General features: G+C 49.0%; 3 protein-coding genes across 14 annotated transcripts; 1 reads left to right on the top strand and 2 right to left on the bottom strand.

The window, feature by feature from the left end:
• Positions 1-49,681: 49,681 nt before the first annotated feature.
• Positions 49,682-174,358, top strand: GNA12 (G protein subunit alpha 12). 3 transcript variants are annotated; one of them, XM_024241225.3, is made up of 4 exons: positions 49,682-50,146; positions 98,814-99,029; positions 169,428-169,478; positions 171,166-174,358. In XM_024241225.3, the coding sequence occupies exons 1-4, from the start codon at positions 49,838-49,840 to the stop codon at positions 171,733-171,735; spliced, it is 1,146 nt and encodes a 381-aa protein (XP_024096993.2). In that variant the 5' UTR covers positions 49,682-49,837; the 3' UTR covers positions 171,736-174,358.
• LOC112131290 (prefoldin subunit 4-like) lies at positions 57,935-62,332 on the bottom strand. The gene has a single exon (XM_054545739.2). It carries the CDS (start codon positions 58,283-58,285, stop codon positions 57,935-57,937), a length of 351 nt encoding a protein of 116 aa, XP_054401714.1. The 5' UTR covers positions 58,286-62,332.
• AMZ1 (archaelysin family metallopeptidase 1) lies at positions 164,173-214,621 on the bottom strand. 10 transcript variants are annotated; one of them, XM_063725892.1, is made up of 7 exons: positions 214,377-214,460; positions 201,608-202,129; positions 199,501-199,668; positions 194,329-194,457; positions 193,801-193,970; positions 193,223-193,399; positions 164,173-164,497 (listed from the first exon to the last, which is right to left on the bottom strand). In XM_063725892.1, exons 2-7 carry the CDS (start codon positions 201,909-201,911, stop codon positions 164,378-164,380), a joined length of 1,068 nt encoding a protein of 355 aa, XP_063581962.1. In that variant the 5' UTR covers positions 201,912-202,129; positions 214,377-214,460; the 3' UTR covers positions 164,173-164,377. The 10 variants fall into 10 exon arrangements, with proteins under 10 accessions (XP_063581962.1, XP_063581963.1, XP_063581961.1 ...); XM_063725891.1 differs by lacking the exon at positions 164,173-164,497 and adding an exon at positions 175,833-178,446 and having other exon boundaries at positions 214,377-214,471; XM_024241232.3 differs by lacking the exon at positions 164,173-164,497 and adding an exon at positions 183,238-190,664 and having other exon boundaries at positions 214,377-214,569.
• Between the last annotated feature and the right edge of the window lie 10,927 nt (positions 214,622-225,548).

Raw genomic sequence — 225,548 nt, 5'->3', positions numbered from 1 at the left:
GGAGTGCAGTGGTATGATCACAGCTCACTGCAGCCTCGACCTCCTGAGCTCAATCTCCTGCCTCGGCCTCTTGAATAGCTGGGACCACACACATGCACCACCACACCCAGCTAATTTTCTTTTCTTTTTTTTTTTCTTTTTTCTTTCTTTTTTTTTTTTTTTTTTTTTTTTTTTTTTTTTTTAGAAATAGGGTCTCATTACGTTGCCCAAGCTGGTCTCAAACTCCTGGGCTCAAGCGATCCTCCACCTCAGCCTCCCAAAGTGCTGAGATGACAGGCATGAGCCACCACGCCTGGCCTGGGGTCTTGGGGATGGAGTAGCCAGGTCCCCAGCTGTGCCATCCCGTGTGATTTCACAGTGAGGAGTCCTAGGGTGTCTGTTGGGTGGGAGATGCCCGTAATGTGGGATGATGTGGAGCCCCAGGGTTGGAAATGGCCACATCTGAGCTCTCTGACAGCTTTCTGTAACCCCAGGGAGGTAACGTCACACTAGAAAGCCTGGGTGACGAGCCACATGAAGTCACTGTGAGGACCCAGTGAGCCCATGCAAGGGGAACCCCCACATGCAAGGGGACCCCCACATAGGCACCTCCAGCCCAGCTGTTAAATGGCCAGCCTAGCAGAGCCAGGTCCTCTTGGCATCTCTGCTTGGATTTCCCCAAATTCAGTGTCCAAATCCAAACAAACCATCGGGCACAGTGACTCACGCTGTAATCCCAGCACTTTGGGAGGCCAAGGCGGGTGGATCACCTGAGGTCAGGAGTTTGAGACCAGCTTAGCCAACATGGTGAAACCCCATCTCTACTAAAAATACAAAAAAAAAAAAAAAATCAGCCGGGCATGGTGGCAGGCACCTGTAATCCCAGCTACTCTGGGAGGCTGAGGCAGAAGAATCACTTGAACCCGGAAGGCAGAGATTGCAGTGAGCTGAGATCGTGCCACTGCACTCCAGCCTGGGCTACAGAGGGAGACTCCATTTCAAAAAAATAAAAATAAAATAATTTTTAAAAATAAACCCAGCACTTTCTCCCTGGAAAGAGGAAACCTGTTCCTCTTCCCCCTCCACCAATGGCATCCCCACCCACCAGTCACTCAGGCTTGAAGCCCAAGCCTCATCCCCAGTTCCCAGCTGAACCCCAACAGACACCTCAAATCCCCTACTTCTCTCCAGCCCCACCCTCTGCTCCATCTGAACCATGAACTCCCCTGAGCCTCTGAAAGCCGAGACCCCCTTCTCAAAATAACATTTTCAAATGCATGAAATAAAACACACAGGATCGCAAAGGAAGCCAACTTTCTTATCAAAATATTTAAAGAGCAAATGGGTAATCTGGTAATTTGCGTGCTTTTGTGTGTGTGTGTGAATGCATTAAATCACAGGATTGAATAACAAGCTCTGGCGGTGGGGCCAACAGCTGTCGTTACTCTGGAGTCGTGACAAGCATGCTTGGTGTTTCACGCTACCTGCGGCAGCTGCAGTGGGATGGGAAGACCCCCATGTTTCTACTGGTGAACGTGTCCCAGGCGCTGCGCCATGCCTCTGCAGTTTTGTTTTGTTTTTTTCTTCCATTCATTCATAAGGCAAGGAAATGCTCACTTTCCATTAGGGCGTAGGGAAAATAAAGATGTCATTTTTTTTTCCATTCAACATTCACAGACTCCCTAAATTCTCTATCCATGGATTCGAATGAAGACCACCCTGATGGAGGGATCTTTCTGGAACACAAATTGGAGTGTCACTCTGATGATTGAGACCTTCCCATTGGAAGCTACTGGAATTACTAATTTTTTTTTTCTTTTTTTTTTTTTTTTTTGAGATGGAGTCTTGCTCTGTCACCCAGGTTGGAGCGCACTGGCACCATCTCGGCTCACTGCACCTCCACCTCGCAGGTTCAAGCGATTCTCGTGCCTCAGCCTCCCGAGTAGCTGGGATTACAGGCTTGCACCACCACGCCCAGCTAATTTTTGTATATTTTTTTTTTAGTAGAGACAGGGTTTCACCATGTTGGCCAGGCAGGTATCGAACTCCTGACCTCAAGTGATCTACCCACCTCAGCCTCCCAAAGTGCTGGGATTACAGGCGTGAGCTACCACGCCCAGCCTGGAATTACTATTATTTATTTATTTATTTATTTATTATTTTTTAGTAGAGAGGAGGTCTCGCTATGTTGCCCAGGCTGGTCTTGAACTCCTAAGCCAGGGCAACCCTCCCACCTGGGTGTCCCAAAGTGCTGGGATAACAGATGAGAGCCATAGCACCTGATCCCCTGCTGCTGGAATTAAATGAGAACAATCTGCCCTGCTTACATGGCCTGGCCCCTTCCAGAACCTTCTTCCTCCTACTGGCTATATTCAGCCACACTGGCCCCCTGTTGGTCCCCAAAACTCTTTCTGTGCAAGGCCTTTGTGGCGGCGTTCCCTCTGCTGCCCCCTCCCCTGCGCACCCCTCCCCCAAGCCCCACTCCTGCTTCCCTCCCCTCCTCCCCTCGTATGGGGCTCAGGCCCGCCTTGGCCTCCGCATTTTCTCCCTTCTCAGCTGCTGCGTGGTTTTCTTGGACTGACTGGACTATGTCCCCCTGAAAGATGTGCCCAAGTCTGCAGTGCCTGTGACTGTGGCCTTATCTGGAAATAGGGTCTTTGCCGATGTGATCAGGTTAAGATGTCATACAGGATTAGGGTGGGCCCCCAAATCCAGTGACAGTGTCCACATAAAGAGGAGGGAGGCGGGGCACGGTGGCTCACGCCTGTAATCGCAACACTTTGGGAGGCCGAAGCCGGAGGATAACTTGAGGCCAGGAGTTCAAGACCAGCCTGGGCAACATAGCAGGACCCCGTCTCTACAAAAAATTACAAAAATTAGCTGGGCGTGGTGGTGCACACCTGTGGTCCCAGCTACTTGGGAGGCTGAGGCAGGAGGATCACTTAAGCCCAGGAGTTGGAGGCTTCAGTGAGCTGTTATCACACCACTGCACTCCAACCTGGGCAATAGAGCAAGACCCTGTCTCAAAAAGGAAAAAAAAGAGGAGGGAGATTTGGATACAGAGACACAGAGAAGGCCAGAAGGCTGAAGAGGGAGGCAGAGGCTGGAGTGACGCAGCTGTGAGCCAAGCAACTCCAGGAGCCGCCAGAGACTGGAAGAGGCAGGAAGGACCCTCCACAGAGCCTTTGTAGGGAATGAGGTCCTGCAGACACCTTGACCTGAGACTCCTGGCCTCCGAAACTGTGAGGGAATACACTTCTGTTGTTTTAAGCCACCTGGTTTTCAGTGATTCCTTATAGCAGCCACAGGGAACTCCTAGCAGAATTTAAATGTCAAAGAGCAGGGACCCTGTCTTCCTAGGCACTGCTGTGCACATGCCTGGTACCCAGTTGGTGCCTAATAACTGTTGTTGAAAGAATGGATGTGTTCTCAAAACTGCAAACCTGTGTCCAGGTGTGAAGCGTTGTTTTTCTCCTCCTGGGTGTCAGTGCTAACCACCATCGGCCGCTCCGTCCACCTCATCATTGGTGTCTGCTGGCAAGATTGGCTTAGCTGCTCCCCTCTCCATCAGAACCCCCTCCTGAATCTCCTGCATCCATAGAGCCTGGAGTGTGTAGGAAGTGCTTGATCAAGGAATGTTGCAGAGACAGGGTCCTGGGTGGGCAGACAATAAGGCCAGAAAGCCCAGCCCTGCCTCCACCATAGACAATAGGACCAAGGTCTGGTGTGGGGAAAAGCCCTGAGCAGCCAGGGTCCACCGTGGACATTCTCTGGACAAAAGGCTGAGGGTTCCATGGCAGCGTCCCCTCCAGCCATCTCACAGGCAGCCCTGACCTTGAGAATGCCAGATACAGGCTGCTCCAGAGCTTAAAGCAGTGAGGAACACAGACCCTCAAATAAAACTGGAGCCTGGGAGGTCTGGCCCAGAAGTCAGCTCCAAAACAAGCCCATGTGGAGAAAGTATTTGCAAGCTATGCATCCGACAAAGGACTAACATCCAGGATCTATAAGGAACTTAAATCAACAAGAAAAAAAAACAAGGCCAGGTGCGGTGGCTCATGCCTGTAATCCCAGCACTTGGGAGGCCGAGGTGAGTGGATTGCTTCAGACCAGGAGGAGTTCAAGACCAGCCTGGCCAACACAGCGAAACCCTATCTCCACTAAAAATTAGCCAGGCGTGGTGGCGGGCGCCCGTAATCCCAGCTACTCGGGAAGCTGAGGCAGGAGAATCACTTGAACCCAGGAGGTAGAGGTTGCAGTGAGCCAAGAGCGCACCACTGCACTCCAGCCTGGGCGACAGAGTGAGACTCTCTTGAAAAAAAAAAAAACTCCATTAAAAAGAGCAAAGGAAATGAACAGGCACTTCTCCAAAGAAAACGTACAAGCAGCCAACAAACATATGAGAAAACGCTCAACGTCACAAATCATCAGAAAAATGCAAATCAAAACTGCCATGAGAGAGCATCTCACACTAGTCAGAATGGCCGTTGCTAAAACGTCCAAATACAGATGCGGGCAAGGCTGCAGCGAAGAAGGAACGCTTACACACTGCCGGGGGAATGTAAATTAATTCAGCCCCTGTGGAAAACAGTTTGGAGATTGCTCAAGGAACTAAAAGTAGATTGGCCAGGTGCAGTGGCTCACGCCTGTAATCCCAGCACTTTGGGAGGCCGAGGCCAGTGGTTCACCTGAGGTCAGGAGTTCAAGACTAGCCTGGTCAACATGGCAAAACCCCGTCTCTATTAAAAATACACAAAAAATAATAAAAATAGATCTACAATTCAATATAGCAGTCCCACTACTGAGTGTCTACCCAAGGGAAAAGAAATCATTCAATCAAAAAAACACCTGCAATGGTATGTTTTTTGCAGCACTATTCACAATAGCTAAGACATGGAGTCAACCTAAGCATCCATCAATAGTGGACTGGATAAAGAAAATGTGGTGCATATACACCATGGAATACTATGCAGCCATCAAAACAAATGATATCGTGTCCTTTACAGCAACATGGATGCAGCTGGAGGTCATTATTCTAAGTGAATTAATGCAAAGACAAAAAAGCAAATACTTCATGTTCTCACTTATACGTGGGAGCTAAACAGTGGGTACACACAGACATAAAGATGGAAACAATACTGTAATCCCAGCACTTTGGGAGGCTGAGGCGGGAGGATCACGAGGTCAGGAGATTCAGACCATCCTGGCTAACATGGTGAAACCCTGTCTCTACTAAAAATACAAAAAATTAGCCGGGCATGGTGAAGGGCGCCTGTAGTCCCAGCTACTCGGGAGGCTGAGGCAGGAGAATGGCGTGAACTCAAGAGTCGGAGGTTGCAGTGAGCCGAGATCGCGCCACTGCACTCCAGCCCAGACGACACAGCGAGACTCCATCTCAAAAAAAAAAAAAAAGAAAACAGAAAAAAAAGATGGAAACAATAGACACTGTGATTCCAAAGGTGGGAGGAAAGGAGTCGGGGGAGGGTTGAAAAACTACCTATTGGGTTCACTATTTGGGTGATGGGTTCAGTAGGAGCCCAAACCTCAGCATTACACAATATACCCAAGTCACAAACCTGGACGTGTGTCCCCTGAATCTAAAATTTTTTTTTCAGATGAGTCTCTCTCTGTCACCCAGGCTGGAGTGCAATGGTGCAATCTCGGCTCACTGCAACCTACACCTTGTAGGTTTAAGCGATTCTTCTGCCTCAGCCTCCCAAGTAGCTGGGATTATAGGTGTGCATCACCACGCCCAGCTAATTTTTTGTATTTTTAGTAGAGATGGGGTTTCACTATTTAGGCCAGGCTGGTCTGGAACTCCTGACCCCAGGTGATCTGCCTGCCTCAGTCTCCCAAAGTGCAATGATTACCTGCATGAGCCACTGCACCTGGCCTAAAATAATTTTCAAAAGTTAAAAAGCCCATCTTTCCCTGTCCTTGGAGACCCTGACAGCATAAAATTGCCAACTACACAGACACGCACATTTGCCATTGGCCGTGAATGACAATGAGGGAAACAACACTGCAAACAGGAGCCATCTGAAGGCAGCTGCTGCTTGTCCAGGCTCCCTATGCACAAGGGTTGGGGGTACAGGGTGGGGTCCCTTTGCTGCGGTTGTCCCTCCTGGGGCTGAGCAGTAGCCCAGCCATGGCTGGGATCCCGATGGGGCTCCTGGCCCAGCAGAAAGAGACCTTGGCAGGCCCGATTCCCTGCTGCAATTCGGGTCACCGTTGGAGAACAGAACGGCCAGCTAAGACCCAGGGGCATCGCTGTCAGAAATGTGATTTCTCACCCCCAACCCCTATGCAGCTCCTAGTGGTGCACAGAGAAGTTAGAAGAGGGGGTTGGAGGCCGGGCGCAGGGGCTCACACCTGTAATCCCTAGGCCTTGGGAGGCCGAGGTGGGCAGATCACTTGCGGTCAGGAGTTCAAGACCAGCCTGGCCAAACTGGTGAAACCCTGTCTCTACTAAAAATACAAAAATCAGCTGGGCCCAGGGGCGCGTGCCTGTAATTAGCAGGGTGTGGTGGTGCGTGTGTGCAGTCCCAGCTACTCGGGAGGCTGAGACACGAGACTCACTTGAACCCAGGAGGTGGAGGTTGCAGTGAGCCGAGATGGTGCCACTGCACTCCAGCCTGGGCGACAGAGTGAGACTCCATCTCAAAAAAAAAAAGAAGAAGGAGTTGGGACGGAGGTGAACACGACACCCACAAACCTACAGCAGGGACCAGCTTGGGGTCCAAATGTCGGGAAAAATCTCAGTGCGGCTTATTGATCTGGGTGGCAAAGCATTAAATATCTCGGTTAATCTGGCACCGTTCCGTTCATATTCTATTATTGTTATCAGTCTCCAGGATTTACGGGTGTCGTCGAGTTGAATTACCATCAATGGCTATATTTTTCGAGGGATTTTCTTTTCTTTTTCTTTCTCCCTTTTTTTTTCCTCTGTGTGAGTGTGTGTCCATCGTTTTCAGCCAAAGAATTTCTGCTGGGAAGACTTCTAGCACCCCCTAGCTGTGGGAAGGACTCCACTGCGCGCTGTGTGTGCACGTGTGTGTTTGCCTCTGTGTGTGTGTGTGTGTGTATGTGTAGAGGTGTATACGTGTGTGCACACACATGTATGTGCACGGTGGGTTGGAGGGGTGTCAGGTCCGTGGTGGGGCACAGGTGGGTACTGGACCCTCACTGTGGTCCCACACACATGCACAGACACCCCACCCCCGACTGTCCTCTCCACCCTGGCCGCCCTGGTAGCCTTGATCCCTGCAGGCTATGACTGCCAGATGTCCCCCAGCTGCACCCCACCCTCTTCACATCCGCCCAGACAGGCCCAAAGCCAGCTGGGCAAACCCAGGCCCCTGGCAGACCCTCTCTCTCAGGCCCACTACCCCACCTTTCAGCCAGAGCAACAAGGAGGGGTGACCAGGACCCCCTTCCCCTCACCCAGAGTTCTGCCATCCTTGGTGACATAAGTCTCCCAGGATTAAGCCATTCCCTGCTCTGCAGAGAAGGTGCCTCCCAGCTCCAGTCACCTCACAGGCCACAGCTTCGTGCCCCAGCCTGCTGGAGCAGGAAGGTATTGATTTCCTTTCTGCAAAAGAACGTGGAGTCAAGGGGCAGGCCCCTTGCACATTCTTCCCTCCCACCCCATGTGACCCGGGCCCCCTGAGACCTGGCACCACCCAGCAAATCCCCAGGCCCTAAAAGCCATTCCAATAAATCCAAGTGTCTTTATCCCTGACCCAGGGCAGCCTTTGTGGAGAAGAAATGTATCTCCAGGGCACCCCCACCCACGCTCACTGAATTCCCCCATGAGAGGGACTTCGGAGGGAGGATCCCAGGGTCTGAGCCCAGCTCCACCACTCACAACCGTGTGCACATACATGAGCAAGTGGCTCAGTCCCCTGGGCCGCAGGGTTTCCAACTATAAAATGGGCACGGATCTATGAAATTGAAAAACAATATTGGATATATTATTTATGGTTATGTACATATTCAATAACAGTATAAATTCCTGCAATGGAAAAATGGATAATCAACTGAGAAGGTGGCTCTTCTTCAGGAGAAAGAGAAGGGGAAAGGGCTGGGTCGGAGTGAGTGGGGAGTAGGGCTTCAGTAACATCTGTCACGGTCTGTTTCTTCATAAGATACCAAGAAAATACCTGCATATTGGGACTGGATAGGGCTAGAAGGCAGGTACCTGGCAGGTTCATTCTGCTACTCTGCAGTGTTCTGTATGTTTGAATTATTTTAAAAGAAGAAGACACAGCCAGGCACGGTGGCTCATGCCTGTAATCCCAACACTTTGGGAGGCCGAGGCAGGTGGATCACCTGAGGTCAGGAGTTCCAGACCAGCCTGGGCAACATGGTGAGACCCCATCTCTACTAAAAATACAAAAATTAGTCAGGTGTGGTGGCAGTAGGCACCTGTAATCCCAGCTACTTGGGAGGCTGAGCCAGGAGAATCACTCCAGCCTGGAAGTTGGAGGTTGCAGTGAGCAGAGATTGAGCCACTGCACTCCAGCCTGGGTGACAGAGTGAGACTCTGTCTCCAAAAAAAAGGTAAGGTAAAATAAAGTATTTTACAAAGGTAAAATAAAGTGAGGATATCAAGCCCCCTTTCAGGACTGCAGGGAAGCTACTTGCAGGGCATTGAGCCCAGTGCCTGGTGCTCAGCCAGAGCTTGTTCCATCCCATCCCATGCCACCTGCTACCAGCACCCTACCTCATGGCACCTGCCCAGCCCTGACCCCCAGCCACGGTCCCCATCAAAACTCAGCTATCCTCCATTCCTTCCCCAAACCTCAGGAGAGCAACTTGATCAATTAATCCTCATGAGCATGTTTGCTTGCACTTCAGGTTTGCACTTTTTTTTTTTTGAGACAGGGTCTCACTGTGTTGCCCAGGCTGGTCATGAACTCCTGGGCTCAAGCAATCCTCCTGCCTTGACCTCCCAAAGTGCTGGGATTACAAACCTTTTACAATAATATTATACAAATATAAAGTATGTATATCTGGCCGGGCACGGTGGCTCACACCTGTAATCCCAGCACTTTGGGAGGCCGAGGCGGGCGGATCACTAGGTCAGGAAATTGAGACCATCCTGGTGAACACTGTGAAACCCCGTCTCTACTAAAAATACAAAAAATTAGCCAGGCGTGGTGGCAGGCGCCTGTAGTCCCAGCTACTGCGGAGGCTGAGGCAGAAGAATGGCGTGAACCCAGGGCGCGGAGCTTGCAGTAAGTGGACATCGCGCCACCGCACTCCAGCCTGGGTGACAAAGTGAGACTCCATCTCAAAAAAAAAAAAAAAAAAAGTATGTATATCCATATATGCATCTATGTCATATATACATATTTATGTCATAAATATTATAAGATGGGGCTGGGCGCGGTGGCTCACAAACCATAATCCCAGCACTTTGGGAGGTCGAGGTGGGAGGATCGCTTGAGCCCAGGAGTTCCAGACCAGCCTGTGAAACCCCATCTCTACAAAAATACAAAAAGATCAGTGAGGCATGGTGGTGCATGCCTGTAGTCTCAGCTGCTCAGGAGGCTGATGTGGGAGGATCGCTTGAGCCCAGGAGTTGGAGGCTGCTGTGAGTTATAATTGCACCAGTACACTCCAGCCTGGACCATGGGGAGAGACCCTGTCTCTGGGGGAAAAAAAAAGAGTATAAAATGTATTGGAGACATATTTATTTTTGTGTTATCATCTATGTTTGGCAAGCAGTGCTGGCTGCCCATAAATTATGGCTCTAAAATTTCCTTTTATAATCCGTTTGTTTAAGGCGGGGTCAGGAATGGCACATTGGTGCCAGTTGGAACCCTCTGCATGCAGACAGGGGTCCAAGTGGGCTGAGCCCGGCCTGTGCCTGCTCACTGGCCACATGCCCTGGTGCTGGGCCGGGCCACCCAGAGGATGCGGCATCTTTTTCTATGCACAAAGGCACCACCTGCTCACTAAAAATCCTAAGAGTAGAATTTGACACCCAGCCTCCTTTCTGAGGACCCAGGAGTAACCTGCGTCTTCCACATCCTCCTCTTTCCAACTCCCCGACTCCCTTGCTGTGGGACCTCAACCGAGTGCCTGTCCCTTTCTGGGCCTGAGTAGTCTCTCCACCTGAAAATCGAAAGGTAAGAGCTAAAGATGTCTCCTGGGTTCCAAAGGCGCCCCCAGCACAGTCAGTGTGCAAGTCTCTCTTTCCTCCAGTCTCTCTCCTACACACACACACCCTGCATCTAAACCAATGGCTTCACTTGACAGATCCTCCAGCAGAAAACAATTTCCACCAGCAGCCGATGGATTTATGCCTCGCTCATCAGCCGCAGCCTGATCAACCTGTCCCAAGTCACAGGGAGGCAGCTGACTTCCACCTCCTCCACAGGCCCTGCCACAGTGCACACTAGCAGGGCTGGGAGCCGGACTGGCCAGGAGGCCCCGAGAGCCGTGGCCCCACACGTGGATTCCGGGGCTCGTGGGCGCGTGTGGGTGGCACAATGGGGAGAGCACGGGGTGGGGAGGCATCCACAGGCCCTCAGGAGCCAGGACAACCCCCCACTTTACTAACGGGGCACCTGCGGCCTGCAGAGGAGACCAGGCATCCAGGGTCCAGATGCGCATCCAGGGTCCAGATGCACATCCAGGGTCCAGATGCACATCCAGGGTCCAGATGCACATCCAGGGGCCCTGCTGGGGCCACCACAGTGAGGAAGGCAGAGAACAAGCCCTAGATGTTGTTCCCAGGCTCCCAGGCACGTCAGGGGAGGCCTGCAGCCCCCACCTGCCTGCCTCCTGAGCCCATCCGTTCCGCCGCAAGGGAGGCCCTGGCCCTCCCAGCCCCTGTACCAGCAGGCGCAACCCTTGCACGGGAACCCTGCTCCCAGGATGCCCTCATGACTCCCAGCCCCTGTGTGAGGCCCCTCCTCACTGGGCCATAAGGAGACCACTGTTCTGCTGTGGCCACGGGGGTGGCGTCCTGATGGCTGTCGCCCCCCACCCCCAGCTGGCCCCCAGCACATTGCACCACGAGCTCGGAGCAGGGTCTGGAAAAGCTCCGCCGCAGAACCGCAGCTCCTGCTAACTTCCTGTCCCCCTTCAGATGCTCTGGGCGGAGGTGTGCTCCTCATCTCCAGCTTGCAGACGCAGAAACTGAGGCTCAGAGGTGGGAAGTGGTTTTCCAAGGCCAGGACATGTGCAGCTGGGATTGGCAGCCAGACCAGCCTGCCCCCGAGATGTGGCCCCTCCTTGACCACCCAGAGCAGGTGCACACAGACAGGAGGCAAAGGCCACACAGGTACACGTGGAGCCTCACCTGGCACTTGGCAAGCCCTCAAAAGCCCCATGCTATATATGGAAATCAGGTGCAGTGGGTTATCATGTGTCATCTGGGAACCTTGGAGAGGTGAAGGAGCTGGGGGCTCCCAATGAACCCCACAAATCATTACGCTCCCCCTCTCCCCAGGCTTCCCCCTGCAACCTGGCAGAGCTCCCAGTTCTCACAAGGAAGAGACGGGGACTCCCCTTCGCTGAGCCCCCTAGGGGCTTGCACCTGAGCAAGGCAGGAATGGCCAAATGGGGGCCGCACCCTGCCCAGAGCCCACACTGGCAGGACCTCGAAACTTTGGGGTAGAGATGCTCCCCTGGGTGCCCATCTTTTTCTCCTGTAGGACTTGGCTGCAAGCCCCTCTTGCAGAAGAAGCCCCCATCCTGGGGCTGAGCCCCCCTCTGCCCGGGCACACCCTTGCCCCCCACCTTGGGCTGGGATATAAATTAAAATTCAATTTCATTAAAGGCAGCGAGCAATCAATCCCTAGCTGGGGCTAACAATGCCGGGCAGGGGGCCTCTGCTTCCTCTGGGCTGTAATTCACTCAGCCTCCCCTGCTCTTGTTCGCAAACTGCTAGAGCTGCACTTTCCGCCCAAATTTATGGCACTGGCAGCGTCTGGGGCCTGAGTTACAGCTGCAGGTTTGATCGGGGACTGCATTATTCTGCATCTAATCCTCACGCCTTGACAGCCGGGGAAGGGCCTGTTGTTCTCCCAAGCTGGGCATTGTCTTCTGGTTGGCCAGGCTGGGGTGTGAAGGCCGGGTTCTGGGCCCATGCCCTGAGCCACCCATACCCAGGTGGGACATGAAAATCAGAGAACTCATCCCACATCTCGCAAACACTCTCCCTCCTTTAATCCTATAAAGGAGGAAGGGCTAGAATCCATCTCACAGATCAGCAAACTGAGGCACAGAGTGGTCATCTCAGGACCCAGTGAGTGACTCTAACCCTCCACTCCTAGAAATAATGCCTGCAGGACACGCCAATGGTGCCCATGGGTACTCCCTGCAGCGTGGCTTGTAATAGCCCAACATCAGAAAATAAAAGGGCCTCGTGGCTCAAGCCTGTAATCCCAACACTTTGGGAGGCCAAGATGGGCGGATCACCTGAGGTAAGGAGTTCGAGACCAGCCTGGCCAACATGGCAAAACCCTGTCTCTACTCAAAATCCAAAAATTAGCCAGGCGTGGTGGCAGACCTCAGCTATGTATTTGGGAGGCTGAGGCAGGAGAATCGCTTGAATCTGGGAGGTGGAGGTTGTAATGAGCCAAGATCGCGCCACTGCACTCCAACCTGGGCAACAGAGTAAAACTCCATCTCAAAAAAAAAAAAAAAAAAAGAAAAGAAGAAAAGGACAAATGACCACCAACAGGCCACAGAGCAGCTGGATATGGGACCCTGGGAATTCTGGGCTCGTGAAAAACAGCAAAGCAGCCCTGGTGGATCCTGACATGTCCAGGAGGCACTGGCGCGGGGAGGCAGCTGAGGGTAACAGTATGGGTGGTCCATGTGGGAAGCTCAGATGGTAACTGCGCAGGCTGCGTGTGCACAGAAACACCTGCAAATGTGGAGTCCACGCTGTTACCTCTGGGAACCATAAGGATTTTTTTCAAGATGCATATTTCTCCCCAATGCAGAGCAGCTGGCTGCATCTAGAAGTTTCTGCACCTCCCTCTGGGCATCAGATGTTTACCTCTGGTCTGGGGGTAGGAGGGTGGGTTGTCTGCCCGCCACTCCCAGCTTCATGCAGGATCTGACCTCCCACACGGCCTGGGGCAGCCAGCCCAGCCTCCCCAACCCTCTGACCTCCTTGGCAGCCTTGTGGGAGGGGCTGCAAGGTGGAGAGGAAGGTAAGGCCAGGAGAAGCTGGGACTTATCCCAATCGCAGCCCCAAGGCAGCAGCTCCCACCCTCTTTCAGAGACGCTGTGGATCCTGAGCTGTTTCTGGCTCCGTCTGGTGGGGCTGGGCCTCCACTGCTGCCTGCAGCATCTGTGAAATGGGGCTGAATGAAGCATCTGCCCGCCGTAAGGATCAATAGAAGGCAGTTCCCTCCCATTTAGCATTTTTCTTTTTTGAGTACTGGTATCGATTCAGGCCTCTTTTGTATCCCCGAGGGCTACAAGCAATTTTCAGACACCATCCCTGCCTCATGGGCTCGGAAGAGAAGCAGGATCAACGCGTGTGGGAGAGTCCGAGGGGGACCCAGGGCAGGCTTATGCCAGCCTGGGCAGAGGCCCAGCTGGAGAAACTGAGGGGCAGGGGCCACTTGGGGGAAGACCCTGGCCAGCCTCCTGCCTGGATGCATCTCACAGCCCCTTTCTCTCCATCATCGCCCTGCCCCCAATTCCAGGCCACCATCACCTCCCACTGGATACAGCCAGGGTCTCCTGTCCACTCTGGTTCCCTCTAACCCAGTCTCCTGTCTGTTCCCAGAGGGGTCTTTCTATATGCAAATCTGGGCAGGAAATGTCCAGGGCTCCCTGCTGCCTTCTGGCAGAATTGGCCCTCTGTAGCCCGGTTTCCAACACTCTGCACAGTCTGGTCTCTGCTTCCCGTGCTGGCTTTACCACCTTATCCCTACACACACACACACAAAAATGCATGCATGCACACGCATGCACACATGTTCACACTCACATATACATGTACAAATACATATGTGTGCCGCACACATGCATATGCCCACATGTATGCATACATTCACACAGACACACATATGCACACGCACATGCATGCAAACATGCACTTGTGCAAATGCACTTGTCATGCACAGATACACACATGCACACTCATAGGCACACATAGACATGCACAAGTAGACTTGTGTGCTTCACACAGGCATGCACACATGCACGTGGCCACATATGTCCACATGCACACACACATTGACACACACATGCACGTGCACGTGCAAATGCACTCATGCACAGATACACATATGCACACACACACGTTCATATACACATATGTGCTGCACACAGGCATGAACACATGCACACACCACATATGCCCATATGCACACACACATACACACATGTGCACATGCAAATGCACTCGTTATGCACAGATACATGCACTCTCACACGTGCATATACACATGTGCTGCTCAAGGCATGCACACATGCACATGGTCACATATGTCCACATGCACACGCACATTCACACACACATGCACGTGCAAATGCACTCGAGTCAGGCACAGATACATGCACACTCCCATGACAAACATATCCATGGACTACACACCTGTGCTTCACTCCAGCATGCACACAGCCACACATGTACATGTGCAAACACACTCAAGTCACACAGATGCACACGTGCATGCGCGCGCACACACACACACTCCAGCCACAATGAGCACTCTGCCACCCTCCTTCCCTGACTCTGATGGGCCACCCCCTCCCATGTCAGGCCAGTTCCTACTCCTTTCAAACTCAGCCATGGTAGCGTTTGCCCGTGCACATCTAACTGGGGGCCCCTCTCCCGGAAACACAGGCAGCTTACACTTCTTGCCCCCTTGAAGAGGCCAGCTGCAGCCTGTGTTGCTTCCCAGATCAAGGTGGAATTGGCCACGAGGGACCCTCCAGTGCTGGCTCCCCTTTCACAGACCGGTCCACATCAAGAGGGGGCACTAAAAACCAACGGACCAGCCGGGCACGGTGACTCATGCTTGTAATCCCAGCACTTCGGGAGGCCGAGGTGGGCAGATCACCTGAGGTCGGGAGTTCGAGACCAGCCTGGCCAACATGGCAAAACCCCATCTCTACTAAAAGTACAAAAATTAGCCACGCATGGTAATGGGTGCCTGTAATCCCAGCTAATCAGAGGCTGAGGCAAGAGAAGCTTAACCCGGGAGATAGAGGTTGCAGTGAACCGAGATTGTACCATTACACTCCAGCCTAGGCGACAAGAGTGAGACTCCCTCTCAACAAAAAAAAAAAAAAGAAAAAAAGGAAAAAAAACGAAGGACAGCTGCCCCAGGGCATTGCAGGGACCCACAGCCAGGCTGTGTGACCAAGATATGAAGCCTTGATGTTCTAAGCAACTTTGACTTCAGAGCATTTTTCACTGCACCCACCCCCACCACAAAAAAAGGCCAGATCACCATCTTCTGGTGCCCAAAACCCTGTACCTCCTCCATGAACAACCTCCCCCGCTCATCCCAGGACCACCTGTGCACACATCTGTACCCCCCTACCCTGGACAGCACTAAGCTGTAAATTCATGAAGAGCAGAGGTTGGTCTTGTTGGGTATAGATCCTCCAGCAGGGCCCAGCAGGTCCCAGCAGAGAGTAGGAGTTCAGTAAGTGATGTGGAATTAATGCATGAATTAATTAAGTTGGAAATAGAGTTCGGGTGCAGTGGTTCACATCTGTAATCCCAGCACTTTGGGAGGCCAAGGCGGGAGGAAACTCCATGCCTGAGGCCGGGAGTTTGAGACAAGCCTGGGCAACATGGTGAAACCCCATCTCTACAAAAATACAAAAACATTAGCCAGGGCTGGGCATGGTGGCTCAAGCCTATAATCCTAGCACTTTGGGAGGCCGAGGTGGGTGGATCACTTGAGGTCAGGAGTTCGAGACCAGCCTGGCTAACATGGTGAAGCCCTGTCTCTACTGAAAATACAAAAAAATTAGCCAGGTGTAGTAGCATGCGCCTGTAATCCCAGCTACTTGGGAGGCTGAGGCAGGAGAATCACTTGAACCTGGGAGGCAGAGGTTGCAGTGAGCCGAGATTGTGCCACTGCATTCCAGCCTGGGCAACAGAGCGAAACTCTGTCTCAAAAAAAAGAAAAAGAAAGAAAGAAAGAAAAAGATTATCCAGGCAGGCATGGTGGCACGTGCCTGTAGTCCCAGCTACTCAAGAGGCTGAGGTGGGAGGATCACTTGAGCTCAGGAATTCCAGGCTACAGTGAGATATGATTGCACCACTGCACTCCAGCCTAGGCAACAGAGCAAGACCCTGTCTCGTAAGAAAATAAGAAAGAAAGAAAATCAATAGAACTGGACTTTGAACGATGTCTGGGAGAAAGTGAGGCGATGTTCATACAGAGAGGTCCCCTCGCAAGCAAAGGCAAGAGGCAGAGAGGAGACGAAAAAGGAAGGTGCTGGGGGTCAACTGGCTGGGTGGGGCGTGGCAAGAGGTGAGCCTGGGGGGCTTAGGGTGACGGGCTCCCTCCATGAGTATTTCTTTTTTTTTTTATTGTTATTATTGAGACGGAATCTCACTCTGTCTCCCATACTGGAGTGCAGTGGTATGACTTGGCTCACTGCAACTTCTGCCTCCTGGACTCAAGCGATCCTCCCCCCTCAGCCTCCCAAGTAGCTGGGATTACAGGTGCCCAAACCACACCCAGCTAATTTTTCTGGTTTTAGTAGAGATGGGGTTTCACCATGTTGGCCAGGCTGGTCTGGAATTCCTGACCTCAAGTGATCCACTCGCCTCAGCTTTCCATAGTGCTGGGATTACAGGCGTGAGCCACCGCGCCCAGTCCTCCGTGAGTATTTGTGAGCACTCATTGAATGTGACCTGCGATGCCTGCTCCTGCACCAGGATGCAATTCCAGGACCTGGTCCCCAACCTGGAAGTTCCAGACCCAGCTCACCTCACTGGCAGAGCCCAGGCCAAGACCAGCCGGGGCACAGCCCAGGCGCAGCTCCACAGGGCAGCCAGCATTCTCACCCTCTTGCACTGGGCCCTGACACTTCCAAGGTGACATCCGTCCCAGTCCTGTGTGCCCTTTGGTGAGACCAGGGATGCCAGCCCCTCCCCAAAGTGACCCCTGGAGGGGCTGGGCTATTCTCTGCTCACTGGGCTTCTTTGTGAGTTGAAATGTATTTTTTTTTCTCTTTCCTAATTAACTCCCTGCCACCCCAACTTGCCATAAAGGCTGATTTATTTCTGGTTCTCTGCATTCCGGGGACAGGCTATTTAATCTCAGCCGCATGGACTCCAACCCACTGTCTGAATGAAATGCAGATCCTTCATCCTGCCAGCATCCTGCCAGCCCCACTCCATCCTCCTGCTGCCCGTGGGCTCGGCCAGCCCAAGCTGCCGCTACCGTAAATTCTCTTTTATAATAACACCCTTTGCCCTTTGGCCGCACCTGTCAGCACAGCTTGGGACTCTGCCGGGCCACAGCTGGCTGCTCACTTCTATGGGCAAACTGGGCCTCAGGCGGCGCCCCGCTGGGAAGCCAGCAGCTGCCCCCAGGCATCCACCTGCCTGGTCCCCTGTGGCCAACACTCTTGGTGCTCAGCCAAGTCTGGAGGTTACCTGCATGCAGTCCCCACATGAGCCTGCCGGGGTGTCCTCAGGCCAGGACCACACACAGCCTGTTCACAAGGCAGGCCAGACCAATCTTTCTCCGCATGAATCAGCTCACTGCACTGCTCCTGCACCAGGGAGGGGCCGGAGTGGTACAGGAGGCTGATTCACGGGGAAAAAGAAGCCTGATTTGTAACATCCACTGATGTCCGTGGTGTCAATATTCCCCCCGTGGCTGATGGACAGACAGCGATGTGATGCCTGTGAATGTCGCATTAGCAGGAGAACCCCAGGGCTCCCAGACGCCGCCAGGCAGAAGGGGGCGGGTCAATGCCGCAGCTCCTCACCCCTCACGGGGGCAATTCTCAAGCACATTCCACACAGCCTTTCGGAGGGAGGGGTGCCACCAAGACTGAGCCCCAAGTGCCTGCAGCTACAACCTTCTCTTGTGAGTTGAATTATGTTCCCCAAAAGATATGCGCAAGTCCTAACCATTGGTAACTGCAAACATGACTTTATTTGGAAATAGCGTCATTGCAGATGTAATTAGTTAAGATGAGGATACACTGGAGTAGGAAGGGCCCTAGCCCAGTGACTGGAGTCCTTATCAGAAGAAGGAACTTGACCGGGCACAGTGGCTCACGCCTGTAATCTCAGCTCTTTGGGAGGCCGAGGCAGGCGGATCACTTAAGGCCAGGAGTTCCAGACCAGCCTGACCAACACGGTGAAACCCTGTCTCTACTAAAAATATAAAAATTAGCCAGGCGTGGTGGCACATGCCTGTAATCCCAGCTACTCAGGAGGCTGAGGCAGGAGAATCGCTTGATCCTGGGAGGTGGAGGTGATCCTGGGGGGTCAGCCAAGATTGCACCACTGCACTCCAGCCTGGGTGACAGAGTAAGACTGTGTCTCGAAAAAAAGAAGATGAAGATGAAAATTTAGACCCAGACACACAGAGAGAATGTCCTGTGAAGACACAGGCACACCCATCCATGGGGAAGACGGTCGCGTGATGACAGGGGCAGAGATTGGAGCAAGGCATTCGCAAACCAAGGAATGCTGGGAGCTTCCAGAAGCAGGAAGAGGTAGGACGGATCCCCCTAGAGCTTCCAGGAGGACAAGAGCCTGCAGACACCTTGAATTTGGGCTTCTGGCCTTCAGAACAGTAAGAAAATAAACTATGGTTGTTTTCAGTCACTCCGTTGTGATTTGTTACAGCAGTAAAAGGAAGCTCACACGCCTTCCATGTCTTACCCTTAATAGCCTTCCTCCCGCCCTGTCTCAGCTCTCACATCTTTATGGTGTTCCTGGGGTCACCTCCCAAATAAACCACCTGAACCTGTGTCCTTGTCTGAGAGTCAAGGAGCACATTGGACTCACAATCTGAAAGTCCTGCTCCAGGTCCATCCTCACCATGCCCAGGTATGGCACCGTGGGCAAATCCCCCACCACACCCCACCCCTGCCTCATCATCTGTAAGTGGGACATTAAGGACTCCAACAGGAGAAGGTTGCTATGTTGGCGGGTGCAGTGGCTCATGTCTGTAATCCAGCACTTTGGGAGGCCAAAGTGGGAGGATCACTTGAGGCCAGGAGTTTGAGACCAGCTGGGCAACATAGGCAGACCCTATCTCTACAAAAATTTAAAAATTAGGGGTGCTGGTGTGAGCTTGCGGTCCCAGCTACTCAGGAGGCTGAGGCGAGAGGATCACTTGAGCCCCAGGAGTTTGAGGCTGCAGTGAGCCACGATGGTGCCACTGCACTCCAGCCTGGGTGTCAGAATGAGACTTTCTCAAAAAGCAAAACAAAACAAAACAAAAAAATGGTCACTGTGAATGCAAGTGTTGTGGCCCGAACAGACATGCAGTTGTGTTGACAGCCTGCCCAGGAAAGCTTGCATCAAAAGCTCACACAGCCAAGTGACTTTGACCCTCCCTTCTCCTGTGGTCCTCTGAGTCCCTAAAGGATGACTGGCGGGCAGGTTGCCCTCATCAATGCATCGCCCTTTGGGGGCCTCCCAAGTGCCCACCCAACATTATCATCAGCCTGCCCTTGACCTCTGATGGTCTTTGGGAGTTTTCCTCCCACAGAAGCAGGGGTTTGATCAGTCTTGGCCAGATGGATGTGTTATTCCCCAAAAAAGCAAAACGTCCTGTATATTACCCCCATACAGAGCATGGCAGAGAAAGCAAAGGAGAAAGAGGGATAAGATTCACATCAGCCTGCTGCTATCATCAAAGACATTGTTCCAAGTCCTGCACTGTTCCTGAGTTTTCCCATGATGCCCAACTCTTCTCTTAATTATGGTGAGTTATTTTTTTTCTTGAGGGAATTTTTGCTCCTCCCTACACTTGTCTTCCGTGGCCCATACCTCTCCACCCCATCTGACACATCTGCACATATTTAAAGCCCTTGTACATGGGGTTTAAATTTCTTCCCAGGAGACTCCTGGGCCATATGCAAATCAGAGGGATGTGGCTAAAGCCAGGAGGAGCAAACAGGAAAACAACAGAAAGGATTTTCTAATTCCATAGGCCAGTCTAGATCCTGTACATGAGTCAGCTTTGGCTGCATAACAAACAGCTGTGAAAACCTCAGCAGCAGAAAACAATATGTATTTCTTGCATCCTGATGACTCAGACTGGACTCCCTGGGCTTGGCTCCAAACTGCAGGTGAGGCTCAGCCCCGTGGCCTGGCAGGCTAGCCCAGGGCTGTTCTTCTCATGGCGAAAAAGAGGTGGCAAGAAGGCAAGCCCCACTGAGAAGTGCGTGTCAAGCAAGGCTCTGCTCCTGCTACATCCCCGTCAACAGCCCACTGCCCAAAGCAAGTCTCTCAGCAAAGCCCAGACTCGAGGTACACGGAAGGGAACACTCATGAACGATAACACCACCTGCCATTGCCCACAACATATGCACGTTACAGAATCTAGTGCTCCAGTTCTCATCAAAGCATAAACTTGCTGACTGAGTTTGCAACAGTTGAGACCAGACATGATTGACTTTGTGGGAAGAAAGGCCTGGCTTCTCTCTGCTGAAGTGTCGCTCCAGTCTGGCCTCTTACCAGGACAGAGGAGGTCATCCCTGGTGGAGCTGTGATCAGTGTCTCTCAGCCTCAGTCCCTGCTGACATATCCTGAGAACCTCACTATACTGGACCTCACAATGAATAATCAGGCGATGAATAATCAGACCTCTTCCCGCCATGGCCAGAGCCTAACTGGGGAGACAGGTGAGCCTGCCCTCCATGCAGAAACAAAAATAAGCACCAGAACAAAGGTACAGGCCGAGTGTCCTGAACACTTAAGGATGGGGTGGGCCGGGCACGGTGGCTCACACCTGTAATCCCAGCACTTTGGGAGGCCGAGGTAGGTGGATCATCTGAGGTCAGGAGCTCGAGACCAGCCTGACCAACATGGTGAAACCCCAACTCTAATAAAAATACAAAATTAGTCGAGCGTGGTGGCACATGCCTGTAATCCCAGCTACTTGGGAGGCTGAGGCAGGAGAACTGCAGGAGAATTGCCCAGGAGGCAGAGGTTGCAGTGAGCTGAGATCGCACCATTGTACTCCAGCCTGGGCAACAAGAGCAAAACAACATCTCAAAAAAAAAAAAAAAAAAAAAAAGAAGGATGGGGTGAGGAAGTTGATTCATGCAAATGGGAAGGAGGGAACATTTGGGCTGGGTTTCAAAGGGTGAGTAGGAATCTGACAAACAGGAGAGGAAGGACACATCCTAGGGAGAGCAAGAACAAGGCCTGAGCATGGGCAACTTACATGGCATTTTTTTTTTAATTATTTTTTGTCCGTTTCAGGATTTGTGTGCAGGGCAGGACCATCTTGCCGGAAGCATGCCGTTACCATGGCACCCAACACGGCATCTGGTGTTACGTGAATATCCTCCTGTGACTGCAAGCAGATGGGTGGACTGTTTTTCCAGAAGGATGAGCTCTACTTCATGATGAAAATCACCCAGGTGTTTTTGCACAAATCATAGGTTTAGTCCCCCAGATGCATTTTTTACTGAAAGCTCTGGCCACGTTCCTCACAGCCCAGAGGGCTGATGTGCTCTCTGTCCCCTTTCAGCCACCGTCTGGGTGTGGGACTCAGAGTGAGCCTCAGCCCAAGTACCGCCACCCCATGTGGAGTGAGGAGATTGCACTAGACCAGTGATGTTTCTCAAACTTGGACCACTGGTGTTTCTCAAACTTGGGTGGGTGTAGGAATCATCGGGAAAGTTCATAACATGCAGATTCTTGGACTCTACCTCCAGGTATATTTTGATTCTACAGGTCTGGGCTTGAGGCCTGAGTATCTGTGTTTCTAATAAGCTCTCAAGGGATGCTGCTGACTTACGGGTCACTCTGGACTCAGACCCCAGACCCCTGCTCACCTGGATCTTCTCCAAACCTTGCACTGGAGAGAAGGTTCTTGAACCTCATCCTGGGGCATGCACCCATTCCCTGAGAATCCCACTCTACCAGACCTCACAATAAATAATCAGGCAATGAATAAGCAGATCCCCCCCCACCATGGCCCCAGCCTAACTGTGGAAACAGGCAAGCCTGCTCTCCATGCAGGAACAAAAATCAGTGCTAGAACAAAGGCACAGATCGAGCTGTATCTGGCAGGAGTGGTCAGAATGCCAGAAAGAGAGAGCTCAGGCAGCATTCCCAAGGCAGGTGGTAGACCCAGGGCCCCGGGGTGTGTTCAGCCAGTGGCAGCGGTTTGGTTGGAGCTGGTCTGCCGACTGGAATCAAAATGGGCTGATACGCAGGACCAAAGTCCCAAACACATCCCTTGGGCCCTGCAAGCCTGGCCCATGTCACGTTCAGTGCCCCCGCAAGCCATGACTCCTGCCCTCAACTTGCTCCTGTGATGCTGTCCTCATCCAGTCCCCGAGAGATGATCCGCCTCGGGGCCCTGCATAAGCCCTGCCCTCTGACACTCAGCCCCCATCTCCTTTACACTGGAAATGTCTCAGGTGTCAGCCCTCTCCAGGAAGCCTCCCTGAACCCAGTCCCTTGGTCGGTGCTCCCTGACCCCAGTCCCTTGGTCGGTCCATTGCCTAGGCTGGAGTGCAGTGGTGCGATCTCATCTCACTGCAACCTCCGCCTCCCAGGTCCAAGCGATCCTCCTGCCTCAGCCTCCCCCGTAGCTGGGACTGCAGGCGTGCACCACCATGCCCTGCTAATTTTTGTATTTTTAGTAGAGACGGGGTTTCACCATGTTGGCCAGGCTGGTCTCAAACTCCTGACCTCAGGTGATCCACCCGCCTCAGCCTCCCAAAGCATTGGAATTACAGGTGTGAGCCACTGGCTCAGTGCTTTGATGCAAGTGTCACATCAGCCTTTGTGTCACCGTTGGGGTGGCCCTGGAGGTGTAGGGCTCTGATTTCCCTCCCAGGGTCACCCTCCACGGGAATGCAGTAGCACCTGGGGCCTGGCAGCTCCTGCCCCATCCGCGACCTTGCTAGAGCTCCCCGTGGGCCTGGAGAGGACTTTCTCACAGCTGCACTGCAGCCTGGGGCTCCCTCCCACTTAACCCTCCTTCCTTCCCCTTCTCCTCTTTCAAACACCAGCCCTGCTGGTCACGGTTGGAAGTTGCTCCCCGCCCACCCTGCACCCTCTCCCTGTATCCTGCTCGGGCATTGCGTTTCATCAATCTCTTGCTCATTTCCTCTGTCTTGACGTCTGCTTCCCAGATGACCAAACTGACACAGGTAACGAAATGAGTCACTCTAATGAGTTCCCTAAAGTCCTGGGCCTCCGAGGGCTGCAAGCTCCGCAGGGCAGGCCCTGCCTCCTCTTACTCATCGCTGACTCCAGGCACCTGGCCTAGAGCTTCGCAGGAGCTCAATAGCTTCCTGTCCTGCTCAGGCAGAGAGGGGCAGGTGGGGAGGGTCTCACACTCCAGGGAAGGGTGCTGCCTTTGCAGAGTTGAAGCGGAGTGTGTAGCGGGTGGTGGGGGAGTCCTGGGAGACCGTCAGCCACTCCTTGAGCACGTGGGAAAGGGGGACCCAGGCAGGACGGGAGGACTCAGGGTGTGAACAGCATCGGACCCCACAAAGCACTCCTGGCCCACAGAGGTAAGGTCTGCTGGCTCAAGTATCGCTAAAAGCCACAGAGTGGCTCACCAAGCCCAACAGGGCCCAGACCAGGCGCTCAGCTCTCACTAGGTCCGATCCCCGCCTCGCCTCTGAGCTGTAGCCCTCTGTGCAGGGGGGGCGCACTCCTGCCCATGGCAGCCAGACCCCTCCACTGGGACACACGGGGCCACCACAGCCCAGCGCCCTCTTTCTCCTCCAGGCAGGGTGGACTCTCCTGGGTGGAGACTGATATGGTGAGGCTTTGCGCCTCACTCAAATCTCATCTTTTTTTTTTTTTTTTCCTTTGAGACCGAGTCTGGCTCTGTTGCTCAGGCTGGTGTGATCTTGGCTCACTGCAGCCTCTGCCTCTCGGGTTCAAGCGATTCTCCTGCCACAGCCTCCCAAGTAGCTGGGACTACAGGCACGCACCATCACTTCTGGCTAATTTTTGTATTTTTAGTAGAGACAAGGTTTCGCCATGTTGGCCAGGCTGGTCTCGAACTCCTGACCTCAAGTGATCCGCCTGCCTCGGCCTCCCAAAGTGCTGGGATTGAGCCACTGCGCCCGGCCCCAAATCTCATCTTGAACTGTAATCCCCCCACTGAGTCATGGGAGAGGCTAGGCGGAGGTCATTGAGTCACGGGGGTCGTTTCCCCCATGCTGTTCTCGTGAGAGTGGCTGAGTGTTCATGAGATCTGATGGTTTTATAAGGGGTTCTTCCCGCTTTGCTCAGCACTTCACCCTCCTGCCACTTTATGAAGAAGGTCCTTGCTTCCTCTTTACCTTCCGTCATGACTGTAAGTTTCCTGAGGCCTCCCCAGCCATGCTGAACTGTGAGTCAGTTCATCCTCTTTCCTTTATAAATCACCCAGTCTCAGGCAGTTCTTTATAGCAGGGTGAAAACAGACTAATACATAGACCTACCCCTTGGGCCACGTTACTGTTGCCAAAGATGTGAAGAGGTCCAGGTTACAGGACCATGCCCCTGGGTGGGTGTGTGCAAGTGCATGCATGCAATGCGCCTGTGACTATGCATGGCTGTCGTGTACGTGCGTTCGTGTATGACTCCATGTGGTGCATCCGTGTGTGTGTATGTGTTTGCGTATGGCTTGGAAAGTCCCCACCAGAACTGGAACGGGACATGGGGAATCCCCTAGAGGAAACTGGAAGCCTCTGCTTTAAGGGTTATGATATGTTAATTCACTGCGTGTAATCATTCTACAATGTATACATGGATCGAAGCATCACACGGTGCCCCTGAAATAGACATAATTATTATTTGTCAATTACAGAAAGAAAGAATTGCCCCAAATTAATTAACAAATGCAGCATTTGCTAGCGAACTAGGAAATAATGTGGAGAAAACAAAATTTAACCCTTATTTAAATCGAGACATCTTGTATTTTGAAAATGCAATCGAGTATTTTATTTTTAATAGAGACAAGGTTTCACCATGTAGACAGATTTTAAGTGTTCTCACCACAAAAAATAATAAGCATGGGAGGAATGCATATGTTAATTTGCTTGATTGAACCATTCTACAAGGTATGCATATTTCAAAACATTGTGTTGTACATGATAAACATACCAATTGTTATTTGTCCATTTAAAATAATATAAATAGCTGGGCACAGTGGCTCACACCTGTAATCCCAACAGTTTGGGAAGCCAAGGCGGGAGGATCACTTGAGCCCAGGAGTTCAAGATCAACCTGGGCAACAAAGTGAGACCCCCATCTCTACAAAAGAATAAAAATAAAATTAGCCAGGTGTGGTGGTGAACACCTGTAGTCCCAGCCACTTGGGAGGCTGAGGTGGGAGGATCACTTGAGCCCAGGAGGTGGAGGCTGCAGTGAGCTATGACTGCACCACTGTACCCCACCCTGGATGACAGAGTGAGATCCTGTTTCAAAAAAAGTTTTTTAATTAAAAATATAAATAGGCCAGCACAGTGGCTCACACTTGTAATCCCAGCATTTTGGGAGGCCAAGCCAGGCAGATCACTTGAGGTCAGGAGTTTGAGACCAGCCTGGCCAATATGGTGAAACCCTGTCTCTGCTGAAAATACAAAAATTAGGCTAGTTGCAGTGGCTCACACCTGTAATCTCAGCACTGTGGGAGGCCGAGGCAGGTGGATCACCTGAAGTCAGCTGTTCAAGACCAGCCTGGACCACATGGCAAAACCCCTCGTCTACTAAAAATACAAAAATTAGCGGGGCAGGGTGGCATATGCCTGTAATCCCAGCTACTCGGGAGGCTGAGGCAGAAGAATCGCTTGAACCCAGAAAGCAGAAGTTGCAGTGAGCTGGGATCGCACCACTGCACTCCAGCCTGGGCAACAGAGCAAGATTCCATCTCAAAAAAAAAAAAAAATTATGTGTATATACATATATATGTACGTGTGTGTGTGTGTGTGTGTACATGAATATTTATAGGCTGGGCATGGTGGCTCACACCTTTAATCCCAGCACTTTCGTAGGCCGAGGCGGGTGGATCACCTGAGCTCAGGAGTTCAAGACCAGCCTGGCCAACATGGTGAAACCTCATCTCTACTAAAAATACAAAAATTAGCTGTGCATGGTGGCATGCGCCTGTAGTCCCAGTTACTTGGGAGGCTGAGGCAGGAGAATCACTTGAACCCGAGAGACAGAAGTTGCAGTGAGCCAAGATCGTGCTATTGCACTCCACCTTGGGCGACAGAGCAAGACTCCGTCTATATATATACACACAAAAATTAGTTGGATGCAATGGCGTACACCTATAATTGCCACTGCTCGAGAGGCTGAAGCAGGAGAATCGCTTGAACCCAGAAGGTGGAGATTGCATTGAGCTGAGATTGCACCACTGCACTCCAGCCTGGGCAACAGAGCAAGACTTCGTCTCAAAAAAAAAAAAATTATATATGTATATGTGTGTGTGTGTGTGTGTGTGTGTGTGTAGGCCTGGCACAGCAGCTCACGCCTGTAATCCCAGCACTTTGGGAGGCCAAGGTGGGTGGATCGCCTGAGCTCAGGAGTTCAAGATCAGCCTGGCCAACATGGTGAAACCCCGTCTCTACTAAAAATACAAAAATTAGCAGGGCGTGGTGGCACTTGCCCGTAATCCCAGCTACTCGGGAGGCTGAGGCAGAAGAATTGCTTGAACCCGGGAGGCGGAGATTGCAGTGAGCCGAGATCACACCACTGTACTCCAACCTGGGCAACAGAGCGAGACTCCGTCTCAAAAAAATAAAGAAAGAAAGAAATAAGTAAACATATATATATGGGGGGCAGGGAAGAGGCATTTAACAGGAAGAAAAGAACACAAAATTATGACCGCTATGTTAAAAGGAAAATGTGGTGCCCCACCCCCAGGCTCCAGGGGAGGAGGAAGCCCACATGTGCTGGACACCTGGAGACAGGTGGTGATATGGTTTGGATGTGTGTCCCTCCAAATCTCATGTGGGAATGTGATCCCCGGTGTTGGAGGCAGGGCCTGGAGGGAGGTGTTGGATCACGGCAGGCAGACCCCTCACGAGTGGCTTAGCCGCATCCCCTTGGTGATGAGTGAGTTTTTGCTCAGTTTACATGAGATCTGGTTGTTTAAGAGTCTGGCTTTAAGAGCTCTGGTTGTTTAAGAGTCTGGGGCCTCCCCCTTCTCTCTCTCACTCCTGCTGCCTGTACCTTCAGCCATGGAAGCTTCCAGCGACCTCACCAGAAGCAGAGGGCAGCACCACACTTCCTATACAGCCTGCAGAACCGTGAGCCAATTAAACCCCTTTTCTTTATCAATTACCCAGTCTCAAATACTCCTTTATAGCAATGCAAGAACAAACTGACACAGACGGCACCCAGGGAAATGAGAAGTCAAGGGCACATCTCACTAACACAGAAGGACCTGGCAGGGAGGCCAAGGAAGACCATCCCCAAGTCTCCCACAGCCCCCACAGGAGCACGGGAGGATGTGAGGCTGGGAAATTAGTCAGGGACTGCTAGTAAGATGCAGAGAAAATGCCCTCCACAGAGAACCAGGCACCTCTGGGATAACTAGCATGGAGGGTGGGGGATGGCACATGACAATGTCCCTCCGGGAGATGTCTGTGTTGGAGGGGGAACTGGAGCCTCCCCAGGGCCATAAGTTTATACCACCCCTTAGAGCATACCTGCCACCCTAGGTGAGCAAAGGAATGCTCAGAATTGAGCTTAAATGACCAAGTTCATCTGGAATTGGCCAAGATGACATTTTCCATCATCAGTCTGAAGAGAGGCTGCAAATAATGATTAGGCTGGGTCATAGAAAAACACAGTCTTAGCCAGGTGCAGTGGCTCACACCTGTAATCCCAGCACTTTGGGAGGCTAAGGTAGGAGGATCCTTTGAGCTCAGGAGTTCGAGACCAGCCTGAGCAATATGGCAAAACCCTGTCTCTACAAAAAACACAAAAAATTAATGAGTCGGGTGTGGGGCAAGCACCTCTGGTCCCAGCTACTCAAGAGGCTGAGGTGAGAGGACCGCTTGCACCGTGGAGGTTGAGGCTGCAGTGAGCTGTGATCCCACCACTGCACTCCAGCCTGGGCAACAAAGAGAGGCCCTGTCTCAAATAAAAGAAAAAAGGGCCAGGCGTGGTGGCTCACACCTGTAATCCCAGCACTTTGGGAGGCCAAGGCATGTGGCTCACTTGAGATCAGCAGTTCAAGACCAGCCTGATCAACATGGTGAAACCTTATCTCTACTAAAAATACAAAAATTAGCTGAGCGTGGTGGCGGGCATCTGTTATCTCCACCAGGGCGACAGAAAGAGACTTGGTTTCAAAAAAAAAAAAAAAAGAAAAGAAAAAGGAAAAAAACACAGTCCTAATTTGATTTTACTTCACTCAAGTACATGGAATAAGAAACGCTTGCCTGCTGGCCAAGTGACCCTCCCACAGTGGTCAGGAAACTTCTAGAACCCGGTTATGTTGGCTGAAAGCAGAAACGGCCAAGTCAACCTCAGTGTGATATTGAGGGGGCTCCTGGGGCTAGAAGCATGCACCCCAAACTTAGACCCCGGCAAAAGGAGTGGGGAGGATGCCGGTGCCATGAGGGCAGGAAGCTGAGTTTGTTGCTAGAGGCCTCGGAGTGTTCCCGGAGGACGGGAGCCGTGGGACGGGAGCCGTGGGAGGGGCATCTGGCGGCTGACGCTGATGAATGGCTGTGCCAGGCCAGCCTTACCTGGGCAGCCAAGGCCAAAGCTTGGGGGAAGGAGGAGTGGCAGTGACACGGCTGCAGCTGGATGGAATCCGGGGCCTGAACCCCAGCGTCCCCTCCCTGGCACCCTACAGCTGCCCATAGCCGGGGAGGTGGGGGGGTGCCGGCCCTCGGCCCACAATGCTGATCACATCTGTCTGGTTCTGCGGGAGGAAATCCAGGGCCTAATGAGAACAAATGGCAGCCTGGAGAACTCATTTGTAGTCACAGATGAGATTTCCCCACCCCCTGCACCCCTAATTCAGCAGAGCCCGTCTATGGGTTTCCTTGTGTGGCGTGAGCGACACCTGGTGGTCACAGATGGGAATTTCAAGTCATGTTCTTCAGGCTGCTTGGGACAACCTCACCTGGACCGCATCCCACTCTGGGCAAAGGCAAGACCACCACTGAGCTCAGGATGCATCTGAGACTTGGCCGCAGCAAGGAGGTGTAGATACAAGGATCATGTCAGAAGACGTTTCATTCATTCATTCACGTTCCCAAGCATTTAGTGAGCGCATACCAGGTATCAGGGAGAGATGAACAAAATGATTTTGTGAAGTTTGCATCCTAATGGGGAAGGCAGATAACAAGCATGTAAATATCAGATAATTCCTCACCGTTAAGTGCTGTGAGAATTCACAAGATTCAGAAACTGAGTCAAAAATCTTTCTCAGTACCCTCAGTAAGCTTCATCTCAGGCCGGGCGCAGTGGCTCACACCTGTAATCCCAACACTTCAGAAGGCCGAGGCGGGGTGATCACTCGAGGTCAGGAGTTTGAGACCAGCCTGGCCAACAGTGAAACCCCGTCTCTACCAAAAAATAGAAAAATTAGCCAAGAGTGGTGGCGCATGCCTGTAGTCCCAACTACTTGGGAGGCTGAGGTGGGAGAATCATTTGAACCTAGGAGGCAGAGGTTGTAGTGACTGAGATCTTGCCACTGCACTCCAGCCTGGGAGACAGAGCGAGACTCTATCAAAAAAAAAAAAAGAAAAGTGTAAGCCTCATCTTAGCTGAATCCCTGGACACTCACCTTGCCACAAGTCCCAGGCCCCAACCGCAGGAACTTTATATGGACTCTTACGAAAGTGAGGCAATGGAGTGACTGAGCAATGGATGTGGAATCAGGAAGACCTTGGTTCCAATCCTGACTCTGCTATTACCTACCTTGTCTCAGCCTGTTTCCTCAACAGAGAAAAATGGGAATTACAACAGGACCTTATAACAGGACCTACCTCCTAGTTACAAAACTTAATGCCATAATGTACGGTCAGAAAAGTGCTTGGAGCGTCTCCAGACCCAGAGAACCACTTGCAGTAAATATTAGCTGCTATTGTTATTGATATTACTATTGTGCCGATACTCCAGACCTTCTTCTCCTCCTCCTCCTCTTCCTCCTCTTCCCCTCCTAACCCCAGAAGCCAGTGAGAAAGAGGAAGGACCGCAGCCAGTCCCCCCGACCTCTCCCCTCCTTCTCCAGGGTTCTCCGGCCAAGGCTAAGCCAGCCCTTCAGCGGGGGACAAGATGAGTGTGAAATTGCATGTGAGATGGAAGTTTTAGACTCAACCAGATTGGCCTTTCTATTGCCCAAAATTACCCAAGCTGTGGCTAAGGGACAGGAAGCAGAGATTGGAAAGGGCAGGGCTGACGGGAGTGAGTCACTGGTGGGGAGAAAATGAACCACTTCCTGTGTGTTCCCACAGAGGTCAGAGCCCTCAGCAAACAGCGACAGGCTCGTTCCCTGGGCCTGGAGGAGGCTCGGTGCCCAGCGTCTCCGGAGGACTGGCTCTTCTCTCTGCCTGGGGAGTTTGCGGGCCCCAGACACAATCCCCAGGGAGGGGCTGGGCTCTGGACAGCCTTGGCCTCTTTCCCCAGATTTCCCCAGCACTCACACTCTCAGGAGGCTAGGGTCTGTACTGAGAAGGGCCCTTGCTCGGCATGATGCTCTGCTGTGGCTGTTTTGAAATTCGTAATACTTTTTGGACAAGAGGCCCCACATTTTCATTTTGCACAAATTATGCAGCCGGTCCTGGATCATTCCTGGCTTTGCAAGGTCACAGCCGGCAAATGGAGCCAACTCCAGGGCTCCTGGTCATCTGTGCACCACAGATACCTTCTGGGGGTCTCTGAGGTCAGGCGCCCTCACCCTCCTCCTTCCCTGGGACACAGGCCACCACTGCCCACTTTGCCGCTGCAGCACCCTGAGTGCCGTGGCCTGTGCAGACCACCAGAGGAAGGCTCCTGGGAGCCACGACAGGGCAAGGAGGTTACTTGTTGGGGCAGAAACATGGCTACTGGTCACCTAGGGCAGAGAAGACTGCAGAAGTGGGGAAACCTGCCAGACAGCCACGCTGGGAGAGGAGGACAACAGACCTGTCATCCAGTAGCAATAAATGCAAGTTTCCCTGGTGGTCTAGTGGTTACAGGGAGGGAAAAAAATGCAAACACTTAGCAAGCACTGCCAAGGCGACCGGCATGTTCTGAGTTCATTCTGTGCATTTACCCCTTTATCTCCACTCGTTCGCTTCCATTTTACAGAATAGAAAACCAAGGGCCAGGCACGGTGGCTCACACTTATAATCCCAGCACTTTGAGAGGCCGAGGAGGGCGGATTGTGAGGTAAGGAGTTCGAGACCAGCCTGGCCAACATAGTGAAACCCCGTCTCTACTAAAAATACAAAAATTAGCCAGGCGTGATGGCGCACAACTGTAATCCCAGCTACTCAGGAGGCTGAGGCTGGAGAATTGCTCGAACCCGGGAGGTGGAGGTTGTGGTGAGCCAAGATCCCACCACTGTACTCCTGCCTGGGCAACAGAGAGAGACTCCTTCTCGGGGGAAAAAAAAAAAAAAGGCAAGGCGCAGGGAGGTAAGGAAGTTGTTCAAGAGCCCACAGAGCTAGTGCCTGGCAGAGCTGGGGTCTACGTCAGGATGCACTTTGCACCATGCCTGTTCTCCATACATTAACTCTAATGTGTCCAATAACCCTACAGCACTTATTAGTACTGACTGATTATCTGTGATGTCTTAAGGGTAATGGGTAGAATTGTACTTCCTGGGACCTTAGCTGGGAGAGGCATAACTAGTACTGTATTTGTTGGGGGTTCTCCAGAGAAACAAAACCAGTAGGAGTTTTTTTATATATAATTAATAAACTATGTATACACACATACACACACACACACACACACACACTCACTCACTCTCAGCCCCTCACAGCTGCTTTTTCTGCATCTATGGATTCAATCACCCAGGGATGGAAAATATTTCTTAAAATAATAATACAACAATAAAAAATAAACACCTTAAAAATACAATCTAACAACTATATTTATTGATTTATTTATTTTCGAGACCGAGTGTTGCTCTGTTGCCCAGACTGGAGTACATTGGTGCTATCTCAGCTCATTGCAGCCTCCACCTCCCGGGTTCAAGTGATCCTCCCACCTCAGCCTCCCAAGTAGCTGGGATTACAGGTGAGCACCACCATGGCTGGCTCAATTTTTCTTTTTCTTTCTTTTTTTTTTTTTTTTTAAGACAGGGTATCACTCTGTGATAGCACATGCCTCCACGCATGGCTAATTATTTTGTATTTTTATTAGAGACACAGTTTCGCCATGTTGGCCAGGCTGGTCTCAAACTCCTGACCTCAAGTGATCTGCCTGCCTCGACCTCCCACAGTGCTGGAATTACAGGGGTAAGCCACCACACCCGGCCATTATCTTTTTTCTTTTTTTTTGTAAATTTTTCTTTAGTGGAGATGGGGGTCTCACTGTGTTGCCCAGGCTGGTCTGGAACAGCATTTACATTGTATTAGGTATTACAAGTAATCTAGAGATTATTTAAAGTGTACAGGAGGATGTGTGTAGGTTATATGCAAATACTACACCATTTTATATTAGGGACTTGAGCATCCAGGGATTTCGGTACCCATTGGGGGTTCTGGAACCAAGACCCCATAAATACTACGAGACAACTGTAATATATTTATAGTTATTCTATAACATAATACAATACCAAATATATTAATGATATTATATACATACACAGGTAAAGGGATTTTTTTTTTTTTGAGACAGACTTTCACTCTTTATTTTCCAGGCTGGAGTGCAGTGGCGTGATCTCGGCTCACTGCAACCTCTGCCTCCTGGGTTCAAGCGATTCTCCTGTCTCAGCCTCCGAATAGCTGGGATTACAGGCACCCGCCACCATGCCTGGCTAATTTTTTTTTTTTTTTTTTTTTTTTAGTAGAGACAGGGCTTCACCATGTTGGCCAGGCTGGTCTAGAACTCCTGATCTCAGGTGATCCACCCACCTTGGCCTCCCAAAGTGCTGGGATTACAGGTATGAGCCACCACGTTCAGCCGGCTTTTATTTTAATAAATTGGTTCGCACAATCTTGGGGGCAGGCCAGTCTGTAGTCTGCAGGGCAGGCTGGCAAGCTAGATACCCAGGCAGGAGCTGGTGCCGCAGTCTTGAGTCTGGAGGCAAAATTTCTTCTCCAGGAATCCTCAGTGTTTGCTCTCAAGGAACAACGAATCAGATGAGGTCCATCCACGTTATTGAGGGCAACGTCCTTTACATAAAGACAAGTGGTTGCGGATATTAACCACGCCTCCCAGACACCTTCACCACAATGCCTCCATTTGTGTGTGATTAAATAATTGAGTAGGATCCTAGCCAAGCAGACACACGAAACTCCTCAGCACCGTTCTGTCCAGTACGCTGTGTGCAGAACTCTTGCATCACTTGCAGGCCGTGCACCTGTCAGCGCAAAACCTTCCCAAGCTCTTTCCTTCTCTCTCAGCTCAGTGGCCATCAATGTTCAAGACAGTGGCTGCTGCATCAGCCTGGATCCTGGGGTGAGATGAGATGGAAGAGAGTCCCCAAACCAGAAATAAGTCTTGGGTGTTAAAAGCCATGAAAAGGGCTGGGCGCGGTGGCTCACATCTGTAATCCCAGCACTTTGGGAGGCTGAGGCTGGCGTATCAGTTGAGGTCTGGGCAACAGGGTAAAACCCTGTCTCTACTAAAAATACGAAAAAATTAGCCAGGAGTGGTGGAGGGGGCACCTGAAATCACAGCTACTCTGGAGGCTGAGGCAGGAGAATCGCTTGAACCCAGGAGGCAGAGGCTGCAGTGAGCTGAGATCATGCCACTGCACTCCAGCCTCGGCAACAGACCAAGACTCTGTCTCAAAAAAAAAAAAAAAAAAAAGCCATAAAAGGCAGCTCCCTCCTTCGTCACCACCGGGCTGATCCTTACTCATACCGCTCCCATGTGGCACAGAGTGTCACAGTTCAGAGCATGGGCTCAGGGCCACCTGTCTGTCTTTGAATCCCGGCTCTGCCTATAACTGGCTGTGTGATCCTAAGCAAATTCCTTACCCTCACGGGGCCTCGCTTTTCCTCGTCTGTAAAGTGGGAACAATAAGAGTATATACAATAGCACGATAGGATTCAAATCAAGATCCAAGGAGATAATAAACATAAAATCCTACGGAGAGTGCCCGGCACAAAGTCAGCTCTCAAAAAATGTTAATTATTATCACTATTATGATCTTCATATTCCACGAGATCCGAATGATGCAGCGACGTGAAACCTCTCGCTCAAAATCACATGCTCGGTCGGACCCAGTGGCTCACGCCTGTAACCCCAGCACTTTGGGAGGCTGAGGCAGGCAGATCCCCTGACGTCAGGAGTTTGAGACCAGCCTGGCCCACATGATGAAACCCCATCTCTACTAAAAATACAAAAATTAGCCTAATGTGGTGGCGGGCACCTATAATCCCAGCTACTTGGGGGTGCTGAGGCAGAAGAATCGCTTGAACCCAGGAAACGGGGGTTGCAGTAGGCTGAGATTGTGCCACTGTACTCCAGCCTGGGTGATAGAGCAAGGCTCCACCTCAAAATAAATAAATATATAATATATAATATTTATATATAAATTATATACATATATATGGTGATTGGGCCAGAGGGCTCTACCCCACAGGTGGGATTATAAAAGGGTGAGTTCAGCTCCCTTTTGACTCTCTTTGTCCCTCTGCCATGAGAGGTTGCAGCAAGAAGTCCCTTGCCAGATCCTGGTATTGATTGATTGATTGATTGATTGATTGATTGGTTGGTTGACAGGGTCTCACTCTGTTGTCCAGGCTGGAATGCAGTGATGTGACCATAGCTCACTGCAGTCTCAAGCTCCTGGGTTTAAGCAATCCTCCAGCCTCAGCCTCCTGAGTAGCTGGGACTACAGGCACATGCTAGCATGCCTGTTTTGTTTTTTTAAAAAAAATTTTTGTAGAGACTGGGTCTCACTATTTTGGCTAGGCTGATCTCAAAACTCCTGGCCTCAAGGAATCCTCTTGCTTCGGCCTCCCAAAGCACTGGGATTATAGGTGGGAATCACCGTGCCCAGCCAGGTGCTGGCATTTTAATCTTGGACTTCCCAGCCTCCAGAACTTGAGGAAATCAATTTCCATTCATTATAAATTCCCCAGCCTCAGGTATCCTGTTGTAGCTGAGCAAATGGACTAAGACACTGGCCATGAGCACAACAGCTAGGACCAGCCCCCTTGGCATCTGTCTCTAAGTTCATAGACGCCTCTTCATGCATCTTTCCTTCATGGCTGAAGCAGACATTTATTGAGGGGCTTCTGCCGGGGACAGTGGAGTGCCTCTGAGCTGTTCCTGTCCCCTGCCTGTCCCCACGCCAGGTCAGTTATGCACTAATGCATGTGCCTTCTGAAGGGACTGAACACAGATCTGGCACTTGAAAGAGATTCAAGGATTTTGCGTGTTACAGATGAGGAAACTGAGGCTCTGTTTCTGACATGGGGCTTTGAGAGGGCTGAAGGGGTACGGCATCCACTCTTTGAGGTTTTGTGTTTTTTTTGTTTTTTGTTTTTTGAGACAGAGTCTTGCTCTGTCACCCAGGCTGGAGTGCAGTGGTGCAATCTCAGCTCACTGCAACCTCTGCCTCCCGGTTCAAGCAATTCTCCTGCCTCAGCCTCCCAAGTAGCTGGGATTACAGGCGTGCACCACCACGCCCAGCTAATTTTTGTATTTTTAGTAAAACGGGGTTTCACCATGTTGGCCAGGATGGTCTCAATCTCCTGACCATGATCTGCCTGTCTCGGCCTCCCAAAGTGCTGGGATTACAGGCGTGAGCCACTGCCCGTACCCGGCCTTTTTTCTTTTCTTTTTTTTTTCTTTCTTTTCTTTTTTTTTTTTTCTTTTTTTTTTTTTTGAGACAGAGTTTCACTCTTGTTGCCCAGGCTGGAGTGCAATGGTGCAATCTTGGCTCACTGCAATCTCTGCCTCCCGGGTTCAAGCGATTCTCCTGCCTCAGCCTCCCAAGTAGCTGGGATTACAGGCGTGAACCACCACGCCTGGCTAATTGGGTTTCACCAGGTAGACCAGCCTGGTATCAAACTCCTGACCTCAGGTGATCCACCCACCTCAGCCTCTCAAGGTGCTGGGATTAAGGTGTGAGCCACTGTGCCTGGCCTTTGGGGGGGTTTTGGCTTTAGGATGAACCAGACAGAGGCAGCTCTCAGGGATGGAAGAGACACAGTGGCAAACACACAGGGGATGCAGACAATCAGTGGACACTGTAAATATGCGTGGAACACAGTCCATCTCAACAAGGGGCCAGGCTATGAGCACGGTCTCCCTGGAGACACTTAGCTATCCTGATGGCACCTTGCAGGAGCTGAGGCCCTGCAATTATCCAGGTGCTGGTTTCCAAGGCAACAAAAATCAGAAGGTAAAGTCAACAGGACCTTGTTTATTCTTGCAACCTGTGAATCCAGGGAGAATACAGGCAGCACCAGGGTATTTGACTAAAAGCAACATTCCATTCCCCAAACAGGCTAGATGATAAAGCAGCTCCTGGGCTGTCACCTTTAACACAGGGAAAGCCCTTTCACCCTAGAACTACAGTTGCAAAGAAATCAGGTAATAGATTTTGTTTTCATCAGACCAGGTGTGGTGGCTCAAGCCTGTAGTCCAGCACTTTGGGAGGCTGAGGCAGGTAGGTCACCTGAGGTCAGGAGTTCAAGACCAGCCTGGCCAACATAGTGAAACCCCATCTCTACTAAAAATACGAAAATTAGCTGGGCGTGGTGGTGCACACCTGTAGTCCCAGCTACTCAGGAGGCTGAGGCAGGAGAATCACATGAAAATGGGAGGTGGAGGTTGCAATGAGCCAAGATCACACCATTGTACTCCAGCCTGGGCGATAGAGTGAGACTCCCACCATCTAAAAAAAAAAAAAAAAAAAAAAAAAATTGTATTCATCAGCTATTGCCATAGTAACACTGTATAACAAACTATCCTAAATCCAATGGCTTAAAACAGTAGCCAATTCTTCTCACTCACATGCCTTTGGTTTGACTGCGAATCAGCTGATCTAGGCTGCACTCAGCTGGGATGTGTTGGGTCCAGGCCTGCTGTGTGTGTGTCTAGGTCTGCTGTGTGTATCTCTAGGCCTGCTGTGTGTGTGTGTCTAGGTCTGCTGTGTGTGTCTCCTCCTCCTCGGACGTTTCCTCTCCAGGGCACAAGAAGCCAAGCCAACCCAAATATGGCATGCCTATTTCAAGCCTCTGCTTGCCTCCTATCTGTTGATATCCCATTGGCCAAGGTAAGTTACAAGGTCAAGCCCAACGACAATGGGAGATGAAGACCACTTCTGCCTGCTGGGAGTCAGTGTCAAAGGTATGAATGCATAGTCCAACTACAAGAGAGTGAAGAATCGGTATCAGTAATTCAATCTACAATTTTTGAAGGCTACTCTATTAGCCTCTTTTGATGATGCAACAAGAAGGACCAGAGGAAGTAATATCGCACAGCAACCTGCCCCAGACGGAAAGGAATATGTTCAATCCAGGGGCACAGTGGCTCATGCCTGTGATCCCCACACTTTGGGAGGCTGAGACAGGAGGATTGTTTGAGTCCAGGAGTTTCAAGACCAGCCTGGGCAACATAGTGAGACCCCCATCTCTACAAAAAATAAAAAGTTATCTAGGTGTGGTGGCACATGCCTGTAGTCCCAGCTACTCAGGAGGCTGAGGCAGAAGATCACTTGAGCCTGGGAGGTCAAGGCTGCAGTGAGCTATGATCACACCACTGCACTCCAGCCTGGGTGACAGAGTGAGACCTTGTCTCTAAAAGAAAAAGAAATATGTTCAATCTGAGCAGTAAGATAGTTAAAATATTTTTAAGAGATCTTTAAGATTATTAAGGATGGCCAGGCATGGTGGCTCACGCCTGTAATCCCAGCACTTTGGGAGGCCAAGTTGGGAGGATCACTTGAGGCCAGGAGTTTGAGACCAGCCTGGCCAACATGGCAAAACCCCGTCTCTAATAAAAATACAAAATAATTAGCCAGGCATGGTGGTATGTGCCTGTAATCCAAGCTACTTAGGAGGCCAAGGCAGGAGAATCGCTTGAACCCAGGAGTCAGAGGTTGCAGTGAGTCTCATGGAGTGGCAGTCTGGAAATGTAGCTTGGCTTCCATGAGCTATTCTGCTTGCCCTAGGTTAGTCCCATCCTTGGCCAACACCCTGCAAAAGGTTTGGTTTGCATCTACCTGGTGCTGACATCATTAAAGGTCTCACACCTGATTCACTTGGCCCCGCTTGAGCCTCTTGTATCCTGTTAGCCTTTTTCCTTCATAAGGTTTGTTTTGCTGTTCTTTTTCTAAGTCCTCCTCTTTTTTTTCTTCTTTTTTTTTTTTTTTTTTTTTGGAGGCTGTCTCACTCTGTTGCCCAGGCTGGAGTGCCGTGGCGTGATCATAGCTCACTGCAGCTTCAACCTCCCTGCTCAGGTGATCCTCACACCTCAGCCTCCCAAGTAGCTAGGACTATAGGCATGCACCACCATGTCCAACTTAACTCCTTATTTTGCATGCTGAGCTCAATAATATGCAACTGTTCTTCTTCTTTTTTTTTTTTTTTTTTGAGATGGAGTCTCACTTTGTCGCCCAGGCTGGAGTGCAGTGGCACGATCTCTGCTCACTGCAAGCTCCGCCTCCCAGGTTCACTCCATTCTCCTGCCTCAGCCTCCCAAGTAGCTGGGACTACAGGCGGCCGCCACCACGCCTGGCTAATTTTTTGTATTTTTAATAGAGATAGGGTTTCACCGTGTTAGCCAGGATGGTCTCGATCTCCTGACCTCGTGATCCACCTGCCTCGGCCTCCCAAAGTGCTGGGATTACAGGCGTGAGCCACTGTGCCCTGCCGCAACCATTCTTGTTTTATAACATAAATCTGTAAGCCTATGAATTTCCCACTAGTTTCAGCCTTAGCTACATCATGAAGGTTTTGGTATGTAGTAACGTCACTGTTGTTCATTCTTAAATACATCAAATTTTCTTTACATTTCATCTTTGCTTGATGAGTTTATTTAGAAGTGTATTTTTAATTTATGTATCTGTGGAGTTTTTAGAAGATACCTTTTAATGATTTCAAATGTAATTGCAACATGGTCAGAGAATGTGGCCTGTATGATACCACTCCTTTAAAATGTATTGAAACTTGCTTTGTGTCCTACCTAGTATTTGGTCAGTTTTTGAAAATGTTTCTTGTATTTGAACAGAACATGTATTCTCTAACTCTTGGACACTGTATTAGTCTGTTCTCATGTTGCTAATAAAGATATACCCTAGGGCCGGATGTGGTGGCTCACACCTGTAATCCCAGTGCTTTGGGATGCCATGCCGGGCGAATCAAGAGGTCAGGAGTTCGAGACCAGCCTAACCAACATGGTGAAATCCCATCTCTACTAAAAATACAAAAATAGGGCCGGGTGCGGTGGCTCAAGCCTGTAATCCCAGCACTTTGGGAGGCCGAAGCAGGCAGATCACGAGGTCAGGAGTTTGAGACCAACCTGGCTGACATGGTGAAACCCCATCTCTATTAAAAACACAAAAATTAGCTGGATGTGGTGGTGTATGCCTGTAGTCCCAGCTACTTGGGAGGCTGAGCCAGGAGAATCACTGGAACCCGGGAGGCGGAGGCTGCACTGAGCTAAGATCACACCACTGCACTCCAGCCTGGGTGACAAAGTGAGACTCTTTCTTGGAAAAAAAAAAAATACAAAAATTAGCCAGGCATGGTGGCATGCACCTGTAATCCCAGCTACTCAGGAGGCTGAGGCAGGAGAATTGCTTGAACCAAGGAGGCGGAGGTTGCAGTGAGCAGAGATTGTGCCACTGCACTCCAGCCTGGACGACAGAGCAAGACTCTGTCTCAAAAAAAAAAAAAAAAAGACATACCTGAGACTGCGTAATTTACAAAGGAAAGAGGTTCAATTGATTGACAGTTCCACATGGCTGGGGAGGCCTCACAATCATGGCAAAAGAGTAAGGGACATCTTATATGGTGGCAGGCAAGAAGAACTTGTGGACGGAACTCCCCTTCATAAACCATCAGATCTCGTGAGACTTATTCACTATCAGCACAGGAAAGACCCACCCCATGATTCAATTACCTCCCACCGAGTCCCTCCCACAACACGTGGGACTTATGGGAGCTACAAGTCAAGATGAGATTTGGGTGGGGATGCAGCCAAACCATATCAGACACACAGTTCGAAAGATATTTATTAGGCCAAACTTGTTCACTGTTGCTTCAGTGATCTGTTGGTGCGTAACTAACCACTGCAGATTTTAGTGGCTTAAAACACTTTATTTTGTCATGAATCTGCACCCTGGGCTGGACTCAGCTGGGCAGTTCTGCTAGTCTTTCCTACGACTGTATTCAGCTAGCAGATTGACTGAAGGCTTGGCTCAGCTGGGACGTTGGGATGGGTAGGACTCTCTTCCTCCTCACGTACTCCCAGGCCCTTTACCTCTCTCATGGGTCTCTCCAAAAGAGTTGCTGGACTTCCTACATGACTTACAGCGCTCCAGGAACACAAAAACAAAGGTATCCGGCTTTTTTAAGGCTTAGAGTTGGAACTGGTAGAATATTGCGTCTGCCACATTCTATTTGTCAAAATAAGTTCCAGCCCAATCCAGATTTAAGTGGAGGGGCTACACAAGGGAATGGATACCCGGAGAAGTGGTTCATTTGGAGACTGCTAATATAATAGACTGCTACAATTGTATTTTTCAGCTGTTTGAACTGTTAATTACTAGAAGAGATATACTTAACCCACACTCACACTGTAGCAATAAGGATGGATTCCTCAGTTTCTCCTTTATGTTCTCTTAGTTTTGAGCCTTAAATTCTTTTTTTTTTTTTTTTTTTTTTTCCCAGACAGGGTCTTGCTCTGTCTCTCATACTGGAGTGCAGCAGTACAATCATGGCTCCACTGCAGCCTCAACCTCCCCAGTTCAAGTGATCATCCCACTTCAGCCACCCCAGTAGCTGGGAAACAGCCATGCACCACTATGCTTGGCTAATGTTTTAAATTTTTGTAGAGATAGGGTATCACTATATTACCTGGGTTGGTCTGGAGCTCCTGAACTCAAGCAATCTTCCTGCCTTGGCCTCCCAAAGTGCTAGGATTATAGGCATAAGCCACTGCAGCCAGCCTGGCCTTAAATATTTGAGGCTATATTATTAGGTGCATACAAGTTTAGAATGGTTATACCTTGCTTATGAATTAAACTTTTTATTGCATATATGGCCCTCTCTATCACTAGTAATTCTAATTCTTTTAGTCTTAAAATCTATTTTGCCTTCTATTAATATTGATATGCTATACTTATTATGGTTAACATTTGCGTGGTAAATCTTTCTCCATTCTTTTACTTTGATCTTTGATCTTTTCTGGGTCCTTAATGGGTGTGTCTCTTTTTTATTTATTTATTTATTTATTTTTATTTTTAGACACAGTCCCACTGTCACCAGGCTGGAGTGCAGTGGCACAATCTCGGCTCACTGCAACCTCCGACTCCCTGGTTCAGGCTACTCTCCTGCCTCAGTCTCCGGAGTAGCTAGGATTACAGGCACGCACCACCATGCCCAGCTCATTTTTTAAAAAATATTTTTAGTAGAGATGGAGTTTCACCATGTTGGCCAGGATGGTCTCAATCTCCTGACCTCATGATCCGCCCACCTCATCCTCCCAAAGTGTGGTGTGTCTCTTATAAGCATATAGCTGGTCTTTGTTTATTTTTTGAGATGGAGTCTCACTTTGTCACCCAGGCTGGAGTGCAGCGGTGTGATCTCAGCTCAGTGCAATATCTGCCTCCCAGGTTCAAGTGATTCTCCTGCCTCAGCCTCCTGAGTAGCTAGGATTACAGGCATGCGCCACCACACCTGGCTAATTTTTGTATTTTTAGTAGAGACAGGGTTTCACTATATTGGTCAGGCTGGTCTCAAACTCCTAACCTCAGGTATCCACCCATCTCAGCCTCCCAAAATGCTGAGATTACAGGTGTGAGCCACTGTGCCCGGCCAGAAGGTCAGATTTACAAGGGTTCTGCAGATGTCCCTGAGGCAGCTAGAGGCCTCACAGTGTGTCAGTTTAACTCTGAATTTCTGCTTTCACTTTGATTTTGGCATCTGAGGCTTTCTTATTCAGCTCAGTAACACTTAAAAAAAAACTTTTGAGTGGTTTGTACAGCATTTTAAATTGTTGCTGCAGAAGGGTTGATCTGAGTATTTTGTTCACTATACTGTCAGAAAAGGGAATCTATTATTTCTTTAAATATTTCCTCCTCTCCATCTCTTTCCCCTTCCTCTTGGAACTCACAGTTCACATATTAGAACTCCTGGATCTCTCCTCTAACTGTTCTGCCCTTCCTTTTATAATTCCCATCTCTTTATACTTGTTCTCTGGGTTTTGAGATTTTTTTAAATTTTATCTTCTAGGTCTCTCATTTTGTTATCAATGTTTACCATTCTCTCTTCCATTAATTTTTTAAAATTATGATTTGCTGTTGTTGTACAGTGTCTTTTCTTTTATTTTTCTTTTCTTTTTTTTCTTTTTTCTTTTTTTGACGCAGATTCTCACTCTGTCACCCAGGTTGGAGTGCAGGGGCGTGATCTTGGCTCACTGCAACCTCCACCTCCGGATTCAGGCAATTCTCCTGCCTCAGCCTCATGAGTAGCAGTGATTACAGGTGTACACCACCACACCTGGCTAATTTTTGTATTTTTAGTAGAGACAGGGTTTTGCCATGTTGGCCAGGCTGTTCTTGAACTCCTGACCTCAGATGATCCACCTGCCTCAGCCTCCCAAAGTGCTGGGATTACAGGCATGAGCCACCGCGCCCAGCCAAATACAATGTCTTTTTATGCCACTGACAATTCTTCTAAGATGGAACCATGGTGATAGTGATGGTGGTGATGATGAAGACGGTGATAGTGATGCTGATAGTGATGGTGGTGATATGATGATGGTGATGGTGGTGATGATAGTGATGGTGGTGATAATAGTGCTGATAGTGATGGTGGTGATAGTGATGGTGGTGATGTTGATGGTGATGGTGATAGTGATATGATGATGGTGGTGATGATGGTGATGGTGATAGTGATGGTAATGATGGTGTTGGTGATGGTGATGATGGTGATGATGGGGGTGATAGTAAGGGTGATAGTGATGGTGATGGTGGGGGTGGTGCTGGTTATGATGGTGAATGTGATAGTGATAATGATGGTGGTGATTATAGTGATGGTGATAGTGAAGGTGGTGTTGATGACGGTGGTGGTGGTGATGATGCTGATAGTGATGGTGGTGATGATGGTGACAGTGATGTTGGTGATGATGGTGGTGATAGTAATGGTGATGATGATGATTATGACGATCATGAAGGTGATGGTGACAGTCACCATGGTGTCACCATGGTGGTGACGATGGTGATAGTGATGATGGTGGCGATGATGGTGATATAAAGTTTCCATTCATTCATTTACCATTATGTGAGATATCCTACTTTTTCTTCTTCTCTCTGGCACCTCGGTCCCCTTAAGTCATTGACATTTTCTTATTCTCACTCATAGCTCTTTGGCTTTCAGGGGGAGCCTTTAGGGTCTCCTATGCAGTGGAGAAAGGTAAGGTAATAGGCAGGATGCTACTCTTGTGATGAGCAGCAGGAGGAAGTGTTCAGATCTCAGAGCTGAAGTTGTTGGCAGCTCCCATGTTCAGGGATAGGGAACTCTCCCAGTCCTCTCAACCCACAGAGCTCTCAGACTGTATTAGTTTGTTTTCACGCTGCTGATGAAGACATACCTGAGACCGGGCAATTTACAAAAGAAAGAGGTTTAATGGACTCACAGTTCTACGTGGCTGGGGAGGCCTCACAATCATGGTGGAAGGTGAAAGGCACTTCTTACATGGTGGCAGACAAGAGAAGAATGACAGCCAAGTGAAAGGGGTCTCCCCTTATAAAACCATCAGATCTCGTGAGACTTATTCACTACCAAGAGAACAGTCTGGGGGAATCATGGGGGAAATCACCCCCGTGATTCAATTATCTCTCCCTGGGTCCCTCCCACAACACAAGGGAATTATGGGAGCTACAGTTAAAGATAAGATTTGGGTAGGGACACAGGCAAACCATATCACCCACATTCTCCCCAGGCCAGAGAGGCCCTACTAGGTCCTCATAAGGAGACTGCATGCATGGGACCCAAGGGGATCCTGTTCCTCTTGGGAATCCCAGAGTCCTGGGCCCTATACCAGGCCTCTGAGTTCCTGATCCCCTCACTGCTGGTCCGCTGGAGAGTGAGAGTCCCTGTGGCTGCTTCCTTTCCTAGAGATGTGAGGTGAGCTCACCGTGTCACATGAAGGTTTCAGGCCCTGCTGTCGGACTTCCCCCTTCCTGGCTGCTCCTTAGCTCAGGACATGGAACTGAATACAAGTTGGGAGGAACATTCAGTCCTTAGCTCAGGACATGGAACTGAATACAAGTTGGGAGGGACATTCAGTCCTTAGCTCAGGACATGGAACTGAATACAAGTTGGGAGGGACATTCAGTCCTTAGCTCAGGACATGGAACTGAATACAAGTTGGGAGGAACGTTCAGTCCTTAGCTCAGGACATGGAACTGAATACAAGTAGGGAGGAACATTCAGTCTACTCCTCCGACTCTCTACCAATTTTTTTAACAGCTGGTAGACGAAGAAAGCATGTCTGTGGGCCATCTATTTACAATTTTACTCTTGCATATTCTTTTTAGGAATAATATGTTATTTTGTTTGTTTTTTGAGACAGTCTCACTCTGTTGCCCAGGCTGGAGTGCAGTGATGCGATCTCAGCTCACTGCAACCTCTGCCTCCTGGATTCAAGCGATTCTCCTGCCTCAGTCCCCCAAGTAGCATATGCCACCACGCCCAGCTAGTTTTTGTATTTTTAGTAGAGACAAGGTTTCACCATGTTGACCCGGCTGGTCTTGAACTCCTGACCTCAGATGATCTGCCCACCTCGGCCTCCCAAAGTGCTAGGATTACAGGCGTGAGCCACTGTGCCTGCCCAGGAATAATATGTTATTGCACTTATATGGATGTACCTTAATTTATTTAACCAGACCACTTCCCAGGTTTTAATTTTTAATATCATACCATACAATGTATTGTCTTTACAGATTCTTCACCAGCCTGCTATTATTATTCTAAATTTGCAATACCCAATTCCCAAAGCTCCACGATGATAATAATAACAATATTACCATTTACTGAGTGCCTGTTAAGTGCTAAGGCCCAGTACTAGGACCTTATATGTATTAACTTATTTAATGTGTAGTACAGCTTTATTTTCATCCTGATTTTACAGACAATGAAACTAAGTCTCATAGATATTGTATGACTTGTTCAAGGCCACACAGCTGGTAGGTGATGGAGCCAAACTTCAAAGTTCTCATGTTTTTCTCCATCCTATTATACACAGACAATGCTGTGTGTCAGGCTTCCAGCTCAGAGTTTGCAGTGTACTAACCATACTTCCCTCTCCAGGAGAGGTTAGCTGCCTGGATTCAGATACTTGTAAGGCAGTCACCTCTCCCCAGCAGTGTAGAGAGGACAAATGAGATAATGCACCTGTAAGTACTTTAAAACTTTTAGCATGCCATACAAACAGAAGGGATAATTAAGAGATTATTGTGGAGTATACAGATAACCTTGTTTATTTAAAGCACATTAGCCCATTGACACATGTGGAGATGTCCAGAGACCTGGTCAAATCCTCAAATCGAATATTGCCGACAGCAGAAGAATTTCTCCCATAAAATGCCATAATGTGTCATTTAAAAATGTAAGTAACTCTTGGCCTGGCACGGTGGCTCATGCCTGTAATCCCAGCACTTTGGGAAGCTCAGGCAGGTGGATCACTTGACGTCAGGAGTTTGAGACCAGCCCGGCCAATGTGATAAAACCCCATCTCTTCTAAAATATAAAAATTAGCCAAGCATGGTGATGTGTGCGTGTAATCCCAGCTACTCAGGAAGCTGAGGCAGGAGAATAGCTTGAACCTGGGAGGCAGAAGTTGCAGTGAGCCGAGATTGCACCACTGCACTCCAACCTGGGCGACAGAGCGAGGCTCTATCCCAAAAAAAAAAAAGAAAAAAAGAAAAGTAAATAACTCTTTAAAATGTTTAATGATTGTATAAACACAAGGCATAAAGCTATAAAGATTTTAAGAAAATAGAGACAGAGTCTTGCTCTGTTGTTCAGGCTGGTGTGCAGTGGTACAATCATAGCTCACTGCAGCCTCAAACTCCTGGACTCAAGCAACCCTCCCACCTCAGCCTCCCACCATGCCTGGCTTATTTATAAGGATTTAAAGTTATTTGTGAGTGTTGTCTGGAGCACTTGCTGAAACTGTTTTGTGAATCAGTTTTTCTTAATTTCTTAAAACTGAATGAGGAATGAACCCTGTGTGAACTGGATGAGCCAAAAAACTGTTCTGAATTCCAGTCCACTCTTTAGTGGTTCAAAATTCCTATTTCTGTCTCAGAAACATTGCTTTCTTTGGATTCTCCAATTTCACCTCCCTTCTATTTCAATACTAGTGTTTGGCCTTTTTTTTTTTTTTTTTTTTCTTTTTGAGACAGAGTCCCGCTCTGTTGCCCAGGCTGGAGTGCAGTGGTGTGATCGCAGCTCACTGCCACTTCAGCCTCCTGGGATCAAGCAATTCTCATGCCTCAGCCTCCCAAGTAACTGGAATTACAGGCATCCACCACCACGCCTGGCTCATTTTGGTATTTCTAATAGAGATGGAGGTTTCACCATGTTGGCCAGGCTGGTCTCAAACTCCTGGCCTCAAATGATCTGCCCACCTCAGCCTCACAAAGTGCTGGGATTACAGGTGTGAGCTACCATGCCAGGCCTAGTATTTGGCCTTCCCCATTTTTTTTTTTTTTTTTTTTTTTTAGGCAGAGTTTTGCTCTTGTTGCCCAGGCTGGAGTGCAATGGTGCGATCTCGGTTCACTGCAACCTCCGCCTTCCGGGTTCAATCAATTCTCCTATCTCAGCCTCCCGAGTAGCTGGGATTACAGGTGTGAGCTACCATGCCAGGCCTAGTATTTGGCCTTCCCCATTTTTTTTTTTTTTTTTTTTTTTTTTAGGCAGAGTTTTGCTCTTGTTGCCCAGGCTGGAGTGCAATGGCGCGATCTCGGTTCACTGCAACCTCCGCCTTCCGGGTTCAATCAATTCTCCTATGTCAGCCTCCCGAGTAGCTGGGATTACAGGCGCCCGCCACCACACCCAGCTAATTTTTGTATTTTTTAGTAGAGACAGGGTTTCGCCATGTTGGCCAGGCTGGTCCCGAACTCCTGACCTTAGATAATCTGCCTGCCTCGACCTCCCAAAGTGCTGGGATTACAGGCATGAGCCACCGCACCCAGCCATATTTGGCCTCCTGTGGGAGGTCATTTCCACAAACAAGCAAGACTTTCTAATCATTTTCCAAGGATTACAAAGTCTTGACTCATAAGTGATACAAATTCATGCCATGATTTGTAGTATTTGTAGCAAATGACAAATGATACATATTACGTGCATTCAAGGTCGTCAGGGAGTTGGTTTTTGTTTTGTTTTGTTTTTGAAACAGGGTCTTACTCTGTTGCCTAGGCTGGAGTACAGTGGCACGATCATAGCTCACTGTACCCTTGACCTCCTGGGCTCAAGTGATCCTCCCACCTCAGCATTCCAAAGTGCTGGGACTGTAGTTGTGAGTCACCACGCCCAGCCTTCCAGGGAGTTTAGATCTGTGACTAAGCAAAAAAAACAAATCTGGAGGCATCACTTTACCGGACTTCAAACTATACTATAAGGCTATCGTCACGAAAACAGCATGGTACTAATATAAAAATGGGCACAGAGACCAATGGAACATAATAGAGAACCCAGAAATAAAGCCAAATACTTACAGCCAACTGATCTTCAACAAAGCAAATGAAAACAAAGTGGGGAAAGGACAGCCTATTCAACAAATGGTGCTGAGATAATTGGCAAGCCACATGTAGAAGAATAAAACTGGATCTTCATCTCTCACCTTATACAAAAATCAACTCAGGATAGATCAAAGACTTAAATCTACAACCTGAAACCATAAACATTCTAGAAGATAATGTCAGAAACACCCTTCTAGACGTTGGCTTAGGCAAAGACTTTGTGACCAAGAACCCAAAAGCAAATGCAACGAAAACAAAGATAAATAGATGGGACTTAATTAAACTAAAAAGCGTCAGCACTGCAAAAGAAATAATCAGCAGAGTTAACAGACACCGCACAGAGATTGGACTTTGGGGACTCAGGGTAAAAGGTGGGGGGTGGCGAGAGATAAAAGACTACACATTGGGCCAGGTACGGCGGCTCACGCCTGTAATCTTAAGGGATAGCTGAGCTCCTTCTAGGAGGTTCTGATTCAGTAGATCTGGGACAGTCAAGAATCTGTAATCAGCTGATCTTTATCAAGAGCTGATTTTGGGCTAGCTCACGTGCTAAGTGTTTGGTGAGTTCGTGTTCTCAGTTTATATCTTCATGACTATTTGAGCAATGTCAAGCCATAACCCATGTCGTCAATGACACCCCCGTTTTACAGGTGAGGAAATTGAAGCTAAGAACATCCAAAAGGGTTGGGGGGGCGGGGGAAGCTGCTAAAAAAAAGTTATGCAACTAGTACACCTAGTAACTGGTCGACTGGAGATTCCAGCTCAGGCCCAGCAACTCCAGACCCCACTCTCTCAATCACTGTGCGACATAAGGCTTTTGGGGGAGCTTCTGGTGATTTTAGTGATTAGTCAGCTTTTCGCAAAGCCTCCTAGAGGCCCATGCCACTCTCAAAGGGTGCATGTGTTTGAAATTTATGGCCCATCCCCCTCCAGTGTTTCTGGAAGGAAAATAGTGTAGAAACAAGATCATCGGAGGGAAAACGACGAGCAGGTGAACCTCTTATCAGCATTTCCCAGCCTTTGGGCTACTCCGCGAGGTCCTGGTCTCACAGGCGGACCCAATCTGGGAACCAAGGGAGACTCTTTCTGTACACCTGGCACTTCTTGTCACGCCCCGTCCCCCGAACACCCAATCCCAAGCCCGTTGGGCATGACTGACGTCCACTCAGAGCAATTATACTTGGCCATGGTGGACGATCGCTCCGCCTCCCGGGCGACCCCGCCTCCCTTTCATTCTGGAAGAAAGAACCTCAGCCTGGGCGTCCAATGAGAAGCGCCTTCACCTCAAAGATCCCGCCTCTTTCGGCGTCGACCCCGCCCCGAGGCCGGAAGGGACGCCCGCCTCCCTTAGCGAGATGAGCCAATCGGAGGGCTCTCACGGCCGGATGGACGGCAGCCGGCCCAATCCGCCGGGCCTCACGCGGCGCCGCCCCGCCCCTCCGCCGGGCCCGAGTGGCTGCCGGGCGACGAGTGCGGGCCTCGGAGCGACGGCAGCGGCGGCGGCGGCGGCGGCGGACGCGGCCTGAGGCGAGCGGCGGGGCGTGGGGCGGTGCCTCGGCCCGGGATCGCCCTCGCCGGCGGGAGCGTCCATGGCCCGCGGGCGCCGGCGGGGCGCGGCCGCGGCCTGAGGGGCCATGTCCGGGGTGGTGCGGACCCTCAGCCGCTGCCTGCTGCCGGCCGAGGCCGGCGGGGCCCGCGAGCGCAGGGCGGGCGGCGGCGCGCGCGACGCGGAGCGCGAGGCCCGGAGGCGCAGCCGCGACATCGACGCGCTGCTGGCCCGCGAGCGGCGCGCGGTCCGGCGCCTAGTGAAGATCCTGCTGCTGGGCGCGGGCGAGAGCGGCAAGTCCACGTTCCTCAAGCAGATGCGCATCATCCACGGCCGCGAGTTCGACCAGAAGGCGCTGCTGGAGTTCCGCGACACCATCTTCGACAACATCCTCAAGGTGACGCGCGACCCCCCGCCCAGCACCTGCACCCAGGTGGGCCGGGGCGCTAACCCCCGCCCCGGGCCCCTCCGTGGTCCGCCGCCGCGGGCGGGGACCTCTGGGGCGAGGATGCTGGATCCAGCCCTACCTGCACCCCACTCCCCGCCACCCATCCCCCGAGGCCTGCTGGCGTCGCCTCTGCCCCACTCCCTCTCGCCCTTTTTGAGATGGGGTCTCGCTGTGTTTCCCAGGCTTGAGTGCAGTGGCGCCCTCACAGCTCACTGCAGCCTCGACCTCCCAGGCTCGAGCCCTACTCCCTCGTTGGCCTCCCAAAGTAATGGGATTACAGGCGCGCACCACCAGCCCAGCGAATTTTTAAGTTTTTTGTAGAGATGGGGTCTTGCTGTGTTGCCCAGGCTGGTCTCGGTCTCCTGGCCTCAAGTGATCCTCCTGCCTTGGCCTCCCTCAAATGCTGGGATTACAGGCATGAGTCATGGCGCCCGGTCTGCCTCTGCCCTCTCTAGGGTGCCTGGGGACCGTGGGAGTGGGAACTCGGGCCAGCTTCTGGGGATGGGGAGTGGGGGCTTGGCACTTAGCCCCCTCCTGGATGTGCCCTGGCAGAATGGTATCTGTCCATTTCCCACTGGAAGATTTGTGGGGTAGGAGCCCAGCCTGCCCTACCCTCCGACTGAGCTTAGAAGAAGAGCAGTGGAGACTGGACAGGAACCAGCTATGAGTCTCTTTTTACTTTTCTTTTTTTTTAGAAAGGGTCTCACTCTGTTGCCCAGGCTGGTCTCAAGCCATCCTCCCACCTGGGCCTCCCAAAGTGCTGAGATTACAGGTGTGAGCCACACTTTCTAATAGGAAAACTTCAAATGTATGCAAAAGTAGAGAAAATAGTGGAATGACCGTAAAGTACCTACAGCCCAACTAAAGCAGTCATCAATTCTGTGCGAATCCTCTTCACGTGTGCCCTCCCGCATGGTCTCCAAGCAAATGCAACTTTGTGTAGTTGCGTTAGGAAACGTTTGAGGATGTATATGAGTGGCTAAAAGATAAGGCCTCCGTGTAAAAACAACTGCGGTACCATTAGCAAACCTAAACATTAGTAATAGCTCAGTATCACCAGATATCCAGTGTTCAGAATTCCTTCATTGTGGCATAATTGTTTTGTTTGTTTGACTCGACATACATTGCAATGAATCTCCAGATTCTCCTTCTCTCTCTTGCTTCCTTTTTTCTCTTTGCCATATTTGTGAAAGAAGCTGTAGAAGTCGGCCAGGTGTGATGGCTCACGCCTGTAATCCCTGCACTTTGGGAAGCTGAGGCAGGAGGATCACTTGAGGCCAGAAGTTTGAGACCAACCTGGGCAACATAGCAAGACCTCAGTGCCACAAAAATGAACACATTAGTTGGGCATGGTGGAGTGCACCTGTAGTCCCAGTTGCTTGAGCGGCTGAGGTAGGAGAATTGCTTGAGCCTGGGAGGTCGAGGCTGCAGTGAGCCATGTTTGGGCCACTGCACTCCAGCCTGAGTGGCAGTCAAAAAATAAAAGAAAGAACCATAGAGTTGATAAAGTCAGGGTTCCAGGCTCTCAGTACTGTGTGGCTCACACCTGTAATCTCAGCACTTTGGGAGGCCCAGGTGGGAGGACTTCCTTTCCTTCTTTCTTTCCTTCCCGCCTTCCTTTTCTTCCTTTCTTTCTCCCTTCCTTCCTTTTTTCTTTTCTTCCTTCCTCCCTCCCTCCCTCCCTCCCTCTCTACCCTTTCCTTGTCCCCTCACCACTTTTTCCCAAGCCCATTTTGGGGAAACCAAGTTAGAGGCGAGGACAGTCATCTCAAAGCAGAGGCAGAGAGAAGTTTGCCATGCCAGAAAACCTGCCTAGATACTAGGTTTTATGGTGCCTGGGAGATTTTAAATTTAGCAAAGCCCGGTAGAAACCTATCGAGTACATTTCTCTCACTTACCCATAAGGACTCCTGCCTCAGCCCTGGAGATGAAGTGATGCCTTCCTGGGGTCTCTATGCTGGAAACCTGGCCTCCAGACTTCCAGGCCAGTATTCCCACTTGACATACTTCTCATGGAAATGTTTCATTTTAATGGAGCTCCTTTAGGATTGTGAAGGGAAGAAAATAATTTGATAAAACACCCTTTTTCATTTTACCTCTTTGCAAAGCCTCTCAGTGCGTCAGAGCTCTGGTCAGATACTTTGTGAACTTTGAAGACTAGGTGCCCAGCTTAGCTCACTGGGAGCATCTGTGTTAAAGTGCATTTGGCTGTCTCAGGGCCTGCCCTCTAACTTCTCTGTTAAAGATCCTGATTTTATTTTTGCTGCTTGCCCAGACCTCAGAACCAGGCAGGCATAAAAGTATAGCAGTTTGACTGTCTATAGTTTCTTCCAACTCAGAAGATGGAGAAAGTATTGGGAAACATAGAATCTGAAATCTAAATCCGTGTATGAAATGTGTGTTAGAAAACTCAACCTCTTGGCAGGAGAATGGGGTGAACCCGGGAGGCAGAGCTTGCGGTAAGCCAAGATCGCGCCACCGCATTCTAGCCTGGGCAACACAGTGAGACTCCGTGTCAAAAAAAAAGAAAAAAAGAAAACTCAACCTCCTGATGCATAGAAACATTAACTTCCACTGACTTTCTTATCAGCAGAAATAAAATGTGTTAACTGGTATCCCAGTTCTTCCTTTCTAGCTTTTTTACTAATTATAGTTCCATATTAAACTAACTTCGTGTGTCATGACCATTTCAATAACAGTTAGAAATTCATCTTTCAATTTAAAACCAAAAGTCGTTTCCTCCTCTTCAACCCCCACCCCTGCATTTTTATTCGAACAGATCACTTTGAGAAGAGACTTTTTTTTTTTTTTTTTTTTTTTTTTGAGACAGAGTCCCATTCTGTCACCTAGGCTGGAGTGCAGTGGCAGGATCATGGCTCACTGTGGTCTTGCCTCGCCTCGTGGGCTCAAGCAATCCTCCCACCTCAGCCTCCCAAGTAGCTGGGAATGTAGGTGTGTACCACCACACCCAGCTCATTTTTGTAGAGATGGGGTCTCACTATGTTGCCCAGGCTGGTCTTGAGCTCTTGAACTCAAGCGAACTACCTGCCTCAGCCTCCCAAAGTGCTGGGATTACATGTGTGAAACACTAAACCTGGCCAGGGAAGACACTTTAAATAAATTACTCTGCGGTGCCTTTAGTACTGGACATTTGAATGATACTATTTAGAATAATATTTGTGGCTATATAGAGGTTTAGTGTTGACAGGCGCTTTCTAGAGCATGGACTGTGTGCTATACACATCGTGCCTGATCCTTTCAAATATGGTGTTGAATTTTCATAATGCTTCAGATGGTATTACTTCATTTAGTGAATGAGAAAATTGAGGATAGAGACGTTAAAATCTGTTCAAAGTCAGCTACCTAATTAGCAGATGTCAGAGCTAGGAACTAAACATGCTTTTTTTTAGAAATTAAAGTTTTGATTTTGAGATAATTCTAGAGTCCTATGCAGTTGTAAGAAGTACTAGAGATCCCACGTACCCTCTGCCAGCTTTCCCTCAGCGGTAATGTCCTGTAAAACTAGACAGCACAATCTTACAACCAGGATATTGACGTTGATACAGTCACGATACAGAGCATTTCCATCAGAGAAGGACCCTTCATGTTGCTCTTTTGTAGCCACTCTCTCCCCTTCCTGTCCCAGACCCTGGCAGTGAATAATCTATTCTGTTGTTGTTTAGAGACAGAGTCTTGCTCTGTTGCCCAGGCTGGAGTGCAGTGGCGCAATCTTGGCTCACTGCAACCTCCGCCTCTGGGGTTCAAGCGATTCTCCTGTCCCAGCCTCCCAGGTAGCTGGGATTACAGGCACCCACCACCATGTCCGGCTAATTTTTGTATTTTTAGTAGAGACGGGGTTTCACCATGTTGGCCAGCGTGATCCCTAACTTCTGAACTCGTGATCTGCCCGCCTCGGCCTCCCAAAGTGCCAGACGTGAGACACCGTGCCCGGCCTCTATTCTTTAATTTGATAATTTTGTCATTTCATAAATGTCATGGCCAGGCGCAATGGCTCATGCCTGTAATCCCAGCACTTTGGGAGTCCAAGACAGGCAGATTGCTTGAACCCAGGAGTTCAAGACCAACCTGGGCAATATGGTGAAACCCCATCTCTACAAAAAATACAAAAATTGGCTGGGTGCAGTGGCAAGTGCCTGTAATCCCAGCTACTCAGGAGGCTGAGGCAGGAGAATCACTTGAACCTAGGAGGCAGAGGTTGCAGTGAGCAGAGAGCACGCCACTGTACTCTAGCCTGGGCGACAGAGCAAGACTCCATTTCAAAAACAAATTAGCCCGGTGTGGTGGTGCACACTCTAACCTGGGAGGCAGATGGGAGGATCACTTGAACCTGGGGGGAGAGGTTGCAGTGGGCCAACATCGTACCACTGCACTTTATCCTGGGTGACAGAGTGAGACCCTGCGTCAAAAAAAAAAAAAAATTTCTTGTTCTCTCTCTTTTGTTGATTTCTGGTTCGACTCCAATATGGACAGAGAGTATACTGTGTATGGTTTCACTTCTTTTAAATTTCTTGGTTTATTTTCTGGCCTAGGATATGGTCTTTTTGGCAGATGTTCTGTGGTCTTCTGTTAGTGAACGTTCCATAAGTACATGATAAACGCGTATGCTCGTTTGGTGGAATGTTCTACATGTGTCAGATCTTGTTGATTGATAGTGGTGTTGAGTTCTGTATCCTTGCTGATTGTTCAGTAGTTCTGTCAGTTAAGAGTCCTCAACTATAATTGTGGATTTGTCTATTTCTTTTTTAGCTCTATCAGTTTTTGTTTCATGTATTTTGAGGTTCTGTTGTGTGGTGCATAAATGTTTAGGATTATTATATCTTGATAGATTAACCTTTTTTATTATGTAATGTCCTTTTTTCTCCAGTAATTTTCTTTGAAGTCTCCTTTATCAGATATTTTAATATAACCACTTCTGTTTTTATTAATGCTTTCATAATATATATTTTTCCATTCTTTTAATACCCTTGTTTTGAAGTGAGTTTCATGTAGACAGCATATTGTTGCATCGTATTTTTTAATCCACTCTTTACATTTAGGGTAAAGTCATTATTGTGACTGTTACTGTCTTAGAGACAGGGTCTTTTGCTATTGCCTAGGCTGACGCGCAGGGGCACCATCATGGCTCACTGTAGTCTTGACCTCCTGGATTCAAGCCATCCTCCCACCTCAGCCTCCCTAGTAGCTGGGACTACAGATGTGCACCACCACACCCAGCTAATTTTTAATCTATATTTATTTTTTGTAGATAGGTTTCCACTATGTTACTTAGGCTGCTCTTGAAATGCTAGCCTCAAAGCCATCTTCCTGCCTCCGCCAAAGTGCTGAGATTATAGGCATGAGCTATCCTCCCTGGCTGATTTTTTTTTTTTTTTTTAAGTATAATGCTTTGTATTATTTTCTTGGTAGTTCCCTTAGGTTTACAGTATACGTATGTAACTTATCCCAGTCTCCTGGCCAAAGTGCCGAGATGACAGGCATGAGCTATCCTCCCTGGCTGATTGATTTTTTTTTTTTTTTTTAAGTATAATGCTTTGTATTATTTTCTTGGTAGTTGGCCTTAGGTTTGCAGTATACATATGTAACTTATCCCAGTCTCCTGGCCCTGGTGTTTTACAGCTTTAAGTGTAGAAACTTTACTTCCGCTTGAGTCCATTTACCCGCCCCACTTCACTATAAATGTGTTAGCACTTCTTAACAGACTTTGAATGCCACATCAGGTGGTTTACTTCAGTCATCAACTGTGATTTTAAAAACTCTTTAGGAGTAGGAGATTATATTTATATCATCTTTTCCCCCCTTTTGACTGAATAAAATTGCCCCTCTTTTTACCAATTCTGATGGTCTTCTTTCTGAAGCTCTAAGCCTTCTTCTCTTGTCATTTCCTTTCTGTTTAGAGAACTTCCTTTAGCCATTCTTTAACGATCAGTTTGCTTGCAACAGATTATCTTAGCTTTCCTTTGTCCAAGAATGCCTGTATTTCCTCTTCATTCCTGAACGATACCTTCACATTGTTTCGGAAGAGAAATCTACTGTCGTTTGAGTTGGTCTCCTCTCCGAGTTCATGCATTGCTCCTCTCTGGCTGCTTTGAAGAGTTCTGTGTTTAGTTTTCAGAAGTTTCATTATGATTTGTCTTGGCACAGGCTTCATCCCATTTATTATATTTGGGATTTGCCTGGCTTCTTGAATCTGTACATTTATGTCTCTTGCCAAATGTGGGAAGTTTTCAGCCATTATTTCTTGAATGACTGTTTCATTCCGTCTCTCTCCTCTCCTGCTGGGACTCCGACATAGGGCTGTTAGCACTTTTGTTAATGACCTCCGGGTCCCTGAGACCCTGTGGCCTTGTTGAGTGGGGTTGGAACATCAGCTCCCCTCTGGGCCTTGCTGATTCCAGGGAATGGGAGGGGGTAGCAAAGCGACAGCTAGTCCAGCCTCCCCCCGCCACCACCTTCCCATCCCCTCTTTCTGCCTCATCGTGGGGGGCGCACTTCCCCACTGGGCCCTGCTGACACCACCCTGGTGAGGGAATTGGAGCACCTCCTGCTTCTTCCAGGCAGAGAATGGGAGATGAGATCCTTGCTTGGCCCTGCCAGCACTATTTGGCGTGCCACTTGGAGCATGTCACCTGGTTCCTTGAGGGTTGAAGATCAATTTCCCCCTCAATCCCACTGAAACCTCAGTGGGTGGTGTATGTGGTTTCTCTGCTGATGTTTTCTCTTGTATTTGTTTTTTGTTGTTGTTGAGACGGAGTTTCACTCTTTTTGCCCAGACTGGAGTGCAATGGCCCAATCTTGGTTCACTGCAACCTCCACCTCCTGGGTTCAAGCGATTCTCCTGCCTCAGCCTCCCGAGTAGCTGGGACTACAGGCACGCACCACCACGCCCAGCTACTTTTTGTATTTTTAGTAGAGATGGGACTTCACCATGTTGGCCAGGCTGGTCTCGAACTCCTGACCTCAGGTGATCCACCCACCTCGGCCTCCCAAAGTGCTGGGATTACAAGCGTGGGCCACCGCACCCGGCCTTCGCTTGTTATTTGGAATAGGATGGGCATTGCCAAAAAGGTCTGCTGTTGTAAGAGCATCCTTTTCTGTGTCCTTTGGCCAAGAACAGGCTCTTCTTGGAGCTCTTTTTCTCTGTACCTTTTGGCTGTTCCAGCTTGGAGGCTTTTGCAGCACCCATCCTGAATAAGGAGGCAGTAAGGACACCCAGAGAACTCACTGCCTTGTTGTCCCTCAAGTCCTGAGGTCGCTGGGGAGCCTGCCACCTTCTTTCTACCTTCTTTCTGCACTTGCTGGTTGTGTTACATTCAGAGCTTTCTTTTTAGCTGTAAGTGGGCAGACCTGGGAGGAGTACAGCTGTTACTTTGTGGAAGTCTCCATCATCCTGGTCTTTTTATTCAGTGTCTGGGGCTTTTCCATCTTGATCACAGTTGTGCCTGAATTTGCACATAAGATTTCTGTTAGATAGTGCGAGGACTTCATTACCTCACTCTATCCTCTGCAGTCCATTATTTGAATCTACTAGTTGCTTTGATTTTTTTTTTTGTAAAGATTGCCAGTAAGACTTTCTAGTTTATTCTTTTTTCTTAAACAATATTCAAGTGTATTAAACAAAATTTTTTAAGTATTATAAAATATTTAACTTTCGTTAGCTTCAAGGTTTATGCTGCTCCCAAATTTTGCATACAACTGAACTTTCAAATCTGCTCACACTCACTGAATTGCTTCGACTTTGGATTCTAAGGCGTCAGTTGCTTCTTGCAAATTTTTATTTGCTGCTTCTAACATTTCCTGTGTTTCTTCTTGAGAATTGGTAATGAAGACATCACCGATGTGATAAGGCATCATTAAGCAGTCAGCATCTGCAAGCATGGTACCGTCACAAGCATCTTCTACGTTTTGGAGTTGTTTTTGTTTTACTTCTATTTCTTCCTTCAGCTCTGTGATTCTACTTGTATTCCGTGCAAATTTGTTTATCTTTTGTTGCTCTTTGAAAGTAACATTGACATCTTCTGCAGCCGTCTTCTTCATGGTGGCCACCATCTTGGGACTGGAGAACAGCATGAGACAATGGCCCACTTTGCCCCCAAGCGCGCTGTTACTCCCTGTCAGCCTAGAATTCCCCGGCAAATATAACCCTGTCTCCACATTCCCTCCCCTTGGACCTATGGCCAATGATCCCTAAAAGCTGGGACACAGGGAGGAAATGTCACCTGGAAGGACTTGGTACATGCCAGTTAAAGGGACCGGCAACCCCCGTGGGCTGACATCAGCGGGAGTGTGGTGAACAGCCTAGTTTATTATTTTTATTTTTCTAATTCTACAGATGATATCTCCTCACTTCCTGACTGGGCTGTCCTTAAAGTTTGTGTATTTTGTGTTTCCAAAGTTGTGTAATAATGCCTGGTGGTGGTGTGTGCCTCAGGCTGTTGGAAGACATCAGGCCAGCTTAGATTTATCTCACGGTGGTTCCATTCCCTGATGTATGTGTGATGCATTAAATTCCAAGAGCGTTTTAATTACTAAATTTCACATCCAGTTAGAAGTGGATAAAATGTTAGCTGTCTGAAGGTTCCTTGTTATATAGACTAGAAGTCCTAACCATCCACATGATTGCATTAGTGTAGCCTTTAGCGACCCCAAGGTAGATCTGTCTTATACGCAAATGTATAGTCACACGTCGCAATGTGTAGTTACGCATTGCTTAATGACTGGGATTCCATCTGAGAAATGCATCGTTAGATGAGGTTCTTACGCAAACATCCTAGAGTGGACCTATACAAACCTAGATAATATAGCTGACCGTACACCTAGGCCTATAGCTCCCAGACTGCAGACCTGTACAGCATGTTACTATACTGAATACTGTGGGCCATTGTAGCACCATGGCAAGCATTTATGTATCTAAACATAGAAAACGTGCCGTAAAAATCTGGTGTTATAACCTTATGGGACCACCATCCTATATGTGATTCATCTTTTACCAAAACATCATTATGCGGTGCGTGACTGTTTGGCAGATTTTAGAAACTTTTTGAAGAATTAGATGATTAGAATGGGTGGTCTCTTGTTGCCACTGAAACAAAAAAATCAAGTTCAACAAAATCTCCAAGGCATTGTGCTAGGCGCTGGTGCAGAAGGGATATTCCGTGCGTATTGCAGAGCCCCTACTCTCCACTCACTCTCTCAAGCTGGGGAGACAGTTGCACAAGTAACTTTAACATACAGCGTGAATGGATACCATGTTAAATGCCACTAGAGAGGTGTTGCAGGAGGCCAGAGGGGAAGATTAATTCTGGCTGAGGTATCTAAAAAAGCCTTATCGAATTGTGATTTGAGCTGGCCTTTGAAGGTTCCATAGGATTTCAGCAAGTGGAGAAGAATACGCAAATGAGAACCATCTTAATGCCTTTACATTTATCAGCTAACACAGAAAATTCGAATACATAGAGATACTAAAGAATCAGAACTTTCTAGTCCACAGGAGTGGTCGTGATGTAGTGGCTTGCTTTAGACTGCGGTCGCAGCACTCTAGCTGAAAGTCGTGGCCTTCTCCCTAGAAAATTCATGTATCTGTGTAGAATTTCAGGGGAGTGTTTGGACATCCTGAATCCCAAGAGTGGGCCTACTAGTGGCCCATGCACTGCAGATTAACAGCTTTTGTTGTAGAATATCAGAGATTATGTAAAAATTTTGGAAATTAAATTTTGTTTTTTTAAAGAATTGTTTGCTGTATCACATGTACTTTTTGCCAAGACGTATGGAACTTTGAAGAAGCCTCCTCTGCTGTTCTGGCCTTTAAGAGTCTGTTTCGGGAGTTCAGAAGCGCCTCTTTGGGCTTGATGCTGCAGCGGGTTTGCGTGGCAACGGAAGCATACATCTGCTTCTGGGGTCTGGAAGCACAGTTGGGTTTTTATGGCCTTGTTGGCAAATTGCATTTAACAGGTTTACCTTATGCTTTGACATACGGGGTTGGTCCTTTTGTAATACCAAAAAAACAAAACAAAACAAAACAAATGCAAAAACATCTTTTTCCATCAGCTAAATAAATCCAGAGAGACTCCTCTGGCCATTTTTGGGGATTCAGAACACATGAGTGATTGGTCTTGTCCCCCAGTTTTCGAGTTTACATGTTGATTATCTTAACGAAATAATTAGGGGGAGCAGGGTTTGACCTTCATTCATCTGTCATGTGAGATTTGGAACCTAGCTGTGCTTGATGTGAGATAGTGTTCCGTTGACAGCTCGTAATTATTTTCTGTTCTTACTCAGTTGAGAGTGGGTTCATGGATCGTATCAGTTTTAAATGGAACTGAAGATTTAAACTTCTGGCTTATCTAGAGATGTAATTATAGGGTGATGTTCAAACCAAAGAAGCTGATGTTGTGTAATGGACCTAGGGCTTAACTTGCATCACCTGAAGGGCAGTGTCATTCCATAATGACAGGCCGGCTCATTTCATGCTGTAACTATTATGGTTTGTTTGTACTTAAAAGAAATGGAGGCTTCAAGTGGGCTGGACAGAGCAGCTGCTCAGGACCACTGGATTGCCTTTTAATCCTAAAAGCCGAGTGTGAATATTCATTGCTGACCGTGTGATGGGTTAGTCTTTCTCTCTGTGAGGATAAATGCTCAGGTGTGTCCAGGTTTTGCAGAATGGAAAACATGACTTGTATCCTGTGTTAGCAATTAGAGAAGCCCACGCTTCTGGTTGATTCCGTTGACCAAATGCGTTTGGAACGTCTGCTTTGGAAGGGCGGCATCCAGAGGACAGAGAAGCAGAGTGTGGGAGCTCTTGCAAGCAGCTAGAAAGGTGCTGGAGGGCAGCACATCCAGCCGCTCTGGACGGCAAGGGGAAGAAAACGTCCCTGACCCCCACTTTCTTAAGTAGAGACCAAATAGACGGCACCTGTCTGTGAACGTCAGCATCTATTTTACTGTCTAGTCTGAAGTCCGCAGCACCAACTTTGTCACGTGGCCCTGTTACATCAGACCACAGCAGCAGAGAACCAGCCGTAGTGGGTATTTGCTAGTGGTAGTGTGCCAGGCCCGGGTAATCAAATAGCTACTTAACCCAAACTGAACAGAAACTAAGCCCGAGGAACACTGAGACCCAAAGAATCTGTGCTAATTCTCTCGGCACCGTGGTGGAGCGTTCCAGTGAAGAATCTGTTAATTCTCTCGTCACCGTGGTGGAACGTTCCAGTGATGGTGCATGGCACGGACTCTTCGCAGCCCTCGAGTGCCTGTTTGGGGCAGTCAGTGGAGGTTCCCTGGTCTCACCTGGGAAAGGCCAGGCTAGATGCCGGGTCCACGGGAGGACCTGCTCTGTCGTTCAGAGCTAGGCTTTGTGCTCTGCTGTGTGTATGGTAGTGAGTGGAGGAGACACAGTCCTGGCCTCGTGGAGCTGATTCCTAGTTCGCTTCTCTGGGGACAGGAAACACAACGGGAGGACAGGGCATGAGCTGGAACATCACTGGGAAAGTCACTTGGAGAAGAGGGGAGCCCTTGCCTAGTGGAAGAGGCCTTTCAACTGTCCATAAGATGGATGAAGACATCCACCTGGACTAGTCTAACGATGTCCTGGGGCCAAAATCAAGGATTCGGGCTGCGGAGAAATTTGTAACAAAACAGTTTGATGCTCAGTCAAGGTGAGATACTGGCAGTCACTGACAACTCCACGGGATGCAAATTACATTCATTTTAAAGGTAAAATTTTGCACATGTTTGTAGACAAAATACACAGTATTCCAAGCAAAACCCTTGTGATAAGGGAGTCATTACTTAAAGTCTCACCTGCCTTCCGGTTTTCATTACGGGTAAGAGGGAATAGCTGGTTCAGATGTTTATTTGTATAATACTTATTAACAAGACTTTTAATCTGTGTTTTCCACTCATGCTCAGTTTTATATCTACAATTTTTGGCGCACATGAGGTGACTAGTAACTATTTATATTTGTGTGACCACTTGTGTTTTTTTTTAAGAAAATGAAGTTCCAGGCCGGGCGTGGTGGCTCACGCCTGTAATCCCAGCACTTTGGGAGGCCGAGGCGGGCGGATCACGAGGTCAGGAGATCGAGACCATCCTGGCTAACACAGTGAAACCCCGTCTGTACTAAAAATACAAAAAAATAGCCGGGCGTGGTGGCAGGCACTTGTAGTCCCAGCTACTCGGGAGGCTGAGACAGGAGAATGGCGTGAACCCGGGAGGTGTAGTTTGCAGTGAGCCGAGATCGCACCACTGCACTCCAGCCTGGGCGATAGAGTGAGACTCCATCTCAAAAAAAAAAAGAAAATGAAGTTCCATAATTTTAGTTTTAGGGTGGGGAGAGGAACTGTTCTGATGACTTGACTTGATTAGATAGATATGGATCGAAAACTCTGTTAAAAGTATGGAGTGGTGTGGACCAGGAGGCAAAACTCCCTGGGAGATGAGCTGGTCAGAATTGAGAAATAGAAAACTAGTCATTTACCTTCTTATCAGTACTTATCTGGTATGACTGTAGCACAATGAGACTGTTTTTAAACATACCAGGACTGCCGGAACGCACTAGTTAAAGCAGATGCCTCATGAAAAGTAATCATCTTGGGACACCAAGTCAACAAATGCCTATTAAGTGTGTGTTTATGTGCTAGGTACTGCAGAAGCTGAGGAGATGAGAAGAAGGCCTGGAAGGAATGATACCCTGATACCTTCTGTGTGCATTGGTAGCTTTTGTTTTTTGTTTTTTTGTTTCATTAATTTTTTTGAGACAGGGTCTTGCTCTGTCACCTAGGCTGAAGTGCAGTGGTGCAATCACAGCTCACTGCAGCTTCGACCTCCTGGGCTTAAGTGATCTTCCGACCTCAGCCTCCTGGGTATCTAGGACACAGGTGCACACCGCCATAGCCCGCTTGGCAGGGAGCTTGTGTTTTTGAAGCACTTTATCTGTTATGTCTTTGATCCTCTGAGTAAACCTGTAAGGTCAGGTTGGGGTTTACTCTGTTGGGAGAGATTCTCACTTTCCTAGCCTCGTATTTCCTTGCAGAGAGATCTCAGCTACTGTGATTCTCTTGCCTCTCCTGCCATCCCTTAGCCCCCTTTGCTCAGGGAAGGAGTGACTTGCTTGACTGGTGGATTTTGGGGAAGGCAGTAAGCCGGCGGGGCTCAGGCCCTGTAGATTCCCTCCAGATTCTCTCTTTGGGAGCCGCCCTGCCCACAGGGGACATGCCTTCCTCCTGCCAGAGCTATAGGGCCACCTCCCCTGCGTTTGTCCCACTATGGCAGTGGTCAGGAGCCTACTTGGCTAAAAACCCAAAACCAAACTCTTTAGTCAGAAGGCCAGTATTTTCATCTCCATCCACCTGACTCCTGTTTTGATTTCCAAATGGATTCTAGACTGGGAGCAGAGGAAGAAATATTGACTCGTATGAGCATGAACACAGCACCTGAGGCAAAAAGAAGATTCTAGGGTGTGTAGTGCATTTCCTGACCCCAGCCCCAGTCTCTAAAGGTAGTACTGAGGCAAGAAAGAGCCGTTGTAACCCTAAACATTCTGATACCTTCCCATCTAGAGAGAAACAGACCCAGAGTCGGGAATACAAGCCGGGGAAAAGTTCAGGGAGAACACTCTAAAGGAAAGGGCCCTCGGTGGAGGCAGGAAGTGTGGAGGCACCCAGAGCTCTGTGCTGACCACAGCTCAAGGCAGGAGTCCACTGGAGGTTGGGACACTTATTAGCTAGCAGGAGAAAATCCACTAGCCCCAGACAAGTTCCCAGCTTTCATCATCTCCCTTTCCTCAGACGGGGATTGAAAGCAGCATCCGTCTGTCAAACTCTAGTTCTGGTCCGAGAAGACAAACCAGGTAGAAATAGAATCAGGAAAAACTGGCCTCGAGCATGTCTGAGAACAGGCTGGTGGAGGGCTACCACAGGGACGCTGGAAAGGGATGACATGGCAGCTCCGAAACACCGTCCCAAAAGAAAAGAGGGTGAGAGGAAAAATAGCACGCAAAAGTCAGATGAAAAACAGGGTAAGAAGAGAAACTATGAAAGAGAAGTAGCCTGCCCAAGAGTGCTCTATATTGTATACGAATAATAAGCATATAGATGATATAAAACAAGAGCTCCAGGATATGAGAAAGCATTAACATGAGATGCAAAGGGAAATGGCAGAAGTAATGAGATAGATTGAAAACTGAGCATCGTCATAGATCTCATAGATGCATTGGAGACAGGAAGGAACTGAATAGTAATGAACAATGATGCAAGGGGATGTCTCTGAATCCTACCCACTGTCAGCGTCCCCCTGGCTGTGGAGTTGGGAGTCAGAGAGACACTGGACTCCTTCAGGCATTTGCCCAAAAAACATGTACCTAAACCTCAGTATTCAAAGAAGCCTTAGTTTTTCTTATCTCTCCCCACAGAGGGAAATACGGGTGGAGGATTTCCCAATTCTAGGCTTTCTCCTCCTGTGTGCCTGATTTTAAACTGCCTGGGGCAGGGACCTGTTTGTCAGGGCCAACAGCGGCAAAGGGCCTTTTGTACGAATAGCTGGTCTCTGCTCTTACGGGGGTGAGCCCTTTGTACTTCATACAATGAGCAGACCATTTTCTTTTTTCTTTTTTCTTTTTTTTTTTCTGAGACAAGGTCTGTCTCTGTCACCCAGGCTGGAGTGCAGTGATGTTATCTTGGCTCACTGCAGCCTCCAACCTCCTGGGCCCCAGCCATCCTCTCACCTCAGCCTCCCAAGTAGCTGGGACTGCAGGCAGACACCACCACACCTGGCTCACCTTTAAAAAATTTTTATAGAGAAAAATTAAGATTTTTGTAGATTTTGCCATGTTGCCCAGGCTGGTCTCAAACTCCTGAGCTCAAGCAACCCACCCACCTCGGCCTCCCAAAATGCTGGGATTACAGGCGTGAGCCACCGTGCCTGGCCAAGCAGGCCATTTTCATATGGGTATATCCACTAAAGAAGACTCCATTGGAGAGAGGGAAATTTATTTCTTTGGCCACCTGCTAAACTGAAGTCCCTAGAGCAGGAATAGTTTTCCTATTTCCTGGTGTGTGTTTTCCCTTTCCTGGTGTTTTAACGTAGTGCGCTAAGGTAATAGGAGTTAGACGACCTGGGGGCAGCCACCTGCAACCAGCTTGGTAGACAACAGTTTGGTCTTTCCCCAGCTGCGTCCCTGGTACCATATCACAATACCAGCTGGATGTGGAGGCTCATGCCTGTAATCCCAGCAGTTTGGGAGGCCAAGGCAGGAGGATCGCTTGAGCGCAGCAGTTCAAGATTACAGTAAGCTGTGATTGTGCCACTGCACTCCAGCCTGGGCTGTCGACAGAGTGAGACCCTGTCTCTAAAAAAATAAAAATAACTATTTTCTACAGCAAACATTAGTTTAGAAACTGCATTGGTGATAGTTATTTTATAGTACAAATCCTTAGGAATATAATTTAGCTGTTCAGTAGTGATTATTTAAAGCCTTTTCTCCCTGTATGCCTCTGTGGTTTTCAGGAAGTTTTCATTTTGAGTTGTAGGTGTTTTAATTTCTGGTTTGAATCTTGCTTTACAATTTTTGTAATCTTGAATATTTTTAGAATGTGTAAATATCTGCCAAGGAGACCACAACATCTTCGGCATTTTCTTTTTTAATTGGAAACTTGTCTTGTTTCTTAATTCTTGGTAACTTCAGGAAAAGAGCCACCAACTTGCCTGAGTTCTTTCCTGTTATCTGGAGCAAATTAGAACTCTTCTGGTGAAGTAAGATGCCCTTTTTCTAGTCTTCCATTAATTAAAAAAAAATTTTTTTTAAATAAAGTATTGGGGGCAGGGAGAATGTTTCAAATGTAGGTGTTTTTGAAGTAGGTTAAAAGACTTCAATCTTGAATTGAGTCTTCTAAAAAAGTTTGCGCAATGTTTTTGTAGTTAATTAGCGATACCTCATGATAGATATACATGGATATTTATTTTCTTTGGTATGTTTTTATAATTAGGTGATTCTTTCCTTCATTATAACTCCTTTCTCTGAGTGGTTCCTGCCATCTGCCCTATTCTAAGTCACGTCCTGTTGTCACTGCAATCAGGAGTCCTGTTCTTCCTCTGCACCGCTGACGGACCAGCCCAGCCCCACTGTCCTCCGCCTGGTTATGCAGAAGCCGATGTGGTTCCCTCCCAGTCAGTTTGGTGGTTATTCCCTCAGTTTAGGTGCCTTCAGTCTGGCCCACAGTGCTTGAATTCTCATGCGACATCACAGACTTCACCTGACCAGCTGAAGTTTCGTTAATACAACATTTTTGTTTTCACTCTTGTTTTTTTAAATAATCGAGGTAAAATTCACATACCATGCAATTAATCATCTTGAAGTGTACATGCAGTAGCATTTAGTACATTCACTGTGTTGTTCACCCACCACCTCTATCAAGTTCCAAAACATTCTAATCACTCTAAAAGGAGATCTGGATGCATTAGCAGTGACTCCCCATTCCTTCCTCCCCCCAGCCCCCGGCAACCACTAATCTGTTTTCTGTCTCCATGAATTTACCTATTCTGAATATTTCATATAAATGGAATCATATAATATGTGACCTTTTGTGTCTGGCTTCTTTCACTTTTTTAAAATTAATATACTTTATCACTTAATTTTAGGTTTACAGAAAAACTGAGCAGAAAATACAGATTTCCCACATACTCCTTGCCTCCCACACACCAGCTTTCCTCTGTGAGTAACATCTTGCATTAGTGTGGTAGGGTTTGAAAGTTGTGAGTGAATATGAATATATTATTAACTGAAGTCCATAGTTTGTATTAGGGTTCACTCATTGTGTCGTATAGTTCTATGGGTTTTGACAAATGTCTCCACCATTATGGCATCATTCAAAATAGTTTCACTGCCCTAAAAATCCCCCTTGTTCTACCTGTTCGCCCCTCCTTCCCTGTGTCCCCTCAACCCCTGGCAGCCACTGAGCATTTACTGTCTCCATCGTTTTTCCTTTTCCAGAATGTCCTATAGTTGGAATCAGGAATATGTAGCCTTTTCACATGGGCTTCTTTCACTTAGCAATACGTATTTAAGGTTTCTGTGTCTTTCCGTGGCATGCTAGTTTATTTCTTTTCATTATGGAGTTGTATACCTTTGTGTGGATGTACCACACTTTGTTTATCCATTTACCTGCTGAAGGACATTTTGGTGACTTCTAAGTTTTGGCAATTATGAATAAAGCTGTGGTAAACACCTGTGTGCAGGCTTTTGTGTAGACATAAGTCTGTGTGCAGGCTTTTGTGTAGACATAAGTTTTCAACTCATTTGAAGTGCAGTTAATTGCTGGATTATATGGTACAAGTATTTGTTTTTTGTTGGTTGTTTTTTTTTTTTTTTTTTTTTTTTTTTTTTTTTTTTTTTTTTGAGACAGAGTCTCACTCTGTCACCCAGGCTGGAGTACAATGGCGTGATCTCGGCTCACTGCAACCTCCACCTCCTGGATTCAAGTGATTCTCCTGTCTTAGCCTCCCAAGTAGCTGGGATTACAGGCATCCACCACCAAGCCTGGCTAATTTTTTGTATTTTTAGTAGAGACAAGGTTTCACCATGTTGGCCTGGCTGGTTTCAAACTCCTGACATCGTGATCCGCCCGCCTGGGCCTCCCAAAGTGCTAGGATTACAGGTGTGAGCCATCGCCCCCCGCCCGAGTATGTTTAGTTTTGTAAGAAACTGCCCATCTGTCTTCCGGAGTTTGCATTCCCAGAGCAGGGAATGAGAGTTCCTGTTGCTCCACTTCCTGGCTACCATGTGGCATTGTCTGTTTTGGATTTTAGCCACCCTAAGAGGTGAGGAATGGCATCTCAGTGTTTGAATTAGCAGTGCCCTAATGCTACATGGTGTGCAGCGTCTTTCTATGTGCTGATTGTCCCCTGGGTGGTGGGAATGCTGGGGTGTACGCTGGAATGAACGTACTCTAAAGACTTGTTCTTTTCAGCTGCCACAATTGCTTTGTGTCTGCGGCCCCACCACAGCCATTTCCCTGCCCTGCGTCCTTCTTCCTTCAGTGTCCTGGACGCAAACGCCAGCACACGCTTTCTCAGGCATTTTTCGTAAGGCTGCTTTCCTGTTTACAAAATTATAGCAGCCCCTCAGCCTCCCATCAGCTCGATAACCTTCTCAGCCAGAAATGACCACAGTAGCTGTATACCGGCACAAACGCACTTCTCCTCCTTTCTGAGGTAGCTCCCTTCTCTCCAGCACGTCCTTGCCTGGTTTACGCCTTCTTCATGGCGTCTTCATATTATGTCAAATGAAAACACACCCCTTTTGGGAAAAGAGGAAAGTGTCTTCACACACTGCTGGGGGCGCACATGCTGGGAAGCTTCTGTCTGCCCCTTCCCACCCTCTCTCCCGCCTCTGCTGGCTCTCTGCTCTCAGGGCTGACCTGTATAGATTGGAGCAGCCAGTGTTGTGCTTTCTGGCTTCTGGTCGGCCAGTGGGAAGTCCTGGCAAGAGCTCGGAGGGAGGGAGGGAAGAGAGTGAGGTTCAGTATTTCTTCTCCCCCTGCACCCGCCCTACCCCCCAGGATTCCTTCTTTTTTCTCAGGCTTCCCACACACCTTTGTGATTAGTTCCTAATTTGAGTGTGCTGCTTGTTTCCTGTTGGGTGCCTGGATTTAGGATGTAAATTGTCGTAACCTCTCTTCTGGTGGCAGTCTGATGTTTAGAGATGGCCATGGAGTCTTGGGTACTACCCAGGGCAAGATCTAGGAGGAGGCAAGCCATGTGTCTGTCCACCTGCAGGTACAGACCCTCACCCTCATGGGGCCTGAGGGAGAGGGGCCTCCTCACTTGTCCTTAGTCGGAAAGTGGTTCTGGACTTCCTGTGCCTGTTGTCACCTGGCCATGCTGTTCAAATGCAGATTCTATTCAGCAGGCCTGGGAGGTCTGGAAGCTCCTAGGTGATGGCTGTGCTGCCACCGGTCCTCAGCCACGCTTTGAGCAGCAGGGATTTTTACGGCGGTTTGATTTGCATTGTTAAAATCCTGGAACGACCTAATCGCCACCTGTCAGGGCTGATTGAATCGTGGTGTGTGATGGGCACTACGCAACTTTTAATAAGTCGGTGAATCAGCTGATATTTATCAAGCACCTTCTCTATGTCAAGTGCCCGGGATACGTCATTGGAAACAAATCCTTGCCATGTAGAGCTTACATTCTAGTGTGGGAAACAGATGATCCACAGGGTAAACAGGCACGTCTTATGAAATGTTAGAAAGCAACAAGTGCTGGGGGCAGGAGAAAGCAGGGCGAGAGTGTGTCCATGTCAGGGGTGGCAGGGAGCCGCCTGCAGAGGTGTTGGGGAGAGCACCCCAAGTGCAAAGGCCTCCACAGACCCAGAGGAGCCAGTGTGATGGCCGTGCAGTGAGGGAGGAGACCCCTGGATGGGCAGAGGCAGGTGCAGGCCACTGGGAAGACGTGGGCCTTAACTCTGTGTGTGGGGGGGGCTCTTTGTCCCTGAGGTTTTCTGCAGAGGAGTGGCAGGATCTGACTTGGACATTCACAGGGTTGCTCTGGCCACCCTCACTGAGGGAGACCAGGTGGACGTGGGGGCAGTAAGAGGCTGTCATCTTGATCTGTGGGACCGGCGTGTTAGGAGTGGAGGTGCTGGGAAGGGGTCAGATCCTAGAAATGTGAAAGTGTTGATGTTGAAAATACCGTTTTTGAGACAGGCGGACATGGGTGTGATCTGTTGAACTGGAAAAGGAGTGCACTATCTTTTAGGAACCATGTTTTGAATGTGAACAAAAAGAATGATGGTGGTGGCATATGGTAATGACACTAACATGTAATGAGCATTTCTCTCTAATTAAAGGGGATTTATTTTTATTGCCCTTATCTCTGTTTTCTAGAATGCACGTTATTTTTATAGAAAAAAGAGTCTTAGAAAAGACATTGTCTCTTTCTCTATGTAATTTTACTGCATGATCTTTATTCTATGAAGTTTACTCATTTGCATTGGGTTTTATAGATATTAATAGGTAGTTTGTGCTTTATTATGTCTATAACATGCTTTTTTAATTTTTAATTTTTTTTTTTTAGTTTGCCTAGCCAACTAGAATGAAAGATCCTTTGACATTGAGGATTGCATTTTTATTTTTTCTGTATTCCAGCTTGTAACAGACACTTCCTAAGTGCTTATTGAACGAATTGTTCTAATTCTTTTAAGCAACGACTGGCCTCTTCCAGAACGGTTTTATTTTTCTAAATCTGCAGAGGGTTATTATTAGCATGCTTGAAAGACCAAAGAATGATGGTCTAATTCTTGAAGGTTCTCATTTCTTCTTCCTTTTGCCCTCCGTTCCTGTTACCTTCCCCAAGCACTCTTCCTGCATATGCCATCAAAGTTCTGAATTGGCGCTGCGGTCGAAGTTGGAGTGTCAGAACACACTTTCGCCCTTACTGCTATCAGCCTTCAGTCAGATAAGTCGCCTTTTTATATAAATAGTTCCCTCTGTCTCTGTGGAGCTGGGGAAGGCGGGTCCCTTGGGTTTGTGTATGCTGGATGAAGCAGACAGGAGGGCTCTTCAGGGTGTGGGGCCGTCTCTAGACTACACCAGGAAGCCTGGAAAAGGCCCTCCAACAAAGCCTGCCATAGATGATGCCTCGGACTCCACGTTTTTAGTTACAAATAATATACAAATAGTTACTGAGAATTAAAGTTACTTTCTTCAAGGCCATCAGAGTGGTTGGTAACTGTAATGTCCCTGAAAGACTCAGTGTCTTTAATCTCTTAAACCATGTTGAATTCCAGTCATGGGAGGCCAGGGAATGGGCAGAGGACTGATAGTGAATCTAGGGAGCACCTTTTTATCACTTCTAGGAGGGGGCTGAGCAGACTCTCTTAGGGACTGAGGGGGTTGAGTGTTTATCTCCTTCAACTCCTTTGCAAGTCATTGTCTTTAAATCTTTCTTTTCTTTTTGAAACAGAGGCTTACTCTGTCACCCAGGCTGGAGTGCAGTGGGGCGATCATAACTCGCTGCAGCCTTTACTTTCTGGGCTCAAGTGATCCTCTCAGTTCAGCCTCCTGTGTAGCTGGGACCACAGGCACGCACCACCACGCCTGGCTAATTTTTCTGTAGAAATGAGGACTCACTGTGTTGCCCAGCCTGGTCTCAAACTCCTGGGCTCAAGCAGTCCTGCTGCCCTGGGCTTGCGGTCCTTTTTCTTTTTCTTGACTGAGGCTGTCTCACGCTCTTGGGCTCAAGCAGTCCTCCCACCTTGGCCTCCCAAAGTGCTGGGATTACAGGCAAGAGCCACCACGTTTGGCCCTTCAATCTTTATCAGGGTTTGAGAAGGGGACTTCCGTAAGATATGTCTTAGATTGGGGAGGTAAGAGTGTGCCAGGTCTCAGGCCCACCTAACTCAGAACTAACACTCTTAGTTACTGGACAGTCTACAGATGCTAGTTCCAGTAGGTAGGTCTCTGAATTCTGAAGAAATTGCCCCAGTGAAGCCTGAGATGCGAAACAACCACTCCAGTCGCTGTCGCTGTATGGTTGAAAACGGACGAAGAACAACATCTCGGAGGAGGCATAGCTTCCCACAGAAGCTTCAGAATTTGTAGGTTTAGATAAAAAGTTAAAAGAGAATGGGAAGGCTAAGCACATTCTAACATTTTTTAGATAGGTTTGTTAAGAAATGTTGGTGTTCATCTGAATCACCCTTGTTGATGTGTATATCACATTTTACATAGTTCTAGTCATCACATCCTGGAATGTCAGCCTGGGCGGGCATGCAAGGGCCCTGGTCTGATTCCCCCGTTTCCCTAGGGCCTGGCACCATGGCAGCACATAGTAGGCATTTGAGTATTTGTTGGATGCATAAATAAATTCTTGTAATAAATATTGGAAAAAGGTCTTAGGGAACTTGAAAGCCAAATTTTAATGTTGATGATCTTGTAAACAAAGTGTTTTTCATGTTTTAGTAACATGAAGGTCAGGATTCCACTAAGCAGGAATATGGTGTAACCTCGTGTTTCCTGGCAACTAGCCCTTTCCTGCTAGACTTGCCACAGGAGGGACAGAGCTTCCCTAGCGTTGTTCATTACTGTCTTGCTAAGGTGGAGGAAAACGAGGAGCAGGGAGCTGAGGAAAGAGAGTAACTGCAGGAGTTCCTCTTGTCCATAGGGCACACCGTTTGGGCTGAATTGTTTTGCTTGGGGCCACCCAGTGAGTGAGTTTGGAGTTGCAAGCCTCCTTTCCTTATATAGAGTCATTGATACAATTGGAGAGTTTCCTGAGTGAATGATTAAAGCAGTTCTGTATTCATTCTTCTCTGCAAGTGCCAACACCTGGCCATGATTTCTCTGCGGTCAGCTGGAGCCTGACATCCATTTTCTCACACTATTTACGAGGGAAGGGAACCCTGGTTGGTGAATTCATTGTCGTGGTCTTTTTGTTCGGGTCAGCAGCAAGACAGTCACCTTGCCACGGGAGGCAGCGTGTCTCCGTGTTAAACAGGCGGGGAGTCTCCCCTCAGGATACAGCAGGAGTGATTGGAATGATTCTGTTTCTTAGCCTGTCTTGCAGAACATCTGTAATCTAAGCATCATCACAAAAATTCTTAAGCCAAGAATAAGCAGAACATTAACCAGAGAATAATTGATTGGCATCTTTCACCTAGACAACATTTTTGTAAAATGGGAGTGATTCCTGTGGAGTTTTGTCCATGTTGATGAAAACATGGATGCAGGCTGGGCGTGGTGGCTCACGCCTGTAATCCTGGCACTTTGGGAGTCCAAGGCAGGAGGTTTCTTGAAGCCAGCAATTCAAGACCAGCCTGAGCAACATAGTGAGATCCCATCTCTATTAGAAATTTTTTAAAAAATTAGCTGGCCATGGTGGCACGTGCCTGTAATCCCAGCTACATGGGAGGCTGAGGCAAGAGGATGGCTTGAGTCCAGGAGCTTGAAAGCTGCAGAGAGCTATGATTGCACCACTGCATTCCAGCCTGGGTGAGAGAGTGAGATCCTGTCTCTAAAGTAAAAAGTTTTAAAAGACACAGTTGGAGTTTCCTCTTTGGAAGATGACAGGGCAGAGGGTCAGGGTGGTCAGTGAGCCAGGAGCTGGTGAGTGGCCGGTGGGGCAGGTCTGGACAACAAGCAGCTGCCACACTGTGTGTCACTTCCATGCTCTGTGCTTCACAGCGCTGGGGACTTTCTTTTTCAACTTTTTAACTTTTTTAATTTAATTTTTTATTTTTTTGTAGCGATAGGGTTTTGCATGTCTCCTGGGCTAGTTTCAAGCGATCCTCTCACCTCAGCCTCCCAAAGTGCTGGGATTACAGGCATGAGCCACCATGCCTGGCCTCGGCTTTAAAAAAAAAAAAAAAAAGCTTTATTGAGCTGTAACTCACATATCATACCATGCCCTCATTTAAAGCCTACAATTTGGTGGACTTCAGTCTATTTACCAAGCTGTGCAGCTGTCACCACAGTCAATTTTAAAACATTTTCATCACCCCAGAAAGAAACCCTGCAGCCACTGCACATTTTCCTCCAGCCCCAGCCGCAGCCCCAGGCGGCCACCAGCCCACTCTCAACACCGTGGATTTCTCTCGACACTGTTGATTTGCCTTTTCTGAACACTTTATGTAAATGGAATCATACGGTATGTTGTCTTCTGTGACGGACTTCTTAGCATCGTTTCTTCAAAGTTCATCCATGCTGTAGCGTGGCATCGTCATCTCTCTAAGCGGCCAAATAGCATTCCGTTTTGCTACGCCCCGTTTTGTTTATCCGTGCCTCAGTCAGTGGCATCTAGGTTCTTTCCATCTTTTGTGTGTTACGAATGATGTTGCTATAAACATCCATATGCGGGTTTTGGTGTGAACATGTTTTCTCTTGGGTATGTTCCTAGGAGTGGAATTGCTGAGTCAAATGGTTGCTCTATGTTTAACATTTTGACCAGCTACCCAAGTGTTTCTGAATTGGCCGCACCATTTCTGTTCCCACCAATATAACGTCTTTGGGGCCTAACCGTGCTTGTGTTTATCTGTCCTTTGGATTCCAGCCATCCTGTTTTCGGTTTGCCTTTCCTTGATGGTGAATGAGGTATAGCATCTTTTCATGTGCTTATGGGCCATTTGCATATCTTCTTTGGAGATATGGCTATACAGATCCTTTGCCCATTTTTTTATTTGGATTATTTGTCTTTTATGCAGACTAGGGAATTTCTTAAGGGGACTGCTTTTGGTTATTGTGTTTCTCACTTATAAACTCACCTTTCAGTAATGAGTCACATACACCTCCACAGCTGTTTTGGTTTTCTGTTGCTGCTGTAACAAATTACCACAGGCTTAGGGACTTAAAACATTTATTTGTTAGCTCCTAGTTGCTTGGGTCAGAGGTCTGGGCACAGCGTTTCTCAGTTGGTTGCCCTGAGTGTCATGAGACTGACAGGAAGGTTCCAGCCGGACTGTGTTCCTTTTTGGAGGCTCTGGGAATGCATCGGCATCCAAGGTCATTCAGGTTGTGGTAAGAGTTCAGGTCCTTGCAGCTGTAGGACTGAGGTCCGGTTTCTTTTCTGACCTCTCTGGGCTCCTGGAGGCCTCCCTCCAGTCTTGCTTGCAGCCCCTGCACCTCAGAACCGGCAGCGAGCGGCTCACAAGGAACCTGCCAGACTTTTCCACCTTCTGCATCTGCTTGTAAGGACTGGTGACTCCATCAGGCTCGCAGGGTAATCCAGAATAATCGCCCTATTTTAAGCTCAGCTGATTGGTAGCCTTAATTACCTCTGCAAAGGCCTTTCGCCTAGATTCCCAATTGATGAATAACCCAGGCAGTCTTTAGAATTCTGCCCATGCCACGGGCTTGTGGCCTGCCTTACAGCCTTGCAGTTACAGGGGACCACAAACGGGTTGTGAGGCTGGTCAGAGAGAATAAGTGAAAACGGCAAGTGAAACCTGTGGGAGAGGCCAGTTTGAGTCACCTCTCTCCCTTGTTCGTTTGTCCTTTGCTTTTTTTTTTTTTTTTTTTGAGTTAGGGTCTCACTCTGTCACCCACGCTGGAATGTAGTGGTGTGATCTCGGCTAACTGCAACCTCCACCTCCTGGGCTCGGGCAATTCTCATGCCTCAGCCACTTCAGGAGCTGGGACTACAGGGCTACGCCACCATGCCCAAATATTTTTTGTGTTTTTTATTAGAGGCGGGGTTTCACCGTGTTGCCCAGGCTGGTCTCGAACTCCTGACCTCAGGCAATCGGCGTGCCTTGGCCTCCCAAAGTGCTGGGATTACAGACATGAGCCACCACACCAGGCCTCTTGTTCTTTATTATAAGTTGTATTTTCTTTATTACAAGCTGTAGTTTGTCTAGCCTCTAATCAGTGGTTCTCAGTTGGGGAGACTATGCTCCCCAGGGGGACATTTGGCAGCGTCTGCAGGCGTGTTTGGTTGTGACACTGATGGGTGCTGCCGGCATCTGATGGGTGGAGATGCTGCTGACCGTCCTGCAGTGTGTGAGGCGCTCCAAAACAGAATTCCCCAGCCCCAGAGGTCAGTACTGATGTGGTAAACAAACTTTGTTCTATGTCAGATGGCCAATTTTTAAAGGCAGAAATACACTATTATGTAAATAACTGATGTTCTTAATGATGACTCCCCCCAGAACCTACAAAACGCTGACATGCCTGTTAGCTGTGTAGAGCCATTCCGTGTTCATTGAATTAATTTTAATATGTTATAGTGAACTACAGTGTCCCACTTGAAACATTAAGAGCAATCTTACAGTGTTCTAGTAGTTTTTCTTCTGTTTTTGTTTAGTTTCCTAACTATGAAAGCAGGTGTTCTAGTACATTTGGAACTAATAATTCATGTGTAGTGTACTTATGGAGACTTAAAAAAAAACTAAAGGGAGGGAAGGAGGAACGGAAGGAGGAGACGATAATTAACAAAGAATTCCTTATTCACAATTAATAGGTGACAACATTTGTCATAACTTACTTTAGATATTTCTTCTATATTCCATTCTCCTCCCCAGTCCTAATACTGGAACCAAACTGCTTGGACCAGAATCCTGAGTGACCTTGGATCAGCTGCATTCATTCATTTGTTCCACAAACATCTGAGTGCCAGGCGCTGTTTCCAGCATTGGGAATGACAGCAGTGGCCAAAAGTCAGACACAGTTCATATTGTCTGTGTAATGGGCAGGTTAGGGACAAATAATGAGTAAGTGAAGAAATATATAACGTCTCCACAGACAGAGCTGAGAGGCTGGTGTGGGCAGAAAAGAGTGAGTGAGGACGAGAGAGCAGGTGGACATGGAGTGGCCGGGGTAAGGGAGGATATACAGTCTTGCAGGCTGTGTAAGGATTCTCATTTAAAGTGGAGTATGGGCCAGGTGTGCTGGCTCATGCCTGTAATCCCAGCACTTTGGGAGGCCGAGGTGGGGCGGGGGGGGTGGAGGGGGTCACCTGAAGTCAGGAGTTTGAGACCAGCCTGGCCAATGTGGTGAAACCCCGTCTCAACTAAAAATACAAAAAATGAGCTGGGCATGGTGGCACATGCCTGTAATTTCAGCTATCAGGAGGCTGAGGCGGGAGAATCGCTTGAACCCTGGAGGTGGAGGTTGCAGTGAGCCGAGGTCGCGCCATTGCGCTCCAGCCTGGGCAATAGAGCGAGACTCTGTCTCAAAAATAAATAAATAAAAATAAAGTGGAGTATGATGGGAAGCCATTGGAAAGTTTAAGTAGAGAGTTGAACTGACCCAACTGTGTTTTTAAAAGGGTCATTGTATGCTAAGTGGGGAGTGTAGACCTCCAGGAGTAGGAGGTGGAAGTGGGCAAGAATGAGAGCAGGGGCATCAGTGAAGAGCGGCAGAGACCCAGACTGACTCGGTGGGAGCAGAGGAGACAATAAGAAGTCACCGGAGTGCATTGCACATTCTTGATCATTTCTCTAGCCTGAGTTTTCTCGTCTGTGAAATGGGGACAGTAATCGTGGCTGTCTCCTGTCCGCTCTTAAGAATTGAATGAGTTAATGTGTGCTAGACTTGTGCCTGGACAGAGTAGGTGTTCAGTGAATGTTAGCTTCAATATCATTCTCGCTGTCACTGCTGCTACTGTCCTTCCCACCGAGGAAACCCTGGCATGAGCTGGATATTTATTCAATTCGTGTTCTGTACATGTTTTGAGTCCATAATCAATATGTATTTTACTTGTTTTTAAGAATTTATAGAAATGGCATTATTTTGAATATATCATTTAAAAAATGGATTTGCTAGGCTGGGAGCAGTGGCTCATGCCTGTAATCCCAGCACTTTGGGAGGCCGAGACAGGTGGATCACCTGAGGTCAGGAGTTCGAGACCAGCCTGGTCAGCATGGTGAAACCCGTCTCTACTAAAAAATACAAAAATTAGCTGGACATAGTGGCAGGCATCTGTAATCCCAGCTACTCGGGAGGCTGAGGCAGGAGAACCCCTTGAACTAAGGAGGTGGCGGTTGCAGTTAGCCAAGACCGAGACCGCGCCATTGCACTCCAGCCTGGGCGGCGAGATCAAGACTATCTCAAAAAAAAAAAAAAGGATTTGCTGAGCAGCACATGTGCGTGCTGTCCATGTGGGTGCATGAAGATCTAGTTTACTTCTTTCCACCATCACATTACTTACCGTAATTGCAGATCCGTTCCCTGCGAATGCGTATTCAGGTTGTTTACCGTTTTCCCTGCGACCAACAGTGCTGCACTGTGTCTCCGTGTCCACACCTCCATGCGCGGTGGCCAGGGTCTCTCCGGGATGTGTACTTAGACGCAGAGCTGCTGGGTCAGTTCCACGCAGGCCCAGTTTTGCCAGGGGCTGTCAACTGTTGCTTCTCATGGAAAGTCTCAGCAAGGCTATTAAATAAACTAAAAACTATCTCCCTTATTTTCAGATGAATGAAAAATTCAGTGTTTGTGTAGATGGAGAGGAGCAGAGGAGTGATGGGAAATGTCTCTGGGATTGGACGTCATCAGGTGTACTAAGACACAGACGGGACTTTTGTGAGGAAGGAGCTTGTGCTCACAGATTTGTAGAAACAGGAAGCACAGTACACGGGGCCACACGGGGAGCACCAGGCTCGGGGGAGCACCAGGCTGGGTCAGGAGGCAGAGGGAGGGGGACCTGTGGGCAAGAGCCTCGATTGTGGTTTCTGAAAAGAAACGGGCAAGGTGGCATCCACGGTTTAGGATTGGCTGGTTTAATTTCCCCAGCCTCTGTGCTATCAGGGTGGTCCCTGGTTGTCCAGTGCTTGGCCCTGGGGCGGTTGGCAGAGGCATATGGCTGCCTGCAGTGTGGAGCCTGGGCCCCCAATATCGCCCTGCACTCCAACCTGCACTGAGTCATCTCTCCTACACGCTCCAGCCTCCCTCATGTTTTCTTTAGTGTTTCAAAAATGCGAAGCTCAGGGCCTTCGCGCGTGAGATTCCTTCCACCAGGAAAGCTCCTCCTGCCCCTGCTGCGCAGCCGGCCCCTACTTAAGGTCAGTGTAAATGCCTCCTCCTGAGCCGCCTTCCCCAACAGCCCTCACTTAAGCAGCCTCCTTGACTGTAGGTCTGCTGACTGGCTTCCTCCTTGAGAGCACACTCACAGTGCCGGACCGCAGGCACCTCGCCGATGTTCCTGTCCACTTGGTTTTTGTATTGCTCCTTCGCCAGTGAGCTTGGAAGCCTCATGCGGGCAAGGCCGTGTCTGTCTGGTTCCCTGTTGTGTCCTCAGAGCCTGCCACAGTGGCGGGCGCTTGGTGGCTTTGACAGGACTGGATTGGGTGGAAGGGGCGAGATTAGACCTGGATACAGTGACGTCCTTGTCAGCCATGCCAAGTGCAGAGCGCCTACTGTATTGTAGGCATTAGAAATGAAACGGAGAATGTGTCCCAGGCTGTGCCTAGCAAGGATGCCTGGCAGTCGTGTGAGTGCTGTGGAGAGGAGCAGTGCACACCCGGTGCTGTCGGGAGCACAGGAAGGGTGCTTGGGAGCAGTGCGGGGCAGGTCAGGGAACCCTTTCTAGGATGTGTGTTGGACAGGCTGATAAACTTCTGCGGAAGGCCGTTATATGCAAGGAGTTCACATCTGGACGGTGACTGGCCCAGCCTTTTAGAGCTCCTTCCAGCTCTGAGAGTCTGTGCCACGAAAAAAAAAAAAAAGGCAGGAAAAGGAAATAAGGAATTTTTTGGTGGGGGTTGCAGCTTTAAATAGGATGGTCCAGTAAGGGCGCACTGAGAAGGCCTTCCGAGTAAAGACTTGATGGGTGCAAAAGAAATTTCCTCAAAGTCTTGGTTTGTGTCTTTGATTTTATTTGTGAGCTTGGAGAAGCTTGAGCAGGGCTTTATTCTGATGTCTTTAATTGTCTTTAATTCAGATTATAGGAATTCTTAAATGTTGACTTGCAGGGTTCAGGAAGCATACCAGATGGAAACCGAAAGTGCTGCTGTTTTGAGCACCTACTCATTGCACACCCTGGGTCCAGGGTGAGTCTTACTCAGTTCAACTCCTCGGCCACAGATCTCCCTGATCTCAGTCAGGATTCTCCAAAGAAGCACAGCCAACAGGATACATAGATGTATAAAAGGAGATTTATGATGGGGAATTTCACTCACATGATTCTGGGGGCTGAGAAGTCCCACGTTCTGTGTGGCAAGCCAGAGACCCAGGGAAGCCCGAGGTGTGATTCAAACTCAGCTCAGGTCCAAAGGCCTGAGAACCAGGGCAGCTGATGGTGGACATCCAGTCCCGGGGCAAGAGAGGATGAGATGTCCGAGCTCTGGTGGCGAGGCAGGAAATGAGGGGTGAACTCCTCCCTCTGCCGTCTGTTCTATTCAGGGTCTTGAGGGATTGGAAGGTGCCCAGCCACTTGGGGAGGGCAGTCCACCTTCCTGAACCCACTGTCCTAATCCTAATGTCATCTCGGGCACCCTCACAGACACGCCCAGGAACAGTGTTGCATCAGGCACCCTGTGGCCCAGTTAAGTGAAATTAACATCACAATCTCTGTGGTCCACACCTTCTGGACAAGGGGTCTTTGCAGATGGGCAGACTTAGGCGTGGCCCCAGATTCCCAGATCTCCTAATGAATACGCTGTTTCCTGCTCCTCCAGCTGCACTCTGACAGCTCACATGGGGCAACTGCCTCCATTTCCATCTTCATTTCCTTCACAGATTGGTCTGCTCACCATCCAGCATGTTTGTTTGTTTGTTTTTTCCCACCTGAGAGCTCTCCCGGAATGACTGTCACTTTGTCCCCAGCCTCTCCCTCTGGAGGTATAGCAGATATTGTGGTGGCTTCCTGCAAGGAGCGCTGTGCTGGCATCACTCAGTGATGTCCCCGTACGCAAGCTACACTGACTGGGAACTTCTGTTCCCTCTGGGGAAGGAGAGGTAGGAGGAGACTCTCTCCTGGATGCCCCTTAATACCCAGTGAAATTGGTACTATGGGCATGGATTCATCTATTTTTTAAAATAATTTAAATGAAAACATGACTGTGGAGAAAGCCGGTTTCCTCAAAGCTCATAAATATTTATAGTTTGAAACTTTGTTTCATCTTAGAGCTTGAAAATATAAACTGTAACCTCTTGTTGTAGAAGGGGAAGCAATTACCTTTTAAAGGTTGCTGGATACTTTGGGAGGCCAGGCAGGAGGATCGCTTGAGGCCAGGATTTCAAGACCAGCCTGGGCAGCATAGCAAGACCGTGTGTCTACAAATAAAATTAGCTGGGTATGGTGGTGAATGCCGGTAGCTCCCAGCTACTCAGGAGACTGAGCCTGGGAGTTTGAGGCTGCAGTGAGCCATGATCGCACCACAGCACTGCAGCCTGGGCGACAGAGCGAGACTCTGTCTCTAAACATAACATTTTTTTGTAAAGTTTGAAAAGTAAAGGTCACTGGTTTCTTTTGATTTTATATATGTGTTTATCCTTTATCCTTAAACCTAAGAAAAAAGGGGCCAAATAACTGTGCTTTGTTTACCAGCTTTCTCATTGGAGGTGGGGTTTCCTAGGCATCTAGACAGATGCTGAGTTTGATGAATGTAATGTCTATGCCTTCATGTGGCCCTGGTGAAGCACCATCACAGAAAGTGGCTGTGACTAACAGGAGCACAAAGCCCCTGATGTGATGTGATGTGATGTGATGTGATGATTTTTGAGATGGAGTTTCACTCTTGTTGCCCAGGCTGGAATGCAGTGGCACAATCTTGTCTCACTGCAACCTCTGCCTCCTGGGTTTAAGTGATTCTCCCACCTCAGCCTCCTGAGTAGCTGGGATTACAGGCGCATGCCACCACACCCAGCTAATTTTGTATTTTTAGTAGAGACGGGGTTTCATCATGTTGGTCAGGCTGGTCTCAAACTCCTGACCTCAAGTGGTCCGCCTGCCTCGGCCTCCCAAGGTGTCGGGATTACAGGCGTGAGCCACCGCACCCAGCCTACAAAGCCTCTGATTTTAGCAAAGCACCAAGGCACAAGGACTCTGCCCGTGTCTTAGCAGCTTTAGAAGAAAAGGCAAGCCAAGAAAAACACTGAGTTATTTACCAGAATTCTGAAGAAAAGCAAATATGAGTCCTTAAGGGAGGAATTCTGACTTTCTTGAAACAGATTAGTTTTTTTCATGGAATTAGTAACACAGGGACTTACTTGCCCAGTTTAAAAGGTTTTTGGTAAGGAGTTGCCTGAAACGCAAGTTCTCTTGAGAGTTTTTTCAGGTTTTTGGAGAGGAGTCGCCTGAAACGCGGGTTCTCTTGAGTACTTACAGCCCCTTGCCACTGCCCCTGGGAAAGCTGTGGTGCTGCCTCTCTAGGGAAACAAATAAGCGCTGCTCTGTGCGTGAAAAAAACAGATTTCCTTTCGTTTTATAAGATGGACGGGACATGGGACTTTTCACTTGGCTCTTAAGGGAGGGGCTTTTTGAGAAGTAGACACTGGTGTCCTGCGCGGCCTGCCGGACTGTCTTTTCAGCGGTCAGCAGAACCCCTCTGAAGGGAGCACCAGTTTCAGCAGCGTCCGTGCCACAGGGAAGACGTGGCGACATCAGAGACCAGCACAGCTGTGGGTGAAACTGGGCAGCAGCCCTTGGGCAGCATTGGCGGCTAGGGTTTAACCAGAGCCTGTCAGGGAAGCCCTTCTGGTTTTGCAGTCCTTCTTTACAACCTTATGAAATCTGTGCCGTGTGCTTTCAGGTAAATGGATTTCACTTTGAGATCCCTTCTCAAATGATTTTTTAAGAAATCTATATTGTTGACAAAAATTTGATAAAAGTTACTTCATTGGTCATGACATAAAGTTATCTGAGTAAGAAGAAGCAGCACACTTATTCTCCTGTACCTCTGGAACATGTGAGCACTCTGGTTGTCCTGGGCTTTCTCTGCCAAGGCTGAGAAACTAGAGTTCTGGCAGCTTTGTTGCTCCTTTGTCTTCCGTGTGAGCCGCGGTGTGAGCCGCGGTGACATCAGCCAGGTCACCCCGCTTGCAGTGCAGTCGCTGTGCTCTGGGCATCGGTGGAGCGGGGAGCTCTGTGCACAGAGGTCCAGGTGTAGATGTTGTGCAGAGAAGTCAGCCCCACCCAGGTTAGGCTGAGCCGTCTTCCCTGAACCTCACATGGTTCGCCTGGAGCCCACCTGTGCGCAGCCCGGGGGCTCTGGGCCAGGGTTCCTTATAGTCTGTATTTTCTTTCCAATTCTGATCTCCTTTTTGCTGCTGGGAGATGAAATCCCCCCACTTGACGACTCAGGAAGCATCTGTTTCTTCTGATTCTTGGGACTTGCCATCTCCAAAGGCTGAGCTGCAGGCCTGGGTGTTCCTGTTGAATGAGAGCACTCCAGGGCCTCCATCCACATCTTATCTCATTATCTTTTTGTTTTTTTCTTTCTTTCTTTCTTTCTTTTTTTTTTTTTAAGACAGAGTTTCACTCTTGTCACCCAGGCAGGAATGCAATGGCGTAATCATGGCTCACGGCAACCTTTGCCTCCTTGGTTCAAGTGATTCTCTTGCCTCAGCCTCCCAAGTAGCTGAGATCACAGGCACCTGCCACCATGCTCATACCCGCCTAATTTTTGTGTTTTTAGCAGAGATAGGACTTTAACATGTTGGCCAGGCTGGTCTCGACCTCAGGTGATCTGCCCTCCTCAGCCTCCCAAAGTGCTGGGATTACAGATGTGAGCCACTGTGCCTGGACTTTTCTCATTATCTTGCCAGTGACCATGGGGTCCATCATTTGGAATCCAACTTTAAAAAAAATATTATTAACAAAACCCAAGGAGTAAGTTCCTTCTAAAGGCTGTAGCATGGTTTTTGTTAGCAGTGTTACTAATACTCTTATTGTTTTACTCATTTGCAGTGCTATGGTCTGAATGTGTCCGTCTCAAAATTCCTGTGTTGAAATCCTAACCGTTAAGGTGCTGGTGTTAGGGGGTGAGGCCTTTGGGGAGTGATGAGGTCACAAGGACAGAGCCCTCATGAATGTGATTAGTGGCCTTATAAAAGGGACCTTAATGAGCTTGTATACCCCTTCCACCATCTGAGGACACAGTGAGAAATCACCATCAAGGAGCCAGAAAGTGGGCCCTCACCAGACACCAGTCTCCGTCTTAGAGTCCCAGCCTCCAGAACTGTGAGAAAGAAATCTCTACTGTTCAAGCCACCCGCCTGTGAGGTTTTGTTGTAGCAGCCCAGACTAACACATGCAGCGAACCTGAAGTATTCAGCTGCGTACTTCATAAGCAATCCTCTCCCCTGCTGGGGTTGACCCCTTTCTAATGTCAAACCATTTCCCTCTAAGAAGGTGATTGTAATGATACTAGAAGACTGTTCTGAATTCAGAATGCTTTTAAAGGAGTATCTGTATTGTATTAATCATAGAAATTTTTACTATGAATTTATTACTAAGTACTGTTTACATAGAATTTATTACAAAGTAATATTTATTACTAACAATACTTACATAATTTTACTATGAATTTATTACTAAGTAATATTTACATTTACATAAATATTTACATATTTACAGATGTGTGAAAATTGCTTCTTCTATTAAACGCTATCAGTCACTTGCAGTTTTAATTTACCCACCACAGTAAATTAAGCTGTTATCTTTTTGGTTGATCTTTTCCTGTCAATAGGCTTTTTCATTTTTATTGTACTGTTCCTTGGGGAGCAGGGCTACCCCAAAGGCGGTGTACCCAGAGTAGCCGGCTTTTTAATTTTGTCTTTGACATACGAAAAGGAGGCAGTTGTAAGAGGAATTTTCAGATCCATTGTACAACTAATTTTTTTTTCAAATAAAGTATGGGCCAATATTTATGTATTAACGTCAATAATGAGTCATCATAGGGTGGAATTTCCAATGAAAAATACATTGAAACGCTAATGATGTTTGGTTTGTGTATTATTTATCAACTTTGGTACAAGACAGATCTAATTAATATCTAATATAAAACACCTGTTACGTCAGTGTTCCTCATTGCAGATATGAGGTAGGACTGCTGCCCTTTGCGGATGAGGAGCCTGGGGTCCCTTAGTTCATCCTGCCAACAGTTAGATCCTCTGCTCTGTGCCGGTCCTGGGGACATGGGTGTGAACAGAGCAGAGCCCTGTTCTTGTGGGGCTTGTGCTCGGTGGGGAGAGAATCGTACAGGAGATGCTGAGTGGACTCTGAAGGTGGGTAGGCAGCCGGAAGTGGTCAAGGAAATAAAGCGAGGATGGAGCATGGGAAAGATGGGCCTGGGGTGCAGTTTTGGATAAGATGGCCAAGGGCAGGCCACCCTGAGAAACGCCCCTGCCTCAGTCCTCACTGAGCATTGAGGAAGTGAGCCGTGCGGCTATCCGGGGTAAAGGCTTTCAGTTGTCAGGAACCAGAAGTGCAAAGGCCTGAGGCAGAAGCGAGGATGTGCCTCTTTGAGGACCTGAGTTTTTGCCATGAATGAGGTGGGAGCCTTGTAGGGTTTTGAACAAAGCGGGTGATAAGAGCTGACCTAGGCTTAGCAGGCTGACTTGACCGCTGGTTTTGACAGTAAACTGAAGGGGACAAGTGTGGACACAAAGGAACCAATTAGAAGACTTGCCATAATCCAGGTGAGAGATGGTGGTGGCCGGACCCAAGTGAGAGCCATGGGAGCAGCAGGAAGTAGGGAAATTCTAGCTGTCTCTGGAAGGTAGAACCACAGCATTGGCTGACGGGCTGGGCCAGACCTCGGGATGATGCATCTCCCCTAGCTGCAGGCCGCTGCTGCTCTGTGGGGAGTGAGGTCCTCCTGTGCAGCCCAGGTCCCTCTCCATCCCATCCAAATTCAGGCCCACAGGATGGTCCAGGGTAACCCACAGCACCTGGGCACTCTCCTACTACAGCCAGTGGCCAGCCCGCAGGGACAGACAGCCTCCAAGGCCATCGTCAACTCGGCCCACACCCTTGCTGATCTGCAGAAGGTGCAGAAGCAGCTCTTCAGGCAGCATGGTAGCAGGGCCTGGGTAGGCCAGCTCTGGCTTAACCCAAGTGCAGGCCGTAAGCACTGAAGGCACTGCTCTAGCTGGGTGTCAGGTAGCACTGCTCGTGATGGTCACTGTTTACAGGAGGGAGTTGGGTATGCATGAGAAGGAGACGTTCACAGATTCCCGAAATAGATATTGAAAATTGCAGAGGCCAACTCTGTAATTGCAAATGAAGCATAAATTAAGATTTTCCTTTTAGTTGTCTAAACGGTTACCCATCCAGTCCATAGAAGAGAAGATGGATGCCTGCAGAGCAGGAGTTCATTAAGCAGCAGCCTGAGTCCTAAGTGGAGGAAGCGCCCAAAATGATCATAGAGCCTGTGGTACTTTCACCTAATAATTCATCGTAGCTCCTCCACAGGGCACAGAGCGGTTTCTGCGCGAACAAGTTTTTCATGAGCTCAGTGGCTGCTCTTCGGTTGTGTGTGTGCCTAAGACTGGCCCCTTAATTTGAAACGCTGCGGCGTTTTGTTTAGTGAGGCTGCCTGATGCTGATATTTAATTTATTGCCATGTCCAAGTGCATTTTTGGTGCTGTTTATGTTACCATTGAGTTTATTTTCTGCAGTAGTAATTTACTACTTAAATTAACTTCTTCCAGCTTTTTTCCATTTGGTCTTATTGCAAGTTTGAACTTTCCTCCAGATAGTTTTAGAGGCAAGGGATGAAAACAGTGAGCAAGGTGCTGTGTTATCCTGGCTAGTTTTTTTTTGTTTTTTTTTTTTCTCTGTTATACCTTATTTTAATGCTCATTAATTCAAAGAGATTTCTGTTTATGGAGACAGTAATTAACAGTAAATCTCCCATCAAATTCAAGGCTCTCTTGATTTTGAAACTTCTAAGAACTCAGGCTAAATGTTTTAAATTGTTCTTTGTACCTTCATGAAATGTTTTATTGGAAGTGTTGACTGAGCCTAGTTTTCTTACTGGAAACAAGAGACTAGAAATTCAAACATGCTTGTGAAATTTAAGCATTTTTATTACTAATTGGTACTTTATTATTTTATCTATTATTGTATTATAATGGGAGTTAGAGGAAAATAAAGTATAAAAATCAGTATAAAAGCTTATTTGAAGTATAGAAGCCAAATGTCTATTCCATCTTTTCTAATTTTCAGTTGTCAGTATATATACACTAAATTTGTCTCATTTTCAGTTGCTGGTTATCCTGATTTCTCTTTGAGCTGTGGTTTGAGGATATGACTGCTTAGATATTATTGGAGGACAGTGTTCGTGAAGCAAATAGTCAACTAAAAAACAATTTGGGGGAAAATAAAGGAAAATTAAAAGTTATTAAACATAAATGTGTAAATTGGCACAGCCTTTCTGGAAAACAGCTTAGTAATATTTATCAAAACCTCAAAAATGTGTGTATACTTTTTTAACCCAGCAGTTTTATAATTCAACATCTAGGAATTTGTCACAAGAAAATAGCCATATATGTGAAAATAGGGATATATCAAGGAGTTCCTTGCATCGTTGTTTATTCTTTCCATACACTGGAAAGAATTCCGACGTCCAGCCATAGGGGTTACCTCAATCTTAGCATGTCCCACATGTCGGACTACTCTGCAGCCGTTACAGATCTTGAAATCTTGAATGACATAGGAAAGTGTTTACGATACATTGCTAGAAAAATTTTAAAGTGTTACAAAATGTTCTGTAAAGAATAAGATAACATTCCTAGATGTTAATAAGTTATTTCTAGGTAGTGATATTTTTAAGGATTTAATTTTCTTCTTTATGTATTTCTATATTTCCTCTATTTTTTGCACTAAAAGTACACTGTTATAATCAGAAAGAGACAAGTTCTTTTTTCTTTTTTCTTTTTCTTTTTTTTTTTTTTTTTTTGAGACAGAGTCTCGCTCTATCCCCCAGGCTGGAGTGCTGCAGTGGTGCAATCTCAGCTCACTGCAACCTCTGCCTCCCGAGTAGCTGGGATTACAGGCACCTGCCACCATGTGCCCACACCCAACTAATTTTTGTGTTTGTAGTAGAGATAGGGTTTCACCATGTTGGCCAGGCTGGTCTCGAACTCCTGACCTCAGGTGATCTGCCCGCCTTGGCTTCCCAAAGTGCTGGGATTACAGGCGTGAGCCACCGCACCCGACCGAGACAAATTCTTTTAGATATGTTATCCTACAGCAATGCTGTCCCATAGCAAATATAATGTGAGCCACAAATGTAAGGCACATGTGTACTTCAGATTTTCTAGTAGCCACATTAAGGAGAAAGAACGAAAGAAAAATGATTTTAATAATAGATTTTATTGAATCCAGTATATCCAAAATATTACAATTGCAACATGTAATCAGTATAAACAAAAGAAGTTTACATGTTCTTTTTGTACTCTTTGTGATCCAGTATGTATTTATAATACCTCTCAGTTCAGCCAGGCCGCATGTCCACTGCTCGGTGGCCCTCGTGGCTGGGACAGAGCCACCATTAGGTGGTCTCTTGCTGGGCTGCCAAGATAGTGTAGATGAGTGAGTGTTTTCAGTGTCTGGAGAGATTAGACTCAAGTAGTGTCTGAATTCACAAAATGTCTTCTAATGTAGCCAGGCTTAACAGCAGATCCCATACTTCCAGGTTTTAATTACTATTTTAAAAAATGTTCTAGAGAATATCAGAAGTGTTAGGTCCTCAGAGGTCAGCTCAGCTCTGGCTCTAGTCTCCGTGCCTGCTGTAAGCTGCGTGAGAGCAGGCGGCAGCCCAGACATCTTCTGCCTCCTGCCTGTTTCTCTGCTCCCTTATCTCTCCAGATACTCTCACAGCAGTGTAGAACAGAGCTGAAAAATCCCTAGCTTGAGCCCACGTGGTCAAGGCTGCAGTAAGCTTTGATTGCGCCACTGCACTCCAGCCTGGGGACACAGTGTGACCCTGTCTCTACAAAAAAAAAAGAAAACCTCTAGCTTAAACTAAATCGGTCAGGCGTGATAGCTGTGTGATTTTGAGCTTCCGCTTTCTCATTTGTAAAATGGGCATAATGCTATTCCTCGCGGAGTAGTTATAAAGACTAAATGAGCTAATGGACAGTGAGTACTTAACGCAGTGTCGTTCACATGGCAGGCGCTTAGTCCCATGAACGATGCAGATTGTTATGGCCTCTCTGAAGCAGCCTTTTGGTTGATAGACTGGCATGAATTTTATGCATGTCTGCATCTGCTTATTTATTTGGCACCTTGGTCAGTATTTAAAGGCTTCGTGGAAAGGCTCTGGGCCTTTATTTACCACAGTGCGCTGAGGCCCCAGCTTGATCAGCTTGCACCAGGAGGAGGGTTCTAAAGAACACTGCCTGGGGGTGCCACCACCGCCACACACTGCACACATCATGTTTGATAATCAAAAGCAGCCTTTCTAAAATGAACATTAGATGCGTATCCTCTTCAATGTCTTTTTTTTTTATTTATTTATTTTAATAGAGACAGGGTCTCAGTAAGTTGTCCAGGCTGGTCTCCAACTCCTGGGCTCAAAGGATCCTCCCGCCTTGGCCTCCCAAAGTGCTAGGATTACAGGCGTAAGCCATCACGCCCAGCTCTCTTCAACGTCTTTAGTGGTAGAAAATGTTGAGTGGTAGCTCTGTGATTCCCAGACCTCACCATGCAATCCAAGATGGCCCCAACTAATGGGCCAAGAATATGTCTAATGAAAACCAACCTAGTGACACTGCCCCCAGAGGACAAAGATTTCACCATTTTCTCACACCTCCTCACACAGTTTCTTTGCACTCTTATCAGTTTTTCACAAAACCCAACTTGTTACTGTTTGGACTTTTGACACTCAGCCCAGTCCTATTGGCTTTGAAGTGGTGGGACCGAGGAAAGCCAGCCTTGTAGCAGGCTCATCTACAAGAGTCTGGCCCAGTGGCACTCAGACCATAGTCCAGAGGAACCCAGTGTATGTACATGCGTGTGTGTTTATGGGTTTATGGGTTTACGCATACCCACACACCCGTCTATATATAGCTGTCTCTCCTAAAACAAATTCTGTGAAACACTTACCTTTATTATTTGCAGTCTATTTAGTTAGTTACCAGTATACTGTTTTCCTTTTTAAAATGCCTACTAAATTATTTCACAATGCAGATCCTGACTTGAATTTCGAAAACACTGAATTAGCACATGAAGCTGTTACCTGTTGATAGCGTGTGCAAGCTTTTCCCCCTTAGAATGATATTTAGTGTGTGTGTGTTCTCAAGTTTTGCTGATATTTTCTGTACTTAACAGGATGATTTCATTCTCCCTTGTACTAGTGTTTGTCATGCAGTGAAATTTTTAGTGAAGGGAGATTCCGAGACTTATCCTGACCCCTGGAAGAACAGGAGAGGAAGAAGTTGGTCTGCCCATGGCCATGGCTGGCGGGCAGGGGTGGGGGAGATGATTCCAGAAGTTTCCAGCCTGCTGGCTTTTGAGTTTTGAAACGGAGCCTGGATTTTCACTTTCCAGTTCAGGGATCTGGGGAAATCTGGATTGGTTTGGAGTTGTTTTTTTTTGTTTGTTTTGTTTTGTTTTTTTGGACTTTCAGGAAAACCTTTTCAAAGCAGCTGAAAAAAGCTAATGATGATAGTTTGCGTCTCCTATGCCCTTCCTAAACCCAGAGTTTTCTCTGCAGTTCCATGTCCTCTTGAGAAGTTTAGCTTGGATTTCCCACTGTCCAGCTGAACTAAATTTGTTGAAATCCTACCTAAATGTCACCCCTTCCAAGCCATCCCCTCCTGTGGACCTGACTTGGGAGAACTGGTGGGTATTGTGCTTACACAACAGGGCCCTCACTGCTCTCCTGCTCTGCGGGTTTGGTGAATTCCTGGTTTTGGATCTCTCCATCTTTTGTTGAGAGCACTTGGGGGCTCCTGATCACTCTCCTGCTTTAGCTGCTGCTTCCCTGCCTCCCATCCCACCCGCCACGGGACCTGCAGGCAGCCTCAGACCTTCCATTCTCCTTTTCCAAAGCCTTTGATCGTCCCGTTTCTTACACAGACTTCCTAGCTCTCCACAGCCTGTCTGTGAGCGAGGCCTCACCAGCAGTGGCGATTCTGGCTGTCCTCCGACGGTCCTGTCCTTCCGGTTATGGGGCTGGCCTCTGTCCTCTGCATCTGAGGCTGTCGCTTATCTGCTCGTGCTCTGTCTTGCTGCTACGCTTGTTTGGAAAGTTCTCCCAGAGCAGGAGCCACATTTACTGCCTTTTGGGTTTTTCCCCATTCGTTACCCACCACTTTTCATTGCGTGAGGTGAGCCCTCGGTATAGTCACTGGCAGAGCCAAGAGGGGGCTTTCTTAGAGAAATAATAGGCCTGATCCCGTACAACAGTGCATTTGTTCCAGAAGGCAAATCTGCGGAGTTAGGGTGGGGCCAGGGCTGCGCTGTGAAATGGCAGAGGCTCTGATGGCTGGTTTGACGGCTTACTGCTTCCCTTCATCAGTTTCTCGCTGACCTTTACACTAAAAGGTATCTTGCACTTCAGTTTTTGAGAGGAACTAAGAGGCGCTGTCTTTGCTGGCTGGATTCATCAATGTAAAGAAATGCATCCTGTTTACACTTCTGGCAGCGTTTCTTTTATTTGGATGGTGGCCAAAGGCAAACAACTCAGCCGAGTGGGTTTTTAAAAAACAGAGCTTTCCAAGTCCACATGCTGTTGCCCGAGTGAACATCCAAAATCTTCAGTTTGTCTCAATGGAACTATTTCATCTTGTAGAAAAAGGCTCATATTATCTTATAGCATTTTATGTCTATCGTACCTTTGGTATTTATTGTGGGAAGATTTTACTAAGGAATGACTAATTTTAAAAGATTTGGTTTGATTAGGGGCTAAACTAACATAATCTATTTTGAAATGAGATAACAGGATTTGCAATTTTTGGTCTTCATCCAGCAAAATTGAACCCCACCCCCCCCCCCCAAAAAAATCTACATCCCCAGCAGAGAGGGAATCTATACTTTGACTAGAAGTTTAAGTTGCTGGATTTATAAGTTGTCTTAAAAATATGCTCTCTGAACAGTTTGAAGTGTGACATTGTATTGAGATGAAGTCATCAAACTGCTTGAGACTTTAACTGTTTATATTTGGGTAACCAAATAAAATGTATGGTTATTCAAACAATTAATACTTCAGTAACACCATTACTGAAAAAAGAATTTTTCTCTTAGTCATTAAAGAGACTTGAATGAGTTGTCTTTCTTATTTTTTTTAAGTGTATGTGAGTTTTAGGATTTTCTTGGCTTTTGTGTTTTAGAAAATTGGTCTTTCATTGGAAAAGGATAGGAGTAAGAGGTTTATTATAATATGCCTCCTATACTAGTAGTTTACTTTTAAGACTTTAGCAATTCTGTATAATGATGGTGAAAGTGTAACTATCAGTTCTGCAAAAGTACGGTAAATAGATTATTGCTACAGGCTTTAAACTCCAGAGAGAGCTTACATCTCTCTCTAAAAAGGAAGAAAAGGGGACTCAGAATTTAGCCAGATGTCCCCAAGTAGAAAACTTCGCTGGAACTCAGATGTGGATTTTCAGAACAAAGTTGGCAGAGAGCAGTTTTTGACTAGAATAAATGTAAAAGGACAAAAGAGAGACATCTTTTTTTTTAATGCCTTTTTTCCTTCAAAGGAAGGGAAAAAGGTATGGAAAATGGACTGGAGTTAACTACTGTAATTCAAAGCTCATCAGTAGTTTAGCCACCTTTCTTGTGTTTTGAAAAAGGGAAAGGAGGAGTCTTTTCTTGTGGTTGGGTGCAGTTCATTTGGACCAGCTCCAGCCTGCTTGGGCGGATTGTGCGGTGGGAATAGAATGCTGTTGCATGAGCCAGTTTTGCGTATGTGTGTTTTTAAGCCAAACCTATGTTCACCCCGATAGTTGGGGAAGGCCTGGTTTGTGCAGTGCTGCAGTCTTCATAAGTGACCTTTGGCCTTCCAAGTCCGACCTGGCCCCCTGACTTTGTCTTTGACATAAAAATGAAACTTCCTAGGGGTTATTGATTTAACTTCTGAGTGAGGTTGTACTCCTTGTGAAGCTAAACTTTTCATTTGTAAAAATAGCACCTGAATCGATACCTGGTGGGTCAGACCCAATTTCTGTATTTGAGTTGGATGAGCAGGGCCTTCCCAGATAGCGGGAGGGTTGGTGACTTGATTGAGCGGGCAGGGAGGCTGAAACCCCATCCAAGCCACCATAGCCAGGCTGGGCTGCATCTGCCTGGATGATGGAGAGCATTTTTCTGATTTGTACAAAGGCACTGAGATCCTTTGCCCGAGATCTCGCCAGAGAAATCTGTGTGCTACCTTCTCCGTGCCGAGATAGTTTTTGTTGTGCATAGTGGGGAAAAGAGGAATTGCCTTTGTTTTCTTGGGTTCTTGAACCTTTTTGGTTTTGTCCTTTTGGAAAGGCAAGAGTTTGGTGTGGTGTAGTTAAAGGAAGTGGGAAGATGAGGACCCAGAGGAGGAATCACAGTGGGATAGCCGGGAGCAAGGAAAGTGGAGAGTTTATTCAAGTCACATTTTCCCTCTAGGTGGATTCCAGTCCACCACTGCCACTCGTTCAGATGAACCCACACTTCTGAAAGCTCCGTTTGAGACCCATCTCCAGTTAGGATTTTAGCGAGCCTTACCTTTTCCTGCTATCTCTTTTCCTTTGGCCTCTGCTAACCTTCCCTCTCCACATTACATAGTTGGAGCTTATATTGCTGTGGTTGCTAGTTTACTTTTTAAAAACTTTTTATTTTGAAGTAAGTATAGGTTCACAGGAGATTGCAAAGATAGTACAGAGAGGCATGCAGTTTTCCCAGTAGTTATGACACACATAATTTCAGTATGCTGTTGAAGTCAGGAGACGGGCTTTGGGACAGTGTGTGTGGTTCTGCACCCTTTCCTCACCTGTGTAGGTTTCTGTAGCCACCACCACAGTCCAGACCACAAAGATCTCCTTGTGCTGCCCCTTTCTAGTCACTTCTCCCCCTGTCTTTCCCATTACTGACCCCTGGCAACCATGAATCTCTTGTCCATCTCTGTAATCTTGTCACTTCAAGAATGTTATTAAACAGAATCGCATAGTGCGTGATCTTTTGAGACTGACTTTTCGTTTAACGTAACGTCCTAGAGCTTCATCCAAGTTGTCGCATTTCTGCAGTGAATTCCCGTTTATTGCTGGGTAATGGTCCATGGTATGGTGCACCACAGCTTGTTTCCAGCTTGGGGCTATGATGACAGAGCTGCTGTGAACATTACAGGGTTTTGTGTGGACTCAGCTTTCATATTTCTGAGATAAATACCCAAGTACAGCTGCTAGGCTGTATGGGAGTTGCATTCTTAGTAGTTATAAATCCACCCAACTGTTTTCTAGTTTGTACCATTTGACATTCCCACTAGCAGTGTATGAGAGGTCCGGTGTCACCACATCCTCACCTCCACTTGGTGTTGTTGCTGGTTTTCTTGGTTGGTTGGTTGGTTTTTTAGCTGCTTTAACAGGTGTATAGCAGTATCTTACTGAGGTCTCGATCTGCTTTTTCCTGACGTCTGGTGATCTTGAACATCTTTTTCACTTGTGTATTTGCTGCCTGTATATGTTCTCCAGTGAAATATCTTATCACGTCTTTTGCCCATTTTCTTTAAAAAAAAAATTTTTTTCCTCTTCATTCATTTCATTCTGTGACCTGCTGAATTTTGCCCATTTTCTAACTGGATTGTTTGTTTTTTAAACTGTTGAGTGTGTATGTATGTATCTCAGGATCTTGCTCTGTCACCCAGGCTGGAGTGCAGTGGCACTGTCATAGCTCACTGTAACCTCAAACTCTTGGGCTCAAGCAATCTTCATGCCTCAGCCTTCTGAGTAGCTGGAACTCTCAGCATGCGCCACCGTGCCTGCCTAATTTGTTTGATATTTTTGTAGAGACGAGGTTTCACTATGTTGCCCAGGCTGGTCTCGAACTTCTGGCCCCAAGTGATCCTCTCCCCTCAGCCTCACAAAGTGTTGGGATTACAGGCGTGAGCTACTGTGCCCGGCCTAACTGTTGAGTTTTGAATGTCCTTGTATATTCTAAATGAGTCCTTTGTCAGATATGGCAGATGTGTGGTTGGCAAATATTTTCTCCCAGTTCATAGCTTCTTTTCAGCCTCTTAAGAGGGTCTTTGGCAGAGCAAAATATTTTAGTTTTCATAAAGTTCAATTTATTGATAATTTTTCTCATATGAATCATGTATTTGGAGTCACATCTAAGAACTTTCACCACACCCTACATCCTGAAGATATTCTCCTATGTTATATAGAGTTTTACATTTTGATTTGATTTTGTATAAGCCGTGAGGTTTAGGTCAAGGTTCTTCCCCCACCCCCTCCCCCTGATTTTTGTTGCCTATGGAAGTCCAATTCCTCCAACAGCATTTGTTGAAAAGACCAGGCTTCCTCTTTTTAATTGCTTTTGCACCTTTACAAAAATCACCTAGCTGTATCAGGGGCTATCCCTAGGTTCTCTGTTATGTTCCATTGATCTGTGAGTCTGTCGCCTCACCAATACCACACAGTCTTGATTATCATAACTATATAATAAGTCTTAAAATCAGATAGACTGATTGTTCCCACTTTTCTTTTTCGAAGTTGCTTTAGCTAATTTAATGCTTTTTCATATAAATTTTCAAATAATCATATTTATAGCAACAAAAGATCCTGCTGGGATTTTATGGAAATTGTGCTAAACCTGTTTATTAATTTAAGGATGTTGATACCGTGTTGAATCTTCTAATTCATGACTGTGGTATAGCTTTTAGATTTTGAAAATTTCTTTCATCAACATTTTGCAGTTTTCAGCATGTAAGTGCTACACATATTTTGTTAGATTTATACCTATTTCATTTTTTTAGTGATTGTTAGTAGTATTACATTTTTTCATTTCACTTTCCACATGTTCATTGCTAGTATATAGAGTTTTGTGTGTTGACATTATATCCTGCAACTGTTCTGGATTCATTTGTTTATTCTAGGAGTTTTTTGGTAGATTACTTTGGGATTTTCTACATAGATCATCTTTTTATCTGCAAATAGGTTTAGTTGTGTGTTTTCTTTTTTTTCTGTCTAATCTTTTTTTTCCCCCTGCTTTTCCTGAGCTATGTGATCTTTTATTTCATTTTCCTACCTTATCGCACTGGCTAGAACTTCTAGAACCATGTTGACTAGCAGTAGCAGAAGTAGGCATCTTTGTCTTTTCCTAGTGTTGGAGGGAAAGCACTCAGTCTTTCATATTAATTATCAGGTTAGCTGTATTTTTTTTGTCAGTGTTCTTTATCAAGTTGAAGAATTTCTCTATTCCTAGTTTGCTAAGGTTTTTTAAAATCATGAGTGAGTGGTATTTTTTTTATCCGTATATTTGTCTTTCTAGCCAGATGTTGAGTTTCTGGGGGTCAGATACTGCTTCTTAAAGTTTGTTTCCCCCACACACAAACACATTGAACAAATGTTTGTGGATTGGTAGAACTAGGCATGGTCTCCAATGGCAGACAGACAAGGTCCTGAGGGGGAAATTTAGGGAACATCTCTAACCAGACCGTCCTGGTCAGCTGGGTCTGGAGGAGACGTTCAGCTACTCTTTGGTCATCATTACATGTGACTCAGTGGTTCGAGGCGGAAGTGGAAGTTACAGGCACCAAATTGAAGCTGCAGGAGAGAGATGAAGGAGGCAGAATGGATTCGTCTACTCTGCCCTGGGTGTCAGAAATGAAGATTTTTAGGATAAGTGCCAACTAAAAATCATTGAGTTGTACACTTTAAATTGATGAGTTCTATGGTACATGGATTATAGCACAGTAAAACTGTTATTTAAAAAGGGAAAAAAAAAAAGTCCGGGTGCAGTGGCTCACACCTGTAATTCCTAGTGCTTTGCAAGGCTAAGGCCAGAGGATCAATTGAGCCCAGGAGTTTGAGACTAGCCTGGGCAATATAGTGAGACCCTGACTCTACAAAAATCTTAAAATTAGCCGGGCATAATGAGGCATGCCTGTGGTCCCAGCTCCTTGAGAGGCTGCGGGCAAGGATCGCTTGAGCCCAGAAGGTTGAGATTGCAGTGAGCCATGTTCATGCCACTGCACTCTAGCCTGGGTGACAGAGCAAGACCCTGTCTCCAAAAAAGGAACATAGATAAGTGCCTAGTGAGCAGGTGACCCTGGTTTTCTCTGTCCTGGAGGATGGGATGCTGCTCTCAGCTGGCCTGAGTCCCCCAGATTGCTCTGAGATGAGAAGGCTTTTCCAGATGGACAGATGTGCACTTGATCGCCTTTTCAGGGCCCTTGACCACTCTGCACACCCCCAGTGTAGACCATACCAGAGAGTATGCAGTGTGCCCCTCGGAAGAATACAGAAGTTCTCATAGACACTGCCTTGCTGATTTCGAAACATTAGTCTAAGAATGGTGGAATAGACCTCCTAACTGCTCAGGGGGTGCTGTTTTTGCTGAGAGAATATTTTCCAAAGGCTGGCTGCATTCCCTAATACTATTTTAGTTTAGGTTATTTCTTTATCCCTTTGGTCCTGTTGATGAGGTAAGAAGGGGCAGAAAAATATTAACTTTATTTTTAACAATGAGGAAATAAGCAAAAGAGTGAAAAGTAGTTTCTCATCACAAACAATGGTGACGTTAAATCTAGAACATGATCCCCTGGCTCCCGTTTTGGTAGGCGGGCTACTTGGCTTGTCGTATTTTAGTCTTTTCCTGTCTCATGACTGCTGACTGCCTGGATTTGTACGTTTTCCCACCCGTTTTAAGCTGGAAGAAGCAGTTGTATCTTCTGGAATAGAGGAGCTGCCAGATTTCAGTGATGATGACAAAAGTAGCGTTGGTAGTACTCTTGGCAGTACAGTCATCCCCCGTTATCCACAGCCAGCCGCCAACAGAAAATAGGCGCGGGCAGTGGTACCACATTTGAGAGACAGGAGAGACCACATTTACTTAACTATCATGACAGTATATTGTTATAATTGTTGAATTTTATTATTAGCTATTATTGTTAATCTCTTACTGTGCCTAATTCATAAATTAAATTAAACTTTAAAAACAATGCAGGTAGGGCTTGGTACCATTCAGACATCCACTGAGGGTCTTGGAACTTATGCCGTGGATAAGGGGTGGGGGCTCCTATAGTTGTTGTTAAAACATTGTTTTCTTGGCGGGGAGGCTGAGGCGGGCGGATCAGCTGAGGTCAGGAGTTTGAGACCGGCCTGGACAACATGGTGGAACCCCGTCTCTACTAAAAATACAAAAATTAGCCATGCATGGTGGTCTGTAATCTCAGCTAAAAATAAAAAATTAGCCAGGGGTGGTGGCAGGTACCTGTAATCCTAGCTACATAGGAGGCTGAGGCAGGAGAATTGCTTGAACCTGGGAGGTGGAGGTTGCAGTGAGCCGAGATCACTCCATTGCACTCCAGGCCTGGGCAAAAAGAGTGAAACTCCGTCAAAAAAAAAAAGTTGGTTTTTTACTGACACACTTCATTTTCCACTGACATTTTCTGAATTTGTTGCCACCTCCTCCCTGCTCAGTTGTCTCTTTTCCAGTAGCTTTGCAAATGAATGATAGCAGAAGGCAAACTTCTTTCTGTGGTGCTTATGTACATCTGTTTTCTTTTTTTTCTTTTCTTTTCTTTTCTTTCTTTTTTTTTTTTTTGAAACAGGGTCTTGCTCCGTTGCCCAGGCTAGAATATAGTGCCGCAATCATAGATAACTGTAGCCTTGACCTCCTGGGCTCAAGCAATCCTCCCCGCTCAGCTGAGACTACAGGTGTGCAACCACCAAGCCCAGCTGTTTTTAATTTAATTTAATTTTTGTAGAAGTAGGGTCTTACTCTGTTGCCCAAGCTGGTCTCAAACTCCTGTGTTCAAGTAGTCCTCCCTCTTTGGCCTCCCAAAGGGGAGGCTCACAATGTGAGCCACTACCCTTGGCCATGTGCATCTGTCTCGGTGAGCTTATGTTCCTAGGAGTTAAGACATTTCACGTCACAACAAACAAACCAAGAGACAGACTCTGGCTGCATATTTGAGAGCTTGTGAGTTTTCTGCGTTATGACAATTGATGCCCACTTTGAGGTTTTCTAGTGTGGTTTAGTCTTTGGAACGCAATTAAATCCTCTCTTATTTCTTTTATTTTCTAGGGCTCAAGGGTTCTTGTTGATGCACGAGATAAGCTTGGCATTCCTTGGCAGTATTCTGAAAATGAGAAGCATGGGATGTTCCTGATGGCCTTTGAGAACAAGGCGGGGCTGCCTGTGGAGCCGGCCACCTTCCAGCTGTACGTCCCGGCCCTGAGCGCACTCTGGAGGGATTCTGGCATCAGGGAGGCTTTCAGCCGGAGGAGCGAGTTTCAGCTGGTGAGTGAGTAAGCCTTCTTTCTGGGCACCTCATAGTGTGTTTTTTACACGACTATTTTGGACCGTTAGTCGAATTTCCTTAAAAACTCTGTAACAGTCCAAGCAAGCTCTAAATCACCATAAGTTGTAATGATCAACAACCAAAACACAGGACGGAGGCAGATGCTATATAAAAGGCTCAAGAGGGGAAGGAGCAAGAGCCACTCAGGCAAGATCAATAGCTTTCTTCTGGGAATACGGAGGGTTCTTAGAATCGTCAGGATTGGCACAACCCAAGGAATTTAGTTTTTTTTAGAGATCTTGTTCATAGTAGGAAATAACACCCCCCGACAACAGCTTCCCAGCTTTGGACCTGTGGATATGGGCAAATCACGAACGCCCTCGGATCAGCGCCTCGGAAGCAAATCCAACTCCTCCCAGTTGTTCCCTTCAGATTTGTTCCTTTCGTTTTAAGGTCTAAAAACTTCACAAAGCCCAGTTATTTAGACTCATTTAGGGTCTGAATCTGTAAGCAGAAAATTTGGGAGGTTTTGCATGTTTGCCTTTTTTTTTCTACCTTTCAACATTAACTGTATATAAAGTAAAATGTACAGTTTTTCTGATAACCAGCATAAATATACACAGCTGATATTAATGCACACCCAGGGTATCCAGAAATGCCTCTGACTCTCACAGCCCTTTGCCCCCTGAGCACCCAGAGTCAAGTTGAAGTCATGAATCCTTTGCCCTTCTTATTATGATTTTGCCATAATACCCATTTATTATTTGTAAACATGACAGTCTTGAGTTTTACTGATTCTTAACCTTCATATAAGTCATTTCTTAGTGTGTAGTATAGTATATATACTTCTACGACTTGCCTTTTTCACTCCACATGTTGGAATTTCGTCAGGCGAGGCACATAGCTGCGGGTCTTTCCTTTTCACTGCTGTCTGATGCTCCATTGTGGAAAGATACTAGGATCCATTCCTTCTTTCACTGAGGTACTTTTGAATTGTTTTTCATATTTTGCTATTAGAAATGTCTTTTTTTTTCCTTTTTTTTTTTTTTTTTTTCTTATTGAAATGGAGTCTCGCTCTGTTGCCCAGGCTGGAGTGCAGTGGCGCCATCTCAGCTCACTGCAACCTCCACCTCCGGATTCAAGTGATTCTCCCACCTCAGCCTCCCGAGTAGCAGGGACTGTAGGCACCCGCCACCACACCAGCTAATTTTTATATTTTTTAGTAGAGATGGAGTTTTACCATGTTGGCCAGGCTGGTCTCGAACTCCTGGCCTCAGGTGATCCACCCGCCTCGGCCTCCCAAAGTGCTGGGATTTCAGGCATGAGCCACCATGCCCCACCCTATTCATATCTTTTACCCATCTTTTTCCTGCAGAGTAATTTTTATTTTTCTCATTCATCTGAGAGGTGCTATATAGTCTGCTAATAGTCCCCTTAGTTCAATTTCCTTATATTCTTCCCCCAAGTCCCCCTAATGTTAACATCTTAACCACAATACAACTATTAAAACTAAGAAGTTGACATCGGTATGAAAGCATCAATTAACTAGACCTTGTCTGAATGTGACCCATCTTTCCTCCCGCGCTCCTGTCCGCTGCTTCCTCCCGCGCTCCTGTCTGCTGGGTCCTGGCCTGGAATCCCCCATTGTGTTTAGTCATTGTATCCCCTGGTCTCCTGCAGTCCATGATAGCTCCTTGATCTTTCCTTGTCTTTCATGACGTTGACATGTCCAGAGCACTGGCCAGGTATTGTGTAGAATATTCCTGTTTGGGTTTGTCTGATATTTTCTCGTCATTAGGATGAGGGGATGCATTTTTTTGGCACAGAAACTGCAGGCGTGCTATTGAGCCCTGCTTAGATCATCTGATCAGGAAGTGCGTGATGCTGTCCAGTGGCTGGTGCTGCAAGCCTGGGTCGCTTGGTTGAGGCACTGTTGGCCACCTTTCTCCACTGGGAAGTCAGTATTTTCTCTGTGTTGCTAACACATATCTTAGGGAGATACATTGAGACCCTACAAATAGCCTGTTTCTCCTCAGGCTTTTGCCTGTAAATGTTAATGTCCTCCAGGGCATCTTAAGGATGACATTTTTACTAGCCCCTTTCCATCTGCACATTCCTTCTCAAGTTAACTTTAACAGTTAAGGTAAAAGAATCAAAAGAAAGTGGAAGATGTGGTTGCGGTAGAAAGGAAATTTTAGTCTCCTAAAGAGCAGGGGTGGAAGAAACAATTGGGAAATACATGTCAATATCTCAGTGTGAAATTGAGGTTTACCCCTTTTCCCCATAAACTCATGCAGTCTGGGAAAGAAGATTCTCGTTCATTTAGAACTTGGATGGAAATTGAGGATTTTCCAAAGAAGGAAACAGAAGCGTCCGGGGCTGATCATATTGAGTGAGGCTTCTGTCTAGGATTCGGCATGGTGCAGCAGCTTTGACAGGCTTCTGTCTTTGCCCTGTTCCCTCGGTGCAGGGTGTCAGTGCTGGAAGGGACCTCCCAATTTAGGAAGTCAAGCCCTTGTATTGTCACGATGGAAGTAAGCCCGTACCAGTTATGGTGTGCCTGAGGCCACATCATCTTGGTAATCACTGTGAGAAATTTGGGCCTGAAAGCCCAGTCTGCTTGTTTCTCCCTTTCTTCACTCACTCATTCATTCATTCTGCATTCATGGATCACCTACTGTGTGAGACATAGTGCTGTATGCTGGGGATATAGCAGTGAAGAAGACCAAACATGAGCCTGTCCCCAGCCAGTGAGCTTTTAATCTAGACGTGCGCTTGGCGGGTGATTAGGGAAAGGTGGCCACAGGTGGGTCAGTAGTCATGCCTTTGGTTTGATCTTATGCTTCAGACCATGAGACTTTGTGAAGATACAGAAAATATACTGTTGTAGTCAGTAATGCATTTGTAAAGTCTGTAATAACCAGATGCAGAGATGGTGATGTGAAATTCTTGTTTATTGGGTGGTGGGTGCATGACTGTTATTCCTATACTTTATACATTTGTACTTCTTTTTATTCTTCAAAAAAAATGATGGAGCATTTTATTAAAATAGCTAGATAGTAGGACCCTAATAGTCATTGTTGTCAAAATACACAATTACAGCAAAACTGAAAGAACATACCCATCTGAATTCACTGTTACCAGGGCTCCCTCCCCAACCCCTGCAGTAGACCCAGGGCTCCCCTCCCCCACCCCTGCAGTAGACCCTTGTTTCTCTTCCAATCTTTTCCTGATTGTCAAAGCTTTTCTAGGGTGAAGCTTCATCACCTTGTTTTTTGCTTTTCTTTCTTCCCCAGCTGACAGCATTTGACAGTCTCCTGTGAAGAGCTGCAGCTGCTTTGAGAATTGCTGTCAGCCAGGTACTAGGCACCTCCCTGTTCTCTCTGCCATCTTGCTTTTTCCTGCCATTCCAGTCAGAGATAGAAACAAAAAGAGGAGGAAAAAAGGCTGTGTCTGGTGATTACCTTGTGACGGCCCTTTCTCCTCTGAGAGGAGCAGGGTGGGCCGGGGTGGGGGATGGAAATCTTCCCTTTCCATAGAGGAGGCAGCGTGGCCGCCTTCCCCACTGGCCCCTTGCCATGCACGGCCATTGCTGTCGCCTGCTGGTCACAGACAGCAGACATCCCATGAGCATCACTTCTGTGGCTCAGTTAAAAGGAAGATGATCTCGCCATGTTAGACCTTACCTTCCAAAACAAAGTTAAGTAAGACGTAGCAGGATGCTCAACAGAAAGGCTTTGGTCATCGGTATAACTAATGTAAATATTATCTTCCTGTCTGTCCTCTTTTTTAATAAAATTTAGCATTTTTAAATATAGCTTGCTCATTAACTAATGTGCTTATAATATAGTATGTGGATGATATTGCCATGAATTATCTGCTTTTGAGTATACCATTTATTTCTTTACCTTTTTTTTTTTTTTTTTTTTTAAAGAACAGTCTTGCTCTGTCTTCCAGGCTGGAGTACGCTAGTGTGGTCCATAGCTCACTGCAGCCTGGAACTCCTGGGCTCAGGCAAACCACCCACCTCAGCCTCCTGAGTAGTTAGGATCACAGGCATGTGCCACCACACCTGGCTAATTTTTACTTTTTCTTTTTCATAGCATTGAGGTCTTACTATGTTGCCCAGGCTATGTCTCAAACTCCTGGGCTCTAGCAATTCTCCTGCCTTGGGCTTCCAAAGTGCTGGGATTACAGGTGCATGCCACCAGGCCCAGCCTTGGTGTACCTTTGAATTTTAGGATCTAGTTAATTAGAACGGCATGACATAGATATATCAGTGTCTTTGGTATGTGGCTCCTGACCTGAATGTGACCTGGATTTGTATGTCATAGTCCTCCTTCTGTGCCATGGAGGGTATTCTTTCAGTGAGTCCTTTCTGTGTGCCAGGCCCTGTGCTGAAGTCAGGTCTCATTTCCTCACATAACCTGTAGGATAGACAGACATGCAAGCAAATAATTGTTATAAATGCGGTAACAAATATAATTGAGGCTAGACAAGGTCTTGCGCGCCTGTAGTTCCAGCTATTCGGTGGCTGAGGTAGGAGGTTCGCTTGAGCACAGGAGTTCAAGGCTACAGTGAGCTGAGATTGCTCCACTGCACTGATTGCAGCCTGGGCAACAAAGCAAGACCCTGTCTCAAAAAACATATAATTGAAAAATAATCAGGCTATGTTAAGCATAAAGGAAAAAAGCGACAATTCTGTCCGGCAGGAGGAGGTCAGAGGTGCTTTGGAGGAGACTTTTCTAAAGGCAGTTAGGATGACCCAGGAGACAGTGCGGAGTGAGGTGGCAGAGGGAGCAGACAGAGGCAGGGACTGGGAAAGCAGCCGGCAGGGCAGAAGCTTGCTCAGCCAGGGGCTGCCTTGCCGAGTTGAGCAGGCTTTAGGCAAGAAGAGTATATGCATGCATGTGGATGCAAGCACAGAAATCCCAGCTCAAACTGGCTTAACCAAAGGCGCTTTGTGAGCCAAAAACTGACACAGGCGGGAGCTTTATGTGCAGTGTGAGCTATTTCTCTGTCCTTTCCTGGGCTTTCCTGGGCTTCTCTGTGCTGATTCCTTTTTGGCCTGACTTCCTCTGTGGCTGCAAAATGATGGCAGCAGAATGAGGCCTCACGCGCACACATCACCACCAGGAGCACGGAGGGGACCTGGCACGTGGCCAGGGAGATGCTGCGCGTGGTTGGTTGAGGCATGGATGAACTCTGCATCCCTATCCTCACCACTGGAGAAGTAGGGGCCGCCTAACTGGAGCAGTGGGTGGGATGTTGCCACCCGGTCTGTGTGCTATAAGGTGGGTGCAGGCGGGTCTCAGAGGTCACAGCGTTCTCTGCGGCCACATGTACCAAGCAGTTTGAACTCACCTGTGGGGAGTGAGGCACCACTGAGGTGTCAGAGCAGTAAATCACAGATCTGAGTTGTTGTTTTTCCAGAAATCACTGTGACTCATGTAAAACATGCCTGAAGGGGTCTGGGCACGGTGGCTCACGCCTGTAATCAGAGCACTTTGGGAGGCCAAGGCAGGTGGATCACTTGAGGTCAGTTCAAGACCACCCTGGCCAACATGGCAAAACCCCGCCTCTACTAAAAATACAAAAATTAGCCATGCATGGTGGTGGGCCGCCTGTAATCCCAGTACTCTGGAGGCTGAGGCAGGAGAATCGCTTGAGCCCAGGGGTAGAGGTTGCAGTGAGCCGAGATCACGCCACTGCACTCCAGCCTGTGCAACGTGTGTGTACAACAAGACCCTGTCAAAAGGGGAGGTAAGATGGGGCAAGGTCGGCTGAGCTCTCCTGGGCTCCAGAGAGAGGCAGTGTGGTCACAGCAGGGCGGAGGTGGTCTTGGTCCTTACCCTCATGTCCTACTGTTCATCACCCCATCTGCTTCTTTCCTGGCTGCACAGCTCTTTGCTTCCTACCTAGTTAATATCCTCACTATCTAACTTTCTCCAAACATGGTCTGTGAGCAGGCCAGTAGCATCTTTAGGTACAGAATTGCCTGAATAAGTGGAACTACTTATTGTTTTTCATGACTTGCTTTTGAAATTGTGGCCAGTCAATTAAAGTAGTAACTAAGTTGTGAATATAAGTTGTGTCTTTTCTTGCTCAGTCCAGAGTGTACGCTCCTGTCCTCAGCTGCATTCCAGCCAGACTGAGGAGGATGGGGAGGGAGAGCTCCCCTCTTCTTTTAGAGTGACTTCCTAGACGTGCCGTCCAACATGTACTCAGAAGTCTCCTGAACGGGAACACAGTCACCTGGCCACAGCGACAAGGCAGGCTGTGCGGCGTAGACTCACAGCCAGCAAACTGTCCCGGGGAGGAGCTGCTGAGCAGCCTGGGGGAGCCTGGATGGATCCGTGGGGTGGCCATGGGAGCAGCTTCCACATATTCTTGGCTCTCTGGTTTTGCTGGCATTTGTTTTTTTTTTTTTTGGAGACAGTCTCGCCCTGTTGCCCAGGCTGGAGTGCAGTGGCATAATCTCATCTCACTGCAACCTCTGCCTCCTGCGTTCAAGCGATTCTCCCTCAGCCTCCCCCGAGCAGCTGGGATTACAGGCGCCTGCCACCATGCCCGGCTAATTTTTTGTATTTTTAGTAGAGATAGGGTTTCGCTACATTGGCCATGCTGGTCTCGAGCTGTTGACCTCAGGTGATCCTCCCTCCTCGGCCTCCAAAGCGCTGGGATTCCAGGCGTGAGCCATGGTGCCCGGCCCTGGCATTTGTTTTCCCTCTGCCGTGGTAACAGAGTTGAGAAGATGACCACAAATCTGGACTAGATTTTCTGCCTTCTTGTGGTTTAGCATAGCTGTGGGACTGAGTGCTGGGCCTTGCTCTAGGGGCGAAATGACACTTACCCCCAACCTCTCCCCCTTCCCGATGCCTGGCCAGTGTCAAGAATCTGAGCGGTCAGCGTGGACCCACAACAGAAGCGGCCTTCAGCCTGTCTTGTTTAAGCCTCTGTGTCTTGGCTTTAGCTCTCACCAACGTAGCTTCCCAGAGTGGCATTTCCCGGAAAGCTCAGAAGACGGTAGGTGCCTGGGGGAAGGGAGAAGAGTGTTCTAGCTGGAAGAATGGCAAGCACAGACGCCCCTAGGCGGGAGCAGGCTTCGTGCTCCAGAGTGCAGCAGGGAGGCTTACGGGAGGTGGGCCAGAGCGGTGGGTGACAGGCGACAGCTCGTGGTGCCTGTGGAGGGGCCCTTGAGGGCTGCCGGAAGGACTTAGGAATTGGCGAGAGGCGTGCTGTGGTTTGACTTACACCTAAATAGGATTGCGTTGGCAACCATGTTGATAATAAAAGTGAGGGTCCCGTGGAGGCTCTTGAAGTAACGTAGGTGACGGAGGCGGAGGCGGTGAGCTGCGGTCAGTTTCCAGACACCCTAGAACCGGGAGGGATTCACAGGCCACCTCGCCTATTGCTCACGCAGCTTCAGGATTGCTGGTGTGTCTGCCCTGAGGAAGAGCGAGCCCCAGAGTTGTTGTGTTCTGTCTGTGGATTTGGGGTGCTTACTGGGGAGCCCATCGCTTGTCTTTGTGAGTACGCCCAGGCTGCCTCTGTGTGTTTGGACCCTGCCCCTGGAGGGCAGAGGACACAGAGCTGAACCCCGTGTTCATGGTGTCACTCACAGTGGCATCTGGTGTCTTCCTTGCCGGGGGCTTTGCTCTCTGCTAGGAGACATGTTTCAGACCCAGAGTCCCCAGTCTCCCCATGAAGGCCATCACCCCTCATTCCTTCAGGTCTCGAGATGGGCATGGTGGGTTGGGGATGCCCAGAGTCGCCATCTTGAATGGGGCAGGGAGAGGTTATAGCAGTTCAGAGACACCTGCCCCAGAGACAGCATCAGTCCTGGTCTGTGCTGGTCAGGGACTAGCTGACTTCTCAAGCATTCAGTTAGTGTTTAACTAAACACTAATTGAAATTAGTGAAAACTAAAGTCAGCAAATCGCACCAGCCCCCCTACCAGGTGCATGAGAGGATTTTCCCCATACCTCAGCTATATGGCTTTAGACTTCTATATGCTTGGTCTTCCATAGATAGACAGACAGACAGAGATATAATATGTTTATATGTTTAGTTTTCTATAAGTTTTGCCAGCTTGGTAAGTCGAACTTTTCATAATCATTGGTTCTTTTCATATGTTTATTGGCCATTTACATTTATTCTCTTCTTAGTTGGCTATTGACATTCTTTGCTGCTTTATTGTTCTTTGGGAATAAGCATCTTTTGATTCGTACCAGTCTATTGCCAGGTGCCCGTTTTTTCCAACTCCCTTTTTTCTTTTTTTCAATTTTTCATTTTGAGCTAATTACAGATTCACAGGAAGTTACACAGATAGTCCTTGTGTGTGTCACCTGGTCTCCCCCCAATGGTGACATCTTACAGGATTATAGCACGGGATGAAAACCAGGAGACTGGCATTGGTGAACGTGTGCATGTAGTTCTGTGTCACTTTATTACATGTGTAACACCACAGTCGAAATACAGACCCATCTCCCACCACGGCCTCCCTCATGCTGCCCCTTTCCAGTATACCTTGTTTTTAAACGGAATCTCGCTCTGTCACCCAGGCTGGAGTGCAGTGGTGCAATCTCAGCTCACTGCAACCTTCACCTCCTGGGTTCAAGCGATTCTCCTGCCTCAGCCTCCCAAGTAGCTGGGATTACAGGCATCTGCCACCACACTTGACTAATTTTATTTATTTATTTATTTATTTATTTATTTATTTATTTATTTATTTTTTGTATTTTTAGTACAGACGGGGTTTCGCCATGTTGGCCAGGCTGGTCTTGAACTCCTGAACTCAGGCAATCCACCCACCTCAGTCTCCCAAAGTGCTGGGATTACAGGCATAAGCCATTGTACCTTTTTATTTCTGAGTAGTATTCCCTGGTATGGAGGTACCACAGCTTGTTTATCTGAAAAATGTGTGTGTATATGTACATGTACAATACACATACTTATACATGAAGACTGCATCATTTTTTAGCTCATAGGATAAGTCACAATGTCAGAAATAAGTGAATAATTTCTAGAGAAAATAGAGTTATTTCAGATATTAAACCATCAGAATTTACTTTCTTAGTTTTGGTTTGGTACTGTGTATGTATGTGACAGTTTTTAACCTTTCACGCTAAATTAACTTCTATAGTGTGATTCAGAGCTTTCTTAACTGTTACAGTCAGAAGAACCTGAGAAATTCCCCTACCAAATCCTATTTGATATTGACACCGTTTGAGGTCTGAGACTTGAAGAAATTTGCCTGACGTGACAAAGCTAATGAATGACCCAGACAGGCGTGTGAAGAATTTAGAGTAGCCTGGGTAGTCTCATGCTTATTTGGGTGCTGATCCCAGCTCTGGAGCGGGTGGGACACTTGCTTTTCCTCTGGGGTGGCTCTTGCCTGAGGATACAGAAGCAGGAAGCTGAGGTATTTGCTATTCTTGGATCCTGCACTGGTGAGAAACTTAATGTGTTTCTGCCTGTGATGTTGGCCTTTCCCCTTAATTTCATTAATCATGAAGAGTATTACATACTTATAAACCTCTAAAAATCTACTCCTCTAGGGGAAAAAAATGAAGTGTTAAGTATTTTAACATAGATACTTAAGCCAGTACATAGTAGCCCAGGGTAAAAATGTGTGATGTAATAGAGTTAATAATGAAATACTTTATGTGGCAGCAAGACCAGAAACCCCCTAAAGGAAAATAATGATGGATTTGATTACATAAACGTTTTTAACATTTGTATGGCAAAAGTCAACATAAATTAAGAGTCAAATGACAAATTCGGAGAAAATTGCAACCTATAACAAAGGTGTTTTCTGTATGCTGAAGGAGTGAGAGAGCGTTTGGGAATCAGTACACGAGGGATGCATCCCCAGGAGAACGCGGAGGAAAGAAGGAAGAGGGTCATCATCCATGCCACTCATTGTGGAAACGCAGTTTAAAGTCATGCTGAAATAGCTTTGTCAGCTAGGTTGGGAGTGATTTTAAAGAATAATGCTTTGGGCTGATTGGGTCTCAGGAAGTAGGTACTATCATACATAAAAGGTAGGAGTATACAGTGAGGAAGTTCCACAGTTTGTGTCAAAACATAAAGTGTTATTCTATTCTTTGGCAGTAATTCATCGTCCCAGGAATTTATCCTAATATAGTAATTGTAAGATTTCCAGCTTGGCTGGACATGGTGGCTGATACTTGTAATCCCAGCCCTTTGGTAGGTGAGGCGGGCATATTGCTTGAGTCCGGAGTTCAAGACCAGCCTGGGCAATGGGGCAAAACCTCTTCTCTCCCAAAAATACAAAAAGATTATCCAGGTGTGGTGGCATGTGCCTATAGTTCCAACTACTCGGGAAGCTGAGGTGGGAGGATCCCATGAGCCTGGGAGGTTGAGGCTGCAGTGAGCCATGATCACACCACTGCACCTCAGCCTCAGTGACAAAGCAAGACCCTGTCTCAAAATAAAATAATAAAAGTTAAATTTTAAATTAAATAAAATGAGATAAAAATGATTTCCAGCTTTTAGTTATAGTGGGCTAGTTATCTAAAGACCTGCTGAAAATAATTTAAAATGCTAGATAAAATGTTAAAAATAAATTTATTAGGCCAGGCATGGTGGCTTACGCCTGTAATCCCAGCATTTTGGGAGGCTGAGGAAGGTGGATCACTTGAAGTCAGGAGTTTCAGACCAGCCTGGCCAACGTGGTGAAACCCTCTCTACTAAAAATACAAAAATAAGCCAGGCATGGTGGTGGGTGCCTGTAATCCCACCTACTCGGGAGGCTGAGGCAAGAGAATCGCTTGAATCCAGGAGGCGGAGGTTGCAGTGAGCTGAGATTGCCCCACTGCACTCCAGCCTGGGGGACAGAGCAATACTTCATCTCAAAAAAATAATAATAATAAATAAATAAATGTGTTAAAGCCTCTAAGCACTGACAGGATTGTAAAGCACCACCAGGCGAAACCCTACAAGAGCCTGGTGGGAGAAGCAGAGCCTGAGCTGCAGTTTCTGACAGATCTTTTGGGGGTCCCGAAGTGGAAACAAAGTTGGGGGATCTGATAGACTGCTCTGTAATGAGTGGGGACCTCAGAGGGTGAGGATGAATGGAAAGGATATGCACAAAGAGGGGACAGCAGAGAGGCAGGGCAGGGAGAGGGAGGAGACAAACTAAATCCCAGCCATGGGCCAGCTCCCTGGCAGACCTGTACCCACATACCCAGCACCATGGCAGTCCAGGGAACCCCTGTGCGATGGATCCAATTTAAAGTGACACCAAACAGATAACGTACCCAAGTGCCTGGTAGAAGCCAACTTTCTCTGGAAAGACACTTTAACCCTAAACCATGGAGATTCCCCACAGATGGTTTCTTAGGGGCAGGGGCATCACAGAGACAGCCAGACTCCCAGGAACACAACACAGTGCCTGGAACCAGAGGCTGCAGCAGACGGTGGGGTCAGACCCACATGCTTCAGATATTGGACTCAGACACCAGTCTTTAAACAGCTGCCCTAACTTGTTTAAAGATAAAAGTTAGAAAACTGGACACTATTTAAAGTGACATGGCGTATGTTTAAAAGAACAAACTAGAAATTCTAGAATTGAACATTTAAAACTAAAAAACTCAATGGCTATGTTAGGCAACAAAGTATTAGTAAACTAGAAAAAATAATGGAAGAAAGTATCAAGAATGTAGAGCTGAGAGACAAAAAGGGAGAATATAAAAGGTCAGGAGGAAGGAGGACGGGGTCAGATGGTGTAATGCACATTTAACACAGAGTCACAGGAAGAAAAGTCAGGGCAGCACCATGTTTGAAGTGACAGTGGCTGGTAAATCATATCAAACACAGTCAAGAAACCCAGTGAATCCCAAGCAAGATTAAAAAAAAAAAAAACACTATAGACATAATAAAACTGCAGAAAACCAAACACAAAGAGGAAAATCTTAAAAGCAGCTACAGAAAAAGGTAGACGTGAACTTTCAAGGAGTGACAGTTTGACAGCTTTCTTCCCAATAGCTACAGCAGGTGCCAGAAAGAGTGGAATGATATCTCGAGGTGGTGTCTACAAGAGAGCTTAACTCTCAGTCTAATTGAGTTTTGTAAAATCAAAGGCAGAACAGAGACATTTTCAAACACAGAGAGTTGATGGGTAGCAAATCCTCCCAACAGGAATCATAGGAACTATACTTCAAACAGGAAGAAAGTGATTTCTGATGGAAGGTTTGAAACGTGTTAAGAAATAATATGAAGACTAACATCTCTTTTTTCTTTTGTTTTTACTTTTGGTGTCAAAGCTAAGAATTCATTGCCAAATCCAAGGTTATTAAGATTTACACCTACATTTTCTTTTTATGTTTATTTTCTATTTAGGTTTTTGGTAAATTTTGAGTTAATTTTTGTATATGGTTTGAGGTAGGGGTCCAAATCCATTCTTCTACATGTGGACAGTGAGTTGTTCTAGCACAATTTGTTAAATGTCTCTTCTTTCCCCATTTAATGGCATTCTTGTTGAAAATCAATTGGCCATAGATATTTGGGTTTATTTCTAGACTCCAAATTCTATTCTCTCAATCTATACATCTATGCTTATGCCAGGAACACACCACTTTGATTACTGTAGCTTGGTAGTAAGTTTTCAAAGTGGGAACTGTGAGTCTTCGAGCTTTGTTTTCTTTTCCTCATGGTGGTTTTGATTTGCATTCCCTTGAGGAGTAATGATATCAGGTTGTAGTTGTTATTGATGAAGAATAACATGGACTTGCTCTATCACAGAGATTAGCAAACTTTGGCCTGCAAGCTAAATTTCACGTAGCTTATTTTTGTATGCCCACCCATGAAATAAGAATGTTTTTTACATTTTTCAAGGCTTGACAAAAAAGAATATGCAGTAAAGACAGCTACATGTCTTTAGACCCACAAAGCCTGAAATATTTACCATTTGGCCATTTACTGGAAAAGTTTGCTAGCCCTTTCTCTAATTATCAGATATTAAGATTTATCTTTTTAAAAACTTCAATACAGTGGAGGTATTGGTGCAGAATTAGATAAGTAGTCAAACCACATAAAGAACAATGAAATTGGACCCTACACACACACACACACACACACACACACACACACACTTTGAAATGGATTAGAGACCAAATTTGAAAGGCAAAACCATGTATCTAACGTGTGCGTGTGTGTGTGTGTATGTGTGTGTGTATATATATATATATACACACACATATATATGAGAGAATCTTCGTGATCTTGATGTAGGAGAGAATTTCTTAAAGAACTAAAAGTACAAATCCAAGAGGAAAAGATTAATAATTTGACTCCCATCAAATTAAGAACTTCTGTATATCCAAAGATAGCACCAGCTGTGACAGTGAAGTAGTTTGCTGTCTGTAACCTACAAAGGTGTGAGTATCCAGAAATAGGCAATTCAATATGAGTTACGGCTTTCAATAGGCACTTCTGAGAAGAGGAGATGATATTATGATATACTCACAGGTTTGCAAAAATTTAAACATGTGACAATTCCAAGAATTGGCAAGGATATGGAATGACAGGAACTCTCATACACTACAGTGCCGGTGGGAACACAAGTTAGTTTCTCTAGTTTGGAAAACAGATGGGTATGATTTACTAAAGTTAAGATATGTGTTTCCAGTGGCTCAGTAATCCCAATCCTAGGTATGAAAAGCCATGTATGTAAATGTTCATAGCATTATATATAATTGGAAAAATCCAAATGTTCCTTAACAGTAAAATGGGTGAGTAAATTTTTTTTTTTTTTATTTCTGAATGCAGGAAAAGTGAGCAGAGGACAGCTCTCAGCAGTATGATGAATCTCACAAATATTATGATGTTGGCCCAAAGACATCAGACACAAAAGAATACATATAGTGTGTTTACATTCATACATAAGCACATATATAGTGTGATTACATTGAGAATTCAACCACGTTGTTGAAGAGTGCATACACAGGAGATAAAACTACTGGAAAGGATACTAGCATCAAGACAGTGGTTGCTTCTAGAAGACAGAGCGAGTGTTTTGATAAGGGCATTTCTGAGGTGCTGGTTGCAGTCCATTTCTTGACCTTAGTGATTGCTATTTTATCGGTTAGTGCATGTATCTTTTATGCATTTTTCCTACATTGTGTTACAATTTACAATAATAATTTTAAAAAGGAAAATCAGATCAATATGCAAAGATTATTTGCAAGGATGTTTATTCTATTGCTTATAAAAACAGAAAGGAAACAACCTAATTATTCACCAGTAGGGGTTGGTTGAGTACATTGGAATACTGACCATGTGATTGAATATTGTCCAGCGGTTAGAAAAGCTGAGCGAGAACTCTATATATTGACATGGAAAGAAGTCCCTGATGCATCAAGTGAAAAAGCAAGTTAAGTAGCAAAATATATATCCTGTTTCTGTTTAGAAAGGAAAACAGGCTTATATATGTATATATACACAAATGCATAAAAAACTAGTACCTAGTGTAAGTACATCCACTGAGCTACCTCAGTTGTTCTATTTGTTTTTCTTATTTTTAACATTCACTTTCTAAATTATTTTTATTTTTAATTGTGGCCAAACATGTATTATTGGCCGAGCGTGCTCGCTCACTCCTGTAATCCCAGCACTTTGGGAGGCTGAGGCGGGCGGATCACATGAGGCCAGGAGTTTGAGACTAGCCTGGCCAACACAGCAGAACCCCATCTCTACTAAAAATACAAAAATTATCCAGGCGTGGTGGTACATGTCTGTAATGCAGCCACTCAGGAGGCTGCGGCATGAGAATCACTTGAACCCGGGAGGCTGAAGTTGTAGTGAGCCAAGATCACACCACTGCACTCCAACCTAGGTGACAGAGCAAGACTCTGTCTTTAAAAAGTTAAAAAGTTTTTAAAAATCAAGTATTTTTATAATCAGAAAAGGCCATGAGAACAATTTTAGAGTGAATTATAAAAATTAATGTGACAGGAATTTTTTTTTTTTTTTTTGAGAGTCTCTCTCTGTCTCCCAGGCTGGAGTGTAGTAGCGTGATCATAGCTCACTGTAGCCTCGAACTCCCAGGTTCAAGCAATTCTCCCACTTAAGCCTCTCGAGTAACTAGAACTACAGGTGTGCACCACCACACCCAACTTATTTAGTTGATTTATTTATGAGACAGGGTCTGGCTCTGTCACCCAAGCTGGATTATAGTGGCGCAATCGTGTTTCACTGCAACCTCTGCCTCCTGGGCTCAAGCAATCCTCACCTCAGCCTCCTGAGTAGCTGGGGAACTACAGGCATGCCACCACATCAGGCTTTTTAATTTTTTATAGAGAAACAGCATTTCGCCATGTTGCCTAGGCTGGGCTCAAACTCCTGGGCTCAAGTGATTCACCCGCCTCGGCCTCCCAGAATGCTAGTATTACAGGCAGGAGCCACCATGCCCAGCCTCAGCTAATTTATTTTTATTTTTTGTAGAGATAGTCTCACTGTGAAGCAGTCTTCTTGCCTCGGCCTCCCATAAAGTTTATGTATTATTCCTGAAAGAAGGCTTACAGTTGAAGTAATTCTGGTTAAATATAACGTACCATTAATCTGAAAGTTTCAAAAGGTGGTAGTATCAACCCCATTCCCCATCCACTTTTACCAGATTTCAACAAATTTAATCAGCTTCCACAAGAACTGAGTAAAGCCCAGGGAATGAGAAGAGCCCTGGACTCTCACCATTTTCGCTACATATTATTGAAGCTTCAGTCCTTAGCTATCAAGGAAGGCGGTATTAATACCCTCCTTTTAGACTGACTCTGAGAGATGTGAAAACATCTAGCACCATGCTTAGCAAGTAGTATTTGTTTACCTACCTGGCTCCCTGATTTCGAATTTCTTTTGTGATCAGCAGTGGGCTGTGAGCTATAGGAGGAGCGATTTTCTTCCATTCATCTCCCTGAGAGCCAGGGGTCTGAACTCCTGAAGTGGGGGCCTGTATTACCCAACTTGTGGAGAGATGATCAGAATTTAGCCTCCAACCCCATGTAAGTAGGGAGCTGTTGGTGTGTCATGGAAGAAATTAGACTTTAACTTGGGTGGTTTTGAATGAAAGATGAAATTCTCAAAAGGGATAGGGAGGTGGCACAGATGGGCTGATGCAATCTGTAAGTGGTGATCGGACACTCAGAAGCCAGCCTGCTCTTGTGAAAAAGCAAGGCCTGCCCTATTCTGGCTGTTCTTAGGAGAGGTTTTGTGAGAATTTTGCATTTAAGTCAAATGAAATGCTTGATTTATTAACTTGTTATGATTTTTTTCTTTTCTCTTTTTTTTTTTTTTTTTTTGGAAAAAATTGTGGTGAAATATGCTTTTTTTAAGTCTCTTCTCACTAAACCTTCTGGCAGAGCAGTATTAACAACTGGACACGTGTATCCCAGCGAGTCTTTGGAAAAGCTCGGGCTAAGGCGGTGTAGTGTAGCTCGAGTTTGAGCATTTCCTTGGAGGCATTCCTGTGATGGGAGTGCAGTTGTGATTTGCCGTTTGGTAAATAAGAGATTGAAAGGCCCTCCTCTTCTGAAGTTGGAAGACATCTTTGCTGGGATCACCAGGGACACCTCAAAAGTTTTAGTTTATCTTTTTAAAATTTCCTTGCTTATGAGTTCAAGGTTTAGAAATAAATCTGAGTTGTTATTTATGAGCCTTTCACATCTGAGTGGGCAGATTCCCCAGGAGTAGTATTTTCATCATGTTTTCTGTCTTAGCTGGGGCTGCCATAACAGTTCCATACACTGTGTGGCTTGAAAACAGACATTTATTTTTCACAGTTCAGAGGCTGGGAACCCAAGATCAAGGTGCTGGCCGGTGGGGTTCCTGGTGAGGGCTCTCTTCCCGACTTGCAGACGGCCACCTTCCTGCTGCTTCCTCACATGGTGGAGAGAGAGAAGCTCTGATGTCTCTCCCTCTTCTTATAAGGGCACTAATCACATCATGCTCCCACCTATGACCTCTTCTAACCTTAATCACCTCCCAAAGACCCCACCTCCAGATACCATCCCACTGGGGATTAGGGATAGGAATTTGGGGAGGCACAGCCATTCCATTCATAACAGTGTTGTGATATTGTGAAGTATACATTTGGTCTTCCTTTCCATTTCCAAACATATAGCTTCGCCCTTTCAGGCATCTGGTATAATTGAACTAAGAGACAATATCATCTCTTGTTCTAAAGCTGCTTTTGAGGTATTAATATACCATTGAATTTCTATCATATGGCCCATTTATTCATTCCGTTACCCTCTGCTACTAGTCCTCCTTCTCTTCATTTATACCCAAGCATCCACGTTTGAAAGGAGCATTAGGTTCAGTTACTGTGCTGGTCTGGATTGCAGGCAGCAATAACCTAGCCAGTGTCTCCCCTCAGTCGACTCCCATTCAGATAGGGTAGGGCTACACAGGTGCAGGACTAGGGGGCTGTATTTACCACCAGGAAGTACAGCTGCAGTCACTGTGAACCCCAGTTCTCCCAGATGGGGTAAAGGCACAACCCACCCCCATCAGGTCCTTGGAATTCCAATGTAAGGTTTATTATTATTTTATTATTGAGACGGAGTCTCTGTCACCCAGGCTGAAGCACAGTTGCGTGATCACGGCTCACCGCAGGCTTGAACTTATAGGTTCAAGTGATCCTCCCACCTCAGCCTCCCAAAGTCCTTGGATTAGTGGCATGAGCCACCTCTCCTGGCCCTGACATAAGGTTTAAAAACAGTACAGTTTCTTGCTTAGGAACCAGCTCTGCTTCCAGCACTGGGGTTGCAAGACCTGGTCCTAGGACCACTGCACCAAGTGGGAGCAGGGTGGCCAAGCTGACGTGAGGCGAGGAAGGAAGAAAAATGTGTAATCCCTATGCCAGCCTGCTCCTCTCTCAGCAAGAATTGTGTAGTCACACCAGCCTCCTTCCCAGCCCCTCTTTCCCTGATACACAAAACAGGAACATCGAGTCGGGACGTCCTTTAGCCGCACTTATGTTGAATGTGGGCCAGCCGTTCATGCTTTCATCACCCCTGTCTTAGCCAGGGTTTTAACTGCCCGTTCCGCTGCTCTGTCAGACTCACTCCAAGGAGGACGCCTCTCTGCCCATTGTTGGACACCTCTCTGCCCATTGTTGGGATGTGCCGTGTGTCCCCTGGTCTGAGGAAATGACGGTCGGTGTCCAGATCTGAGCAGTGTCTTCTGTTCTGTTCTTTCTATAGCACTCTGAGCACTGGCCTCTTCCACCAGGCAAGCAAAGCCCAGTCCACAGTCAGTGTTCACTCCAGTTAAGACCCATTTGTTGGCTGGGCGCGGTGGCTCACGCCTGTAATCCAAGCACTTTGGGAGGCTGAGATGGGAGGATCACTTGAGCCTAGAAGTCGACCAGCCTGAGCAAGGATTGCTCAAGCCCAGGAGGTCGAGGCTGCAATGAGCGGTCCAACCTGGATGTCAGAGTGAAACCCAGTCTCTAAAAAAAATCAAAAGACCCGTTGTTAGCCCCCAGGGCTATACTTGCTAGCTGTGTCCAGGGCCTTCCCACCAGGGGAGCTGCCCCATAGCCACTGGCAGTTTCTGTCTCTCCAGCTGGCAGGCAGAATGGTTGCATCAAGCCTAGCTGTACGGACCTTTTCCACAGCACAGGTGTGGGCCCTGTGCCCCTGGGTAACCTGTCTAGGTAGTGTGGGGGATGGAGGGAGGGGAGGGCTCTGCCAGCTCTGTGGGAGGCTCCTTAGGTGATTATGAGCCTGGCCTGTATTGAGAGCCACTGATGAGCCTCTGAGGTCTCTTCCACTCCTGACGTGATTTGGAGCCTGGCCCTCTAATTCATAGGCAGAGTTTAATGGCAGATGTCTTCTCCTAAGAAAACCCACCACGTTAGAACAGGCTGTTGGATAGGACACAGGCGTTCAGTATCCAAGTTTCTCAGATGTCCATAGACCAGGCAGCTCTGTTTTGCTTCTGCGTTTATGAAAAGAGCTGGCAGAGTGCTTTGGCTCCAGGCCTTTTTGAGACACTGGGCACGATGGTCTTCCTGAGCTGCTGTGGCTAAGATAGAAGGGATCAGGAATCGAGGCTTTATTTGCAGATGATTTTCCTCCTCTCGGTTCATCGTTCATCTTCCAGAACCTTTTTAGACCCCATGACTTCAATCCTCATCACCCAGGACATTCAGGCTGGCTCTGTCTCCTTCCCATCAACTTAATATGACCGTATCTAACCCTAAATGAGGCTGCAAAATTAAAAGCAGCATACTAGCACCAGAGAAAGGATAACTTAAGCCTATTCAAATCAAACCTCAACACTCTGGAAGCTGGCTGCAGCGGCTGCCTACAGAAAGGAGAGCTGGGGAGCTGAGACACTGGTTTCTCTAGCGTCCTCCTCCCCTGTTACTAATTTTGTATTCTGTGCATGTATTGTCTATCCAAAAACTTGAAAGATGTTAGTCATCTATGATAGAGGGGAAGTAACTCATAACATAGTGAAAAGTCCAAATTGTTTGACTCTTTAAGCCACGTCTGTTACCACCAAATTTGGAAGGGATGTCGGTAAGTTAAATTGTGCAATTCATACTCTTTTTAGAATATTACTAATATTGATTCTCGTATCTTGACTACCTGCTGTGCCAACCACTGTGCATGAGTGAACCCAACCCCGGGTAAGAAGGTGGCTCAGTAACACAGATAGCTGCATAAATATGTGACAGTGTTTAAAAGGGGGGATAAACAAGTAGCCTGGGCTTTGTACGTATGTTTATTCTTATACCTGCCTGGTTTTATTCACCTTTGAAAGAAGTTATATAAAAAGGAAGACATACCTGTAAGGGCAAAAGGAATGAAGATTCAGTGACACGTGTTGACTGTGGGTTCTCAAACCTTGTACTTTTTTTGACCCTTATATCATTAAAGCATTTGACACATTAGCAACCTGGACCCCCGCTTTGCCTCGGCAAGCCCATCTCCTGTTCCCCTCCTCTCCGTCACTGCTGCAGGTGCACTGGCCTTCCTGCTGCTCCCTGCACACTCAGGGCCTCCCAGCGCCATCAGGGTCCTTGTGCTTGCTGTTCCTTCTGCCTGGAATGCACTTCCTCCTTTATCTCATCAAGGTTTTGACTCAGATGTTATCTTCATGAAATCTTACCTGACAATCCTGATTAAAGTCAAAACGCCACCCACCACTACCTATTACCTTTCCCTATTTCATTTAAAAAATGTTTTTATTGGAGAATTACATAGATATACACACATATATATGTGCATGCATGTGTGTATATATGCATATACATGTATAGAAATAAAAGTGCATCTATATTAACTCAGTTTTCACAAACTGAGCACATTGTGTGACCTGCAGCCAGCTCAGGAAACAATGACCTTTGCCCCAGAACCCCTTTCATCTTTATACCACCTCTGCTCTCCAGAAGTAACCAGTTCTGACCGTGAACACCGGCTGTTCTGTAGAATGGGTATTTCTGCATTGCTGCTTCATCTGTGGCCTCACATGGTATTTACTCCTGTGTAACTGGCTCCTCCTTGTCACCATTTCGTTTTGTGCGGTTCATCCGTTCTGCGGCGCGTTCATCCTTGTTGCTGCATGGTAATTCCATTTTGGGAATGTCCCACAATTGGGTTCCCTGCCCTCCTGGTGATGGTCATCCGGGTAGACGCCAGCTCAGCATCATTACAAAAATGTTACCATAGCTATTCAAGAACCTGTCTTTTGGTGAAGAGATGTAGGCATTTCCCTCAGGGCTATCCAGGGGTGGACTTGCTGGGGCATCCAGGTGTGCCTGGGTTCAGTGTTCATGGATTTTTCACAGTGTTTGCATTTGTGCTCTACCAGCAGAGGCCAAGTTCCCATTAGTCCACCTCATCACCAACACTTGTCCTCTTTTTCAAATAGCCATTTTGGTGGCTGTGTAGAGGTATCTCATTCTGGGTTTTTTTGTTTGTTTTTGAGACTGAGTCTCACTGTGTCGCCCTGGCTGGAGTGCAGTGGTGTGATTTTGGCTCACTGCAGCCTCAGCCTCCCGAGTAGCTGGGATTACAGATGCCCACCACCACACCTGGCTAATTTTTGTATTTTAGTAGAGAAGGGGTTTTGCCATGTTGGCCAGGCTGGTCTCAAACTCCCAACCTCAGGTGATCCACCCGTGTCAGCCTCCCAAAGTGCTGGGATTACAGGCGTGAGCCACCGCCCCCAGCCTTGTTTATTCATTTTAATTGAAGTATAACTTCCGTGTGCAAAATGCACAAATCTTAGGTGTATACAACACAATGAGATTTATGTATGTATCTACTCACACAGTCACCACCCACATGAAAGAACATTTCAGCATCCAAGAAAGTCCCTCCCGCTGCTTCCCCATTGATACCACTCCTCCTGGTGACCACACTAGTTTCACTTCCATCACTGTAGATTAGTGTTTTGCTTGTTTTTGAAGTTTGTTTAAATGGAATCGTTTAGCTGGCTTCTTTGCTTAATGACTGAGAGATTCATCTGTGTTGCTATATGGATTGGTATTTTCTTCTTTTTTCTATATAGCCTTCCATTAAATGAATACACCATAATTTATTCCTTCTCCTGTTCACAGACATGGTGTTTGTTTCTCGTTTTTGGCTATTGTGAGTAAAGCTGCTTTGAACATTCTTGGACATGTCTCTTAATGGATATATGCACTGATTTCTCTTGGAAATATACCTAGGAGTGGGATTGCTGGGTTTGCCAAATATTTCTCCAAGCTGGCCGTACTGGTTTATAGTCTCTCCAGCAGTGTGGGAGAGTTAGTCCACGTTCTGACCAACACTTGGCATTGTCCTCCTGATTTTAAGCCTGCTGGTGGGTATCAATTGATGTTTTACTTTGCATTTCTAAGTAAGAACTTGCCTGACTAAATAAGTTTGGCATTTTTTTTTTTTTTTTTTTTTTTTTTTTTTGAGACGGGGTCTCACTCTGTCGCCCAGGCTGGAGTGCAGTGGTGCGATCTTGGCTCACTGCGAGCTCCGCCTCCTGGGTTCATGGCATTCTCCTGCCTCAGCCTCCCAAGTAGCTGGGACTACAGGCGCCCATCACCACGCTTGGCTAATTTTTTGCATTTTTAGTAGAGACGGGTTTCACCATGTTAGCCAGGATGGTCTCGATCTCCTGACCTTGTGATCCGCCCACCTCAGCCTCCCAAAGTGCTGGGATTACAGGCGTGAGCCACCACACCCGGCATGTTTGGCACCTTTTGTACATCTGTTGGCCAGTGGGATATCCTCTTCTATAACAGGTTTGTGCAAATCTTTTGCCCTGTTGGGTTGTTGGTCATTTTCTTGGGAATTCTCGATATGAGTCCTTTGTCAGATTATCCGGAATATGTAAAGAACTCTCAAAACTCAAGAAAACAATTTTTTTAAAAGGACAAAAGATTTAAACAAAAAAGAGATTCCTGAAGCAAACAGCACATGAAAAGATGCTCAGTCGACGTCATCAGTCATGACACACATGCAGTTGAACACCGTGGTGAGATGCCACACGCTCTCCTAGGAGGCTGCCGTTTGGAAGGCGACCACCCATGGCACAGTGAGGGCGGGGGTGGGAACTCGGGCTCTCACACACCCCCAGTAGAAATGTAAAATGGAACTTCTGCTTTGGAAAAGCGGGGCACTTTCTTAAAAGTTAAACATACACTTATCACGTGAGCTAGTCCTTCCACATGTAGATATTTACCAAAGAGAAGTGACAATATTTGTCCACACAAAGACTTGCACACACATGTTTATGGCAGCTGAACATTGGGAACGTGGCCATCAACAAGCGGATGGATGAACAGACTGGGGTGCACCCTTCTGTGGGGATACTGCTCAGCCAGGAAAGGGAGCACCTGGTAACCTGCAGTGTATGGGCGAATCTGGAAAGAATTAGGCCAAGTGCAGGAGGCCACACAAAGAAGGGAGTGTCCTCTAAGATCTGACTTACATGAGAATCTAGAATATGCAGACCAGCATGGAGGGATAGACGCCGACCACGGGTTGCCTGGGCAGGAAAGGAGTGCAGGGGAGGAGAAGGTTTGATAAGGCCACAGTGGGAGTTGTTTGGGTGTTTGCTCATGATCTTGGCTGTTACGGTGGTCTCACAGCTGTATGCATATGTCAGAAGTCATCAGACTGGGCAAGTTCACTATGTGCGGTTTCGTTTTTTTGGGTTTTTTGGGGGGGGGTGGGGAGTCTTGCTCTGTCGCCCAGCTGAAGTACAGTGGCGACATCTCAGCTAACTGCAACCTCCGCCTCCCAGGTTCAAGCGATTCTCCTGCCCTGGCCTCCCGAGTAGCTGGGATTATAGGTGCCTGCCACCTCACCTGGCTAATTTTTGTATTTTTGGTAGAGACGAGGTTTCGCCATGTTGGTCAGGCTGGTCTTGAACTCCTGACTTCAAGTGATCCACCCACCTCAGCCTCCCAAAGTGCTGGGATTACAGGTGTGAGCCATGGCTCCTGGCCTTTTCTTTGATTTTAATAATTTGGTTTACTAAGTCTGTTCCCTGTCCATTTGCTCTGCAAGGAGTCATCAGAGCCTGGCACTTGCAGTACCCCGAGATCCACGTTTAGATGATCTTAAAACATTGCCAAAATCTTGCACGATGGCCTGGCACTTAGGCAGTGCCATTATTCCTATAGTATACAGTGAAGGGGCATTCGGTTTCAGTAACTCTGATTTGTAATGGTCCTACATGGAAACACGAAGTAACAAGCACGGGATCCCATTAGCTCTGGTGCCCAGTGAAGCCTCCATGTTGTTTTATTTTTGTTTGTTCTTTTTCTTTCTTTCTTTCTGTGTTTTGTTTTGTTTTGTTGTTGTTGTTGAGATGGAGTCTCACGATGTGGCCCAGGCTGGAGCTCAGTGGCTTTTCACAGGCACACTTATCGTAGCTCACTGCATCTTCAAACTCCTGGGCTCAAGAGATTTCTCCCACTTCAGCCTCCTGGGCAGCTGAGACTACAGGTGTGCACCACCATGCCTAGCTAACTCTAACTTAATCTAATGCCAACTCCAATGGACAAGCATTGCCCTGTCACAAGCCTAGCTGAACTATGTCCGAATTGAACTCTTTGAGCTTGATATGGTTCTAGAGGCTATTGAGCCTCAATTTGAGCCTAAATTTAAAATTGTGTGATCATTTAATTTAATTTCCAAATGGGACATGTTTATAAATAAAACAAGACCCTATTAAACAATTTTGCCAAGATGATTGACTCAAATTGGGACTCTCCAGGGCAAATGGGGCATATGGTTATCCTTTTTATAGTATATTATGGCAGTGAACCTCAGTAAAGTCATACATTGTAGGTTTGTTTATTTGTTGCTATCTATGCAGTTGAATAATGTTGAGAATATATTTTATTTTCCTCACAGTACCAGGCCAGTCTATAGCTTGAATTGAATCTTAGCTCTGCATGTCACTATGATCTACTTTATTGTAACTTTCTATTATAAACCTTTAATTTTATAAAATCAATTTTGAAAAAGTACTTGCCACCCTATGATTTAAAAAAACAAAAACACTTAGACTTAAAATGTAATGACATATCACTTTTCACCCATCAAATTCAGAAAAAAAATTCAATTGATAATATCCAGTGTGTTAAGGGTATAAAGAAATGGGTATCTTTTTTTTTTTTTAAAGTTTTAGGGTTCATGTGCCCAATGTGCAGGTTAGTTACATATGTATACATGTGCCATGCTGGTGCGCTGCACCCACTAACTCGTCATCTAGCATTAGGTGTATCTCCTAATGCTATCCCTCCCCCCTCCCCCCACCCCACAACAGTCCCCAGAGTGTGATGTTCCCCTTCCTGTGTCCATGTGTTCTCATTGTTCAATTCCCATGTATGAGTGAGAACATGCGGTGTTTGGTTTTTGTCCTTGTGATAGTTTACTGAGAATGATGATTTCCAGTTTCATCCATGTCCCTACAAAGGACATGAACTCATCATTTTTTATGGCTGCATAGTATTCCATGGTATATATGTGCCACATTTTCTTAATCCAGTCTATCGTTGTTGGACATTTGGGTTGGTTCCAAGTCTTTGCTATTGTGAATAGTGCCACAATAAACATATGTGTGCATGTGTCTTTATAGCAGAGTGATTTATAGTCCTTTGGGTATATACCCAGTAATGGGATGGCTGGGTCAAATGGTATTTCTAGTTTTAGATCCCTGAGGAATTGCCACACTGACTTCCACAATGGTTGAACTAGTTTACAGTCCCACCAACAGTGTAAAAGTGTTCCTATTTCTCTACATCCTCTCCAGCACCTGTTGTTTCCTGACTTTTTAAATGATTGCCATTCTAACTGGTGTGAGATGGTATCTCATTGTGGTTTTGATTTGCATTTTTCTGATGGCCATTGATGATGAACATTTTTTCATGTGTCTTTTGGCTGCATAAATGTCCTCTTTTGAGAAGTGTCTGTTCATATCCTTCGCCCACTTTTTGATGGGGTTGTTTGTTTTTTTCTTGTAAATTTGTTTGAGTTCATTGTAGATTGTGGATATTAGCCCTTTGTCAGATGAGTAGGTTGTGAAAATTTTCTCCCATTCTGTAGGTTGCCTGTTCACTCTGATGGTAGTTTCTTTTGCTGTGCAGAAGCTCTTGAGTTTAATTAGATCCCATTTGTCAATTTTGGCTTTTGTTGCCATTGCTTTTGGTGTTTTAGACATGAAGTCCTTGCTCATGCCTATGTCCTGAATGGTAATGCCTAGGTTTTCTTCTAGGGTTTTTATGGTTTTAGGTCTGACATGTAAGTCTTTAATCCATCTTGAATTAATTTTTGTATAAGGTGTAAGGAAGGGATCCAGTTTCAGCTTTCTACATATGGCTAGCCAGTTTTCCCAGCACCATTTATTAAACAGGGAATCCTTTCCCCATTGCTTGTTTTTCTCAGGTTTGTCAAAGATCAGATAGTTGTAGATATGCGGCATTATTTCTGAGGGCTCTGTTCTGTTCAATTGATCTATGTCTCTGTTTTGGTACCAGTACCATGCTGTTTTGGTTACTGTAGCCTTGTAGTATAGTTTGAAGTCAGGTAGCATGATGCCTCCAGCTTTGTTCTTTTGGCTTAGGATTGACTTGGCAATGCGAGCTCTTTTTTGGTTCCATATGATCTTTAAAGTAGTTTTTTCCAATTCTGTGAAGAAAGTCATTGGTAGCTTGATGGGGATGGCATTGAATCTGTAAATTACCTTGGGCAGTATGGCCATTTTCACAATATTGATTCTTCCTAAGAAATGGGTATCTTAAACCCTTGTTCATTAGGATATAAATTGGTACAGCCTTTTTGGGAGAGAATTTGGCCAGAGCTGTGTTTTTTTGTTTGTTTTTGTTTTTTCTGAGACAGAGTCTCACTCTCTCACCCAGGCTGGAGTGTGGTGGTGCGATCTCGGCTCACTGCAAGCTCTACCTCCCGGGTTCATGCCATTCTCCTGCCTCAGCCTCCCGAGTAGCTGGGACTATAGGCGTCTGCCACCATGCCCGGCTAATTTTTTGTATTTTTTTTTTAGTAGAGACAGGGTTTCATCATGTTGGCCAGGATGGTCTTGATCTCCTGACCTCGTGATCTGCTGGCCTTGGCCTCCCAAAGTGCTGGGATTACAGGCGTGAGCCACCACACCCAGCCGGCCAGAGCTGTTTTAAAAAATTAATATGGATACTCTTTGACCTAGCTGTTCTATTGACACATACCTAGCTTACGGACATAATTATACATGTCGCAGAAGTGGTGTGCATGAGGATGGTTTCTGCAATGTTGGTAGTAGCAGAAATTAAAACTATGTAAATACCTGCCAGTGATGCTGTTTAAGTAGAATACGAGATGGCTGTTAGAAGGAATGAAGGTCCACACAGAAACAGCTCTAGGGTGGCTGGGCATGGTGGCTCACGCCTGTAATCCCAGCACTTTGGGAGGCCAAGACGGGTGGATCACTTGAGGTTAGGAGTTCGAGACCAGCCTGGCTACCATGGTGAAACCTTGTCTCTACTAAAAATAAAAAATTAGCTGGGTGTGGTGGTGCACACCTGTAATCCCAGCTACTCAGGAGGCTGAGGCAGGAGAACTGCTTGAACCCAGGAGGCAGAGGGAGCCGAGATCAGCCCGGACAACAGGGCGAGACTCCATCTCAAAAAAAAGGAAATATATCTAAGGTATGGTAAGGGTAAAAACCAACTTGGAAAACAATCAACATGTAGTAGTTTATCCCATTTATATAAACCAAACAAATCATTAAAGTGTAGATTTCTCCATATACAATATACACATATTAAATACAGAAACAAAGGTAGAAAAATGTATGCCAAGTTGATAACAGTGATTAACAGTTGTGGGAATGAGTGGGAATGAACTCTCCTTTATCCATAGGTTTATTTTATTTATTTATTTATTTATTTATTTTACCTTGAGAGCATATTCACTTGTTACCTAATTTTATAACTGAATTAATTTTCTAAATGTACGTAACTGCATTATAACCATTTTGGAAGAAAACTTATCAGCATTAGGTTTTACTCTAACCTTTGTTTTCCTGAATGTTATATCCATGATTTTAAGGGCATATCTCAGGACTCTAGGATGTGATTTCATTTCAAGCAGTCCTCTAATGTAGTTAGTGTTTTTCTGAGTTCTGAAGCAGAGAAATACTGGGAAAAACGTGGCTTGCTAAGCCAGGACCTCAAAAAGGAAGGCTACTGATCTTCACTGGATGAAGTGACATGACTTTGAAGCTGAGAGATGCAGATTTGAATTAGCAGTTCCTTAGTCACTACATTTACTGCATTTAAACTTGGAAAACAGAAACCATTTCTGATCACTTATTTGGCAGCAAAACCTAATCTAACTCAACTTGGACTTGTTTAGTAGCAAAGCCTGGCCTCACATCCCCATGGCCATTTATAGTCTCCATTAGGTCTGTAAGCGGTAGCTCATGCCTGTAATCCCAACACTTTGGGAGGCCAAGGCAGGTGGATAACCTGAGGTCAGGAGTTCGAGACCAGCCTGACCAATATGGTGAAACCGTGTCTCTACTAAAAATACAAAAATTAGCCAGGCATGGTGGTGTGTGCCTGTAGTCCCGGCTAGTCAAGAGGCTGAGACAGGAGAATTGCTTGAACCCAGGAGGCGGAGGTTGCAGTGAGCTGAGATTGTACCACTGCACTCCAGCCTGGGTGACAGAGTGACTCCGTCTCAAAAAATAAAATATAGTCTCCATTAGTACAACTGTTCACACACACAAATCTATGTTATTGTAGAAATATTCTCAGATTTTATTTATTATGAGGATTTGGTAATGCATAGCATATGTACCATGTTATCTTTCCAAAATCTGAAAGTTTCCGAATACCAAAATATATCTGGTGCTAAGAGTTTAAAGTTTAGGAATTACAATACAGATGAAGAAGTAAAAAATTTGAAACATGGCAGCCGAGAGTTGATTTTAAATAAGAAGATGGGAAAACAGTTGTTCTTGTGTGTGTGAGAGGGTACCATAAAGGGTGTTCATGTCACAGTTATTGATAGTAGCAAAACACTGGAAATGCCGCAGGTGGCTATTGAAAGGGTCACATAAGTGATTGTACGTTTATTCAGTGGAATGCGGCATAGCTATTTTTTTTTAAGTACCACAACTCTTATACTATACACAAAAATTAAATCAAAATGGCTTAAAGACTTAAACATAATTGTGAAAACTAAAACTCCTAGAAGAAAACATAGAGGGAAAGCTTCAAGATACTGGATTTAGCAGTGATTTCTTGGGTATGATACCAAAAGCCTAGGCAACAAAAGAAAACAGACCAATGGGAGCACATCAAATGTAAACGTTTTTGTGCATACAGGGACACAATCAACAGAGTGAGAAGGCAGCCTATAAAACGGGAAAAATATTTGCAAATCATACATGTGAAAGGAGTTAACATTCACAATGTATGAAGACTCCTGCAACTCAACAAGAAGCAAAGTTAAATAACCCAATTAAAAAATGGGCAAAGGGCTTGAATGGACAGTTCTCCAGCGAGGATAAACAAGTGGCCAACAAGCCTATGCAAAGCAGCTCAGTATCCCTGATGGTCAGAGAAATGCAAATCAAAGTCACAATGAGATACTACCACACATCCATTAGAATGGCTACTATCAGAAGAAAAACAAAATAACAAGTGTTGGTGAGGAATGGAGAAACTGGAACCCTTGTGCACTGTTGGTGGGAATGTAAAATGGCACAGCCATATGGTAGGAAGAGACCCACATGCGATCCAGTAGTGCCGCCTCGGGGCATTTTTCCAGAAGAATGGAAAGCAGGGTCTGAGAGATATTTGCACACCCATGTATATAGCAATTTTATTCACAATGTCTAAGAGGTAGAAGCTGGCTGGGTGCGGTGGCTCACACTTGTAATCCCAGCACTTTGGGAGACCGAGGTGGGTGGATTGCTTGAGGTCAGGAGTTCAAGACCAGCCTGGCCAACATGGTGAAACCCTGTCTCTACTAAAAATACAAAAATTAGCCGGGCGTGGTGGTGGGCGCCTGCAATCCCAGCTACTCAGGAGGCTGAGGCAGAAAAATCGCTTGAACCTGGGAAGCGGAGGTTGCAGTGAGCCGAGATAGCACCACTGCACTCCAGCCTGGTGACAGAGCAAAACTCCGTCTCAAAAAAAAAAAAAAAAAGGCGGAAGCAACCCAAATGTTCATCAATGGATGAACAGGTAAACAGCATGTACTATATACACACAATGGAATTTTAGCCAGCCTTAAAAAGGAAAGACTGCAGCTAACATATTAGCTACAACAGAGATGAACCTTGAGGATATTATGCTAAGTGAAATCAGCCAGTTGCAGAAGTATGATTCTGCTTATGTGATAACCTGAAGTAGTCAAATGCATAGAAACAAAAAGTAGAATGCTGGTTACCAAGGGCTAGGGAGATGGAGGAAGCAGAGTTGTTTAATGAGTGCAAAGTTTCAGATTTGCAAGATGAAAAAGTTTTGGAGATCTGTTTCACAACAACGTTAATATGTTTAACACTACTGAACTGTACATTTTAAAATGATTAAGATGGTAAATTTTATGTCAATATGTTTTTTACTACAATTTTAAAAAAAGTAGATGTGACTCCGGGCGCAGTGGCTCACGCCTGTAATCCCAGCACTTTCGGAGGTCAAGGGGGGGGGGGGGTGTGGATCACGAGGTCAGGAGTTCGAGACCAGCCTGGCCAACATGGTGAAATCCCCATCTCTACTGAAAAACAAAAATTAGCTGGGTGTATTGGCACACGCCTGTAGTCCCAGCTACTCAGGAGGTTAAGACAGGAGAATCGCTTGAACCCAGGAGGCGGAGGTTGCGGTGAGCCAAGATCATGCCATTGCACTCCAGCCTGGGTGACAGAGTGAGACTCCATCTCAAAAAGAAAAAATAGAAGGAGAAGAAAAAAAAAAACAGGATACAGAACTCCCTACCTCATCTTGCTGGTTTTCTTTACCTTTAATTGAATGTTGGAGTCACAGGATTCGGAAGTGAAGCTCTCAAGTTCACAAAGCACCTGGTCTTCCCTGCGCGCTTATTCATTTAACAAAGTCTTCCTGTTGTAAGCCAGGCGCGGTGACTCAGGCCTGTAATCACAGCGCTTTAGGAGGCCAAGGTGGGCGGATCACGAGGTCAGGAGATCAAGACCATCCTGGCTAACACAGTGAAAGCCCATCTCTACTAAAAATACAAAAAAATTAGCCAGGCACAGTGGCGGGTGCCTGTGGTCCCAGCTACTCGGGAGGCTGTGGCAGGAGAATGGCGTGAACCCGGGAGGTGGAGCTTGCAGTAAGCCGAGATTGCACCACCGCACTCCAGCCTGGGCAACAGAGCGAGACTCCGTCTCAAAAAACAAAAAAAAGTCTTCCTATTGTATTGACCCTTGCCATCAGCCTGTGATTTTTTTTCCTTAGATTTTAATCCAAGTGATTATGAATGTCAAGGATTAAAATTTGGGGGGGGGTTATTTGGGATTCCCTGGATCCAGATTTCTGAGATTATGCTTCCTTTTCTTTAAGGAAAGGTTTTCATTTTCGTCATAATACAAAAAGCAAACTGGTTATTTTCCACCGTACAAAATGCAGTTGACCTACCTCAACGCTTCGTGCATTCGCCTGAACAGAAGCATTTTGGATAAGTAATGCGTGCTTAAGCCTCTGAGGACCTCATTCACTAAGAGGATGAGGCGGCGCAAGTCCAGCTGTGGTCAGTCTCTGCGTTCCCTTCAGGGTCTGCCAGCTCACGCTGGGAGAATGAGAGGGACTTCAGATGCTGCCTCAGGTCCCAGCTGTGGCTGAAGCTACTGTGTTCACCCAGCTCACCTACAGTTTACAGAGAAATAAGGAAAAACTCAGATGCATTCAGACAGAACCCCACCTGGAGAGTAGCCTCGGCTCTGATGAGACCAGCTGACAGGCCCTGGCTCCCTAAGCCATGGCAGAGGAGATCATTGACTCACATGTCAGAGACAAAGCCCAGGAGTCTGGATTGTGAAGTAAACGCTGAGCCCGACCACAACCACTGTGAAAACTGGGCTACTGGGGCGTCTCGGAGGATTCAGGTAATTGAACAAATAGACTTCATATGGAATCTCAACTCTCCTCTGGTCAGCAATATAAGATGTACTTCTCTGTGAATAATAAACCAGACTGCCTGGATGCGGGGGCACACGCCTGGAATCCTTGCACTTTGGGAGGATCACTCCAGCCCAGGAGTTTGAGACCTGCCTGGGCAACATAGTGAGATCCCATCTTTATTAAAAAAAAAAAATTAGCTGGGGATAGGTGGCACGTGCCCGAGGTCCCAGCTACTCAGGAGGCTGAGGCGGGAGGATCACTTGAGCCCACTTCGGTTCGAGGCTGTAGTGAGCCATGATTGCACCACGGCCCCCTAACCTGGGCAACAGAGTGAGACCCTGTCTCAAAACCAAAATGATAAAAAATAACCAATCAGAGGACACCAGCACAGCCGCCTTAGGAAGACTTCTAGAAAGGATAGGCAAGCCTCGCTTTAGGCGCGCACCCTGTTCTCACGCCCCTGTAGTGTCGCTGTAGGAAAGAAGGGTGCGTCATTGGATTCATTTTAACCAAGACTAAAGCAACAGCTCAGCTGAGCTCCTTCTCTCTCCGTCTCCCTCGCTCTCTGCCGGCCATGGAGGCCACTGAGTGGGGATCTCAGTGCAGAGGTCCTGGCCTGGCCTGCCAGGGAGCTTTCTTGTTCCAGGCGACAGGAACACCAGAGCCTGTGGGGGAGGCATATTTGTGCAGGGAAGGCACATTTAGAAGAAGCTTTGGTTTCCTGGACAAGCCCAGGCTTTCTCATTCTTACCTAGTGGAACACAATCTCATGGAATAAACTCTGAGCAGGCATGTGACAGCCGCTTTTCTGGAAGTCTTGTTTATCACCTTCACCAAGCAGTGTTTGCGCTCATGCTCACGAACACAAAATGTCTCAGATTATACTCTAAATTTTTTAAACTTTCTGTCTTGAGACTTCAAGCTTAAAGTTGCCAGAGTAGTTCTGAGAACTCCAGCGGCCTCTCCCTTGGCCTGTGTGCCCTACCTTCCCCCTCCCTCCTCTGTCCCTCTCACTTCCTTCCCCTCCCTCTCCCCTCCTTCCCTTCCCTCTCCCCCCCTTCCCCCACCTCTCCCTCCTTCTCTTCCCACTTCTCTACCCTGCTTACTTCCTCTCTCCCTCCACCTGTTCCCCTCCCTCTCCCCCACTTCCTCTCCCCCCACTTCCTCTCCCCCCACTTCCTCTCCCCCCACTTCCTCTCCTTCCCTCTTCCTCTCCTTCCCTCTTCCTCTCCTTCCCTCTTCCTCTCCTCCCACTTCCTCTCCTTCCCTCTTCCTCCTCTCCCCCCTCACCCCTCTCCCCCCCTCACCCCTCTCCCCCCTCACCCCTCGCTCTCTCACCCCTCGCCCTCTCACCCCTCTCCCTCTCACCCCTCTGCCCTCTTCCCCTCGCCCCCTCACCCCTCTCCCCTCTTCCCCTCGCCCCCTCACCCCCTCACCCCTCTCACCCCCTCACCCCTCTCACCCCCTCTCCCCTCTCACCCCCTCTCTCCCTCTCACCCCATCACCCCCTCTCACCCCCTCTCTCCCTCTCACCCCCTCTCACCCCCTCTCTCCCTCTCACCCCCTCACCCCTCTCTCCCTCTCACCCCCTCACCCCTCTCCCTCTCACCCCCTCACCCCTCTCCCCCCTCACCCCTCTCCCCCCCTCACCCTTCTCCCTCTCACCCCCTCACCCCTCTCCCTCTCACCCCCTCACCCTCTCACCCCCTCACCCCTCTCCCTCTCACCCCCTCACCCCTCTCCCTCCCTCACCCCTCTCCCTCTCCCTCCCTCACCCCTCTCCCTCTCCCTCCCTCACCCCTCTCCCTCTCACCCCCTCACCCCTCTCCCTCTCACCCCCTCACCCCCTCCCTCTCTCCCCTCTCCCTCTCATCCCCTCACCCCTCTCCCTCATCCCCTCACCCCTCTCCCTCTCATCCCCTCACCCCTCTCCCTCTCACCCCTCTCCCTCTCACCCCCCTCCCTCTCACCCCCTCACTCTCACCCCCTCACTCTCACCCCCTCACTCTCACCCCCTCACTCTCACCCCCTCACTCTCCCCCCCTCACCCTTCTCCCCTCTCCCTCTCACCCCCCTCCCTCTCACCCCCTCACCCCTCTCCCTCTCATCCCCTCACCCCTCTCCCTCTCATCCCCTCACCCCTCTCCCTCTCATCCCCTCACCCCTCTCCCTCTCACCCCTCTCCCTCTCACCCCCTCACCCCTCTCCCTCTCACCCCCTCACCCCTCTCCCTCTCACCCCCTCACCCCTCTCCCTCTCACCCCCTCACCCCTCTCCCTCTCACCCCCTCACCCCTCTCCCTCTCACCCCCTCACCCCTCTCCCCTCTCCCTCTCGCCCCCTCACCCCTCTCCCTCTCACCCCCTCACCCCTCTCCCCTCTCCCTCTCGCCCCCTCACCCCTCTCCCTCTCACCCCCTCACCCCTCTCCCTCTCACCCCCTCACCCCTCTCCCTCTCACCCCCTCACCCCTCTCCCTCTCACCCCCTCACCCCTCTCACCCCCTCACCCCTCTCCCTCTCACCCCCTCACCCCTCTCACCCCCTCACCCCTCTCCCTCTCACCCCCTCACCCCTCTCACCCCCTCACCCCTCTCCCTCTCACCCCCTCACCCCTCTCCCTCTCACCCCCTCACTCCTCTCACCCCCTCACCCCTCTCACCCCCTCACCCCCTCACCCCCTCACCCCCTCACCCCTCTCACCGCCTCACCCCCCTCACCCCCTCACCCCCCTCACCCGCCTCACCCCCCTCACCCGCCTCACCCCCCTCACCCCCTCACCCCCCTCACCCCCTCACCCGCCTCACCCCTCTCACCCCCTCACCCCCCTCACCCCTCTCACCCCCTCACCCCCCTCACCCCCCTCACCCCCCTCACCCCCCTCACCCCTCTCACCCCTCTCACCCCCTCACCCCCCTCACCCCTCACCCCCCTCACCCCCTCACCCCTTCACCCCCCTCACCCCCTCACCCCCTCACCCCTCTCACCCCCTCACCCCTCTCACCCCCTCACCCCCCTCCCCTCTCACCCCCTCACCCCCCTCCCTCTCACCCCCTCACCCCCCTCCCCTCTCACCCCCTCACCCCCCTCCCTCTCACCCCCTCACCCCCCTCCCTCTCACCCCCTCACCCCCCTCCCTCTCACCCCCTCACCCCCCTCCCTCTCACCCCCTCACCCCCCTCCCTCTCACCCCCTCACCCCCCTCCCTCTCACCCCCTCACCCCTCTCCCTCTCACCCCCTCACCCCTCTCCCTCTCCCTCTCACCCCCTCACCCCTCTCCCTCTCACCCCCTCACCCCTCTCCCTCTCACCCACCCCCTCTCCCTCTCACCCACCCCCTCTCCCTCTCACCCCCCTCACCCACTCTCACCCCCCTCACCCCCTCACCCCCTCTCACCCCCTCTCACCCCCTCACCCCCTCACCCCCTCTCACCCCCTCTCACCCCCACACCCCCTCTCACCCCCTCACCCCCTCTCACCCCCTCACTCCCCCTCACCCCCTCACTCCCCCTCACCCCCTCACCCCCTCACCCCCCCTCACCCCCTCACTCCCCCTCACCCCCTCTCACTCCCTCTCACCACCTCACCCCGTCCCTCTCCGTCTCCCTCTCCCTCTCACCCCCTCACCCCCTCACCCTTTCCCCCTCACCCTTTCCCCCTCACCCCCTCAACCTTTCCCCCTCTCCCCCCTCACCCTTTCTCCCTCTTTCTTCTCTCCCTCTCTTCCCCTCTCCCTCTCTCCCTCTCTCCCTCTCTCCTTCTCCCTCTCCCTCTCTCCTTCTCCCTCTCCCTCTCCCTCTCTCCCTCCTCTCTCTCCTTCTCTCTCCTTCTCTTTCCTTCTCTCTCCCTCTCTCCCTCTCTTTTTCTCCATCTCCCTCATTCTCTTTCCCTCTCCCTCGTTCTCTTTCCCTCTCCTCCTCCCCCCTCCTTCGTGTATTGTTTTTCTGATTGATGTCTCCTAATCCTTACCATCTCTCTACCTCAGAGTTTTAGGATATCTTGATATACTTGCAGTCAGATGCCAGAATGTTCTAATAGATTATAAAGATCATGATTTTCCTCCTTTTGTTCAGAAAGGCTCGTTGTAAAGAGGACTTTTTTCTAACTCTTAAGAGGGAGTAAAGAAGTTTTGGTCTTACGTGAAAAAGGATTTTTGACAATAAATAAATTTGAGAAAATGAGTTAAACCTTGCTGCATAGGCATGTGGGCAGCAGCGCAGGCCCCTGCGGTGGAGTCGGCCTCTGGGGAGGGGTGATTTGCTTCCTCTCCGACCTGTCAGCAAGGAAGGGCCTGGGTGCCCTTTGGGAAGCCCCAGGCAAGCAGCAACACCAGGCCCAGGATCCCTGCTTCTGCCTGCCTTCCTGGGGGCTCTCCGAGGCCAGAACCCAGCTCCGCCTGCCTTCCTGGGGATTCTGAGAGGCCTGACTCCTGTGAGCCCTGGAAGGAGGGTCCGCTTCATCCTCCGCAACGTAGGATGGGCCGGTCCTCCCCTGCTTTCCATTTACTGTGGGCGCAGAGGCACCAGCTGGGAGGTGGCCCCCGGAAGCCCCAGCTCCATCAGGGATGCTCTGCTCCAGGTTTCTTTTCCATTGCCATTCATGATCCGCCTAACTTCCTGCCGCGATTTTGTTCAAGGACCGAGGATTAGTAAAGATGAAAACAGCCCGGGAACAGGCTTTAAAATTGGAGCTTTACCTGCTCTGAAAAGTTTGAGCCTGTAAAATAACTCTTCGACCTGAACCAGTGTTGAGCTACCTAGGAGTTGTTAAATGGGAGATGATTAATTCTCAGTGTGAGCAAAAGAGGGGCATTCTTAAGTAAATCACTTGGGTTTTTCAAAGTGAATATTCAATGACTTTTAGTAAATTTACCAAGTTGTGCAGCCATCACCATAAACCGGTTTAAAACATCTCCATCCTCCGGTAAGGCCCCTCCTGCCCTCTGCACTTACACCAGTGCCCAGCCCCGGCGGCCCTCATCCTCTCTGTCTCTCTAGATTTTCTGGATGTTTTCTATACATGGAATTGTGCAATATGTGGCCGCCTGTGCCTGGCGCCTTTCACTTAGCAGAATGGATGTGAGGTTCACTCACATTGTAGCATTCATCCTGTGTCAGAATTCTTTTTGTAGCTGAATAGCGTTCTGTTGTATGGATAAACCACATTTTGTGTTATCTCTTACTAGTTGTGTGATGGACATCTGGGTTGTTTGTTTGTTTTTTTTTTTTGTTTTTGAGACAAGAGTCTCGCTCTGTCACCCAGGCTGAAGTGCAGTGGCATGATCTCGGCTCACTGCAACCTCTGCCTCCCGGGTTCAAGCAATTCTCATGCCTCAGCCTCCTGAGTAGCTGGGGCTACAGGCGCATGCCACCACGCCCGGCTAATTTTTGTATTTTTAGTAGAGACAGGATTTCACCGTATTGGCCAGGCTGGTCTCGAACTCCTGACCTCAAGTGATCCGCCCTCTCGGCCTCCCAAAGTGCTGGGATTGCAGGCGTGAGCCACCGTGCCCGGTTGTTTGCACTTTTTGATTATTAGAAACAATGCTTCTGTGAGCATTCGGATGCAGCGTTTGAAAAGATAAATGCATGAATAGTGCTGACAAGAGCTGGAATTTTGCTCTATGGGTGATTTTTTCCCACAATACGTAATATTTTATTTTTTCCTTCGTATCCAACATTTTATAAGAATCCAGATTTTTAATGATGGTGGGCTTGATGATGATTTTAGTAAAAGTCCATTTTTGGAGAGGAGTGACTTGTCTTTCTCGGTAAACTTGGTGTAGAGTTGTGAAGTCGGTGACAATGGAATACAGAGTGAACCTTCCTCCGCTGTGTTGAGATTTCCCTCCTTTTCCCATTATTTCAGACTCAGCTGAGGCTGCTCACCAGGAACTGCTCTCTGGTGTGTGTTTTAAAAAAATCTATACTTGCGGCTTCTCAATGACTATTTTCTTTTTAAAAAGAGCACCTACGATTTTAATATAGGATGCATAAAATATTGTATCTTCCCTGACAAGCTAATAACTGAGCTTCAAGAAGCAAAATTCACTTTATTACTGAGCTTTACAAATTTTCAGAAATACCAAGCAGAATCCTCTGAGAAGGTGGCAAACCTGCTGCTTGGAGAAGCAATTTATTGGCACCTTCCAAGTGTCCCCTTTGCCTGAGAGACCCCTGCTGCTCGTGTGTGGTGGCTCGTGTGTGATTTGCCTGTTCCTGAACAAGTCCCCAGCACTGATCCAAGGAGGTTCCCCAAAAGCGTGTCCCTGCACTCACAGACTGTTCCAGGAGGGACAACTCCTGCAGGGGGCATTCTGCACACAGAGGTCCCAGTTCCAGGTTCTCATGGCTGTCACCAGTTCTTGAAGGAAGAAAGCTGATTGGATATTTATTTCACATCTCATTTTCTAATGCAAAGAAAAAAGACAGGGAATTGATCAAGAAGTTTGGTTACCGGTTGAGGTTTGATCTCTGATTTCTTGGCCAGTTTCACAGAAGTCATTTCATTGATACCTTCACTTTCTGTCTTGAGCCGTGATTTTGCTGGGCTCTTTTGTACTGAAGCTGTCTCCTTTGGTGACAAGCCGGGGCCATTTTGTTTAGCCTGATTTGTTTGGTAAGGTAATTTATTTTTTATGGCTGAAGTTAACTAATGTGATTTTTTTTTAGGCTGATTCTGAGTAGTCAGTGAAAATGCCAAATTTGGAAGTATGATGGCACAATCAGTGATAAACAGTGATAATAAATACTGAACGGCACACAGGCACGGGGACACTAGCATCAGGGATCTTCCTTAGATGCTTGTCCTTGGGAAGTGTAAATGTGTTCACTGCAGCTCTTTCTGCATATTTTAGACCTTAAAATAATTGTTCTTTGTTTCGAGCTAGCCTTAGATTACAGGACCATTGAGAATTGAGACACTGCTTGGGACATGGACTGCAGCTTCATCCTCAGCCACAGAGCAGCACTGTTGCTGGGGTTGAGGGAGCTCGGGGAGCTTTTCCAGACAAGACCTTTGCTCAGGCGGTTGGCAGGGCCGTAGGAAGAGCTCCTTTGTGGGCTCTCTGAGCTGGAACTCGGCCTTCTCCGTCCGATGAAGCAAACTGTGGCGAGGGCGCACCGGCGTTTGTGCCGTCAGCAAGCCAGGCTGTGTCTCAGCCTCACAGCACTCGTCCCACAGGCCTGGGAAGGCAAATGTGTCCTCTGAACTGTGTTGAGACCACGTGTGTGTGTGTGTGTGTGTGTGTGTGTGTGTGTGTGTGTGTTGGGGTGTCTTGTGAAGTCCTGCTAACCTCTTGTCAGCAGAATATTTGAGAAATGCTTCTGAGAAGAGAGAGGAAGATGACTTCGGAGGCTGTTTGTGGTCTCTCACTCAAGGCTGGTAGGGAGCCCCGGTCCGCGTCCTGGAGGGACGGCACGCTGAGTCCTGGGCCTGTGGCTGGCAGGGCTGTTGGCGACCACAGTAGCCGAGAGGCAGCACAAGGGCTCTTTCTGAGAAGCAGGAGACCCTGGCACGGCCCCCACGGGAGTGTCTGGGGCATCCCCGCCTGTGGCCTCTTCTCCCTGCCACAGCACCAATGGCTCCATGAGCAGGGCTCAGAGCTGGCCCTCTCCTGCTTCGGAGCCGCGCTGACTGGGTGTGTGGCAGATGGGAGGCCGCCCTGAGTGCTCCTCCTCCCTTTTGTACAGCCTGGGTGGAAAGGACGGGCCTGGTGCACTTCCTGCAGGAGGGAGGACATGGGGCCTCCTTCCCTCTGGCGCTCCTCCACCCGGGCAGCGTGGTTTCTTTCCAAATGATTTATCCTCTCATCGTCCTTCCGCTCTGTGCTTCGTGGCGTTGGGGTCTTATCCGGAAGGGGATTGTTGTCCTTTTTTGGGTTTGTAAATGTAATTTTCAGGAAATGTCATTGGATCTAACTCCAGAATAGAAGGCATGGTAGAACTGCTTTTGTAGTCCACGGTTAGTCTACTCACACCTCAGGCCCCGCACACGGGTGGGTTCAGAGCCTGGACTTTGGAGTTAAGTAGCGTTTTTGCCCTTGGCCAAGTTAATGTCTAAGCTTTGCTTTCCTCAGTGAGGAAAGTGGGAACCGCCATACCGTGTCTGGGTTCAGTGGGATAGTGTGTGTCCAGCAGCAGTAGCGCAGTGCCTGGCGTGAGTGGTGGGTGCACGCCGCCCCGCCATGTGCACCTTCTGTGACGACCCTAAGTCAGGGTGGTGTTTCTCAGCAGTGCAGAATGCGAAGCCCTTACAGCTTCTCCTAGAAACGAAGCCTGTGTTGACCCCTCCACCTCAGGGTCAGAGCTTTTGGTATTTTGAGTCAGTATTTTTGGCATGTCTTGTTTTCACAGGTTTCTCTGCCGCTTTAGCTTTTTTCTTGAGGGGCTGGAGGTAGGGACAGTAATGAAGGTAAGGAATGCGGATGGAGCCGCAGTTCTCTGCGAGTGTTCTGTGAGAGTGCTGGGAGGCCTCAGTGAGGTTAGGCTGTGGCGCTGATTGGACTGGTGGGCAGCTGGACGCTCCACATTTTTCCCTTACATTTGGACATTCCGTGGATCCAACAGATGGGAAAACTGGACCAGCTGGAAGCTGAATTTTACGTTGTGATCTAAAGAGCTGTTTGGTACTCAGCACTATGCAGGGTATGAAAGCAGCATTAGTTGGTCATGTTTTAATTACAGCAGTGCTGATCCCCTTTTCATTTTCCAGTGGCCCATCTTGTCAACTCTTCATTGTTTTTTAAGCAAATTCAAGGATTCGGTCAAAGGAGAACCAATAACTGCAAATTGTAAATCCTGTGAAATTGTCTTTGGGTTCTGGCCTGAGAGGCGGGTTCGGGAACGTGCCCTGTGTAAAGTGGGAACTGTTTCTATCCTAGGAATTTGGTAGATGAGGTAGTGACGATTCTGGAGGGCGATGCTGTCCGTTCCAACTCTTTTTAGTCATCCTGATTTGCATCAGGTTTTAGAAAAAAGTTTCTGGTTTTCTTCTTTATTTGTACTAGGCTTCTGAAATATCTCAAATTCTGCCATGAAGTCAGCCGTCCTTGGGAGTCTGCGTGGCACAGATGTCTGGTTTCAGGGAAGTCACAGCTGCCATCTGCGTGCCCACCCCGTGCCATCTAGGCATAGCCAGCAGACAGCTCTGTGAGCATGGGATAGTGGCTCTGACCTCATAGAAGAGGAAACTGAGGTCCAGAGAGGGGCTGTGCCATCCACGGCCAGGAAGTAGCAGAGCCGGGGCTGCTGTTCAGGGAGCTTGTTTGTGCAGTGCTGTGTACGGTGGCTCGGTGAGGCGGCCGTGGTTGTCTCCCATCTGCATAACTCTAAGAGGAGCCCCACAGCCGAGAGCCAGGTGTGTAGGAAATGCTTTCTATGAGATGCGTGCTACGTTCGTGACTCCATTTACATGTCATTGTTTTGGGTCTAAAACAACATGCTATCCCAAAACGACCCATGAACCGTGAGGACTGAGAGCAAGCGACTTCGTCAAGACTGTGGGAAGGACAGGAGGAGCTGGAGTGGGGAACATGCCAGCCAGAACCCCCCACTCCCCACCAAAGAAGCCACATTGCTGTGAGGATGTGACAACTTCTGTTCCTCGTGTCACCAGCCTCTTGCAGACAAGCAAGCCTCTGGTGACTTGGTAAAGCCACGCGGCTGGGACGGTCCAGCAGTAGGGAGCTCGACGCTGTCCCTAGAGGAAAGATTAGAAATGGTCGTAGCTAAACTTAGCTCTGGATAAGCTGCCTGTAGAAGGAAATGGAGATGGATTTGGAGGGTGGAGGTTGAGAAGGCTTAAAGGGACAGTGACAGGTCTGTCCTGCTTGAGGGATGTGTGTGGAAAGTCTTCACAGGCTGTGGTGCAGTGCTCGTCAGGGACGTCCTGATGTGACGTGGTGCCATAGCTATCTTAGGTCTTTGGAATGAAGGATAGGCTATGCCCAGAAGGAAGTGAAGCCACGGTGTTGATTTGATGGGCGGAAGGGCCTGTGTGGTTCTCAGGTGCTTACCACTGCGTCTGGGAAAGACCGCTGACATTGATTGCTTTGATGTCCTGGGTGATTGGCAATGAGCCAGTTCAGATCCTCTGACTTGGTGTCCCCCTGGGGTACTGGTAAGACATTCTATTGAGTCGAGCCTGTGCAGAACACAGCAGGTTGTGGACCTCGGGAGGCAGCGCTGCTGGGAGGTGAGCCTGAGCAGCTCATGCTGGTGTGTGCCCTCCTGCCTGGACTCTGCACGCATTGGGTGTGTCTTCAATCTCCACTCCTTCCCCAGGCAGAGGCGGGCAATGGGAAGAAAGCACGTCCATCACGTGGGGCTCTCTTTGTCCACACACCCAAGCTACACATTGCCAACCGAGGCCTTGGAGCTCTTGACCTTCAGTTCCTCAACCTTGACATCCTAGTGTTTTTAAATTTTAAAAAATACTTTTAAAACTGAGTGTTCCTGTCATTTTTATGCGTTTGTGGTCATGTGACAAAGCCACTGGTGGCTTCCAGCCTACACAGCCTGCTTGGCAGGAGCGGGTGGCAGAAAGCAGGGAGCAGAGCCCTTTTCAAAGGACCTCAGCTGGCCGTGGGGCTCTGAGATGGGGGCGGACAATCGCACTGAACGGCATCTGCACCCGTTGCAGAAATTGCCTGGAGGGAGCGGCCCAGCCCTGAGGACTGTTTTCTTTCATGCCCGTCACTGTGTTTTTCTCTTCTGCTCTTTTGAAAATTCTGAAGTGTATACATCTCTCCTATCCTGTGTGGCTACAGAAGAGTGTCTGAAGAAACAGGCACAGCGTGAAACAGCATCACAAACACCTCCGAACCTGCCACTCGGATGAAAAACACCAGTGCTAATTCATAAACCCTGTGTGCGCCACTGCCGCCACCCCAGTGTCACCGCTATTCTGGTATTTGGCTAATTATTCCTTTCCTTTTACTTGTCTTTTTACCACCTCTTCCTAAACAGTAGTAACTTACCACTTGGGCATGTTATTTAACCACTTTGTCTCAGTCTTACCATCTGTCACATGGACAGAACAGTAGTAACACACTGCGAGTATTGTGAGAATGAAGGTGATATGGGGGAGGCCCTTAGAATAGTGCAGGCACGTAGGAAGTGTGAGGTAGGTGTGAGTTCTTACAGCTTGCACTTTGTTTCCTTTTGCCTGTGTTTTAACTTCATGTAAATAAGGACAGTATAACCATTTTATGACTTATTTCTTCAGCGTTATATTTTGAGATCCATCATGGGTTTTTTTATTTTTTTATTTTTATTTTATTTTTATTATTATTTTTTTTTGAGACAAGAGTTTTTGCTCTGTGGCCCAGGACTGAGTGCAATGGTGTGATCTCGGCTCACTGCCACCTCCGCCCCCTGGGTTCAAGTGGTTCTCCTGCCTCAGCCTCCCCAGTAGCTGGGATTACAGGCGCCCACCACCACACCCCGCTAATTTTTGTATTTTTAGTAGAGACGGTGTTTCACCATATTAGGAGGCTGGTCTCGAACTCCTGACCTCAGGTGATCCACCTCGGCCTCCCAAAGCACTGGGATTATAGGCATGAGCCACCACGCCCAGCAGAGACCCATCATGTTGATACATGCGGTGATAACCCTCTCATCTCCATTCTTCTGTGGTGTTCTGTTACATGAGTAAACTGCACTTGATTATCCACTGAACGAGACGTGGGCACTGGTCGCTTCCAGCCTAGGGCTGTGACCCTGCCGTTAGGGGCACACTGCTACACAGGCACCAACCTCTCTAGCACAGGGGTTCCTCCAAGTGTGCTGTGGGGGCCCCCGAGACCCTTTCAAGGGTTCCGCCAGGTGCCTTGAAAGGCTCCCCTGATTAGATCAGGCCCACCAAGATCACCTTCCTTTGGCTTAGCTGAAAGTCGCCCAATCGCAGGAGAGATGTTCCATCACACTCCAGCTTCCTCCCACACTGCAGGGGAAGAAATTGCACAGGGCGTGTGTCATTGAGGCTCACCTTAGAATCCTGACAGCACAGAACACGTGAAACTGCTGAGACAGTGTCTGCCCTTTACACCCTCTTTCACATGCAAGCCTGCAGTGGAGCTTTTCAGAGGCCACACGATGTATGAGGATGTCATCACTTGGATGGCAAACGAGATAAGTGTTTGCAGAGCCTTGTTTTCTTAAAGTGCTAGGATTACAGTGTGAGCCACTGCACCCGGCCCTAAAGCCTTGTTTTCTTAAATGCTCTGAGTTTTCATTTCTAATACTGTAAGCATCGATAGTTTGGGAGATGTTGAGTTTTGGGGGTTTTGTCTTTGTTTAAGAAAAGGATAGTAAAAATAGAGGGGCTTTCCATAAAGAGCCTGAAGCAACAGCTGCTGACTCATCCTGTTGGTTTTGAGTTAGGGAGTGACTCATCCCCAAGCAAGAGGTTTTCCAGACATTTATTAGGTCTGTAGAGCTTGTGTTCTGTGTTAACCAGGCAGCAACATTTGTAGGGGGAGGGAAGAATCATTCCTTATGATTGCTATTCTGATGTGGGGACAGCGAACAGGAGTCAGAAAACCACTAAGCTATTAAAGGAAAAAATATTTAAGCTGCCATTTAAAAAGTCAGGTTTGAAAAAACACATGTCTTCATTGACTCAGCAAGCGTTCAGTACGTACTAAGTGCGAGAGGTCCCTGGGGCTGAGAATGTGCAGGGAAGATGACATTTTCCTTTATGCTTCATGGTTATTTTGCCTTAAGAAATGCTAAAGGTTTTCTGTTGCTGGATGAAAAGATTACTACCAATTAGCAACTTAAAACGGCACAGATGTAATGATCTCCCAGTGTGCGTAGGTCAGGAGCCTGGGCATCCAGAGTTCCCCACATGCTCTGCTCGGGACCTCGCAGGCTGGTACACCTGGCCATGTTCTCATCTAAGGCTTGTCATCCTTTTTCAAGCTCACTGGTACTGGCAGAGTTCATTTCCTTGCAGTCATCTGACTGATGTCCCATTTTCTTACTAGCCGGCAGCTCCTAGGGGTGCCCTCACTTCCTTGCCACGTGGCTCCTCACAACAGGGCTGTGTGCTTTCTTCTAGGTCAGCAGGAGAGCACCTCTTTTAAAAGGCCCACCTGATTAGATCGGGCCTGCCAAGATCACCTCCTTTTTTTCCCCCACTTTGGGATAGAGTATCGCTCTGTTGCCCAGACTGGAGTGCCACTGGCACAATCATGGTTCACTGCAGCCTCGAACTCCCCAGCTCAAGAGAACCTTCCACTTCAGCCTCCTGAGTAGCTGGAACTACAGGCATGTGCCACCACACCCAGCTACTTTTTAAATTTTTAATAGAGATGAGGTCTCACTGTGTTACCGAGACCGACCTCAAATTCCTGGGCTCAAGGGATCCTCCCACCTTGGCATGAGCCACCACATCTGGCCCAAGAGCACCTCCTCTTTGACTAACTTAAAGCAACCAAATCACAAAAGTGATGTTCCATCATATTCCCAGGTCCCTTCCACACTCCAGGGAAAGACAGGGATGTGTGTCATCGAGGCTCATCTTAGAATTCTGACAGCACAGAAATCTTTTCCTAACCCAAGATCACAAAGATCCTCTCCTATGTTTTTGTTTGTTTGTTTGTTTGTTCGTTTGAGACAGGTTCTCACTCAGGCTGTAGTGCAGTGGCACGATTGTGGCTCACTGCAGCCTCAACCTCCCGGGCTCGAGAGATCTTCCTGCCTCAGCCTCCTGAGTGGCTGGGACTATAGGCGTGTGCCACCACACCTGGCTAATTTTTAAAAATTTTTTGTAGAGATGAGGTCTCACTATGTTGCCCAGGCTGGTCTTGAACTCGTAGAATTATAAATGTGAGCTGCCATACCTGACATCCTCTGTTTTTTTAAGTCTAGTTTTAGTGATCCAGTTTGAATTAGATTTATATAGGAGATGGCTAGAGTCAATGTCCTTTTTTTACTTTTTGATCCTCCAAATGAGAGTTTTTTTTTTTAAGTTCTGTGCAGGTCACCAGTTTTTCCAGCACCATTTGTTGAAAACCTTTCCTCATTTGAGTCGCTTTGTCAATTTTTAAAAAATCAATTGGCCATATATGTGGGGGCCTGTTTCTGCACTCTCATTTCTATTCAGTTGATCCATATGTCTTTTCTTTTGCCGATGCTAAACTCTATCACTTTCTAGCAAGTTGAAATTTGGTATTATAAAAACGTTGTTCTTCTTTTATAAAATGGTTTGTTATTCTGTGGTGTTTTGAAGAGAGAAATTTTAAAATGAGCTTGTCAATTTCTACCAAAAAAAAATGCCTGCTGGGATTTGTATTGGGATTGGTATTGAATCTAGATCAATTTGGGGAGCATAAACAACAATGTTGAACCTTCCAGTTCATGAATATGACATAACTCTCCAATTACTTAGGTTTCATATTTTTTGTCCAAGTGTTCTGCAGTTTTCAGTAAAGAAATTTTTCACATTTTAAAAAAAATTTCCTGTTTTAGCCAATGCAGTAAGGCAAGAAAAGGAAATGCAGGGTAGACATATCAGAGAAAAAGAAATATGACTGTTCCTGTTGGTAGATGGCACAGAAAATCCCAAGGAATCTACCAGAAAAGTCATAGACTAATGAGTCAGTTTAGCAAGGCTACAGGATACAAGATCCATATACAAAATATAAATTTTACTTCTATAGACTAACAATGACCAATGGACACATGGAAACAGAAATTTAAGATTCAATACCATTAACAGTCATTTTAAAAATGAAATACTGTGGTGTAGATTTAACACAACATCTAGAGGACTTGTTTGATAAGAAGCACGAAACACTCAAGAAATGAGATCTAAACAAATGGAGGGATGTGCTGTGTTCGTGGAAAACTCAACGCTGTCAAGATGTCTGTTCTCCCCTGATTGATACACAGATTTGACATAATTCCTATGAAAATCTCAGCAAGATCTTTTGTAGACATAGATGTGATTATTCTAAAATTTATCTGGAAAGGCACTGGAATGGCCAAAAATGTTTAAAAAAGAATAAAGTGGGAGGGGCCACTCTCCCTGATTGCAAGGCCTGTTGTCTCCCTGCAGTGGTCAGGCCTGTGTGGTGCTGGCACAGGGAGAGACACGAGGTCACTGGACAGACCCGTGGATCGCTCCCCACCAGCATGCCCGACTGCAGCCAAGGGCAGAAGCAACTCAGTGAAGAAGGAGAGCCTTTTCAACAAAGGGTGCTGGAGTAACTGTCTCTGTAGGGAAGAAAAAGTGAACCTTGACCTAAATCTCTTACACAAAATTAATTCAAAGTGAGTTACAGATTTCAGTGTAAAGCGCAGAACTCTAAAACTTGAGAGAAGATTACAGTAGAAACTCCTTGGGGCCTAGAACTTGGTGAAGAATTCTTAGACATGACACCCTAGTGATCCGTTAAAAGAAATCAAATTTTGAGAAAAGGTCATTTTTGTTTCATCAAAATTTGAAATGTTTGCTCTGCAAAAGTTCTCCTTTTGAGGCAGGGTCTCACTCTGTTGCTCAGACTGGAGTGTAGTGGTGTGATCATAGCTCACTGCAGCCTCAGTCTCCTGGGCTCAAGCAGTTCTCTCGCCCCAGCCTCCCCTAATAGCTGGGACTACAGGAATGCAACACCATACCTGGCTAATTTTTTTTTTTTTTTTTAAAGTAGAGATGAGGTCTCACTATGTTGCCCAGGTTGGTTTCGAGCCCCTAAGCTCAAGGGATCTTCCTGCCCTGGCCTGCCAAAGTGCTGGGATTACAGAGGTGAGCCACCGTGCCCTGCCCAGATCGTCTTAGTAAGAGGATGAAAAGACAAGCTGCAGACCGGGAGAAAAGTATTTGCCGACTACATATCTGACAAAGGACTCATTATCTAGAAAATAGAACTCTCAAAACAATACTCACCAGTACAAAAACAATCCAAGCAGAAAATAAGCAAAAGATACGAAGTGATTTCACCAAAGAGGATAGGCCGATGGCACATAGGCACGAGAAGACATCCAGCCTCTCCAGCCATTGAGTCAGTGCCGATTAAGGGAGATGCAGACTCAGACTGCTGTGAGCTAGCACTACACACCTATTAGAACAGATACAATAGAAAACAGTGAAAATAACAAACGCTGGTGAGGACACTGAGAAACTGGGTCTCATTCATCACTGGTGGGGAGGTAAAAGGGTACAACCATTCTGGAAAAGAGTTTGGCAGTTTCTTTTAGAAAAAAAAAAAAAAACTAAACATACACTTATACAGCCTGGCAGTCACTCTCCTGGGCATTTACCCTAGAAAAAGAAACTTACATCCACACCACACCACACCTGTACATGAATGTTCACAGAGCTTTATGTGTAATAGCTAAAATACAGAAACAACCAAAATGTCTCTAGATTGGTAAATGCTTAAATAAACTGCGGCACGTTCAGACCATGGAATTCTACCAGCAGTAAAAAGGAGCAAGCTACTGACACATGCAACAGTGTGGGCAGATCCCAAGGACATTATGTTGAGTGAAAAAAGCCAGCTTCCAAAGGCCACATGCTGCCAGGTGCAGGGGCTCACACCTGTAATCCCAGCACTTTGGGAGGCCAAAGCGGGAGGATGGCTTGAGCCCAGGAGTTTAAGTTGCCAGCCTGGGCAACATAGCAAGATCCCATCTCTACAAAAAATAAAATGAGCCAAGCTTGGTGGCATGCGCCTGTAGTCCCAGCTATTTGGGAGGCTGAGGCAGGAGGATCATTTGAGCCTGGGAGGAGAGTTTGCAGTGAGCCATGATCATGCCGCTGCATTCCATCCTGGGCAACACAGTAAGACCCTGTCTCTTTAAAAAAAAAAAAAAAAAAAAGCTGCATGTTGTATGGTTTCACTTTAAGTACACTCTAGAAAAGGCAAAACTATAGGAACAGAAAACAGATCAGTGACTATACATTCTAGAGATGGAAATCAGATTCGTGCTTGCCAAGGGATTAGGGATGGTGGAAGAAGGAGGATGGCTGTGACTATACATTGGTAGCACGAGGGAGACCGTTGTGGTGGGACAGTTCTGTCTCTTGATTGCAGTGGTGGTTACACAAATCCAGACAGGTGACAAAGTGCATGGAACCACACACACACATTGTACCAACGTCAGTTCCCTGGTTCTGATATTGTACAATAAGAACAAAAGATGTAACCACTGGGGAAAATGCATGGCAGGTCCACCTATACCTCTCTATGCAGTCTTTGCAACTTCCTGTGCATCTATAATTATTTCAAGATGAAAAGTTATGGCAAAAAAAAAATTTCATGTTTCTTAGTACTATTAAAAACGGAGTTGCTTTTAAAATGTTTAGGTTCCATTGTTTTATTGGCAGTATATAAAACGTATACTTGATTTTTGTACATTAATCTTGTATCTTGTGAATGTGCTAAACTCACTGATTCTGTTGCTAGCTTTTTTATAGCTTCCTTAGGATTTTGTTTGAACAGTTAGGTGATCTGCAGATTGTTTTATTTCTTGCTTTCCAGTCCCTGTGTCTTTTCTTTGTTTCATTTGTTCGCTTGCTTGCTGTCTTGCTTTCTGTTCTTAGTCTTTCTAACTTAGCATTGACCAGAAGCAGTAAAAGTGGGCATCCTTGCCTTGTACACAGTGTTAGGGTGAAAGTACTCAGTATTCCACCATGACTGAGGATGTTAGTTGCATGGTTTTCATAGATGCCCTTTATCAAACTGAGGAAGTTCCTTTCTATTAGTAGTCTGGTGAGAGAGGTCTTTTTTTTTTTTAAGCCCTGAGCATGTTTTGAATTTTTTCACATGCTTTTTTTCTGCATCTATTGAAACATTCATATTTTTTTCTTCCTTATTTTGTTGAGAGTGTGCCTTCTATTGACATTTTTTATGTAGTTAGGTTTAAATTGCTAAAGTTTTGTTAAAGATATTGTGTCTGTTTCCAAGGGGAGAGTTGGTCTGTAATTTTTCTTTTTTGGTAATCTTGTCAGTGTGGATACCAGGATGATGCTGGCCTCATAAAAGGAGTTGGAAATTATTTCTTCCTCTTTGATTTTCTGAAAAAGTTCACGTTCATTAGTGTTATTTCTTTAAGTGTTTGATAGAATTCACCAGTGAGTCGATCTAGGCCTGGAGTTTTCCTTTGGGGAAGTTTTGTTGTTGTTTTAGAACAAATTCAGTTTTTTAAAGGCTGTTCAAATTTTCTATTTCATATAGTATCTGTTTTTGGAAATTAAATTTTTTAAAGCAATTTGTTCATTTCATATAAGATGTCCTATCTGTTAGCATAAAGTTGTTTGGAACATTCTCTTAATACCTGTCAATGTTTGACAGAGCCATAATACAACTTTTTCATTCCTGATACTGGAGATTTGTTCTTTCTTTTTCTTAATCCCCTTAGGAGGTTATCAATTCTGTTGACATTTTTAAAGAACCAACACTTGGCCTTGTTAATTGTTTCTGTTGCAAAATTCATTTTCCATTTCATTGTTATCTCATCTTTGTTATTTTCTTTCTTCTGCTTACCTTGAGTTTAAAGAGCTCTTCATTAAGCTCTTTGAGGTAGTACCTTTGGTCAGTGATTTTTGATCATTTTTTCTCTTCTATAAGCTGTTTTTGTTTTCTTGTTTTTTTTTTTTTTCTTTTTTCTTTGAAACGGTCTTGCTCTGTTGCCTATACTGGATTGCAGTGGTGCAGTCTTGGCTCACTGCAGCCTCGGCCTCCTGGGTTCAAGTGATCCTCCCACCTCAGCTCCCCCTGCTGAGTAGCTGGGACTACAAGCATGTGCCAACATACTCGGCTAACTTTTGGGTTTTTTTTTTTGAGGAGATGGGGTTTTGTCATGTTGCCCAGGTCTTGAACTCCTGACCTCAAGCAGTCCACCTGCCTCGGCCTCCTAAAGTGCTGGGGTTACAAGTGTGTGCCCCCGCGCCCAACCCTAATAAAAGCATGTAAAGCAACAGATTTCTCCCCTAAGTGCTGTAGTGGCAACATCTCAAGATAAAAGTGTTGATATTTTAACATTGTCTTGAAGTTCAAAATACTTTGTGATGTACTTTGTGGATTCTTGATTTTGGCATGTCTGGGTACCGCTCCTGGAGTGTGCATATCTCTCGCTTCTTTTCCCATCTGTCCACCTTTCCATTCGCACCCTCATATTAATCAGTTATTTCAGTTCCCAAGCTGATAACTCTAAAACCTTCACCATATCCGAATCTGGTTCTGAGGCCTCACTTTGTATCTTCACACTGTGTTTCTTCACACAATTGGACATGCCTGTCCAGTAGTCCCCCTTGCTCTTCACACTGTGTGTGTGTCTGTTAACATGCCTGTCCAATAGTTCCCCTTGTCCGTGGCTTCAGTTTCCACGGTTTCAGTTACCCACAGTCAACCGTGGTCCAAATGGGGATGAATACAGTACAGTGAGACACTTTGAGAGACCACATTCACATAACTTTATTACAGTGTATTGTTATAATTGTTCTGTTTTATTGTTAACCTTACTCTGCCTAACTTATCAATTAAACTTGATCATAGGTACATGTGTAAAGGGAAAAACAATACAGATAGGGTTGGGTATTATTCAAGGCTTCAGGCATCCACTGAGGTCTCAGCATGTGTCCCCTGAGGATAAGGAGGGGACTCCAGTATTTTTTCTTCAAAGCCGGGCATAACATATGAGTTGCAGGCTCTGGCATCATCTTCTGTTCCTGGTAAACTTCGATTCTCTGCATTTCCCTGTATGCCTCTCCAGTTTGGGGGCAGCAGTGTGTCCTGTGATCTCAGCTCTCCGATGGGTCTAAGCAGAGCTGGGACTTGGAGTTTGTTCTTCTTGCCGGTGTTACTGCTCTGAGGATGGGAGTGACAACTTCCAGGCCCTTTACATGTCAGACCAGAGAGTCTGACTTCTTGGACCTGTGGATTATTCAGAAGTGTGTGGTATAGCATCCTTGCTATGAGTTTCTTCATATTTATCATATTTGGAATTTGTGGAGCTTCTTGAAATCTGTAAATTTATGTCTTTCACCAAATTTGGAAAGTTTTCTGCTTCTAAAAACATTCTCTGCCCCACTCTCTTTGTTCTCTACTGTGAGATTCCAACTACTTGTGTATTAGGCCTTTAGGAATTGCCCCAAAGATGCCTGCACCTCATTCTTTATCTTTTTTCTCTTTTTGAGATTGGATCATTGGGTCATCTCTATTAATGTAATTTCAGTGGTCACTGATTCTTTCCTCTCTCATCCCCCGTCTGTTATTGTTAGTCCAGTAAATTTTAAAGTTTCAGATGTTGTGTGTTTTAGTTCTAAAATTTCCACTTGTTTTCCACTATGTTTTCTGTGTATCTGATAAGATTTTCTTTTCTTTTTTTTTTTTAATTTCATTATTATTATACTTTAAGTTTTAGGGTACATGTGCACAACATGCAGGTTTGTTACATATGTATACATGTGCCATGTTGGTGTGCTGTACCCATTAACTCATCATTTAGCATTAGGTATATCTCCTAATGCTATCCCTCCCCACCTCCCCCCACCCCACAACAGTCTCCAGAGTGTGATGTTCCCCTTCCTGTGTCCAAGTGTTCTCATTGTTCAATTCTCACCTATGAGTGAGAACGTGCGGTGTTTGGCTTTTTGTCCTTGTGATAGTTTGCTGAGAATGATGATTTCCAGTTTCATCCATGTCCCTACAAAGGACATGAACTCATCATTTTTTATGGCTGCATAGTATTCCATGGTGTATATGTGCCACATTTTCTTAATCCAGTCTATCGTTGTTGGACATTTGGGTTGGTTCCAAGTCTTTGCTATTGTGAATAGTGCCGCAATAAACATACGTGTGCATGTGTCTTTATAGCAGCGTGATTTATAGTCCTTTGGGTATATACCCAGTAATGGGATGGCTGGGTCAAACGGTATTTCTAGTTCTAGATCCCTGAGGAATCGCCACACTGACTTCCACAATGGTTGAACTAGTTTACAGTCCCACCAACAGTGTAAAAGTGTTCCTATTTCTCCACATCCTCTCCAGCACCTGTTGTTTCCTGACTTTTTTAATGATTGCCATTCTAACTGGTGTGAGATGGTATCTCATTGTGGTTTTGATTTGCATTTCTCTGCTGGCCAGTGATGATGAGCATTTTTTCATGTGTTTTTTGGCTGCATAAATGTCTTCTTTTGAGAAGTGTCTGTTCATAGCCTTTGCCCACTTTTTGATGGGATTGTTTGTTTTTTTCTTGTAAATTTGTTTGAGTTCATTGTAGATTGTGGATATTAGCCCTTTGTCAGATGAGTAGGTTGCAAAAATTTTCTCCCATTCTGTAGGTTGCCTGTTCACCCTGATGGTAGTTTCTTTTGCTGTGCAGAAGCTCTTTAGTTTAATTAGATCCCATTTGTCAATTTTGGCTTTTGTTGCCATTGCTTTTGGTGTTTTAGACATGAAGTCCTTGCCCATGCCTATGTCCTGAATGGTATTGCGTAGGTTTTCTTCTAGGGTTTTTATGGTTTTAGGTCTGACATGTAAGTCTTTAATCCATCTTGAATTAATTTTTGTATAAGGTGTAAGGAAGGGATCCAGTTTCAGCTTTCTACATATGGCTAGCCAGTTTTCCCAGCACCATTTGTTAAATAGGGAATCCTTTCACCATTTCTTGTTTCTGTCAGGTTTGTCAAAGATCAGATAGTTGTAGATATGCGGCATTATTTCTGAGGGCTCTGTTCTGTTCCATTGGTCTATATGTCTGTTTTGGTACCAGTACCATGCTGTTTTGGTTACTGCAGGCTTGTAGTATGGTTTGAAGTCAGGTAGCGTGATGCCTCCAGCTTTGTTCTTTTTGCTTAGGATTGACTTGGTGATGTGGGCTCTTTTTTGGTTCCATATGAACTTTAAAGTAGTTTTTTCCAATTCTGTGAAGAAAGTCATTGGTAGCTTGATGGGGATGGCATTGAATCTATAAATTACCTTGGGCAGTATGGACATTTTCACGATATTGATTCTTCCTACCCATGAGCATGGAATGTTCTTCCATTTGTTTGTATCCTCTTTTATTTCATTGAGCAGTGGTTTGTAGTTCTCCTTGAAGAGGTCCTTCACATCCCTTGTAAGTTGGATTCCTAGGTATTTTATTCTCTTTGAAGCAATTGTGAATGGGAGTTCACTCATGATTTGGTTCTCTGTCTGTTATTGGTGTATAAGAATGCTTGTGATTTTTGTACATTGATTTTATATCCTGAAGTTGCTTATCAGCTTGAGGAGAATTTGGGCTGAGACAATGGGGTTTTCTAGATATACAATCATGTCATCTGCAAACAGGGACAATTTGACTTCCTCTTTTCCTAATTGAATACCCTTTATTTCCTTCTCCTGCCTGATTGCCCTGGCCAGAACTTCCAACGCTATATTGAATAGGAGTGGTGAGAGAGGGCATGCCTGTCTTGTGCCAGTTTTCAAAGGGAATGCTTCCCGTTTTTGCCCATTCAGTATGATATTGGCTGTGGGTTTGTCATAGATAGCTTTTATTATTTTGAGATATCTCCCATCAATACCTAATTTATTGAGAGTTTTTAGCATGAAGTGTTGTTGAATTTTGTCAAAGGCCTTTTCTGCATCTATTGAGATAATCATGTGGTTTTTTGTCTTTGGTTCTGTTTATATGCTGGATTACATTTATTGATTTGCGTATGTTGAACCAGCCTTGCATCCCAGGGATGAAGCCCACTTGATCATGGTGGATAAGCTTTTTGATGTGCTGCTGGATTCGGTCTGCCAGTATTTTATTGAGGATTTTTGCATCAATGTTCATCAAGGATATTCATCTAAAATTCTCTTTTTTGGTTGTGTCTCTGCCAGGCTTTGGTATCAGGATGATGCTGGCCTCATAAAATGAGTTAGGGAGGATTCCCTCTTTTTCTGTTGACTGGAATAGTTTCAGAAGGAATGGTGCCAGCTCCTCCTTGTACCTCTGGTAGAATTCGGCTGTTGAATCCATCTGGTCCTGGCCTTTTTTTGGTTGGTAAGCTATTGATTATTGCCTCAATTTCAGAGCCTGTTATTGGTCTATTCAGATTCAACTTCTTCCTGGTTTAGTCTTGGGAGGATGGATGTGTCGAGGAATTTATCCATTTCTTCTAGATTTTCTAGTTTATTTGCGTAGAGGTGTTTGTAGTATTCTCTGATGGTGGTTTGTATTTCTGTGGGATTGGTGGTGATATCCCCTTTATCATTTTTTATTGTGTCTATTCGAGTCTTCTCTCTTTTCTTCTTTATTAGTCGTGCTAGCAGTCTATCAGTTTTGTTGATCTTTTCAAAAAACCAGCTCCTGGATTCATTAATTTTTTGAAGGGTTTTTTGTGTCTCTATTTCCTTCAGTTCTGCTCTGATCTTAGTTATTTCTTGCCTTCTGCTAGCTTTTGAATGTGTTTGCTCTTGCTTTTCTAGTTCTTTCAATTGTGATGTTAGGGTGTCAATTTTAGATCTTTCCTGCTTTCTCTTGTGGGCATTTAGTGCTATAAATTTCCCTCTACACACTATTTTGAATGTGTCCCAGAGATTCTGGTATGTTGTGTCTTTGTTCTCATTGGTTTCAAAGAACATCTTTATTTCTGCCTTCATTTCGTTATGTACCCAGTAGTCATTCAGGAGCAGGTTGTTCAGTTTCCATGTAGTTGAGCGGTTTTGAGTGAGTTTCTTAATCCTGAGTTCTAGTTTGATTGCACTGTGGTCTGAGAGACAGTTATATTTCTGTTCTTTTACATTTGCTGAGGAGAGCTTTACTTCCAAGTATGTGGTCAATTTTGGAATAGGTGTGGTGTGGTGCTGAAAAGAATGTATATTCTGTTGATTTGGGGTGGAGAGTTCTGTAGATGTCTATTAGGTCCGCATGGTGCAGAGCTGAGTTCAATTCCTGGGTATCCTTGTTAACTTTCTGTCTTGTTGATCTGTCTAATGTTGACAGTGGGGTGTTGTTGTGTGGGAGTCTAAGTCTCTTTGTAGGTCACTAAGGACTTGCTTTATGAATCTGGGTGCTCCTGTATTGGGTGCATATATATTTAGGATAGTTAGCTCTTCTTGTTGAATTGATCCCTTTACCATTATGTAATGGCCTTCTTTGTCTCTTTTGATCTTCGTTAGTTTAAAGTCTGTTTTATCAGAGACTAGGATTGCAACTCCTGCCTTTTTCTGTTTTGCATTTGCTTGGTAGATCTTCCTCCATCCCTTTATTTTGAGCCTATGTGTGTCTCTGCACGTGAGATGGGTTTCCTGAATACAGCACACCGATGGGTCTTGACTCTTTATCCAATTTGCCAGTCTGTGTCTTTTAATTGGAGCATTTAGCCTATTTACATTCAAAATTAATATTGTTATGTGTGAATTTGATCCTGCCATTATGATGTCAGCTGGCTATTTTGCTTGTTAGTTGATGCAGTTTTTTCCTAGCCTTGATGGTCTTTACAATTTGGCATGTTTTTGCAGTGGCTGGTACCAGTTGTTCCTTTCCATGTTTAGTGCTTCCTTCAGGAGCTCTTTTAGGGCAGGCCTGGTGGTGACAAAATCTCTCAGTATTTGCTTGTCTGTAAAGTATTTTATTTCTCCTTCACTTATGAAGCTTAGTTTGGCTGGATATGAAATTCTGGGTTGAAAATTCTTTTCTTTAAGAATGTTGAATATTGGCCCCCACTCTCTTCTGCCTTGTAGAGTTTCTGCCAAGAGATCAGCTGTTTGTCTGATGGGCTTCCCTTTGTGGGTAACCCAACCTTTCTCTCTGGCTGCCCTTAACATTTTTTTCCTTCATTTCAACTTTGGTGAATTTGACAATTATGTGTCTTGGAGTTGCTCTTCTCGAGGAGTTTCTTTGTGTCGTTCTCTGTATTTCCTGAATCTGAATGTTGGCCTGCCTTGCTAGATTGGGGAAGTTCTCCTGGATAATATCCTGCAGAGTGTTTTCCAACTTGGTTGCATTCTCCCCGTCACTTTCAGGTACACCAATCAGACGTAGATTTGGTCTTTTCACATAGTCCCATATTTCTTGGAGGCCTTGTTCGTTTCTTCTTATTCTCTTTTCTCTAAACTTCTCTTCTCACTTCATTTCATTCATTTCATCTTCCATCACTGATACCCTTTCTTCCAGTTGATCGCATCGGCTCCTGAGGCTTCTGCATTCTTCACATAGTTCTCATGCCTTGGTTTTCAGCTCCATCAGGTCCTTTAAGGACTTCTCTGCATTAGTTATTCTAGTTATCCATTCGTCTAATTTTTTTTCAAAGTTTTTAACTTCTTTGCCATTGGCTCGAACTTCCTCCTGTAGCTCAGAGTAGTTTGATCATCTGAAGCCGCCTTCTTTCAACTCGTCAAAGTCATTCTCTGTCCAGCTTTGTTCCATTGCTGGTGAGGAGCTGCGTTCCTTTGGAGGAGGAGAGGCGCTCTGATTGTTAGAGTTTCCAGTTTTTCTGCTCTGTTTTTTCCCCATCTTTGTAGTCTTATCTACCTTTGGTCTTTGATGATGGTGACATACAGATGGGTTTTTGGTGTGGATGTCCTTCCTGTTTGTTAGTTTTCCTTCTAACAGACAGGACCCTCAGCTGCAGGTCTGTTGGAGTTTGCTAGAGGTCCACTCCAGACCCTGTTTGCTTGGGTATCAGCAGCAGTGGCTGCAGAACAGCGGATATTGGTGAACCGCAAATGCTGCTGCCTGATTGTTCCTCTGGAAGTTTTGTCTCAGAGGAGTACCCGGCTGTCTGAGGTGTCAGTCTACCCCTACTGGGGGGTTCCTCCCAGTTAGGCTACTCGGGGGTCAGGGACCCACTTGAGGAGGCAGTCTGCCGTTCTCAGATCTCAAGCTGCATCCTGGGAGAACCACTACTCTCTTCAAAGCTGTCAGACAGGGACATTTAAGTCTGCAGAGGTTACTGCTGTCTTTTTGTTTGTCTGTGCCCTGTCCCCAGAGGTGGAGCCTACAGAGGCAGGCAGGCCTCCTTGAGCTGTGGTGGGCTCCACCCAGTTCGAGCTTCCCGGCCGGCCGCTTTGTTTACCTAATCAAGTCTTGGCAGTGGCGGGCACCCCTTCCCCAGCCTCGCTGTCGCCTTGCAGTTTGATCTCAGACTGCTGTGCTAGCAATGAGCAAGACTCTGTGGTTGTAGGACCCTCCGATCCAGGTGCGGGATATAATCTCCTGGTGTGCCGTTTTTTAAGTCTGTCGGGAAAGCGAAGTATTAGGGTGGGAGTGACCCGATTTTCCAGGTGCTGTCTGTCACCCCTTTCTTTGACTAGGAAAGGGAATTCCCTGACCCCTTGCGCTTCCCGGGTGAGGCGATGCCTCGCCCTGCTTCGGCTCGCACACGGTGCGCTGCACCCACTGTCCTGCACCGTCTGGCACACCCCAGTGAGATGAACCCGCTACCTCAGTTGGAAATGCAGAAATCACCTGTCTTCTGCATCGCTCATGCTGGGAGCTGTAGACTGGAGCCGTTCCTATTTGACCATCTTGGATCCTCCCTGACCTCTGATAAGATTTTCTATATCTTTATTCAACATGAGCATTTTTAACCTAATTAAGCCTAATTAAAATAGCTGCTTTAAAGTCTGTGTCAAGTCATCCCAGTATCTGGGATATCTGAGTTGATAACTTCTGATTGTTTTTGCTCCTGATGATGAATACCTTCCATATTTTGAATAATTTGATTATATCCTGGGTATTATGGATGTCATTTTAAGACTTAAATCCTGTTCTGTTCATGCATCTAATGTTGATATTTTTGCTTTAGCAGACACTTAACTTGGTGAGACCCAAACTGCCAACTTGGTCATGCCTGTGCTGGTGGTTGCTCAGCTCACAGCAGAGACCCCTTTCAGTTTGCCCCCATATGTATGGTTCAGGGGCTAGCCAGGCTCTTGGGCAAAGCTTATGCACAGAACTTGAGGTCTCCCTCACTGGCTCTCTTCTTTCTGGAGGGTTCCCACCTTACCCCTTGGCAGTCCTGGTTGCCCCAGCTCCGTCCTCTTGTTCTCCTGGCCAAAAAGATGGTAGGCTTTCTGTCTGAATGTTATTGTTGCCACATACCACCATGCCTGTGGCTCGCAGGTGATGTGATTGTACACCTGGAAATTGAGAAGAACCTACAGGTCTGTTATTAGAGTGAATACGGAGCTTAGCAGGTGATGTGATGGTACACCTGGAAATTGAGAAGAACCTACAGGTCTGTTATTAGAATGAATACGGAGCTTAGCAGGTGATGTGATTGTACACCTGGAAATTGAGAAGAACCTACAGGTCTGTTATTAGAGTGAATACGGAGCTTACCAGGTGATGTGATGGTACACCTGGAAATTGAGAAGAACCTACAGATCTGTTATTAGAATGAATACGGAGCTTAGCAGGTGATGTGATTGTACACCTGGAAATTGAGAAGAACCTACAGATCTGTTATTAGAATGAATACAGAGCTTAGCAGGTGATGTGATTGTACACCTGGAAATTGAGAAGAACCTACAGGTCTGTTATTAGAATGAATACGGAGCTTAGCAGGTGATGTGACTGTACACCTGGAAATTGAGAAGAACCTACAGGTCTGTTATTAGAATGAATACGGAGCTTAGCAGGTGATGTGACTGTACACCTGGAAAGTTGAGAAGAACCTACAGGTCTGTTATTAGAATGAATACGGAGCTTAGCAGGTGATGTGACTGTACACCTGGAAAGTTGAGAAGAACCTACAGGTCTGTTATTAGAATGAATACGGAGCTTAGCAGGTGATGTGACTGTACACCTGGAAAGTTGAGAAGAACCTACAGGTCTGTTATTAGAATGAATACGGAGCTTAGCAGGTGATGTGACTGTACACCTGGAAAGTTGAGAAGAACCTACAGGTCTGTTATTAGAATGAATACGGAGCTTAGCAGGTGATGTGACTGTACACCTGGAAAGTTGAGAAGAACCTACAGGTCTGTTATTAGAATGAATACGGAGCTTAGCAGGTGATGTGGTGGTACACCTGGAAATTGAGAAGAACCTACAGGTCTGTTATTAGAATGAATATGGAGCTTAGCAGGTGATGTGATTCTACACCTGGAAATTGAGAAGAACCTACAGGTCTGTTATTAGAATGAATACGGAGCTTAGCAGGTGATGTGATTGTACACCTGGAAAGTTGAGAAGAACCTACAGGTCTGTTATTAGAATGAATACGGAGCTTAGCAGGTGATGTGATTGTACACCTGGAAAGTTGAGAAGAACCTACAGGTCTGTTATTAGAATGAATACGGAGCTTAGCAGGTGATGTGATGCTACACCTGGAAAGTTGAGAAGAACCTACAGGTCTGTTATTAGAATGAATACGGAGCTTAGCAGGTGATGTGACTGTACACCTGGAAAGTTGAGAAGAACCTACAGGTCTGTTATTAGAATGAATACGGAGCTTAGCAGGTGATGTGACTGTACACCTGGAAATTGAGAAGAACCTACAGGTCTGTTATTAGAATGAATACGGAGCTTAGCAGGTGATGTGACTGTACACCTGGAAAGTTGAGAAGAACCTACAGGTCTGTTATTAGAATGAATACGGAGCTTAGCAGGTGATGTGACTGTACACCTGGAAAGTTGAGAAGAACCTACAGGTCTGTTATTAGAATGAATACGGAGCTTAGCAGGTGATGTGACTGTACACCTGGAAAGTTGAGAAGAACCTACAGGTCTGTTATTAGAATGAATACGGAGCTTAGCAGGTGATGTGGTGGTACACTTGGAAATTGAGAAGAACCTACAGGTCTGTTATTAGAATGAATATGGAGCTTAGCAGGTGATGTGATTCTACACCTGGAAATTGAGAAGAACCTACAGGTCTGTTATTAGAATGAATACGGAGCTTAGCAGGTGATGTGATGGTACACCTGGAAAGTTGAGAAGAACCTACAGGTCTGTTATTAGAATGAATACGGAGCTTAGCAGGTGATGTGATGGTACACCTGGAAATTGAGAAGAACCTACAGGTCTGTTATTAGAATGAATAGGGAGCTTAGCAGGTGATGTGATTCTACACCTGGAAATTGAGAAGAACTTACAGGTCTGTTATTAGAGTGAATACAGAGCTTAGCAGGTGATGTGATTGTACACCTGGAAAGTTGAGAAGAACCTACAGGTCTGTTATTAGAGTGAATACGGAGCTTAGCAGGTGATGTGATTGTACACCTGGAAAGTTGAGAAGAACCTACAGCTCTGTTATTAGAATGAATACGGAGCTTAGCAGGTGATGTGATTGTACACCTGGAAAGTTGAGAAGAACCTACAGGTCTGTTATTAGAATGAATACGGAGCTTAGCAGGTTGATGTGATTGTACACCTGGAAAGTTGAGAAGAACCTACAGGTCTGTTATTAGAATGAATACGGAGCTTAGCAGGTGATGTGACTGTACACCTGGAAAGTTGAGAAGAACCTACAGGTCTGTTATTAGAATGAATACGGAGCTTAGCAAGGTGACTAGGTACAAGCCAATATACAGAAATCACTTGTATTTCTATTCACTAGCAACAAAGGATTGGAAAATGGAAAATGTTTAAAATACCATTTAAGAAGCACCATAAAAGATTACATACCTAAGAATAAATCTAAAGAAAGATGTGCAGCACCTGTGTACAGAGAATTTATAAGCATTACCAAGAGGAATTAAAGGCCTCATTCAAAATCAAAACTCTGCAGGTGTTTGGGGGGACAGGTAGGGTAGAAATTGACAGCTGACTTTAGAACTAATATGGAAATGCAAAGGGCCAGCGAGACTCAGTGCTTTCTTCCCTTTGAGCACCAAAGTAAGCGAGGACAGAGGTGAATTACAGCCCTGGAAAATGACAGCATCTGTGAGTCCATGTGGGCAGCGATGGGATAAACAGGAGCAGGACTCTTGTTGACAGTAGAATGTCACTCACAGACTGGCAAGCATGGAGTGGCACTGATTGGAAAATCATCTTGAAACTGTCATGTTAAACACTGGAGACATCACAAAAACCCCAAGGGCCGTGGGAGGCAGCTCTGTTCTTCAAAAATCTCAGTGTAGGCCGGGCGCGGTGGTTCACACCTGTAATCCCAGCACTTTGGGAGGCTGAAGCGGGCAGATCACTTAAGTTCGAGAGCAGCCTGGCCAAAATGGCAAAACCCTGTCTTTACTAAAAATACAAAAATCAGCCGGGTATGGTGGTGCACGTCTGTAATCCCAGCTACTCGGGTGGTTGGGGCAGGAGACTCTCTTGAACCCGGGAGGCAGAGGCTGCAGTGAGCTGAGATCGCACTACTGCACTCTAGCCTGGGCAACAGGGTGAGACTCCATCTCAGGAAAATAAAAAATAATAAAAAATTCAAGTGTTTCAGATTAAATGAAACTAAAGAGGCATGATAACTACATGTAAGTAATATACTAAATTCTGTGCTAGAAGAGGAAAATGGTCTAATAATGCTGTATCTGTATATATTAGATAAACCTTGCTGTCTAATACATGGTAATTATGAGACAGCCACCCTAGATGAATACTCTTATCCTTGCGGCGTTCTCCTGAAGCAGCGCCTGAAGTTGCTGTGGTTGTAGAAGCAGGTGTCCTCATTCTTAGGACATACCCTCTGAAGTTGTTAGGGGTAAACAACTTGCTCTCAAATGATGACAGATTTTTAAAAGTCTGTATATTGAAAGAGAGTGAGCGAAGGATAAAGCAAATGAGAGAAGATGTGAGCAGGTGAATCTAGAGAAAGACTGTATGAGATCTTTGTGCTGTTCTTGCGACTTTTCACACATACCTCTATCCTAGCCCCAAAGACGCTTGGAATTTGGGCTCTGGCTACTACAAAGGCTAGAATTCTGCTGTGAATTTCCCCAAAATTCATAGAAAGCTAACAGGCAGCCCAACTGTGACATGCCTGCTGCTTCACATGCTGGGTTTTAGGGATTCTGTGGTGGAAGCCTCTGGAAACTAGGTGAGTTCTCCCCACCCTCAGCCCCATTTAGGGTTCTGGGTTTTTTTAAGAGACAGTATCTCACTCTTGCCCAGGCCTGAGTGCAGTGGCGCAATCATGGCTCACTGCATCCTCAACCTCCTGGGCTCAAGTGATCCTCCCACCTCAGCCTCCCGAGTAGCTGAGACCACAGGTGTGCATGCCACCACACCTAGCCTAGGTGCTTTTTATCTAGAAGCAGGGGAATATCTTAAAACATGCTGTAAAATTTCTTTCTAGCTCATTTTTTTATGATGATCCCTGTGATACAAATGAAGAATCTAAATCTATAGTGGTTTTTTGTTTGTTTGTTTGTTTGTTTTGAGATGGAGTCTCGCTCTGTCGCCCAGGCAGGAGTGCAGTGGCGCGATCTCAGCTCGCTGCAAGCTCCGCCTCCCGGGTTCACGCCATTCTTCTGCCTCAGCTTCCCAAGTAGCTGGGACTACAGGCACCCGCCACTACGCCCGGCTAATTTTTTTGTATTTTTAGTAGAGGCGGGGTTTCACCGTGTTAGCCAGGATGGTCTCGATCTCCTGACCTCGTGATCTGCCCACCTCGGCCTCCCAAAGTGCTGGGATTACAGGCGTGAGTCACCGTGCCCAGCCCTAAATCTGTAGTTTTAAGGGCGGAATCTATAATTTGAACTATTAAACATCTTGTGAAACTGTTTAAGAATGAGCCCAACAGATACTCATAAACCCATTGCCCAGTATTAACATGTTGTTTACATTTCACCATCTTTGCCTCTGACAGATGAAAATCCACAAGTTCATAATTATATTTATCGGCTCAAGCTGCCATTAACAAAATACTCTGACTGGGTGGCTTAAACAACAGAAATTAATTTTCTCACAGCTCTGGAGACTGGAAATTGAGGATCTGGGTGGCAGCACCATCAGGTTCTGGTGAGGGAGGGCTGTCTTCCTCGCTTGCAGACGGCCGGCTTGTCACTGTGTCCTGGTGCCTCACATAGGACAGAGTGAGAGGGAGAGCTCTCCGGTCCCTTCTTATGCAGGCACTATCATATCATGAGGTCCCCACCTTCAGTCACCTCCCAAAGGCCCCATCTCCAAATACCATCACACTGCAGGTAGGGCTTCCACATAGGAATTCTGGGAGCACACAAACATGCAGTCTATAATGATGATACAAATAGAACCACCTAGAAAAGATCACCAGAAAACACAGAAAAGATCACAGTGGGGTGCCATTTCACAGCTAGTAGGATGGCCACCATTTTTAAAAATCAGAAAATAGCAAGTGTGGGCAAGGATGTGGATAAATTGGAAACTTTGTACGTGGCCTGTGGGAATGTAAACTTGTGCAGCCACCGTGGAGAACAGCTTGGTGGTCTTCAGAAAATTAAGCACAGAATTACCAAAGGACTGCCGGGAACAGTGATTCACACCTGTAATCCCAGCACTTTGAGAGGCCGAGGCAGGTGGATCACTGGAGGTCAGGAGTTCAAGACCAGCCTGGCCAACACAGTGAAACCCCCGTCTCTACTAAAAATACAAAAATTAGCCAGGTTTGGTGGCGCACACCTGTAATCCAGCTACTCGGGAGGCTGAGGCAGGAGAATTGCTTGAACCAGGAGGCAGAGGTTGCGGTGAGCCCAGATCACACCACTGCACTCAGCCTGGGCAACGGGCATCTTAAAATAAAAAAAGAATTACCGTAGGATGCCACAGTTTGACTCCTAGGTGTATACTCAAGAAATGAAAACAGATATTCAAGCAAAAACTTCCACACAGCTGTTTGTAGCACTGTTCACAACCGCCAAAAACTAGAAACAGTCAAAGTGTTCATCAACTGACAAATAGAAAAAGAAACCACATATCCATACAATGGCATATATATACATATATATACATTTGCCATAAAATGGAATGTCGCACTGGCCTGTGCTACAGCATGGGCGAGCCTCGGAAATGCCACATCAAATAAAAGAACCAGACACAAAGGGCTGCATGCTGTGTGAATACGCTCCAATGAGAGATCCAGAACAGGCAAATCCATGGAGACAGACAGCAGATTCGTGTTGTCAGGGTCTGGGCCAGGGCACTGGGAGTGATGGCTGATAGGCTGTAGAAGTGGTGGCTGTACAACATTTTGAAGGTAGTAAATGCCATTGAATGGTTCATGTCAAAATGGTGAATTTTCTATTATGTAGATCTTACCTAATGAAAAAGGAAGAACCCAGGCAAGGGGGCTGGTGCTTTAGGGGCCCAGCGTGGCACCCCCGTGACGGCACTTCTGCACACGCCAAGACACACCCCGCGGAGCCTGAGCTTACAGTTGTAGAGGCTGCTCCAGGGCCAAGGACCCTGTGCAGCTCTTCCTGCTGTGACCGAGGGGTGGCTGTTTGCCAGGCTTAGAGACGAGGTGTCCACAGGCACAGCCACAAGGCCACACACAGGGCAAGGGGGCCAAAGCATGGCCAGAGTCAGGGGCCAGCTCCTCTGTACTTTCACATTCTGGCAAAAAAAAAAACAGGAGGCGGCCAGAATTCTGGGTTCTGCCTCTAACCTTGGTATCCTGTTAGGTTCATTTGCTTTAATTTGGGTTCAATTTTGAGGAGTTGGTTTTTTATTTAATTTTTTTTTTTAATTATGGAAGATGTTACCATGGTTCCAAAGTCAGACATACTCAGAGAGGGCTGCTCCTGTCTCTGTCCCATCCCCCATTCCCTCCCTCTCTAGAAGTAATTTTTATCTGCTGCTGGCGTATCCACATTTCCTTTTCCAAATATAAGCAAGTAGAATATGGGTTTTAGTCTCCCGCCATTTCTTACATAAAAGGAAGATACTCTGCGTTGTTTTGTGCCTTGTGCTTTTCCTTTGGCAGTGGGTATCGGAAACCTCCTTCCAGCCACGGAGCTCTTCCCCTTCGCCGGCGCACAGCCCCCACCTGCGTGGAGATTGCAGTTTATTCAGCCAGCTTCTCCTACTAGACATTCGCTGCAGTGACAGCCTTGTGCCTGCGTCACTTTGTATTTCTGCAAGTGAATCTGTTACCTAATTTTTTTTTTTTTTTTTTAGATGGAGCCTCACTCTGTTTTTGTATTTTTAGTACAGACGGGGTTTCACCATGTTGGCTAGGCTTGTCTCGAACTCCTGACCTCAAGTGATTGCCTCAGCCTCCCAACATGCTGAGGTTACTGTGAGCCACCACGCCTGGCCCTCTTACCTAATATTTGGGGATGATAAATTAGCAACAAACAATTCATAGGTACCCAAGTTAAAACTTGAAAAGCTTCATTTTTATAAAGTATATGAATGTGGTGCTGTATCTCTTTTCCAGAATACTTTCACAGCTGTGATATCATTTAATCTCACGCCAGCCTCGTGAGATGTCATAGGTGTTCACTGAGCAAAGCCTGAGTTCAAAATGAGGATTTCTTTTGGGGAACTAGATAATAATTTTAAAAGCATTTTGAAAGATTCTCTGTTTTTTGGCTAGCATCTCTATTCAGTGGAAATCATATGCTAACTTTAATATTTATTTATTAAGTAATGAAATTGAAAACCTGGGCCTTTGGCGTAGTTTGCTGTTACTTTTCATATACAGCAATTTTAAAAATTTGTCTTTGTTATTTGTTATGTTGAAGTGAGTGAACTAGATTTTGGAATCCTCTAGCTCACCATTGACAAGCCCTGTTTTCAGTCACAGTGTGAATGACACCGTTTCAGGATTTTAGAGTTAACCTCACTAAGTGCAGAAACTGTAAGACAGGGCTGGGCGCGGTGGCTTACGCCTGTAATCCCAGCCCTCTGGGAGGCTGAGGTGGGTGGATCACCTGAGGTCAGGAGTTCAAGACCAGCCTGGTCAACCTAGTGAAACCCCGTCTCTACTAAAAATACAAAAGTTAGCTGGGTGTGGTAGTGCACGCCTGTAGTCCCAACTACTCGGTAGGCTAAGGCAGGAGAATTACTTGAACCCAGGAGGCAGAGGTTGCAGTGAGCCAAGATCACACCACTGCACCCAGCCGGGGCAACAGGGCGAGACTCTATCTCAAAAAACAAAACAAAACAAAACAAAACAAAAAAAAACTGTGAGATAGCTCCTGAATGGGCAGATAGGGTTTAAAACTAAAAGGCCCTCTGGCCAGGAGCTGGAAGTTGGTGTTTGTTTTCTTTGTAACCACTCTCTTGGTCCTTGATCTCTCCCTACCTCGACCCTTATATCTTAGACCAATCCACGGTTACCTTTTCCTCTCACTCCCCAGTGGAACCCACACACAGGCTGTCTTTCATGCACACCCTGTCAGTCTGTGACATTGACAGGCAGGAACTGAACCAAGCATGTGGGTAGAAAGGCCCCAATTAGGAGCAGAGAACAAGAGGGAAGCAGAGTCAGCCCCTCACGTACTGATCTCAAGGGTCTGGTCCTATACAGGATTGAAAGATTTGAGGCTCTTTTCTCGTGGTCCTAAATTAGCTGAAGGAAGTGTGTGAGGCCAGCAGGGGTCTGTGAAGGGGCAGCTTGCTGTGTGCAGAGACAGAGATGACGGGCGAGGCTGCTGCAAGGCCTGCCTGACAGCGCTGACGGAGCTCTGAGCAGCAGCGAGCCGAGCATGTGTCGTTCTCCCACCAGAGGTGTGGGTGACAGGTGCTTCCAGAAACTACTGAAGGCTGCAGGCCTCTGCAGAAAGGCGGTCTCCTCATGGGCGTGTGTTGGCCTAGGTCCTGCCCAGTGTCACGACGTCACATCTGCCCGGCTGTGCCCAGCACAGGTGCACAGGCCCCAAATCAACCTGCTCCTGCTGCTTGAAACAGACAACCCCTCTTTCGCTGCCCACCAGCCCCTGCTCAGGTTCATCCCTTCTGCTGCTTGTGAGAGGACAGACACATTCGTGGGACAGTTGAGGCAGGGGACAGGCCCCTGTCAGGTGTGTGCTCAGTGGCCACTGGCCCCAGCCTAATGAAATTCATTTCGTTTAATCCACAAGTCCAAGTTTGTGTTAATCTTGAGCGGTGTAGGTTTTTCACACCAGGGAGAGTCCTGAGAGCCCACTTTGGATCCACTCGTGTTTCTAGATCGCGTGACCGCAGCAGCCATCGAGAGGACTCTGGGCTTATCTTGGCAGGCACAGTGCCTCTTTATAAAACCACCAAGCAGTTAATTTCATGTGGACATCTCAGTCTCTGCCACATGCTTTTTCTCTGAAGAAATGACTGAATTCTCCTAGTGTTGAAAATGCATGGGATTGTAAACCTGGCCCTTTTAATGAGCTGCTGCTGTGAGATTTGAGGAGTCTGTTGCAAACGATCGTCCCGTGGGCTGCGTGCCCAATCAGCAGTTGCATTGTCCAGTCTCTGGTGGTGAACCGCAGTGCACCAAACCTCAGGGACAGCAAGAGTGCGGATGTGAGTGACAGCGTTCTGGATCGCACAGGGTTGCTCTGTGTCCCCTTCTTCCCTCCCCTCCAGCCCCCATTAGAGAGCTTGTGGCACGGTCCCTGGCACCTTACAGTTCAGTGGCAGCTTTCCCACGGACCCCCTGGGCTGTTTCTCGAGATGAGGCCGCCCTGACATGAAACTAGATTTGACTTCTCTCCTCCGCCAATCATGCAAGATGGCTGAGAGTCACAGATAAGTTACGTGCATTCCAAGTAGTGATACAAATGCTGTGATGAGTTAAATGAGCCATCCGCATTCAGTCATCATAGAGAAAGCAGCAGTGAAGATGTTTTCATATAAGTGTTTTCATATAATCTGTGTTGTAAAGTGCAGTTGGGGGACTGATTTCAGACTCAAGTGGTGTTTAGATTCACACTGAGGGAAACGTCCCTCCTGTTTCCTGCTTCCCGTCTAGCTCGTCCTGATTGTGTCCTCTGTGGTGCTTTTCCCGTTGCGTCCGTACTATCTGGGTAGAGCACATGCGTCCAGGGCTTTGTGTCCTGTGGTGATAAGAGCACTGGCCAGGGCACCTGTGCCACTGTGACTCTCCATGCCTGACCCAGCTAGAACCCTGCAGGAGAACTGCCTCTGCTTCCTTCGTGCCTGGTGCCACCACCTGCCTAGAAACGGGCAAGGGTGGCTCGGGCTGTGAGCTGCTGCCACTCCCAGCTCCCTGGGAGAACCCGCGGCCACAGGAGAGGGAGGGACAGTATCCTGATGCTTCTTGGGCTTGTGTGGCACCTCCCAAGGCCCAGGTGAGGGCAGGAGAGCAGGAGGAGGCAGGAGAGAAAGGCGCTGAGGAAGGAACTTGTAAATCAGGGGAGTGAGTGCGGCCAGCAGCTTCTCCCAGCTGCTTCCTGTCAGGGTGTAGAAGGAGGCACGATGTGCAGAGGACCAGGGGGACTTGCCACAGCCACAGGAAGGCGGCTGTCCCACCGGCCTCACACTGGCTTCCCACATCACGGGGGCTTGGTGAGGAAGAGAGCGAGCAGGCATGAGAGGTCAGTCGTGCCGGGCGCTTGGGGTACCTTCACCCTGGCACTCCTGATGCCTTCCCTGCTGTAGAGCTGGGCCTCTGCCTGGGGCTCTGGAGAGCCAGTGGTCACGAGGCACTCGTGCTCGCCCCGTCCTGAAACAGAGGAGGAGGAGGTGTGCTCGCTCAGCACAGGCAGTGCTGGGATGGGGAGATGTGTGTTTCTGTCCCCTCAAACAAAACACTCGATTTGAAAACATCCAGAGGCCTTCATTCTAAAGTAGGAAGGTGGGCTCCTCCCTGAAGGAGCTTCCTCTCTGCTTTCTCCCCTCAGTCTGTCTCGGACAGAGGAGAAAGAGATAGACTGAGCAGGTGCTGGCCGCCTTTCTCCATCCCTTACAACGTCACAAGCTTCAGCACCATCACGTAGTCGGTTCTGATGGCCTTCTCTCCTTAAAATTCTCCTGCGTCTGCTCGCCACATGTGCATGACCTTGCCCCTGTACACTTCCATGAGAACGCAGAAAGTGACTGCTCTTCCCACAAGCCCTGATGTCAGGGCAGCCTGGAAGCCTTGACCCCGCCTGCTGGTGTCTGTCTTTAGAGCAGGGTTCAAAGTGGAATCTTATAGAAAGTGGTAGAATTGGTTTTTAACATGCTACCTTTGAAGGGACTCAGTGCGTGCTTGTTCACGTGCGGACTGCTCTGTGGTCGGCGGTTGCACTCTCCCGGCTCCTCCCGTGCCCCGTGTGAGCCTCGCGTTTAGCGGCTCAGCGCTTCCTGAAACGGGGTCCTGGGTGATTCCGCAGGGCCCTTCCCACTATGGAACACGTCTCAGATTGTATCGATGATTGGTCCAGGCAGGAGAAGACTGGCCGTCATTCCACCACCACAATTCAAATGGAAGATTCCCTTGTGTTTGCTACTATAAATCAGGTCATAAAAATGTGGGAAGGAATAATGGACTCCTTCTAGAAACTGGAAGATGTTTTGCCAGATGCTCCTTCTCGTCAGGATCTTCTGTCTTTAAGGACAATGTCTTGGGTCCCTTGGGCCGTCTTCGACAGAAGCAAGACTGTACCCAGGAGCCGAAATCTAAAATCCTATTCTAGCCTGTCCTTTGCTGGCCGCATGGCCAGGAGTGGGCCAGCCTTCATGTCTGGAAAGAGAGAGTCCCCCATCAGAGGGGCCGGCATCCCACCACGCACCAAAACCCAGCAGGGAAAATTGAAAAACAGCCAGAATTTGAACCTTGGGGTTGGAGCTAAAGAACCTGCATTAAAAATTTTCTTTAATGGTAGTTTTTTTATTTTAGAAAACAGACGGACATTCTTCGCCTTTTTCCTTTGCTTTCCCATTCACACAGAGGCGAAATGCCACTGCTCTTACCCTGTTCAGTTCTTGTATTGGCCACATCAGGATTCCTCGATCCAGACTGAGCTGTGAATATTCTTCCTTCTTGACAGGGGGAATCGGTGAAGTACTTCCTGGACAACTTGGACCGGATCGGCCAGCTGGTGAGTAAGCACGCCCACCTGAAGAAGCTGGGCTCCAGGGTTAGAAAACACGTGTCCAGAGACCAAAGCAGTCCACGTTGTGAGGGCTTTGGCTGGACTGACAGGCCGAGCTTGTTCTATCACATTACCACAAATAGTACTGTAATGGCACGCTCTCACTTAGATCTGGGCTCCGTCTCGGTGGGGAGGGGAGGACACTACCTTTGCCCAGATCACCATAAAGGAGACAGAGGAGTTCATGAGTGAAAGGAGGACTTCTTTTAACTTTATCTCACGGAAAATTCAAACATACTCAAAAACAAATAGTCTAATGAAACCCCAGGTGTGGCAGTTATCACTGATTACCAGTCTTGTTTCAGCAGCCCTCCCCCAGCCTCCAGGAGCAAATGCAGAGAATATTTTAGAGTGTACCTCAAAAAGACGAGACGAAAAATCACAACCACAATACCGTATGGTTCCTGAAAAATTGGCAGTAATTCCGTAATGTCATCCTAGTCAGTTTTGAGATTTTCCCTGTTGTTTCATTAATGTTTTCATGTTGATTTTGCTTTGTTTTAGCAGAGTTTGAATCAACAACCTAATAAGGTCATGCATTGCCATTGGTCAGGATCACTTAAGTGTTAATCTGTATGTCTCTCCTTTTTTTCTTTCAATTTGTTTATTGGAATAACTGGATTATTTATCCTGTAGGGTTTCTTACCATGTGGACTTTGCTCTTCCACCCCTGCAGTGTTATTGAAGATGTTTCTCTGTCCCCTGCACACCCTGTGGGTGGTAGTCAGACCTCTAGATCGAAGCGTGATCATGTCCCTGTTTGGTGTTTTGGTGAGAAGCTGCCTGAGTGGTGTGTGCACTCATCACGGGAGATGTTTTGTTGGTTTGTTTTGTTTTTCAATTTTTTGAGACAGGGTCTCACTCTGTCACCCAAGCTGGAGTGCAATGGCACGATCGTAACTCATTGTAGCCTCAACCTCCTAGGTTCAAGTGATCCTCCTGTCTCGGCCTCCCAAGTAGCTGGGACTATAGCATGCGGTACCACACCCAGCTAATGTTTTTACTTCTTGTAAATGTGGGGTTTTACTATGTTGCCCAGGCTGTTCTTGAACTTCTGGGCTCAAGGTATTCCTCCCACTTCCCAAAGCACCGGTATTATAGGTGTGAGCCACCATGCCTGGCCTGGAGGATTATTAATAGTGCAAAGTCAAAGTGGGTGAAGAGTATGGTTGCCTGTGTGTTGCTAAAGACTTAAAGAATTTTCTAAGAATAACGTTAAGTGTATTGCAGATTGAATTTACATCACATTACAAAACCTAAATTAATTCACAGTAAGGTTTTGGAAGCTATAAGCTTTAGGAGTTAGAAAAATAAAAAGGTATCTCTGGTATGGAAACAAAAAAGATGGTAAATTTCCTCTGGAGAAGAAAATGGATGTGGTTTTGCACTGGGCCTGCCCACGAGTGTTCTGAGCATTCGTCCTCAGACTGGTGAGCCTCCGTTCGTTTTGAAATGAAGTATTTGATTCTTTCTGTTTCACGGCCAGTTGATAATTTTATAAATGAAATTTGCTTTTGGTTTCTGGTTCAACCTCTTGCAAAAGTCAGTCTCTTTCCTTCTTATCTTTTTGTTTTTATTTTCTTTTGTTCTTTCTTCCTCCCCCTAAATTTCTGCCTCATCCTGTATTTTACAGAATTACTTTCCTAGTAAGCAAGACATCCTGCTGGCTAGGAAAGCCACCAAGGGAATTGTGGAGCATGACTTCGTTATTAAGAAGATCCCCTTTAAGATGGTAGATGTGGGCGGCCAGCGGTCCCAGCGCCAGAAGTGGTTCCAGTGCTTCGACGGGATCACGTCCATCCTGTTCATGGTCTCTTCCAGCGAGTACGACCAGGTCCTCATGGAGGACAGGCGCACCAACCGGCTGGTGGAGTCCATGAACATCTTCGAGACCATCGTCAACAACAAGCTCTTCTTCAACGTCTCCATCATTCTCTTCCTCAACAAGATGGACCTCCTGGTGGAGAAGGTGAAGACCGTGAGCATCAAGAAGCACTTCCCGGACTTCAGGGGCGACCCGCACAGGCTGGAGGACGTCCAGCGCTACCTGGTCCAGTGCTTCGACAGGAAGAGACGGAACCGCAGCAAGCCGCTCTTCCACCACTTCACCACCGCCATCGACACCGAGAACGTCCGCTTCGTGTTCCATGCTGTGAAAGACACCATCCTGCAGGAGAACCTGAAGGACATCATGCTGCAGTGAGCGAGGAAGCCCCAGGCTTTGTCGTCCTTGAGCAGCCTCCACGGCTGTGGGTCAGACTCTTGGGTGTGTATTGTCTGTGTGGTCCTTGAGTGGGTTTCTCGGATCCGTGCCCTGGAATACCTGGCTCAGGAATGCCGTCAGACCAGCCAGCCAGCGAGCTCTAGGCAAAAGGACATGGAAACTGTCACGTTAGCTACTGAATCCTGGGGGCAAGTGAAACTACTGAAAATCCGAGTGATGATATTGTGAATACGGAACACCTAATCACACAGCTTGCTTTGCTTTTACAGAAATGTTCCTCTTTTTCTGACACAATTTAATTGAGGATCGTGTGTGTGTGTATGTGTGTACACACACGCTCTGTCTTTAATGACAGAAACACAAAAACCAGCTGGCCTTGCAGACGGCTTTTCTAACTCGCAAGTCTTCCCTGAGACAGACTAACCTGAAAGCTTTGCCTAACGGTAGCTTGTAGAGATCCGGTGCACGCCGATGCTGCTAAACTCAGTGCCTGAGCCCGGCCCTGCAGCCCCAGCCGCAGTGTCTGAAGGCCACCTCCCAAAGGGAGCACGTTGCCTTTTCAAACTCCCGTGCCGATTTCCTAAGACCCCCTAGTCCAAGCCTCTCAGATGAAGCTGAGGAGCTGTGCCCGGGATCCCTTCCCAGCTCTGAGGACGGGCTGGGGAGCTCTGCAGGTGTGGATTCACCTTACGCCCCTACAGCAGGCTCAGCCCTTCCCACCCTGTCCGATTTCCAGCAGCACAACACGGAGTGAGACAGGATGCCCACGGTGACTGCTGCTCCGTCCGTGCACACACAGCGGTGCTCTTCTCCCCTTAGCCACCCGCCGCCCAACCCAACGGCAAAGACACAGAAACCAGGTCCCCTCGCAGATGGCTCTCCCATCTTCCTGCAAGCCATCTGCTCACACACAGTTGGCAGCACATAGCGTTTCCTTCTTTCAGAAACATTCCTCTTCTGGGGCTTCAGAAAGCCGGCAAGGCCACTAGCAGAGCTTTTGTTAATGCCCCAGCTGCTTGGCGAGCTAACAGCTGACCTTTCGGGAAGCCCACAGACGCTGGAGGAATCTTGAGTTTCTCCAAACTGCCGCTCCACCAGTGCCTTTGGACAGCCGTGCCTGTTCACAGCTCTCCCCTAAGTCTGATTCTCATCGAGGCCCCTCGCTTGTATGACTGTGCTTGCACAACAAGTAAACACTCTCGGATGCCGCTGTCCTGGGGGAGCCTGCGGAAGCCTGTGAATGTTGATACGAGCTGGCCAGTCCTGGGCCCAGCTCACTTGTCCAGCTACCTGCCAGGTGGCTTTCACTGTGTTTAAAATACATTGCATTCCAAGCTGGTCCCCTCTGTGTATCACTCTACTGAGAAGTCCTGCCTAGTGTGTTTGGGGATGTGTCCTAGCATTTACAAGAAAATGAAAAGCTTCTTCTTAATTGGCACCCGAATGTTGCTGTGGCTCAGTCACACATCCCAGGGCCCTTGTCTCAAGGCCGTGCTGCCCCTGACCCTGAGCCCCTCTGCAGCTCACCCTTGGCTTGTTTTCTGCAAACCCGATAAACACAAGCCCTTGGGGCAGATGTAGAAGCAGAAGAGGGAAGGGGAAACCCGCCTCTGGGTCACCCTGTTAGCACAGCGTTCTCATCAGGAGACAGCATGGAACTCTCTCTTGCAGTGCTCGAGGCTGTGCGTCAGTGTTCGCTGGGCTTGTGGCTCCTTTTTTGGCTGGATAAAGAAGTTGCTGTTTTTGTACTGCTTCTGTGGTTCTTCACAGACCTCACGGATGTGACCGGAGATGAGTGCCGATGACCACGTTTTAAAGGACGAAGAGAACTCTTGGTGGGGCCCTCGGGATGGTCTCAGGTCACATTTGCAGTCTGCAACAGTGACGCGCAGCCTGGTCCAGAGCGTGGTGAGCTTTGTTTGCCTCCTGGGTCAGCTTTCGCTGTCTCTCCTGTGTGTGTTAGAATCCAGAGCCCAGGGGAAGTGCAAGCAGATCCTCCGTCAACGGGGAGAGCCTCTTCGTGGCGCTGTTGGCGACAGCAGCGCTGTGATTGGCGTAGCAGGGGAGTTGTTTGAAACACCTTCCTGAGTAGTCCAGCCTTGTCAGTGAGTGCTTGTTTTCCTTTAAACAGCCTGACATATTTACTCGTCACTTTCAAACCGGAAGCATAAGAGGAAGGAGATGTTGCGGGGTCCGTTTAACTCAATAGAAAGTGCGATGGGATGGCCCCGGGCCCGAGCTCTTGACCTGCTCAGCGCTGACCCCACTGCCCTGGCCGAGGCACTTGGCCTTGCTGAGCTGGACTTCCTCCTCCTCCTCATGACCGGGGTGAATTAGAACGTTTTTAAAGACACCCCCTTCCAAATTCTGTAACACATTGTAATTGGAGAAGAAGGAAACTCTGCAAGGCTAAACTGTCATTCACAACTTTGCTACACATAGACTCTAGTCAGTTTTGTCTCCAGAACCTTAGGCTTTTGTATTTTTTAATTTTAATTTCACTGTTAATCCTTATTGTCTTTTTTATTAAGATGTTGGAAAAGCAGGAGGTAGTTGTGCCTCAATTATTGCAAAAATGTAACAATAAAGTTCCTCAAAATAAGACATGTTCCTCATAGCTGTATTGTTTACACATAAGAACGCATACAGGGTTTTTACTGAAATCTATTTTTAACTCTTCTGTTTGTAGAGAAATTGTTTCAAGGATTTTGAGTCATAGGTCTGTAATTTATAGAGATCTCTAGAATTCTTATTGTAATTTTCCTACTTCTTTGATAAAAGAAAAATGAGTCAGATTATTAACTCCAAGATTGAAAAAAAAAAAAAAACTCTTGAAAGAAGATTATTAGTTGTAACTAACTTGGGGGTTCTGGGAACAGACATCTAACCTGGTATTGTAAGGTAGAGGCTCCCATTGGAATGGTAGTGGTCCAGGTCAGTTGTTCATGGCGTAAGCTTTGCACAGTGTATTAACATTGGGAGGGTCTGGCTTGAAAATTTGGCTACCCTCAGCCTCTGAATGTTTATTAAAATAAATTTAGTCTTTCTTTGCTTAATATAAAATTTTGCCAGTATTCAAAACTAACACTAAATTCATTTTTCAGTCCCCAGAATTCGGAGCAGATCACTCTAATCCTAATTTTTTTTTTTTTTTTTTTTGGAGACGGAGTCTCCCTCCCCCTCCTGGGTTCAAGCGATTCTTCAGCCTCAGCCTCTCGAGTAGCTGGGTCTACAGGCGCCCGCCACCACACCCAGCTAATTTTTTGTATTTTTAGTAGAGACAGGGTTTCACCATGTTGGCCAGGATGGTCTCTATCTCCTGACCTCGTGATCCGCCCACCTCAGCCTCCCAAAGTGCTGGGATTACACCACACCCAGCTCTAATCCTAATTTTATTTGAAGGTGGTTTATTATTTATTCATCACAGTTTTTATTTCCACATACCAAACAAAGCCTGGCATGTAGGAGAACCATTGTAAGTAATACAGGTGTGGCTCACATCTATAATCCCAGCACTTTGGGAGGCCAAGGTGGGAGAACTGCTTGAGTGCAGGAGTTTGAGCAACCCAGGCCACAAGAGACCCCATCTTTACAGATAAAATCAACTGGGCATGGTGTGCGTGCCTGTAGTGCCAGCTACTTGGGAGGCTGAGGCAGAAGGATCGTTTGAGCCCAGGAGCTTGAGGCTACAGTGAGCTGTGATCGCACTCTGCACTCCACCCTGGGCAAGAGCAAAGACCCCATCTTAAAAATAAATGAAGATGGCCGGGCACGGTGGCTCATGCCTGTAATCCCAGCACTTTGAGAGGCCAAGGCGGGTGGATCACAAGGTCAAGAGATCGAGACCATCCTGGCCAACATGGTGAAACCCCGACTCTACTAAAAATACAAAAATTAGCTGGGTGTGGTGGCACGTGCCTGTAGTCCCAGCTACTCAGAAAGCAGAGGCAGGAGAATCGCTTGAACCCGGGAGGCGGAGGTTGCCGTGAGCTGAGATCATGCCACTGCACTCCAGCCTGGTGACAGAGTGAGACTCTGTCTCCAAAAAAAAAATAATAAAGTTGTGTTCCAGAGGCTTTTATTCAAAACACTCTTTATTTTTAAAGCATGGCAGCATATACACCTAAACACATGCATGTGAGCGTAAGAGGCCTCGCTTTCCAAGATCAGAAGCTGGGAGGGGAAGGACCTTGACGTGCTCTGGAGACCAGCAGTGCCCATGGGGATGGCAGGTGGAGGTTCTGTCCTCGCAACCCCTGGGGTTATCGTTCCAGCCAGAAAGCGAAGAGACCACTCACAGGAAGCATGGGCACCATCCGGTCCTCGGCATGATGTGACCAGAGTTCTCATGCTCAGGCCTCCGCCGTAACTTGCTCTTCGGCATCACGGGGCATCTCTCTTCTTGCCCAAACAAGCAGCTTTCTGGAAAGAGGAGTGGGGATGCCACTCAGCACCATTAGCCCGTTGTGTGGCCGGTGGGGGCTTGAACTGACCACAAGTGGGAAAGGCAGAGAGTGCGCCAGAAAAACACCTGCCCTGAGCACACAGTGTGCTCTGACTGTAGGCTGAGCTCTGACTGTAGGCTGAGCTCTGACTGTAGGCTGAGCTCTGGGAGCCTGGATGTCCTCACGTCTCCACACTGGATGATGTAGTGGCTCTCTGTCCTGGGGACACAGTCGAATCACCTGAGGAGCTCTCACCCAGGCAGTGTGCTGAGCCGCCAGGCCTGAGACACCAACTCATACATAGAGGTTTCTCCATGTCCCAGGCGGTTCTGATGTCAGCCAGGGTTGACAGTCACTGAAGAGGCCAGCTGGAAGGTTCCTTCCAGGTTTGGGGACATCCATGTTTAGTGTGGTGAGGATTGTATTTCACCATATAACGCGCCACCAGGTCTTCTCACTGTGGCCAGCAACCTGCCTCGAGAAGTGCGGGGATGGTGGATTTTCTTTGGTGATTTAAGGCCAGAGATGAAATCCTTGCTAATCTTTCATCACGCGCGTGCAGCCTTTCCAAATCTCTTGGTGCCATTTCTCTGTAAGGTGCATCACATGTGCTTAGTAGCCTCTTTCTGAAATGATTGCTTGAAATTCAGGAGGCTTTGCTTTGAAGAGGACAGGCCACTTTAAGACTTGCTTAATTTGCACAGCAGCCCCGGGGAGAGATGGTCCTGCAATATGGGATCCTGGTGTTTCCTTGAAGCCTTGGTGTTCAGGGGAGCTGGTCCAGGCCTGAGAGTCGGTGGGGTGACTGCAGCAGGCGGGCTGGACGCCTGTATACAGAGGCACCAGGGGAGGGTCTGGCACCGCGTGCCCTGGAAGGGGATGGTTCACTGACATCAGCCTTTCAATCTCGTGATTGTTTTGTGAGGCGTTGTGTTGGACCTGGAAGAGAAAAGCGTTAGGTTTCACAAGAAAGGAGCTGAAGCCGCCTTTTGAGCAGGCCTCAACGGCGGCAGAGAGGCAGAGTCTGCGGTTTTCAGGAGTAACTGAGCTCTGGGAGTGGAGCCCACAGGGTGTGGACGTGCTGCTCCTGCCTCCAGATCCCAGGTTCATGGCCTGTCTCGCACGCTGTCTGGAGGAAAGCGTTCAGGTCACCGAGACCTGCCCTTACGGCTTCTCATTCACTCGCTGCTCCATCTCTCCCTCCAGAACCTTCTGAAACTCGGAGGCAGGTTATTTGCGGTGTTCAGGGCGCCATATTGAAATAGATGCATTGGATTTCTGGGCTGCAGTATTGGCATCTCCTCGGGTGGAAGCTCACTTCAGACACAGGACACTGCTCCCTGGAAGCATCCTTCGCCCCTCCCCTCGCGCGGCTGTGTCCATCTGGTACTGCGGGCCCAGGGCAGCCCCTTCAAGGAGATGCCGGCGTGGCGTGGTTCTGCTGACAGCAGGCCATGGCCATGGCTCCAGCCCGTGAGCCCGGAGGACCTGAGGGCCCAGAACAGCCATGCTTGGGCCTTGCCTAGCCCATATCCCACTCAACTAGTCCCTGGGAGATAAGCTTTTCTCAGTGTTTGAATTTCCCATTCACAGGGCGCGCTCCCAGAACCCAGCAGGAGGGGGAACAGGAGGTCCCTAGAAGTGAGGGAGTTCCAGATACCCCGGCCTGGTGGATGCTGCTAGAAGTCAGTGTCTGTGTGCGGTGAGGGGTAGGAAGTGGGTGGAACTCAGAAATAAACCACAGTGCTCCTGTGCAGAAAAGCAGACCACCTGCTGGGGTACCGGCTTCTCTGTCCTGGCAGATCCGGGTGTGGCGGGGACGAGAATTGCTCCCACACTTAACCCTGACGTTTGGAAATCTTTCCCGGACAATGTCATTGTGAGACTCTCACGAGCCCGGCAGCCTCGGCACCTGGCTGATGGTGATTTGCTGGGAGTCATGTTGGAAATGGGGCTCAGTGGCCGACTTCACAGTAGTGGAAACTTAGCTCCACCCCAAACTTAAGTGCTTTTTTTTTTTTGAGCAGGTTCCAGGAGGTCATTTTCATCCTTTGGTTTTCTTTCGGATGTGTGTGTGTAACATGAACCAAAGCGGGACACAGGTGAGGTTACCGTGGGGTCCCACATCAGCCTGAGTTCCCTGCTGGGTCGACACACAGCCTGGCCCTCGTGGGTGGGGTGGGAGGGTGTGGAGAGGCACGGAGGGCCGTGGTGGGTGGAAGGGCTTCCCTTCTCTCGCCTGGTCCTGTTGGTGAAAATGAAGGGCTCTTGTTCCAGGCCTGTCACCTTGGCACCCTTTAATTAACAATGAATTCACTTCATCCTGTGATTTTAAAAGCTGACGCGTTTCACCCAAATGAACGTAACCCCGCCTATTTGTCATTGAGGTAGAGCTTTCCTGGAGGACCACATCTTCTCAACAGGTCGCAGGTCTGGCCTTGTCCGGCATTGGTGAGCCCCAGCTGGCTTGGACTGTGCAGCTCATCTGTTAAAATCCAACCAGAAGTGGCCGGGCGCGGTGGCTCATGCCTGTAATCCCAGCACTTAGGGAGGCTGAGGCGGGTGGATCACGAGGTCGGGAGTTCAAGACCAGCCTGGCCAAGATGGTGAGACCCCCGTCTCTACTAAAAATACAAAAAATTGGCCCAGTGTGGTGGCGGGCGCCTGTAATCCCAGCTACTCGGGAGGCTGAGGCAGAGAATTGCCTGAACCCAAGAGGTAGAGGTTGCAGTGAACTGAGATCACACCACTGCACTCCAGCCTGGGCAACTGAGCGAGACTCTGTCTCAAAAAAAAAAAAAAAAAAAAAATCTGGCCAGAAGTCCAGACGAGGGAAAGTTTATCTCCGCAGAGACAGATGTAGGGGTGGTCAAGAGCGTGGCCCTCTGTGAGGAGGATGTAAAGTCCTCCAGGCCCAGCTCCGGGGCTCTCTGGTACTAGCTCCAGGCGCAGAGGGAGGCTCTGAGAACAGGGTTGCTCGGGACAGCTGTGGTGTCTGACCTGCAGGCCTCCATCGTTGCTGTCTGCAACTTCAGCCTCTGCCCTGAAGCTGTGGGGAAAGCTGATCTGAATCGTCCCCGAGAGCTTGGGGAGCGCCGAGGGGGCATGCAGGGCTGTGGCCAGCAGCGTGAACCCCTCGAGACTGTGGCACCCTTCCTCCTCCTCCATCTGACAGCTGGCTCCCGAGGGACCTCCCGCAGCCTCGGTGATGCAGGAGATCTTGGCCACCAATGTCTTTCCCATCTGTGCTCCTCAAAAAAGGCCAGTACAAACTAGGCCGAGGACACTTGGTCAGGTAGGAGACTTTGAAACTCAGGTGTCAAGAGCTGAACCAGACCTGCATCTGGAAATCACACAAATGAAGTTGGTTCTTTGTGGCTCTGCCGCTCACCCAGGCTGTCTAGATACACCGGGGTGCATGTTGCCACATTGCACTGCAATCAGGTGCCAGCAGCTCTTTTGACTTAGCTGTGGGTGACAGGTGCTGAGCACATGTCTGCAGCAGGGCCCCCACACAGCCCGCAGGCACCGTGGGCCATACGCTCTGTGGTGCTTTCCTGTTAGGAGTCAACCTGTTCAATTTTTTTTTCCTCTTTTATAAAATGTACTCAAGTCACTTATAATTTCTACACCACTCACAGGTTGTACAACTGCCATGCAAATGCATTTCAGATTTACTTTTTTTTTACACAGTGAACCTTCTTGATTTTTATTTTACTTTATTTTATTTTAAATATAGGGTCTCTCTCTGTGGCCCAGGCTGGAGTGCAGTGGTGTGATCATAGCTCATCGCAGCCTCAAAACTCCTGGGCTCAAGCAGTCTTCCCACCTTGGCCTCCCAAGTAGCTGGGACCACAGGCATGTGGCCACCACCCACACCTGGCTAATTTTTAAATTTTTTATAGAGATGGAGTCTCACTGTGTTGCCCAGGCTCGTGTTGAACTCTTGGCCTCAAGTGATCCTCCCACCTCAGCCTTCCTGAAGTGCTGGGATTACAGGCGTGAGTCACTGCACCCAGTCTGGGTTCTTAACAAACCTATGCAAAATTTAAAATCTCTATTGCATCTGTCAGTCTCTAGAATCTCAAAAAATTACCTTTTGACCTGTCAGGCAAATTGGTTTAAAACATTCCAAATGTCCTTGCTGGGCACGGTGGCTCACGCCTGTAATCCCAGCACTTGGGGAGGCTGAGGCGGGTGGATCAGGAGGTCAGGAGATCGAGACCATCCTGGCTAACACGGTGAAACCCCGTCTCTACTAAAATATAAAAAATTAGCCGGGCGTGGTGGCGGGCGCCTGTAGTCCCTGCTACTCGGGAGGCTGAGGCAGGAGAATGGCGTGAACCCGGAAGGCAGAGCTTGCAGTGAGCCGAGATCGCACCACTGCACTCCAGCCTGGGCGAGAGAGCCAGAGTCCATCTCAAAAAAAAAATTCAAAATGCCCTTTTAACTCCATTTGAAGCAGCTCACATCAATGGGCACAAGCGTCACCAGGAAATTCAGTGTAGTAAGCTTGGCACCTACTCACGGCCACTGTGTCCTGAACTCCCTTTCCTGTGCTCAGGCCCCACCCACGCAGCAGGAGGACACACTGCTGAAGGGACCAGTTGGACGGCCTTCTGGCTTTAGCGCCTGTGCCTTTCAGGGCCTTAAATACAGAAAGGAACCGAGTGCTCTGTGCAGCCCCTCCCTGACAGTCGCTGCAGCGCCAGCACCACCTGTGCCGGGCCATCGTGCCATGACCAGACTTGGTTTACGAATACAGTGTACGAGGTTAAGATACAATAAAGTGTAAAAATGTATGTTATAGCCACGGTGGTTAGTTTAACATGTTTTGTATATATGATTTTATAAATCTATTAAAATTTGCCTTAAATTACACCTGTTTTCCTGGCGTGTTATGTCCCTGCCTCCCCCGCCACTGCTGAGAAGTGGGGGCCCTAAGTGTGGCACCCACCCGCCGCTATCTTTTTTTTTTTGAGACGTAGTCTTGCTCTGTCGCCCAGGCTGGAGTGCATGTCGCGATCTCGGCTCACTGCAACCTCCACCTCCCAGGTTCACACCATTCTCCTGCGTCAGCCCCCCAAGTAGCTGGGACTACAGGCGTCTGACACCACACCTGGCTAATTTTTTGTATTTTTAGTAGAGACAGGGTTTCACCGTGTTAGCGAGGATGGTCTTGATCTCCTGACCTCGTGATCCACCCACCTCGGCCTCCCAAAGTGCTGAGATTACAGGTGTGACCCACTGCGCCCAGCCCACCTACTGCTTTCAAACAGAAGAATGTGTGTGGCAATGGATTCAGCAGCATGCGTCGCATCCACAGGCTTCCAGGGTGCGTTCCACAGTGGGGCAAGTGCCTTTCCCAAAGCAGAGGCCTCCTGGTGTCTTCCACGCATCTGCGGTGCGCGGCAGGAGAGTGAGCTCCACCCTTCCCTGGCCTTTCCATCCCTCCCAGGCACAGGCGTCCCAAGTTGCTCTTCTTCCCAGCATTGGCAGGAACCTCCCGCGCCACCCAGTGTTTCTTCAATAGAGTCAGTCGTTTTGCAGCTGCTGGTCACCACCACCAGACCTGTGGGCGTAAGGCAGGCAGCCAGCAATGACGGCCCACAGGGTCACACAGGAAACATGCTGTGACATTCATATAAACAGAAATAACGGGCCGGGCGTGGTGACTCACACCTGTAATCCAGGCACTTCATGAGCCCGAGGCAGGAGGATTGCCTGAGAGCAGGAGTTCAAAACCAGCCTGGGCAACGTGGCTGAAACCCTGTCTCTACCAAAAAAAACTTTTTAGTTAGCTAAGTGTACAGACACACACCTGTAGTCCCAGCTACTTAGGAGGCTGAGGCAGCAGAGTCACTTGAGCCCAGGCATTTGAGATAAGCCTGGGCAACATAGCAAGACCCCTGTATCTAAAATAATTTTTTTTTTTTTTTTTAAAGGCTGGGCATGGTGGCTCATACCTATAATCCCAGCACTTTGGGAGACTTGTGTGTTTCACTTGAGGTCAAGAGTTCAAGACCAGCCTGGCCAGCACGGTAAAACCCCGTCTCTACTAAAAATACAAAAATTAGCCAGGCGTGGTGGCAGGCGCCTGTAGTCCCAGCTACTTGGGAGGCTGAGGCAGAAGAATCGTTCGAACTGAGAAGGCAGAGGTTGCAGTGAATCAAGATCACACCACTGGACTCCAGCCTGGGCGACAGAGACTCCGTCTCAATAAATAAAAATTCAAAAAAAGAAATAATGATCCTCTCCGGCCCCCAAAACACACACTAGTCTTTCCTTTTTGTCATAGCACATAAAAAGCATTTACCCCCGACATGGGGAGACATGGAAACGGGGAGTGAACATTTGTGAAATGACTCTCCATTTGACAGGTGTTTTCAAAGCCTCCAGCAGTGACTAAGTGTTTGTGGATGGGCGTCCGCGTGGGTAGATGAACCCGTCCACGTCAGCAGAGGAGCCGAGTCTCGGAGGGGAGCCGCGCTTTGCACGGAGAGCTCCAGCAGTGCATGGCAGCCCTGTCGGTAGGTTCCCATGGGCTCCCTGCATTGTCAAATGCAAGGACTTGCTTATCAAATTCAACAGACACATTCCCTGTTTTCATTTCGACTTCCAGAATTTCATCCTCTTCCTTTAAGCCCTTTTTAAAATTTGGAGTTGAGGCCGGGTGCGGTGGCTGACGCCTGTAATCCCAGCACTTTGGGAGGCCGAGGTGGGTGGATCACGAGGTCAGGAGTTCGAGACCAGCCTGGCCAGGATGGTGAAACCCCCATCTCTACTAAAAATACAAAAATTAGCCGGGCACGGTGCGGCAGGCGCCTGTAATCCCCGCTACTTGGGAGGCTGAGGCAGGAGAATCGCTTGAAACTGGAAGGCGGAGGTTGCAGTGAGCCAAGATCGCACCATTGCACTCCAGCCTGGGCAACAAGAGTGAAACTCCATCTCAAAAAAAAAAAAAAAAAATTGGAGTTGATAGCATTTATTAATTTTGAGAATGAAAATGTAAAATGTAAACATTATACAAAAGCTGAGTAACACAATTTATTTTGTATATCAAAGTCGTCCATCAATCTTTGCAGTATAAAATGCTCCAGGTATATTTCCACTTGGACTGGACTTTTAAAAATAACTGTGCCATATGATCGAGCGGTGAATAAAGCTCACGTAATTAGGGCTAAGTCGTTCCCATTGGGAGAGGCTATTGTGGGACTTGTGCGTCGGGCCAAGGGATGCTCTGGGCTCTGCTGTTGGAGCAGAGGAGGGAGCTCTGCCAGGCACGCTGGCCTTTGCTCCTGCTCGGGGGTCTGTGACAGACATCAGGTTATGCCATCAAGAGCCCCACGTGAACCAACTGCCTCCAAGTGCTGCAGGCGGGAGAGGCGGCAGGAGGATGGCAAGAATGAAGAGACAGCCCCCTTCCGACAGGGGCCGCCTGCCGTTCTGTCAGAGAAGTTGGGTTGGCAGCTGGCACAGCTGCTGCCCCCATCCTGCCCATCCAGTAAAGGCCTCGAGCCCTCACAAGGGGGCGCCCAAGAGGATGGCCACCACCCACCCAGAGGGGCACCGGTAGAATGTGGTAGAAGTTTGATCTCACTTTAGATGGGGAAAAAAAAAAAAAGTCGCCTGTCCTTGCAGCTTCCCTCCCTCTTTCCTTCCTGCTCATACATTTGGAATAAATGGCCGGAGCTCTCCTGTACCCCTGCCTGTGTTAAGCGACCCTGAGAAAAGCGTGTTCTCTGCCTCTTCCAACCCACTCCGTTTCCCGTGGTTTCTGTGACTCCCCTGTTCCCAGAGGCCTACCCCAGGTGGGCAGAGCACAGGGAGAGGAAGTCCCTGAGCGCCGGACGCAGCTCGGCCCTGGCCTGCCCGCTTCTGCCTGGCCCCAAGACCAAGCCCGGCTGCACAAGCCCCGTCGTTAGAAGGGACAGTGGAGCTCCTACGTGAGAAAGTGTTGGAAGAAACGGTGGAGTCCACTGCCTTCTACTGCTGAAAGCCTGACCGAGAGAGGCGTCGGCTTCAGACTGCATCCCACGCTGCCCCCGGGAGCCGTCAGCCGCGCTCATCACCTTTGTCCATGTGCCAGGTGAGTGGGCGCCCACGGATGCCACCAGCGTGCAAGAGTCAGGGCTGAACAAAACACGTCCCCATTCATTCCTGCTGGTCACAGACCACTGAAGGAGGCCCATGAAACAGACTCACAAAGTGTGGTGAGGGCCCTTGAGCAGAAGATGGTATTGGACTCAACAAAGACGTGTTGGCCTTTGCTGAGAAGTGACGGTTCAGTCATGGTGTATCCAGAAAACCAGGCACACTGTGGCGGGCAGAGCACCCTGCCTGAGAGAGAAAATCAACACTGGGCCCATAGTCAGGAGAGCCAGAACTCTCGGCAGCAGAGGAGCCCCAGGGTGGAGCCAGGTGACTCCATGCCTCTGGCTCAGTTTCCACGTAACAGAAGTGTGTTCATTAAAAAGCCTCAGGAGCAGGCATTTAGGGAGGCCTCAGTGGTGGAATCTGGTGGATGTCGTCTGTGGTTAATCTTGCAAGAGCTCGGGCCCCTCTCAGAGAGGGTAGGAGGTTGGATGGGCCTGGCTGCTGTGGACCCTCTGAGGGCCATTCTGGAGCCGCCGGGGGAGGCAGGGGCTGCCACGTTTGCTCGACTCCGGTGAATATTTGGATTTGCCTCATTGTCACGGGAATACTGCGGCGGGGAGAGTTGGACTGAACGTGTGGTGACCCCAGGACGCTTCTTCGAAATTGCTTTTTAAAATAAACCCCTGACATCAGCCTGTTTGCATTTGCCTCCCTACCCAAGAAGCTGAGTTCAAAAATAAACCTCCGTTCTTCCGGGTTCTCATTCATCAAGGTGCTGCTTGCTGTAGGATGTCAGAAAAGAGAAGGCTCGGCCGGCCATCTCCACCCGTGATCTGCATCTGTTTTTCACAGCGTTCGCGGGCCATGGCTCTTTACAGTCAAGCCGGAAGTGTTTCCTAGATTACCCTGCAGTGTTTATCTTTGACAGCCTGGTGTTCCAAGAGCCATAAATTTGCTGTTTCTTTAGGTTTCCTTGAAACTGGGCACCTCTGTGTGCAGTTGCCCCCACAGGGATCGGCTAGATTTCAGCTCTGGTGCAGCCTGCCTGCGGGGTGAGCTCCAGAGAGCCCTTGGGTGCAGGGCAAGCTGCTCGCCGGGGCCTCTCCCAGGACGGCAGCCAGGCCCCCACGAGTCTCTCACCCTTACTGGAGCTGCAAAGCCAGCCTACAGGATGGCCCCTCCTTTGCTCCCAGCACACAGGCAGGCTGGCCCAGGTCATTTCTATGAGCCCCATCGCGAAGCCCTGATTCTCTCCATCTTCACAGGGATAAAAATATTCCTGTCTGGGCCTCGCCCTCCTTTTATAAACAAATCAGTGAAGCCCCAGCAACCGCGGGGGTGTTTTCGTTGGCACCTCACCTAAGAGTGCCGGCCACCCACCCAGGCCTCTCCTTGGAGTCCGAAGGAGCTGCGGGGGCCAGAAAGCCTCCTGGTAATCAGAACCGAGGGGCGTGGGTGCCGGTGTGTGGGGGCTGCTCAGGGATCAAGGTGCAGGCCTCCCGAGTCCGTGCGCCTTCTTACTCTCTTCCTGCTCAGACCGCTCCAGGTTGCTTTCTTAGAAAGCTGCACAACAGCAGGAGAACTCGGGGTTCAAGCAAGAACAGACTGCGCCTCAACTTCCGCTCTGCCGTTTCCGAGGCTCCAGCCCTTCCCAGTCCCATCTCGGCAGCCACAGCCATACGGTAGGGACGCAGCCATGTGCCTTACAGGTCATTTCGAGACTCGATGATGATGTAAAAAAATTGTTACATAGGAGGGACCCCTTAAGAGGTGGAGTTGACCCACTAGGGAAGACTTGCCTGTCCAGGTGGCCTTGGGCAGGGCAGCCGGTCCCTCCCTCTGAGGCCTGGCCGTCCCTGCCTGGTGGGTCTGCAGAGCAGCTCCCTTGGCACTGTATGGAGACCCTCTGCGTGTAGGTGTGTCCCTGGAATGTTCTAGCCTCCCCCTTTGAACTTGGTGGGATCTAAATCTGGACTCCCAGCTTTATCACTCGTGCTTGACTAAGCCATTTTATGTTTATTTAAGGCTTTTGGAGATTTCGTTCATCGGGGAAAGGTCTGAAGCAGATGTCCCACAGGACAATATTAACAGGTCGGCATCCCTCCCTCCTCACCCATGCTCTGGAAACAGGGGTGGGGGCAGAGCTCCACTCACTGTCCTGTGCCTTCAGGGCTCACACCATGGCCAGGAGTCGGGATGCTGCTTCTCCCCTCTCTCCCCTCTGACAATGAGTTTGGGCTTTTTGGGGAGGAAGAGAGGGAAAAGAATGAGATTTTGGAAGAGGACTGCAGGGCTGCCTGAAGAGAGATTTGCCTCTCAGAGGGGACACTGCTTCTCACCCCTTCATCAAAGCATGCCTGTGACGTGGGAGTGTGTATTCTAGCCACTTCAGAAGGCACGTGTTAGCTTCCCCAGACTCATCGCACACACAGCAATACAGATAACATCTGTCACGACCTGAAACTATTTTTAAGCTCCATGAGGCCCCGCTGACTTGGCCTACCAAGATGGGTGAGGCTCTCAGAAGAGAGGTCATCATCAAGCTAGAAGACCCATCCTTGTGAATTCAGGGGCTTGTGACAGATGAGGAGACGAGAAAGCATTTCAGTGGACTTTGCACATGTTTAAAAACCGAAAGAACCGTGACCCTGTGTGTCTTGGAAACCATCATCTCTAAATTTAATCTCAGTTCAACTTTTGCAGCGCTTAAGTTTAGAAAGATTCGTGAGCTGTGACCTTCCTCGAGAAGGCAGCCCTCATTCTCTCTCCTCTGCCTTAGCGTCTTTCCTGGTGACTGTCCCAAATTACTCTTCACTGCAGCACAGACGGAACCTGGGGCTAACACGGGAGAGGAGGGAAACCAATTGCTCTTCCTCAAAGTTGCATTTCAAAACAGTCCTCCTAACAGCTGTCCTAAAAAATTTCACTCACATCTGCAACTTAGTAAAGGCTGTGGATAAAGGGGTTTTTTTTTTAGGGGTTTGCTCTTTCCCACTTCAAAACGCTTTTTTGGGACACGCATCACAGCTGAGGGTCAAAGGACATGGGTACAGAGAGCGCCAAGGCTTCGGTCATAACCCCAGTGCGCTCCCACCCTCAGCCTGAGCCAGGCTGTTCTATTTTTATCACCTCTGTTTAATCTCACATCACTCCAGCAGTTAACCTTTTGCAGAAGATGAAGGAAATCGGAAAACAGGTCAGGTCGCCTCACAGGTGCACCAGCCAAATCCCCACAGTGAACGCCGAGTGGGGCTGACTGTTCATGAATGGCCACAGCGATTTTCTTTTGTCTCACATTCCCTGCCACATCCCCTCCCCGTGAACCTGGGGTGGGGTCCTTGTCACTGCCTCAGTGCAGGAAAGGTGATGCTCTGTGACGTGAGGCCGAGTTACGAAAGGCCACAGAGCTTCCATCTGACCCTCCCAATGTCCACCTTAGGAGGGCAACTGCCATATTGTGAGGACGCCTAGGTCACTTTCTGAAAGTGACCCTCTTTATTCGTCTCCCCTCTTTATTCTGTCACAGTTACCTCCCAGGTCACTGTCATGCCCCTTAGAAGCTATGCAAAAGAGAAGGGTATGGATGAAGGTCCTAACGCTACTTCTGAGCTGCATCTTTGCGTCTCTGAAGTCGACACATGCTTGTCCCTTTGCATTTTCTGGGACTGGGACCAGGAGCTTGCTGTCTGGCTCTGGCTGCCCTGATTGTCCGGCTTCCTCACAATATAGCAGCTGCCTTCCTAAGAAGCTGCCACTCCTCCATGGAGAGTCACATGGGCAGGAACCAAGGCCTGAGATTCCCAGCCAACTTCCACTTGGCAGCCACGTGAACGAACCCTCCAGTCGAGCCACAGGGGCAAACTGTCTCTACCAAGCTCTGCCCAAGTTACAGATTCATGAGCTAGACTGTGGTGATTTTAAGCCACTAAGTCTTGGGTGGTTTGTTTGCATCAACAGCCACCAGGCTCCAGCTTTCACCTTCTGTTACTGCAGGGCGCTCTGCCGGCACCTTCCGTTGATCACTTTCTGAAAGGCCTGGCTGTTCTTCTCCCCTCCCAGGTCACTGTCATGCCTCTTTGAAGCTACACAAAAGAGAATGGGATGAAGATCCTAATGCTACTTTTGAGCTGCATCTTTGCTTCTCTGAAGTCAACACGGACTGGGACCAGGACCGGGAGCCTACAGTCGGCCTCCACCAATGTCAGATTCACAAGGAAGCCTCAGCCCACCTCACCCGCATGGCCCTTCTAGTTTTGTATTTTGTTTTTCTTAGAAGCCCTCCATAACCGTACGAGCCACCCACCCACAAAAGGTCCAAGCTGCCCTGTTCTTGCCTCTCTCCAGATGAGGGGGTGCGAGCCGTGACCCCTGCCCTCGTCACTCCGAGGGGATTCCGCTGTCAGAACCGGAAGTCCCTCTCCCTGGGACCCTCCACCGCAGGCTGAGGGGGTATGTTTGACAATAAAAGGGTCAATTCATCAGGAAGACACAAGTGTGCATGGACATAAAGGAGCTTCAAAGTGCAGGAAGCAAAATTCCGCAAAACTAAAGGGAGACAGACAAAATGCCCAGCCATGGCAATAACACCCCTCTCTCAGCAACTGATAGAACTAGACCAAAAAAAAAAGGAAAGACAGATCATCTGATCACCACCTCCACCTACTTGGTACTGACAGCGCGGCTGCCTTTGCCAAGAAACTGTCCCAAAAACATCACCGCAGTTGATCATCCCCACGGTGAGCTGCAGCCGCCTCAGGAATAAGGGGGCCTCTGCCCTCAGTGCACGTCAGACACCCTCACCTCCTGCAGCATTTGTCAGAAGAGATGGCAGACCCCAGGACTTGCATGGAGAAAGAGAGAGATGGCAGACCCCAGGACTTGCATGGAGAAAGAGAGAGATGGCAGACCCCAGGACTTGCATGGAGAAAGAGAGAGAGAGCAGACCCCAGGACTTGCATGGAGATCCCCGGTGAAGTCCGTCAGGATCAGGATGCTGTTACCGCCACAGAACGTGACACTGTGTGCACACATGGTTGACGCTTGAGAGAGACAAAACCCCGTCACTTCCCCTTTAGGGAGGAGACTCAGCCTTGGAAGCTGGGTGGCAGCTGGAGCCTGTGTGCCCCCAGGGTCACTCCTCATCTGAGCCGGCCTCTCCAGCTCCAGCTATAAATAACCGGAGGGCAGGCCCACAGCCTGGAAGGAGACAGGACGCACGCTGCTTCTGCAGGTGAGGGGGGTCTGTCCCAACCTCAGCACAGGCCGGGTTGTACTCCACGAGAAGCACCCAGGAGCAGGGAGGCCTCTCCATGTGTGCAGGCCCCTGGGAGTGGCTGGCTGGGACACAGGAGTTGAAGGAGGCCCCTGAAGACAGGTGGTCTGTGGCTTCTCCAAATAACTTTTTTTTTTTTTCTTTTTCGGAGACAGTCTTGCTGTGTTGCCCAGACTGCAGTACAGTGGCATGATCACGTCCCACTGCAGCCTCAACCTCCTAGGCTCAAGCAATCCTCCCCCTTCAGCCTCCTGAATAGCTGGGACCACAGGCATGAACCACTGCATCCAGCTAATTTTTTAATTTTCCTTTTGTAGAGACAGAGTCTCACCATGTTGCCCAGTCTGGTCTCAAACTCCTGGCCTCAGGCCATCCCCCCGCCTTGGCCTCTCAAAGTGATGGGATGACAGGCCTGAGCTACCACCCAGCCAGACCCTTCCTCTTAATCCCTGGCAGGTCAGCAGTGGCCTCAGCTACTGGACAGTGCTGGCCAGCATCCTTAGGGAAGGAGATGCAGGGCAGCCCCTGCTGTGCTAACTCTCTTCCCCATCCCAGGGACCAGGGGCCGACTCTGCTCTGGAGAGTTTTCGGGCACTCAGCTTCCTCCTCAGGGAGGAGAACTTGTCCCCCAGGACCTTGCGCAGCCCCACGCTGTCCCTGCTGCTGGGTGGGTCCTGCCTGGTGGCCGGGAGCTGGCCCGTGAACATCTCCCAGCGGTCGAGGGCGTCCACGGCTCTGTCCACCTGCACCAGGTCCTCCTCTGCCACTTCCCTCTGCAGGGCCTGGATGCACATGGCCAGCCACCGTTCATGCTCCTTGATGGCCTCCACAGGGCCCCCAGGTGGCAGCGGAGCCTCTGAGGCCGCCAGAGAACTCAGCCCTTCCTCTGGCTCCACCTCTGGCCCCGAGGAGAAGGCGTGACTCCAGGCATCAGGGGTGAGGGGCTCCGACACGCTGGTGCCGGGCTCCGAGTCACTCTCGCAGCACATGCCCGAGTCGGCGCTGGCAGGCGGGGTGTCCTCCCACACGGACGGCTCCCCCGCCTCCTGGCTGGGCCACGTCCCCACCACCGCCTGAGTCCAGGTGTAGAGTCTCTAAGAGGGAGAAACACAGGCTGAGTTTGCTCCATGCCAGCCCTTGTCTAGCCAGGGAACCACCAGGAGACCCAGCTCCTTACCTAAGGGGACCCCACCCGTTGTCAGTTACCCAGGCGCAGGAGTCAGGCTGGTGGTGTGAGGGCTCTTGTGACCAGCGCTCTTTAAGGACTCATGTCCAGGCTGTGCCAGAGTCAGAGGTACCCACCCCCAAGAGCTCACCGTTCAGGAACTTCACAAGCTGCTTGTCATCCAAAGTTAAAGAATAGAACACTTACATTTTTGTTGTTGTTGTTGTTTTTGAGACAGAGTCTCACTCTGTTGGCCAGGCTGGAGTGCAGGGCCGCAATCTCAGCTCACTGCAACCTCCACCTCCCAGGTTCAAGCAATTCTCCTGCCTCAGCCTCCTGAGTAGCTGGGATTACAGGTTCCCGCCAGCATGCCCAGCTAATTTTTACATTTTTTAGTAGAGACAGGGTTTCACCATGTTGGCCAGGCTGGTCTCAAACTCCTGACCTCAGATGACCCACCCACCTCGGCCTCCCAAAGTGCTGGGATTACAGGTGTGAGCCACGGCACCCACCCAGAAAGCGTATAATTAAATAAAATTTAAAATTTTAAAGCAAAGGTGTGGGCATGGTGGCTCACGCTTATAATCCCAGCACAGGGAGGCAGAGGCAGGAGGATCACTTGAACCCAGGAGTTCAAGACCAGCCTGGGCAACATAGTGAGACCACAAGGGGAAAAAAAACGTAAAGCAAAGGGAGTACTTGAAATTCCTTCCTAAATGTTTTCTCTATTTCACTCTTACCTCTGCTCTCAAGGTTATTCTCCTCTTTTGCATCTGTACCGGGGACACACAGTTTAACAAGGTCCCACTGCACATCTGTTCCCAACTCAGCGCTCACTGACCTCACATTGGGAGCTCACATCAGCCACGGTGAGACTGTTTACACCACAGGAAGTGGCAGAGACCACAAGTCAGGCTTTCTTCGAGAGGCATTTCACTGATTGCTGTCCGTGGACAGCAGTGACCTTTTCTGGCCAGGCCCTTGGTTGGCTCTCCAGCACCTCCCAGAGCCCTGGGAGAGCAGGTGACCTCACATCCACAACACTGCCCTCCCTACAACAGCCAGGAGGGCCAGGCCACCCTGGAGTGCCTTTGCTCTGGCCCTCTTCCCTCCACAGCCACAGGAGATGGTGCTCGCGGAAGGGAGAGGGCTCTGGGCACGAGGAGGAGCTGTACCCCCCAGCTCAGATCCAGGTGGATCCAGGCTATGCCAGGTCAGCACGTGTAGGGAGGGGCATACACCTTATAAAAGTTCATGTCAGATGGTTGCACAAGACTCCAAGTGAAAGCATCAAATGAGAGCTCTCAACCCTTTTTGCAGACCAAGCTGCTTCTCTGCCTATTACACAGCCTCACGAGGGTACTAAGAGCTGCCCCTCCATGGGGCACAGCTGGCAGCAGCAACATTTACAAGGCATCACCAGGTGCTGACCAGCCATCACGCCCCCATACCCTCAGGAGATGCTCCTACCCTCAGCCATGGCTGCGCCTGGGCTCCCCCCAAGTCACAGGCTCCTCTCCTCCTTCCACTTGGGAAAGCTGTTTCCTCTGTGCGCTCCCTTCACCTTCCCTTGACTGCCAGAGTCTTCTGAGAGGATCCCTGCAGAGACATCCCAGCACTGTGAGCTAGAAATGCCCGGGCCTCTAGTTCAGCGTCACCCAGGAGCCCGCAAGATGCAGCGCCTCACTCTGCCCCAGAAGGAAGGAGGGCCCAGCTGGGCCCTGTGGGGGATTCTGACAGGCTCAGTCCGGGAACCACAACCCCACTTGCCTCGACGGCCGGGAGGAGGATACAGGGGCTTTCCAGCATGGTTTCATTGACTGCGCTAGTGCCTGTGTGCAGTGAGCACCTTATAACTGGTTTTCCTCCCAAGCTGGGTTTAAAGAAAAATTACTACTACCTGCCTTTGCACTCAGAACTCAGTAAAGCTTTTGAGCTTTCAAACAAATGTCCATGAATACGGACGAGCCCTTTGCTCGGCAACCCCCCCCCCACCCCCAGGTGACAGCAGAGGGAGTTAGGAATGGATGCCGCCTCCAACACAGCCTTGTGTCAGCTCCCACCTCCTCCCAAGGGGCCTGTGCCTCCTCTGAGCGGCAGTGACCCAAGTGTGGGTGACGGGAAAGAAAAGAGAATGTTACCCTGGGAAGACCGTGCCACCCGCCGGCTGCACCAGGAAGGCCCCTCCCAGCTAGGGCTCCAATGCCAGCTCTTCCTGAGGGAGAAAAGCCCTCGTCCCCACTCCACTCCGCTGCAACCTCCCGGCCACAGCCACCACACGCGGGCACTGGCAGGACTCGACCTACCGCCAGTGAGATCCGGATGGAGCTCAACCCCAACGCAGGTCCCGGGGTTCTGCACTGCCTGGAACCCGGCAGTTGACAAAGCCTGTGCGCGATCCCCGTGCCCTGCGTGGCCTCCAGATGGCGCTCGCGGGCCACCAGAGCGCAGGTCCCAGCAGCCGGGCAGCGCAACTCGGCAACTCACCTGGTACCTCTCGATGAGCCTGAAGCCCAGGACGTGCTGCAGCTTCCGTAGGCAGATGGGACAGAGGTCCAAGGGCCGCCGCAGGGCTTCGTCCAGGCTGAGCGCACCCTGCATGAGGCAGCGGAGCCAGCGGCAGTTCCCCAGCCCCAGAAGGCGGCAGAGCTCGTGGCACGTGACCTGGGAGGAAGGCCACCAAGCACCTTGCCTCACCGCCTTGCCCCTGCACCCGGCAGATCCCCAGGCAGCCCCAGCAGGGCCAAAATGAGGACCTGGGTGAGGCCGGATGGCCGGGAGGTGGTCCGGGCGCCCTCCCCCTGCCCCAGGCGGCACAGGCTGCATTCAGGGCCCCAGGGGAAAGGTGAATCAGGGTGGGCAGCCCTGGGGAGGCCACACAGGATGGGGGCTTGGGGCTCTAATCCCTACCCTGCTACTTCATAGCTGTGTGGCCTTGCTTTCCTCGTTCCATAGAGTTGGGGGTCCATCCACTTCACAGATGGGGCAGTGTAACAGACCCACGCACCACCGGCTCAGCCAGCACCCTCCTGTCCCCTCTTCCCAGCCCCAGAGCCCCCACCCACCTTGCAGCACTGAACCATCCCCAGGGCACTGAAGCACAGGGCCCAGCCTCTGTCCTGCAGGGGGGCCTGGGGGCTGTCTGCTGCTGCCTCTACCAGGGCCGGATCAGGGGCGCTGGGCCCCGACTTCGGGAATTCCCCCGAGAACCGGGCAAAGCTGCAGACACCCACTTCTGGAGAGAGATGGAGAGACGGGCACTCTCAGGGGTCAACCTTGGCTCTAGGGGCCCACCACCAAACCCACCTCATGCTCTCATGCAAGCCGGCCATGGCCCAAGGACACACCAGTCCTGGGAGGCCCTGTCCTGCCCACATGAAGTTGGGCCCTGGGGCAGACGCCATGGCTGAGGAACGGCCCCTACGCCATTCCTCAGGAGGAGCTGGAAGGGGCCACCTATTCCCATGCATGGGTGTTGATTTCCACCAGGAGGGTGCTTGAAGCAAGAGCAAAGAGGGTGCCCTGCAGCCATGGGGGCCACAGCCCTATGCCAGGCTGCCCCCCCAGGCAGAGCTGCTGGGGCCCCGGCTCACCGTGCCCTGGAAGGAACTTGCTGAAGGTGAAGCTCCAGGCCTCGTGGGGGTACAGGTCGGACAGCGTGAGGCCCAGCACACACAGCGCGTCCCCCGGCTTGTTGTTCTTCAAGAAGGACAGGATGCCGTCTGCGGGAAGGGGGCCAGGGGACAGGGTCAGGAGGCAGCCGGGGACCCGCCTCTTCCAGGCTCAGGCTGGCACACCCTGTCATCCTCTTCCTCTGCCTGGGCCCTGCCCCTTCCCAAGTCAGGCAGGGGCTACCAGCATTTGGTGTGACCTGAAGGCACACAGTGCTGCATGATGTGGAGTGAGGACCGGGGCCATTTGGAGATCAGGACCTGATAAGTCTGAGAGGCCATGGACAGCCAAGTGGGGATGCTGGAGAGGCAGCCGGGCCACCAAGACTGGCGCTTGCAGCCCTGGGAAAGAGAAGCTGCCTCAGCAGCTGAGCGACAGCCCCAGAGATGTCCACATCTCAGCCCTGGGACCTGTGAGTCCCCACAGCAAAAGGGGCTACAGATGATTAAAGATCTTGGGATGGGAGCGTTATTCTGCATCAGCCAGGTAAGCCTGATGCCATCACAAGAACCCTCGGTAAGGCCGGGCACGGTGGCTCACACCTGTGATCCCAGCGATTCGGGTGGCCGAGATGGGCAGATCACCTGAGGTCAGGAGTTTGAGACCAGCCTGGCCAACGTGACAAAACCCCATCTCTACTAAAAATACAAAATGAGCCGGGCATAGTGGTGCATGCCTGTAATCCCAACTACTCAGGAGGCTGAGACAGGAGAATTGCTTGAACGCAGGAGGTAGAGGTGGCAATGAGCTGACATCACGCCACTGCCCTCTAGCCTGGGCAACAGAGCCAGACTCCATCTCAAAAAAAAAAAAAAAAAAAAAAAAAGCCCTCGTTAGAGGCAGCAGGGGGTCTGGGTGAGAACGTGAGGCCTGAGGGCACTGCAGGGCTGGCTCAGAGGAAGGGGCCATTAGCCAAAAATACAGGTGCCTCTAGAAGCTGGAAAGGGCAAGAAATGGATTCTCCCTGGAGTCTCCTGGAGCCAACCCTTGACTTTAGCCCAGGGGGGGTTCCTGACCCACAGAGCTGTAAGATCACAGTGAGTCATCCAAGCTAGCAAGTTGTGTAACTTGTTAGCATGGTTCCCAGGAGCATGAGTGTGGACAGATACAGGAGAGGCCCAGGGCTGAACCTGGGCATGATGGCATCAAAGCCGGGAAACCAGGAGCCCAGGGAGAGAAGGAGGCAGAGCAGACACCGCAGGCCCAGGAAATCCCGACAGGGTCTCAGAGTTAGTGCAGAGAGGAGGGGTTGGGGCACAGAGGCACACGGGAGAAAAGTGTTTTCCAAGGAGTTCTACCATTAAAAGGAACAGACTGGCAAGGAGGTTTTTCAGTGTGTGTATGTGTTGTGTGTTTTTTGTTTTTGTTTTTGTTTTTGTTTTTTTTTTTTTTTTGAGATGGAGAGTTGCTTTGTTGCCCAGGCTACAGTATGGTGGCGCTATCTCAGCTCACTGCAACCTCTGCCTCCCAGGTTCAAGCAATTCTCCTGCCTCAGCTTCCTGAGTAGCAGGGATTACAGGCACGTGCCATCACACCCAGCTAATTTTTGTATTTTTAGTAGAAACGGGATTTCACCATGTTGGTCAAGCTGGTCTCAAACTCCTACCCTCGTGATCCGTCTGCCTCGGCCTCCCAAAGTGCTGGGATTACAGGCATGAGCTACCGCGGCTGGCCCTGTGTTTGTTTTTGAGATAACATCCCACTCTGTCACCCAGGCTGGAGTGCAGTGGTGCAATCACAGCTCACACTGCAGTCTCGACCTCCTGGGCTCAAGCAATCTTCCTGCCTCAGCCTCCTGAGCAGCTGGGTGACTGAACGACAATGATGCCAACAAGGTGATGATGATTGCCAGTGATGATTGTTGTGGATCAAGTTATGTCCCCCAAAAAGACAGGTGGAAGTCCTAACCCCCGGGACCTGCCATTGTTTGGAAACAGGATCTGTGCAGATGTAATCCAGTTAAGATGAGGTCATTAAGGAGACCCAGTGACTGGAGTCTTACAAGAGACGCAGAGGCACATGGCGTAAAGCTCATGTGAAGTCAAAGGCCGAGGTTGGAGTTGTGCATCTGCAAGCCACAGAGGGCCGGGCATTGCCAGCAACCTCCAGAAGCTGGAGGCAGCCAGGAAGCACCCTCCACGGAGCCTTCTGAGACCGCGTGGCCCTGGTAAAACCTTGGTTAAGAACTGCGGGCTCCAGCAATGTGAGACAAGAAATGTCCCTAAGCCACCCAGTTTGTGGTGCTTTGTTACGGCAGTCCCAGGAAACCAATACAGTGATCCAAAGCATGCTGCTCTCTGGGCAAGATGGCAGGACCCCATCTCTACAACAATCAAATTAGCCAGGTGTGGTGGCACTTGTCTGTGGTCCCAGCTACTTGGGAGGCTGAGGCAGAAGAGCCCAGGAGTTCAAGGCTGCAGGGAGCTATGATCGCACCACTGTGCTTGAGCCTGGGTGACAAAGCAAGACCCTATCTCTAAAAAAAAAATTAAAAACCAGGCTGAGCTGACCCCACAAATGCGACCCGGCATACCCTCTGGGTTCCACCTGCTTTTGAACCTTCCCAAGTGCACGTCCTTTTCCCGAGGGCTCCCCCGTGCACCTTCTGAAGTGTGGGGCTGGGGGAAACAGCAGTTCACTCACTAAGCAGAGGGGGTGAGAAGCCCTGGACTGACCCTTCTGGGACTTGGTGCTGTTTCTGAGCTGCCACAGTCCTGGCACGGACAGGTCGGAGGCCATAACAGGCGAGACGCACCACATACAGCGTCGGGGAGGTGAGGAAAGCTGAGGCTGCAGAGGCCGAGCCTGAGAGGCACGGGGTCCCCGGCTCTGTATTAGGGCCAGGGCCAAGGCAGGCCACACTGCCCCCAGAGCCCACTCTAGGACCTCAGGCTGGGGAAGCCTGTGGAGCGTAGGCTGCACCCAGAAAGCAGGCCGGGACACAGAAAAGAAACATGCCACCCAGGGGATGTCACCCCACCCCAGCCAGGGGACCCCTATCAACCCCCCAAATCTCCACAGTGGCTGCTCCCTGTAACAGTACACTAGGGAATTTAAACAACCCTTCCGCCAAAAAATGGCCAGACAGGCAGAGTGAATGACAAAGAACAGCTGCTTCCAACACCCAAGATGGGGAGGAGTGGGTTATGGAGGAAGGCTTGGTGGTGGGTAGAGGGGTAGAGAGCCACCCTCTACATGATTATGGTTATGGCTACGTGATGTACACATTTGTCAAGACTCAGAACTGTACACTCAAAAGGATGAATTTTACTATCTAAATTACACCTCAATAACCAAGGCAGAGACCTAATGAGGAAAACGGGGAGGATTGGAGCTCAAACAGATAAAGCTGGACTGTTTCTGGGGTGGGGTAGTGGGCAGGATGACCCTGATGACATGCTTCCTACCCTGGGAGGGATGCGGAGCCCTGGGGACCATCAGAATGACCCAGAATAGCTTCATGTCTTTGTCCCACTGTCAGCCCTTTGGTGCCTGGCAGAAGGAAAAGAAAATCTTCTATGGTGAAAAACATCGGCCCAGGCCAAAAATTCTCAAAGTTAAACTAATTTTTCCAATAAGATGCCTAACTAACAATCAAAAATAACAAGGCACAATGAGGCAGGATAACTGAGACAAAATTAGCAGAAATAACAAATACAGGCACATGGGCACTCCAGATAGTGCAATCATCGGACAGACTGTCAAGCAACTATGTTCGCAGACATCAATGCTGAACTTAAAGTGTCACAGGCAACTGAGACCTATAAAAACGTGACACTGGGCCGGGCACAGTGGCTGACACTTGTAATCCCAGCACTTTGGGAGGCCGAGGCGGGCAGATCATGAGGTCAGGAGATTGAGACCATCCTGGCTAACATGGTGAAATCCTGTCTCTACTAAAAATACAAAAAAATTAGCCGGGCATGGTGGTGGGCGCCTGTAGTCCCAGCTACTCAGGAGGCTGAGGCAGGAGAATGGTGTGAACCCGGGAGGCAGAGCTTGCAATGAGCCGAGATCGCACCACTGCACTCCAGCCTGGGCGACAGAGCAAGACTCTGTCTCAGACAAAAAAAGTACCTTAGATGTGACTCCAGAGAGTAAGCCTTAGCCAAAGGATGAGAATAAATTCAGACTAAAGCATGATCATAAAAGATATTATATTCTAGAGAAGAGAGTAAGATGGATTAATATACATTCAGTTGGACTCATAGGAGAGAAGAGAATGGGGGCAGAGGATAACTGACAAAAGCAGCAATGGCTGAGACTATCCCAGAACTGATGAAAGCTGTCCATCTGCTCATTCCCACCCCTTCAAGGCCCTCCCTAAACTTGAGTCTAGGTTTCTTATCCACCAAAAGAGCCCTCACTTCACCTCTGCCTCTCAACCCAGCCTCACACTCTCCAGTCACCAGTGACCCTCAAAGGAAGGGGAAAGGGCTTGAGGGTTAGGGGTCTTCTAGGCACATGTAAAGTATTATGCAAAGACGGAAGGCTGGAGCCATGCTGAGTGGCCTTAAAAGGGCTCACTTCAAGCCAGTGATGGTGACTCACGCCTGTCATCCCAGCACTTTGGGAGGCTGAGGAAGGCGGATCACTAGAGGTCGGGAGTTCAAGATCAGCCTGGCCAACACAGTGAGATCCTGTCTCTACTAAAAATACAAAAATTAGCCGGGTGTGGTGGCGGGTGCCTGTAGTCCCAGCTACTCAGAAGGCTGAGGCAGGAGAATCGCTTGAACCCAGGAGGTTGCAGTGAGCCGAGATTGTGCCACTGCACTCCAGCCTGGGCGACAGAGCGAGACTCCGTCTCAAAAAAAAACCAAAAAAAAAACAAAAAAAGAAGGGCTCACTTCTCCTGCTCTGCGTGCTCTGGCGTTTTCCCATGGGCACTGGCTGTATGGTCAGGTCGCCAGACACTCCTGGGTGGGAAGAAGGAACTCCCCGTCTCGGTCCTGCTTCCCAAAAACCTGGGAAATGGATGTTTCCCAGCAAAAAGGAGGAAAAGGTTCCTTTCCTCTCCTGGGTGCCTTCCTCCCACCTCTTCCTTCCGGAAGGGGCCTGCCTTGGCCTGAGCCGCGGCTGCCATCCTCACTCACCTGTGTGGAGCTGGAGCCTGTCAGAGTCCCGGCTGGGCCGCGAGGAGCAGCAGATGGACGCGGCCGCCACCGAGGGCAGGCACTTGACGCGCAGGCCCAGGAAGAAGGCCTCCGTGCAGCTGCACAGCTGGTGCAGCAGGGAGCTTCCCACTGGCTCCTCGCTCAGGTCTGGTGGGAGAGCAGCGCCGTCAGCCCTGCGGCACCCCTGCCCGCCTGGCACCTTCTCCCGGGGAGTCACCCACAGACACCGGCCTGCTGCCGGGTGAACAAGGCCAACACGGACCTACCCTGACAGCAAGCGGAGCGTCGGGCTTGGAGAAGAGACGGAAAGCATGACTTTTTCAAAAGGGCAAACACCGAGGGACACAGAGGAAAGGTTCATGCACAGATGAAAGGACAGCAGTGACAATCGCGTGTGAGCTCAGGGAGGGAGCAGGCAGGGCCTCACCAGGGACAGGGACTTCTAGGGTTAGCGCCAGGCACTGCAGCTGAGCAGGCAGCACACACAACCGAGCTGCCTGGCTGCAAAAAGCCAGTCTGGCTGGGGCAGAGAGCAGGACACAGAGCCAGGCTGCATGGCTGCAAAATGCCAGCCTGGCTGGGGCAGAGAGTAGCACACAAGGGTGCAGGTCGAGGCTGGAGAGGCAGCAGGGGGCTCCCAGGGCAGCCCCTGGAAGGATGCACACCCCAGACCACACGTCAGGAGGACAGATGGACAAGGACCAAGGGTGGAGGCCAGAGACCAATGAGAAATTGGCTGCCGGGACCCCAGGCCAGCAGCATCAGCCTCACCCAGGAAAGGAGGGAAATGCAGAGCCCAGCCCAGCCCCCGCCTCCTGACCCGGCCCCTGTGTCTCGACAACATGCCCCTGTGTCTGCGCGTCAGAGCTTGGGACGCGAGGTTCTGAGTCATTAGCAGGGAGGTGGAGGGACGCGGGTGGCTCCCAAGCTGTTGGATTGGCTGCTGTGGGGTGGTGGATGCTGAGACCAACGGACATCTGCAGGATTTGGGTCCTGAGGGGCAGGAAAGGGGCTGCATGGACCACCAGGGCTGGTGACAAGCCTGCGTGGGGCGAGGCCAGCCGAGGTCCAGCCCTGCTCTGGCTTGCTGTTGAGATGCCAAAAGTCATGGTGCGCTGGCGTCAGAAGCAGACGCCAGCCCTTTCCTCCTCTCCGAGCCCGAGAGCCCCCGTCCCGTGTGCTGTCTCTGCCAGGCTGCTCTTGGCATGTTAGAGGCACAGAGGCTGGCCCTGCTCCTCACGCTCCCGGCATCTGCCTGGGCTGTTCCCTTCTGAGCACGGATGCCTGTTGTCTCGGCCCTCCATTCACCCTGGGTCCCCCAGACTCTGCCAGACACAGAGCTCCAAGGACAGTGACCACTCTGGGCCCTCAAGGCCCCCACCCTGCTCAGCCCAGCCCCTCCCACCATAGCATCAGGATGAGCACCCCAGCCCCAGGGTCAAATAGACCTGCGTTCCAGTCCCGTCCCTACCACTGACCAGCTCTGCCACTCAGACACGTCAAGGGACCTCTCCCTGCTTCCATTTCCTTGCCTGCGAAATGGGCTGATCCTCATTTCGGCACCCCAAAGAGGAAGTGGTCTTTTTTTTTTTTTTTTTTTTTTTTTGAGACAGTGTCACTCCGTCACCCATGCTGGAGTGCAGTGGTATGATCTCAGCTCACCGCAACCTCTGTCTCCCGGGTTCAAGCGATTCTCCTGCCTCAGCCTCCCAAGTAGCTGGGATTACAGGTGTGCACCACCGCACCCGGCGTGATCTTTATATAGCCCGCAGCACAGTGCCTGGGATGGCTCTAGTTTCAACAGGCGTAGCCAGGACCGTGCACATCTGGATGAGGCCACACCTGCATGCGGACCAGTCCCAGAGCCTGGACCACCTGAGCATCGTATTAGGATGGGGTGGAAGGAAGGAAGCCTTGGCCCAGCCAGGACCTCCCTGCCTCCACCCTGGCATCCCAAACCCCCAGGGCCCTCTTCCCTCATTTCAGTCCTGCTGGGGGCTATGCACATGCACAGACATCCCCTCCTTGTGAGCTATCTATAAGCTGGTCCCCCAGGAGCGTGCCGATGGCCGCGGGTGCCCCGTACCTATCGGCTGTAGGTAGATGTGCTTCCGAGCCAGGCGGGGCTTCCGCTGCTGCAGGGAGGCGTGGAAGGTCTGGAAGTCCTCGGGGGCCTCGGGGCGGCTCAGGAGCCAGTCGAAGGCCGTGCGGATGAGCAGGGTGCGGAAGAGCGTCCTCTGCGGGTTGTAGGCCTCGGCCAGGAAGAGCCGCTCGGCAGGGGAGAAGGCGGAGACATACAGCTGCTGCAGGGCCGCGTCAGTGGAGACCAGGGCGTCCTTCAGGGCCCGGGGCCCGAAGCTGAACTCCTGTGCGGGTCTACACTGCAGCATGGTGGGCGGGCAGGGCCTGGCCACTCCTGGGAGCCCCTGCTGCTGTCCATGGGCCACCCGGGGGACGGCCACGGTCTCGTCCAGAATCTTCCCTCGGGCTGATCCGAGTGGCTACCGGGGGCTCCCCGCAGACAGACGCTGGTCCAAGGGCCCTGAAGGCCCAGCTCTGCCTGGTCTTGGACGCTCTCAGGCATGGACGCTTCCGGGCCCACAGCACCCTGTGGATGACACAAACAGGGGTCCCCTTACTGCCGAGCACACACGGCCTGATGTCCCCGGCAGGGGATGGGCTGCTCCTGCCCAGGTCTGGGGAGAAGCTCTGCAGAGGACCAGGGCCTCAGAGGGAGCCCCGGCCCCTCCAGGACACAGCACTGCCACCCAGCGAGGTTGGAAGGACACATTCAACCACTTCACCTTCTCTAGCAGGTTGGATCCCATGGGCCACCCAGGGGACGGCCACAATCTCTTCCAGAAGCTTCCCTCATCCAGAACTGGGTATGGGGAAGTACCTCCTGCTCAGCAGGGGCAGGGACATGTGTCCATGGGCCCCCACGGAAGGGCAGGGGCCCCCAAGGCCATTCTTCCATTCCCTCTTACCAGCCAACTCTGTCTGGAGCCCTTGAAGGAAAGAGAGACCTCCTCCTCTCCCTGCAGAGCTAGAAGGGCCCCTCCAGGTGGAAACCAAACGCTCCTCTCCACGGCGTGATCACAAAGTGTACACCCTCCCCTGGGCCCCCCATCGCCTGGGGTTCCTCCTCACCCAGAGCCCCCATCACCTAGGGACCCCCCCAACACCCAGGAACCCCCATCACGGCAGCTCTTTGTCCCAATTACAAGCTTTCCTGGCAGGTCCCTGTGTGCCCAGCAAGCATATGTTTGGAGGGGTGGGGGTAGGCAGCCCCAACAGCACCCAGATGACCCCAGGACACACGTGAGGGTCCCGAGATCCAGATGAAGCAGTCAGGGCAGGCGTTTGTGCCAAACCACACCAGCTAGAAACAGGGAATAGTGGAGAAGCAACAGCGGATTTCAACGCCCAGGACGGACCAGGTAGGGAGGAGACGGTGGGGGGCGTGGGGCTGGCAGAACCGTGACACAGCCACCCTGCAAAACAGATGCTCTGACCGGCGCAGCAGCTGGGCAACCCCACACTCAGGAACAGGCCTGAGAGTCATCACCACACCCTTGGTTCCGGGCTACACTTATGTCTCTGTTCAGAGACTGTGAGACCTGCCAGGGTGGATGGAGAGTGGGCTGGGCAGGGGAAGCCTCACAGAACAGATAAAAGCAAAGGGGTGGTTGTGGGGAGAGGCTAGAAACGAACCAGAAACCACAGAAGTGAGATGCACAAATAATGCAGCAAGGCAGGTGTGGCTAAGGACGTATGAATATACCCTTATGAATCAGCAGCCCTCGGACAAGCTTCCTCTAGAAAGCTGAGCTAGACACGCAAAACCCATTTCTTTGCAGACCGTCAAGTTGCAAGACCTGCCAGCCCTAGCCGGAAAACCAGAAACAGCTTTGTTTTTGCAGGGAGAATGAACAGCCCTATACTCTCTTTAACTAACCCTGATTTCTTTTTTAGAGATGGGGTCTCGCTGTGTCATCCAGGCTGGAGTGCAGTGGCGCGATCATAGCTAACTGCAGCCTCCAACTCCTGAGCTCAAGCGATCCTCCTGCCCCAGCCTCCCAAGTAGCTGGGACTACAGGTGTGTGCCACCATGCCCAGCTAATTTTTGTATTTTTTGTAGAGATGGGGGTCTCACTGTGTTGCCCGGGCTGGGCTCAAGCAATCCTCTCTCCTCAACCTCCCAAAGTGCATCAGCCACTGCACACAGACCCCCCACCCCCAACTTCTTTTTGTTTTTTAGATGGAGTCTTGCTGTGTCATCCAGGCTAGAATGCAGTGTCATGATCTGGGCTCACTGCAACCTCCACCTCCCGGGTTCAAGCAATTCTCCTGCCCCAGCCTCCCAAGTAGCTAGGATTACAGGTGCCCGCCACTATGCTAGACTAATTTCTGTATTCTTAGTAGAAACAGGGTTTCACCACGTTGGCCAGGCTGGTCTCAAACTCCTGACCTCAAGTGATCCGCCTGCCTCTGCCTCCCAAAGTGCTGGGATTACAGGCGTGAGCCACCGTGGTTTTTTTGTTTGTTTTTGTTTGAATAACAGAATGGTTCTAGTTCTGTTGCCCAGGCCGGAGTACAGTGGCACAGTCGTGGCACAATCGTGGCTCACAGTAGCCTGCTGAGTAGTGGGAACATGGGCAAACGTACCACGCCTGGCCCACTAACTCCAGTTTTACACATTCATCTGGAAAATACATGTACATGTGCTCATATTCCTATGTATATGCGAATACATAAACAAATCTGATACATGTAATTTATACATTTTCTTTTGGGGAAAATGTGACACAGCTGTATATACATGTGTGCACACAAATATGCACAGATATATTTTTTCCAGAGGAACGTACTGGTTTAGAGGAGGGGAGGGGCTGGGACTGAATTTCCACTGAGATCACTGCCAACCCGGAGCTTTCTATAGCTTCTTTCTCCAAATATATTTTACAAATTTAAGATCCAACTGCATATATAATCCTGTATCTTTTTGCTTTGTAAATCATGAGCATTTTCCAAATCCTTAAACGTTCTACAAAAATGCTGTTTTTGGCTGAGTGTGGTGGCTCACGCCTGTAATCCCAGCACTTTAGGAGGCTGAGGCGGGCAGATCACTTGAGCCTAGGAGTTCGAGACCAGCCCAGGCAACAGGGCAAAATCTCATCTCTACTAAAAACACAAAAAATTAGCTGGGCATGGTGGCGCGCACATGTAGTCCCAGCAGCTCAGGAGGCTGAGGTCGGAGGATCATCTGAGCCCGGAAATTCAAGGCTGCAGTGAGCCATAATCATGCCACTGCACTCCAGCCTGGAGGAGGGAGTGAGACCCCGTCTCAAAAAAACAACAAATTTAAAATTTATTTAAAAAAATAAAAAATAGAGCCAGGCGCAGCAACTCACACCTGTAATCCCAGCACTTTGGGAGGCCAAGGCTGGTGGATCACCCGAGATCAGGAGTTTGAGACCATCCTGGCTAACCCGGTGAAACCCCATCTCTACTAAAAATACAAGAATTAGCCCAGCGTGGTGGCGCATGCCTGTAATCCCAGCTACTCAAGAGGCAGAAGAATCACTTGAACCCGGGAGGCGGAGGTTGCAGTAAGCTGAGATCGCGCCATTGCACTCCAGCTTGGGCATTGCAGCGAGGCTCTGTCTCAAAAATAAAACATAAATAAAAATGCTACTTTCAACCACTGCCCAAAAACGCTGTAAAGAACATCTTTGTACATAAGTCTGTGTTTCCATCTCCTCAAGATGGACTCCTAGAAGGGAAAATTCCACATGCGGATGTTTAAAGGATCATGATTTGTATTGCAAATTGCTTTGCAAAAAGATCACACCAGTTCATAATCCCACCAACCCTCAAGGTTTTTTGTTTCTGTTTTTTGTTTTTTTGTTTTTGAGACAAAGTCTCCCTCTACCCCAGGTCGGAGTGCAGTAGTACCATCTTGGCTCACTGCAACCTCCACTTTCTGGGTTCAAGCGATTCTCCTGCCTCAGCCTCCCAAGTAGTTGGGACTACAGGCACCCACCACCATGCCCAGCTAATTTTTGTATTTTTAGTGGAGACAGGGTTTCACCATGTTGGCCAGGTTGGTCTTGAACTCCTGACCTCAAGGTGATCTGCCCACCTCAGCCTCCCAAAGTGCTGGGATTACAGGCATGAGCCACCACGCCCAGCCAGCCCTGGAAGTTCTAAGTCATCAGCAGCGGATAAAAATGACTATTGGCCAGGCGCGGTGGCTCACGCCTGTGATCCCAGCACTTTGGGAGGCCGAGGCGGGCGGATCACGAGGTCAGGAGATCAAGACTATCCTGGCTAATACAGTGCAACCCCGTCTCTACTAAAAATACAGAAAAAATTAGCCGGGCGTGGTGGCAGGTGCCTGTAGTCCCAGCTACTTGGGAGGCTAAGGCAGGAGAATGGTGTGAACCTGGGAGGCGGAGCTTGCAGTGAGCCGAGATGGCACCACTGCACTCCAGCCTGGGCGACAGAGCAAGACTCCGTCTCAAAAAAAAAAAAAAAAAAAAAAAAAAACTATCAAGAGCCACAAACCGCACTGTGTTCCAGGCAGGGCTTCATTGCTTTAACCCTTAGAGAAGTGGGTGCAGTTTTTGTCCCCATTTTCAAGAGGGTGAAACTGAGGTGGAGTAGGGTTAAATCTACCTTAAGCAATGCCATGCCACACCAGAATCAGAGGTTGCGGGGGTGGTGGGGGGGAGTGGGGGCTGAACACACAGATTTTGTTTTCTAATAATAGTTATGTCCAGCCAGACGCGGTGGCTCACGCCTGTAATCCCAGCACTTTGGGAGGCCGAGGCGGGTGGATCATGAGGTCAGGAGTTCAAGACCAGCCTGGCCAAGATGGTGAAACCCCGTCTCTACTAAAAATACAAAAATTACAGCATGACTGTAATCCCAGCTACTCGGGAGGCTGAGGTGGGAGAATCGCTTGAACCGGGGGGGCGGAGGTTGCAGTGAGCTGAGATCATGCCACTGCACTCCAGCCTGGGTGACAGAGCAACACTCCCTCTCAAAAAAAAAAAAAAAAAGTTACGTCCATTTCCTTTTTTTTTTTTTCCAAGGCAGTTTCGCTCTGTCACCCAGGCTGGAGTCCAGTGGCACTATCTCAGCTCGCTGCAACCTCCGCCTCTGGGTTCAAGCGATTCTCCTGCCTCAGCCTCCCGAGTAGCTGGGACTACAGGCGCCCGCCACCACGCCCGGCTAATTTTGTATTTTTAGTAGAGACAGGGTTTCACCATGTTACTCAGGCCGGTCTCAAACTCCTGACCTCAAGTGATCCACCTGCCTTGGCCTCCCAAAGTGCTGGGATTATAGGCATGAGCCGCCGCGCCCAGCCTTTTTTTTCTTTTTTAAATGAGACAGGATCTCCCTGTGTTGCCCAGGCTGGGGTGCCATGGTGCACTCAGCTCACTGCAGCCTCCAACTCCTGGGCTCAAGCAGTCCTCCTGCCTTGGCCTCCTGAGTAACTGAGACTACGGACATGCACCAAAATGCCCAGTCAATTTTTTTTTTTTTTTTTTTTTTTTTGTAGAGAAGGGTCTCACTATGTTGCCCAGGCTGGTCTTGAACTCCAAGGCTCAAGCAATCCTCCCTTATTGGCCTCCCAAAGTGCTGGGATTATAAGCCTGAGCCACGGCATCAGCCTGAACATGCAGATTTTCAAGCACCATGGTTCCCATCGCCATGGGAAGCAGGGCCCCACCTTGCCGGGACCACGTGGGTTCTATGCAGACCGAGCCTGTGCCCAGACCCCCATGCCCACCATCAGACTCCAGTGTGGGTCTCACTCCTGGACTCCTGGAGTGAACAGGACAGTCCTGGCAGGTTCAGACCAGGGTGGAATTCCCGCTTCTGGGCCATAGGGGAAGAAACAAACATCAGATGCACAGACAATGGAGAGGACCAGATCCCGTGGCCATGGAAAGGGCCGTAGCGGGCAAGTTTTGCGGGGGTGGCCAGAGGCTGAGCAAGGAGGAGCCGTGAGGACAGACCCACGTCAGCCAGCAGCAGCTGAGAGATGCACAATCAGTGGTTCCAAAAGAGGCCAGGTGGGTCCCGGGCAGGTGAACACACAGGTTCATTCATTTATCCAATATATATAAAATAATAGGCTGGACGCGATGGCTCACACCTGTAATCCCAGCACTTTGGGAGGTCGAGGCAGGCGAATCACTCGAGGTCAGGAATTTGAGACCAGCCTGGCCAACATGGTGAAACCCCGTCTCTACTAAAAATACAAAAATTAGCCAGGTGTGGTGGTGAGTGCCTGTAATCCCAGCTACTCGGGAGGCTGAAGCAGGAGAATCACTTGAACCTGGGAGGCAGAAGTTGCAGTGAGCCGAGATCGTGCCACTGCACTCCAACCTGAGTGACAGAGTGAGACTCCGCCTCAAAAAATATATATATATTATATATATGAGATTTTAGTATATATGATAATATATTAATGTAATATAATCTCACAAGTAATCTTACATTAAGATTTTGTACAAGATTATGACCAGGTACAGTGGCTCACACCTGTAATCCCAGTACTTTGGGAGGCAGAAGGATCACTTGAGCAGGGGTGGTCAAGGCCAGCCTGGGCAACAGAGAGAGACCCCCATCTCTACTCTATGAAAATAAAATAAGGATTTATTATGAGGAATTGGCTCACGGGCCTCAGAGGCTGAGAAGTCCTACAGTGTGCTGCCTACAAGCCAGAGACCCAGGGAAGCCCGAGGCGTGATTCAAACTCAGCTCAGGTCCGAAGGCCTGAGAACCAGGGCAGCCGATGGTGGACATCCAGTTCCGGGGCAAGAGAGGATGCGGCGAGGCAGGAAATGAGGGGTGAACTCCTCCCTCTGCCGTCTGTTCTATTCAGGGCCTTGAGGGATTGGAAGGTGCCCAGCCACTTGGGGAGGGCAGTCCATCTTCTGAACCCACTGTCCTAATCCTAACATCATCTCAGGCACCCTCACAGACACGCCCAGGAACAGTGTTGTATCAGGCACCCTGGGGCCCAGTTAAGTGGACTCGTGACAGTGACATCGGCTTTTGAGGGCCTCTTGGATGCTGGACCCTGTGCTGGGGGTTTTCCAACATGACAAAACAGAGGTCCCTGGCCCCATGGAGCTTAGATGCTCCAGCAGGAAGGCAGGTGGCAAAAGTACTAAGTAAATAGCGTATATGGTAGGTTAGAAGGTGACAGGTCCTATTGGAAAAAGAAAAGGCTGGCTGGCTGCGGTGGCTCACGCCTGCATTCCCAGCACTATGGGAGGCTGAGGCGGGCAGATCATAAGGTGAGGAGATCGAGACCATCCTGGCTAACACGGTGAAACCCCGTCTCTACTAAAAATACAAAAAATTAGCCGGGCGTGGTGGCGGGCGCCTGTAGTCCCAGCTACTTGGGAGGCTGAGGCAGGAGAATGGCGTGAACCCGGGAGGCGGAGCTTGCAGTGAGCTGAGATCGCGCCACTGCACTCCAGCCTGGGCAACAGAGCGAGACTCCATCTCAAAAAACAAAACAAAACAAAAAATTAGCTGGGTGTGGTGGCACACATCTGTGGTCCCAGTTACTCGAGAGGTTGAGGTGGGAGGAAGTCTCCAGCCCAGGAATCCAAGGCTGCAGTGAGCTGTGATTGCACCACTGCACTCCAGCCTGGATGACAGCAAGACCCTGTGTCCAACAACAACAACAACAACAACAAAACCCACCAACCAGGCACGGTGGCTCACACCTGTAATCCCAGCACTTTGGGAGGCCAAGGTGGGCAATCACCTGAGGTCAGGAGTTCAAGACCAGCCTGACTAACATGGAGAAACCCCATCTCTACTAAAACTACAATATTAGCCGGGCATGGTGGCACATGCCTGTAATCCCAGCTACTCAGGAGGCTGAGGCAGAAGAATTGCTTAAACCCGGGAGGCGGAGGTTGTGGTAAGCCGAAATCGCACCATTGCATCTCAAAACAAACAAACAAACACCTCCCTGCAGAGTAGGGCAGGGCTCAGGCATGCCAGCCCACACTCCCATTCCTGAGAGGGTGATCAGAGTGGGCTCCATTGAGGTGGGATCTCTGAGCAAGGCAGCGGAGAGGAGGGGCAGACCGTTCCAGACAGAGGTGGGTGTACACAGGCCCATGGCAGATACGTCTGGGGGCTCAGGGGACAGCCGGAGGAGGCCAGTGTGGCTGGAACGAATTGGGGGAAAGAACAGGGGACAAGATTGGGGGAAGATGGGGACAAGATTGGGGGAAGATGGGGACACATCGCACAGGAGCCGGGAGGCTGTTGGAAGAGCTTTAACCTTTGCTCTGAGCGAGGTGGGGAACCACTGCTGGGCTTGTGGCCAAGGGTTGGGGTATGGGGCTCCACAAAGCCCATCTCCTGCCCTAGCCACACCAGGTGTCAGCGTGTGGAGGCAGCGCTCCCAGCAACCTCTCTGAGTCCCCTCGGGGACTCCGGGGGGCCTTGCTACTGAAGAGGCACCCAGGAAACCCTTGAAGCTGGAATGCCCTCAACAGCACCGGGGGCTCTGGCATGAGCTTGGTCCTCTTTATTTATTTTTTATTTTTATTTTTAGAGATGGAGCCTCGCTCTATCGCCCAGGCTGGAGTGCAGTGGCACAATCTCGGCTCGCTGCAATCTCCGCTTCCCGGGGTTAAAGCGATTCTCCTGCCTCAGCCTCCCGAGTAGCTGGGACTAAAGGCACCTGCCACCATGCCTGGCTAATTTTTTTTTTGTATTTTTAGTAGAGACGGGGTTTCACCGTGTTAGCCAGGATAGTCTCGATCTCCTGACCTAGTGATCCGCCCACCTTGGCCTCCCAAAGTGCTGGGATTACAGGTGTGAGCCACCGTGCCCGGCCAAGCTTGGTCCTCTTTTAACCCTACCGTGCCTCAGTGTCCTCCCAGGTGAGATGGGTGTGGTCCCACCTGTCTTCCTCCAGGAGCCCGGCTGGCCCAAGCAGGAGGAGGAGGTGCTTAGCCGGCCTCGGAGCATCTGACGCCACAGGAGACTCACCAGCTTATTTTTGTAGTTTCTGGGTACCGGTGACATGACCTGCTCACCGGCTTCTCATTCCCAGACCTTCCGCTCACCAGCACTGCCACCCATGAGGGGCAAGCACCATCACCTCCCAGTTACCTCCAAATCATTCCCCTAGCGCTGCAGCCAGCTCAGAATGATTTGTTCTGTCAACAGGGGCCTATCAATTATTTCTCTGGAGCAGCCCAGGGCCTTCCAGATGCCCAGGAGGGTCTGTGTCCCAGCTTTCCAGAGAAGGACACGGTAAAACAGATAGCAATACCTGCAGGCACCCTGGACTGGCCCTGACCAACATTCCCCTTCCTGCCACCCTGCAAAGCCCCAAAATCACTGACTTTTTTTTTTTTTTTTTTTTTTTTTTTGAGACAGAGCCTTGCTCTGTCACCCAGGATAGAGTGCAGTGGCGCGATCTCGGCTCACTGCAACCTCTGCCTCCTGGGTTCACTGCCTTAGCCTCCCAAATAGCTGGGACTACAGGCGCTCACCACCACACCCAGCTTATTTTTGTATTTTTAGTAGAGACAGGGTTTCACCATATTGGCCAAGCTGTTCTCAAACTCCTGACCTTGTGATCCACCCACCTCGGCCTCCCAAAGTGCTGGGATTATATATGTGAGCCACCGCGCCCGGCCCCAAATCACTTTTTGATGCAACACCTTGTCCAACCTCCAAAGCCATCCTGGGATTCACCCATGTCATAATCCAGGAGACTGAGGCTCAGAGAGGGAAAGCCACTTGCCCAGGGTTACACAGCTCACCTGGATCTTGACTCCCAGCACAGTGACCCCCGACTCCGGTCCTCACGCACGGACCTTCCCCTACTCTCGAGGGGACTTTCCTGCCAGCACCCACACCCACCTGACCACCCGAAAACCCTGGTCAGAGGCTTCCCTGCCAGCAAACCCTCCTACTCCAGACAAAGCATCAGGAAATGAGAAATGCTTTTTTTTTTTTTTTTTTTTTTTTGCCTCTGTCGCCCAGGCTGGAGTATAGTGGCGCAATCTCAGCTCACTGCAACCTCCTCCTCCTCCCCAGTTCAAGCAATTCTCATGCCTCAGCCTCCCTAGTAGCTGGGACTACAGACGCATGCCACCACGCCAGGCTAATTTTGGTATCTTTAGTAGAAACAGGGTTTCACCATGTTGGCCAGGCTGGTCTCAAACTCCTGGCCTCAAGTGATCTGCCTGCCTAGGCCTCCCAAAGTGCTGGGATTTCAGGGGTGAGCAACCATACCCAGCTGAGAAATACCTTCTTTTTACCAAAAGTTCACAAGCCCTACCGTATTGGTTCCAGGTGTGACTTGGGCCAAAACTGCCAACCTCAGGCCCATCTAAGTCATTCAGGGAGGACCGAATCCTGTAGCAACAGGAAGGGCCACAGCGGCAAGTTTTCCAGGGGGCCAGAGCACATACACAGAGGAGCCACGACCACAGATGGCTGTTTGCACACCCACAAGCAGTGGTGGGCACACGGGTAACTCAGAGCATCTACGTCGGAAACCCAGCCAGAGACATAACACCAACGTCAGCCAACCCGAACCGCCCAGGAAGGAGTGGCCACGCCAGCTCCAGACTGGCCGGGCTGGAAGATCAACAGGACGTGAGAGGCATGCTCTAAAATCAGCCACCTCCTGGGACAATCACTTGAGTCCAGGAGTTTGAGACCAGCCTGGGGAAATATGGCAAAACCCTGTCTCTACAAAACATTTTAAAAATTAGCTGGGCATGGTGGTGCATGCCTGTGGTCCCAGCTACTAGGGAGGCTGAGATGGGAGGATTGCTTTAGCCCTGGAGGTCCAGGCTGTTGTGAGCTATGATTGCATCACTGCATTCCAGCCTGGAAGACAGAGCAAGACCCTGTCCCTGTCTGTCTGTCTGTCTTTCACACACACACACACACACACACGAAAACACAACCACCTCCCAGTGCAGACTGGAGAATGGTGTGACAGGCTCCAAGCTGGGAATGAGAATGCTTAGCTCCCTTCATCCCTTGTCACAGGTACAGCTCTCGGGCGTCCAGGGCATGACGTCTGCCCAGACACCATTTCCCCTCAAGAAGCCTTGTGGCCACATTCATCTTTGTGGGTCATTCAGGAAAACCCTTGTCCCCACTGTCAGCTGCCACCTGAGTCCTTCCATCCTGCCAGGTCATTTCTTCACAAGACCACTCCTCACATAGAGCCAGAGCTGCATGTGAGCCCTGGGGGTACCCACGGGGAGGGAGCCGCATTAGTGGGGGTCAGCTTCCCAGCACCCTCTCGCACTCACCAACTCATCCATGCTCCAAAAAGGAGACCCCCAGATGGAGGTTCCTGGCTGTCCTTTGGGCCCTACCACAGTGTGTCCCCCTCCTCTGCTAATAGCAGTCATGACAGCAGCCAACAGGTGCCATGCCTGCGTCCTCCAAGCCACACATGGAGCCGCAGGTGCCACTGTGGTGTTTCAGGTGGGGAAACTGAGGCTCAGACGTTAAGTGACTTGGCCCTGGTGACACAGCTGGGGGCCAGCGGGGCCTGGTTTCAAAGCCATGCTTCACACTGGAACCCCAGCTGCTCCTGGAGCAGGGATGTTCTGACGGGGACAGAGGGCAGGACGTCTCCTCTCCCAGAGCACCCGCGTTCCAGCCCTGCTGCTATTAATACCATGGGTAAACTCAGACGCTTCTGCTTCCTCCTCCCCTTGCCTTTTTTTGTCCAAAGACTGGAAAAGAGCACGTCCGCATCCCCCCCAGGGAGGGTCTGCCACTCTAAGCAACAAGGGCCGCCAGACTGGCCCAGTAACCAGGTATCCAAGGTCAGGCTGCCCTAAACAGCACAGCTCCGGGCACTCGTTCTCCCCCATCTGACCACGCAGATGCCCGGCCTTCGAGCAAAAAACCATGCTCTGATTCTCGCTATTCTGAATGCGCTTTGCAAAACCTCCCAGCAGCTGCATCGAGCTATTCATTAACGGACAGCCGAGACCTTCAGGCAGAACCAGACGGACGGATGGTTTTTGGGGTTTCTCACCTCTCAGTTTCCATTCGCTAGGAGGGGAAACCGGGGGTTAGACCACAGGGGTATTGGCCTCCGGGCCAGACCCTTGGCTTCCTGTTCTCTCTCCTCACCTGCGAACCCCAAACTCCTCTGCCAAGTGTTTCCCTCCCGTGATGGGGGCAAGAAGGACCCACGTCCCTGCCCTCCCCGGTCCTTTGTAAAGTTTGCCATTTCTGTCACCCTTCCCTTGCTTTTCTGGTTTTGAGCCCTGTCTTACTTCCGTGCAGGGATCATATCCACCGCCTTCTCCCTCAGTCTCCTGGGGGAGGAAGGCTTCTCCCTCCCCAGCACATACACAGGCTGCGGGAAGCCCTGGGCACGACGAGATTCTCCGCGCCCTGGAGGCTCCCCGGGGACGTCCCGCACCCACCAGGCTCGCCCCAGTCCGGAAACGCCTTCTTTCGGGCGCCTTGCCCTGGATTCCCGACCCGTCCCCAGTTTGCTCCCATCGGGAAGCCCGCAGGTCGCCCTGGCCTGGGAGAGGATGGCGGGGAGGGGGCGCGTGGCCCTTCCCTGGCCCGGCCTTCCCTCTGCGGGACCTGCCCGGGCTGTGCGGACCCCGGCGCGGCGCTGCACCAAACCCTCGCCAAGTGCGCCCTTCGCGTCTCCGCGGTCCCTGCGCGCTCGTAGCCGCCGCCGCCCGGGCGTCCTCGGGGCTTGCTGCGCGGGCCGGGCTGGACCCGAAGCTGCCCCGGCACGGAGGTCCCTCTCGATCCCTGCGCCCCCGAGTCTTCCCCGCGCGCCCCCCTACCTCGCAGTCCCGCGCCCGCCGGAGCCGGCAGAGGCCGCGCCGGGCACCGAGCCCCGGGCAGCAGCGTGGGCGGCTCGGCCTGGGCCGGGAGGATCGGGAGGTCCCGGTGACGTCAGCGCGCGGGGCAGTGACCGAGGCGGGCGGGACTGGGGCCGCTGTGGGGCTGCGGGCAGGACAGGAGGGCCACACCCCTCCTGGTGCTCAGCGTCCTGCCCCACTCCCTCCAGCTGCCCGCGGTGCAGCTCACGTGGGACCCTCCAGCCTCCCAGAAACACCCGGGCACGGGGCCCCAGAGCCTAAAGCCAAACAGGTGAGGGAGGTCAGTTAGCCCGGGCCACTTCGTGCCTCCCCAGGTGAGAGGAGTAAACCAGGCTACTCTGCAAGGTGCCAGGTGAAGAGGTGAACCAGGCCACCAGGAGAGGCCCCAGGTGAGAGGGGTGAACCAGGCCACCAGGAGAGGCCCCAAGGGAGAGGGGTGAACCAGGCTATCAGGCAAGGCACCAGGTGAAAGGGGTGAACCAGGCCCCTAGGTTAGCCCCACAGTCAGTGGCCCTGAGGTTGGGCGCCTTGCCCTACCCTGGCCAGCTGTGAGTGCAGCCCTGGCCCTGTGCCAGCCACCAGGGGATGGAAAGGACTCTAAGTGCGGAAGGATGACCGAGCCCAGCCCTGGCCATGAAGGCCGGCATGACGGCTCCAGACAGAGCCCAGAGGCCTTTTCCACAAACTGCCCTTTTCCGCTCTGCGAACCCTCCCAGCACCAGCTTCCCTCGGGCAGCCTCCCACCAGCTCTGCTTCACCGTGCAGAAATGCCCCCCACGCCCTCAGCAGCGCCCCACAGATGGCTGAGGGATTCGTCACCATCGTCCCACACCAGTGCAAAGAATTTTTTTTTTTTTAGATAGAGTCTCGCTCTGTCGCCCAGGCTGGAGTGTAATGGTGCAATCTGGGCTCACTGCAACCTCCACCTCCCGGGTTCAAGTGATTCTTCTGCCTCAGCCTCCTGAGTAGTGGGGATTACAGGTACCCACCATCGTGTCCAGCTAATTTTTGTATTTTTAATAGAGATGGGGTTTCACCTTCTTGGCCAGGCTGGTCTCAAACTCTTGACCTCATGATCCACCCGCCTCGGCCTCTCAAAGTGCTGGGAGTACAGGCGTGAGCCACCACACCCAGCCTCGAAGAATTTTTTTAAGCCTTAAGAAATAACAACACGGCTGGGCGTGGTGGCTCATGCCTGTAATCCCAGTACTTTGGGAGGCTGAGGCAGACAGATCACAAGGTCAGGAGTTCAAGACCAGCCTGGCCAGTATGGTCAAACCCCATCTCTACTAAAAATTAAAAAATTAGCCGGGCGTGGTGGCTGGTGTCTGTAATACCAGCTACTCAGGAGGCTGAAGCAGGAGAATCACTTGAACCCGGGAGGCGGAGGTTGCAGTGAGCCGAGATTATGCCACTGCACTCCAAACTGGGCGACAAAGCAAGACTTTGTTTCAAAAAACAAAAACAAAAGAGAAAAAAAAAAACACAACAGTAGGTGTCCAGTGTGCAAAATTTGGAAAATTATGAAAAATAAAAACAAAAAGAAGACCCCATAAGCCAACTGTGTAGAGGTAACCTCTCTTACCTTCTTGTCAGACATCCTTCTGATCGCCTTTTCCTCCACATTGAAATGTATTTAAAAAAAAATTTTTTTGAGACAGGATCTTGCTCTGTTGCCCAAGCTGGAATGCAATGGTATAAACGCGAGTCACTGCAGCCTCGACCTCCTAGACTCCAGCAATCCTCCTCCCTCAGCCTCCTGAGTAGCTGAGACTACAGGTACACGCCATCACACCTGGCTAATTTTGAAACCTTTATGTAGAGATGGGATCTCGCTATGTTGCTCAAGCTGGTCTCAAACTCCTGGGCTCAAACGACCCTCCCAGCTTGGCCTCCCAAAATGTTGAGGTCACACGTAGGAGCCACCATGCCCAGCCTAAACACGTATTTTAAGGGATTCACGCCCCACACTGCGTTCTACAGGTGGCCCATGACTTCACACTCATCAATAGCCAGAAGTCCATCTCCACACCCTGATGGTCTGTGCTGGACTCTGTGTCATGGATCTGTCACCTGCTTTGGGACATTTTGGTTTCTCCTGGTGTCTCACTAGCATATATCACTGTGATAGACGATCTTGTTTCCACAGATCTTTGTACAGGTATCTGGTCCCCCTCACCTTGGGATAAATTCCTACAAATAGATTCTGACTCACAAAGCTGCACTTCTTCACACGTGTTGCCGCAGGGATTTTCCAGGTTATTTCTGTTGGGGATGGAGAACCCAGAACCTGAGAAAAGATGAATGTTCTTTTTTTTTTTTTTTTTTTTTTCTTGAGACGGAGTCTCGCTCTGTCACGCAGACTGGAGTGCAGTGGTGCGATCTCGGCTCACTGCAAGCTCCGCGTCCCGGGTTCATGCCATTCTCCTGCCTCAGCCTCCTTAGTAGCTGGGACCACAGGCGCCTGCCATCACGCCCGCCTAATTTTTGTATTTTTAGTAGAGATGGAGTTTCACCGTGTTAGCCAGGATGGTCTCGATCTCCTGACCTCGTGATCTGCCTGCCTCGGCCTCCCAAAGTGCTGGGATTACAGGCGTGAGCCACCGCGGCTGGCCCTTTTTTTTTTTTTTTTTTTTTTTTTTTTTGAGACGGAGTCTCACTCTGTTGCCCAGGCTGGAGTACAGTGGTGTGATCTCGGCTCACTGCAAACTCCACTTCCTGGGTTCAAGCGATTCTTCTGCCTCAGCCTCCCAAGTAGCTGCAATTACAGGTGCCCGCCACCTCGCCCGGCTAATTTTTGTATTTTTAGGAAGGACAGGGTTTCACCATGTTGGCCGGGCTGGTCTTGAACTCCTGACTTCAAGTGATCCACCCTCCTTGGCCTCCCAAATTGCTGGGATTACAGGCGTGAGCCACCGAGCCTGGCCTGAATGTTCTGTCCTAAAACTGCTTATTACAAAGACGTTGTGGAATATCCTCCCCCCAACCCCCACGCCCCTCCCTGAATAGCCAATGGAAAAGAAATTATGCATTGAGGCCAGGCACAGTGGCTCAACCTGGAATCCCAGCACTTTGGGAGGCCAAGGCGGGCGGATCACGAGGTCAGGAGATCGAGACCATCCTGGCTAACACAGTGAAACCCCGTCTCTACTAAAAATACAAAAAATTAGCCGAGTGTGGTGGCGGGCACCTGTAGTCCCAGCTACTCAGGAGGCTGAGGCAGGAGAATGGCGTGAACCTGGGAGGCAGAGCTTGCAGTGAGCTGAGATCGCGCCACTGCACTCCAGCCTGGGGGACAGAGACTCCATCTCAAAAAAAAAAAAAAAAAAAATTATGTGTCAAGCCCAGAGTGGCAGTTCCTCCTCTGTCTGTTGGGTCAGCCCGGGAGACTGGAAGCCCAGATGAGTAGGGCCCCTCCTGGGTGCCCCAAGTTGGGTGGCGCCATGCCCAGTGCCAGGACCCCCGGAACACAGAGGCAGCCTGCTGATGGCCTGACCCCTGCCAGCCAAGGCTTCACTCAGCCAACGCCCTGTCCACACTGCACCCGGGACACACTGGTCTCCCACTAGCAGACTGCACACCCCTTGCTGGTTGAAGCTACCTCGTCAAAGTCTATTCTAGAAAGAGGCCGTGATATGGGGACCCCGTCCTTTCAGCGATGAACAAAGGGGGCCGCCCCCACCTTTGACCCCATCACCATCCTCTGACCCGGGCAGACTTGGGGTTAAAAGAGAGCTCTGTGGCCTGGGGAAGCTGCTTCACCTTGCCCTGCCTCAGTTTCCCCAGGGTGGGTTAAATAGCGGCTCCCAAAAGATGTGCCTACTTGCACCCTCAGAATGGGACCTTATTTGGAAACCGAGTCATTGCAGATGTGGTTAAAGTAAGGATCTCACGATGAGGTCATCCTGGGTCAGTCAGGGTGGGCCCTAAATCCAATGCAAGTGACCGTTAAGAGACAGAAAGAGGTTCCTCATTGGAGGAACAAGACAATGTAAAAAATAATGACAATTTTTTTTTTTGAGATGGAGTCTCGCTCTGTCACCTGGGCTGGAGTGCAATGGCATGATCTTGGCTCACTGCAACCTCTGCCTCCCAGGTTCAAGCGATTCTCCTGCTTCAGCCTCCTGAGTAGCTGGGATTATAGGCACGTGCCACCAAGCCCAGCTAATTTTTGTATTTTTAGTAGAGATGGGGTTTCACTGTGTTGGCCAGGCTAGTCTTAAACTCCTGACCTCAAGTGATCCACCCGCCTCGGCCTCCCAAAGTGCTGGGATTACAGGCATGAGCCACTACACCCAGCCAACAATTTTTTAAAAAGAGAGAGAAAGAGGCTGGGTGAGGTGGCTCACGCCTGTAATCACTTGAGCCCGGGAGTTGGAGACCAGCCTGAGCAGCATCTCTACAAAATATTGTAAAAAACAGACAGAGCCAGGCGTGGTGGCTCATGCCTGTAATCCCAGCACTTTGGGAGGCCAAGGCGGGCGGATCACGAGGTCAGGAGATCGAGACCATCCTGGCTAACACGGTGAAACCCCGTCTCTACTAAAAATACAAAAAAATTAGCCGGGCGTGGTGGCGGGCGCCTGTAGTCCCAGCTACTCGGGAGGCTGAGGCAGGAGAATGGTGTGAACCTGGGAGGCGGAGCTTGCAGTGAGCCGAGATCGCGCCACTGCACTCCAGCCTGGGTGACAGAGCCAGACTCCGTTTCAAAAAAAAAAAAACAGACAGAAAGTTGAAGACACAGAGACACAGAGGAGAAGGCGGAGATGGGAGTGGCACAGCCACAAGCCAAGGACACCTGGAGCCCCCAGAAGCAGGAAGAGGCAGGAAGGACCTTCCCCTGCCTCTGCAGAAGTTCAGCCCTGCCCCAGCCTTGACTTCAGACCACTGCCCTCCAGAATTGACAGTGAATGTGTGCTGTTTGAAGCCACACAGCTGTGGTCATTTGTCACAGCAGCTGCAGGAAACTCATCCACATTGGAAAACAGGAAAATGCTTCACACAGGTTTTATAAGGATGAGGAAAACTCTCCCGGGGGATTGGCACAAGGAGTCCTGGGAAGCAGCAGCTGCTCACCCAGCAAACTCGAGCCACAGGACAGGGGCTTGGCCTCTCTGCAGCTGGGCCCTGCTCCAAGGCCAGCAGGCGAGGGTGCAGGCAGACAGTGCTGTGGGAACAGAAGAGGACGGCTCTGAGGCTGGCTTCACTGTACAGCAAGATGAGCCCGGGTCAAGGGCAGAGATGAGGGTGTGCCAGGTGGAGGGAACCATGCGAGCAGAGGCCTCCCTGTCACAATGTGTGCAGGGATCTGGGCAAAGACGAGTGCACGAAGTGGGGCACGGTCAGAAAAGCTGGAGAAGAGATGAGGCCGCATCCGGGGAGGGGGGGTTGCTGAGGGCTAGGGGTTGGGGGGTGAAGGGGCTCGGAACACAAGCAGGGGAGCCGTGTATGGCCCAAGCAGGGGTTTCCATGGCCCCACACTGAGGTCTCCTGGGTGCAGCAGGTGACGTCCAGGAAGGAGGCAAAGGGGTCTGAATCCCGGTCCAGGCAGGATGCACGGGGCCGGACCCCAGCACTGCCTGTGGGAATTGGGGTGTCCTAGCACAGAGTACAGTCAAGCCCTCTTCCCTACCATGGGCTCCCTGCCCATGCCTCCGTTTCCCCAGGCCTCCCTGGAGCTGTTGCTGTAGCACTGTAGGAATGCAAAGCAAAGCTAAGGACCCTCCCATCGGCCTGAGGCCTCCTGGGCAGCCATTCTTCAAGGGGTCGTGTGCTGGGGGCCCACCCCGTGTCATCTTATGCTGGACACGAGACCCTGACCCCCATCCTGTCCTGGGGTAGCTGGGGACCCTCTCAGGCCTGAGGGGAGGACAGGAGCTCCCCAGCACGAGGAGCACACCACTGCAGGGTGGGGGCCAAGCAGGGCAAGCTCCCAGACAGGCTCAGCTGGCCCTGGCCCCGGCCCAGCCTCCCCGTGCCCAGCCTGTGAGGCCGCCCTTTGAGCTTCTGGATTAGTATTCACGTTGGGTCCCCAGCTCTGAAAGCCCTTGTTCCCTCCAGAGAGCAGCCAGGGCGGCTGGGGCTTGGGGGGCGCTCAGTGCAAAGTGACAGCCCCAGCACATACACCAGGGCCCTTAGCCCGCTCCCCCCAGGACCCCTCCTCGGCTGTTTGGGCTCCCCATGGGCTCAGCCAAGACTGGAGGACTGGGAGGGAGGGGCTGTCTGTCCATCTCTCTGTCTGTCTGTCTCTCTCTCTGAGTTTGTATCTCTGTCTGTCTGTCTCTGTCTCTTGGGGTTCTTGGTCTCTCTCTCTGTCACCATCTCCCTCCTCTCTCCATCCCCGTCGCCTACCCTCTCGTGCTGTGTGCAGTCAGGGACCCTGGGAGTAACCCCACATGTAGTTTCTCCAACAGGAAAAGACACGTGGGCCAGGCGCGTGGGGGCGAATCTCCGATGACATCTCCCTGCACCACCTGTCCCTGTCGGAGTCTGTCTTGACTCTGAGCTGTCTGCAGACCTCCCCACAGCCCCCACAGTTGGACCCCAACAACAAGAATAACAAAGGCTTGGCTGGGCACCATGGCTCACGCCTGTAATCCCAGCACTTTGAGAGGCCAAGGTGGACGGATCTCTCGAGCCCAGGAGTTTGAGAGCAGCCTGGGCAGCATAGCAAGACACGCCCATCTCTACAAAAATTAAAAAAAAATTAGCCGGGTGTGGTGGCATGCACGTGGGAGGCTGAGGTGGGAGGATCACCAGAGGCTGGGGAGGTGAAGGCTGCAGTGAGCCATGATTGCACCACTGCACTCCAGCCTGGGCAAGAGTGAGACCCCGTCTCAAAAAATAATAACGAATAACAAAAGCTGTGTTGATGGTGCCCGTGGCCAGGCGCACGCTGGCCAGGCCGACTTGGGGCTTTCGGGCCTGAGTGACACCGAGCTCAGCCGTGCCCCCGCTCCAGCCCTGTGTCCTCAACTCTGAAACGTAGTTCTAAGATGGATGGGATTGGCCACGAGGGGGCATCCGTAGGCAGGGACGCAAACAGTCGGTGCTCAGTGTCCTGGAAGGTTTCTGACCTGGAGGCCGCCCTGCCCGGCGCCTGTGGGTCAGCACTGCTTTGGTGGATGCAGGGATCCCGAAGGCCTGGTGTCTGGTGACTTGGCCGGGCGCCCACCCAGGGCCACACCACGGACCATGGAAATCCCCTCAGAGTCCTCAGACACGCCTGGCCCCGGGCTTGGCCAGCAGGGTCGCCAGGGAGGCCCGGCGTCCATCGGGGTCGTGCCCTGGGAAGGAGCCCCCAGTGAGCACATGGGCTGCGCTGGGCAGGCCTGTGAGGCGCGTGAGGGGCCCCAACTCTGTGGCCAGCACGAGGAGGCTGAACCCACAGCCCAGCGGCTTCGTCCAAGTGGCCAGAGCCGGCCTGAAGCAGCCAAGACCTTCCTGAGCCATCACCTCTGCCTCCCACACAGTCGGAGCTGGGGTCGGGGGTGAAAATGAGGACGGAGCCCCTACTCCTTGGGCATCTCCGGCAACCCCAGCCACAGAGGGGATCTCAGGTAGCGAGGAACAGCTGGGGTGCCACGGACGTGCCCGGCTCCCTCTTGAGCCCGGGGCAGCTGCGCGTCTGGGCTCCCGGAAGCGCCTGAAGAAGCCCTGCAGGATCCGGGGTCTCCCGGGGTCTCCAGTGCCTGCTGGGTGGGCTGCACACCCACCCAGCCTGGCAGGGCTCGGGGAGCCTGTGGGGCCGGAGACCCAGGCAGGTCCCCAGAGAGCCGAGTGCCTGTTAATGGGAGCTCCAGAAGCAGTCCCCTGGTGAGACAGCCACGAGCACCCAGACCTTCTCAGCGCCTCCCATCCCAGGAAACCACATCATCCGGGCCCTGCCCTCCTTCTCCAAGTGCCACTGTCAGCAAGGAGCATCTAGTCAACCTCCAAAATCTCTCTCAACTGCCCATCCCACCCAGGCCGGCTACAGACTCCCCAGCCTCCACACACCCCCTTCCAAGCCACTTGCCCCCAACAGGAAGCCTTTCAAAGACCACATCTCACTACCGCCAGCTGTCAGCTGCGTCCCTCGGCTCTGTCTGCCCCGGCCTCACATCCCTAGTTCCTACCTCCGGGGTCCCTCTGCCTACGAGGCACCCTGCACCCCCAGCTGGGCTTCCTCAACTCGGATGAAGCCCCAGGATGAAGCTCCTTCAGGACCATGGCCCCTCGCCACCTCTCCAGGGCTCCAGACTCTGTCCTTTCTTCCCTGGCCTCCTGGCCTTTGCCCGGGCCATGCCCTCTGCCTGGAGCAGCAGCCTGGATGCCTCCCACCCCACATTTAGGCTTCGGGCCACACAGCTGCCTCTTCCCAGAACCCTCGCGGCACGCACTTCGGCGACTCTTACAAGTACCTGTTCAGCGTCAGCCTTCGCCCAGGAGTGCAGGCTGCGGATGAGGGCAGTGGCCACCTCTGCCGGTCCTGTCAGCACCTAGTGCAATGTCCAGCCCACCGTGGGTGCTCAACACAGGTGGCTGTGCTGCCGCAGGTCACAGCACCAATCAGACACCCCCATCCCTACACACAACCTGCACCAGCCCACGCGGCCATCACACTCGGAGCACACGCGCTCCGATGTGGCTGAACTGTTGGCACACGCACAGGCGCACACACACCCACACGCACAAGCGCACACGTGGGCGCACACACGCTGGGGCACCCCGACCTCCCCGCACGCCCTCCTGCAGCCGCCCCGGCCTCTGTCCCCACGCGTGTCACACACGGCCGGGTGTGCTTGCTCACGCCGTCCTGCGACGTTGCTCCAGCCGGCGCCCGGAGCTCGATCAGGAGAGCTGCTGTTGGCCGCCTCTGCCTGCCAGCGTTTGCCAAGCGGTTTCCATGGCGACACATCTTGGCTCCGACAGGAACCAAGGAGTGTGGGGAAGAGGGTCCCCACGGAGGGGGCGAGGCGAGGCAGGAGGTCTCTGCGTCTTCAGGCTCCCGGCAGGCATGGGGGGCTCCACAAGTGCAGACACCCCCCAACCCCAAGGCAGGCTTGCACCCCGAGAAGGAGGCTCTGGGATGGTCCCTCTGGGCTGCCTGGCACAGGAACTGACTTAGGTCAGTCAGTCATTCAACACACTTTCTGGTAGAGCCACTCTGTGCTCGCAGCCGGGACTACGATGCTGCCCAAGACATGGTCTCGCAAGAGGCTGACAGTCGAATCCTGAAGCTAAACTGACGTCCCACCACGCTACTGAAGGCCCCATCTAGCAGGCTGGTCCGTGGCTCCGTAAGCACCAAGGCCCACCCAGCACTTTCTCAAAGGGGGGCTCCCCTCTGTGGTAGATCAGTTACAAACGTGTCCCAGATGCCCCACTCCTCCCTGAATCACCACACCCTTTGCTGTGTGACTTTGCCCCAACTCCTATCTAAAGGTGGCGTCTACTTCCCCATCCTTCAATCTGAGTCTGTCTTATGACTTGCTGTGGCCAATAAAAGGTGACAGCAATGACATTCCCAGCTCTGAGCTTAAGCCTCCAAGGACATGTGTGCCTCTGCCTGCTCTCCCCGACTCCTGCTATAGCATGAGAACAAGCTGGGCTGCTTTGCTGGAAGGCAAGAGGGCAATGGAGCCTGGGTCACCCTAGCTGAGGCCATCCTGGACTAGCTAGCTCCCAGCTGTCCACAGATGTGTGAGTGAGCCCAGCCAGGACTTGCCAGGCCCAGCAATGAGCAGCAGTACCACCTGGCCCTTTAATACTAAGGAAATGTGAAGTCATGTGTTTGGCGCTATTTGTTACTCAGCACTAGTTAACTGATACCCCTCTCTCTAGGGCCCTGGCCAGCAGCTGCCCAACCTCAGTTAGCACAGGCCAGAGGCTCTAAAAGTTCCCAGGGGTGCTGAGAACCAGGCCATGGTGACAGCTGGATTCTGCTGGCTAACAGTGCCAGAGGGCGCCGGGGGCAGAGCTTGTGGGAGGGGGTTCCCATGTCAAGTCCATGGCAGGAGCTACTGAAGCAGAAGCACGAGTCTCCACTGCCTTTCTTTGCCTCGGTTCTTCCCCCTGTGAAATGGGCCCATCACCCTGTCCTGTCTCCTGGGGACACCTGGTAAGGTAGTGTGTGTGGCAGCTGGAAACAGACCTACTACATGCCAGCCCCGGGTTGCAACCTAGGGATAGAGGCCCATTGCTGCCTTCTAGGTACCCACAATTGAGAAGGTGGCATCACTAATCCCAGCCTACAGACTGGAAACAGTGGGGAGAGGATGGGTGGCTTGCCTGAGGCCCAGGACACACAGGAGCAGGTGGGCGTGGCCACAAGCCCTGGCTGGGTCTGAGCTGGTCATTATCTTCATGTTTTTCTCCCTGTGGTCACCTTTTTGGAAATATTGTACTTTCTGAGCTAACTGCACTTACGAGATAATGATTGGTGTAAGTTTATAGTCTCTTTTTTTTTGGAGACAGTCTCATTCTGTCACCCAGGCTGGAATGCAGTGGCACCATCTTGGCTCACTGCAACCTCTGCCTCCCGGGTTCAAGCGATTCTCCTACCCTAGCCTCCTGAGTAGCTGGGATGACAGGCACCTGCCACCATGCCCAGCTAATTTTTATATTTTTAGTAGACAAGGTCTCACTATGTTGGCCAGGCTGGTCTCGAACTCCTGACCTCAAGTGAACCACCCGCCTCGGCCTCTCAAAATGCTGGGATTACGGGCGTGAGCCACTGCGCCCTGGCTCGCTCCTTTTTTTTTTTTTTTTTTGAGACAGAGTCTCACTCTGTTGCCCAGGATAGAGTGCAGTGGTGCGATTTTGGCTCACTGCAACCTCTGCCTGCCGGATTCAAGTGATTCTCCTGCCTCAGCCCCCCGAGTAGCTGTGATTACGGGCGCCCGCCACCATGCCTAGCTAATTTTTGTATTTTTAGTGGACGAGGTCTCACCATGTTAGCCAGGCTGGTCTTGAACTCCTGAGCTCAAGAGATCCACCCACCTCGGCCTCCCAAAGTGCTGGGATTACAGGCGTGAGCCACCGCGGTGGGCCCTGCAGTCTCTTTTCACTGGGTACTGCGGTTCAGTGTTACTGCCTAGGAGGCAGCTGATCCGCAGAGCCCCTCCCTCTCTGAGTTCCCCCAGGCCAGAG

This window comes from Pongo abelii, chromosome 6, assembly GCF_028885655.2.
Source record: "Pongo abelii isolate AG06213 chromosome 6, NHGRI_mPonAbe1-v2.0_pri, whole genome shotgun sequence".
Taxonomy (NCBI): Eukaryota; Metazoa; Chordata; class Mammalia; order Primates; family Hominidae; genus Pongo; species Pongo abelii.
Note: the sequence above shows the minus strand (reverse complement) of the source record. Positions and strands in the feature narration are given on the sequence as shown.

Coding starts and splice junctions, on each gene's coding strand:
- AMZ1 (XM_024241232.3), bottom strand. CDS start 201,911: ATGCTGCAGTGTAGACCCGCACAGGAGTTCAGCTTCGGGCCCCGGGCC. Junction 199,669..201,607: donor CATCTACCTACAGCCGATAG/GTACGGGGCACC, acceptor CTCTCCCACCAG/ACCTGAGCGAGGAGCCAGTG. Junction 193,400..193,800: donor GGATGGTTCAGTGCTGCAAG/GTGGGTGGGGGC, acceptor CCTTCCTCCCAG/GTCACGTGCCACGAGCTCTG.
- GNA12 (XM_054545583.2), top strand. CDS start 49,838: ATGTCCGGGGTGGTGCGGACCCTCAGCCGCTGCCTGCTGCCGGCCGAG. Junction 50,183..98,813: donor CGCCCAGCACCTGCACCCAG/GTGGGCCGGGGC, acceptor TTTATTTTCTAG/GGCTCAAGGGTTCTTGTTGA. Junction 99,030..169,427: donor GGAGGAGCGAGTTTCAGCTG/GTGAGTGAGTAA, acceptor CCTTCTTGACAG/GGGGAATCGGTGAAGTACTT.
- LOC112131290 (XM_054545739.2), bottom strand. CDS start 58,285: ATGCTGTTCTCCAGTCCCAAGATGGTGGCCACCATGAAGAAGACGGCT.